Source organism: Coffea arabica, chromosome 11e (assembly GCF_036785885.1).
Source record: "Coffea arabica cultivar ET-39 chromosome 11e, Coffea Arabica ET-39 HiFi, whole genome shotgun sequence".
Classification (NCBI taxonomy): Eukaryota; Viridiplantae; Streptophyta; class Magnoliopsida; order Gentianales; family Rubiaceae; genus Coffea; species Coffea arabica.
Window position 1 is genome coordinate 10,808,800 of NC_092331.1, and position 230,641 is coordinate 11,039,440.

At 36.5% G+C, this 230,641-nt stretch overlaps 14 protein-coding genes, 2 long non-coding RNA genes and 1 pseudogene across 59 annotated transcripts; 6 read left to right on the top strand and 11 right to left on the bottom strand.

Annotated features, from left to right (window-relative positions):
* Positions 1–14,855: 14,855 nt before the first annotated feature.
* On the bottom strand, positions 14,856–16,846 carry LOC140021085 (uncharacterized). The gene is made up of 3 exons (XR_011825060.1): positions 16,736–16,846; positions 15,697–15,760; positions 14,856–14,998 (listed from the first exon to the last, which is right to left on the bottom strand). It is a non-coding gene; the product is annotated as an uncharacterized lncRNA (long non-coding RNA).
* A 1,486-nt stretch (positions 16,847–18,332) lies between these two features.
* Positions 18,333–25,918, top strand: LOC113719070 (uncharacterized). Its single transcript, XM_027244080.2, has 6 exons — positions 18,333–18,577; positions 20,091–20,388; positions 21,422–21,556; positions 23,675–23,731; positions 24,187–24,327; positions 25,522–25,918. The coding sequence occupies exons 2-6, from the start codon at positions 20,107–20,109 to the stop codon at positions 25,585–25,587; spliced, it is 681 nt and encodes a 226-aa protein (XP_027099881.1). The 5' UTR covers positions 18,333–18,577; positions 20,091–20,106; the 3' UTR covers positions 25,588–25,918.
* Positions 25,919–26,095: 177 nt separating this feature from the next.
* Positions 26,096–30,034, bottom strand: LOC113719069 (BTB/POZ domain-containing protein At3g19850-like). Its single transcript, XM_027244079.2, has 3 exons — positions 29,745–30,034; positions 28,527–29,642; positions 26,096–26,778 (listed from the first exon to the last, which is right to left on the bottom strand). The coding sequence occupies exons 1-3, from the start codon at positions 29,805–29,807 to the stop codon at positions 26,323–26,325; spliced, it is 1,635 nt and encodes a 544-aa protein (XP_027099880.1). The 5' UTR covers positions 29,808–30,034; the 3' UTR covers positions 26,096–26,322.
* Positions 30,035–33,989: 3,955 nt separating this feature from the next.
* On the top strand, positions 33,990–44,218 carry LOC113717816 (probable galactinol--sucrose galactosyltransferase 2). The gene is made up of 13 exons (XM_072072900.1): positions 33,990–34,067; positions 34,183–34,442; positions 39,929–39,977; positions 40,075–40,166; positions 40,575–40,682; positions 40,763–40,888; positions 41,109–41,519; positions 41,766–41,907; positions 41,998–42,065; positions 43,105–43,239; positions 43,326–43,540; positions 43,720–43,808; positions 43,897–44,218. The coding sequence occupies exons 1-13, from the start codon at positions 33,990–33,992 to the stop codon at positions 44,176–44,178; spliced, it is 2,055 nt and encodes a 684-aa protein (XP_071929001.1). The 3' UTR covers positions 44,179–44,218.
* A 2,079-nt stretch (positions 44,219–46,297) lies between these two features.
* Positions 46,298–53,086, bottom strand: LOC113719730 (uncharacterized). 5 transcript variants are annotated; one of them, XM_072072669.1, is made up of 16 exons: positions 52,961–53,082; positions 52,610–52,735; positions 52,428–52,512; positions 52,182–52,284; positions 51,959–52,043; positions 51,401–51,487; positions 51,149–51,223; positions 50,505–50,965; positions 50,072–50,153; positions 49,790–49,966; positions 49,669–49,722; positions 49,391–49,483; positions 49,246–49,311; positions 48,473–48,519; positions 47,539–48,240; positions 46,298–47,038 (listed from the first exon to the last, which is right to left on the bottom strand). In XM_072072669.1, the coding sequence occupies exons 1-16, from the start codon at positions 52,970–52,972 to the stop codon at positions 46,657–46,659; spliced, it is 2,637 nt and encodes an 878-aa protein (XP_071928770.1). In that variant the 5' UTR covers positions 52,973–53,082; the 3' UTR covers positions 46,298–46,656. The 5 variants fall into 5 exon arrangements, with proteins under 5 accessions (XP_071928770.1, XP_027100819.2, XP_071928771.1 ...); XM_027245018.2 differs by having other exon boundaries at positions 52,610–53,086; XM_072072670.1 differs by lacking the exon at positions 51,149–51,223.
* A 429-nt stretch (positions 53,087–53,515) lies between these two features.
* On the bottom strand, positions 53,516–57,639 carry LOC113717878 (uncharacterized). Of its 14 annotated transcripts, none has more exons than XR_011825177.1 (6): positions 57,380–57,625; positions 55,992–56,081; positions 55,415–55,527; positions 54,603–54,649; positions 54,071–54,382; positions 53,516–53,925 (listed from the first exon to the last, which is right to left on the bottom strand). XR_011825177.1 is itself a non-coding variant. In XM_072072212.1 (6 exons), exons 2-5 carry the CDS (start codon positions 56,049–56,051, stop codon positions 54,191–54,193), a joined length of 342 nt encoding a protein of 113 aa, XP_071928313.1. In that variant the 5' UTR covers positions 56,052–56,078; positions 57,447–57,639; the 3' UTR covers positions 53,516–53,925; positions 54,071–54,190. The 14 variants fall into 14 exon arrangements, 8 of the variants coding, with proteins under 8 accessions (XP_071928313.1, XP_027098516.2, XP_027098515.2 ...); XR_003454546.2 differs by having other exon boundaries at positions 56,037–56,078; positions 57,380–57,619; XR_003454544.2 differs by having other exon boundaries at positions 56,037–56,081; positions 57,380–57,618.
* A 70-nt stretch (positions 57,640–57,709) lies between these two features.
* On the top strand, positions 57,710–67,121 carry LOC113719680 (uncharacterized). 4 transcript variants are annotated; one of them, XR_011825175.1, is made up of 8 exons: positions 57,710–58,546; positions 62,048–62,147; positions 62,327–62,383; positions 62,963–63,071; positions 64,011–64,099; positions 64,576–64,621; positions 65,361–65,422; positions 65,539–65,594. XR_011825175.1 is itself a non-coding variant. In XM_027244949.2 (8 exons), exons 1-8 carry the CDS (start codon positions 58,059–58,061, stop codon positions 66,683–66,685), a joined length of 1,062 nt encoding a protein of 353 aa, XP_027100750.2. In that variant the 5' UTR covers positions 57,711–58,058; the 3' UTR covers positions 66,686–67,121. The 4 variants fall into 4 exon arrangements, 3 of the variants coding, with proteins under 3 accessions (XP_071928312.1, XP_027100750.2, XP_027100751.2); XM_027244949.2 differs by lacking the exon at positions 64,576–64,621 and adding an exon at positions 66,626–67,121 and having other exon boundaries at positions 57,711–58,546; positions 65,539–65,635; XM_072072211.1 differs by lacking the exons at positions 64,576–64,621; positions 65,361–65,422 and adding an exon at positions 66,626–67,121 and having other exon boundaries at positions 65,539–65,635.
* A 4,026-nt stretch (positions 67,122–71,147) lies between these two features.
* On the bottom strand, positions 71,148–74,363 carry LOC113718963 (protein FAR1-RELATED SEQUENCE 5). The gene is given in 5 exon segments (XM_072073054.1): positions 71,148–71,648; positions 71,732–72,377; positions 72,508–73,243; positions 73,245–73,850; positions 74,142–74,363. Coding segments are annotated over 4 exon segments (2,259 nt in total). The 5' UTR covers positions 73,818–73,850; positions 74,142–74,363; the 3' UTR covers positions 71,148–71,344.
* Positions 74,364–86,095: 11,732 nt separating this feature from the next.
* On the top strand, positions 86,096–89,366 carry LOC113718146 (gibberellin 2-beta-dioxygenase 8-like). Its single transcript, XM_027243065.2, has 3 exons — positions 86,096–86,709; positions 87,645–87,966; positions 89,018–89,366. Exons 1-3 carry the CDS (start codon positions 86,219–86,221, stop codon positions 89,255–89,257), a joined length of 1,053 nt encoding a protein of 350 aa, XP_027098866.1. The 5' UTR covers positions 86,096–86,218; the 3' UTR covers positions 89,258–89,366.
* Positions 89,367–91,086: 1,720 nt separating this feature from the next.
* On the bottom strand, positions 91,087–97,579 carry LOC113719219 (protein HIGH CHLOROPHYLL FLUORESCENCE PHENOTYPE 173, chloroplastic-like). Of its 2 annotated transcripts, none has more exons than XM_027244367.2 (14): positions 97,440–97,579; positions 96,025–96,700; positions 95,577–95,789; positions 95,113–95,317; positions 94,740–94,815; positions 94,470–94,605; positions 94,249–94,353; positions 93,948–94,028; positions 93,292–93,381; positions 93,146–93,211; positions 92,581–92,637; positions 91,564–91,641; positions 91,430–91,477; positions 91,087–91,303 (listed from the first exon to the last, which is right to left on the bottom strand). In XM_027244367.2, exons 2-14 carry the CDS (start codon positions 96,649–96,651, stop codon positions 91,232–91,234), a joined length of 1,854 nt encoding a protein of 617 aa, XP_027100168.1. In that variant the 5' UTR covers positions 96,652–96,700; positions 97,440–97,579; the 3' UTR covers positions 91,087–91,231. The 2 variants fall into 2 exon arrangements, with proteins under 2 accessions (XP_027100168.1, XP_027100167.1); XM_027244366.2 differs by having other exon boundaries at positions 93,948–94,031.
* A 4,201-nt stretch (positions 97,580–101,780) lies between these two features.
* Positions 101,781–110,773, bottom strand: LOC113719153 (gamma-tocopherol methyltransferase, chloroplastic). Of its 6 annotated transcripts, none has more exons than XM_027244241.2 (9): positions 110,568–110,773; positions 110,394–110,460; positions 107,410–107,510; positions 106,222–106,491; positions 103,534–103,703; positions 102,756–102,860; positions 102,438–102,641; positions 102,172–102,274; positions 101,781–102,067 (listed from the first exon to the last, which is right to left on the bottom strand). In XM_027244241.2, exons 1-9 carry the CDS (start codon positions 110,617–110,619, stop codon positions 101,964–101,966), a joined length of 1,176 nt encoding a protein of 391 aa, XP_027100042.1. In that variant the 5' UTR covers positions 110,620–110,773; the 3' UTR covers positions 101,781–101,963. The 6 variants fall into 6 exon arrangements, with proteins under 6 accessions (XP_027100042.1, XP_027100044.1, XP_027100046.1 ...); XM_027244243.2 differs by lacking the exon at positions 110,394–110,460 and adding an exon at positions 107,126–107,185 and having other exon boundaries at positions 110,568–110,755; XM_027244245.2 differs by lacking the exon at positions 110,394–110,460 and having other exon boundaries at positions 110,568–110,754.
* Positions 110,774–112,518: 1,745 nt separating this feature from the next.
* Positions 112,519–119,413, bottom strand: LOC113719611 (protein FAR1-RELATED SEQUENCE 9). 2 transcript variants are annotated; one of them, XM_072072319.1, is made up of 4 exons: positions 119,134–119,413; positions 115,820–116,883; positions 115,028–115,639; positions 112,519–112,953 (listed from the first exon to the last, which is right to left on the bottom strand). In XM_072072319.1, the coding sequence occupies exons 2-4, from the start codon at positions 116,588–116,590 to the stop codon at positions 112,786–112,788; spliced, it is 1,551 nt and encodes a 516-aa protein (XP_071928420.1). In that variant the 5' UTR covers positions 116,591–116,883; positions 119,134–119,413; the 3' UTR covers positions 112,519–112,785. The 2 variants fall into 2 exon arrangements, with proteins under 2 accessions (XP_071928420.1, XP_071928419.1); XM_072072318.1 differs by having other exon boundaries at positions 115,028–116,883; positions 119,134–119,411.
* Positions 119,414–123,306: 3,893 nt separating this feature from the next.
* On the bottom strand, positions 123,307–144,060 carry LOC113719645 (uncharacterized). Of its 13 annotated transcripts, none has more exons than XR_003454952.2 (14): positions 143,371–144,060; positions 142,027–142,308; positions 139,911–140,102; positions 139,228–139,363; positions 137,300–137,643; positions 135,650–135,779; positions 127,282–127,410; positions 127,109–127,153; positions 126,171–126,250; positions 125,065–125,161; positions 124,885–124,960; positions 124,626–124,679; positions 123,877–123,942; positions 123,307–123,806 (listed from the first exon to the last, which is right to left on the bottom strand). XR_003454952.2 is itself a non-coding variant. In XM_072072652.1 (14 exons), the coding sequence occupies exons 1-14, from the start codon at positions 143,826–143,828 to the stop codon at positions 123,654–123,656; spliced, it is 2,241 nt and encodes a 746-aa protein (XP_071928753.1). In that variant the 5' UTR covers positions 143,829–144,060; the 3' UTR covers positions 123,307–123,653. The 13 variants fall into 13 exon arrangements, 9 of the variants coding, with proteins under 9 accessions (XP_071928753.1, XP_027100701.1, XP_027100700.1 ...); XR_011825412.1 differs by having other exon boundaries at positions 127,093–127,153; XR_011825411.1 differs by having other exon boundaries at positions 124,885–124,974; positions 127,093–127,153.
* A 19,959-nt stretch (positions 144,061–164,019) lies between these two features.
* LOC140020959 (uncharacterized) lies at positions 164,020–166,759 on the bottom strand. Its single transcript, XR_011824915.1, has 3 exons — positions 166,361–166,759; positions 164,831–164,888; positions 164,020–164,183 (listed from the first exon to the last, which is right to left on the bottom strand). It is a non-coding gene; the product is annotated as an uncharacterized lncRNA (long non-coding RNA).
* Positions 166,760–171,268: 4,509 nt separating this feature from the next.
* LOC113719551 (homoserine kinase-like) lies at positions 171,269–172,888 on the top strand. The gene has a single exon (XM_072072614.1). The coding sequence runs from the start codon at positions 171,454–171,456 to the stop codon at positions 172,609–172,611; it is 1,158 nt and encodes a 385-aa protein (XP_071928715.1). The 5' UTR covers positions 171,269–171,453; the 3' UTR covers positions 172,612–172,888.
* A 6,782-nt stretch (positions 172,889–179,670) lies between these two features.
* Positions 179,671–185,424, top strand: LOC113719487 (glutamate receptor 3.2). 5 transcript variants are annotated; one of them, XM_072072689.1, is made up of 7 exons: positions 179,671–179,973; positions 180,928–181,122; positions 181,562–182,901; positions 183,049–183,326; positions 183,711–183,742; positions 183,829–184,007; positions 184,829–185,424. In XM_072072689.1, the coding sequence occupies exons 1-7, from the start codon at positions 179,907–179,909 to the stop codon at positions 185,237–185,239; spliced, it is 2,502 nt and encodes an 833-aa protein (XP_071928790.1). In that variant the 5' UTR covers positions 179,671–179,906; the 3' UTR covers positions 185,240–185,424. The 5 variants fall into 5 exon arrangements, with proteins under 5 accessions (XP_071928790.1, XP_071928789.1, XP_071928788.1 ...); XM_072072688.1 differs by having other exon boundaries at positions 179,675–179,973; positions 180,769–181,122; positions 183,829–184,223; XM_072072687.1 differs by having other exon boundaries at positions 179,675–179,973; positions 183,829–184,223.
* A 913-nt stretch (positions 185,425–186,337) lies between these two features.
* On the bottom strand, positions 186,338–207,094 carry LOC113718145 (histone acetyltransferase HAC1-like; annotated as a pseudogene).
* Between the last annotated feature and the right edge of the window lie 23,547 nt (positions 207,095–230,641).

Below are 230,641 nucleotides of genomic sequence, written 5' to 3' on the forward strand. Positions count from 1 at the left end.
CAGCTTTGTTACACCTACGGAATTGGCCCTTGGCTCATCAGACTCTCTTCTCCGTGCTTTTCTGGGCCTACCAGGGAGCTTTAACTTCGTTGGAGGTAGCACCGGCTCTTTTTTGGACTGGACCCAAGCATTCGGGCCACTCATTGGAGCTATGGCTGGTTCATAGGCTTTCAAGTAATTCTCTCTTGAGTAATACTGATGAACCATCGATTCGGGAGTTACACCAGTCAAGGAAATACAACATATGGCATGACAACAAGGCCAGCCAGTCAGGTCCCATCTTCGGCACGTGCATGTTTGTTTTTTGAGATCAACCACATACTTTCCACCATACGCATGTGTCACTTCAAACTGGTCCTCCTTGGACCATCTTGCAATGTTTGAAGCAGCTTCTGTTTTTGCCTTCTCAAGTTTTTTCTGAATTTTGGGACATATCTTGTCATTTCTCTTCTTCATCCATTCTCTCTTGGTTCTCAGCCTTTCCATTAGATAAATTCTGAGTGTCTCAAGCATTCCCAAAATTGGTTTTTCCCTAGCTGCCATAATGACTGAATTAAAACTCTCGCACAAATTGTTGAGCAGAATATCGCACTTTGGTGTGGTCCGAAAGTGCGATCTTGACCAATGACAAGGTGATATGTTTTCAATTAGCCATTTCCATGCTTTTCCATCATATTCCTTCAAACTCTCCATCTGATTTTCAAACCATGTCATGTAGGACGACCGAGCACAAGTCCAAAATCTCTCCTTCAATGCCAAGCCCGGGTGCAACTTTTTGAAGTTGTTGTGGAGGTGCCTAACACAGTGTCTATGCTCAATTTCTGGAAGCACTTCATGAATTGCAGTCCCTAAACCCTGTTATAAGATTACATATCAAATTAAGTACTAAATTTCAGTAAGAATTAATTATTAAATTTCAGTAAGAATTAAGTATTAAATTTATCGTAAGAATGAAAATTAATTAATTCAGCAAGAGAGTACCTTTTGTCTATCACTAATAAGTGTCCACTTTCTTTGGTCATAAATTTCCAAGTCGTACTTCAAAAATTCGACGAACCACTTCCAAGACATTTTGTTTTCAGCCTCACTACTGCATAAGCAATGGGATACATGCAATCATTTGGATCAATCCCAACAGCTGTCAGTAGCACTCCGGGGTGTGGACCTCGTAAATGGCAGCCATCCACTCCAATGACGGGCCTACATGCAGACTTATATCCTCTTTTTAGTGCCCCAAAGCAGACATACAACCTTTGGAATCTCTCTCTCCCAATGTCTTCATCTAACTCTGTCTCCATGTACACAGTGGAACCCGGATTGCATTTTAGCAGCTCGTCACAATAATCCCAAAGCCTTTGATATTGTTCTTTATAGCTCCCATGGATTATGATCTTTGCTTTCATGAATGTCTTGTATACTTGTGCTATAGTGATGTGAACATTAAGTTCCGAATGCACCTTCTCCCTAAATTCCTCAACAGTGATTCTCTTATTCAACCTTAAAAATTCTGCATATTTTTTAGCTAGAAAACCTGAGGTAGCTCTCTTGTGGTAGAATGTCCGGCCACAAGTGTGCTCAGGTCCCATAGTCTTCATCACAAGAGAGTCATCACCGGCCTCAACCTTAGAGGCAAACAACATCCATTGACAATTTTCTGCCTTGCATTTAACTCTCATCCGTGTAGCATCTTGTTTTACCCATTGTATATCCTTGCCCCACTTGACTGCGTAGTTATCCACAGCTAATTTCAACAATTGTTTATTATCAAAAATCTGTCCAACATGAAATTTAGGATCTTCCATATCCACATCAGGCTTAAACCTCACAAGACTCGGGTTTTTAGCCTTTTTCTTCTTTTTGCTGTCTTCATCCGAGGAGGACTGACAACTTTTCAACTCATCTGAGGCAAGCGAATCAGATTCCTCGTGGACTGGAATTTGATCTCCTTCATCTAAGTGCAAGTCCTTCAAAGAATGATCTTTGGCTCTATCTTTTTTCTTCTCAGCTGCAGGCATAGACATTTTCTGTTTCTCACACTCCTTGCCCCTACTTTTTGCTCCACCATCAGGTTGTATCTTTCCAATTCGACAATCTAACTCTTGCTCGGGTGTAACAACGCAACTCTGAAATATAACATCTTCTTCATCATGGCTGAAATTATAATCGCTATCATGGAAGCTTTCAGCTCTAGATGAATCCGAATGGACAGCATCATCATCACCATCATCATCACCATCATTTCCTCCATGTTCAGCAGGCTCTGTTTTTTCATTTTTTGACCTCACACGCTCCATCATTTGCTCAACTTTGACTGGTATTTCTTCGAAGTCAGCTAGATCAATATCATCAAAGGTGAGCCCCACATATAAATTATCATCTTTTAGTTGAATCTCCTCAACAGTTGCTGCACCTAAATCAGTGTTGTTATTAACATCTCGTATATGGAATTCATGGATACCATACACATCAACTTCTCCATATTTTTTACCAATGCAAGCCACGTCTATTGCATCATCCTCACTATCTATTTGCCGAAACTTCATGACATTTTTTTCATAGGGGATTCCATACATCATCTTTGAATCCTCCCGACAGCCCACACAACTGCAAAAGTGACTCAGAATTGACTTACTAACTCTTTCTGGAATAACTCCGTCAAATGTTTTGACGCTACCCCCTACGTATGCTTCTTTTGGCTCTTTAACATAGACACCACCATAATGTACTTTCAAAGTAAAATAATCCATATCTTGACCTGTTTTTTTATTTAAAAAAATAGAAATCTTTTATTATTTCTCAGATGCAGAACCTTGGCCCCAGTTATGTCTGACTTTTCATCAACATGAAAGCAACGCATAGTATACTTTAAAGGCACAGGGACCACATCACAGTTCACAAACAAACAAATTTACTTTAATCGAGACCAAATTTCACCACCTAAACCAAAAGCATACATATTCAATTTCAAAATTACCAACATTTCAACATCACAACTCTCAGGAAAACAAAGTAAAATTTTGAAAGTACCATACCCAAACTAAATGCTTTATCTTACCCATGTGGAATCTATAAGCACTTTAACAAAAAATTTTAACATCCCCTAACCTGTTCATGCCTCGCCACTGAAGTACAATACTGCAAAATTAAACCCTCCTCCCTCAAGTCCTTCCATTATACATTATATCACCATTCCAACATACGAGTGGGTAGTGGCACTCAACTCAAGCACCTCATGCATACGGTTGATGAAGTTAGGTTTGAAGTAAGCCGAGTTACCTGATCTTGTTGATGATTCCACTTGATCGTTGCAATCCTTGACAGAATCGCCATCGTCCATTGCCTGAGCTCGTGGTGTAGACAGTTCGATTCTAGCCTCCATCGTCTGTTCACCCAAGCCCAATGACTCCACTTGATCGTTGCCATCCTTTACAGAATCACCATCGTCCATTGCCTGAGCTCGTGGCATAGACATTTCGATTCTGGCCTCCACCTTCTGTTCACCGCTCGCCCTAGTTGTTCTCCCAATTTTCCCTATTTGAGTTCTATTTCCAAGGATAATTGCATGGGTGGGATAATGATATCTAATTCGTTTCAGTGGATAATTGCAGGAGATTAAGCCAGTGTGACAATTATACCCCTTTGGTCCACGCGAATTGAGTAAAATGTAGTAAAAAGTCCTACATTGAAAGCAAAAAACTAGTTCAGGGACTAAATTGGTTAAAATATTTAATGAAGGACGAAATTGATTTAAGTGAAAATGTTTAGGGACCAATTTGGCGAAATTCCCTTTCTTCTGCGGGAAAAGGCTTTCTATTACTAGTTGAAATTGGAAAAGCGGTCCCTTGCACTTACAGAATTTATATTAAGTATTTTGTTTTATGGCTAATTGCAACATGTAATCGTGCACGTCCCTCACCTATCACTGATTTTCACTTTGTGCCCAAAACTATCAATTTTAGCGCTTTAATGCCATTCGTTATCATGTTCAGAGCTTTAATTGAAAAATATAGAAAGATAATTTTTTTGAATCAATCTTTGCTACACTGATAATGTATATACTATAATTATTATTGGGTCCATGACATACATACATGCAAAAGTTGAATTTCAAATTTTACATAATTGTTATTCATCCAATGATAATAGTGTATTATACACTATCAGTGTATATAAGATTACTCAATTTTTTTAAATTTCTCTTCTTCATGTGGGTCTACTCGAGTAATTTGATTTTAAAGTATTGATCAAAATCTATTGGTTTGAAGCAATTTAATAAACTAAAGTGTTTCCTTAATTTACTAACTATTAAATTCTCTTTAGTGAAACCATAGATAAATGCAAAAACTCTTCTTAATTGGAAATGAAAGAAAGGAAAAATGAATATTTTCTTTAGGGATAATTTCAGAAACCTCCCTTGAGGTTTCTAATAATTTCATTAAGCTCCCCTGAAATTTGAAAAATCACACATACTTCCCTTGTCATTTAAAATAACAATACTACCCTTAAATATTTTAATGAAATTCCCTTGTTTGGTATACTCATATTTAGAATGACTTTTAAAATTATTTTTTCATTCTTTTTCCTTCTTATTTTAAATTTTTGTCAATAAAACTATAGAATTACCACTATTATCTCTAGTTTCTATTGTAACCAAATGTCGAACTAGTAATTTTTTTTATGAGTTAACGTTATACATAATCCAATATTTTTTGCTAATCTTTGTTTTCTATTTTTTAGTATTAAAATTAACAATAAATCAAAAAGAAATTGCCCAAAATCACTACTAAATTATAATAATCTCACTACTTGAAAAATTTATAAATTCTGAATCAATTATTTCAACATTTTATTTTCTATCTTATAAATCTAAATTCATAATAAAATACTGGATTAATCGCACTTTATCCCCTTTAAGTATAGGTCATTTCTTACTTTACCCCCAACGTTTGTTTTTCGTCAGTCTACCCCAAAAACTAATGGTCAACTGTAATGGACATAAACAGAATATTGAAAAGACAATAATATTCTTATGAAAATATTGAACAATCCAAAATGCCCATATATGTTGGTTTATGAAACGCAAGTTTCCAAAATTACCCTGGAATAATGGAAGGAAATTTCCTATCATCTGGCACGGGACAGAAAAAGAAAAAGAAATTAGGGAACACAAAAGGGAACAGACAAAAGGTTCCTTTTTGTTATTGTCGGGTCACTTTCTCTTCCTTTTTGCCATTGTTGGGTCACTTTCTCTTCACTTGTGCCCGAAGCCTTAGCAAAACCTCCATTAAAAAACTTGAAAATTCACCAGCATCTCGAATGGAAAAAGGGGCAATCAATGAAGTTGTTAGCAGACGGCAGAATTGAATTTGAAGATTGTGAAAGGAGATTCTGAGAGCTTGGGCAGCCCTTAAGGTTAGATTTTGTAATTTTTTATCGATTTTAGAAATTTCTAATTTTTAATCAATTGTATTGCATAGAAACAACGGTATGGGTTTTTTTAATGGCTGCATGGGCTTTAATGTGTAGACAATTATTTGTTTGAAATCTATTGGTGTGGTCCCTTGAAGTTCATAACAAGTCATTATCAGTTTAGGATGAAAACGATGGATTTTTAGCAACTTTTGTCTTTTTTAATTATTAATTTGCTGGATTCTTTGTTTACTTTGGATGGTTATATGTCGGCTGTTACATAGACAAACTAGGATTTTTTATTTTTGTGGGACAATAAAAGATGCCTGCTCTGTATTACCTGTGCATGCACTAAAAAAGTTGCCTTTGTGTGATTACAGAAGAATGGATTTTAAAACCTATGTTTTAGAGGTTCACTACGGAGGGCATTTTGCCCATGTCCCAAATTTACAGTATGTGGGGGGAGAAGTTGCTAATTTTGATGATGTTGACCCTGATTTGATGTCAATTTTTGAGTTAAAAGATGCTTTTAAAGACGCTGGAATTTCACATGAAACAGAGGTGTACTATAGGGTTAGGAATCTTGACCTTCAGGTTGGTCTTAAACTGTTAAACAGTGACCAGATAATTCTAGAAATGTTTGAAGCAAATAGAACTCAAAACATCATACAACTTTATGTTGGTAAGATCCCTGAAGCAGATTTGCATACTGATGGAATTGTTGTAGAGGATAATATTGAGGTTAATGGTGAACAAAATCTAAATCCTAATGCTGAACAACCCCAAAATGATGAGGCCGAAAGTGATGCTTCAGATGCTTCACAGGAAGGTGATAGGGATGGTTGTAGGGAAGTTGAATATGACTCTGACTTTGATTTTTTCCTAGATGGGGATGAGTTAAATGATGCATGTGACCCTATAGATGATGTAGAGAGGGATGGTGGTGAAGTAGATTGTCACCTAAAATAGCCTGATTATGCTAAGTATGTGGAACTGATTAGTGAAGAATATAATGCACACCTTAACTCCAAAGGGAATGGAAAACTGGTCGATGATGAAGATGTTACTGATGATGAAATACTTAAACCAGTTTATGATTCAAATGATGAAGGCATGGAGCATGAATTTCCTGAGTTTAACATGGAAAGGGATCTAAAAAATGCTGAGTTGACTGTAGGCAAAATTTTCACCAACATTTATGATTTTAGAGCTGCAGTTAGAATGTATTCAATTTTGAATGGATTTGAAGTTACCTTCACTAAGAATGACAAAGATAAAGCTGTGGTTATATGTGCAAATAAATGTGGATGGAGAATATATGCTAGTGGCTATAATGGAAGTAAAGTTACACTTCAAGTGAAGTCCATTAAATGCGTACCTCATAGATGTCCATGGTCTTTCAAGAACAAGAGTGCAAATTCTAGGTGGCTGTCTAGGATGTTTATGGAGGAGATTGCTGACCATCCGGATATGAAAGTAAAAGGGTTCAAGAAGAGCATAACAAGGAAGTATAACCTGAACTGTACAAATTCTCAAATGTATAGAGCAAGAGAGAAAATAGAAGAAGCAGTGAAATGGTCATGTGTAAAGCAGTATGCAAGATTAAGAGACTATTGTGCTACACTTCTACAAAGAAATCCAGGTTCAGTGACATTTATTTTAACTAAAAAGTCCCAACTTTGTAAAAGCCCAATTTTCAAGAAAATGTTTGTGATGTTTATTGCACAAAAGGAAGGTTTTGTAAATGCATGTAGGCCTGTAATAGGGCTGGATGCATGTCACCTTAAGGGGATCATGGAAGGGCAGCTTATGTCTGCAATTGGTAGGGATGCTAATAACCAAATGTTTCCAATTGCTATGGCTCTTGTTGAGTCTGAGTGCAAAGATAGTTGGGGGTGGTTTTTGGACAGTCTTACTGATGCCATTGGGACTCCAATTGAGAGGGGTTGGGTATTTCTATCAAATAGACAAAAGGTCAGCACCACTACAATCTGATTTACTTTCCTTTATTACCCACTCACTCATTTCACTAATTCTATGATTTATGTTTTTATGTTAGGGATTAATTGATTGCATTGAGAATAAGTATCCTGGAGTGGAGCATCGATTCTGTGTTAGACACATGTATGCTAACTTCAAACTGAAATTCAAGGATAAACACCTAAGAGATTTAATGTGGGGGGCAGCCAGGGCTTATTTACCCTGTCACTATGAAAGCAAAATGAGAGAGTTGCAATTAGTTGCCCCAGAAGCACATGCATGGCTTAGTTCCATACCAGCTAACCTATAGGCCCGACACACCTTTTCTCCAAGGACAAAATGTGACCTTTTAAGTAATAATATATGTGAGAGCTTCAATCAATACATTAAGGATGCTAGGGAGGAGCCCATTTTGACTATGTTTGAAACCATTCGAAGGTAGATAATGTGCAGATTTCAAGAAAAAAGAGACTGGATTCAGAAGGTGAAGTCTCATATTTGTTCGAGAATTTGTCAGAAAATTGAAAAAAGGAAAAAACATGTAGCTCAGTTTGATGCACTTGTGTCTACAAGAGAGGTGTATAAGCTGACTGATATAGTAGGAACTTTTGATGTTAGTGCAGTTCAAAGGTCTTGCACATGTAATGAGTGGGATATGACAGGAATTCCATGTGTCCATCCATGTGCTAGACTTGTGCAAGACAACAAAAGCCCATATGCATATGTTGATAATTGCTACTCAGTGGAAACATATAAAAAGGCATATGCTGATGTTATTATGCCTATGCCAGACCAAACAAATTGAGTGAATGCTAGCAATGACACATTACTCCCACCTCGTAGGAAGATAGCCCCAGGTAGGCCTAAGAAAATTAGAAGAAAGGCTCCATTGGAGGACTTACATGTTGAAAAACTGTCTAAATTAGGGCAACCAATTCATTGTAGTCATTGTGGTCATACTGACCATAATGCCAGAAGTTGCAAGGTCATTGGTTGTTCATTTGTGTGGCAAAGAAAACAAGTGAATGCACAGGTAACTTCAATCAATATATGCTGCTTGGCTTTTTTCTATCTGTATCTGACTGTCATTTTTTGATGTGTTGCAAGGTACAAGGGCCTACTAAACGAGGGAGGGGAGCTCGTAGGGGCCACTCTAGAAATGCTGATGCTGATGTTGAGAGAAATGCTGATGCTGATGTTGTAGGGGATGCTGATGTGACTAAATCTACTACTGCAAGAGGCCTAACTAGAGCTAAAATGAGAGATAGAGGTACATGCAGGGGTAAGGGTAAGGGTTCAGACCATAACAATGGCTCACTATGTGGCATTGGACTTTGGAATGGCCAAGGGATATCAACAAGTAAAACATATATCCCATTTGAGTCTAACATGGTGAGTTCCTTTTTTATTTGTATGTAACTAATTTAATTTTAGACACTTGCACTGATTAAAAACTACCTTTATTATGCAGATTCCAAGTACTTCAAAGACTGGTCAACCCTCTCCAACCCAACTGGTAAGCTTATATTTTAAAACTCTGCATGCATGGCCATTTTATACGTGCTCACTTATTGTTTCCTATTGATGATACAGTGGACAAGAACACTTACATCTGGTGCCAATTTGAGTACAACTACTGCTGTTGCTACCACCAGTGTACCATGTACAAGTTCAAAAGCAACCACTACAATAACAACTAAAAGACCAATAACCAAGTTGGGTGATGCTAAAACTAGAAGTTCTAAAAGTAATTCAGGTACTGTTAAAACTAGAATGGTGAGTTCAAGTCTTTTGACTATGTTTACATGCTACCACCCCTAGTAATAGTTTGATGCACTAAGATACCCCTCATCTATGACTGTAGGTTCAAACCAAGAGTACTAGATTTGGAGAAGTTGTGTTCTCTACCCAAAGATCTTCAACTGCAAATGGACGTGCAACAGTTATGCGCACACCTGAATGTGTTTTGATGTGAAACAGTGTTGATGTTACTATTTTTGTCATTACTAGTACTTGATTGCTTGCAACAATGTTAGAAATGCTGATGTTGTTTTTTTTTTTTTTTGCCATTATTTGGACATGTTCTACAATCATGTTTTGGTTAGGTTCTACTAAAATGGCCTTTGTTTGGGTGGCCATGCAGACACATGCTAAGATGTAATCTGATGTGTAAAATGCTTTGAACTTAATATAATTTTCTTTCATATATATTTGCTTACAACTATGGTAGATAAAACAGATTTTTGTTACCTTTTGGTTCTGAAATAGAGTACATATACATAATGCTAGCAATCAGAAATGTAATGGAATGTAATGGCTAGTGTTTTTCTCCATGATGAAGATCGAGCAGCTTTGACCATCATGTATTGTTGCTGTAGCTGTTGGTTTTCAACTCGTAAGACATAGACTTCTGTTTCTAAGGCTTCATATCTGCTTTTCAATTTTTCATGCTCCCTTTGCAAATACATTAGTTTCTCCTTTTGCTCCACCAGTCTAGATTGCAGCACTGCACTTATTTGTCTTGTTTTGCTACAAACTTCAGGATCTATCCATGAAAAGTGCCCACATGCGTGTCGGTTCTAAATAAAAAAAAATTAGTTGTTTAAACTCTTTCTAACTTATTCAGGTATAGAGCAAAATTAAAGGCAATGTTAACAAATTATTAATGAAAAATTCTTACATTGTAATTTGAGTAGTCGTAAAATCTTCTTCTCGGATTTTCAAGTGTCCAAGAGATGCACAATGGTGCCTCTTTACCACATCCACACATTTTTTGAGGTGATCTTTCAACATTATTTGAAGCACTTTGTGACATTTTATGATGCTTTTGGTTGACAAAGAGAAATTTTAGGAACTTTGGAGAGAAATTTTAGGAACTTTGGAATCTGCTGAAATGTATGACAAAAATTGGTTGCAAAATACCACCTTTTATAGAACCCAACCAACGGCTAAAACCAACCAACGGCTCTTTGAGGGAAAAAGTAGGCTAAAAGCATCAGACACCATTGAGGGGCATTTTTGTCAGCCAAAACCAACAGCCCTTTTCGTATGACAATTTCAAAATCTTGAAGTTTTTAACGGTGCAATTGTTGACAAAGGGGGTAAACTGACCAAACGTTGGGGGGTAAAGTGAGAAATAGCCTATACTTAAAGGGAATAAAGTGCGATTAACCCTAAAATACTATCAAAAGCATCGTATCATAGTGATAAAATTATTATTATAGTTGTTTATCAAATGGTATGTATGGACATGAAAAATTTGGCACTTTTTCCTTATAATTACATTAGATAATCTTATAATTCTATAGGGAAGTAAATTAAAACTCATTACACAAAGACATTTTTGGGTATTCATTTAAAAATTTGACCAAGCCAATATTATTTTAGATTTTGTTACTAAAACTATCAAATCAAGGGAGGTATGTGTAATTTTTCAAACCTCAGGCTAGCTCAGTGAAATTGTTAGAAACCTCAGGGAAGGTTTCTGAAATTATTCCTTTTCTTTAAGTTGTTATCTACTTTCTATGATTAAAAATTTCAAATCATGATCCTTGTTTGAATTCAAAATAGGTTCGTATTTAATATATGCACGTAGATGACGAAACCAAAACAACTAGTAAATGATTCGACAAATTGAAATAGAGCAATATGCCAAATAAGATATCACAAAGCTGTTAATTAAACCAAGAGCAATTAATGTGGGGGGGGGGGTTAAAACAAAACAAAAGGGGGCAAAATGACAACATATTTGAGTTCATCACTATCAATATTTTCAAAATTGTGGTAAAATTCTGGTGCTACGAGTGTTATCAACATAACTGAATTAAAGTTAAAGAGGTTTTCTACATAATTTCATTTGTTTTAAGATATACATGAAGGATATATTCCATTTGCAAGCCAGATGGAATATCATGTAATTCTAAACGAGTTTCTAATGAATATACAAATAAATAAAGTAGAATAATAAATTTTTATTATCTTAACTTGAAAAAATTTATGAGCCAAGTTAAATAAGCTTTTAGGTGAGTTATGAGATGAAAACTATTAATTGTTCAAATGGTATATCTAGAAACTAATTGAAAATCGTTCTAAATTTACTATTGTATTGATTTTTAGATAATTCTGACACCCTATAGCATTTCTTGGCAAGGCTTTAGCACCTCAAAATCTAAGAATGTCTGTATATGAAAAAGAATTATTTGCTTTAGTGCTAGCTGTGATCAAATGGAAACATTAGTTGGTTGGCCATCACTTCATTATAAGAACAACAAATCATCAGGCTTTCAAATATCTCTGGGAACAACAGCTTACACATACATTACAACACAAATGGCTCACCAAGTTACTGTTAGGTTTGGATTATGAGATCCAATATAAAAAAGGTTCTGATAATGAGGTAGCAGATACACCATCCAGGAGAAGAACAGAAGATACAAATGAGGTTCCTAAAATAGAAGTGAACAATCTGTGTGCAATCTCTTCATGTCAAATAGAATGTGTAAGGCCTGGTGCAACCCAATGAGTACAAACAATTTTCACAATGATACACAAAGATATATCAAATTTAAGCACAATAAAGAAAACTTAATTAAAGAGAAAAGATAAGAAATGCAAACCAAATATCAATCCAATAGCCTCTTCAATAGATGGCGATGCTAACCAAGATGTACAAGTGAAGGCTCACTCCTTCCTCACCCCAAACACACTTTGGTTGAGTCAAGGAGTTTTACAACTATTCTAGTTAACCCTCAACAACCTACACTTGAAAGATCACACACCCAATTAAGAACTATTTTATACAAATGAGGCAACCTACACCAAGGTTTTACCACTTCAAGTGATAGGTTCACCTTCACCAAGTTTTACTCCTCCTAGAGAGTAACCTTCACTTGAGCAACCTCACAACCCAACTTCTCCAACCCCTTATACAACCAACAAAGAATCTTTCTACTCAAAAATCTCACTTGTAAGCTTGTATTTTGTGTTGGCAAAAGTCCTTTGTCTTCTTGTGCTTTGGGGTGTTTATAGAAGGTGAGAAATGGCTCCAAAAGGCTCTCCAACGGTCAAATATTAAATGCTGTCAAAACTAGCCATTGGCCTGTCGGACGTCCGAACCACCTGTCGGACGTCCGAACCCTGCGTCCAAACCACCTGTCGGACGTCCGAACCCTGCGTCCAAACCACCTGTCGGACGTCCGAACCCTGCGTCCGAACGTCGTCTAGAGAGTTATCAAATCTTCGTGGAATTTTTAGGACGTCCGACACGATCGATGTGCGTCCGAAGAGTGGGTCCGATCCATCCGGACGTCCGATGCTTCCTCACGAGCGTCCGACAGAATATCCTTCCTGATGTTCTTCATCCTTTCGGACGTCCGATAGCTTCCTTTCGGACGTCCCACATGAGTGCCCTGTTTTTACTTCTTCTTTTGTGCCACAAGAATCTGTTCTAACAAATTGCTCACATAAAAACATTAACCCAAATCTACATTTTGGTTTGTTAATCATCAAAACCAAGGATTGATCGACCAAGGTCAACAGAATGGGTACAGGAGCTACTTCTCCAGCCTCCAATCCTGGCTACCAACTGGAAAATAGGATGCTGAAATTCAAAAGCAAATTGTATGTAGGGGCTGCTAATTGTTGGATCTCAATATTGCATTAATAAATGCAAATAATTTAAAATTGTTGGAAACAAACAACTTCTGATCTTCAAGGTAACCACCTTAAATTTGATAGCAACTAAGAAGTCCGGTAGAGTTGAGGCGAGTAGAATGCTTAAAATGATATGCGCCCCTACAGTATTTTTTAATCGATGTAGAAGGTTTAGCGCACCGCCTCTAAGATATAACAGTCCAACTCTATGGTTGTTAATTCCTTTTAATCTGCACAACCAAGAGAAGTAGAAGCTTCTCAATATCTTACTTTGCCCAAAGAAAATCAAAATGAGGGAGAAAGAAATGAGTGTAGGGAAAAATAGTATTTAGAATAATTTTTGTTGAGAGAAGCGTATATAGAAAAAATTCTCCAAAAACTTCACTACTTATAAGCTACACAATACCTTTAGAAAATAGGTATCACAGTTTTTTCATACTAAATTGTGGTTAATTTATAGAATCTGTAAGCTAAAAATTGATTCATATTTGAATGGCTTATAAAGACTCAATAATTCTTCATTTGAACAAATAATTCATTTGTAACTCTTATTCAAATAATTGTATAATAACTCCATTCAAAATTTATTGTAACTCCTAATATTATAATTCCCATAACTCCCAAATAAATTATTATAGCTCCTTGTAAATGAAAAATCAATATGCTATGCTAAGTGAAAGCTTTTTGAAAAATATCCTATGTTATTAGAATACATGGGAGAATCATCTTTGTACTCAGTTGAATCTATCTTGCAATGGTTACAAAACATCCTCCATATCAGTTCTTTTGTGTTTAAAGCTCTAGGTGCTTTGTACTTATCTTAAATTTTCAGCCAACTACATTCTATATACACTTAAGTATAGTGCTATTCTTTTTGTAATGTTGTTGCAGTCATTGAAACAAGTAAAACTGAAGAAGGCATTGAGAGGCAACCATTGTGTTATATAATATTTTGTATCCTACAAAAAAAAATTGTATAAACACAAGCAAACAAGTTCTCATTCTAACCTTAACTGTACTTGTCTATCTGAATCTACATCTAATATTGCTCTATGACTCAAATGGATTTTGTGACGGTCAAATCATCACAATTTGTCATAGCATTTCTCATCGGAATTTAACTATAAAGGATGGAAACTTTGATGAAGGATGGAGCACCTACTTTGAAGACATTCTAATAAAGAAGGATCACACGATATTTCTCTGTAATAGAGGAAATTTCACACATGATGGAATGGGATTTTGTACTTCACATCAACTTATCTATTTGAGGTGCACGGATCCTCTTCCAATGTTTTCTCATCAACCAAGCGGTATTCTTGAAAATGAGATCTCTATGACAGTTAGCTCATCTATAAATAGATTCTGACCCATGATGTGATGGATTGTGACACTTTTCATCAAATTGTTTCTTCAAAGCACAAGATGGTATAGAGCTTCCTTATGTTGATTTGATATACATCTATAAGTTTCTTGTTTTGATAATCGAGCCTTACACATTGTTTGCTTGCAGAAATTCTAGAGTTTGCTATTTTCAAATTAGAAGAAAAGCGCACTCTATCAATTGTTCTTAGCAGTGGAACTAAAACTTACCATATTGGATATCAGGCAAAAAGCTCTACCACATTTATGCCTTCTTGTAAGAAAGAGAGAGTGTGATAGCCCCACATTCCATTAGGACGTACCCCAAAGATTAGTGGACTGTCTGCCCAACTCTCGTCAGGACTACTGAGCCAAAATTCACATTTACCACAACAAAATGTGCAATTTAATTTCGAATAATCAACCCATACTATATACAATGGAGTCTCTAATGATTCAACTTAAAGTACAAGCCAGAATATCCAAACTTATACAAATACAAGTGAGGTTTACTAATATAGAAGAACTTAAATAAAAACAAACTATAACTAACTCAACTCTTTCCTCAAAATTCACGCTCCCAAAACTTCGCCCCCTGTAAGGAAAACAAAGGTAACAGAGTAAGTTTTCGCTCAATAAAATACCAAAAGGGTCACGCAGTCAAGAATCACACAATTACAATTTTTATCAATCACATATAAGTATCAAATAAAGATATAAGTAAACACCACCACTTAGAGAAAATAATTCAAGTAAAAGGATACAGATGGCTCTCAAGAGCCAAGTTCCCCGTTGCTTTAACTTGATCCAAACCCGTTGACACTCCGTTAACATTTAAAGAAGCAAAACCATGACCGTAGATCCCCACTTTACACCAGTTTTCGTCCACTAAACATACCCCTTTTCGGGTTCGAACACCAAACAGAAACAGTGGTGGTAATACTCGAGTATATCAGATATCAGAATATTCAGTGAATCAGTAACAATTTCCTCACGGCTCGTCATTCTATCTCAACCAAGTCCTTGTTGGCTCGATTCAATTGATTACCAATGAGGTTTGAACTCAAATTTCACAGTAAGGTCGTTGGATATTAGCCTCCAAATGACATTAACTTATACACAAGTAATTGATCCAAATTGCACAGTTAACTAGTCAAACAGTCAAGGAAAACGAGTGTGATAAAGTATACCCTTGTCCCGTCCAGGATAAACTAAAGTTATAGTCATTCAAGTCATAAATTTCAAGCACAAGTAAATCGATTAAGCAACAAGTCATGCGAGTGGTACACTCACCAGTTCAAGAAAAAATTACGTCAAAAGTTTCCTCCTGGATTATGCCCTTGATCACCGACAAGCCCTAAGAATAACCAAGGTAAAATAATTATGGTCCCCATATCCAAAGCCAAGTGAACGGAATTCACAATTTAGGCTCGACTATGAGTCGTATGTCTATCTAAGTTAACTATTAGTGTAAAAGTGCAAATGTGATTTTGGAGTGAAAGAAAACATTTGGACCTAAGAACATGAATAAACAAAGAGTCCTTCATTTCAATTCATGGCTGGAATTTCCGACATCAAAATAGCTAAGAAGACAACCAACCTCGAGGTTAAAGTGAAACAAATGCAACTAGAAAACATATTAGAAGGAACCATCACTTTTCTTCTTACTTTTCACATGATTTTATTAAAATTTCAGCTTATACACTAACATCAAGGCGCACGCAAGAAATCACATGTAACCTAAGTCTAAACCAACCCAAAATTATCCCTCTTATCTCACTTATTTTACAAGAGAGGAAGTAGTAAAAATTTCAGCAGCACTTCCCCTTGTTTTCTTTACTTTTCCATCCAAACTCAACACCAAATTTCATATCAATTCAACCTCAATCACAACTATAAGTCATAAGCTATCAAATACACTCGATTAAGGCGACAAAACTATCCCCAAATAGCCAATTCATAGCTCAAATATCAACCACAATAAAGCTGAATTTTGAAAACCCTAAGCTGAAATTTTCCTTAAGCAAGCCAAACTAACATATAAAAGTTAGATAAATCACATGACAAAACTATCAAATCACAGCCAAGTTCAAGCATCATATAAGGGTTGAAATTTAACCATCAAAGCTGTAATTTTCAAATCACCACTTCAAACCATGAATTTTTCCATGTAAACTACCAAAATCAATCTCTAAAACCACTAGTATGCAAAAATTAGAAGTAAAAAGGGTTTCTTGCCATAGTTATCTTGAAACCCCAAGAAAAATGAAAACCAAGTGCTTCTTCCCAAAAAATCTCTCCACTAAAGCCTTTAATCTTCCTTAGATATCACCTTTTTATGAAGTAGTTTGCAAGATTGTTGGTTAAAACTCAAGATTCAAGCAAGAAATTGAGGTTGAAGATGAAGTTTTCCTTTTCCTTTTTTCTCTCAAGAGAGTCGGCCAAGTTTGGAAGAAAATGGCAGGAATTTTGGTCAAATTTGGTTTTATTAAAGGATAAGAAAGGTTGCAGTCAAAGTTAAATCTTCAAGGGTTACGTGACACTTGACTCACTAAGGTTAATCCTCATTTTTTTTTTCTTCCAAAGGCTAAACTATCTAACTAACCTCTAATTATCCCTTAGCATCTTAAAAAATAATATCCCTTTATGCAAAACTCCTCATTTTCTTCAAAAATTTATCGCACTTACAGCATTAGCGGGTCCCACTTCCATAATGCATTTCGAACTTAACATGAACTAACTTATACAAGAAAAATGATTTAAAAACTTATCTTACTCATAAAAATATCTAGAAAATTAAGGTAATAAAGTAAAGAAAAGAAAATGTATCCAAAAAAAATATATATAAAATAAGAAAATTTTCGAGTCCTCACAGAGAGCAAAAAAAAAAGTTTGTTTGTCTGCGAGAGATGGAGAAAATATACTTGGAAATCTACTAGAAATCTATGTCATTAATCATCATGTATCAATTTTATAAAGAATAATAAAGACTTTTTATAAAAAAAAAAATTAAAGGAAGCTAGCAGAGAAGTTTTTGATGTAGTCCCTTAGTATTATGACGAACCAATTTTGTCCTTTATGTCTAAATATTTGATTGGAAATTCAAGCGTAGCTGTTAAAAAAAAACATTTAGAAGCTTAAAAAATGTATAAATCCTAAAACTCACCCTAGAATCTTTGCTATGTAAAAGCAAAAATTTTTGATACTATGGTAAACATGAACTTAAACATTATTCTTGCAAGCACTATTTACTAGTACATTTTTCTTTTCACTTTATTTTCATTTAAGTATAAATCAATTTTTCTTGATACACTAATTAAGGTTCAATAGCTGAGTTGGAAAGAATGAAGTGGTTCACTACCAATATAAGAACCTAATTGTAATTCCTTTTTTCTTCTATATATTTCTGCGATTATTATTTTCTATACCAAATCCAAGATGCTTATTGGTGCACAGCATTACATCCATGAGTAACATCTTCATTACTTGCAAAAATTAGAATATATTATCTGAGTGCTGTTTTTTGTTTGCAATTTTCACAATTTTGTTTTGTGTGTTGCTCGAAATATGTAAAGATAGTTTTAGATGGACATACTCAGAGTGGTATTAGTATTACAAATCGAACCTATACTATAGTGTTCTGCGAATAATTCAAGCATAATAATTTCTGGTACCTCATCAGAAACACCTCAAATAAAATTTTGTACATAAACTAAAGTCTTTGCCATTTATTAGTTAAAATAAAATATGTAGAAAAAGAATACTACCAATCTAGCCCAAAAATTTCTCAACCTTTGTAGTAATATAATTGTAATATTCAAATGGGGCAAACATGGAATTGGAGTTTAAAAATGAGGGCAAAACTCAAAAGTGATGACAGTTAATACTAGATATTTATCTGTTATAAAGAGGTGGGGTGGGGTGGAAAAAGAAACAAAAACTTGAGTAAGAGAAGTAGAGAAGAGAGCTACTGGAACTTTGAAAGCAATATTCATTCACTGCCACAAAAATTCCGGTACACAAAAATTCCACTTTGTGGAAAAGAATACTACAAGAAGTTCCTCCCCTACTGGTCTTCCTTCTTTGCCCGGCCCCGATTACAAACTTAAAAACAAGAAGTGAAAAAACAAAGATACGGAGGGAGAGCTCTCTGCCTGTGGAGCAGGAGGGTGAGGTACGGGAGCTTCCTTCTTCTTAGCTTTTTCTTTGCTTCTGTAGAAGTCTGTCTTGCTTACTCGCTGCTTTCCTGAATGTTTTCAAGTTTGTAGTGCTTTAGTTCTTAGAACTCAATTGGCATGCGTTGCATTTCATTTTTAGCATCAATCAGAAGTTGTCTAGTAGAGTTTATATATACATATGATGGGAATCCAGAGGGGATATAATTCATGGAAAAAGATTGATTGGGGGAATAGTTAGAATATCAAGAAACTATAAAGGGATAAAATCTCAGTTTCTGCAGCTGGGATCCTTTCTGTTTTCGTTTTCTTTTTGTGTATCTGAGCTGGTATCTGCTGGCTATTTTGTGGGATGCGTGTAGTTGGTGGTGGAGATGGAGAAATTTTGAAGGCCTGTTGATTGAAATAAGACAAAAGCCTAAAGAAAAAGTGAACCCAAACATAGATAGCAGAAAAGAAGCTGAAGGAAACACACTTCTTTTTTTTTTTTCCTTGAAAATGGTTTCTTTTGGACTTCTTTGCCAACTGTTTTGCACAATAGGGTCCTTTTGATACCTCTAGGATGGTCATGTTTTGCATTTCCCTTAAAGACTTAAACTGAAAATTATCCATGCTAGTGTCTTCCCTGGATCTTCCAGTGAAGTTGGGCATCTATATACACGCGTGGCATCATCTTTCTCAGCTTGTTTTTGTCAACGCACAAAGAGGTTAATTTGTCAGTGAACTGTTGAAGGACATGAGGAATAATGTTTATATGCTAATAAAATGTTAAGATAGAGGGACCAGGAGAACCCATTCTTGCACATTTTGAATTTTGAGAATGCTTGTCGTTCCTGAGGCCATAGTTGTATTATGGGTCAGTAGGGAAACTTATGCATCGGGGTCACCTTGACTGAGTTCCGTGACAGGGCTTGGAGGTTAAATAGCCACGTGCAGTAAGTCAATGAGTTTAAGCTTTATGTCTTTTCTCTATTTGAGTTTAATAGCTCTAGTCGTTATCTACTTGCTTTACTTTAAGGAATAGCAGCATCTTTGTACAAATCAGACTAGCATACATCTATCTCAGATCGGATTGTAACTGATAAGTTTTGTAGGCTGAGAAATGGAAACAAATTAAAGATGGAATGGCACGGTCAAATAATTGGATTGGCATAATGCCTTGTCTGCCACTTTTGGGATTGATAATATTTGATTTTTAAAACAACTAGTGTGAACATTCAAAAAGAATGTACGAGTTACTTTTGCAAATGAGTAGTAAACAGCTTGCATAAAAATTAAGTCATTGTGACAAATTTTGGCATATTGTTTCAATTTCATTTAACTTTACTGCTGAGATGCATATGATTGAGACCTGGTGAGGATTGGGCTATCACAGATTCACTTGAACTTGTTTTTCCAATTGTGCACTGTCGTAAGCCAATTACAAATCTTTTGCCTTCAAAATGGTTGCATTGAGTCCTTTAAGGTCTCAATTAGTTCCTTTTAACTTGCTGCTTTGGTCCTTTTTTCCAGACTAGAACTATCAGCTATGACAAGTATTTTAGCAAGCAAAACATGTATTTGGTCTCCGGCAGATCAGGATTATTTGTCCAAGGGTAGAAGCTGCAGAAATCCCACTTTTAAATTCTCAAATCTGGATTCTCCTTCCAAAGAACTCTTTACTCCTAATTTACACCTGGTAAGTGGACGTCACCAAAGTGCTAGAAACTTTGGGCCAGTTTTTTCTGGTGCACTTGATGGTGATATGGATCCAGATGAGTCTGCCGATGAAAAGGACAATGAGGATTCTCCCAAGGATGAACCTGGAGGGGTAGGTTAAACTTTTAAACACCCCTCTTCCTCTTCTCATACTCCCTTCTCCCAGTAATCACATGCAAGTCTGGAGAAGGCGTGTGTTGTAGCTTTCTCTGCTATGATTTTACAACTTGCTGTTTCCCTGAAGTATTTGACATATATGTGTAAGTGATAGTCACATTCTAAAGGAATTTGGCTGGAATGACTGACTACTAGGTCTGCATCACATTATTTACTACTATACCCAGAAAAATTAAGAAGATTGAGCAAAATTTATATGAACTTGTCTAATTGCCATATGCCAGTTATGGATTCTGCCACTTATCTCCTCCAGTGATTTATGGGAGTTGATTCATATAATATGTTGCCCATCCGAAGATTACATGTAAATTTTGTTTTGTTTTTCTTCTCTGCTATGTTAATTAGGCATATTGCTTACATATTGCTCATTGGAATATGCATATGCTGTATCTCTGCATGTATTACACAACATTGCCATTTCCTTTGAGACAAAAATCACTAAATTCTTGAAACTTTTTCCAAAATTTCAGTTTCCCTCTACGGTTATTTTTTCCTCAGTTGTGAGCTACGTGAGTATAAGGCTTAATTTACTATATTAACTTATCTTCCTATCAAATTACCTACAGATTTTGCATAGTAACTGACTGTATGCTCATGTGAATAGATAATCATTCTTGTCTGTTGGGTTTCCAAAATTTTCTTCTAGATGAGATTTGGATCTTCTGGAAGACACTTGGACAATTTGTTGCTTAAGTGAGGACATTTCAATTTCATAGAATTGGTCACACATGATAAACAGAATCTGATTTTTATAATTCGGATGCCATTTGGGACATCATGAACCTAGCTAGGAAATTAAACATGGATAAAGTTTGGCTGGTAAAGTGAGTTTTTTCAGTGCCCTTAGATTCAGAACTGTAATTCAAGTAGCCACCATTGTACAAACTGCATCTATCTTTTCATGCTGGTCAAATAGTGTATATACTGCTTGTACCTATGCAAGTCGATTAAACTTTTTGTTCTAATAGGTGAATAGTGAGACTCTAAGGGAAAAGCTTGAAAGAATTGTTGGAACAGACGACTCTACTTTCAGTGGGATAGACTTGGCAACTCTTATACGGAACAAATTTGGGAGGTCCTACGATGTTCAACTGATAAAAAAGGTATTTATTACCTGGATTTTTCTCTATATAACATATAATTATTTTGGTTTTCTGATGACCTAAACTGAAACGACAATAGTATTCAGAAAGATTTTGAAGCAGGCCATAGCACTAGGGAAAGGGAAAGTACTTTGGTTCATGTTCAGTGGCCAGGTTTTTAGAGGAAATTGAGAGAAGGGAAATAGACAGTACTTCATTTCATCATCAAAGTCTCAGTTTTTAGCGAAACCAAGAAAGGAAACTTTAATTTACAAGTTAACATAGCACATAAGTTCTATGCAAAGAACTCAAAGATAGATGAAACTGAATAAATGTGCTTTTCTGCTGAAGGATAAAAAGAATGCTACATGGGAGATTGCTAGTCACCATTTTGTTTCCACATTAACTTACACTCAGAATATTTCAATAGGAAATTGAGATGTTTGGAGAAGTGTGAAGGTTTGAGAATGGAGAGTGGAAGATTTAGCTTATCTTTGGATTAACTGGCTCTAGAGCATATTGATAGCTGGTGGACATGAGTTTAGGCACCACTTCTGGACAGGAAAAGTTTATTCACATTAGTCCACTTAAATCATACTCTATGTTGGAATAAAGTTCTGTAATACGTAACACTTTATCCACTTTACACCACTTATACCAGTCCCTATGTTGGGGGCCAAGTGTTGGATCCCTTTATGAGTGTGAACTATCATTCAAGATGATGTAAATCTATCCTCCAACCGCAGGTTTCATAAAAGGGACGTGAAGTGTTGTCTTCGAAAGTGCACTTTCCTTGGCACTAAACCAACCTATGGTTGACCAATCGTATTTTCTGTTATCATAGCCCTTTAATTTCTTTATTGAATATTTTGTTATAGGCTGTCTCTATGTAACTCTGGATAACTCTTTAACTAAGTTTGAAGGTTTGGATAAATAATACGACCTATATGATTGAGAGAAGCCATGTCCAGTTAACTGACACTTATGACCATACAAATTTCAATAATGTGACTTCTCTGTTGCATACCAGTAAAATTCCATTGGGCAGGAGTGTATCCAAGGATCCAAAGTTCTTATTAAAAGTCTTACTTTTTCTCCTCCACTTTCTGTGAGTCATTTATTCTCAATCCCAGTACGGATAACAGGTTTAGACTTTGTTGTGAAGACGCATTTGATACACAAAGGAATATAAGAGCTAAACCAAGCTAAGACAGTTTGCTTTACAGGTCAAGCTGATAGTTTGTGTAGTTTGGGTATTGGAGCATACTTGTCTAGTTGTCCTCCAAAATGAGAATAATGTACAGAGAGGTCAATTAGGTGATTTTTATTTTATCATCATCATTATTTTTTTGAACACAAGAAACTATTAGTAGATCGTGGTCCATATTTTTAGATTTGGATTAATTCCGGTCACCTCCATTGTGTTTTAGGTAGACTATCAGTATACCTCCTAAAACTTCATAAGATCGCGTCATTACAAAAGAAAGATGAACTTCAGGAATTAACTCCTTATTTGAAGAAGCAACTTAGAACTTTGAATTTAAAAATGAAAGGAAAAGGAATGCTTCTTGCTTGTTTTGTCTTCCTCCATCTTCTTCCAGTTACTATTGGATTGGATGGTGGATAACTGCTAATGGTGGATGTGCAAAGAGTTCAAGCACCCAAAGAAATAGTTGTTGGAAAAGTTTTGATAGGTGGATCAAGAAAGTTTATCTTCTGTTCTCTAAGTGGTTCAAATCATGCCACTTTGTGTGTAAAAAATAACGGTAAATATTCTTTTTGTCTTTTTTGTGGTGTATAGCGTACATCATGGAATTAACAGCTCACTAACACTTGAACCAAATAGTCAAATGCTTAAGCCCATGATACAGGTTGGCAGAAGAGTTTGGCTGAGCATAGTGGTAATTGTGATAGCCATAGTTCTTAGGGCATATTAAGTTAGGAACCTCAATGATATTCTTCATTCCTTTTGCAAGCTTCCATGCAAGATTGGAGTGACAATTTAAGGATGATTTTTTTTAAAAAATTTTCTATGCTTCAATATGCGAAATCTGAAGTTCTGTTGATGAAACATTTTCATAAATGTTTCAATTTCTGTGGCCGCATTTGAAGAATATACTCCTTCCATCTGCTCTCCAGGAATTCATGGGAAGGAATCTCCTTGCACTAAATGTTATGTGGAAGTACAGGGAACAGGTAAGATCGTCTCTCTGACTATATATGGGACTTCAATTTTGAGATTATGTTGCTGTTATAATCAAGTTTGAGAAATATGTTTTCATTGCCGACTAAAGGCAAAGAATACAAGGTTGATTCGTGAGAGGTTTACAGCCTGTCTGGCTGAGGATTTTCTGGACAGACTCTTAAAAAACAGCATTTAGATAGTTGCCTCCTGCAAAAGGCAGGGAGGGTAACATTTTGATGCCCATGGATTGTACTTGTATGAAAAATTGTATTTTGATTCCCAAAACTTACTTTAAACTACTTGTTTGAGCTGCGTATAAGTGTTATAGTACAGTCAAGGCAATTACTTTTGTTTCTTGTCATGCTTGATAAATAATGCTAAGTATCAAGCCTGTACAGTTCTCACTTGTTGACTGTATGCACTTTAAAGCTGATTCTCTCATCTGATGCCTGGTAACCTGTCTCAGAGATCTTTTCCTTTAACCGAAGAAGAGTATCTACTGAGGCTTGATGATGTGGCAAACACATTAAAATGCTGGGGAGCTGTATCACATGTTCGGAACAGCCTCAAAAAATTGAGAGAGAAAGAGAGGCCTCGGATAGGGAAGGTAAAATCTACGGCTGTTGCTATTGTTTCCCACTTTGAAATAAAACATGAAGTAAAATGAGTCGATCTGAAAAAGTGAAGCCTGAAGCATATAGATAGACTCAAATACATGCAAGCATGGTGATGAAACTTTGGTTTTACCCTTTTCCTTGATTCCTTTTATATGGATTCATATCTTTCATGTCTTCACTTGATTAAACTCCAAAATTCCTAGATAGTCATTATTTTTTATCTAAACGTAACATATTTCTTATCATTAAATTATTCTTTGTTCAATTTACTATTCAATTCTAAATTACAAATTTTTAGTCCTGGCATCTTCTTTAGCAGTTAACTTTTAATCTGTTTTGTCAAATTTAGTGGAGACTTTAGTACATATACAGAAAAAGTGACAAACAAGAAAGTAGATATACCTCCCCTATCTGTACTTGGCACTGTCTTATGTTGTTGAGCTTTGGAATGTACCCAACATAGTTTTTCTTGTGGTTTGTAACGCTTGTTCTAAATATTGATTCTTCGTTACAAATAAATGCTTGGTCTGAGAGAGCTAAAGCCACAGAGGTTAGGAATGTGCGAAAAAAGAGAGAGGGAGGAGGGTCAGAAAAGGTAATGCAGGCACTTCTTGTCTTTCCTACCTTTTCTTGAATAAGCCCAAATGCTCCAAACTTAACAGCAGCAGTGGTATTCAATATCTAAACTGCACTAAGTACCAAGTTTGTACACTTCTAAATGTTGAGTGGGGGATTTAGGGGAAAAAAAAAATTAGTTAGCGAACTCAAAGAGTATATTATGTGTAACTATGGCCATTACATTACATCCCATTTTGTGTTAATAATGAGAAAAACAACTTGAATCTTTGGAACATGAAGCCTGAATACCCTAAATGGAGTAGAACACAAGCAGGTATGCTACAAAGTCTTCTGCTTTTACTTTTGTTTTTGTATCCGTTCCTACTTATTCATTGTTGTGGTCTGCTTATTGTCATGCTCAGTTATTATGAATATTACAGTGACCATGATGTGATGGTTATTGGGTACATATTGGCTGTTTTAAGTGGTTCAAATAATGTAATATTGGATGTAGACTAACACAAGTTGTGTCAAACTATGTCACTATGGGTAGCTTGATTGATTTTTGGTCTATATATAGGCACAACAATGTCGAATTTTATCTCTCTTCTTTCTGCTTGTTACAGGCTGTTAGCATTTTTATAGACATGGATGAGTCTGGAGGCCGTGCAAATGAATGGATATACAAGTAGATGGTAGGAAAAAACATTTATTGATTAGTCAGTGGTATATGGTGGTCCATTTCTTTTGGGACATTTAGCATACGATATTTCCAGCCATCAGTGGCTTATTGAGGTGCTGGCTTTGCCATCACAAAGATACTCGAGCCACAGTTTTTTGCTGTATATTTTTCCTTCTTTTACCTCTAGGATGGATATGTTTACTGGTTAGAAGACTTGGTGCCTTTTCGTTAAAACAAGAGTTCTCATCTTGCAGCAGAGTATTGAGTCCCTGTGTAGTTCCTTTATGATTGTGACAATAATGTTACTACAGCTCCTACGTGTAGTCTGTGTTGAAAGCAAATCCGAAAGCCTTGTGTTATCCAGCTAACCATTAATTGTTTGTAATTTTAAAGAAAAAAGGATAATAACTTGATGAATTACCTTAAAATTTGAGAGTGAGCGAAAAGTAGAGACTGGCCGTGGAGACTCGAGGAATCGAGCAAAGAGAGATGGAGTACTGCAAGAAACTTCAGGAAACTTGAATCAAAGAAAACAACACAAGGGGAGGGCTACTCTATTTTCACTTCATGCTTTGAAGTCATTTTGGAATTATATTCTTTTACAAGTGAATGGTATGAAGGAAACTACAGGTATGTGATTGCTTCCCATCATGGTAATGAGTCTGGAAATGCTTGATGATGCAACTTTATGAATGTAGTCATGTACAACTTGAATATATGGGATGTGATGCATGTGCAGTAAGGGTCAACACATCCTTGGCAAAGCTTCGCCGTGAGCAACTGCAGCTGCATTAAGCATAAGCCTGCCCTTTTTCATTCTGGACATCTGGCCCTTCATTTCTCTGCACACCTTCTCCAATTCCACCACTCTCCGTTGCATTCTCTGAATGTTCTGTCTGATGTCAAAACTCTCATCTCCAAAGGTCTCATAGCCATCAAGATCAAAGCTGCTAGGCTTCTCCGAGGCAACGGGCGGGCTCCTGCTCTTGCTAGTTGAATTCGATCCGTGATCATTGACAAACAGAACATCAGCTGAAGATGGCACGTGACTTGAATGCTGAGAAGCAAGCGCTTGAACAGAGATTCTTGGAGGTATTTTGGGATTCTTTGCCAGGTCCTTGCAGCATTCCAGGCTCAGCTTCTCGTAGTTCAGACATCTGCACAGTCTTGAACGTTCTTCTAGTGAAAGTGCAGGATGAGACTGCGAGGATCAGCGCCATAATTAGTTCAACCAAACCTCAAGCTAGATTTATGAGAATCCTCTCCTATGACATCTTCCTACTGCACGCACACTGATTACGCTAGAAAAGGTACTTCATCTGATGGATGGAATTTATCAAAGGATCATCCTGGATTAACATTCTGAAAAGGAGACCATAGACAAATCCTATTCCAGAACTTTTATTCTACTATTTCAACTGATTCCAAGGATGCCTTTGCCAATTTAATTCCTTCAATATACTAAGTTGCAGAAAGTGCTTTAAATTAACCACAAAATATTATTGTATGTGAGCCATGAAATGTTAATTCCATGAATATAATATTTGCCTCAAACAACAAGAAGAAGAAGAAATCATCCCTGAATATTATTATTACCGGAACTACTAAGCCCAGTTCATATCTATAAACAAAATTTTGAGGACCTAAATGTGCAGTAAAGAAAAGAAATATGATTAATCTTGTATATACTGTCAGTGTATACACTATCACTGTTAGATATATGATACATGTATAAAATCTGAATTTAAAATTCAAATTTTGCTCATATGTCATTCATCCAACCGTGACAGTGTATACACTGACTGACAGTGTTTATAAGATTTTACTCAAAGAAATAATCTTCCGGGACAAAAATGCTTAAAAGATTCCATTGGATAGAAAGATACGAGGATATAATTGTGAATGTGGTTTAAAATATTTCCAGTGGAGTACAATCTATCTATGTGCTCCATTATTATTTTACAAAAAATTGAGGGGAAAAAGTTTCTTTTCACAAATGAGTTAGCAGAAAGAGATAAGGCATCATTTTCAACCAGACCAAGCAACAGTTTTGAAATCTACTATTGTCTTATCTCTCATTTGTTGTCTTTGTATGTTTTATCCTACCCATCAAACTTTATATAATTTTTTATTTTTTTATTTTTTTTTTTCCTTGACGGAGTGGGTGTCCGGGTCAAGTCCGTAAAGGCGGTCCGACTAATCCCACTCCGGCCCGGCCCAGCGCCCCAACCAGACCTAGCACGTTAGATGCACGGAGAAGCCGATGTTGCTGCGGAGGTTCGACCCCAGGACCTGACTGTCCCGAGGAAGAGGCGCCAACCACCAGCCCATTCACGTTGGGGCATATAATTTTTTATTTACTGTGGAAGTTATTGATAGAAAACGAAGGGGGTCAAATTTCAAAACTTTTTACCTCCTAGTTATTATTCATGCTCTGCTATCTCTCTCTCTTCTCTAATATGTTTATGGTCAATCAACTAACCAACCCTATACTCCCTTTTCATTCAGTTTGTAATCAATTTTCTGAACAAAAAAAAAAAAAAAAAAAAATTCTGCAACTTATCGAAATCCAGAAAAGTAATCAAAGCTCCACTTAGCTTGAAAAAAATTCTACGTGAGGATTAAGGGCTAGTTCTCAGTTGGTTTAAATTTTACAAAATCTGATTATAAAAATTGATTATAGAGCATAATCAGAATTTAAATGATTATAAATTTTAGCTTTTTTATTCATTAATGAATTTATAATCATGATACAAAAGCAATGGAGAATATCACAAAAGTCGATTATTCAAAAAATAAAAATTATAATCAGTCAAAATAATCAACCGACACGGCAACAATAAGTAGTAGTAGTAGTATTTTTTTTTTTTTTTTTTGTTGATAAGTAGTAGTAATAGTAGAAAGGTAATAAAAGAAGGAATAGTCCAATCATATTCATATCAAAATTACCTCAAGATAAATGTCAATTGCTCTGTAGACTCCATCAAAGCAGTCTCTAGCACAGTCCGGCAAGCTCTCAGCAACACCAAGAAACCTTGAGATCTTGAGGTTCTGATCAGGCGCTATCTCTCCCAAGTACTTGTCCATTAGCATCCCAACCCTCTTCATCTTCTCTACCGTGACAGCTCCTTCACTCTGAACAAACTGCCTCACCAGCCTCATCACCAGATTCACATCATAAACTCCCGCCCCATCTCGCCCGGACACCAGCAGATCATCCAGCGTTGCCTGATCGAGCACTCCGCCAATCAGTTTCTCCAATCCGGCCCTGCAGTTCCTGCTCAGCCCGAAACCTGAAACGACCCTCAATACCCAAAACAAACTTCTGCAAGAAAATGAAGTTCTCGCCGTCAGAACCACCCCGGAAACCGCTGTCTCTGCCAGGGCATTGTACTCGGAAGCCCTTGACTTACTGTTATTGTTGTGCCGACCGGCGGATTTTTGAAGGTAGTGGAGAAGAAACCTCGTGAGGACTGTACTGTTGTTTTCGCCAGCAAATGAACCTAAGCTCTTCGCGAAATACTCTATCGTCTTTGGAGATAGAAGGGTCAAGTCCTCGAACCACCAAAATTTAGTGGCCGCGGGGGAACATCTGAACCTGGATGAAGTTTCCGGGGAGGAGGATGCCGAGGAGGATGAAGCGATGAGCTGGTTTATGTCCGAATTCTGAGCAATCTTTGCGAGAAGCAAGCACATGAGCTTCTTAACGAGACCGCATGAATCCGCAAACGAAAAGAATGGTTCCAGACTTTTGAGACAAGCCAGGACATCATTCCACGACCAATAGAACATTTGTTGAAGGAAGACTTCGGTCTGGTGCAAGAGATTGGAAGAGAACATCTTTTCGGTCATTCCAAGAAAGACTGCACAGCAATGGAGGAGAGACACATTTGAGACCGTGATCGTGGTCGCCCCGTTGTTGTAACAGAATCTGGAAACCAGTTCGAACCCATCAGGGCCTCCTGGAAAATCATCAATCTCTATCCCTGAGCTTCTGATTTGAGTCCTCTTCTTTTCTTGTCTGATCGTCCTTTTCAACTTCTCCGAGTATTTTGTAAGGATTTTCTGCAAGTTTATAGGCATTAATCAGTAAATGAAAGAATGTCGGTCAAGGAAAAATGTGCATAGAACCAATAACAGCTGTTGCTTAGTTATTTAGTTAGTTACCTGGTTAAGGAAAAATGTTTGCTGCCGATTGACAAGGATTTGCAGGTCGCAGAGGTCTGCCATGGCTGATTTGCATTGGATTACATCAACCAAGAATTGAATGAAGAAGCTTTTATCAGTGCTAGTCTGGCTTCAAGATGAATGGAAAAAATGGTCAAGAATCAGGATGCGCTGGCTGAGGATGTCCATGTGAAACCATACAAAACCAATATTTATAATACTAGGTGTGTAGAGCAGTACTAGGTGTAGTTTTGGACCAACTTCAGTAATAATTTTTGAGGGGGGCATCACGGGTTAAGCTGTTTTTGTTTTATTGCAGCCACCATTTGTTTTTTTTTTTTTTCTCATAATAATAGAGAAAAAGGACTTGAATTCCACCCCACCCCCCCCCCCCCCCCTTTTCTTGTTTTTTGGTAGATGCAGAAAATATTGCAGAGACATATAACTTACATGTAGTAATAGTTATTAAGATTGAGCTTGAATGCTCTAACAACAACAATTATTTCTTGAGATTGACAAGGACTTCATAGTTGTTGCATGAAAGGTGGGTCGAACAATTGGAAACTGAGGGAACGAATACTTATTGCTGTGAGCTACCAATTTGGACGGCTTTGCACTATCATTTTGAACCAGCTACGTACTACTGTGGACACTACACAACTCAGTTAAGCCATAATGAATTTGAGTTCAAAATTCCTGGTGAAAAAAGAGACGGGACTACCTATTCTTCTTTGCACAAAGTTGACTAGAACTAGAAGGAGTAGTTCAAGAGAAGCACAGAAAATAAGAACAGTCAATGGTGAGGCCTTAATTGAAACTTGTGCAATATTTTGATCCATCACTGTGGCAATTTTCATAGCAGTGGAGAGCATGGCATGCAGTGGAGCATCATGGAGGCAGATTGCAGTGACCTTCAAAGTGTGCTGCTGCTACCTTTCATTTCATTACATGCTAACCACTTTTGTTAGTGCTTTCTAGCCAGCAGCAGGCAGATGAGTTTTTTGAACCTGCAAAATTTGTGAAACATCAAATCTCATTTAACTAAAAGAGAATGAAATTTGTAGAACAAGGATGTGATTTTCATAATACAAAGAGGGTTTTTTTTTTTTTCTTTTTTGGTATGAAATCTACACTTTTGTCTACATCAAAAGCACATTTTGTCTACATCAAAAGCACATTTTGTATAAAATTCTGAAGTTGTAACAATCAGTGGTAAATTTTTATATAGTTGTTGTGCACGTTTGCTTCTCATGAAAGCACAAGCCAGAATAACACAATTTTTTCATATGTACCATCTGAACGTTGATTAAGTATAAATCCCACGTTGGAACACTGAATACAAAAGAGAAAACCCAGGAGTTTTGTCTTCTGTAGAATGTGACACCAATAGAGCCAAGGAACCGTGTAGCTTTCAGTACGTTGGAATTCCCTTGTCGATGGGGCATTACAGGCTTGTTTATCCAACATGTGAGAAAAGGGGCCCCCAGGAAGGCAGAACGAGAGAGAGAGAGAGAGACTAGAGGTTTTCGTCAATCAATCATTCCCTTGGTTTCTTGTTCTGTTGCTCAGGCTTAATTATCCTGTATGGTAGTAGTTTATTTTTAAGGACAATGGTTGGGCTCAAAGTGGAAATTGGATATCGATTCATTTTCAATTCGGATTTTATTATGATTACGGTTTCGATTTCTTCAGATTACGATTATGATTCTTTTAATTATGTTTAAACTCTTGTTATTATAAAATTGATTTTAAGAAAATATGACAATGAATGTAGGAAGAGATAAGAACTTTATTACAGTACCATATGCAAGGAAAAAGAAAAAATGATGCAAATTTTATGAAAAATATCTCATTGTTGATTAGATTGGATTGATTTTGAATTTAGACTAATATGGGGTCTAGACTTACTAGTGGGATGACACAATTGGTTGTTGGGTTAGGATTGGAGTTTGGTACTGACTATTGATATTGAGTTTTAAACTGGCCAAATATTTAGGTAACAAGTATTTTCTTTTAAAGAAAAGACAGTTTGAACTGGTTCTAAACCGCTGGTTTTGGTTCCAATTCAAATTTTTGGTAAACTTGAACTTGAACCTTTAGTCATGATTAAAGTTCCGGTCCGATTTCTATTCAACAAACCGTCAGTTCGATTCCGGTTTAAACCTAAACTCTGACCACTTCTATCCCAAAATGATGAAGAAAAGTGAGCTGCTAACGGTGCAAAACCAAGCATCATGGGGTAATGAAAATAATAAAGATCAAGTGAGTCGTTTTAGACGTACATTGGAGACTTGTTAGTGTTAAAATGGGAAATGGCCTTGTATATTGATAAAAGGATTTGGTAATGGGTACCCTTAAAGAGAGTTTTTTTTTTCCCTGCAAGAGTCTAATTAATTTTGAAAAATATCTGATATTAGAGATGTAATAATTGTGGATATGCGTATTCACACGATAAGTTAGTTATGTATAACTTTGGAGGTGTAATAATTGTGAATATGTGCATTCATATGACAAATTAGTTACGCGTGAATTAGGTGCTTTAACAGATGCCTCATTAGAGAAATGGTTAATGAAAATAGTGCTCAAATACGGAAGTACAAGAGGTCTAACTTATATATGAATTGGGAATCAAGGAAAAAAAATACTAAAACAAAATATAAGCACAATCATCTATCTAAGGAAATGATATACACAATTAATCAATTAAGATTGGCAATCCACAAACAACTCTCTAACTTCTACACTTACTAACAACTAGCTAGTAATAAGTTAGGGAGACACCACATGGCCTCCCTCCCATGAATTTTATTTGTTTTGTTTTTCTAATAAAGTTTCTTTTAAGTTTTTTTAGTGAGTTTTTATTTCTCCTAGGGATTCATAGTGAGAATTTTCTAGAGATTTTGTGTTTTTTTTCTTATTTTATTGTCAGATCTAAATTTATTTCAGATCTGGTTGTCAAATTTGAAATGTTTTATCTAGTGCATGTTTAACCTATCATTAGAGTAATGATGTAAATGAAATCGTGTTGGACAATTTCTAGCAATCTATTAATAAAATTTGCTTTTATATATATAAAAAAACAACTAGTAATAGGTTACATGTTTTGCACGTGATTATAGTATCATAAAATATAATATTTTACTGCTAAAATTGTTTTTTTTTTTATAAAGCTCTATTGTTAATATCATAATTTAATATTTGCATATTTTCCATCTTCTTATTTTCTTAATTTTTCATCTTCTTTAACCAATTGTTCTTAAAATTGTTATTTTAAATTGAAAGAGACAAGTTTTTTTTACTCATTTGTTAAGATTTCTTAGAGATTTCATTTTAATTTATAGATCTAAAATTTTGTGAATTTTTTTAACTTTTCAAATGTTTTACCGGTAATCTTTCACTTAAATCACAATGTTAGAGTTTTTATACACAAAACGATTTGTTGGATAGAGTATTATTTGAAATAATTATTGTAACACTTTTTGTGATGTGATGTATGTGAAATAAAAAAGTGATTGAAAATATAAAAAGGTGGATTGGAAAATGTGTTTATGATGTAAGTGAAATATTATTTGGAATAATTTGCTATCCAAACACTCCTAGATGAGAAAATTAAATATACATCTCAAGCGTGGGAGCAACAAGTACAATTATAAATACTTATAAAGTAAAGTTTAAAATATAATATCAAAATCTAGAGAGGCATTAGGGTTAATGTATTTGCTTATATTATTTTTTATAATTCAAGACACTTGTTATGCTATTCTTTTACTCCCAATATCCCTTCCACCATACACTACAAATATGATTTAATCCATTTTTCCATGGGAAAATCATTAACCAGGCAGAGTTCAAATATGTATTTTTTTTTGAAGCAAAAGTAAAATTCATAATGGATTTTCTAATGAGAAATGGTGGATAGTAGCTAGGGGTACTGAGAAATGGTGGTTTTGGTGTTCTTTATGAGATAGTTCATGTTCTTGGAAAGGTCATGGTGTTATTGTGTTGCATTTTAGTCCACCAAAATACTCAATTGAGAAAAAAAGTGATTGAATGTTGAGAAAAGGGTACTTACAATTGTTCCATTACCAAGTTGCTTGATATTTAGATAGGAATATCTGATCTAAGTATGTATGGACCAAGTGTTCCAATATCTAAGTATTAGATTCCATATATATGGTTGGTTCATGGTTGAGAAAGAAAAAGTGATGGTGTGGGGGCAAAAATGTCCCAGAAAAGTGTGAGGACATGGCTGGCACAGTACAAGATATTGGGAGGGAGATGGGAAGCAGTTGTTATAGCATATTACAGAAGCCAAAAGCAGTTGTATATATACATGGTGATATATATATATATACATACATATCATATGAGGAGGAGTCAAAACTTGCAAAACTTGCAAGGCTGATCCTACATTTGATTTGTTGTATGAATCTGCCAGTGTACAGACATATATAGCAGTGTACCTATGACCTCCTCCTCCATGTTGACAATGACATGTCCATCTTCAACAACATTAACAGCAACAACTAGCAGAGCTAGAACTAGTCTGCTGCTGCAACTCAAATTGGGTTGTCATCATTGGTCTCCGTCCAGGTCCAGGTCGTGGACGTGTCTCAGATATGGACATGGACGTGGATATATTGGAGGAGAAGGAGGAGGAGGCGGGTCTTGTGTTGCGGAAGCCCTACCAAAGTTAAGGTATAACGAGTAAATTATTGTACCTAAAATTGCAAAATGGTAATTCCCAGGAAATATTTGGTGAGGCACACTGGCCTGCTTAAGTACCAATTTCCTAGACAGAATCACCTATATATGCACTTAATTGCACAATAACTCACTACAAATATACCTACAAATATAGCTACTAAATAGACAATAAAATAGAACACCAGAATTTAACGAGGTTCGGCTAATTTGCCTACGTCCTCGGACACTACCGACAATTTAATATTTCACTAGAAGAAATATTACAAAGAGAGAGAAGAAAGCAAGTTATTGGCTCTTGCTTGGTGTACTTGAATTGGTTTGTTTGAGAGCTATTTATAGTTCTCAAACAACCTCTCAAATGTTAAACTTAACCGATGTGGGATTTAGAAATTTAGGCCAAAGAATTCAAAGTCCTCAATTTTGGCTTGAAAAAGTCATCAATTGAGGCTTGGCTTTGAATTCAACAAATCTCCACCTTGGCATAATTTCTAATCCCACCAAAAATACAAATTTTTTTTCCCTCAAATTCGGTGGTGTCTTCAAATGCGTTGTCAAGCGCCAATCTTCAAGTCGTGCACAACATTTATCAAATTCAAACAATGTTGGAATTTGATAGTTGTCACAACCTTCGTAAGCATATCAGCAGGATTCTCCTTGGTCTGAATCTTTTGAAGTAGTATCGTACTATCTTCCAAAATCTTCCTCACAAAATGATACCGTACGTCGATATGCTTCGTCCTTGCATGATAAACTTGGTTCTTTGCTAAATGAATAGCACTCTGACTATCACAATGAACTTTGATAGACTTCTGTCCAATTTCCAATTCATCAAGCAATCCATGAAGCCAAATTGCTTCCTTAACAGCTTCCGTAACTGCCATATACTCCGCCTCTGTAGTAGACGAAGCAACTGTTGACTGTAAGGTAGACCTCCAACTGACTGGTGCCTTAGCAAGTGTAAAAACATACCCAGTCGTTGATCGACGTGTATCTTGATCTCCTGCGTAGTCGGAATCACAATATCCAACTACGCCTTGACCAATCTTCTCATCCCGCTCAAATACTAATCCAACATCTACGGTGTTCAAAATATACCGTAAAATCCATTTCACAGCTTGCCAATGCTCCTTGCCAGGATCATGCATGTACCTGCTCACAACTCCAACTGCTTGTGAAATGTCGGGCCTTGTACACACCATAGCATACATCAAGCTACCCACCGCATTTGCATACGGTACCTTTGCCATATATTCTCGTTCTGCATCATTCTTTGGAGATAACGATGCACTAAACTTGAAATGAGGAGCAAGTGGAGTACTAACAGGTTTAGTCTTTTCATTCATACCAAACCTCTTTAATACTTTACTAAGATACTCTTTCTGTGTCAAATAAAGCCTCCCCAATCTTCTATCTCTACTTATCTCCATGCCGAGAATTTTCTTGGCTTCGCCGAGATCCTTCATTTCAAACTCCCGACTCAAATGAGATTTCAATTTTTCAATCTCACCTTGATCCTTGGAAGCTATCAACATATCATCAACATAAAGAAGAAGATATATGTAGGATCCATCTCGTAGCTTGCGCAAATATACACAATCATCATATTTGCTTCTTGTGTACCTTTGCCCCATCATAAACTTGTCAAATCGCTTATACCACTGTCTTGGAGACTGCTTCAATCCATACAACGATTTGTCAAGCTTGCATACCATCTTTTCTTTACCAGCAACTTTGAATCCTTCTGGCTGAGTCATGTAGATTTCCTCTTCCAAGTCACCATGTAAAAACGCAGTTTTTACATCTAATTGGACAAGTTCCAGATCCAATTGTGCTACCAAAGCCAATAAAATTCTGATGGAGGAATGTTTCACGACTGGAGAAAACACTTCGTTGTAATCAATTCCCTCCTTCTGAGCGTAGCCTTTAGCCACCAATCTTGCTTTGTAGCGAACACCAGACTTGTCAGGAAATCCTTCCTTCTTTGCATATACCCACTTGCATCCGATTGCCTTCTTTCCCTTTGGAAGACTGGTTAGCCTCCATGTTTGATTCTTATGAAGGGAATGTACTTCTTCATCCATTGCAATCCTCCACTTTTCTTTATCCGAACTTTGAGCTGCTTCATTGAAAGTGGCAGGAATATCAACATTTATGGTTGGGGATGCATAGGCCACTATATCAGCAAAACGAGCAGGTTTTCTGATTGTCCTCTTTGGCCTACTGGTTGCAATTGATTCATGTTGCTGTGAAAGTTCTTCAACTGGAACATTTTCTTCAGTTGATTCTTCTTCTACCATAGGAGTCCTTTCATCTACTCCGATATCCACTGCTGGTCTGATAATGCTTCTTTCAAACTCCATCTGCTTAGGAGTGCTCTCCACCTGTTGGGGAGTACTATCATTCTGCTGTACATCTACCTTTGTTAACATGGTAGATTCATCAAAGGTGACATCCCTGCTGAAAACTATCTTTTTCGTTTCGGGACACCAAAGGCGATAACCTTTAATGCCTGTTGTGATCCCCATAAAGAGCGCATTCTTCGCCCTTGGATCCAACTTTGATTCTTTAACATGATAATATGCAGTAGAACCAAACACATGTAAGGAATCATAATCTGTAGCAGGTTTTCCCGACCATTTCTCTAATGGCGTTTTGCCGCCAATAGCAGTTGATGGTAAGCGATTAACGAGGTGATTTGCATATGCTAAGGCCTCAGCCCAAAATTGTCTGCCCAACTCAGCATTGGACAACATACACCGAACTTTCTCCACCAATGTCCGGTTCATACGCTCTGCCACCCCGTTTTGCTGTGGTGTATCTCTGACTGTGAAGTGCCGAACAATGCCTTCATTTTCACAGACCTCCATGAACGGATCACTAGTGTATTCACCTCCGTTGTCTGTTCGAAGGCGTTTGATCTTTCTTTCTGTTTGAGTTTCCACCATCTTTTTCCACTTGATGAAAATTCCCAATACTTCACTTTTCGCCTTCATAGTATACACCCATACTCTTCGAGAGAAGTCATCGACAAAGGTAACAAAATAATTCTTGCCTCCCAAAGAAGTTGTTTTGGAAGGTCCCCACACATCAGAGTGCACATAATCCAAAATACCCTTGGTATCGTGAATTGCAGTGCCAAATTTTACCCTTGTCTGCTTTCCTTTGACACAATGCTCGCAAAAATCTAACTTGCAAACACTGGCTCCTTTTAATAGTCCTTGATTCATCAGAAGATTCAAAGATTTTTCTCCGGCATGCCCTAAGCGCATATGCCATAATCTGGTTACTTTCAATTCTCGATCATCACTGGAAGCCACGGCCGCTACTCCAACAACTGCATTACCTTGATAGTAATACAAGTTATTATTTTTCCGGATTCCTTTCACCAGCACCAATGCACCTGAAATGATTTTCATCACTCCATTATATGCCGACACCTTGTAGCCCATTGATTCTAGTACTCCCACAGAAATGAGGTTCTTTTTCAATTCTGGCAATATCGGACATCAGTTAGAATCTTAATTGATCCATCCTGATTCCTCAGCCGAATTGAACCAACCCCATTTGTTGCTAATGTGGTCTCATCTGCCGTGTAAACGACTCCACCTTCTTTTTCCTTGAAATCAAAGAACCATTCTCTATTGGACGTCATATGATGGCTACAACCTGAGTCCAATAGCCATGTACTAGAATGACCAGTAGGCATGACAGCTAATGAAAAATCTGAGTTTTGATCAATGCACTCAGATACATTTGAATCCGCAACAGCTTTTTCTTTGTCAGGTCTACCCTTCAGTTTTGGACAGTCCTTCTTCCAGTGCCCTTTCTCTCTGCAAAAGGCACACTCATCTTTACTTAGTCTGGCTCTTGACTTGGATTTTCTTCTCGTCCCCTTTCTCTGGTTTTGTGAGCGTCCTCTAGTTACCAGAGCTTCTACTGCTCCATCTCTGCTATTTTGCTTGTCTTTTCTTCTGAGCTCATAGCTGTACAGGGCAGAGCTAACTTCACTGAGGGACACCTCAGTTTTCCCATGGAGTAGAGTTGTTTCAAGATGCTCAAACTCCTCAGGAAGAGATCCCAACAACATGAGAGCCAAATCTTCGTCTTCAAATGTCACATCTAAATTCATCAGATCAGTGATTAACTGATTGAAATTAGTGATGTGATCACTTAGAGTTGTGCCAGGAACATAAGTGAAGCGAAATAAACGCTTCTTCATGTTGAGCCTGTTCTGACAATTTTTCTTCAAGAACTTCTCCTCCAATCCAGTCCATAATTTATTTGCAGAGGTTTCTTTTGAGAACACATATTTTTGTTCCCTTGAAAGACACGATCGAATTGTACCACACGCTAAACGATTTAGCGTCCTCCATTCCTTCTCTTCAATCTCTTCTGGTTTCTCTTTTTCGATGGCAATGTCTAGACCTTGATTAAAGAGCGCGTCTAGAATCTCACTTTGCCACATGCCGAAATGACCGGTACCATCAAATGTCTCCACATTTAATTTTGTATTCGTCATAACATTTCTCGCCATAATAGATAATGACGAGCTTGTTGATGCTTGCATTGTAGATGAAGATCTACTTTCGGCCATCTCTACAAATTATATTTAGTAGCTCCTAAATGTAGAGTAACAATAGCCCAAGAAATCTTTTCTGATGTGGAAGATCAGACCAAGCTGCAACCACAGAGCATACTAAGAAACCTCGAGCTCTGATACCAATTGTTGCGGAAGCCCTACCAAAGTTAAGGTATAACGAGTAAATTATTGTACCTAAAATTGCAAAATGGTAATTCCCAGGAAATATTTGGTGAGGCACACTGGCCTGCTTAAGTACCAATTTCCTAGACAGAATCACCTATATATGCACTTAATTGCACAATAACTCACTACAAATATACCTACAAATATAGCTACTAAATAGACAATAAAATAGAACACCAGAATTTAACGAGGTTCGGCTAATTTGCCTACGTCCTCGGACACTACCGACAATTTAATATTTCACTAGAAGAAATATTACAAAGAGAGAGAAGAAAGCAAGTTATTGGCTCTTGCTTGGTGTACTTGAATTGGTTTGTTTGAGAGCTATTTATAGTTCTCAAACAACCTCTCAAATGTTAAACTTAACCGATGTGGGATTTAGAAATTTAGGCCAAAGAATTCAAAGTCCTCAATTTTGGCTTGAAAAAGTCATCAATTGAGGCTTGGCTTTGAATTCAACACTCTGAGCATTCTATCTATATATATATTACTGGAATTGCTTGAAAAAACTTCAAAGCTTTCTTCGCTTTGTAGCCCATTAGCCAGAAAACTATACACTACTATCATATATGCAATATAAGATGATGATTTCTAAGAAGAACGCCTCGCAAAATGTCTTTGATTTCCATTTTGACTTGGATTTACCTACTTTAGTACCATGCATAAAAGTATCCAAATTTTTGATTCTGATTTTACTTCCAAATACGCCCAGGATCCTGCAGACGTACAGCGGAACATTTGCTCTGCGGGAGACCAAACAGGCAAGTAGCAGTGTGGCCACACTGAGCAGAGTCTTGAGTTATATTGTTGAGATAACGCCTATTAAGAAATAAAAATCTCCTCTCTCTCTTACTTCAGATGCCTGGAATGCTAGATTGGTTTGGTTGGTGTACATGGGATGCATTCTACCATGATGTCAATCCTCAGGGAATCAAAGATGGGCTAAGCAGGTATATCTCCTCCAGTTTTACATATTCCCAGTGCTTTCCTTTTCAATTGATTCTTCTTCCTCAAAACCTTGACTTATGGACAAGATGACCATAAGCTGCTTGTTGTTTATTTTATTTAAACAGAAATGATTCAGGTTTCTGTTGTATCCAAAAAAATACTGCCCTCGAAAATTTGTGAGATGAACAGCTCTATGTATTAGCAAGGGCTAGCTATAAAGACTTCAGTATCACAAATGAGTTACTATTTTTGTCACCATGTTGAAAATTGTATCCAAGAATAGGAAAAAGGTTGAAGGATTAGCCTCACATTTCCAGTTTCTTTTTCTATGTCTATGTCTTCTTTCTGTTACTTCTTCAAAATCAGTATTCTTCATACTCCCATCTCATATACTCTCAAACAAAAATCAGCTTGTCAAAAGGTGGCACTCCTGCTAGATTTCTTATAATTGATGATGGGTGGCAAGACACGACCAATGAATTTCAGAAAGAAGAAGAGCCTTTTGTTGAAGGGTCTCAGTAAGTCTCCTCATTCTATTCCTTGCAGTTCGGGGTTCATAATATATAGTTTTATGAAATTCTGTATATCATCAATGCAGGTTCGGTGCCAGGTTAATGAGCATTAGAGAGAACATGAAGTTCCGGAAGGCATCAAGTAAGGCTTCCAGCGCCCCGAATAGTCTCAAGGAATTCATTTCAGATATAAAGAGTACTTTTGGCCTCAAGTAACTAGCCTCCCTTTCCCTTGCTTTCTGTTTTTTTCCTCTCTTTCTTGATCTAAATTAGCACAGTAGAGGTTGAAACAAGCAAAAAGGAAAGACTGATTCACTTCTTTCATCATAAACTCCGCCATCTACATGTATCTAAGTAATGAATCTCTGAGTCTATTGCTTATTTGAGTGTAGGATGAGTTTAGATTTGTTATGATCGTATCTTCTCGCCCAGGTATGTCTACGTATGGCATGCACTGATGGGATACTGGGGTGGGCTCCATTTAGATGCTCCAGGGACACAGAAGTATAATCCAACGCTGAAGTACCCAGTACAATCACCTGGAAATCTTGCACATAAAAGGGACATCGCTATGGACTCCATGGAAAAGTACGGTGTTGGCACCATTGATCCTGCCAGAATTTTTGAATTTTATGATGATCTACATAGATATATTGCATCACAAGGAGTAGATGGAGTTAAGGTTGATGTGCAGAATATCCTCGAAACAGTAGCCACTGGTTCAGGAGGCCGGGTTTCGCTTACTAAACATTTCCAACAAGCCTTGGAGGAGTCCATTGCCAGGAACTTCCAAGATAATGGCATAATCTGCTGCATGGGTCAGAGTACAGATTCTATTTACAAGTAATAAACTCATTACCTGATGACATTCTTTGGACAATACTTTTTATGACTTAGGCTTAAGAATATGGTAAATCTTTCCTACACTAATGAGTAATTACAGGTAGATTGTAAACTTTTGCTCTGAGATCACTAAGGATGAAGAGCTTATTTTCTTGGGCTGCAATCTTTAAACTGATGCTTGAAAGTCCATTTTCTTCTAGCTCTCCAACAGTTATTAACACTTTTGTGGCATCTGAACCGCTGCAGCTCAAAGAAAAGTGCCATCACGCGTGCATCTGATGATTATTACCCCAAGAATCCCAACACGCAAACACTCCACATAGCTGCTGTAGCTTATAACAGTATATTTTTTGGTGAAGTAGTTGTGCCAGATTGGGACATGTTCTATGTGAGAAGCTGTCACGCATTATCATTAATAAATTTCTTGCAAGTCTCAACTAAGGTTTGTGAGTTTAATTCTATTACCAATGACTTGCAGAGCCGCCATAATGCTGCCGAATATCACGCGATTGCTCGAGCTGTTGGAGGATGTGGAGTTTATGTAAGGTAAAACTTCCTAATTCGGGGACACACAATCTGAAGCCCAAGAGATGAAGTATCCATGTGCTATCTGATATCATCTCAAGAAGAATGCCTTTTGAAATAGTACAATATGAAATCTAAATGTGATCTATAAAGCAATGTGTCCTTGAGATGATCTCTAATGATGAGTTTAATTTATAAGGCTAAACTGTTAAAATGCTAGGATTGGTGCAGCAAAAAAAGGAACCATGAAATTCGAATCCTTAAATTTGTTTTCTCGGATGATTAAATTGGCATGGTGCAGAGTCAGGCAGAAACTTATACTAGCATTATGCATATACATCTTCACTCGTCAAGGATCATATACTACAATAGGAACACAGAAAAGTATACTTCCCCTGGATCGAAGTCCATGTAGTTTTGAGCTTTAAATTCAGTTTAAGAGGATGACAGCAAGTAATAAAAATCATTGGGTATGTGCAACCAATTTTTGTCATCTGGCTTATACAGCTTCTGCTGTTTTGAACCAAAGGAAAAAAGTCATTTCCACAGTTTAGAACTTTTGACATTTACTACAAGTTATCTAGTTTATCTGACTTCCTTTAAAGGAAGGTTTGAAGTGCAGTTGTTTAAAATCTTCAATTTGTGCTTTGCAAATTGCCTGGTATTGCATTGTCTTCAACTGAGATGATGGACAAGAATGACATTCTGAGATTGCAATAGCTATTTCTTCAACTTCACCTCTTAAACAGTGTCATGTAGTTTATAGCAGCCTCATCCATACGCGCTGAGTGCTGATTTCTATCTTTCGAAACTTATGACTAATTTGCTGCAATGACTTCTAAAAACCAGCATAGTACCCTGGTCTGGAGTTTGATTCATGCATTAGATATCTTGATTTTCCTGCTAAATTATCTGCCTATGCTGACAAGAAATATAAAATTACAAAGTTCATTTTCGCACAGAAGCTAGTACCTTATCGTTCTTTAGTTTCCTAATTTATTTATATCTTTGAATTGTCTCGTTTTGAGCACAATCCTTTCTTTATCTTTGTTCTTGACAGTGATCAACCTGGTCAGCATGACTTCAACATACTACGAAGACTCGTGCTTCCTGATGGATCAGTGTTGAGAGCTAAGTACCCTGGGAGGCCTTCAAGGGATTGCCTATTTTGTGATCCAGTTATGGATGGGAAAAGGTAAAAGTTTCCATCAGTTTATTTGGATTTTTTTAATCTGGAGGTATTTCAAATTCTGACTTGCCTGCATACCATTTAAATTCAAGCCTTCTGAAGATATGGAACCTTAACAAGTGTACTGGAGTGATTGGCATATTTAACTGCCAAGGAGCTGGTAGCTGGCCTGGCTTGGAAGACAGTCCTAAGATGAACAGTCCTGAGATATCAGGAAAAATCTCTCCATCTGATGACATTGACTATTTTGAGGAGGTTTCAGGAAAGTCATGGAAAGGAGATTGTGCAGTCTTCTCCTTCAAATCAGGTAATACAAATCTATTGAGTTAACAACTGTGGAAGTTCTTGGATGTTCAATCTTCTCAAATCACTATAGATAAAAAGGAAAACACGAATTACAGAAACCTTTCTTGACTTGTTACATATAATCTGGTGATAAAAATGAAACATCTATACAGTCTAGTGACATATTTAGTGCTGCTTCAGCATCACTCTTTCGGCTTGCAAAGCATGGAAAGCTCGACATCACCTTAGGGACATTGCAGTGTGACATCTTTTCTGTTTCACCTATCAAGGTTCTGCCATCTTATCCCTGCTTCAGTTTCTCTCTTCTTCCTGTGGATGAATGTATCATCATGACCATCACTTTTTCTTTTTGTTCAGGTTTATGGTAAGAAGGTTGAGTTTGCACCGATCGGTTTGATCAACATGTACAATTCTGGAGGGGCTACTGATGCAATTGAAGTCATTACCGAGTTTTCTGATTTTGGCATAAGAATCAAAGGAAGAGGTCCAGGTATTTTTGGAGCATATTCCAATCTGAAACCGAAGTCTTGCTCCATGAATTTGATGGATGAGGGATTTGAATTTAGAAGTGAAGATTGCCTTTTGACCATTCCTATTCCCAGCGGTACAGATACGTGGGAAGTTGCAGTTTACTATTAAGGCCTCAGAGTCCACCTGAATACATTCCCAGTTACAGAAATTATAGGAAACAGTAACCACTAGTGGTAAATTACAATTCATTTAGGGCTAATGGGGTTTGGGATTCTCCCCCCCCCCCCCACCCACTAAAAAAATATATATATGTATATAATTATATATAATATTTAATTTAATTAGTTATAAACTTATGATAATGATATATTATTAGTTATATGTATTATATAATGTCTATTAGTAAATGTAATATAATTGATATTATCAATTATATTAATAGAAATTATGAATTAGTTATACTAAATTTACTAATACATTTATATTAAATTTCTAATTACACTTAATACAATAACACTTTTTTCTCAAAAAAAAAAAGCACAAGCACAATAATGAATTAGTGATTATATTGATGCCAAAAGTGAAAATTTGACTACTTTAGTTGTATTTATTTCATCATATTAGATTGTATTCAAATAATTTTTATTTGATTGTTTTTATGTGTTTCAATTATAAAATTACAATAAATAATAATTTGGTGATGTATTGATATTTTAATACTTAATTATTTGTTAAAATTTAATTATAATAAAATTATATAATAAATTTTTATTAACCGCGGAAGCAGGGTGGGGCATGAAGCAGGGCCGGGGCGGGGGCGGGATCCCCCGCCTCAACCCCGCCCCCGTTGCCATCCTTAAGCACAGCAGCAGAGGAAAGCAGTTGCGAGTACTGATCAAATTCTTTAAAGCGTACCATTGGAATGTTCATCAAGTATAGAATTCCATGTTGGTACACTCCAATACAAAGTAAAAACCTGAAGAATTTGTTCGCTGTATGCGGCGACGGCTCTGTAGAGCCAAGAATCCAACAGCTTTTTGGTATATTGGAATGACTTATACATCATTGGTCCGGTGGTGGCCACCACCTAGCTTGGTGGTGTGGGAGGCAAGGTTTGAACTCTTAATTGTCACATTTAAGTGGTTTGCTTCAAAAAATCCAAGCGGGTGTGTTGTGCACCCGTTTGATTCGGTGGTGGTTCAGTCCCCTCCGGATTATCCCTGGGCCTCCTTAGGTCCGCCCCCTCCCCCTTAGTGTAGAATAGATTAGGTTATACAACAGTTGTCGTCTTCGGAGAAAAAAAAAGAATGACTTATACATCATTGGGAAAATTTTTATTCATCATCAGTACATTCCAACTTAGAATGAGAAATTTCTTTGTCGTTGTCATCTTTTATGGATCATATGATCCAGCTAATGGTGTAGCAGGAGTAATAAAGAGGTAATAGTAATGGATCCAGGAAGAAAATTCATTCAGCAGAAATTGGAGAAAGTCCATGACCAATCAGCCTTGCAATTTGGAGGCATTGGCTCGTTTGAATGCTTTCGTTTGGGCGTAGCATCTCTGTTTTAAGTTTTAACATCTGCATTGGTGGAGACAGATTGTCAAACTCTGTTGTCACAGATAAAAGCATCACTTTTTAACAAAAATTTGTGCATGATATGACTAAAACGCTGCCCATGTTTCCTCTAGTAGACGATCTTATACATATCTGTACAATTCATGTGAGCATGAAGTTGATCAATTCTAATTCTTTGAGCAGTGGAAAAACCATGCGGTAAAACCTATGTCAATTGATCATTTTCTCTCTAAATTCAGTTTTCGAGGACTCAATTTCATGAGATTTGAAAGTAAACTTGCTTTCTAACGTTCAATTTGGACATAGCAAACTTTGCTAATCAAACGTTTGAAAATTGTTGGATAGTTTTCGACTTTTAGAAAAATCAATCGTTCTTAAGTTTTGAGAGAAAGAAAGACCAACAAAAAAGTCTCAAGTAAGTCCCAATTAGACGTATATTTTAAATGGATATCATTGAATATATTTTCAGTTAGATCTAGTCTTGTATTTTACATACCCATCCCGTCCAAATTGAAAATCTGGGCATGAGAGCCCATTGCCATTGGGTGCTGAGACTTTTTGCCACCTCCAGCTCAAATGTAAATGGGGAACTTTGGAGATTAGAGCGAGTGAAGAACAGAACATCATTCCGTTCGAGTTTTGCTAGTTTCACAATATTTTGGTGAAGGATGAAAAAAACACAAAATGAAAGTGTGTATAAACATGGATGAATTGAATGGAGCACAACCAATGAATCAAACTCAGAGAATAGAAAAGGAAATCTTCAATATGGACACGTACGTAGTAAGAATTATCATACTTGCTAGGTCCTCAAAAATTACTACTAACATATAATTAACTCATTTCATTTCATGCTCTTATAATCAATCCTGTGGGTGGACGCCATCTGCAATTCATTGGCTAAACTTTATATGCCCACTCAACTCAACAAGCATAACGCCAGCCAGAAGTCTTCCTTTCCTTCCTTTGACAGCATGCCTCTTCTTTCCCCGTACACGTCTCGTCTCTTTAATGTGAGCAAGTGCTTGGAGGTTACACAAACTTACCAAAAACATTCATGTACTAATTATACAGGAGAAGGGGAGAGAAGAAAATCCGGTTGTGGTCTTTGCAACAATATCCCACAAAATGGACACAAAGGTTTTCTAGATTCCTCAGGAGTGAGAGATTCAGAAACATGATTGGAGTCTAATGGAGATTTCGGCATTGTAAAAAGAGCCGTATGTGCTAAAGACGAAGCATATCTATGACAACATATGCAAAACCAGGTAGGAGTGTTAGGGCAGACCATCATGGAAACGGCGCACCGTCGTAGTTTGTGGCTCTGCCCAACTCCATCATCAATTCTCTCTCCCTCACAAAATGCAACTTCTGTTGATTCAAATGGAACAGGTGCTGAACAGAAACTACATCTCTCTTCCGCTACATAATCGCATAAGGAGCGAAGTCTGCCACCGAGAAAAAATATAAGCAGTTAATCAAATCAGCAGGAGGTTATCCGAATGAAGCAAAAGACAGGAAATGTACACTTTAAGTAGTACAAGAAGCCCATCACCCAGCTTCATGAATAACAAATTATATCATTCTTGTTTATACCCAAATACTGATGGGAAATCTGTAGTTTGTTTATAAGGATAGGGAATCATATACATATGGTATATAACCTTTAAAACGTCTTAGGAAACACCTGTTGCTTACTAGCAAAAGGGGTTCAATTGACACCATGGCAACAAAACTAGGCAATAAACCATCTAGAATAAAATTTAAGGTGCAACCTGTGAATTAAAACAAAGGAATAGAATCTTTCCTTCTAAATCCATCACAAAAGAAAGCGTATTGAATGGCCCAAGACAAAAGATCCAAGCACTTAAAAAGAAATGACATAAAGGATTTAGCATGCAACTGAAATTTATACATGCCAAGATGGTGAAAGCAATAAGTAGAGTACCTCTTGTCAATCTTTCCAATTTTTTCTGCGAGAACTTTAACATGATAGCTTAATTTATCAGCATTAGATGCAACCCATTGCACCATCTGGCCTAGTCCAACAGCTGTCCAGCATCTAGATTTTGAAAACTCAGCGGTGGAATTCGAAACAATTCTCAAGATGGCCAAGAAGTTAAAACACACAAGCCTTTCTCGTAGTTCCTTTTCAATGTTGCACACCAGATTTAACCAAAAACTTTGGTGCGGTTCTGCACCATCAAATCCCTCGAAGTCCTGCAGTTTACTATTTATTTGCTCTGCCTTCAGTTCTTTAAGAAATACACACCTGCTAATGACATTGAGCATGTGCAACTGACGGGATGTGGTGTTTGATAGTAGTTTACATATTTTAGATGAGATTGAAGGTGAAACCTCAAATTCTGATCCAAAAAAGGTTCTCATCCATCTAATCAATATATGCTCCACATAAGGGGGTATAGACTGCCTGAAGGCCAAAAATGGAGCTACAACGTCCCAGATAACCAGTGGCTTATTCACATGCTCAAATTGATTGAATGACCAAAATACATTATTCTTCCAGCTCATTAGTTCTCTCTCAGGTAAACCTGTAAAAGCTTCAAGTTCAGGATCTGGATGTGTGTTCAATGTAAGGTCCAGCTGCTGTCCTCCAATCCAAAGGAACTCAATGGCACCTTTTAAAGTCCTGGGTGATTTTGCCAAACTATAAGCATCTCTAAAGCAAAATACTCGCAAACATGTAATGCTAGACAGGACCCTTGACTGAAACTTGTAACAGTCAGATTTTATTATTTCAAAGAAAATCTGGGTAAACATGAAAGAGGGAATGGGTCTCTCACTTGAAAATTTTGCTTTTACCATGCACACTAAGGTAGTAGAAACTTGTATACAGCTTCGGAATATTATTAAAAACCAACCTTGCCTCATACATCGGATCTAACAGATCAGTGTCAAAACTGTGAACCTGCAAAACCAGGTAATGCCTCACCAAGTTGATCAAAGGATAACTATGAACATATCTGAAACAAATCATCACATGGAAGCCAATTTGATTTAAATCCAAATGAATAGGAAAAAATAATAAGAAATCAGAAGCCACTGCAGAAGTACAGGTCAAAAGAATATAAGATCAATTACCTTGGGCCATACTTGATAAATAACACTAATAACTATTAAAGAGAGAGCTAAAGAGCATAGCTATTTCAACTATGAAAGAGATTCAAGGAGTAGCACACCTGGAATCCCTTAATCTCATGCTTTTTTCTGTGAACAGCACATTAAGCAAGACTTGAGGGTCTAAAGCAATTATGCTTGAAGTAGGCCATCTAGGGAAGAACATGGCGGGCTCTAATTAAAAAAATTAAGCCTAACATGCATGAAGGACATGGTGGTTCTAATGCTCAAGAAATGACCCAAATAGAAACGCCGAAACCAACATCAAGCAAAATGTATATCTTTCAATATTTTACAAATTTATATTGTTAATTCTCCTGAGGTTCAGCTGATTGCATCCATTTGTTTAGTCACAAGAAAATCACATGCGGGTGAAGCTTGATTCTAGTCATCTGATGTATAATGTAAATACAAAGTGCTAAGAGCGCATGCAGACCTACATACCCAAAAAAATAAAATAAAATAAAATAACAAAAAAGAGCCTAATAAGAACTTTAGAAAGGAAAAAGTGTCATACCGCGGCCATTGCTAAGTTTCCAGGGGATAATGCCAAACCAAAGCATGAATCATATACGTTTGGAACCTACAGGGACGTGAGCAGCTTTAAGTTTACCATTAAATTCGTATGTAAGAGAAACAATACATAAATAGCTTCATCATACATCAAATTGGCTCCTCACGCCAGTGGTATTTGAAGGAAGTGGTACTCCACTCAGGACATCGTCATGCAAAATCCAGCAGCGGACAGTGTCATCCTAACGTTATGAACAACAAATAACAGTAAATAAAACTATTGGCTTTCTATTTTAGGCAAAAAATTTGACTAATAATCTTTCATAAGTTCTACAATGGTAAACTCACGAGACAACATATTGTTAAATTTGGAAAAGGTGACTCAGATAAGGACCTATTGCAACCGAGTCCTATCCATTTTACACACCTGGCTGCAGCTATACAAACAATTTGTGCCAAAGGCCCAAGCTAAACCAGTAACCTGAAGTATGCCACAAGAGTTAGCCACCATAATTGGTGGAAGTGTTAAAAAATTCGCACAAACTTACTATATGCTCATGAGCATCAGGACAGCACGCTTTGTCAAAGTTGCTAGATTTTAATTCACCAATCCAAACTTCTAATGATCCAGATCCTCTGCCAATAGCTAAGAATAGTTTGCCTGTTGATTCTATGGGCACAGTAAATGAAATCACAGAGGCTGGGGAAGAGTCAATGGTTGAAATCTGGTCACATGACAAAATGGAGAAGAGCAAAGAGTATGCAGTCAAGTCCTTTTGAAAGCAGTCAAACAAATAAGTGAAAGTGTAACAAAATTTAAGAAAAATAACCTCCTTCAGCAGAGAAACTAGTACATCACTAACTTCTGACGACTTCAGCAGTTGATTGACATATGCCTGCCATACTTTCACACTACAAAAGAACAGATTGCGAAAAGATAATTTGAGGAACTCAGAAAACTAAAAGAACTCGATGAAACATTCAAGAAATGATATTCAGACACCAATAGATGTTACCCAATAGAAAATGTTTGCACACTACCCTTAGAGCTCTCTACTTTTAGTTAAAGAGGTGACTAGTTACGTGTTTGCAGACAAGGTATGTCGGCAGACCTTATAAGTTTCCTGGAAAAGAAAAAAACTAAATAATTCACCCAATAGCTGTAGAAAATCTGTACTGAGGCGGCCCCCTTATAGAACTTCTCATAAGCTTACTATAAGTGCAATATAGTGGCATGACCAGTTCATTGATGTACCTACTTACCACCCATTAGAACTACCAGTAGCCAGTAGAAGCTGAGGGTTTGAAGCATCTGAAATATGCAGCCAACTAAGTGCTGTTATCCAAGAATCGTGTGCCTGGAAAAGTCCAATGAGTGAAGCAGTTGTCAATTCCCTAGAGTTTGTGCTAGAGTAGCGCTGTGGTTGACATATCCTCCAGAGTGATATTCTACCAGATTTTGCTCCAACTGCAAGCACAGAGCAGTTGCTTAGGACATAATCAGCAGAAGCTTCTTCAACCCCTGCAGTCAAGATCATATCGGGGGACCAAGCCACAACAAGTGATGCCAGCATCGAATTGCGAGATGCAAATTGCTCTGCAGTTATTAGTGACAAATTACAATCTTCTGGGCCTTTTTTGGCATGCTTCCGTCTAGAATCAGGCACAGCAACAATGTCACGCACATTATTATTTTTCAGGTTGCCACGTGCATTCTCAACTACCTAATTACAGAAATAAACATCAGCAAAGCAGAAAAAACCAGTTTCCTGTACATACAGATCGGAAGTATGAGATTAAGCAACAAAATCAAATATAGTTAATGATCATCTCTTCCGTGAAATGTGAATTATCAGAAAATATATGGACAAAGAGAAGCGTAGAAGGCAATGACAAGTGTACATTACTGTCAATGCCTTTAAGATGGACACTTGCTGGGTATCTCCGCAACTTTGGTCCATCTGAGTGTCATTAATTTGCTCCTAAAAACAAAGCCAAGAAAAGGAGATCATGATCCTTAGATCCAACTAAACAACAAAGACAACCAAATTGTGGAGTCAGTAAGAGTGACATTTAGTTGGGAGAAGAAGTCCAAATAGCAGCGAATAGCAGAGTTTAACTGAAACTGCAGGATGGATAGGGAATCTAGAAAACCAAACCTCTACAATTCCAGATGATAAAACGTCTGATTCCTTAAAATTGACACTCGCAAGATAAGAGTGAAACATCTCAGAAATATCTGCAACCTAAACAAGTTCAGAGGAGCATTTACTTCAAAGATCCTGACGAGTTGACCATTAGAAGAGAACAGTGCATCGATAAGTTTCTCTATAAAAGTGATTGATGCTGATTTGCAGAAATAATACTTAAAAGCAGATGTGGAGTATCCCGGAATTTCATGCAGGCAATAAGATATATGCAGGGAAAGCTGTCAAAATAATTGTTTATCCCCTTTTGAGTATGACGAATGGATGAATGTATCTAAGAGGGTGACAATTGAAATGATTCTTCTATTTTAGATATGAATCTTTAATTCCAGTAAGCACACTAGTCCATTTTATAACAACATCTCTTAGACTTTCGTAGCAGAGCTGGTAATAGTTCAAAGCTAAATTTCCAGAGAGAAACTAGGTCCTCGAAACTGGTATGTTCTTGGACTTGAAGTGCACCCATACTAAGTAAAAAGCCACCTACAAGTTTGGTTGCTGCATTTTTACCTCTATCCACTCTGCTGAATACTCGCAGCAGGGCATACGATAAAGCTTCACATGTCCATCAGTGCTGCAAACAGCAAGCAAACAACTACACCGAGTAGAGCAAAAAAGACGCATTTAGTAAAAATAAAAACGAACCACATCATCCGTTAGAAGGGAGAAAAAATAAAATTTAAGAAGAAGAAGAAGAGAAAAGGCATATGTGAGATGCAAGAAAGAATAGTACCCTGCATTAGGAGCATATCCAATTGGAGACCAAGAGATTGACCGGACACAAGGACGAGCATCACGAGATAAACTAGTAGGTAAGATACAAGGAGCGAGGATATCTGCCAAAACAGCAATTGGAGAACCAAAACAATCAAGAAAAAATAGTCAGAAAATCCATCATCATTTCGCGAAACAAAAAATGTAAACTGGTGAAATTACAGATTTTTACAACACATAAATGGTGTCTAAAAATGGTGTAAACCTTGTGGATGAATCACTCCAATTGGAAAAGGCTTGTAAGCAGGCAATGTGATGAGGCCTCGTGGTGCAACTGGAGTTGCTGGATTCTGACAACAAAAACGAATCGAATCGAAGAAAGTAGTAGTAGCAGTAGCAGTAGTAGTTAAGGGGGGATGGAATAATAATAATGGGTATTAGGATTACCAGAATGGTAACAAGGTGGCCGGATGCAACTGCGATTAAGTTCTCCTCGGACCAAGCTACGGCGTTCGGGTAAGACGGCGACGCCACCAGCGCAGCCGCCTGGAACCTCTGCTGCGACATCGTTTTCTGGAAGGAAACAGAGTGGACAAAATAAACGAGGTGGAGGAGAATTAGAGAATCAGACGATCATGGTTTCCGTTGGAAGGAAGACAGCGAAAGTTGGAGGGAAAATCCTTTCATCTTTCTTGTGCGCGCGACGACGCGAGAAAGAAAGATAGATTACCCAGCCAGGGATCGAAACTGCCTAGCTGCGAGAATAAAATAGAATAGAATCACAGATTAGCTAGCAACCATTCTGCTCATTGGACTTTCTTTCACTTCTAGTCGTCAAGCGGCACCAGCCAGAAGAACCCTAGTTCGAAACTTGGACTCGTCCGTCTTCCTCTTGTTTTAATTTCTACTATTTGCTCTTACTCATCATTATCGTCTATGAGAAAAACACAAAAATAGTCCCTCACCGTTTGAGTTTTGCACCTTATTTTTTTCAGGAGTAAATCTTATACTTATACACACTGTCACGGTTGGATGTACGACACACATGCAAAATTTGAGTTTCAAATTCAAATTCAGATTATATATCATGCATTTAACGAGGAAAGTGTATACACATATAATGTCAGTGTAAAGAAAATTAACCCTTTTTTCAGTCCCTCAATTTTAAAATCATGCATTTCAAAGCTTCACATATAGGAAAATTTGTGTTGTGTTGTAGTTTCTTTACTTTTAAAATGGTGTACTTTGATCTTTTACATGTCCAAAATGCACATGAGACGAGATGACACTTTCTTATTCATTATCTTTGTGAGGGAAGCAACTTTCTAGCAAGTCTCCAAACACAAAATACCATAACTCAATATAGGGGCTTCACATCACATGCCAACGCCCAAGATCAGGATTAAAGGATTAAAGAGTACAAAAATACGAGGAGTATCTCAAGCCCTCCGGCATGACGCTACAATTTTTGACTTCAAGGTGCAATTTCATTTCATGCTATCAAAATGAAGCAAAGCTCCAGCCCTCACTCCCACCTCCAACAACTTACAACCGAGACAAAACTATGCATGCCTCTATACACTGGAAAAACTGGACCATCAAGATTTGACGGAGTAAACTTTGGTGAATCTCCAAGCGCCTGAATCCAGCTTTATGCAAGAGGACAAGGATGTTTCTTTCTCTGCAAAATTTGGTCCCAACTAGAAGGATGCTGGATAAGGACATTTACAAGTACAATACAATTGTCTAAAGTTCTGGTTCACCTGCAATGCAACAGATTCATTAGCATTAGCTTTCATAATTAAACCACGACCATCATAATACGGTCCATTTAGCCAAGGGAATCCTCTATTTATGTACAAGAGTGGAAGTGAAAAAGCAAGATAATGCCAAAGATGAGGTCTATACCATCATCATCATCGCTTATGTTAAAGTCGTCTTCGTCATCATCAAAATCAATGTTCTGCAACAATTTTCAGAGTTTTGGTGCATCTATACCAGATGCATGCATCTATGATATTTGCCGTGCTAACAGTTGATCCCACATCCCCCTCCACCCAGGCAGGGAACTGGGGGGGGGGGGGGGTGAGTGCTAACAGTCTTGATTGTTACAAATACCAGATTATAATCACCATCATCACTATACTCCTCTTCTTCCTCTTCAACGTTTTCATCTTCTTCCTCCTCTTCATCCCCCTCCTCCTCATTTATTTCTTGACCCTATTGCATTTGAGGTGAATAGAAACAGAATTATCAAGACAACCGACTATGACAAGCGAAGAAAGCGAGTAGAAAGATACATTCATCTTCTCAAGAATCCTTACTTCTATTGTGCTACTGAATAAAGAAATCACTTTCTTTTACTTCTGCTGTTTGGTGTTTCAATCTTCTCTACTGAAAGAGAGAAAGCAGTGCTTAAAACAAGCAGTGGCACTCTTACCTGACACTTCTGCTCAAGCTTTTCAAAGACATCCAACTTCTGCATGTCTGCCACATGAAAATTACTCAGTATGAAACTTTAGACTCTACAAAAGGCAAGCAAAAGAGAGGCTTTACAGCCAGTTAAAGCCCTTGAAGCATCACTCCGGTGTTAACAATCTAGCACAGTCTGGTTCGTGGGAAACAAGTTTCAATATTTCTCAAGTCCTGGTTTTGGCGCCCGTACCCCCCCCCCCCCCACCAAAAAAAAAACAACATTTTAAACAGAAAAAACTATCCTAGGTACCAATTAGTCAATTACTGGTTCCCAGAACCAACCAGTGAAAAGTAAACAAGTATAATTAAGCTTCTTTTTGGTGCGTAAATAATTAAGATTACAGATATTGATGATTTGATCTTACAGAGTTTAACTCAAAACTTTTATTCAGAGAAAAAAATGACATGGGACCCCTAAGCCCACAGTAGTTGAAGAGATTTAATTCTCAATTCCGGTTTTTCTCAAGACAACCAATTATAAAAAATCTTCAGATAAGCTTAGATTTCAATTCAATTACTTTACAAGATGAAAGGCAAGTAAACGTAGAGATTGATTGATCACTGATTCAGATACGCTTTCTTTGTACCTTTCAAATGCTTACAATTCACTGCCCCACCACAAGACTTAACAGACTCAATCTATTTTCAATCAGCTCAGATTCATTCAATTGAAAAGAAATTTTTCACAACCAAGAAGGTGATCAAGCAGCTTACAAGAAAGGAAAAGTTAGGTAGACAAGACATATGATAAAAGGCAACAAATTCAGTTTTAGTTACTGGAAATAGTTCAAATTTCACTTGCTTGGCAGCATGAAAGCCACCACGACCAAAGCCATTATGTCCTCGCCCTCCAAATGCCATGTAACAAAATGTTCTTCTTTGCTTGCCTCCTAACAAAAAATAGGCCAGAAAGGTGCATCATTATCCCGTAAACCTGAGCAAAAATAGGGGCATATACAAGGTACTGATATATGTCGTTCTAACTTTTCTAAAAGGCAACAGGTGGAACAATGTGGTTAATTATAGCTATAAATACCAAAATTTGGTTTACAGAGCTTCTCAAAAAAGGTCAGGGCCAATCTTTTCCACCATTTTTTTCCGGCCCAGGGGTGGGGGTGGGGTGGGGGTCTCTTTTCTTTTGCTATTATTTAAGAAAATTTTCTTTGTTTGGGTAGAGTATTATTCCAAATAATTATTTGGAATAATTACTGTAGCACTTTTTGTGATGTGATGTACGTGAGATAAAAAGGTGGATTGGAAAATGTGTTTATGATGCAAACGAAAATTTTTTTTTGGAAAAATTTGCTATCCAAACAGAACATTTAACTGAAGAAATCGGTACTCCTATACATACAACTGCGGAAGACAAGTTTCATCTAAACCACCAAAGGAGTCCTACCCTCGAGAAATTCATATATCCAATCACGTGGTTGACGTTTATCTGCTGGTGGAAAAAAAAGAGTAGGAAATTAGAAAAGTTTAGTGAAGGTGATATCACTTCCATGACAGCAAGAAAAAACTGATGGGGAAGAAGGAATGCACATCTTTAGGCATGGTATGCTTTAAGCATTTCTTATCTGTTGCCAACAAATGTCCAATCAGCTATGGTTACACATCATTAGATATTATTCTCAATTTAGAGGCCGTTTAGTTAAGAGTTACTTGGTTGACCAGAGGGAGGGTACATATATCAATTTCTGTAATGTAAAGTCACACTTGTAGTCTACATGATTATGCTAATCTTACAGGCTCCATTAAAGATCAAGGAGAGTCCACCGTAAAATCCCCAAAAAATGAACTTTCCCTTTGCAAATACTCCTTACATAAGTTATAAGCATGTGAAAGAAAAAAAGTGATACTTTTCTGGTGCTACTTGTTCATTAGGCTTTAACTATTCTGCTGCCTCCGCCTAATGCAATCATCTAGCTATTGTTCCTCAGATTCTATATGTCCATCAATGGGCGCCATGCCTACTGATATTTTTCCTCATTCCAAATGAAACATATCCACTCTGATGGAAAAAAAGATGATCCCAAAACTCACCAAGTGAATTTTACACTAATGAAGTTGAGAGTCGATTAGGATGTTTTTCCTTATTTCTAATGAAACATATCCACTCTGATTGGAAAAAGGATGATCCCAAAACTCGTCCAGTGAATTTTACACTAACGAAGTTGAGAATCGATCAGGGTAGCCATATATTCATTGCACATAGGAAAAAGCCAACACGACAGCAAAAAATGTTGGAGACACAAAAGCTCTCTGATTTCATTATGTTTCACAAGCCTAAATTGATTTTTTTTTTATTGCATGAAATAAAAGTCTCTTAGCGCAAACACATTTCCATCTCCCAATCAGCTTATATGAACGCTGGAAACTGAAGGAAAATTCACCACTCCAAAAATGGGGAACAGAAAAATAAAAACCACTTCCCAAATTGCAAATGTACTTGTTTTTTTTTTTTCCAATCTGAACCTTAGGCATTCAATTCTAAACCTTTAATCCGGAAGCTAAATGTTAAATCAGCTCTAGCTCTAAGAATTAAAAACTCAACAAATTACGCTCATTCGATTTGAGGCTGAACAAGAAATTCCGTCTACATAGCCAATATTCCATGAGCGAACCTCGCTATCAAAAAGGAAAAGAAAAAAAAAGAATAATTCAACCCAAAAAGATGCTCGTGAAAGAAACCAATTTCCTTCTTTAAAAAGCTCTCGAATTTAATCAATATCCAGAATTTACCTGAAGTTCCGGTGTTTTGCAGGAACTCCGGCGAGTTTAAGAATTGGGGAATGAAAAAAAAACATACAGAGGTGGAGACTGGAACTTTCTAGCTATGGCTGGCCTCCAAAATTGGAACAGAGGAAGGAGGCGGCGGAGGAAGTGTTGGCGCTGCGGCGGAGAAAGAGCAAAGCCTGAGACTGAAACTGGGACAGGGAGTCTGGGAGTGTTCACGGAGAAATTAAAAAAATTCGTAAGCCGAGCCTCAGCAGAATTACGATTGTGCCACCAAAATTTTAGGCGAAATTCCAAAACTGTCCCCGAATAAGATATAAATATGCGGATTTCGACTGTTTAAATTGTCTATTCTTTCACTTTCCCTTTCTCCTTGTTGTGTTCAGACTAGACTCCCATTTTTATCCTGATCCTATTTCTACTAAATTTGTCCCCAGTCCCCAGGCACTTCTTCTTCTTCTTCTTCTTCTAGCTCCGTTTCTAGGGTTATGTTTTCACTAATAAATCTCGCGCCTTTCCTGTAATGAATTCCTGTCCCAGACGGTCTGGATGATACTACCATTGGATTGGACAGATTTGATTTGATTTGATTTGCCGATTGCTCCTCGGGAATTCCCCAATGTAATGTGAGAATTTCTTTTTCTGTAGATTTCGTTTTGTTTCAACAATTGAATTTTGGGCAATAATGGCGACTCAGTCTAACACGGGGTTTCACAACCACTACTACCACCCCCACCACCACCACCACCACCACCATGCACAAGCGATATCCTTTGAATCGGGCACTGGATTATCGGAGATTATTACTCCCCCTGTCCCCGGGAACTACTATAATCACCACCACCGTGCCAGCACCAGCAGCGCCTGCAGCCGCCATGGGATGCTCATAAATCCGAATATTGTAAATGTGAGTAACAACAGCCTCATGACGACGGCAGCTTCGCCGACAGCAGCTGGGAATATTGTGTATTCGGGGGCTCCTCCTCCTCCGGGTGGGGCAGGAGGAGGCGGAGCCGTTATTACCTCCTGCAGCAGCGGCAGCAATGATAATAGTCCCGGAAATTCGTTGGGGTCGCTTCTCCTGGATACCGTGCCTGGCCTCAAGCATGAAGCAGGCTTGGCTGTTGAGTGGTCTGTGGAGGAGCAGTACAAGCTCGAGGAAGGACTTGTCAAGTAGGTAGTCAGTTCCAGTCTTGATGCCACATTCTTACACAAGCGCACCCAACTATAGATGCAGTTTGTTTTCTTGGGCTTTTCCTTGTCACTCTTAGGTTTGATTGCTTTGGCGTTAGCATTTTGCAATTGTTTTGGTAGTTAAGTATTTCGCCCAGCATTTTTTTTTAAAGCTAGCCTGTAGCTATATAGTCCCCTGGGATGTTCTAGAATGAGGATTTTCAGCACAGATGACAAACCAATAAGCTGATGCAGTGCGGGTAGGCCTTATAGTTCTCAACTTCTATGCGTAGATGTATACATTAATGGAGAAATCAAGGCTGTGAATAAGACAGGACAAGATGAATGAGATCACTACAAATCTAGGATTGATATCTAGGCGCCTGGTATAGTTGAGGAACCTATTCTGGAAATTTGGCTTCCAAAGCCACTTCTGTTCCATGTACCTCTAACCTGCCTAAATGTTGGAAAAATTTGTCCTTTCTTTGTCATAACCTTTGTTTTTAGTTGTAATTAAAAAGATTTACATTTCTTGCCAGCTACTAACTTGACTACTAAAGTTTATTGCCCTACTCAACTTGGGAAACTAGTAGCAAAATCATGTTAACAGTTCTTGCTTGAGGCTATTACCTTTTAGTAGCAAATTTCATCAAGCAAGTACTCTTGGACTGGGCCATAGCTGGCAGAACTAAAATTATAGAGATTAAACCCAATCAATGAACCTTTCAAATAGGCATTTTGCATTCTGCTTTGGTTTTTTATAGTTTTTTAAACAACAGATGGAAGAGCGAGAATCAAATTTGATTCATTACAAAACCTTCACTTTTCATTAAAAATCAAGAAAAGATTTGGAATAGGGGCCATTTTTACAAATCCTCATGCTCGCTAGAATGAACTTAGTGATGGAGTCATTCTCATTAATACAAGGTATGAGTGCTGTGAAATTTCTAGTAACCCAAACATGTACAATTCTTATCACCAAAGTCCTTACCTAACTGACTTCTGGCCTTTCTCATTGTTATTTTTAAGATGCTAATCACATTGATTTTTTTTTTAATCCTTCATACAGTGTTGAATATCTCATGCATCAATTCCTCTTGGAATGAAGAGAGCTCCTTATCTTGCTTTACTTTGTTTCCCATGACCCCAAGGAGCCTTAACAAACCTTTTGCCCCTTCCTATGGTTCCTTGCTTTGCCTTTTCAAGGAGCATGGATATATAGTTTGTGTTTAAAGTTGCTCTCATACTCTGGAAAACTCTGAAGTTGTCAAGACCAATGTACAAGAGTATCTTTTAATTTTTTTTGTAAGACAACTTATTGCCACTAGAAACCTTTATATGAATTTTGTCAGCGCTTGAACTCTCAGTAACTATTTTGTTTCTGAATCTTTTTGCACTTAGTTCTAGAGATAACAGAAATGGACTCAGATCTCATATTAAAAAAAAAAGACTGAGAGAAAGAATTTTAACTTAAATCAAGACTATCACCTTTGGCTGAGTATAGATTGGCATGTAACTCAATCTGCCAAAATTAGATTTTTCTGAAAATACCTTTCTTGTATGACTAGCTTCTGGTCTTTCTGGAATCTTATGGCTACTTTCTTGCATCTCTACTTGAAATTCCAATTTTTGGTGGTTCATTTGTTGATCAAGCCATGGGTCAACCACTGAAGCTAATCTTTTTATTTTTTTTTAAATAGTGACTGCCTATACTACCTTCTTGTCACAGTTCACTTCAAGTACTTATGCCATCTGATGGTTAGCAGAATCTTTGGAGAAAGAATTAAACTTTGATTTATAGATGAAACTTTGATCTTAGGCAAAATATAGAAACAATCTTGAGTGGCTGTTTTTGAGAGCTTTCATGTTCTCAAAGTGTCAATTAAAAGTCCTCATCTTATTGAGTTTCATGTCCATTTTATCATTAATCTTGAGACTACATAGTCTGAGTTTCTTATCCTTTTTATCCTTCTCACCTAGCTGGAACTTGTCCCATATTGAGTTTGAGCTTCCTATAATGCCCTTTGAACTCAAATCCTGAAACGTTCTTGATAAAGACGCATTTTAGTGGTCATCTAAGTTAGGCCCATATTTATCTATGCATAAACTAACACTAGGGAAGTGGCAAGAAAATGAAAATCACTTTGATCCATGATCAAAGTTTGGCTTTTAGGCTAAACCAATAGAAAAGCTTGATAAAGGGGCAGTAACAGTGCACACCCTTAGTAGTTCTAGTAGAAAAAATAATAAGAAACAATTGTTTTATTAGATGTCAAAAACTCCATTACACATTCTAAACCTGAACACTTATAGATATAAATATATGAGATAGGATCTAATGTAATTCAAATCTCTAACTAATCCTAAGCATCCTAATCTAATGGTTTCCTTTTTCTTGCTAAGACAATGGAAGTCAACCTTATTGTACTAATTTTAGAAAATTCATCCTGCATCACAAACTGCATAAGTATCTGACACAATGTGCTTAGATATGCAGTAAATGAAGTGCCTAGTTGTTTTCAGGGTATTTTGACTTGGGCACCATTTAGATTGAAGGAAAGGAATGGAGAGGACTCTAGTGAAGAAAGGAAAGGAAAGTAGATGAAAGTGGAGTCCATCTATCTTGTTTGGATTAAATATGGAAGGAAATGAAAGGAAACACTAAAGATATTGTTTGAATTAGGAAAGGAAAAGAAAGGAAAAATATCACGTACTATTTACGATTTGGCCCATAATTTAACAAAGTCCAATATGTAAACATATTTTAGGACACTCTCATCAAAATCTAGTTAAAAATGATTGACATGTTTTAATTTGCTTTTTTCGGGAGAAGAAATTATAAAAAGTTAAAAATATAAAAAGAAATTTTATAAATGATAGAAAATATTCATAAAATAATTAATATTTGAAAATTTTCGGATATTACTAAAGAAAAAGAAATTAGAGCTTAGGTGGTAAGGTGGTGTGGAGAGTGTATGAAAGATATATTACTAGCTACTTTCAAAAGTTAGTCATCTGCTGCAAAGTATGAAACTATTGATTAGGGTTGGCAATTTATAGGGAACCAGGTTCTACTTGGATTGATTACACATTCTTGCCCGTTTAGTACCTTTAATAGGCTGTTGGCAAAGCATTTATGAGGTGCTGAGCTTGACCTTTCTGGGACTTTATGTGGGTAAATAAAATGTCTACTCTAAAACCTGTAAGTTAAGAAAATTAGTGGTGATGTTTGTTTAAAAGTGGCCATGTAATTTGAAAAATAGAAATGATGTTTTGGAGGTGTTAAAATAAAATATGAGCTTGAAGTTTTGTTCAATCCAAACAATTTTATTTTCATTTTTGAAAAAGTGTGTTGATTATTTGTTTTTTGAATATTGTGATTTCATCAAATAATTGCATCCCCCCCCCCTCTTTTTTTCTCCTGTTCTATGCTGTTACAATTTTTTTTTTTTAAGATTAGCAACTTTAGATATGATAACCATTTTCTTGGGAAATATGCAGATTTGCTGATGAGCCTAGTATAATGAAGTATATTAAGATTGCAGCTGTGCTTGGAGACAAAACCGTACGGGATGTTGCTTTGAGATGTAGGTGGATGATGGTGAGCTACTCAGTTCTTGCAGTTACTTCTGGCAATTAACAATCAAAGGGCAAACACGTGAAATTTAGTGGAATTGATTGGCCGATTATTATTTGTACTTTTCTTAGTTATACCCAGCATGATAAAATGACAAGTCTACATATTTAAAAGGAAATGCTTATATTAATATTATTTGGCAGAGAAAACGAAGAAAACAGGAAGACCATAATCTTGGGAAGAAAGTCAAAGATAGGAGGGTATGCTTGTCTGCACCTTATCTATTATCTAAATGTTGAATTGTGTAATGCAGTGAAACACTTTGATGTTGAGCCAGGGTGACCTATTTCCCATACTAAGACCTAGCATTAAGTTACCAAAGAACAATTTAGATTCCTGGAATGCATTATGGCAGTGAAAATTATGAAGTGCTCCTGCATTGAGATCTTAGGGATTTCTAATTTTTTCTTAGTATAGCAAATCTTGTGTCAATTTTGAACCCTGCAACTTTAGGAGGCTTCTAAAATAAGGTTAATTTTGCAGATGGAGTCATGGCAATGGGTTTTTCTAAATTTCCTAGATCATCTTCCAGACAACTTAAACATGTGTGATAAATAAAAGCACTAGACAATCAACTTCATTCCTTGACTCAACTTTTCTTTATATGAATCAAAGTGGTCTTCCCATTTACCTTGTTGTATTGCCACGAGACTTGAATTCTTCTTATACTTTACATGCCTCTTTCGCAGGTAGGTTAAATTTTTTAAACACTATCAGATCCTAATAATTCTTTAATAGAAATCTTTTCTCACTGATGTTTCCTTCTGATGCTTCTTCAGGATAGGATGGAATCATGCTTAAAAACTACTACTTCTGCTTCACCAATGAACTTGGCTGCATATGCAGTTCCACTACAGCCTCATGATCAGAGTGATTCTACATCTCCTAGTAAGCAATATAGCATAATGCATGTTTTTGTTTCTTGTAATTCAACTCCCATTAATGCATGTTTTTGTTTCTTGTAATTCAACTCCCATAATTCAAAGAGAATGTAGGGGAGTTTAGACTATTTATGCAATCTGAACAAAGATGCAAGATTCATACATATTACTAATCCATTTGAAGTTAGAATATTATTTGGGAATAACTTGACTCCTTGAGCTCTAAAGAAGACTAATAATACTCAAACTGGAAGAAAACAGTGTGTAACTGGCCTCAGTTTCCCTTGTTTAGTAAGGAAGGGAAGGAGAAAGTCGAGCAAAAGAGGGGGGGGATTATATGAGCCTCCAGTTTTGACACTTTTGTTTTCAAAATTTTTTTTTTTTCCCTTTTTGGTTTATCACCTAAACCAACTCTAAATTCTTGTATATTTTTTCCTTAAAAAATCTGGGACTGCTGGATTAATTTTGATAGTGATAGGCTTTTGATGCTTTGTCAGCATTGACAAATACTATGGAACCTGTTCAGTCATTTTCTGTGAGTGAAACATAACATCTATTTATTGTGTTAATACGACAGTGCTTCTTGTCAGAGCATTGTGTTATAAATAAATCATAAAGGATGGCAAACATTTTTCTCCTACTTTTACTTTCACATCTACATATTTAGAGGGGAAAACTAAGGGAAAAGAGAAAGTAGCAGCACTATCAAATGTTCCCTTGAATAACAGATTGACAGTATTGCAATTCAAACTGGCAAAGAATGACATTATTTACATGGTGGTAGTTTTTGCCCGTCTCCCTTCGCTATTTTGTGCAAACAAAATAGTGGTAAATCTGTAATTTTCATCCATGCGGGAACCATCTTTCCCTCCACCTGAGATTCTGATTTAGTTCCTTACAAATTTTCAGATGATATGGTTTTATTGATCTATTCATTTGATCTCAGTTTCAGCTTTAATTGGCACAACCAGACATCTCTTAGAAGAAAACAATCAGGCTCTTGGTCGGGTTTCAACTAATCTTGCCTCACTTAAGGTGATGTCTCCTAAGCCTTCTCTCGTTTCTTTTTGATAACTAATGAACTTTCTAACTACAGTGATAAAAAGAGAGAATTTATATCTCCTACACAAAAACAAGCCTAAAATAATATAAGCCCCAAGATCCACGTAAACTATATAGAAATGACAGGTAGGATGTGCGAATAAAGTTTAAAATGACTGCCTCATAGAGATTTGAAGTTGGCACAAATTAGTATAAAACTGCATTGTGATGCAACAGTTCCATTTACAAATTCTTTCCTTTGTTCCTTTAAAAAATCTATGCACATATAACAGTTGTAGTTTACTGCATTTTTATCCTAGCATTCTGTCTCTTCCACTCCGCCCGTATAATTGACCACAAGAAAAGGGGAAAGCCCTTTCCACACCTTCCACGCGCTATAATCACTGCTGCCACTTGGCCTGATTCTACTAGCCTATACGTGAAACTTTGTTGTTATGAAAATTGCTCAGGGAACTTAATGTGGCTGATTCATGAGCAACTTCTCGTGTTCACAAGGTTTGAAATGATTGGATAAATGCATGTTTTTGGGGGTTCATTTTTGTCTTTCCTCTTCACTGAGCTATTAACAGCATTTCTATATTTCTGTCTAATTTGGTTTTGGAAACTTCAAGTTACTTAAGTAATATAATTCTGTTGGTTGTTCCTCCCAAGATTTTTTGTTGGTTTTTAAGTAATGTGACAAAATCTTTCTGATGTTTCTCCTGAAAAATTTTGGGCGACTTGGTCAATGATGGCAAACCCTGGATAATGAAAACAACAGCTTAGACAAGGTGGCCCATTTTTTAGCCTTAATAATATTTAATTGTGGGTTTTGGTTGGTTAAGATTGCAGAAATTGGAACTCAAATGATAAACAAAAGACTTAATAACCAAATGTAGGAGCAGCTAAACATTTCGAATTTGTGGTAAAATAAATGAAGAACAACTGTAACAAAACTAAAAAACGCAAATTCAGCTTAAGTTACTTGGACTCTCTAGTATCTGGAGATGAGCTTTCTTGATGTGAATGGTCAGATGGAGGTAGGTCTGCATCTAGTGGCATCAAGCTGGAACAGGTTTCCAGTAAACAGTATAAATGGATAAATGATGAATACGTGTACCATGAGGAGTATGTTCAGTGGAATTTTCTGAGTTTGTAAAAAGTTTGCACTTTTGTATTTTTCTTTCTCTTGGCACACCAAAAGAGCTGGCCTTGCCTTTGTTAGCTGACATCTGATTGTAGCATATATCTACAGTTGCAGGATAACATTGATCTCTTTCTTCGGATAAGGAGTAATTTAACTTCAATTTTGAATGAGTATGTCTAACCTCTTTTAGATTCGAATCCTATTTAAATTGATCGCAAAAACTGTGTCCCTTGAATTTTCTTTGGTAACATGATGTTTTTGTGTTTCAATTTGGCTTGTTTTGCAGCATGAGGAATATGCCAGGAATAATGAGCCAAATGCCACCACTACCTGTATTTATTAATGAGGAACTTGCAGGTTCTACTATCTCAAGTTCAACTCAGGTACAGTCAGCATGTTTCACTAGTTTGTTTTCTGTATGTAATTGCTAAGCATCTTAACCTTGCTCTTAGGCTGTGTGATGTGCTTCTTTCGATGATGTATGTTGTTTACTTTGATAGGCCAGATTGTTGTGCAATCCATGCAGGCATTTTTGTTCTTCATTTTTTCTACTTAGTTCATTCATATTATAGACAAACCTTGTGATTCATTACTACCCTTCAGTTTAATGCATTCTCGAATGAATCAGTATTTGCCTGACCTGTCAGCTTGTTGGTTCTAATTGAAGTTTCAAGTGCTCATTGGAATATCTTGTTAAATCTTATTACTATTTCAGAATACGCCTGTGATTGTCATCTAGTAATTTGTGGTGTTGCTGCTAAGTTTACTGTGATTGGGTCACATTGATCATGCTGAAGCCTTTTTGAATGCTATGTTGTTTGCTTATTGTGCCTGTTGAAGGGGTAAAGGGGCATTCACTTTTTCAAAAGGAAGTTACATTTTTGTCTTGTTCTTGTCTTGCATTTGTTTTGTAGAGGTGGTTGGAGTGGAAAAATTCAGAATGGTTTTTAGTACTTTTCCCGTGGAAATTTTTTCTTTTGGTTAACATGTTGTGTTCTATACCTTTCTAGATTAAGGTGGTTGAATATTCATTTGAATTTGTTTTGTGACGTCTTGACTTTTTGATGATTTATACGTTGAAGTCAGTGGCATTTTTTTGGTGTGCAAACTGGTTTGTGGACTTCTCTCTGAATACTTTATTTGTTGACATTATCTCCTAAGCATATTGCTGCTATCTCTTGGGTTGTGTAGTTTTGGAATGAGAAAGTGTGTGATGAAAACTTGTGTCGATGTCTTCGCTATATATGAACTATCTGAAAGCAGTAATCATTCATGTGAATTCTGCTAGTTCATAAGAATTCCATCATCTCAGTGAGCAACCTTATTCATTGTTGTTGATGCTGAATGTGATGTATCTGTTTGCTGCCCTCTAGTGCATGATGATTGGCTCATCAAGCGGGATCCATCTGAAGCAGGAGCCAGGATGCTCATGATCAAGAACTTGGGAATTGAGCTCAGATATAGCTGATCTGTGCAAGTGCAGATATTCTGAAGCAGCTAGTGGGTCTGTCTGGCTTTCTTTATACATATTTATCGCCCCTTTTGGGTTCCCCAATAAGCTTATTTCTAGCGATCAATTTCGAAGCTAAATGCTTCCCGTACTCGATATTCAGACCGGCACAAGAGAAAAATAAGACGCAAGCTTATAGGTGCTTTTTTTTTTTTTTTTTTTTTTTTTTTTTTTTTGAGGTATGGGGCATTGGGGTTGTGAGAAGCATTAGGGAGCAGGAGCCTGTTCAGAAGATAACGTGGAAGATACATGTCAATTTATCTAACTTGTCTGTATAAATTATCTGAGCTAACAGCGACAATTTGGATCCCTGGTGCTGATTTCATGATTTATAGATAGGTGCATCGTTATTACATGCAGCTCCCTCGTTGTGTTATTTGCGTTTTCTTGGTAAAGTGAGTGCCTTGAACTTCATGAACAATAAAAATTTAGTGCAAATGCTAATCGGAAATGTTTGAAAACCAAGATTGACACGACAACAATAGGTGGGATTGTCCCTTCAGGAACATCGGATAAAATTGGAACTGTAGGTGCAAATGGCACTCATTTGGCGGGCGGCCATGAAGTTGGGTAAGATTCGTCCAAAAACGTATCTGGGGAAGTTATGTATTTTTCCTTGCATGTGAGAGATTGGATCTATGTTGCATCGATATTTGGCTACCCGAGGCTGAGGGTGGGTCTTCTTATAGATTATTAATGGAATTCAGAAGAGAATTTTTCTTAACTGGATGCTTGGTCAAATTATATCTAATCTTTTCTTTGGTGAATCAGACTGTCCAGGCAAAACCCAACTAATTTCCGTCCATTTTTAGTTTTTTTCCTTTGCAGTTTATTCTTTGATTTGGCAAACATAAGATTGCAGAGAGCATTACATTTATTAACAAGGGTTAGGATTAGTTAAATTTAAAATGATTAATTATCTCTACCAATGAAAATTCAATTCTCAAAAAGTGAAGAGTTAGACGGAAAAAATTTTTACGGTGAATCATTTATACTCCATTATTAACAGAAATAACCCTCAAAATAATACAGAGGGTTCAAATTCAAAAAATACACAATTTCTTCATTTTTCAATAAACAATACATATTGAGGAATTTCATCAAGATACTGAGAAATTCAACTTGTGTAACATGAAAAGTAATAATGGTAGAGCATGCAACTGATATTTATTCAAACAATTAAGTATTGTTGTGTAAGCATTATTCTGATCTTAGTTTTATTATTTCAATTATGCCCTTATTCATTAGTTATTGAAGTTTCATATTATGCTTTTTTTAATTTGTTATGATGATCAAAATTCATTATATCATATATATTGATTTACAAGAAAATAATGGTTGATGACAAGACAAAATATTAAACATTAGATTAATAATCCCCTTCTACCCAACAATTAGATTTATTACATTCTAATAATAGCAATGATTGTAGCTGTTAGGGAAAAAATTGTAACTTTAATTAAATTTGCCAATATGTGTCTTTGCATTCCATTTCAGTTTTTTTTTTATTTCCATTAAAAATTCTTGATTAGTTACAACCTAATTGAATTTTCAAATCGTCAAAAATATTACTATTCATACCAAAACAAGGTGCTCTTAGGACAATAGAATCTCTGTCGTTTGTGCTTTATGTCAGATTCTGCCAAAAAAAAAAAAAAAAAAAAAAAAAACTCAATTATCTCTACCAATGAAATTTCAATTCTCAAAAAAATTGAATAGTTAGATTGAAAAAATTTATATATGTTGGATCATTTATGCTCCATTATTAATAGAAATAACGCACAAAACAATACAAAAAGTACAACTTCAAAGAATATCCATCTCTTCATTTTCTTCAAAAATGGTGCATATAACTTCATATTGAGGAATTTCATCAAGATGTTGACAAATTCAGCTTACGTATTATGAAAAATAATAATTGTAGAGCATGCAACTAATATTTATGCAAATGAATATTTTCTATTTTATTTTATTTTTACCCTCTCACCCCTCCTCACAGCCTTTTCATCCTTAAATACAAAATTCGAACCTTAAATCTAATATCACAAAGAAGTCTAAGAGCCTTCCCCTGACTAGTAGGTCATTTCTAGTGGTTAGCAAATAATTAACTTTTACTTAGTGTGCAAATTTAGGTCATCCACCTCCAAAAGCAAAATAAAAATTTGGTCATTTATCTTATTAAAAATCAAACAATTTCAGTGGTATTATCAGAATTTATTTGTTGTGGAAAAAAGAAAAAAAATGAAAGAAGTAACTAGAAGTATCGATATTGTATATACAATTCAAAATATTGATGCTTTTGTCAAATCATTTCACATTTGGTCAAAACTGTTAATTTTAAATTGAAAGAGACAAAATGTATCCTTATTTGTTAAAAATTCTATTGAGATTTTCTATGAATCTATAGATAATAACATTTTACGAATCCTTTTTTTTTTTGCTTTTAAAATAATGGTTTTAAGGATAATTAATTAAAGAAGATGAAAAATTAAATAAAATAGAAAATATGCAAATACTAAATTTGTTAAAAATTTTCACAAATAAATTTTAATGTATAAGAAATGTTATACTTTATGATATTATAATCACATGTAAAGCATGTGACCTATTACTAGTATCTCCAAAAGGCTTCTCTAAGTATTTGTTGGGCTTGTCTCTTTTTCTTGATTCTTCATTGATACTTTAAACCATTAGATAATACTTTTTTTGGTTTGAGAGAGACTTTGAATCTTGATAGGGTAAAGGAGAAAGATTGAGAGCCAAACCAAGAATACTCACAATTAGTCCGTGAACCAATGAGTTGAGTTGAATTTTGGGACGATTTGATTGATAATCAACCATTTAAACATAAATCACATTAGTTCTTTACATCATTGCTTGGTTATCATTAAAACAACAGTACTTAAGGGAATATAGGTTCTTCACACTCAACCAAAAAAAAAAAAACTTTGAAGAAAATTAACTAATAAAATGTTGCAGTAAAGGCAGCTAAAGATTGGTGAGATGAATAGCATAGTTGTTTGTGGTAAAACAGACCAGAAAAAGTTCCCATTATAGAATCTTTTTTTTTTTTTTGGGTGTTGTGGGAGGGGGGGAGGGTTGGGGAAAAAGAGTAAAGTTGAACTTGAATAATTTTTAGCCTAAACATGAATATTGGTATGGAATAGCTAATGAATCTGTCTGTAAAATTGGCAAGACATGAGTCATGCAATTGGCATCTCAGCAAAAATGTAAATTGCCATTTTGAGAATGTGGAAGGTTGTACTTGAGAAATCAACAAAATAAGTTACTGATGGAAATTGAGTTTCTTGCACAAATATAATAAATATTCAGACATTGTAAATTAAGGAATGTGTCGAAATAACAAATACAATGTTATGAAACAACTAAAGATGTGGATGTTCATTTGTATTTCCAAGAAGGTTGATTCAGAATCATCCACCAGATTCATTGGTACATTGAATGAAGTAGATACATTGGATGAATCCTTTCAGTTCATTTATGGAGCTATTCAAATGATGTATTTTGAAGTACTAAATTCATGAATGAGTGTTTAATAGGATTCATGTACCTTTGATCTTGTATTACCTATAAGTAGAGGTATTCTAATCTCTCTTTGTAACAACAACAAGAACAACAAGAACAACTTTTGATCGGTTAAAATAATAAAAAAACAATTCTCTATTCTCTCTATACTTCTTACTCTAATATTTCAATCCATATTTTAGTAGTTTATTTTATGAGTTAATCTTTCCTACACCGTCAGTGTAAACCTATTTTACACTGACGGCTCACCATATTGCGCCACCTCATTAATGAAAATTGGCAACCTGTTATAACCTGTAACCATTACCTATTATCAAATAAAAATAGGTTATTCACCTCTTTTTCTGCCTCTTCCTTCTCTTTCTATTGTATTCTCGATTTGCAACCAAATTCCTCCGCTGATCAACTCAAAATTGGGATCACAGGTTAGACTTCTTTAATCTCTCTCTCTCTCTCTCTCTCTCTCTCTCTCTCTCTTTTATATGTATGATGTCTTTTATAAACCCACTTTTACTTAATTTTTACAAAGTGTAAACCCTAATTCAATATTTGTTCAAGAATCGATTTTGTAGTATAAAAGAAAGATGAAATAAATATGTCAAAAAATAAGAAAAATTAACTAAGTTCCTCTTTATATTGCAAAATTATAGTGTAGGTCGATTCCAGCCATGCTAGTGGAAATTCTTATTAAATCTGTTTTGAATATAAATATAACAATATAATGACATTCTAGATAAATATAACAATATAATGACATTCTAGTTAAAACTAACATTCTGGTCAAGTCACTTAAAGTGGACAAATATTCTGGTCAAATATTTGAAGTGGACAAGTGAACATGTATCAATGAAAAGATAAATACATCAAACTATCACTCTACTTAAGTAATCTGAACTTGGACAAGCAAACTTGATAACAAACTATCATTCTAGTAAAGTAATCTAAACATCTAAACAGTACACGTGAATGAATGAAAATATAATTCATCAAACTACCAGGCTCTAAACAAGAGCATTTATTGCTCTTAACAGTCCACTCAATTATTTACTTTGGGACACGTACTTCTATTGTGCCCCTTCTCTTTGCAACAAGAGCATTTATTAATTTTACGAGACTTTTCTAAACCACCCTTCATCCGTAAGGTGCGAGGACGCCCTTTTGATGCAACTGTCACGGGATTGAATAGAGTTATACTCTTCTGAGATGTTTGACCTTGAGTGAGATCATGAATTTCAGAATGTGAGTCAACTTGAGAAATAGATAAACTACTGTCTTACTCATTTTCGTAGGGCAAATCATCAAGTTTATCAGATAATGCTTGCAACCCTTGAAGTGCAACTCTGCAATATTGAGTATGGTGTCAAATCAGGTTAAAAATTTCAATGTCATTTAAAAAAAAAAAAAGTAGAGGTACTATACAAACCTGTGGTGTTTTGCAGATCTTGAAGCTTTCTCTGAAATGCCAAGTGAACGAACCATTATATCATTAAACCACATGCTTGAATTTCTTAGCGGCTCAGCTTGGTGAAGTTTTTCAGAAAAATCCCCCTCATCTCGTCCACAAATAGCACTCATTGTCCAACGATCCAACAAATAATGCATTGGAAGTGAATGAATTTGTTTCTTTATAAACACCATCAGCGCATGTTTACAAAGAATCCCCACAAATTCAAACTTGTGACAAGAGCACTCAACTTTTTGTTCAACAATATTTAGAATTACAATATATGAGGGAAATTCCTTTTGACACTCATGTACCCTATATTTGTAAACTCCATCTTTCATAGTTATTTTCTCAGAAACATATTTCTGGGATTCCAGTAATTCATCTTGAAACATTCTGAAAATTTTTCGTGTATACACTTTGGCTGCTTCAACTTCCATAGGGTACAGAGTTTTCAAAATTGGTTTCGCATTCTTTGTCTTAAAATTTTTTTCTTTTTCTTTATCATACCTTGCCTCAATAGCCCTATCATATTGAGTCACAAATTTACTCATAGCTGTGCTAGAATTCAGATAGTCTTTGAAAAACTTATTCATACTCTCACTTCTTTGGGTAGTTGACATACCTGGACAAAACAGTAGCAATTACACAAAAGTAAATAATTATATAATAAAAAAAATTAATTATCACTATCCTAAGATTTAAAGTCTAAGTCAAATTTTATTTTTTTAACCAAGAAAGAATAAGGTACATACCTGCGCAAAAACTAGCACGCACAAAAGCAGGAACCCATCTTTCACGAATTGAATATACCTTTTGTATCCATGTATTATTTTGCAACTTGTACTTCTCAATTAACTCAGTCCAAGCCATTTCAAACTCTTCTGGAGTGATAGTGTCATGAATGCATTTTGAGAAATGATACTTGAAATCATTGTTTTGGTGATAAATATGGCTAAGTGTCTCTGGAAATTTTTTCTCAATATGCCACATACAAAAATGATGTGTACTCTGAGGTAAAACTCTAGCAACAGCATTTGTTATCGCAGTGTCTTGGTCTGTAATGACAGTTTTAGGAGGGCACCCAAGCATTGCTTCTAACCAAGTTTGCAACAACCAAACAAACGATTCTTCGGTTTCATCCCAAAGCAGAGCACCTCCAAACAAAATTGACTGGTAATGCTGATTAACTCCAGTTAATGGAACAAAAGGCATCTTATATTTATTTGTCAGGTATGTAGGGTCAAATGTAACCACATCACCAAAGTGTTTATATAATGACCTTGACTTAGCATCAGCCCAAAAACAATTAGCTAGGCGACCCTCTATATCTACTTGAATGGCATAAAAGAAACCAGGATTCTCAGATTGTCGCTTCTGAAAATATTGCAGCATTAACTGTGCATCTCCTTTTTCTAGTTCCTTGTGTCTTTTTGTACTCAAATAGTTACAAACATCATGATCAGTGACATTCAAGTTTCCAATTCCCCCCAACTTGAGTTGCTAAAACAGAGACAATCTTGCTTGGGCGAACACCAGATTGGTCTAGCATATCAATCAAATTCTTTTGGGCCACACTTTTTTTCCTTTTTGAACGTAAAAATTTTTTGCTATAAGGAGAGGCAAGTACATGATTATGTTCTAAAACAAGTCTAGCAATAATCCACTTACCCTCTTCCTTTTGGGATACATACACCAATGCTTTGCATCCTTGTCTTGTTTTATCCCGTGGCATATCAGCTTTAGAATCTTTTTTGGAGCGAAATCCTTCTTTGGAACAAACAAATTCTTGTCCAATTATCGATTTATCGCTCCTTGATTTCGTGATACGATTTCTTCGCACACTAAAACCTTTATTGTGTGCATAGTTAGAGTAACACTTAAAGGCATCATCCAATGATTCAAATTCCATTCCAACATATAAGTTCACCTCTTTTCTAGGTTCAATCTGTTCATTAGTAGAATCTTCAGGCATAGATCCATGTGCAGCGTCATGGTCAAATTGATCTTGTTCCATAGGACATTCAATACCAAGTTCACGTTCCATACGACATTCAGTACCCATTGTTTTTCCGAAAGATGCAACCACAATACCAAACTAGAGACACAAGTTTCACACAATTGTCAATAAACATGACAATTAAAACTGCCACTCTTGAAATATTCAAAACAGATTTTGCAATATAAAGAGGAACTTAGTTAATTTTTCTTATTTTTTGACATATTTATTTCATCTTTCTTTTATACTACAAAATCGATTCTTGAACAAATATTGAATTAGGGTTTACACTTTGTAAAAATTAAGTAAAAGTGGGTTTATAAAAGACATCATACATATAAAAGAGAGAGAGAGAGAGAGAGAGAGAGAGAGAGATTAAAGAAGTCTAACCTGTGATCCCAATTTTGAGTTGATCAGCGGAGGAATTTGGTTGCAAATCGAGAATACAATAGAAAGAGAAGGAAGAGGCAGAAAAAGAGGTGAATAACCTATTTTTATTTGATAATAGGTAATGGTTACAGGTTATAACAGGTTGCCAATTTTCATTAATGAGGTGGCGCAATATGGTGAGCCGTCAGTGTAAAATAGGTTTACACTGACGGTGTAGGAAAGATTAACTCTTATTTTATTAGTTTCACAACACGTTATCAGCACGAGTCTCTACTTCTGAACAAAAGGTGAAAACGGAGCCTCTACCTTGAGCGAAAGTAAAACACGAGGCTCTGTCGAGATTCTACTAGTGTCAAATTAACTATTGGGCATTTTCTTGGGCAAACCCTTGATGAATTATTGTGGTAAGTTTTTTTCCTATAAATTTATTTCAATTTCTTATGGCTAATTTTTGAGCAATCAAGAAGTACAAGTGTCTACTACTAAGCAACCACTAAGCACAAACATATATTTTTCGACATCTTTGAGGTAGTATTTCTTCTTTCAATTATATTTATTTATCTTTATTATCGTGAAAATTATTTATTATAGATACTTACATCCTGATGCAATGAGTTTTGGAGATGCCATTATAGAAAATTAATTATGCTTGAGAATCCACTTGTCCTTTGAAATACTTAAATAATAAAGAATGGTCGTTCTTTAAAGAAAATATTTGACCACCTGAAGATGATCAATCATTCCAAAATCTGGTATGATAAATTTACTTATGGCTGCAAGTACATAATTTTGCTATATTTAAAATTATTTCTTAGTTGAAAACAATATGCTCTACATATTTCTCGAATATGCTTATGTAGTAGCAATATTGAGAGAAAATTTTGAGAAGTATTCTATATTTATTACATGCTAGTTCTAGTCCATTCCCAAAAGTGAATGCGACTAAATTTCAACTTACTAGCTATGGTTGCAGCCATAACTATAGTTTTGGTAAATATGTATTTTATCATGGTAAGAGCAAAAAATTTGCACCTGAAGTGGGATAATATTGATAAGGATAAGAAAATAAGGATCCTGAAGACAAATGTCCTAAAGTACATTTGATCAATTAAAATAGCATTTTGACATGGCTAATTTCTTAAATGCCCTAAAGGCGTATGATGATTAATTTGGTTTATAATAGTAATTGACTTTTCTTTCTGAAGAAAAAATGAATGTCAAACATTTGGGATCAAAGGATTATGGTGATGATATTTGTCTCATAAGAATTATGATGACAATAGTATGTGTCTCATTAAAAGTGCTACTACGCACCCAATATTCTTATTGAAAATAAGGGAGACAAATACAACCAATGATAGTGCTCAAGTGATTGAAAGTTCCGGAAGAGCCACTGCTATATTTCTCCCTGTAGGAGAAAAGAAAGTCATAAATAAAGCACTACACTCTCATAACTCTTGAAGAGTTTATCGAAGTTTAATAATATCCACTGAAATAGATATCAAATTGAGACACTGAATGAGACAATAATAAAGATCATGTTTAGAAATCAAGTGAGATAAAAGTTGATTATATCATAATAACCATTCGAGAGAGAAATGGTTATCGATATAGTTGTTTTCATTCTCATTTGGTTCAAAATTATCACTCACAATAAACCAGAAGTTTACTGAGTTAGTCATGCTTATATCTGAACTTGACATCCTTGAAGGTGATTTTGTGGAACTTACTTTTGGCATCTTGGAATCTAGAGAAACTTTTAACATGAAACGTTCACTATCAATTCTTTCACTCCATGGCATACTGTTCTAGTTTCTCTTATGACAAAAGTGAAAATATTTGAAAGTCGACAAGTATTTATACATATTCCCTTTATATATATATTATATATGGCTCCAATAGAAATTTAAAAATCTATATCGGGTATGAATCACCCTTTACAATTAAATATTGTGAAATATTGATGGGTGATCTATTTATAGTTTCCAACTTTAGGGGGAGAAAAAAAGATCAACCGAAAGGAAATCATTTGAAAAATATTGTTGGATTTCCTTGATCCTCGCCATACTGTGTGAACTAGAAGTTCAAAAGATTATTTTGCGAAAAGTTGCAAATCAATTGTCAAATATATTTATCGATTTCAGAAGAGTCATTAAATCAAATATTCCTGCAAGAAATACTCTGGATAAAATTGATGTCCCCGAAGGACATGTCCAAATGCTACAAATGAATTTAAGGATAGGCTACCTAAATAAGGTATAAATTGATTTCAAATATCTCCGAAAATTAAATAAACGTTATGATAAAATTCAACCTCCTGAAGAGGTCGCTCCTGAAGAGTTTACTTCTAAAGAGAATAAAATCATACAAAATTTAAATGGAACCTAATGAAATGTAACACTTGATGTTATAAAAGTTAACGAGGATCATTACGAGGACCTGGAAAAAAAATCATTATTTTATATTATTTATTTTACTTCTGTGCATATATTTTTTTCTCTTACTTTACTTGATTATGTTAATTTTTTAGATATTTTTATAAGTGAGTACAATTTTTAAATCATTTTTCCGGTATAAGTTAGCTCATGTGAAGTTTGAAGTGCAATATGGACGTAGGACCCGCTAGTGCGGTAAATGCGATAAAATTATGACAATAAATTGAAGTTTTGTATAAAAGGGATGTTAGTTTATAAGGTGCTAAGGGATAATTAGAGATTAGTTACATAGATTAGTTTTGGAAGATAAAAGGATGAGATTAAACCTTAGGAAGGCCAAGTGTCGCGAACCTATTAGAAGTTGGACTTTGATCGAGGTTTCTTAACTTTCCTAAAATCTTACGAGCTTAGTAAAAGGATACAGATGGCTCTCAAGAGCCAAAATCCCGTTGCAGTACTTGATCCAACCTCGTTGACTCTCCGTCAACGTTTAAAAAATAAACATGACCGTAGACCCTACTTTACACCAAATTCCATCCACCAAATATACCCCTTGCCGGACCCGAACACCAAGCAGAAACAGTGGGGCAATACTCAAGTATACCAAATATCAGAGGGGTTTTAGGTTTCAGTGAATCAGTAACAGTGCCTCATGGTTCATCAATCTACCTCAACCAGTCCTTGCTGACTCGATTCGATTAACTACCAATGAGATTTGAGGTCAGATTTCACAATAAGGTCGTTGGATACAAGCCTCCAAACGACATCAAATCATGCACAGGTACAAATTCAAATTTACACAGTAGCCAGTCAAACAGGCAAGAGAACGAGTATGATAAAGTACACCCTCGTCTCGTCCAAAATAAACAGAAATCATAGTCATTCAAGTCACAAATCGAAAGTATAAGTAAATCAGTTAAGCAACAAGTCATGCGAGTGATACACTCACCAGTTCAAGCAAAGATAACTTCAAAAGTTTCCTCCCGGTTTATGTCCTCGGTCACCGGCACGACCTAAGAACAACCAAGATAAACCAATCATAACTCCCACATCCAAAACCTAGTGAACGGAATTCACAAGTGAGACTCGATTATGAGTCGTGTGCCTATCCAAATGAACTACAAATGCAAGGACACAAAAGTGTGGCTTCGGAGTGAAAAGGTGGCGATTGATCCTAAAAACATGAACAACCCCAAAACCCTTCATTTCTATCCAAAATCAACCCAAACTCAAAGGAATCAAGTAGCCCCAAAATTGGACAGCACTTCCCCTAAATTTCCTTATTTTCCACCTTACAATCAACACCAAAACTTATCTCAATTCTACCTCAATTGCACATACAAATCATAAACTATTAAACACACTTAATTAGGGCCACAACACCCTTCACATACAACCAATTGATAGCTCCAAAACCAACCACAATCAAGCCCAATTTTGAAACCCTAATTTGAAATTTACACACATAAGCTGAAAATTTCTTTAAACAAGTCAAACTAACACATAAAACCTCAATATTTCACATAACAAAACCATCAAAACATGGACAACCCTCAATCATCACATATGGGCAGAAAATTCACCATAAAAATTGAAAATTCCCATAACACCACTTCAAACCACAATATTTATCATAAAACTACAAATTTTGTAACCCTAAACCCCTAGGATGCTAGTATTAGAAGTAAAGAAGGATTTCTTGACAAGGTTATCTTAGAACCTCAAACAAGATGATAGCTTAGTACTTCTTCCTCCAAAATCACTCCACCAATACCTCTACTCTTCTTTAGTTAGCACTTTGTATAGAGTAATTTGCAATTTTTATGGTTGGAACTCAAGATTGTAGCAAGAAATTGAAGTGCAAGATGAAGTCTTTTGTCCCTTTCTCTCCCTCAATGGTTCGGCCAAGCAAGAGAAGAAAATGAAGAAATGTTGGTCAAAATTTTTTTATAGGAAAGTTAAGAAACCTTGGTCAAAGTCCAACTTCTAATAGGTTCGCAACACTTGGCCTTCCTAAGGTTTAATCTCATCCTTTTATCTTCCAAAGCTAATCTATCTAGCTAACCTCTAATTATCCATTAGCACCTTATAAACTAACATCCCTTTATACAAAACTTCAACTAATTGTCAAAATTTTATCGCATTTACCGCACTAGCTGGTCCCACGTCCATGTTACACTTCAAGCTTAACATGATCTAACTTATACCGAAAAAATGATTTAAAAACTGTACTCACTTATAAAAATATCTAGAAAATTAAGATAATCAAGTAAAGTAAGGAAAAAAAATATATGCACGGAAGTAAAATAAATAACATAAAATAATGAATTTTTTCCAGGTCCTCACACTCTTTCCCTCTTAAAAGAATTTCGTCCTCGAAATTTCTCACCTTGGTTGACAAACAACTCAGGATATTTCTCTTGCATCTCTTCCTCCACCTCCCAAGTTGCCTCTTCTACCCCATGATGTCTCCACAAGATTTTTACCAAAGGAATTTTCTTGGTTCTTAGTTCATTAACCTTTCGATCAAGCAACTACACGGGTTTCTCCTCATAAGTAAGAGACTCGTCTATCTCAATTTCCTCTGGTTGTAGGATGTGAGTCGGATCAGGATGGTACTTCTTGAGCATTGAAACATGAAAGACGTCGTGAATCCTAGCTAAACTCGATGGTAGCTCAAGTCGGTACGCCACTTTTTCAACTCTTTGGAGAATTTTGAAAGGTCCTACGAATCTTGGTTGAAGTTTCTTTCCTTTTCCCACCATGACACTTCGTAATGGTGTGATTTTAAGAAATACCTGATCTCCAATTTCGAATTCTAGATCCTTCTTTCAATTATCCGCATAGCTCTTTTGTCGGTTTTGAACTGTTTGAAATCTTTGACGTATCAACTTGACCTTTTCTTGTGCATCCTCCACCATGGAACGGTTGTTGGATCTAAAAGCTTCTTTTCTCCCACTTCACCCTAATAAATTGGTGATCAGCACTTCTTTCCGTAAAGAGCTTCATACGGGGCCATTTGAATAGACGAATGGTAGCTATTATTATAGGCAAATTCCACTAACGTCATGTGCTGGCTCCAACTACCTCCAAAATCTAAGATACAGGTTCTTAACATATTTTCGAGAGTTTGAATGGTTCGCTCAGATTGTCCATCCGTCTGGGAGTGATAGGTGGTATTAAGGTTTAGTTTGATCCGTCGAATGTGGTTCGAAGGAAATCACATTCTTATTTTGCATCATATACAAGTTAGAACCTTCCAAGCGAAGAAACGAGAATTTTTTGAAAATAACTCGGAGCAAGAGGATAGGAGTACCCCTCCTAAGTTTGGAAGGGGAACTGGAGGAGCAAGACTTCCGGGGGTGTCAAGGGGAGCCCCGTCGAGAGGGGGTCAAAGTGGGCGAGAACAACAAAGAGGTGGCCAACAGGGAGGCTCGGCATCAACTCCCTGTGTCTCCTGCGGATATTGTGGAAAATCGAACCACACGGAAGATAATTGCTAGAGGAAGTAAAGGAAATACTTGCGTTGTAGGAGTGCAGAGCATCAAATTGCCAATTGTCCGATTCCACCGCGAGAAGGGAGTGGGAACCAGTAACCAACTAAGACCAACCCTGGACAATCGAAGATGGAAGGGCCTAGAGCGAAAGTTCCGGCTCGGGTGTACTCCCTAGAGCAACATCAAGTCCCCAATTCATCTGAGGTCGTAGAAGGTATGATCCCTGTATTCCACCATTTAGCGAAAGTTTTAATAAATTTTGGTGCTACTCATTCCTTTGTCAACCCCGATTTTATGTGTGGAATTAATATGAAGCCTATTAGATTGCCATATGACTTAGAAGTTAGTACTCCTACAGGTGACCAACATTTGATTACTAGTATGGTGTACAAGAATTGCGAGGTTTGGGTAGGAGAGAGAAAACTGTTGGGGGATCTAATAAGTTTGACCATTAAGGAATACTATGTAATTTTGGGTATGGACTGCTTAGCTCGATATGATGCCCAACTAGATTGTAAGAGGAAATTGGTAGAGTTTCGTATTCTTGGAGAGGCGACCTTAAGGCTAGATGTAAGGGGTAGATTAGTCTCATTGCACTGATTTCGGGTATTCGGGTTAGGGAACTATTGAGTAAAGGGGCGCAAGGTTTCTTAGCTTTTCTAATAAATACTCCCACTGATAAGTTGAAGGTAGAATATGTACCGATGGTGAAGAAATATCCGGACATGTTTCTTGACAAATTAGTGATTTTACCTCCGGAAAGAGAGATAGAATTTAGGATTGACTTGTTATCGGGGACATCACTTATTTCTAAAACCCCATATCGGATGGCCCCTACTGAACTTAAGGAGTTGAAGTTGTAGTTGCAAGACCTATTGGAGCGAGGGTTCATTCGAGAAATTGGATCTCCATGGGGAGCACCTGTACTTTTGTTAAAATGAAAGACGGGAGTTTAAGGTTGTGCATAGACTACCGGGGGTTAAATAATATGACGGTTAAGAATAAATATCCATTGCCCCATATTGACGAATTGTTTGACCAGCTGCAAGGAGTAGTGGTATTTTCGAAGTTAGACCTCCGTCAGGGATACTATCAGTTGCTAATTAGGAAGGAGGATATATCAAAGACTGTCTTCAATTCTAGATATGGGCATTTTGAGTTCGCAGTCATGCCCTTTGGATTGACCAATGCTTCTGCCACTTTTATGGATTTGATGCATAGGGTATTCAAACCCTATTTGGATCGATTTGTAGTTGTGTTTATCGACGACATTTTGGTCTATTCAAAAACCCGAGAGGAGCATGAACAACATTTAAGAATTGTCTTGCAAACCCTAAAGGAACACTAGTTATATGCCAAGTTTAGTAAGTGTGAATTTTGGTTGGAGAAAATCTCTTTCTGAGGGCACATGATTTCAAAAGAGAGTATCACTATAGACCCGACGAAAGTAGAGGCAGTAACTGAGTGGAAGAGGCCAAAAAATCCCACTGAAATTCACAGTTTTCTAGGGTTGGCAGGTTACTATCGTCGGTTTATTAAGGATTTCTCAAAACTTGCCGGTCCTTTAACTGATCTGACGAAGAAGAATGGCCGTTTTATGCTGGACGCTAGGTGTGAAGCTAGTTTTCAGGAATTGAAGAAAAGGTTGACCAGGGCACCAATTCTAGTTTTACCTAACGGCAGGGATAGTTTCACTGTCTATACCGATGCCTCGAGGGAAGGATTGGGGTGCGTGCTAATGCAAAATAAGAATGTGATTTCCTTTGCCTCTAGGAAGTTGAAACCTCATGAGCAAAACTATCCAACCCACGATTTGGAGCTAGTCGCAGTTGTCTTTGCTCTGAAAAAGTGGAGACACTATCTGTATGGGGTAACGTTTGAGGTTTACTCTGACCATAAGAGACTTAAGTACCTATTTTCTCAAAAAGAGTTGAACATGAGGCAGCGTCGATGGATGAAATTTCTAGAGGATTATGACTGTACGATTAACTACCATCCTGGGAAAGCAAATGTCATAGCAGATGCCTTAAATCGAAAGGCTCAAGTAGCTGGGTTAATGGTTAAAAAGTGGGATATGATAGAAGCAGTTAGTGAGTGGAACCCTCACTAAAAGTACTAAGCTTAATACTAGCATCCTAGGGGTTTAGGGTTACAAAATTTGTAGTTTTATGATAATTATTGTGGTTTGAAGTGGTGTTATGGGAATTTTCAGTTTTTATGGTGAATTTTCTGCCCATATGTGATGATTGAGGGTTGTCCATGTATTGATGGTTTTGTTATGTGAAATATTGAGGTTTTATGTGTTAGTTTGACTTGTTTAAAGAAAATTTCAGCTTATGTGTGTAAATTTCAGATTAGGGTTTCAAAATTGGGCTTGATTGTGGTTGGTTTTGGAGCTATCAATTGGTTGTATGTGAAGGGTGTTGTGACTCTAATTAAGTGTGTTTTCATTCCTTCTTATTTGAGGGCTATATGTGATTGCGTACAATGGTACTTTTGTGATTCTTGAATGCTTGGCCTGTTGATACGTCATTGGGCGAAATCTCACCCCCGTTATCTTTGTTTTCCTTACAGGGAACAATATTTTGGAAACCCTGATTTTTGGGAGAAAAGAGTAGAGCTAGTTATAGATATTCTTTTGATTAAGCTCCTCTGTATCAGAAACCCTAATTTGTACTTTGATACCTTGAGAATATTCTGGCTTGTATTACCGTCGAACTGTTGAACACTCTGATGTATATCTATATAAATGTTTAATCATGCATTTTGGTGTATTTGGTTAAGATGATAGATCCTTATGACTTTATTGAACTTTACTTGCATTCGGGGAAAGCCGGACGAGTACGGGACTCGAGCATGAGAAAGAAAAATTCTGGCGAAAAATTTTGGCTGGAAATCTGGCCGTATATCCGGCCAAATCTTGGTCGGATACATGGCCGAATTGGCAGGGCATCTAAAAAAAAATTTTTTTTTAGGGCCTCTACCTTGAATCCGGCCAGATTGTGACGCAGCCGCAGAGCAAAGTTTCTGATCGTTCATTTTCTTGCGGTTCTATCGCACGTTATATAGGGTTTCCGAGTGATTTGACTCTATAGTCCTGGTGAGAGTTAGGTAGGCAATTCGCCAACCCTTGGGGTACGCCCTAAGGGGAGGTGGGGCTGCCACAATCATGAACCTCGATTTGTTGATAAATGTCGATAAAGAAATGATTGGCCGAAAAAAGAGATGCAGTTCCATCAATATCAAATTCACTAGCATAATAAAAAGCTTTTGGACCTTTAGTCCAAAATACCCAAAGAGTATCAAGACAGTTGAATATAAATTTCGTTAATGATCTTAATTGGAACTCTAGAAGAGCTCTAAAAAGTTGTCGAATATTTGAAGAAAGAAGTTGAGATCAAAGATTTTGGAACGACAAAATTTTGCCTTGATTTACAAATTGAGCATTTGAAAGGTGAATTTTTATCCACCAAACTGCTTATACCCAAAAGGTATTAAAGCGATTTTATATGAATAAAACGCATACATTAAGTGCCCCAATGGGGTCGTCAGATCACTATATCTTAATAAGAATTCTTTGAGACCACGAGAGGAAGATAAAGAGATATTTGGTCCTGAAATACTATATCTCAGTGCAATTGGTGCACTAATGTATCTTGTTAATTGTACAAGACCTGATATATCATTTGCAATGAATTTATTAGCAAGATTTAGTTCCTCACTTACAAGACGACATTGGATTGGTATTAAACATATTTTTTGCTATCTCCAAGGAACAATTGATCTTGATTTATTTTATTTAAATAAATTTAAAACTGAATTGCTTGGTTATACTGATCCTGGGTAGTTATCTGATCTACATAAAGCAATATCTCAAACTGATTATTTATTTACGTGTGGCTGTACAGTTGTTTCTTGACGATCTACAAAGTAATAATTAGCCGCCACTTCATCAAATTATGCTGAAATAATAGCAATTCATGAGGCTAGTCGAGAATGTGTTTAGCTAAAATCAATGACCCACTACATTCGAAAGAGTTGTGGGTTATCCTCCGAAAAAGAAAATCCTCCAACTGTATTATGTGAAAATAATGCAGCTTATATAACCCAATTGAAAGGAGGATATATTAAAGGAGATAGGACGAAAAATATTTCACCAAAATTCTTCTTTACTCATGATTTGCAAAGGAAAGATGAAATTGATGTGCAACGAATCAGATCAAATCATAATTTGACAAATTTATTTGCCAAGGCATGGTTGACTGCAACATTTGAGAACTTGGTGAAGAATGTTGGAATGCATTGGCTAAAAGATCTCAAATGATGTTTTGCATTAGGGGGAGAAATTAATACACAAGAATAGTGTGCTCTTTTTTCTTCACTAGGGTTTTTATCCCACTGAATTTTTCTCTAATAAGGTTTTAACGAGACATATTCTTTGTGTAATGGATACCAAGGGGGAGTGTTATGAAACAACTAAAGATGTGGATGTCCATTTGTATTCCCAAGAAGGTTGATTCATAATTATCCACCAGATTCATTAATACATTGAATGAAGTAGATACATTGGATGAATCATTTCAACTCATTTATGGAGCTATTCAATTGAGGTACTTGAAGTACTAAATTTATGAATGAGTGTTTAATAAGGTTCATATACTTTTGATTTTATTTTACCTATATATAGAGGTATCATAACCTCTCTTTGTAACAACAACAACAACAAGAATAACTTTTGATCAGTTGAAATAATAAGAAAATAATTCTCTATTCTCTCTCTACTTTTTACTCTAATATTTCAATCCCTATTTTAATAGTTTATTTTATTAATTTCACAACATACAATGCCTTAGTCACTACTTGTTATGATATATATATATCTAACAAATAAAGTACAACTCCTAATTGAGAAACTTCTTCTTTCCAAGCTTGTTTTGAAAAGAGTCGCATATAAATTACAAATTGAAATGCAATCAAGTACACACACACACACTTATGTATCATTTTATTGTGAAGACAGACTCGATATATATAGTTCATCTTGGCAGGCATTTACGTAATCACGTACATAATGCTATATCATTGTATATATATATATGTGTATATCTCCACGAATTAAGTGGATGCACTTTCACAAGATTGATTCTATTGATTGTAGATCAATTAGATACCAAAAGGTTTGAGGCTTCCTCCTTTAATTGAATTGTTCTAATAATCTCGTCCTATCAAACTATGACTTATATATATATATATATATATATATATATATATAGTGATTGAAGGGCGGAAGGGAACCGTTTTTAGAATATATGTTCTTCAACAACCGCTTGAGAAATGTTGATTGGGGTATACATTGAGGGTAGTGTGTGTATATATATATATATATATATTGTGGTAAAATCCAACTAATCATTTGTTGATGCATGTATAAAGTTTGGTATCCCAAAACCGATATAATTTCCATTAAAAAAAAAACGTACGACGTTTGAATGAGAGACAATTAAGACTTTGAATGAGAGTGACAGTATTGTAATTAGTTTGACAAAAGAAACTTCAAAGCTTAAACAATGTGAAATCTCATAAATTAACACCGACTTCTTCTTGATGCCTATGGAATCATAAGAAAACGCGGTTCCTGCACAAGCATATTCGATTCGACCATTTCATAAATATTTGGAGCTTCTTCTGATAATAATCAAAGTCAAAGATGAACCTCATTAATTAATCAGGCCTGGATTGACACAGTTTTTTTTTTTTTTTTTCTGGGATTTGGTTTTATGATGATATTAAAAAAAAAAAAAAACAGACTAGGTCTAATAATTGGATGATTAGCATATATATATAGTAACAGAAAGACATCAGCCTTCCTTGATCGACAATTGTCACAATTTGGAGTTTCCTCCTTTGTTTTGTTCCCCTTGTGCTCTTTGACATTTGCCCCTAGCTCCCATGCCATTGCCATATCTATAAATACCACCTCTTCTATCTTCATTTCCAGTATATATGCCCTCGATTTGTTTTAGCCAACTTTGTAGTTCATGAGTAATATATATAGCCAACTCGTAACATTAATTGGCTACGTACTATATTTTTACACAAATACTGCATAAGTTGAAGTTTGTCCAAATAAATACTTGAAAAAAAAATGATCGAGTACTCCAACTCCAACCCCCCTCTTCTTCAGGACTATGCACAACTCGTCCATAAACTGCAAAGCCATGTAGGAGTTGATCAATGTGAAGAAGAAGGGATGATGATGATGATGATGGTGCAGGAGGAATGTGAACTACCCCTGATAGACCTCGGCGTGCTCATCACTAGTGAATCATCATCAGATGAAGCAAGCAAGCTTGAGTGCATGGCGAAAATCGCCAAGGCATCGTCAGAATGGGGGTTTTTCCAAGTTGTCAACCACGGAGTCAGCTCTGAGCTGCTGCGAAAGATGAGGGAAGAACAGATTAAGCTGTTTCGGGCGCCCTTCGAGAAGAAAGCCTCGTCTGGGCTGCTTAACAATTCATACAGGTGGGGAACTCCGACAGCTACTTGTCCCAAGCAGTTCTCCTGGTCTGAGGCCTTCCATATTCCCCTCGCCAAGATTTCAGACCAAGCCTCTTATGGAGACTTCACCTCTTTAAGGTACTACTTAATAATTAGTCATTAATACATACATACATACATACATATATATATATAGTAGGTACTAACTGCTAGCTAGTATAATTAATATTCTAGGCGTGCATGCATCCGTACCTCAAAACACAAATTCTTTATTCCACTGGCATCAATTCTTGCTCTTGGTACATATATATATATATATATATAGAGAGAGAGAGAGAGAATTCTACAATGCAGTATTTATAAACTGTAGTTAACCACCAACCTTTGGCCTGCTGGCCACTACCAAAGCATTAAAGTTTGGTGGTGGTGAACCCTGCCTCTCACCAATTGTCACACATTAAAAGTGGCTTTGCTTAAAAAAAATTCAGGCGGGTGCGTAGAGTACTTGTTTGATCCGGTAGTGGTTCAGTCCCTTTCGAGTTACCCTTGAGCCTCCTTATGTCCGCCCCCTCCCCTTAGTGTAGGATAAATTAGGTTATACAACAGTTATCGTCTCTGGAAAAAATATATATATATACAAACAGTAGTTGACCTTATTTAGGCTGGAAAATTAATCATAAAACATAATGGAGCACATATGATTATAGTATAATAACAAAATAGTTTTTCATCTACCACCTACACTGCGGACTCTTGTAGTAATGTCAATAGTAGCATGCCAAGCCAGGTTGCCCATCAAAGATCCTGCTAACTAAACCCCATTAATTTCCTATGTAAAATTATATATCACTACATAAAGCTAAGTGTAAAAAGGGTACACTTACGCGTGCATAAATTTTTACATTACATATTTCTTCACTAGCTACCTCTTATATTCAATCTAATTAATCTCTACTTTGTCCATGATTGATTGCTAAGCATAATGGCATATTGGAAATGAAAAAAAATCGTCATGTATCGTTGGTGATGGATATATATTAGGCAGTAATTGAGTCTACATGGGTGCACCGTAGGGAAGTGATGGTGGAATATGCAGAAGCAATGCAAGGAGTAGCCAAGCTATTGGCTGGAGTGCTGGCAATGAAGATGGGCCGTCCAAAGCAAGTTCTGGAAGAAATATGCGATGAAAACACATGCTTCCTTCGCTTGAATCGATATCCTGCCTGTCCAATTTCACCGGAGATTTTTGGCTTAGTACCCCACACGGATAGTGATTTTCTTACCATCCTTCATCAGGATGAAGTTGGCGGACTTCAACTCATGAAGGATTCCAAATGGGTTGCTGTCAAACCCAACGCAGACGCACTCATTGTCAACATTGGAGATCTCTTCCAGGTACCATTTAGGTTAATTTCTAGAAACTTTGAAAACCATAAAAAAAAATGTTTACATAGCTATCACAAGCCTGTGGTCGTGTACAAGTCACCTGAATTTGTTAGTTCAGCCAAATCTTTTTCGGTAGACTAAAGAACATTGTCATTTTCAAGGTTGAATGAAATAGCTAGCAAGGGATGCCTAAAACAAAATTATAGCTGTTAATTAACAAAGGGCTGCTTTCCCCTGCCCCGATCATGGTCACAACTCAGAGATGTGGTCAGTCACTTTCAAGATTAGTACGTACTTATAATAATATTTCCATGAAAAACAAGCACACGAGGGATGATTGATTTGATGGGCTTTTTCATAGTGAGTGCTAGTTCATCTTGGAGTCATCAATTGAAAAAAAACATTTATTTTTGGAATCTTGTGTCTGTCCATTTTTCGATTTTTTCTTCAAGCGCTGCCAAAACCCTACTTTAATTTTGGTCTGCAAGCTGCAGAGGTCCAATGCTTTGCTTTTAATAATTATGGTCCAAACTTGCTCTGTCTGAGTCATCCTATAACTACCTTTTGTCTTTGTTTTTTGTTCTCTTTCTGGGTTTTTCCAAAAAAAAAAAAAAAAAATTGCATGAAAATTAACAAGATAACGAAAGCACGCAGGCATGCATGCATGACAAGCGAGCAGGCGGGAACAGTCACTTTTCCAAGCAAATGACTAATATGATCAATGGAGAAGGTTGCATTGGATGTTAAGGTGGAAAGGATCATAAGTAAATAGTAATGCATGAAAATTAACAAGATAACGAAAACACGCAGACATGCACAGCAAGCGAGCGAGCGGAAACGGTCACTTTCCCAAGCAAATGACTAATATGATCAGTGGGGAGGGTTGCGTTGAATGTTAAGGTGGAAAGGATCATTGATAATGCCCTTTTGAAAATTATGGTGTCCTTAATTTGGCCTAAGCTGCAGATTCTGAGTGACACGCATATTACCTATACTTTATTGTTTTGTGGGGTAGCCAGTACTAATTTCTAGAAATGCATGCATGGGGGCCATGGTGCAGGCTTGGAGCAATGATGCGTACAAGAGTGTAGAGCACAAAGTGATGGTGAAGAGGAAGGTGGAGAGATTCTCAATTGCGTATTTTCTGTGCCCTTCCTACGAATCTGAGATTGGCAGCTGCAAACGGGAGCCTTCTGCCTCTGTCTACAAGGCCTTCACGTTCGGCCAATACAGACACCAAGTCCGAGAAGATGTCAAATCCATCGGCCACAAAGTAGGCCTTTCCAGATTTCGAGTATAATAATTTAACTTTGGCCCCTAGGGTTAGATCACCCGGTCTGCGGCTGGAAAACCACTCGCAAGGTCGTGGGATCGAACCTCACCTAACGCCTGGGTGCGGTTGGGGTGGCGCTGTACTCCAGGCGCAGGGGATTAGTCGGGCCGCCTTCGGGTCTTGACCCGAACACCCCTGTGTTGACAAAAAAAAAAAAAAAGTATAATAATTTAACTTTGGAATTTTATGTACTTAATTTCTTTGGTATTTGTATTGATTTATTCTTTCTTTACTTGTCATTTGTTCTTATTACGAGATCTATGGCAAAGAATGAAGGACCTGTTTGAACCTGAGTTTTTTAAAAATTTGTCTAAAATTTTATTATAGAGTACTGTAGAAGTTTTTGAACAAATTTTGTAGAAGTTTTTTTAAGGTGAAAATTTTTTTTTTCCTTTTCTTTCTTTTTCTCTTTCTCTTTCTCTTTTTTTTTTCTTTCTTTCCTTTTTTCTTTTTCTTTCCTCTCTTCTTCTTCCTCTTCTTCCTTCCCCCTCCCCCTTTCCCGTTACCTCTGCCTCCCGGCAGCAACTCCACCAATGCCACCTCCCGCCACCCCTCTCCTCCCTTGCCCCTTCTCCTCCCCTCTGCCCTTCCCCCGCCACCCCCCTCTGCATCCCTTTCCTCCCCTCTCCCCCACCACCCTTCTGTGCCCGCCACCCCCTCTGCCCCTTCCCCCTCCCCTGTTCCACCAGAGCACCTTCCCCGTTCAAAAATGGATCCGACGCCGGCGAGAAGAGTCCTGGAAGCGAAACGGGGGGCAGAGTCCCCGGCACCGGCGATAGTATCCTCGGATTTTGACCCATTTCAAAACTAGTTCCTTCAAGAATTTCCATCAAATCTTCAGCAAAATCAGAACCAACCCATTGCTGTCTCTCTCTTTCCCTTTCCGACGGGCTAGCTTTCTCCACCGAAGCTAAACGGGCTGCCGGAGAGAGGTCACCTGCGGCAGTTGGGGTGTTGCCTGGACGAGGAGAACGGCCGGTGAGACGTTGGACCAAGTTCATGAAGCCAGGCGCATCTCCGCAGGATGGGGGAGGAAACGATGGTGGTGGTGGGTTGGGATGGGGGGTGGAAGAACAAAAAAAAGGAAGGGAATTTTTTTTTTTGTGTTTTGGATATTTTGAAGTGCGTAGGTAAAAAACTTTGAGAAGTTTTTTTGGGTTCTTGTAACAAAAGTTATTAAAAGATTAGTAGGTAAAAAACTTGTCCAAAAACCTGGCTTCCAAACAGGCCGGAAGATGGAATTATATATATAGTTTAATGATCTATATTTTATGTGTTTGCATATCATTTTGATTTTTCCCCTCAAAGTCTAACAAAGAAAATCATTTTCAATTAAGCCGTCTATTATCTGATGTCGGTCGATTTTAGCATGCATGGTTCGCACACGTGATTTTGCAAACGCTCTTGTTTAAAGTGAAATAGTGTGTGTCAACTAATTGCACTTATCACATTGGACGTCCATATTTTTAACCATGAATGTGCCTGACTATCACATTGGACGTCCATGTTTTGGTTAAGAGGGCTAAACCATCGAAAACTGCTTCGCGTGGCTGGCTCCAACCAAATTTTCTATACACAGTCAATTGAATTGAATGTTAAATGTTAAGGAGGCGAATGATTTTTGCAGTTCAAATATATACCTTGATGCTGTCTTCAATCACATGTAGAAGTTGCCAAAATGCATGTGTTGGCGGTCCATTGCATTGGGGGCGGGATTTACCGAGTGCGCACTCTCGAGTAGCAGCTGCGAGTTCCTTTGTCAACCAAAAAAAAAGAAAAAAGGAACGAACTACACGTACACAAAAATTTCCCAACATAAGAGACGTGCAATTTCTCTTTACAAACAAACTGCAGTTCTTTGCCTAAAGAGTGTGTGGTTTCTATCGAACTTGTATACTGAAATCAAGGTGTTATGTGTTCTTCTTTAATGAATCGAGCTTTTTATGTGTTCTTCTCTAGAACCGAAAGTGCTGGTGTCAAATAGTTATTTGCTTTGTCAGGTAAATGTGCAACCTGCCAGGAGAAAAAAATAAAATCTGAGACACAACATTTAGCAAGGCACAAGCCGAGATAATTTCTGAAAATTGGATACAAGAACAAACAACAGCTAAACAGTGGCTGGCTTCTATACACCCTTACCAATTCGTATAGTTGTTTCCCAGGCTCAGCCACATACTCATAACAGACCTTGGATTCCACCAGAGAATTTAGTTAGATAATATGATGATTAATAGAATCAAAGCAAAAAAAATAAATTAATACTGTCTACTCACATCAAAGCTCTTGTTCCTTGCAGTTGAATCATGCAATGCCTTGACACAAATATCAGCCACATCAGCACAGCTTATTCCCTACATGATTATCATGCATGTTAAGCTCACAAAAAAGGCTGCTGCAATACAGCTTTAGCAAAGCAAGGCCAAGACACAAACACAGCTCTGGTCATAAATACTTGAGTCGAGCTCTGATCGACAAGAGCCATTTAAGATTGGTTAGTGTCAAACACAAAACTAGATACTTTGTTTGCTATTCAACCTCAGTTCAGTAAATATACAACTTTAAACTGATACGTAGAAGTGTCAAGCTACTCGAGCTCAGCTAAGCTTCAGTTGAGTCTCAATATTCAATGTCTTAAAGAACACAAATCAAAGCTTCAAATGTTTGGCTCTTTCAGGCAAGTTTATACCAGCAAAGACACAGTACACCCAAAGTATCGTGAAACTCAAATTCATATAATGTTCGATTTGTCAAGTTTATACCAGTAAAGCCAAATCAGACCCAAAGTATGGTGAAAATCAAACTCATATAATGGTTGATTGGGCATATATTCAAGCTCAATTAGCTTTAGCTTGATACGCCTTGATTAGCAACCTTAATTCAATATCCCTCTGCCAGATATATGTTACAATATATTCTTCATTGAACTCTATCCAAATCCCTATGCTTTAATATATAAAACCACAATTTACCAATAGCAATGATTATCACAAGTGTATATCTTATGCACAAGCACATATATAGATATATAGTATAAGTTTAAAGATCATGCATTTATAAAATTAAAAAGAGTAAACATACTCTATTGGTGCTAGCTCACAAGTTCTGGGCTGAAATATTCATTTGATTCAAAATAAGCACACGACTAAATTGAATCACCGAGATTCTATTACAATTCATCTGCAAGCTCAGCAAGTTTCTAAGAGAATGAAAGCCGAAACTACTCATGAGAGGCGTGATTCATTTGTAGAACCAATAGCAATACGCTAGTGTGAGAAATTGGTTTATCTTACCTGAGATATCCTGTTTCCCTGGTCAAAAATGAGAGCCCGCTGCCCACCTGGTTCTTCCTACAAAGAATCAATCTGCACATATGACTTGACTGATAGAACAAAACATTCTTGAACTTTTCAGAGTCAAATGAATTTAATAAACTATCAAGAAATCAAAAAGAGGAAAAAATGAACTATCATGATAAAGGATCAGATTCAAAGTCTTGACAGTCTGAAATTTTGTTGCCTTCCCAAGCTTGTATATAAATGCTTTCAGGCATAAATACTTTTTAGTGCTAAGCAAAGCAATTTCTAAAATAATCTTATCAATGAAAACTTAGCACAACCAACATATTCCTCCCCTTTCTCTATTTTTTTAATTGAATGAAAATTAACTTCAACTTCACCAGTTGTACATGGTACAAACTGATTAGGTATGTCGTCTGAACTGGCAGTAGATGATTTTGACAAATGGTTGCCTTTGAACATTCTTAACTTAGGCTGCTTGATACTAGTATGACTAAATGGTTGAATCATCTTAATTCTGAGGAGATCCACAAGTAAAAATAATTTTTAGAAAGCTTACCATCAGAGGACCCGGACGAATAATAGTGTACCCAAGGCCTGATCTTCTCAGTGAATCTTCTCCTGCCTTTGGGAATACGAAAAGCAGACAGTCAGCTCTTCTAAAAGCATAACAAGTTCCAAAAGCTTTTATAAGATAGACCAAACCTTCTTAGCTCTCAAGACCTGCTCCCTTCTGTTGGGTTCCATTCCTGATCCAGTACATGAAACCAAGACAAAATCCGTCTCTTGTCCAGTCTGCAAGTATGGATATTCTTCTACTTAGAAATGAGTTATTGAAGTTCAATTTCATTGAAGATGTTTCACTGTTGCCAAAGTACTCATTGGTGAATTGCAGAACCATGCAGACAATTTAATGACATGATAAAGCTTTAGATAAATATCAGCAAAAATGTAACTCAACCAAAAATTTCTTTCTGCATGAAAAACCGAAAAGCCAAGCTATTCATTCACAAAAACCGGTGAAACCAATCATTTCAAACATCCTACAGAGCACGAACACTTAGATGTTATTATCTTCTTGCATTTGTATTAAAAGCAAATTATAAACATAATCTGTCTGGCAAGCAAATTTATATGTCTCCATGTTCGGTATAAATAGGAGCCTTTGCAGTTTGAGAAACCAAACCATTTTTAACTCCAGCTTTCACCGTTTTAGTAGTTTGTGCCCTCTAATTAATAAAAAAAAAAATGAACAGAATGGCAAAATTGTTGGAATAGTAACATCATAAGCTAGTATCCAAATAAAGAGTAACGATTTTGTACAGTTACAAACTGAAAAGAAAACATATTGTATCACTTACAGGCAAAGCTTTGATGTACTCCAACATTAGTTTAAAACTTCTTAAGTCTTGCTTCACTCCATTAGGGCTCTCAACAGGTTTCTGCTGCGACAGTTCAAATGAAAACATCAAAAGGCACACAAGGCTTACTTGGATCAAGCTCAATACTTGTTTAGTGTTCTTTTCTTCTTCTTCATGAAAATCTCGTTTATTTTCATCTAGTCTTGACTTTCTCCTTTATATTTTTTCCCTCTTTTTGGTGACATACAAATCTGTTTATTGACAAAGAGAAGATTGGAACTGATTCGCTTTCCACACGAACCTGTCTTCTTGGTTCAAAACGTATGATTAAAGTATGTACAAGAAATGGATCCAATGGTGGATCATCTGGTTTCGCTGGTCGAAAGGATGAAAATGGCACTCTCACCTGTTAGTATGAAAAAAATACTAATATGATGTGACCACGAGTAAGAGTCAATTGAATACATGATTATCAATCAAATTTCACATTTCCCTTGATGGGAAAATGGAGATTCATCTCACCCTGCAAAATCCAGCTTTTGTGCTGATTCTTGCAAAATATATTTTGCTTTGAGTTGTGTCTGCAGATGGACCAGCTTCAAGGATAAATATATAAGACCGCCCATTTCCACCGACAGATAGTACTAGACCCTCATACCTGAACACAATATACATACATAAGATAGAACGATCACTGAATCGCTACAGTATATCAAATGTACAAAGAATAAATTATTAGCATGAAGTACTTGAAGTTATTACGTATGAAAGGATTATACAACTTCTGGTTACCTGTCAAGTGTGGAACCCAGAGGAAGTGAAAGCTTCTTTACCAACTCCACATAGCCACCTCGGGTGAAGACATACCCTTTTTTGGAAACAAACAAACAGAACCAGAATAAGATGAGACAACATCAAATATTTCATTCACTTGGAAGAAAGACTTTTGTCATTCATATTGTTGAGCACATTGTCAGGTTAATTCAAATGTGTCACCTTGGTCCTTAAGTGAGTCTCCATCAATACATAGTTCTCATTTCCAATTTTCTTTTACCAAAGAAGTTCAATAAGTAGGAAAAGTAAAAATAGGCTGTCCTAATGGCAGCATTCAAATACACTTTCAGGTCAAAATCTGTTAATTTAACCTGATCGCCACCAAGAGTACCTGAAAAAATTGCAGCTCCATTCTCTGTGTACTCAAATTTTGCATCCATCCCTCCATCATATTTAGAAGCAATAACATCTTGGAAGTATGTCCCTTGACGAACTTCCCACCCCTCCAGTGAATCAGCAGACTTGAACTTTGCAATTAGCAGCTTGCTTTTGCTGCTTTTTCCTGCTCGTAGTTGAGCTAGTTCATTATTGTAGTCCTGTTTTGTGCCACACAACAACGAAATATATTACTTTTAGTTTTTAGTAGAATAAAACAATCACAGAATATGAACATGATGACTTGAAGTACCAGCCGCTTACTGTAATGCTTACAAGCATAACCTTACAAGTATTTAAGCAACTGCTTGATCATGCTCCAACTTTTTACATGAGCATTTTATTAAAGCAAGCACACATGCATGGAAATTCTGAGAAATTTTTCATGGTTGATAAAGAGTCTGTTGAGGGGGAGGATACCTGAAATGCCTTGGCAATATTGTAAACTCCTTCATTATCGACCCTGTTCAGATCCCCAGTGATTGAGGAACGAGCTGTAGCGCAAAAGATAATTTTGTTACAACCTTCTACAGCAGTCTTGAGACTAGAAGGATCACCAACATCCCCTGTGACTATTTCAACAGAAGTTGGCAGCATATTCAGCACATCCTTATCGGCTTTCCGGACTAGAGCCTGGTGAAGAAGATTGGAAAGTTCGTGAATGAGATAAAGAGTATATCTAAAATTGAGAACTTAAATGATAAAAAATGCAAACAAACAGATTAATAAGATTAATGCTTGAAACCTCCCAGCAAGATGCCCGTCCATTTTCCTCTATGCATTACATGAACTAATTGAAAAGAATACCACCTTAACATTCTACTACTACTTATCAGCAGAAGGTTTAAATACAAAATAGCAATGAGACCTTGACAGTGTATCCCCTCAACATGAGCTTGCGGACAACTATGCGACCAACTCGACTGGTGGCACCAACGACAAGGACAGTGGTATTCTGAGCACCAGGAATGGCAAACTCACACATTGGACCACTCTCGCCAATAAGAAGACTCATCTCATCATTGGTGCGGGTGGTCCTAGAGATCTGTCCCAATCCAGAGAATTTACGCCACACCTCATCAAAGATCTGCCGTGAACGCCTGCCCAACCCAATTGGGTTAACATCATCCAGCGTCTTCATTACTGACACTGAGGAAGATGGCTCTTGCTGGGATACTTGTAACTCAGGGACATCCACTTTATCAACTTCCTTCGTATCTGTATTAATCAACTTCTTTCTCTTCTTCTTCTTCTTCTTCTCATTCGTTATCTTTCCACTGTTAGATCCATCCCCACAAATAACCAACAGGCCAGAGCGTCTGTGAGCTGCAACATTCCAACTACCACACCTTGTTGCAGTTGAGTAGTAAAGAGAAAGGAGGCCTAGTTTGAATTGAGATGAAGTTCTGATTTCCTGTCTTGCACCGACGTCGATGCCAAACCCAAGAGTGCGAGCAGGTGCGAATGAGGAAGTCGCAGCAGCAGCAGCACACATTTTGTCATAACACGTAAAACTTCTAACTTTGTGGCACCAGCAAAAGAGCCTAATCAATTTAACACGAAGAACTCAATCGGACAGTAATAACTACAGAGTAAAAGAAACTTAATTCAAGAAAAACTGCATCCCTAGGACAGGAATCAATCATCTTTGTTAGGAATAGGATGTAATCTCTCTGCATATAATATACGTCCGAAGATGCCTCACTGGTTACATATCATTCAATACAGGAAAAGCAGCTAGAACACTAATGCCAGCATGGAAAGAATAACGTAAAGATAGATTGCCTGTTTTGCAGACGAGGGAAATGAATATAATGCTTGTAACTTGGTGAAGAACAAGCATTTGCATATTGTTGGATGGGTGATCATATCTATGGACACTAGACATGCTTTCTTTACACTAGTGCCTTTTCTCATGATCAAATGCAAATGTAATTGAGTGCACAAATTGGCAAGAAACTACAAGAACTGAGTCAGCAGAAGAGTATCTGATTAAAGGCGAAAATTGCACATTGATTGGATCAAAATTGGAGGAGCAAGCAACCGGCAGCAGCAACTTAAGGGACAATTGCAAATTCATGCACACAGAATGAATCAGCATAAGAATTTTCACAACAATTATACTCCTTAAAGAACAAGAAGTATTCTAGTAACTCTCTATACTTAAAGAACTAAGGATAGGATGAATTGGTGAGGCCTTCGACAGCCATGATCATCATGATCATCATATAACTTTGCAAGCAGCAAATGCTCTACTACTACTATTCCGGCGAACCAACCTACCTGATTCAGCTTCTCCAACAGAGTGTATCAGCGTTGCGTTGGTATCTCCGGCGGTGGGAGGGGGATGACGTGGCAGCTGCTCAGCCAGGACGGAGGAGTTGGGAGGTCTGTCTGGTGAGTGAAGTGAATGACGGTGGAGGAGAACGAAAGACGGTCACTCAGCTCAGGATGACGATAAAAAAAAATAAAAAATAAAAATTAAAGTTGGGGCCCAAACTCTTTTGTTCATGTGGTCAGCGTTTTTTTTTTTTTTTTTTTTTTTTTTTAGCGAGGGAGGGTGAGGGGTGGGGGCCATATTGTGGTAGTATTTGTATTTTTTTTTTTTTTGACAAATTGGATTGGATAATTGAAATTATTGGCCACCAACATTTGTGAATATTGAGAGTTTTTCAATTACTTTGTGACAATTTTTATTCTGGAGTTCTTTTGTAGGGATCATGGCTAGTACACATATACTTACTTGGTATTTTTATTTTGGATTATTATCACTTTATCCTCTTAATGTTACTTTTTAGTCACTTTACCTCCAAAACTAGCGGTCAAACTTCACGAAATTTGTTAATTAAAATGAAAAGACATATTTAGCCCTTAAAATTATTATTAATTTACCCCATAACTATAACATCATTATCAATTTACCACTTATAGTTATTTTTTAGACAATTTATCCCACCATTAAACCAAAGAAGCAACTTAAAGAATTTTGAAAAAAAAAGTACCCTCATTTTTATATAATAAAAATAATAAGAAATTTAGAGTGACTCTTCTCCTTTTTAGCACTCCTGTCAAGAAAAAAATAGAAACATGGAGAGGGGGAGGGGGAGAGGGAGAGAAAAAGAGCTCAATTCTTTTTTTAAAAAAATAGAAATAAGAAAGAATTAAATACTTTTATTATTTTAAAATTATTTCACTTTTTTGTTTACCATTAAATTTCAATCTTAATCCCGACAATTTTAAAGTAATACAATAATGTTAGACTTTTCTTTATTTTCTTTTTTTGCAAAATCTAATTTTCTGTCTTCTTCTTTCCTATCTCTTTTTTTTTCTAGCATTAATAAGTGTGAAATTTTTTTTGAGAAAATCCTTTTATTTATATGTTTTTGGATCCCTTAAAGTGAAAAAAAGGAAAAATAACCGTTTCAACTTTTTATTTTAAATTATGTATAAAAAGGGTAAATATATTTAAAAAATTTTGACCATACTAGTTAGATTAAAGATGAGATAAAATGCTTAAAAAATAATGCTAGAAATTAAAGCGATTGTATCACTATAATTTCAAGGGATAAAGTGATAATAACAATATGATAATGCTATAGAATAAAGGGATATTTTTGTCCAAAATTTCTTAACATGTTGAGTTGAGTTACTTATAGGGGTGAAGTGACTAAAAGACACGTTAAGGGGTAAACTGATAGTAGTGATATAATTTAAGGGGGTAAAGTGATAATAACCCTTTTATTTTTTATGAAATAATTTACTTAATCCCAAGATGCCGCGAATTTCTAGGAATATTGTCAAAATTGAAAAAGTTTAAAAAATTGGTGTTGTGTAGGGAGTGTTGCTGGATAAGAGGTCATCGCTAGGGATATAAGCGAGCCGAGTCATAATCGAGTAGCTCGCGAGTAGCTCGGTCAACGGCTTGGCTTCAACTCGGGTTGACCGAGTTCGATCCGAGTCTCGAACTATTCGATTGTTATTCGAGTCGAGTTTCGAGCCAATATTTTGAGGCTCGAGACTTGTCGAGCTACTCTTCGAGTCAGGGGTATTTAAATAATATATATGTATTATAATTATAAAATGACCATTATGGGTATAAGTTTTACGGAATTTACAATAAACTCTTCTTTATAATAAAATTTCATAATGGCAAAAAAGTAATAACATAATTGTAAAAAGACCTAAAAAGAAAAAGTGTCTAAAAAAGGGAAGATTGGTCGAGTCGAGTTGAGTCAAAAAGTTTGATTAGGCTCGACTTGATAAGGCTTGACTAAAGGTCGAGCCTTATCGAGTCGAGTCTCGAGTTTAAAGCGAGTTCCTCGAATTAAGTTTTGAGTATTGATTTTTTGTACTCGGTCGAGCTCGAGTCAAGCTCGAACCTAGGTATATATGAGTCGAGTCGAACTTGAGTATAGCAATATTCGAGCTTGACTTGACTCGATTACATCCCTAGTCACCGCAATTGAGATGTGATGCTACTAATAAAAAGACTTTTAATTTTCATTTTTTTTTGTTTCATTTTTTTTTAAAAATAAAAAAACGCTTCGCGCTCATCGCGAAGGAATTTTAAATCAAAGGTTTTGTCTTTATTTGTCGCCGCTCATCGATACATTCTTGTTTTTTTCTTTTTCCGAAGCGTTCTCCCTAATACATGCACTAAAAGGCAGCGCGACCATATTTGCCCATGTCCATTATTGATACGTAGTCATGTACTAGAACTATAGGGCATTAATTGTGCACGAGTGCTGAATCCATGCATGCTGTGACATGCAAATACATGTAAAAGGGGAATAGGTTTGTCCAACTATATAAAAAGGAATTTTTCTTTATAAGATTTAACAACTTGATAGTTATGGTAGTGAATAAGGAGAGACATTTCTTTGTCTTTTTTGTTTCCAAATATAATATTAAATGCTTTTCTTTTTCTTCTAACAAAATTATTAAATAAACTAACCTTGTCAATGATATATCTTTTCTTTATAAAATTTCTTTCCAATCCATCCCTCAAATTATAATATTGCTTTCCTGAATCGTCGTCTTAATCGATCAGCTATCCTCGAAAATTTAGGAGAAATATAAGATGAAAGAAGAAGATGAGGACCACCAGAAAGAGAAAAATCTAAGAAAAATTTGTGAAAACGATGAAGAAGAAAATGAGAATAACACCAGAAAGAGAAAGGTCGTGAAGGAAGTGAGTTTTCTCAAGTGAATATATAGAGAAGAGAGAAAAGTTGAGCTTATCCGTGAAGATGAGACAGAATAGTTATTGTCGACAAACGAATAATTGTAGTATTGCTTTGATTACAAATTTTTTTTGACTAAATACTGAATTTTGATTAATTTAGTTTTTAAAAAAATTAGTGCATGACCGTTAGCATTTTTTATAAAGAAATAATAAGAGCGTCAATGACAACCATTGGATATGTTGGGTAGGCGGTATTGACGGTGGGAAAACTATTGCCGCAATCGAGATTTGCAGTTTTATTTTAAAAATATTCTTTTTCAGTTAAAAAAATTAATTTTTGCGTAAATCAATCAATAATTGCCTTCTCACTTTAAAAGAAATTATTTTGGCCGACAATCTGCGTTCGTCGATCACATTGTGATCAACGGTGGAAAAAAATAAAAAATTTTGACGCCGCAAATCAAATTAAGAAAAAAGAATTTGACACCGCAAATCCTGATGCTATGCCGTCAGCTTTTTAAACTATATATAAAAAAAATGAATGCCTCCTATCCTAATTTGTCCGTATGAGGCAAATAATTTGCGGCCTCAAGTACGAAATGTCAAAAAGCTGACGTTATGCCGTTAGCTTTTTAAACTATAAAAAAAAAATTGAATTGTATTAGCTGTAGTCCTGCATCCAGCCATCCTGTCAAGTCATTGTTAGCCTTGTCAGTGTGGGCAAGCCTTTCGCTGCTCATCTTGGGGAAAAAAAAAATCTGAGAAATTATACAAAACTACAGCAACAAAAAATAAATACAAATTAATTCTACTTTTATTGATAGCCGCTTACCTAAAATGCGGCGACCCTTAAATCAGAACCCCCTCCCAAATACCCCCAATTTTCTAAACTTTTTCAATTTTGACAATATTTTTAGAAATTTGCCCAAGATGTCTCATATTAAGGTTTTGGTATGGTGAGGCATTTTTCTTATAGTAGTTGAAGTTTTGGTATGGTGGAATGGAAGGAAGCATTTTATCTTTTACTAATTCAGTCTTATTCCAAATCCCCGAGTTTTATTTATGTTTCCCAATAATGAAAGTATTAGTCCCAATAATGAAGCCCTTTTACAATGAAAAGTGAAAACCAATTTCATCTTTTGAAATTGCCAGATATTCCAAGCTTTGGAGTTGTGCTTCTTCTTCTAGTTCTAGATATAAAAAATAAAAAAAAAAAAAAGACAGAGAGAGAGAAGAAGGGTAGCAAATAAAGTTTCAGTCTATTTCAGGTCATATTCATGTCATCTTGTTTCAACTATTGCCTTGAGCGTTAACAAATTTGGCAACTATATATATATATATATATCTTCCTTGTAGAATCCAGAAGTTTCAAGTTTATAGCTTTTCTCTTTCAGCAAACTTCCATCAGGGCCAAAGCAATTTGCATGAACATATAGGAATTTCCACCGTACATCCAAAATCTTCATCAAGTGAACTAAATATAGTTGGATGAACATCACAAAATATTTCATACACAACAGGCTGAATGAGCAGTCAAACAGACATAGCATGCTCTCACATCAATGACATCATTGGAAATGAGAAATCCTACGAATCACAGACAAACTGGATGGCTTTCTTGTTTATTCTGGCTTCCGACATGTTATAATTGCGAATTTAATCAAACCTTTCTTATATCCTTTCATCATTAATGGCATAACCATTGCTCCTTTTATGGTCTTCCATCCTGTTGAATGAATAGGAAATGGAAACACAAGGAAAAGAATCTGATTATTTCACCAGAAATATCAGGAATTTGCAACTTATGCTAAAAAATGAAGCTTGTCTTACCACTCAGTATCAGTGATGTTATCCCCTTCCATGTCAATGCCGATCTTATTACTGCTGGCCAAAATGGTGCAACATATTCAGACCAATCTGCAGCCTTGATATCCTGACATTTCAGTCTCAAATTAGTTTCACTTTCACCGAGAAACCAATGCAGTGAATATCTATCTAGCCCCGATCTCCATGTCCGGCAGCTATATGCCTTAGAGGATGAGATCTCTATAACGGTGTAATCCAACATGGCAAGTTGCGGATGGTTAAGTTATTACCTGAAGAGAGAGGGACTGCAACAACTTCACATAATCATCTGTGGAACACCATGTTGGAAGATAATATGCATCACATATCTTGTCTAGCAGCTTGTTCTCATCTGGATTTAGTGACTGTTCAGAGGAGGAAAGATTCCTATGGCACCATGTAACAATGATTATCCTTGCACCAGGGGCCGCAACCCGAGCTAACTCGTTAACAAACTACAAGTTCAAAAATAAAGAAAAGGATAACATGAAAATACAAAATAAATATACAGTAACGGGTACAAAGAAAATAATTAAAGCCAACATAAGTGCAAAATAAAATTCTCAAACCTTTGCCTTCTCTGGCATGTGTTCCCCACTCTCCATAGACCACACCAAATCAAATTTCCCATCTGGAAATGGTTGATTTAAGGCATCTGCAACTTCAAAGGAAACCTGCTGTGGTTCAGTGGTTATGGAACAAAGAAAGAAATAGTGATACATCTCGTGGTTTTGATTTTCTCATCTCCTTTTTATTTCAAGTGTGTGGAAGGGGTGGCTTCCTGGGCTGTGGTGTTCCACAGGAAAATGAACCCCATTTCTATTTCTTTCACTAAGATCCTTCTAAGGCGACAAGTTTATGTAATTATTCTCTGCTGGGATGTGTAATGACTGTGCTTCAGGTTTTGAAGGTACACGATGTACTTTTGCTGGCAGTAGTTATCTTATCATGTCAAAGGTGGCAGGAAAAGAATCTGCAACTTTTCTCCTTTCAATATTCAATACCTATTTTGGCAAGGTTCAAGAAGGTGAAAGCGTACAGAGGAACAATTTCACCAAGTTGTGGCAAAGCCTATACAACTGGTAATCAGATTATCAAACTGCACTTTTAGATGCAACATCATCTCTTTTCTTTTTCACAATACCATCCTAATTTTTTAACTGAATTATGGCCAAATTTTTAGCCACATTGTAATATCAGGAGATAAACAAATGGATCAGAAAAGTACTGCTAGCATATTCTACACAAAAGTTTTGTGAAAATTGGTTCACTAAGGACCCACTGCAAATTCCTTTTGTATGGTTATGACTTACTTTAAAATGCGTAACAAGGACATTCATTTCATACCTTGTTTTCTAGTCCTTGTGCAGCAGCAAGAGCTCGAGCTCTTTCCGCTTGCACAGGGCTTAGGGTGATACCCGTACATTCAGTACCATATTTCCTTGCTAGGTACTGAGAACTGCCACCTATACCACATCCAACATCAACAATGCTTTTTGGTTTCTTCATTGGATCCTCTAGAAATTGATGACAAAAAAGTAGTGCATGTCAACTCCCAAATAAAAGAAAAACAACATAAAACAGCTCATGTTGGAGAGGAGAACATGATAAGGGGACATTTGGGAAACAAGCTTCATTCTGGAGCAGTGAAATACTGATGCAGATCTAATCAGAAAAGGAAAAGGACAACAAATCTTGTTATAGATGTGATGGACTAAGTAAAAGAAGTGCAGAAATTTGCAAGAGATCTCTATTATTGAACACAAATGAAGAGTGTGCACTGTTAAAACAAGAAAGGCATAGAATGACAAACAAATTTGAGCTGAGACGGATTTATTTTGCATTTTAATCCTTCATTTCCTCCTTTATTTTTTCCCTTTTTGGTTCCCTGTTCCTTGTTTTTGTTCATTACACATATCACTTAAAAGAGAACTCCAATAAAAATCAACAGCAAAGTGACTGCTGTTAGTCAACAGAAACACCGCAAAAGTAGTAAACCAAGAAGGCTCTATATGCTGCAGATATCCAGTTTGCCACTTTTTATTTACGTCTTTCAATAGGATAATGCTTGATTTCTATCATTAATTTACTTCATATCATTAGCAAGTCTGCAAGTGAATCATCTACAACGCAATGAGTGTGTGCTTGGTGTAGCAGACACTAATAATTTGTTAGAAATCCATTTCCAAGTTACCCCTGGCCATCATAATGGTCTGTGAAAATTCCTGGAATTAAAAATTGTACCACATCATATTTCTTTCTTTCTTTTTCCATGAAAACCATAATAGATTAATGTGAATAACTTTAAAAGACCTTTTGGGTTCTCTTGCAACACAAGTCTCTGGAAAAGCATTGTAACAGATTTACCTCTAAGTGTCATGATATATTAGAACTGAATATATATTTCTTTTGAACTTCAACATTGTCTTTATTTGCAAGGACAATAGCAAATTTTCAATTTTCTAACCACCATTAGGGCTTTAAAATCGCATAGTTAGTTTAATTACTTGGCAGAAAATAGTATGTAACAGCACAGACAATCTAAAAAATTCATCAGGTTGGCAAATGTTTCTAAGGAGTCATCATCCTAGTGGTGGCAGATTTGCATTTGTACTTTCAAGTAATCTAGTCTTCTGATTTAATGAGTTTGGAGACTATTATGATTGAATTTCAAAAAAATGACATTACTGAACTTCGTTGTGGATTCAAGAGCAATATTACTAGTTCTTTCTGTGCACTCTTTATTCATTTACCTTCCTTTTTTCTGGTGGGTCGCAGGGTAGTGATTTATATATATATATATGTGTTATGAACTATAAATCAGTCTAATCTCATAAGTTACTTGTACAAGTGTATTTTCGGTCTCCTGTCCTCCTATCATCTGCAAAATAGCCCATTCAGTGGGAATACATTTTCCAGAAAGATTCTGCTTTTAATTTACATAAATTAGTGTGTTCTTTTAAATGTGTTTGAGCTTTAAACTCTTCAGGTATTTCGTGTTATGTGGCTTTCAAAGTGCTTCATTATGCAATAGGACAAACCTTGACCTTTTTTCTAAAATGTAATGGCTGTAATGCCGTTCAATTAAACTCAAATATCTCAACCTGATACCCTTGGACTGGCTGTACGCATTCATATAAATGTAGGATTCATCCAAGAGTAACTCAAATCCCTACTTACCTTTCCATTAGAGTCAATGACATGAATTCTCAACTCTTCACCATTCTTATTCCGCACCTGTTGATCTTTGTTTTGGAAAGACTTTTGCTTGTCATTCCCAACTAATTGACTATGCTTTCAGAAGTTTAGCTTAGGGTTAGCAGTGATTGCCCCATTCCAGCTTTTTCACTCGTTTTCATTGTTGAAAAAACTTCACGTCTGCTTACTAGCTTAAATTCTAATCTTTAAAAAGGCCTATCCCCCTTCCAATAAATCAATTGAAAATTTTCAAATTTATAAGTCTATCTCTCAGTTCCCTCAATTACAAGTGTTGCATTTTATCACTTGGGTGGATTTTATTAGTTCAATTCAAAGTCATGCTTCTAGTGCGTCCTCCGACGGTTGCAATTATTAACTAACCGCTCTTACCACCAAAATATTTATTGTTAATTTTTCTTGAATTTAATGAAATCTCAACCTTCATTACAAAGTAGACTCGTTAGTAATGCATGTGACAAGTAAGAGACATCTTGTTATAAAGTTCGTGTGAAAACTATCAATGTAATGTTTATGTGATCCCCATACTAGGAAACTCAAAAGGTTTGAAATCTGATCCACACAGGTCTCTCGAAGCTTAAATAAACAAAAGTGTTTGGCAGTGATCTTGTTCAACTGCATATAGAAGCACCACAATATTACTGATGGAAGAAAATAAAATCATATTAAATGCCTAGAAAACGATATTAGCATATTCGCTGACAATTAAGAAAAAATTAAATGCAACAGGGAATTAAGAAAAGTGTAACTAGTACAACATATATATAAATATCCACAATGAGACAGGCACATTTAAGAAGACAGAGAGGACACAGTTACCTGGAACTGAGGCAAATTTAAGGGCCTCCTCAATCATCCGAACCTGAGCAGCACGATGATCAGATAGGGAGATGGTGGAGTTAGGGTCATAGAACCCATGATGCATATGGTCTCCCCAGATGTCCTCCCATATTCCCGATGACTCGTCATAGAACTCTGCAATTCCTCTTTTCAGCTTTTCTACATTTGTTTTTGTTTCTAAATCCACATCCACCCCACCTAATGATGCCTGTCTAACTGCCATCTCTTTCTTGTTTAGAATTCGAGCCCCTGGAGTTGATGATGATGAGAACAATTCTAAGTTGAAATGGTTGGCATTTTAGTCATAGACAAATAAACTTATGATCTATAAGGAGTCATAACCTTATCAATAACACACAGAAAGAGAACAATTTTCTGCAGAACTACTTAACAGCGCAATGCAAATTGATGAGGAAGTTAATTTGAGCTCTACTCGTCAAGTATTAACATGTTTCTTGAAAGTCCTTCATCTCTAGCTTGCAATTCATAATAATTTTCCTTCCACAAGACAAATTTAGTCAACAAATGACTTTTCCTGGATTAAAAAGCTGACTGAAAATGAATTTGGATGCTATTAAATTCCATGGGTAATCAATCTATCACAAGGGTCATAAAATTCACTATTGGTTTAGTGATATCACTAAGAGCAATATCAAGAATAAGGAAATAAGAAGCAGAATATACCCCCACTTAATCCTGCTAGAAGTCCCTCCAAGGTAGCCGACCTGGTGGTGTAGTCCCTAGTTAGGGCATCCACCAGAGTTCGACCCTTGTAACAAAAATAGGGAATAACCAACAATCCAAATAAGGGTTGGGGCCTGAAGTGGGACCAGGTCCTTTTGTTTTGATTAAAAAAAAAAAAAATCCTGCTAGAAGCTCATACCTGACACTTCCTAACAAATTAACTCAGGAATTCACATAGAAAGTGAAATCCACAGCATACCTGAAAGGAAGCATGAAAGATCCTGTAAAATATAACTTATGCTTAAGGAAATCCAGTTGTGCTCATCTATGTTGTAAAATTAAATGCGTCTACTTGTAGTAAACCAAAATTCATCCAAGGGGCTATGTGTTTTATTTCAAGAAACAGATACTTTTCTCCTTGCCATCGGGGAGAAGAAAGTCCGACAAGGTGAAAAAACCAAATCTGGGGAGAAGAAAGGGCACCTTGAACGGAGGTAGTGAAACGATCCCGTGGCAATGGACAGCCAGTGAAAAGTGTGATGTGCTTCCTTGTTAGTCCACCTAATACATTTGAAGCTGCAAAACTGTATAGTGTGACCCAAAATCAAGTTGTTGTTGTATTTCCTTGCAAGAACACATGTTCACATGCATAGCATAGATATGTTACTGTCAGAATAGTGATAGACACATGAGGTCGTGGAAGATGAAGTAAGCAAACATGAGCCACGTGTTTAAGCACCGAAACAACAGCCACCATCTTTTGTCCGACTAAAATCATTAAGTTTTGCAATTCAGGGCTTTTTTCTATTAAATGTGAAACTTTTATTGATAAGACCAAGAAAATTACACTTCAGGGTATGCCCTCACTACATGAATACAATACTCTAAAACTATACATTATACACAAACTAACAGCCAAGTCAGCATCTCTTAGCAGAACTGATTTGGAGATATGCCTCACTCCATTGCAAGTTTGCAATTTTCTCTATTACTTGGAAAATTTCCCCAAGACTATACAACACATTTTACCGCATAGTAATAGTTTGCATAATTCCAAAAGGTGACAGCTGCTTTGCTTGAAACAACTTGTCATTCCTGGCCCACCACAGTTCATAAACGGTGACAGCAAGGACCAGTCTTCTGAGTAGAATCCCAATGCATTCGCTTTCCAGTGTTTGGTCAACCATCTAATCTCTTCTTTCCCAACTATAATTCCCCCTATATTATTGTAGCTAAAATTCTCTCTGTCTTCTTTTTGTTAGGAGAATATAAGTATTCTTGTAAATAATAAATTAGTAAGAATATTTTTGTAAATAGTTTTTAGATTTTTACTCCTATAAATACTAGTTGGTCACTCATAATACAATGACTAGATATTTTCCCTCCAAGATACCTGTCCTCATGGTATCAGAGCTAAAGTCCTAGAATTAGGGTTAAACATCTAGCAAGAGTCTTGTTCACGCGATACTGTTCATCGCGACTGTTCACGTGATTATTCAAAAATACTGTTCACAGATACTGTTCATTCGTACTGTTCAAAATACTGTTCACGATAGAACTATTCATCGTGACTGTTCACGAGCACTGTTCATCTCGAGTTTTGACCCTTTTTTTGGTTTGAAGTATTATTCGCTATGGCTGAAAGTTTTGCTCATGCGGTTACCACTGACCAAGTTGAATCAAGTTCTTCAACACATGGGTCCCAGAAGACTTTTACTATATCCGAGAAAGATTATGTTAAATTCCTACAGTACAAGTTACAAATCACGCATCTCTTTCCTCTGCTTCTTTAGCACAAAAAGGTAATGACTCATGGATTATTGACTTCGGGGCTACTGATCATATGTCAGGTATATCTAAAAATTTTGATATTTTTCAAGAGTCTGCTTCCTTTTCTCATGTTACTTTAGCTGATGGATCTACCACTAAAGTTAAAGGACTACGCACTGTAGAAGTTAACCCATCTCTTCCGCTGTCTTCTGTTCTTTACGTACCCAATTTGCCCTTTAATCTAATGTCTGTTAGTAACCTCACTAAATCTCTACAGTGTTCAGTTACTTTTTCTCCTGATTTTGTTGTCATTCAGGATTTGAAGACAAAGAAGACGATTGGTGGAGGGCATGAGCATAATGGTCTTTATTTTCTCAACTTCAATGGTCCGAAAGCATGTCCTGCTACTGTTTCTCCTCTTGAAGTTCACTGTCGTTTGGGTCATCCGTCTTTACAAAATTTGAAAAAGTGATAACATTGAAACCAATCATAGTCAGAACTGTTGGGTATGGTAAGTGATAACATATCAAAATTGATTTCACATTTCTACAGGTGGGATAGAGAATGCTTAACCCATCCAGAATGAGATGTCATCTAGACTAAAACCTATAAATTCTGTAACCAAGGAAACAGTTAGCCATCTTCCAGGTTCAGTATAGTTAATGAACCTTCACTTTACTTTCCCCCACCCCCTCCCCCCCCAACCTATGAATTTGATAAGTCATGCATGAAAAGTAGCAGCAATCACTCCAGGTATTAAACAGTCAAGTGCAGGATCTATTATTGCATTGATAAATATCCAAACTTTTGATTTCCAAATTCTTTGATGGCCATTCAAATGAAAATAGCCTATTGAAGTGCAAAATAATCTTCCTATCAAACTAATATAAGATAAATACACATTATTTACTCGGGCAGCATTTAATAACAGTTCACCAGATCACTAATGTTAGCCTTCCACACTTCCAGCGCATCCATTATACCAGTCCATTCACTGACCATCTCACTTTTTTAGTTCTGAGTGGATGAATTCAATCAAACTTTTAGCAAGAAATTTATAACATGAAGACAAATAAAAGGTACAATTGAGCCCAATGATACAGCCATCAAAGAAAAGACTATTACTTAACCAATTTATCAGGTTACCATCAGAAAAGCTTCTCTATCTGTTGCGTTTAAGACCCATGAAACCAAGCAGACTCATTGGAAATACGCGCGTGCACACACGCACACACATACATACATACATATATATACACGCGCGCGCGTGGAGCAAATCCGCCATCAATACCTCAAGGATCGACATTCTTAACATGCATTCATCGACCCATGCTTTTTTGATAGTATTGATGTTACATGTCATGCTGAATTTCTCTAACGATAACTTCAATTTTGTTAATGCAGGCTTGCGATTCTTGGATACAGATGGACCTTATCCATACACATAGTATATCCCAATATGAAGCTGGCGAAATTGCACACACCCCAGACAAATTAAAACGATACATAGTTTCTCATTTAATTCAGACGAGAACAAGCTCAAATTAACTGTTCGGATTCCAAAAATTTAATGTTCATATGGGAAAGCTAGAATTAATTGACGGTAAACAAGAAAAACCCATAAAGAAGACTATATGTAACCAAACGAAAAGAGCAAACTTGAACAAGTTGAGGGATTGAAAAAGCATCAGATGAACCTTGAAACACTCCAGAAAGAAGAATGTATACAACCAATTATCATCCCTTGAGAAGCTTCTCCAGATGCTTGGAGACCGGATTCGTATTAGTATTATCTACTCTCTCGAAGAAGAAGAAGAATTGAATATGAACTGAAAAGGAAGGAAGGAAGGAAGGAAAGAATAATGACTAACCTGTATGAATGAATCGAGTGGTGAGTTGTTTTGTAGATAAGATTTGAAGCATAGATCCGAAGAAGCAGAATAGAATATCCAAACAAACAAAAAAGAAGAGAGCAGCCTTTTGCTGGCTCTTATAAATATGACGCTGCCGCTCCCGTCACCAGACTACTACTAGCATGGGCACCGTACTTGGATAGACTTAATCCGCAGTTTACGGGGGCATGCAGACTCTTTCATTTGACACTCGAATAAAACCAACTCTTTGATGAGTGGGATATGGTTAGGGGTGTAATTGAGCTCTACTCTCTAGCCAAAAGAAAAAAACTCAAGTCAAGTTGGATCACAATTTTATTTTGCATTAATCGATTTCGAATTCGAATTCGTGCTTATCAAGCCTAATCGAGTTTATATTGAATTCAATCGAGTCTAATCAAATTTGAGAAATATAAATTTATATTTTATATTATTTTAAACAGGGATCAAATAGATATTTCACACGAATAAATAAAAAATTAAAATAAAAATGTATATATATATATATATATACCTTCATCATTGTTGTTCGGATGAAAACAACTTTCTGGGTTGCAATCACATCTCCATAAAAATATAAATTACACATTTTTCCTATTTCTAGTTAAAATATCATGGAAAAAGTAGTAAGTGGTGAAAGGCAAAAAAAAAAAAAAAAAAGTGTAAATTTATCTTTCAAAAAGTAACAAAAAAACAAACTTCTTTTTTTTCTTTTCTTTTTTCATTGCAAAGAGTGCTGGTTTAGTTTTAGGTTTTATACATTACAGCATAATACATTTTCAAAATATTTTTTTCAAATTGTCTTAAATAATGTAAGATCCTACTACATTTGTACTTTTATTTTAAGAGAATCACTCAAGAGTGATTCCCACTTACCTCCCTTGATGATTCGAACCCGTGATCTATCAATTACAGGTGAAGCGTCTCACCAACGACTACTAGACTGCACCACATAAGCACTTACCACTCAGCAACGCAGAAAATCAATCGCCATTTACGTACCATGCAAGCACTTACCATTAATCAACTATACACTTTTGAATACTCTGTCTTGCTGCAATAACAGTGCCAAATTTCAAGGATGATGCACCTATAATTGTCATTTCATTGCAAAAAATGTGGCATTTGGGCTCAGGCAAGCACCTCTATGGTCTACACAATCCTTTTGGCCGCGATGTCATGCCAGAAGTGTTGTTTAGACTAGAACACCTTTTCTCCAAAATACTCCTTTGGAAAGTTCTTGTATCAGGTAATCCACGACTGCTTTGGAAAGTTCTTGCACAAATATAGTCAGCAGATGCACCAGCAAAATTCATGAATACACGATGTGAGTTGTAACAGCTTCTACTTTCTCTGCTTGGGCTTCCAGCAATCTGCTCAACTTTTTCTTCCTCTTCTACAGAAATAACTTCAACACAAATATAGTCAGCAGATGCACCAGCAACATTCATGAATACACGATGTGAGTTGTCACAGCTTCTACTTTCTCTGCTTGGGCTTCCAGCAATCTGCTCAACTTCTTCTCCCTCTTCCACAGAAATAACTTCAACACAAATATAGTCAGCAGATGCACCAAGAGATCCAAGGGGACTTCGGTGGCCAGGGAAATTACAATCTCTATGAAACTGAAGATCTACTTTTGTGAGAAGATTTCATTTAGCAAATGCTTTGCCGTAGAGAGAGTGTAGACAACTTCTCTGGAAACCGTTTGTCTCTTTAATGCGAAGGGAACCTTCAGTTTTCTTAACTTTTGAGGAAGAACAGCCAAGAGAGGCATTCGTCATAATGGATTGAATAAGGCAACTGTGAGGAGAGGTAATCTCTCTCTCCCAATTACTTGTACGTCAAGCATCATCAAACTCAATCTTGCCAAGCTGTAAAATGAATAACCTTCTTAGCTGATTAAAGATCAGCTTTTTGGTCTGCAATCTTCCAATAAATTAGATCTTTCACCTGTAATATATACATTGGCGTAAAAATGATGATTGGCCACCATTTTAATGTCATACACCTAAACATTCAAGATATCGAGAATCCAGCTCTAATATTTAATGTTTTAATGATTACCAAGTTGTACTATCTGCACTATCAAATGTACAACCCAAAAAGAGAATCTCAGAGACAACTATACGAGCAACCTCTCATATAAATTTGCCTTTTCCTCTTATCTATTGAAAGCAAAAGAAGGCCAACATGTTTACTCTTTCAAGCTAAGCCGAGCATTTTGTACTTTAACTGATAGCTTTAGCTTTTGATCTTCCATGTCTCTCAGAACGGCAAGAAGATTTGCACGATAAACTTCACATCGCTGATTTGTGGATTGCAACTCAGCTGCTAGTTCCCTGATTTTCTTCTCCTTCTCAACCTGAAAGCAAAGATGTTATAGTTGCAATTAGACAACAACTTACTAAGCTCTCAATGGCTTCAGAATCCAAGCTAATAATTTAAATGCATAATCAGATTATTTTATCCATTCAGGGGTGAGAATAATCTATTCACTGGCTTTCAATTACATTGATATCAAACCACTGAAAAGTTTGTGGTTTGCAAGAAAATAATAAGAGCATGGTATACCCATTTTCATAGATAATCCAGAGGCTGACTATCATTTTGCGAACAAAATTTCCATAAGAAATAAATACAACCCTGATACGTACGGTTAACCAATTGAAATGAAGATCTTCTACTTCAGAACTTGCGCTAATGGAGCTGAATATGCCTTCACTGAACAAGTTCAAAAATGACACCACAACGAACTTACCCTTTCATCACCAAATACAATTGGTTAACTTTTTCATGTATCTGAATTCATATAAATCCTTGTAGCAAACATCTTCATCTGACAGGCACTCAAGTTTTTTACAATGACAATTAGTAATCAAGAGGCTTGCCTTAGAATCTCTTTAATTCAAAATTGACATCAATGTGACAATTATTCAATTGCTGAAGCCAATGGCATCCAACTTAGCCACAAAGAAATCTTCTAAAAGGTGTACGAAGTGTCTGATACATCCTCCCAGAATAAGTTGTTCATTTGTAAATACACTAGCACAGCTGACCTGGCACCTAATTGAAGTAAAATTGAGATCTTTAACAATCTTCAATCGATCTTGCCTTAGCTAAAATTCCCCTTGTAACTAAGGCAATTATAACGAAAATTTGCAGCCAAAGCTGAACCACTGGCTGATGGACACTTAATAACAATCTCATATCACCTTCTAGATCAATAACTCATGGTACACCACAATTCATTGATAGTTCTCTTGGCTGGAGACTTAAATTTCAAAAGTCATAATCCTTAACCCGATTAATACACATAGATTTAGTGGCTAAGAAGAATCTTCCACATATACAAGGCTATAACAATACATATGTTCTATATGATTCAATCTTGCAGCAGCTAGTATTGCCATGATGGAATACATCCAAAAAGGCATTGTTCATGGAAGTCACCAATCTAGTCACACAAAAATTGCGTTCACATACTCTGTTTACCAATTAAAACATCAATATCAGTACTTAAATACTCCAGTTACAAAACAAAATGCAAAATGTGAATTCAAGATCCATAAGCTCTAGGTTACATCATCGACTCAGAAAAACAGCAAACTCACATCATTTCCCAAGCCACAACTATACGAGTATACACTTATACCATGTATCTATATGTGCATAAAACTATATACATTCTCTACATTACATGCTTAAATATTGATAAAACATTTTAAAAAGAAAGATTGGAAACTCACATCAAGTGAACAACTCTTCTTCCCCCTGATTTTACTCTCTTTGTCTAACAACAAGGAAACTGGAGGGAGGGAGGGGGAAAGAAGAGGAAGTGTGGGGAGAGATGGCTATTTATAGAGAGGTTTGGGCTATAGGATTAAGACAAATGGCATAACAATCTTTACACTTGTTTAAAACCACCATTAGTTCTCCATGCAGCCCATTGTTTTGAGGAGACATTGTATCTGGTTTCTCTCTATCTCTCTCTCTCTCTTCTTTTTTTTTTTTTTCTCAAAGGTAGATCAGCTTTTAGGGTCTGGGCCATAAGTAAATTATTTAACTTTTGGGCTGCACTTAACATTCTAGTCGCCCCAATAACATAAACCCAACACCTAGGAACAGAATTATATTCTTCATATATTCATTATTCTAGTAAAACAATTCATGGTTTAGAGTAAATTTAGACAAAACATGTAAAGTAATCTTTTTTTTCACAATATAAATACAAGTAACATACTCAAGTTAGAGAAGTGAAGTTAGTGTCACTCAATTTAGGGGGGGCATTGGAGCAGAACCATTTTAAAGTAATAATGAAGGCATTAAACATGACCTTTGTTCTCAAAGCTAGAAGAAAAATGATCAAAATCTTGAAAGAAAAATCCTTTTTGTACAAAAATGAAAAAGAAGATAACAAATAAACTGTATAATCTCACCGAGGAAAGATGTGTACAGGTTTTTGATTGATTATCTTCCCCTGCATGAATCTCATGATTGCATCCATTAGCTTCAAGGCTTCCCTGTGTGGCATCGAACTTTTTCTTCTTTGCAGTAGCAACCTTCTTTCTAGCCTCTTGTAGAGCATTCATCGCCACATTATAAATATAAATGGATTTTGCCCCTTCTTCTACAAACTTAATAGCCTCTTGGCGAAGATTATTGTAACGAGAAGTCAAGGACTCCTGAGAATCGCTTGAAAACTCAGGAATGATTTCATCCCCAACACCTCCAACACCACTCTTGGCATCTCTTGTCCATCGTTTCAAAATATATTGCGAAGGCAGAGTGAGGACATTTTTTGCCCTACACACCGACAATATATGCCTACAAATTATTCCCGAAAATTCGAACATCTGACAGCTACAGTTGGCTTTCATCTCAAGTTCATTGATGCTAACAATATGAGCTTTGTGCTCTTCACCAAATTTGGCCACCCGATATGCTGCGACTGTTCCAGAGTCATCAATTTTAGTAGCAGGATTAGCAAGAGTCTCAACAAGCTCCCCTTGGAATTTCATGAATATTCTCCTTGTGTAGAGATTAGCAGCCTGTTTCTCCATGGGAGAGGGTGTCTTCAGCACGGGGGTTATATTAATAGTATCCAAATCTGCCTTTAATTCTTTTTCATGCCAGCTTGTTATAGCTTTCTGACATTGTTTAATCAATGACTGTATGGTAGTGGATGCATTCACAAAACCGTCAAAAAAAGAGTTTACAGGGCTACTTGCCTCGGCCATGGAAAGGTCCCCAAAGAAGGTGTCTCGCATGTAGACATGCGCCCAGTGATGGCGAGCATTGTAAAGTGACTGAAGCCATTCATTATCCGTCAAAGCACATCTATCTAGAAGTGAGAGCCAACATGACTCAAACTCCTCGATTGTCTCAACTTCATTGATGCACTTCTTAAACTCCATCTCGAACTCGAAGGCAGGGTTTGTTTTTGTTTTTGTTTTTGTTTGACAAACAGAAGCTAGCTTCTCCTGGGTTTCTTTGAATATGCTCCAACTACAAAAACGATGACGTACATTTGGAAGAACATGCTCAACAGCCATCTTGATGAGGGGATCAAGATCAGTGGTGATGGAGACAGGATGGTGTCCAGACATAGCTTGAACCCAATTCTGAAGAAGCCAAATAAAGGAGCTCTGGGACTCGTTGAAGAGCAATGCACAGCCAAACAGAACAGGTTGCGCGTGATGATTGAGGCCGGTGAAGGTAGCAAGTGGTAGTCTATAGCGTTTGGACCTGTAAGAAGTGTCAAGTCTAACAGCGTCCCCAAAATAGATGTAGTTGGCCTTGGAAGCTGCATCAGCCCAAAACACATTATTCACATTCACATTATTTGCATTTGCATTGGAGAGGTCATCAACTCCCTGAATTGCATAAAAGAAACAAGGATTCTCAGCTTGCATTCGCTTCAGATAGTCCAACACATACTGACCCCCGCCGCCGCCGCCAAGGGTCTTGTAGTTTTGCCCTATGTTACGCGGACTCGCCATTCACCGAGGGTCTTGTACGGAAGAATCCGTACCTGTACCTGACCTAATATGGTCAAAACTTCACAGATGTGCTGCAAGATAGCGATGTTGATAAGAGATGGACATGAGAATGAGAGAGTGAAAGAGGAAGAAGGGTGGCTCTGCGGCTGCTAGAGATTTGAATACAAAACTACTCATGACACCTGCCTGCCTGCCTGCCTGCCTGCTGTATTGTGTTTTTGCTCGATTAATACCATACCGGCAGCTTTGATTCTCTTCTATTGGCGCATATGGGATTGTAGCAATGATGGCATCTGAGAGTAAAGAGTGGCTTTTTGTTAATTAAATGGAGAAAGAGGTGCTCTGTTCTGTAAAATGAGCTGACAGCACCCGCACCGCTGAGGCTGAATGAGGGAGGAGGAATATAGGGTTTGACAATGATATTTATTTTGCAACTAAATCCCTGTGTTTTGACTTTAATTATCATTTTCAACAAGTAACTTAATCTCTTTACAATTTTGCACTTTTTTTATATAATGTCAGCCCCTCATACTTGAAAATTTTACCCTTTCTGACCAAGCTTATGGTTCTTTTCAACCTAAGTGTACATTTAAATGAATTTTTTTTATTAAAATACACTTTATATATCATTGTGCATAAATTTTAGAATAATTTATTTCTAAAACCCCCGCACCTGTACCCAAAATCGGACACATATCTCCGGATCCTACAATTTTCAAATATGCGAATCTGACACTTTGACACGCACCCATATCCGACCCCGCAACCGAGTCCATGTAATGTAACATAGGTTTTTCCTGCTGATATTCATTTAATTATCTCTCTAATCTCCAAATTCAACTGCAAAGTGGACAGAGTAAAACTGAGGTATATCACAATGGGTAAAAAGGACTATGTACTAGACAAACCAAGTACTAGAACCAATAAAGCTCTGAATTTTGATGGAAGGAGAACAGTGCCTACTTTTCAAATCAAAAGGAGGCTAAAACAAAATAATCAACAGCAATGCTAAAACCATATCCCAAAGTTTTTCTCACTCAAACTGAAACACTGTGATTATGCATATGTCACGGAAAGCAAGAAGCAAAACTTACTTAAATTTCACAGGCATCAATTTAGATATTTGAAACATACTAGGGTTATGAACAAGGTGGGAGAAAAATTAGGGAGATTTCTCGCTTCCATGGGGAGAGAGAGTTGTTCCTGTTTGTAAAAAAGGGGAATGAGGTGTTTTACACTAACAAGATTGAGTTGGAGGTGTTTCAAGGATCTGTGACAGGTGAGGAGGGAGTAACTAGTCCAGTAGTGTAGGGATGAGGTGCCTGTGTGGTTCAGCAGCGTGCAATCACTTTAGGCTAATTAGAAACCAGATTAAATAAGTGATAGCATCGCCATAAATTAAGATCACAACCAAATCATTGAAACGTTCGACCTCCTTTCTTCATATTAACTAGTGTCTCAAAGGATTTCAAAAGAAGAAACTAGGGAAGAAAGTTGTATGACAGATATAGAGAAATCTTTCGTATTAACTAACTCATCGAACCGGCCCCTGTGCTGATGAATATGATAATTCTTTCATCTGAAAAGTAAACATTTATCAGGAATAAGCATCAGAATTTAAAGAATACAGAATCAGGTTCCAGATAGGTAACTTGAAGAGATGCTGGAAGCTGAAACTGCCAACTAATAAGTCACATGCACCTTTTGTCCATCCAAATTGGATACATTCGTTCAGTTGTGACCGTGCAAGAAACAAGCAGAAGAGAAAACAAATTGACGTATATCTCCTTCACAGAATTATCAATGTCTAAAACATCGAACCATCACCTTCTTTGTTTTACAAATACGTAATTCTCTTCAATTCTATTTGATACCATGTCATGTTTCCAAAAAGCACGACTTAACACTAAGTGGCCTATCAAGTCTACACAGAAAACTAGAATAACATTACTTCTCCTTTCCACTTCCTCGCTATACCGTGTACTAAACAAAGAGAAATGCTCCAATATGCCAATGGATCCCCGTTGCACGGGAGAACAAATAACCAAACGCAACTGCCCTCGGAAGTCAGTAGCTTTCCAGTTTATTTTCATAGGATGGAAAAGCAAAAAGCTTTTTTCAGCTTAGGTACACATTACATTTCTAGTAGTTTTATGCTAGGATTAAGAGCAAGTTATATGTCAAAAATTTTTTATTTTTAAAGAACCCTCTAGCTAGTTCCATTTCTTCGCTTAACAATATCGTTCTTTGTGCCTGATGTAATTACAGGTGAAGAAATTTGAGAGAACTAAACAAGCTGGGATTTTCTGTGATTGCATACGGGGAATTGTAGGATCAGTTCTAGGCTATGTAAGCATGTCATGTTGCGTCAAACAAAGGACCTGTTTTCACAGCAGCATTTATTCCCCTTTCATAAAAAGAAAATTAAAACAAAAAAAATGAATAAACAAAAATTCAAAAAAGTCCCAAATTCAGCCATTCAAATCAAAACGCTACTAGAGTTGATGCTTCAATTAAAGATGCAATGGAGAATTGGAACTTACATGAATATTTGCAGGGCGGAGCTCGAAAATGGGTCTTTAGAATTGACAATTAGTACTAGAATTCTGAATGTGGCGCCGAGAGAGAAAGAGGAGTGAGCTGAGCTCCTTGGCTTCTTAAGAGAAAGTGAGCAGAGAGAGACAGACGGACAGAGTAGTGGGAGGAGGAAGGAGGAAGGAGGAAGGAGGGTGGTAGTGAGTGCCAATTCTTCAGCCACAGGAGCGGCGGGCCGGAGGTAGGAGGCAGGAGGACTGAGACCGACCGAAAATATTTGGGACAATTTTACATACCTTCCCTGAAGTTTTACATAATTGCAGAATGTTCCCCTTGAGTTTTAAAAATTACACCCACCGACCATATTTTCATTGTTTAATCAACATTGTAGATCCAAATCCAATACCTTTTCTCAAAAATTCTAGAATGCTCTTATGTTACAATTCACAACATCTAAATCACCACTAAGCAAGCGCTTACCTTTGCTCCTTCCACTGCAAATCATTGAATCAACTAAAAATGCCACGTCAAATACCTAAAAGCTTACCTACAATCTCATATCATCACCACTAATATCAATATAATTTAAATCATTACCACTAATACCAATACCCAATATACTCCATTAGCACGGAATTGAAATTCAAAATCAATCAAATTATGTCTTTGTAGGAATATCATCACTAATAATTGTAAATAAAAAATAGAAACACAGTACAGTTATAAATATATTAGGAATATCTTTTTTTCCATAACAACCATAATTGTATAATTTTTATTTAATTCCTCTTAGACTTTCCACCCTTTATTTTTTTAATCATTGCCGCTATTTTCATCTCCATCTAATTTACTAAAAAAATCATCAAGCAATCTATTATTTGACAATTTCAATTTGCTAATACTTGCCAAAAATTGAAAACAAAAATGGGCGCAAAAAAGCTCTTTAATAGTGGAAGACAGAGAATTAAGAATAGACACCAAGATGGGTAAAAATCGGCGATTGTGTGTATGACAGTTTTGTTGGTGACAGTGGTACACATTTAATCGATAAAAATAGATAAATAAATTTGAAAGGAAAAAAAAGATGTATGAAAAAGAAAATAGAGAATTAAATAGAGAAGGCTGGAGTTTGAATCATTGCCTTCAACAATTTACAGTTTCATCTATTTTAAATATATATATATATATATATAATATGTTTTACCTGTTATACAATAACAATTCCTTCCTCATGTTCTGCTATTTCCGAGTTTCCTATCTACACATTATTAATTGTTACATGGGTCAATAAAACCAATAATTTTTTGTGTAGAAAAATTTATTATGTAGGTTCTTTTTTTCTTTTTTTTTGTCGATACGATAGAATTCCTATAACCTAAGCTAGCCTATTCTAGGGGGGAGGAGGAGGGGATTCGATGTGAGTAGAAACTCCATCGCAACTGGTCAATGAAGACCGTCACATATTGTGACAAATTTTGTGGGAGGCAAGGTTCGAACCCTTGACCTCCCGCACCACCAAGCCTAAAAAGGCTTGGGATGACCACTGGACGACTATTATGTAGGTTCTTGAAAATGCTATTGTTACAGTTTGTTATTGTTGACACTCTCTGAGTACTATTAATTATTACATAAGTCAATAAAAACAAAACTATTATTGTTGTGTAGGTTTTTGAGAAGTTGGAGAAATGTTTGATATTTTTTTTACAAATGCCTCACTTTACACCTTTTTATTTTTTTCCTAAATACCATACAAAAAATATGATATATTCTACATACTCTTTTTCCTCCCTAATGCTTAGATGCTGCTGGAGTGATTCCAACTTAGGAATCAGATGCTAACATCGAGCAAGTTCTAGTCGAACTCAATAAGGTTATTTTTTTTTCCCTAAATTCCATACAAAAAATATGATATATTCTGCATACTGTTTCTCTTGCCTAGTACTTGGATGGTGCTGGAGTGATTCTAACCGAGGAATCAGACGCTAACAACAAACGAGTTTCCAGTGGAATTCAGTAAAGTGAGCTCTCCATCTTTCAAAGTCAAATTATATCGATCATATATATAATTGGTTTGTTTGGATAGAGAATTATTAGCCAAAATTTATTTGCTTACGTCATCATTACAATTTCTAACACACCTTTTTATCTTCTCAATTATCTTTTTATCTCACATACATCACATCACAAAAAGTGTTACAATAAAAATATCTCAAATAATTTACAATCCAAACAGAGCCGGCCTTTTGTTAGAAAATTTCAATGAATTGATAATTAAGTGAAGGGTATTGTTGTCTTTTTGTTACATCAAGGGAGGTCCTCATAATTATATGTAAATCTCAAGGAAGTCTCGTGAAATTGTTAGAAATCTTAACGGAGGTTTCTGAAATTATAGGAACATAAATAACAACCTATTTTTGGCCCCTGTTATTAATAAAGTAAAACCTCTATAATTTTATAAATTTGGAACCATATAAATTCTATTAATTTAGAGAGGTATTAATTAATCGATAAATTGATAATTTATTCATTATTGAATGTACTAACAATTCAAAGAAATACTCATTTAATCAGCTAAAGTTTTACTTTATTTTATGAAAATATAGACTATTCTATTAATAAAAAGGAGGTTCAAAATCTAAGGAACATAAACCAATCCATATCTAACTGATTTGCAAGTATAATTTAATTCTATTAATGTCTTTACTGTATGTATGCAATTGATATCATTTTTCTATTATTAAGATGTCAAAAGTATTAAAAAATAGTAAATGATAAATGCCCACTTTCATTTTATTAAATACATACAATGAATTATATTAACAATATTATGTATATAGTCTTTTTATGATAAACAAATACAAGGTTTGCTTACATAATTCATCGTTAAACTACTACTTCCTATCTAAAAAATGTTTATAAATCAATAATAGACTTGTATTTTAGAAAAAATGTGATATGTAATTTTAGTGAATTATATATTTATGAAATGAATGGGGCCAATGAGTTAAGTAAGGTTTTCAAAAAAATTATTATCTTATTATTTTATCAAAATTATTAATTTAACTCATTAGCCCAAATCGGGATGGATAAAAATTATTATTTAATAGAGGTTATTAATTTATCAAATATTGACTAAAAGCAATTTTATTGTATCTATTAATAAGGGTGGCAATGAGGCGGGGTGGCCCCGTTGTCAAATAACTCCTCCCTCCCTCGCCCCCTGTCCCATTTTTCTCACGAGAGAAGAAATCAACCTACCATATTTAACAATCTGCTCATCCTTTCACGGGACAATTTTATTATTTATTCTATCTCAAAATATTCATTAACAACAAGTTCAAGTACTCAACTTTAGACTATTCAATGTGTTGCAAATACTAATAATTGAAGAAGATTAGCAATATGTCAATACCATGAAAATGACATTAAAACATTCGACTGATATGTAATAGAACGAAATCACAATTGTATGGTCACGTGCAATAACACAATTGTAAACAACACTAAATAAGATTAACAAGCTATCAAGATAAAAACAAAACACAAGAAGTCAAGTTACATTTCCGTATTCACCAAACTTAGTCAAGTTGATTTCTCATATAACTAAGAATTGGATTATAACTAAATTATGATATTGTGTATATATATGTATTATATATACATCTTATCTGTTTAAACCTCCGTTTGGATTAGTTGTTTTTAAAGGTGTTTTTGAAAAATTTTGTTGTAGCAGAGTTTTTAGATTGTATTTTGAAATATTTTCAGAAAATATTTTGAGATATTTAAGAGTAGAAGAGTTTCTGAAATATATTTTGAGATATTTTTTAAAATTTTAAAAAAAATTAAACTAATTTTTAGATTACCTTTTAGAATACTTTTTAAAAATTAATTTATGAAATTGTTTTCTCAAACTGGCCCTGTTTATGTGAATATGATGATTAGCTTCTTGATCCGGTAGGTAAGAGAGCTATCAGAATCTAAAGAATAAAAAATTCAGACACCAAGGGGACAATTTCGACAGCAAATGGAGCCAAAATTGCAAATTTACATGTCAAATGGATTTCCTAACTGGATATATTTCTTTCTTCTGCCCAAGGAACAAGTGCAGCTGATAAAACCACACATTAACATGTATCACCATCAAAGAGTTTCAATGGCTATAACAGCAAAGATTATCAATGTTTGTAACAACAAACTATGACCTCCTCCTCCTCTATTTTATTCAAACATGGAGTTGTCTTCCAAATCCAGAGGAAATTGTACATGATACAGGTGGTTTCTGGAGAGCATGAATTAACATTGATTAACCTAACAAAGAATTTACAGAAAATCACAATAACATCCTCATTCTCCTTTCTACATCCTTCCTCTGCCATTTATGAATGAGAAAAGCTCCAGAATGCCAATGCATGCCATCACATAACAGAACCAATAACTTGTGTTCCCCATCTCAGCAACAAGCCAAGGTGACAGCATCACTTAAGCAGAGAGGGCATAGCTCAACCATCCGCTATTCAACCATACAAACTTAAGCAAGCAAGCCATCCCATTTTTGTCTAAGAATCTCAGCCACCCTAGAGCAGGGAACAGCCTGGAGTATAGTTCCGTCTTCCAAAGCTGTTTCCGTTACAAGCCCAAGCCTCAACAACGTGTTCTTTGCCTTGTCAATTGGCATTTCAATCTGCACAAATATCCAGATTTTCATCAACACAAATAATTGCAGCTGACAAATAAACATGTCACGCTTTTACCTTTTCGTTGAAAACATCAAAAATAAATTTCTCACACTCGTCTCCAACCCTCCTTGCAGAAACCATCTGCATTTTAAAAATTCCTGATTATATGCAGATATACATGAGGCTGATAACCACAAAGAAGCCATCTCTTTGCACAAATGTGCAAACCCAAAATTTCAAATGTACAAACACATGAAGGTTGTCAATGTATACATCAGAATTTCCAGTTACAAGTGCATGTCTTTGATTTGTTGTGACAACAAGCTGCTATTTCTAATTTATGCACGTCATTTACAGCGGCAGTCACTCCAATTTAAGGAATCCACTCACCGCAATACCTTATAAATGTCCTTCAGCATAGCATTCCTAGCAACCTTCACTAGTTTCTCACAAGGGCAAGGTCTGTCTTCATTATTGGTACTGTGTTAGGTGCAAAGTGCGTGCCATCTGAGAATAGCCGTTTGCCCAATTAGAGGGCAGGTTGCTAAATCCTAGACTAGTAATATGATTTTGGTGTACTATGCCATGTCCGCAATGCGAAATTGGTGCAAAAATATCACAGGAGTTCAAGTTCATCTTAATGACATATGTCAAAAGGAAAAATATAAACAGAAAATATGGAAATGAAAAGAACTTGAGCTTAAGAAGCATACTGGAAGTTTATCTAATGTAACCCTGAGAAAACAAAACTGCCAGGAAGCAGATGCACTGAACTTGTTGAAGTCAATGTATACAAATAGAGGACCAAGTAGATTAAGATAGACCTGGCAATTCTCTCCTTTAAGTAGGATTGCATATGCAAGAATGGCTTCCTTGTACTGCACAGACAATTAAAAGGAAAAAAATCATTATATAGATGAAACTTTCTGCCACCACCAGGAGGAAAAAAGGGATATCGTGCAAGAGGAATTGGGATGGAGCAGGAAAACTTTATATTACTTAGCTAACTCTAAGTTGGAACAACTTCGGAGTTCTTATCTCTATTTGTCCAGCTAAAATGAGTTGACGAAATAGAGCCCTTACTTGCTGTTGTTGAGAAGCATCAAGGAGAAAGTGAACGGAACCAAAGCCACTTGCGACAGTTTTCTCATAAAGTGTCCTGTTAACGAGAAGCTTAAAAAAATTGAGAAAATAAACCATGAGATCTGGAGATGCATGCTAAAACATAACCTGAAATAAAGGAGGGGGACATTCTGGACTCACTTGGTACCGATCCCTGGTAGTTTTATAACCCAAGACCACACGAAAAACATATATTAAAAGTGCACTAACTGTAATTACATCCAGAAGTATAGCCGATCTGCAAGAATCAGATGACGAAATTCAAATCCTCACCGTCAATTAGCACATAGTTTAAGTATATGGCTTAGATATCAAAGGCATTGGTGAGGAAAGCATTGTCCTTGAATCACCAATATTGGAAATACGAGAACACGCAAATTAAGGAGCATGTAATATAACATCGTGCAGCTGCCATATGAAAATGTCAATCAAAACAAATTCAGCAGGTCTTTTAATCATAAACTTTTTACAACATCCACATTATGAAAACACAAGGCAGCTATAAGGTGTTAATAATCACTTTCCATAGGGAAACACAATCTAGAATGATAGACTGCATTTTCATGAGCTCAATTCTAAAATAAACTCTTAAACAGTATACTGGCACAACATGCTCATCTAAATGCAAAGTGCTATTACTCCAGAGAAGAAATTTAGAAATCTGATAATGTTGCGGTATCGTAATGACATTGAAAGGAGCATGCAATATTATAAGGCTATAAAATCCAAGCTATGAGAGCTTTAATCTGATAATTCCAGGCAGAATATATGATTTTTTATCAAATTTTTATCAGCTGGGGACCTTATAGAAGGATAAATAATAACTAACATGCCAGACAGATATCTATGTACATATCAAAATCACTACATGGCAATCAGAACAGTGGTAGGTCTGATGGAATGAGTAAGATCCTCCAAACTGAAACTGTTTGTGGGACAGTCTTTTCCAGTTCTGTAGATCCTTTTGCAATGGCATACATCTTTCCCAGCCCTATTCGGAATGCTTCAATCCCATACGAATCTGGTAACTTATGTACCTTGATTGAATCCTGGTGCAATTTTTATACAATGATCTCTACCTTTTAAAGAACAGAAAGGGGGGAAAAAGGCCAGCAGAACTGTCAAATTGCCAGACTGTTCCTTGCACAACAAGGAGTCTCGGTAGATCTAAAAGTGAAAAATTTTCAGAAATAACATGCCGAGAAAAGGAGAATTTTAGAAGCAATAGTTAATTACTGAGCACATACGGGGAAGATAAAATGTCCTCAAACTTGTAGTTTATGAAGAATGCTAATAGTCCCAATATAGTAGCCACATCCAAGCGTACCTACAAACAGAATTAGCATAACATCATCAAGAGGAGAAAACATTTCAGCAACGATGCATATTTTATTTAATAATATGTAAAGCAGATCCACAAGCAGAAAGAAAAAAGGAATAAAGGCAATATGCAATTATCACGCCTAGTATACCAACGAACAACATTAGCATGACATGCTGAAGAGGAAAAGGCATATGATATATATACACGATGAAGCATACTTTTATGATATCTAATGCACATCTAAGGCATGAAAAGTAACAGGACTAAAATCAATTTCCAATCATCACACTGAATCTTTTGAACATACTATACAATTAATATGGAAATCATTAGAAATGAGATCAATAGCAAGTTGGAAACAAAAATTGCTGAATAACTGCACCCGATTGAATTATAACATGCATTGACAGGTGAATTGAAATGAAAAATTGAACAACCGGATACAATAAATAAGTTTATTTCGTTGAGTTCTCCATATCAAAGTCAATTGCTATCATTTTTTCCTTACATTTTCATCATTCATGTCAAGTGAAAAAAACTTCTTTCAGTGGAGTCTTGAACTTGCTCTCCTTTAAACCACTTCTATTTATCTACTCTATTTATTTAGTTGGCAGAAGCAGATTAGATGATTCGAAACAGGACAACAGAAACAATAACAACCAAAGATTGAAAGAAGATGATAGCCTACATGATTAGAAAAGCCAAATTAACACTCCAACTGTCTTTAGAGAAAAAGAATAACAAATGAGCCAAGACAACAATTTGCTATGATACGAGTAAAGCAATTAGCAAGAAGTCCAAATTCATAAACATTTATCAAAAATTTTTGTGTGGAAGAGTATTACTGAATTTTCTCCATACCGCATCAAGGATGCGGAAAGAAAGCTTCTTGTGAGGAAATATAACCTACACCAAAATACACATGAGAAATAAAGTAAAGAACTGCCCCACCTAGACATTGAAAATTCAAATAGCGTAATAAATTTTCACCAATAGAAACAGACTAAGTCTAAGTGTAGTTCTAGTAATTTTACTGGTAAATCTGGTATAGGAATTTTCTCATAAATCTTCAACTCCAAGGGAGGAACATTAGCTTTATCTTCAGTATCTGTTCCATCCAACTCCTTTGTATAGAGCAGAATCAACTCTTTGAATGCTGGCTCCTATCAAAGGCACTTTTCTTGAATTCCAAAGTGATAATTTTGAAAAAACAAAAAACAAGAATAAATTGATCAAACAATTCACGTAAAGGTATGGTAATACCAAAAGACAAGCGCAGAGGAAAGTGTAAATTCTTGAGACATTTTTTGCAAGTTCAAGGGTATTACATACTTTAGAAGATTCCATAGGTCATGATAGTCTGGTCTGATCAATTCTGGGGCAGATGGGCAAGGAATCAAGGATATAAAGGCAAGAAGTTAACAAAATAATCAGGTAGTGTCTTTTTAACAACCAGGTATCCACCATAAAGAAAAGAATTGAATTTTGATTAATATTCATCTGAGTCCTACAAGTGCCATTGAAACACAAGTATTAAACCCTCTAACATGCATAACAGTCCTTCAACCATGCCAATAATTAAAGAAATGAAAAGCGAAATTTTGAAAATGATTTGTAAATTTAGCAAGTGTGAAATGTTTATTAGTAATCAAGTTTAAAATAGTTATGAAAGACTCGATATGCAATATCCACAATTTACATGTGCCATATAATGAGGAAAAGCATAATACAATTTGTTAAACAACTGATTTATTAGTAAATGTTAAAGACAGCAATTAAAATTGCATTCACAATGATAATGAAATTATATTTATTTGACATAGCAACTATGCTTTAGCTTGCAATGTGTGGCTATTAGAATAAAATAGGTGCGATGTCAGTCCTTTAACCCTGAATATGTTTCGAGAACAAAATGTGCACTTCTATACTCCCCTTTTGTCAATCTACAAATATATCATACATTAAATTGGTAAATGAAAATTTTTGAAGGCATATATCCATTAAACAAGTATAATACTTTCATGTGTGGAAAAATTTTGAATCCCTTTCTGTAAAAATGTTGTCTTTGTTTGTCTCTGTCATGCCAATTCCATGTCTATGCTTCTAGTATGCAAGTTAAAGTCATGGACTTCTACTGCTTCGAGGACCACATGTTTAGTTGATTCAAAACTTTCTTAGGGGAAGTTCACCTCTGTTACAGATTGTAGGCTGATTTGTAGGGATTAGATAGCTGATTTGTGGGGATTAGATAGTTACAGATGTAGGCTGATTTGTAGGGATTAGATAGCTGATTTGTAGGGATTAGATAAGTTACAGATTGTAGGCTGATCTGTAGGCTAAATAATAGGAACTAGATATGTCTATACTTGTATATATACCGTTATGATTGATGAATAAAAGGTAAGGAAAATTCATTCCCTTTTTCTGAGTTTAACATGGTATCAGAGCAGTTCTGTGTAGAGCAGTTCTGTTCATAAGTTTTTTTAAGAAAAAAAAAAAAAAAAATTTTCTGGGCTGTTGGGCGTGAGGGAGGCTGCTGCCATATTCAAGGTGCAGGCGTTAAAGGTTCCTCTAAAGACACCGCCAACTCAGGGAGGTACGTTTTTGGGTCAACATCGATCTAGGTGTGGGACCTGGCTACGACAGGTTCTCTTGTGGGTAATCTGTTATCTTGTTGAATTTTCTTAGCAATTATGTCTGACAAAAAGACTGGAGTTTCTGATATAGTTCCGTTGGTTTCAAAAATCACGGAACACAAATTAAATGGAATTAATTTTCTTGATTGGAACCATACTATTGAATTATATCTACTCAGTATTTCTATGGATGGTCATCTGACCGATGATCCACCTACGGATGACTCTAGACTGTCTTGGGTGAGAGAAGATGCTCGCTTGTATATACAAATTCGTAATTCTATTGATAGTGAGGTGGTGGGCCTGGTTACCCATTGTAAGACAGTGAAACAGTTAATGAACTATTTGCAGTTCTTATATTCGGGAAAAGGAAACTTCTCTCGTATCTATGATGTTTGCAAGGATTTTTACAGGGCAGATAAAGGAGATAAGTCTCTCACCAGTTATTTTATGGACTTCAAGAAAACATATGAAGAGCTCAATATGCTGCTTCCCTTCAGTATCAATGTGGAGGAACAACGGAATCAGCGAGAGAAGATGGCTGTTATGAGTTTTCTCGCCGGTCTTCCGTCTGAATTTGAGACTGCCAAATCTCAAATTCTTTCCGGATCAGAAATTTCCTGTCTAGAAGATGCTTTTCGAAGGATTCTTCGTACAGAGAATACGTTACCTGTTCTATCCACTCAGCCTAACAGTGTTCTTATTAGCCGTACTACCACATTTGATTCAGGAAGACAACACTACAAGAGTAGTGGCAACAGTAAGAGCATGGGGTCGGGGTCCAACAACTCTGATAAAATTACTGAAAATCGTGGAAAGGAGCAAGGAGAAATTGTATGTCACTACTGTCATAAACCAGGACATATCAAGCGGGACTGTCGAAAGCTACAGTATAAGAAAGCTCAATTTGCACATGTTGCATCTAGTTCTGAGACCTCTGAAAAGTCTGTTACAATCTCTGCAGATGAGTATGCCAGATTGACTCAGTTTCACGAAACAGTGAAACAGCCATCCGGTCGTGTTACTGCACTTGTTGAGACAGGTAAACCCAATACATGCCTTGTTTCCTCTTCTCCAAAATGGGTCATTGATTCTGGTGCTACAGATCACATGACAGGTAATCCCAATTTACTTTCTAACTTTCAGCCACATAAATCTATCACTCCTGTTACTTTAGCCGATGGTTCAACATCCAGTGTTATTGGGTCTGGAACCACTAAACCTACATCATCTCTCCATTTGTCATCTGTTCTGAGTCTACCACGACTATCGTTTAATCTGATTTCTGTCAGCAAACTTACTCGTGCCCTTAATTGTTGTGTCTCATTTTTTCCTGGTTCTTGTGTATTTCAGGATCTCATGACGAAGAAGATTATTGGTAAGGGACATGAGTCTGACGGTCTCTACATTCTTGATACACAGAAACCAGGGTCTATAGCCTGTGCTGGAACAGTCTCTCCTCTTGAAGAACACTGTCGATTGGGTCATCCTTCGCTTTCTATGTTAAAGCAACTTTGTCCTCAGCTTTCGAACATTACTTCATTAGATTGTGAGTCGTGTCAGTTTGCTAAACACCATCGTCTTAGTTCTAGTCCTAGAATCAATAAACGAGCTACTGCTCCCTTTGAGTTAGTCCATTCCGATGTTTGGGGTCCTTGTCCGGTGACTTCTAAAACTGGTTTCAGATATTTTGTTACCTTTGTTGATGATTATTCTAGAATGACATGGCTTTATTTGATGAAAAATCGCTCAGAATTATTCTTTCACTTTTCTTCCTTTTGTGCTGAAATACGAACCCAATTTGGTAAACCAGTACAAATTTTAAGAAGTGATAATGCAAAAGAATATGTTTCAGGAAATTTTCAGAAATACATGCTTGAGCAGGGTATTCTCCATCAAACTTCTTGCGTTGACACCCCTTCTCAAAATGGGGTTGCTGAGAGAAAGAATAGACATCTTCTTGAAACTTCTCGAGCCTTGTTATTTCAAATGAAGGTTTCTAAATGCTTCTGGGCTGATGCTGTATCTACTGCTTGTTTTCTAATCAATCGTATGCCTTCCTCTGTTTTATCTGGTAATACTCCTTTACACACTCTATTCCCGAATAGACAATTGTTTCCTATAGAACCAAAGATATTCGGGTGTACTTGTTTTGTTCGGGATGTTCGTCCTCAAGTTACAAAACTTGATCCAAAGTCCTTAAAGTGTATATTCCTGGGTTATTCCCGTGTACAAAAAGGGTATCGTTGTTATTGTCCTAGTCTTGGTAAGTATCTTGTGTCTGCCGATGTCACTTTTTTGGAACAAACACCTTTCTCCTCATCTTCAGGTTCTGTGAGTCCGGGGGAGGATGATGATTTGTTAATCTATAGTGTCATACCAAATTTGGATTCGCCTCCCTCTACACCAGTTAAGCCTCCCATCAAATACACCTACTCGCGTCGCCCACATCTGCCCAGTTCTGACTTGGTCCTGGAGTCTCCAACATCATGTCCTGATGAACCAGTATCTTCGTCATCAGATCCGACTACCAATGATGATCTTGATCTCCCTATTGCTCAAAGAAAAGGTAAACGTGCATGTACTTATCCAATCTCTTCAGTTGTTTCCTACAATCATTTGTCTTCCTCTTCTCGTGCTTTTCTTACATCCCTAGACACTATTTCTGTACCCAAAACTGTTCAAGAGGCATTAGCTCATTCCGGATGACGGAATGCTATGATTGAGGAAATGAATGCTCTAGATGTCAATGGTACGTGGACTTTAGTTACCCTACCTGCAGGTAAACGAGCTATTGGATGTAAATGGGTGTTTACGGTCAAAATGAATCCTGATGGTTCCATTTCTCGATTGAAAGCTAGACTTGTTGCTAAAGGATATGCTCAGACTTATGGCGTGGACTATCATGATACTTTTTCTCCTGTAGCTAAACTTGCTTCTATCAGGTTATTTATCTCCCTTGCAGCAGCTTATGACTGGCCTCTGCATCAATTAGACATCAAGAATGCCTTTCTTCATGGTGATCTTCAGGAGGAGGTCTATATGGAGCAACCACCAGGTTTTGTTGCTCCAGGGGAGTATGGGAAAGTCTGTCGTCTGAACAAATCTCTATATGGTTTGAAACAGAGTCCTCGGGCTTGGTTTGGAAAATTTAGCCAAGCTCTTGAAAAGTTTGGGATGCAAAAGAGCAAGTCCGATCATTCTGTTTTCTATAAACAATCTCATGGGGGTATTATTCTGTTAGTTGTATATGTGGATGATATTGTCATCACAGGTAGTGACCCTAGAGGAATTTCGTCTCTGAAGTCCTTTCTTACTACTCAGTTCCATACCCAAGACTTGGGGATGTTAAAGTATTTCTTGGGAGTTGAAGTTAGCAGGAGTAAGAAAGGAATCTTCCTATCTCAGAGGAAGTATGTGCTTGATTTACTGATGGAGTCGGGAAAATTGGGTGCTAAACCATGTAGTACCCCAATGGTTCCTAATTTACAGTTAACCAAAGAAGGTGAGTTGTTTGCAGATCCTGAGAGGTATAGAAGACTTATTGGAAAGTTGAATTATCTTACTGTGACACGTCCTGATATTGCTTATTCAGTGAGTGTGCTGAGCCAGTACATGTCATCACCAACTATTGACCATTGGAAAGCAGCAGAACAAGTTTTACACTATTTAAAAGGTGCTCCTGGACGTGGTATCCTATATGGCAATTATGGTCATACTAGGATCGAATGTTTCTCAGATTCTGATTGGGCAGGGTGTAAGGAAGATAGGAGATCTACTTCAGGATATTGTGTTTTTGTTGGGGGAAATTTGGTTTCATGGAAGAGTAAGAAACAGAATGTAGTCTCACGATCAAGTGCAGAAGCTGAATACAGAGCTATGGCAAAGTCTGTGTGTGAAATCATATGGGTATATCAGCTCCTGAGTGAAGTAGGAATTAAGGTCTCGGTACCTGCAAAGCTACGATGTGATAATCAAGCTGCACTTCACATTGCTTCTAATCCAGTCTTTCATGAACGAACGAAACATATTGAGATTGATTGTCACTTCATTCGTGAAAAGATCCAACAGGGTTTGATCACTACAGGTTATGTGAAGACTGGGGAACAATTAGGTGATATATTCACAAAATCTCTTAACAGGGTCCGTACTGATTATCTATGTAACAAGTTGGGCATGATTGATATCTATGCTCCAACTTGAGGGGGAGTGTTACAGATTGTAGGCTGATTTGTAGGGATTAGATAGCTGATTTGTGGGGATTAGATAGTTACAGATGTAGGCTGATTTGTAGGGATTAGATAGCTGATTTGTAGGGATTAGATAAGTTACAGATTGTAGGCTGATCTGTAGGCTAAATAATAGGAACTAGATATGTCTATACTTGTATATATACCGTTATGATTGATGAATAAAAGGTAAGGAAAATTCATTCCCTTTTTCTGAGTTTAACAACCTCAAATGGCAGGCACATTAAAATTATCAACACCTCTAGTCAATTATGTATCATTTCATCTACGGTCTGTTAAAATTGCTACGAGGACATCTCATAGATGACTGTAAATTCCATCTCATAAATTCTACATAACTTTAACATCATTCAAGATATATCAGGTTCATATACTTTTCTTGTGAAGAAATTAAGTTGCCTCCAAGCAGTTAGTAAACAGAAAACTTCAACTAAAAAGGAAACCAACCCAATACCAATAGAAAGGGCCTTTGGCCAGCTTCAACAGGGACTGGATGTTAACATCATGTCTCAAATTATATGACACATCAAGTGAATCAAAGGCATCGGGAACCTCACCAGTTGTTCTCATGCTTGATTTGGTTGAACACTGTCATTCTTTCTTAGCTTATATAGAATAACATATTTTGCCAGATACAACCATAAGGAGATTTTGTCCATATCTCAGCATCAGTGTCCATTTACTAATCATCAGAACTGTGTCCAAGCTATCAAACAACTACTTGGAGCCTCCACACATGACTGAGTTAGTTGAATTTTAAAGACATTGCTTCTATTAATAGAAGTTGCTACTAACTGTATTGATAATCATTAACCTTAACTGTTAATTCCAACATGATCGCAAGGAGTTATCATATATAAGTACAGCAGACAAACTAAGAGTCCATTTCGTAAACTGTAAAAAATTCCCTAAAGAAAATATTTCCCCTGAAAATAAATGTCATGGAAAATATAATCATTTTCCAGAAGAATTCAGGTGTTTGGTTATTAGTTCTAGGAAAGTGTTTTCAAAATATCCCCCAATCGCTGACTGTTTTTTTTGGCAGAATCACCAATCTTCCACCACAACTCTCCCAACCAGTGCCCCCACCCTGCTACTCGCCCTCCCCCATCCCAACTGCTGCCTCTGCCACCACTGTACTATCTATGAAAAGAAATTCTAAACCAAACCACACAGTAGTGTCTATGAAAAGAACAAATTGATCTTCTGAAGAAAACCCATATGAGAATTATATAAAGATATTTAAAAAAATAAGGCCAGAGCAATCTTTTTGCAACAAAATATCCTCTGCAATCCATCCTCCCTCCAGCCATCTCTTTTCTTTCCTTTTTGCATCCATCTCCCATGGCTGTCGCTTTGCTCCCCATATTAGATTTCTGGGAAACTCAGATATACCTATATTTTGTGTGTCTAATGGGTATGTGCCAAGGGGCATACAGTGTGTGGATTTGCTTGTGATAATGCTGGCGTTTGATTTATTTGGGGGCATGGGAAGGAGGAACAGGGAAGAAGATGAGGAGTCCAGGCCCTGGTAGCCTGACTATAAGGTGTTTATTTCTTCAAATCGAGTTCCCTTTCGAAAGTGGGGAACGATGAGATTACTTGTAGATGTAAATGAAAAATAACTCAAGAAGTTGTGATCAGGAACTTAATTTACACCCATTTGACGTGAAAAATTTTCAGCAGTAAGCAGTAAAATAATTTCAGGGACTTTATAGTAACCAAACACCGGAAATTCCTGAAAATGTTTTCTGGAAAACATTTTCAGTTGAAACAAACACACCCTTGTGCCACATCAATAAAGTTGAACTTTTGTAGAGGGCGATCAAAACCTTTTTAAATGGATCAGGCTCCATCTAATTTTCTACTTCCATTAGTAATTTGGTTTCAAAGCTTCAGTAAAAAGTTCATTAATCCATCGGATAGTGTTTTCAGGCATTGGAAACGAAGTCATGGTCTTTTGTCAAACAGAGATTCCATTTTATCCTTGTAGGACATAATTTTGTTATCATGGTGATGTCTGGCACATAGAAAAATCATAGTAAACCAACTAATCAACTTCAGGTGACCAAACTTACATCTATCTGAAAACTAATGATTCTGGAGTAAAACCAAATAAAAAATTCAGCTTCAGCCACCATTGATGAATTTTTATGAACTTTTCATCTTATTAACAACAATACTGCTTCATTTTATATCTTTTGTTTAATCTGTGACTTAGGTCATGCACAAACATGAGTTGCCGATACTATAAAGCACATAACAATAATCATACCCCACTTGGTTTCAACTAGAACTAGCTAAAAATCCAAAATTACTTTAGTAAGATTTTAAATTTTTTGGGTCAGATCATCTTGGAATCAGTAATCACGAGAGCAGTTCAAGCACTGGAAGCCGAAACTTGAGGTTCTTTTATGACATTCAATTTTGAACTTAAATTCTGCCAGATTTTGTGGAAAATCAGATTTATCCTAGCAAAGGAAGAAAAAAACATAAACATGTATATGCGCCTATACCTGGAGAGTTGATTGAGAGATAAGAATGGAAATGGCAGTTTTCAGCATCTTCCAGAAATCATTTCCACAATGTTTTAGTGAAGCAGGTCTCCATATATCACCAAGTGTTATCCTTGACAAGAATATAGGCCTACATATACAGATTATTTTTCATAATTTAATCATTTCAATGTTCAGAAAGTCAGATTACCAATTGTAAAAACAAAGCTGGTTGATGGAAAGCAATATCATCATACAGACACAAGTTCTTGCTAACTCCCTTTCCACCATGCCGGATCAGAGTTTTCAAAACTACACTAATAAGACAAAGATACACGACAAGATGCATGCCTAAACATATATATGCAAAGGATTTTCATGTTTTTACAGATGTGGCATGTAATTCTGCTTGGGAGATTAAGTACCATAGGTCCGCAAGTTTGACTATCCTTTCACAATGGCAATAGTAGTTTAACAGTGTATAACAAACTCTGCCACAAACCACAATAGTTTACAAGACCTTTAACACTGCACAGCACATGTGAAAGGCCGAGTTGTGAACAGTACGTATGATCTCCAAGGTCATAATAAAGCATTGAATATTGTTCCAAGGTGGTCTTTTAAGTAGAACTAGGAAGGTATGTGCAAAACAATCAAACTTCACTGAACAAACAGTCCTCAAAGGTTCTGAGCTTACCCTGGGTAAAGCTTCAAATTTCACTAATAATTTTAACAACTGGCAATACATTATTAGTCCATGCACTTGTGGGGTACTAGCATAGGAAAAGTCAAAACTACATTTCTGACCAGGGCTAAAAAACATAGCAACCAAGCTTCACCAAGAAGCAGTCTTCAAAAATTGTGAGCATAACCAGGGTTAAGCTTCATATTTAAATAATAAATTTTGCCAAATGGTAAGATGTTGTTAGTCCATGCACTGGTAGCATGGCAAACAGAAAACATTACATTTCCTTGTCACAGAAAACATTACGTTTCCTTGTCATACATTGGGTTGAAGTAACTTAGAAGTAGCACTCGCTTAAAAAAAATACAAAAGAAGAAGATAAAGAAGAAGAAAGTAAAAAGCACCTTGCTCATATAAAATCTTAATGTTAGCAAAATTGCAGAATTTTATCCTCTCCTCTCAAATAAAAAAGAGAAAAGCTAAACAGTCAAGAATTCTGCATTACTATACATGCTGTGCAATCATGCCATGTGAGTGCAAGCAAGCCTATAGTGCCTCACAAAACATATGCTCTTCTCTCTGAGTAAATTACTAGTGTATACAAATTACCACTTTACATGTAAGAAAGACTATGATTTGGTCAAAGAGAAATGTAAGACACCACAAATCGTAACAAGTAGCCATTATACATTCAGAAGCTCTATCTCTCTCTCTCTCTCTCTCGACTATGATTTGGCCAAAGAGAAATGTACAACACAAATAGTAAGCAAAAGCGATTGTACATGCACAAGCTCTCTCACTCCTGCTCTGTGACACAAATACACAGAGAAGTGGGGAGAGCCAGGTGATTCACACATATATTCACTTCACAGATCATATTCACTTTGCCAACAAAATATAAGTGCATCTTTTGGGTTGATGGTGCAATCTCCGCATTTTACAATGACAGATAAGGACAAGAGAGCCAATTCACAATTTTTACCTACCCTGAGTAAGGTTTGGAGTCACAAGCAATGGTCCTTGACTTGAGATCCAGCGCTTGTTCTGGGGCCGATGGTGCAAGTCCAATCCATGTAAGTAACTTTCTCAAGAGCCTGCCACGGGGCCCAGTAGTTGATAAGATTCCCTCATAACGAGTTACTGCCCTTTGAGCTGCTAACCAGATAGGAAGGTCACTGGATGTTAGAAGGTCAACTTCCAACTCATCTTCGGATGAGAATATATCATCCAAATATGATTGTTGAAAGAATGGCAATTTCTTCAGCCAGTCATTTAGATTTTCTGTCCACAATATTGTATCGCGTATCTGTTTGTTCCTTTTGAGAACCTGCTGTAGAATAAACTGTAGTTAACTTCTGGTATGGATAAAAATTCACTTGGGTATCAGTTCCTTCTACTGAAGAGGTTCCTTTCAGTTTTTAAGTGCATTTACTTGCAAAATTGATTGCAACAACAGTTGAATCTTGTACTTCAGACAGACTTGCTCAGATGCCTGAAGTCACTAAATTCCACCGCCCACAATCAAAAAAAGGCCAATTCAAGGGCATGTTTAACAGTTTAAGCAATTAGTAAAGGAAAAAAGAATCATAATGCAGTCAGTTAATTGGCCCTGCATTGCTTGGCCAGTGATGTAAATGCTAATCACTTTAAACCACTGTGAACAGTATCAATCACTTAACCTGCAGTTAAAAATCTGAAGCAGCACTGAACAGTCAATGATTTTGAAATACATTGACAATCAATCAGACTACTCAATGTGCTGGGGACAGGTTGTGATGAAGCAACACTTACATTGACAAGTCTAGTGCCATAAAGATATCGAAACGCTATGACAGTTTTGTCTATGAATCTACTGTACTAGCTTTCTAGGAATGATCAAATAAAGTCTAAAGAAAGAATAACATGATAATTTCAAGGGTAATTGGCAGTAAATCCCCTTAATGTTTGGTCTCAACACCACTTTGCCCCCTACCATTCATTTTTGACCACATTGCCCCCTTCTGTGTTAGTCTAAAGTTATATTTGACTCTTTCAAATTATTAAACTTCCAAAAATGCCCTTATTTCTACATATTGGAACTGTTCGATAAAACTGCGCTTTTCCTAAACAGATATCTTCCTCATCGTATAAACTTACACGCAAATCCTATTTGCCTCTTATCATCCTTCTTGTATGAAAAACCCAGATCCTATTTGTAGGTTGCTTTGTCAATTTTTCTTCTTTGGAAACCTAGTAGCTAAATTCCCAAAAAAAATTACTCAAACTATTTGGTACCAATTATTTAATGTCATGTATTGAAATTGTTTTTGCATAAAATTGATTGGTTCTTTCATTAAATTACTTTGCATAAAATGAAGACAATATATGAATACATATGAAAAGTAATTTCAATACATGACACTAAATAAATGGTACCAAGTAATTTGAGTAATTTTTTTCTGAATTCAGCCACTAATTTGCCAAAGCAACAAAATTGACCCACACAGAGGAGCTGGGTTTTTCATACAAGGGCAGTAAAAGGCATATAGGATGCCCGTGTAAGTTTATAAGAAATGAAGATATCTGTTAGGAAAAGGGTAATTTTGTCCAAAAGCTCCGACATGTAGAAATAAAGGCATTTTCAGAAGTTTAATAATTGAAAATCGTCAAGTATAACTTTTGACTAATGGAAGGGGGCAAAGTTGTTAAAAATTAATGTTAGGGGGCAAAGTGGTATTGGCACCAAACCTTAAAGGGGTTTACTGCCATTTTCCCCAATTTTAAATCAAAACTTACTACGAATTTATTTTGATGATTAAACAGACAAGACCTCAGAAATAGATTCAAGGACATGGAACACATAATGAAGAAGTATTTCACAAGATTGGCTAAATGGAAGACATAACAGATAAGACAGAAAACTGATGCCAAGTACCTCAGCTAACCATACACCAAACTTCCCCAGTGGTCTTGATATGAGAAAGAAAATTCTTTGTAACAGCATCGACTGCAAGTAATCCAGTTTTTCAACTGTTAACAATCCTTTCTGCCTCTCAGTCGCATGACCTCGCCTGTATTACAAGAGGTGATTACTTGTGAAGACTCCTATACAAAATGACAAGAAGAAGAAAAGAGAACCTCCAAGTTAGAAACTTCTAGTGTATCATCCCCTGTATAACACTAAAAATAGAATAATTTTGAATAAATGAGGCCATTGAACAAAAGGAGATTTTGAGTGCACTAAACTGTAAACAGTTGGCAAGCCTAGAAAAACCACTTAGAAGATTCATACTAACCAATATATAAGGTTATGGTGCATAATTTCTCCCCAAGTACAAAAACCTACATATTCCATAGTTCTAGATTCACACTAGAACAAAAACATGCAAAGGCCACCAAGAGCATACAAAAATGGTCAGCCACAACTGAAGCACCTTCAAGGAGAGTAAAATAAAAAATTAGAGAATCAAAACTCCAATACTCGGGGTTAATTTAAGAAACAAGATACAAGGAATAAGTTGTCATGTATCGAATGTTAAAGACAACAGATAAAATGCACTTGATATGGACATGTCTAAGGTTCTTGGGATGCATGATGCAGGATAAGAATAATGGTACCTGTAAATGATTGCATTTGATTCAGAAGCCCTTCTCCAGTCAACATATATTGGCAAAGTGAGAAGGTAATCGGTATTTAAAGAGGATGTCAATAGCAAATCCCGAACTGACAATTCTTCAAACTCAGCACTAGAAAGCAGCTGCACAAACGAACGCTGAAAACGGGCATGCACAGCAACTCTACAAAAAACTCTGAATAACTAGTCAAACAGATTTAGATAATAGATCAGGATCAGCAGAATTATGACATAAGCTCTAGCACTTGGGTGGACCTCGGGTGGACATCCTCCCAAGTGCAACGGAGGTCAGCAACCTAGGCCATCAGCCTTCTTGGTCAATCATTCTACCCATCCAGGTGAGTGAATAAGAATAATAAGGATGATAAAAAATGTACAATTCATAAATGTGCACACTACAGTAGCAAAAACTACAAACAGATCAAATGTTTCAAAGACAAACTGCAACATAGAAAGTTGTGATTGAGTTCAACAGTTAATAAGCCTAGTTTTCATTTTGGACAATCACTCTCTCCCGCCTGTCACTATACTTTCCTTGTGTTTATTTCATTAAAAATAATTCATGGGTAGCTTTTGGCTCTGTCACTAGTGCTCTGGCTTTCTAACCATAAATGGCAATTTCAAACAAAGAAGCTTGACAAAGATAAAGAAAAGAACAAAGAATCCAAACCACCCTACTCAAGTATAACAGGAAAAAGAATATTAAATGGTACTCAATAATCTATTTTTGTTTTTGTGCTTTTCATCTGACTATTGTCTAACACTCTTATCGTTTTTCGGCAAAATTAATCTAGTCCTGCATTCAAGACATAGGATCTAAATATCAGCTCCAGTCAAAATTTTGCTAAAGTACTGATCCATGCACAGGAGCTATGGTGGTTAGAGAAGGCTAGATGATCTGGCATGACAATAGCAAAATGGTGCTTATGTCCCAATAGTACTACCTTAACCGGGAAGGCCATACACAGTTGGCAAATAACAAAACCCCAGCCACACAACCCAGGGGAACTAAAAGCACGCCCTTCTATTAAATGAATCATTCTTTTCCAGTTGGTCAAAAGACAAAGATGTAGGATGGTTGGACATCTGGCAAACAAGGCTCGTACACATTTTACACATTATTTTGCAGGGATCAAGTATATCATGGAGAATTCTTTACAAACATTTGTGTCTTTGGTAATGCAAGCTGATGAAGATAGAGAAGAAATCTAAATAGAATAAGGAGGATTTCAATTTTTATCTGTTTGACAGGACATTTTCCAGTCCTGGTCCTTATATGCATACGAGACTTACAAACATTTATGTCTTTGGTAATGCAAGCTGACAAAGATAGAGGAGAAATCCATATAGAATTAGGAGGGATTTCAAAATTTATCTATTTGACGGGACAATTTTCTAGTCCTGGACCTTATATGCATGCGTACACCCTACTGTGTTCTGTAGTTGATCATTTGACAAGAATTGGACAGAAAAGTGTGTTGACTTAATGGTTTGCCACTTATCATCAATAAAGCTTGCCTAATTCGCAAAAAAAAAAATGAAGGTTTGAGTTTTCAACGATGTTGGAAAATAGGTGAAGAGAGAGAAGAGATAATCAATATAGTCAGAGAATGAGTGCCTTCAATGACCTCCAGTATACTAATTTCCAGAGGAAAACCCTATAAAGACCAGAATTACAATATTTCCCACAAACGTAATAAGAGGTAGAAGAACAAAAAGAGAGAGATACTAAGAGATTGATGTTCAAACTGTAGATTTAGTACCAAAAACTACAGCTAGAGTCTATTATAGTTCAAATGAGTGCAAATCATCAGATGCTAAAGCAATCAACGAGTAATATCCCAAAACAAATAAAGCATATGGCCATCATTAGAACTATCAAATAAGCAACCATAAGCTATCACTCATAAATTGACTGTATCTGTATCTAAAGAATTGCTTCAAGTTATTTTCGGATTAACATGTTCATGTTTGAAGATTGATTTAATTTACTTGTCATGTACATAATCCCATAGTCAAAACATATTACTTGAAACTTATTTTCAGAACATAACACAACATAATACACATACAAAATCAACAATTATAGAAGGTTAGACCTTTTCATGGGATTTGTCTTCATATTGTCAGAAAAAGAAGCCAATAGAGAAGCCAACTCAGAAGAAAGATCAGATTTTTTATTGTCAAACCCATTCACCCCATATTCTTCCATGCTACCGGCAGCATAAGAATTCTTTCCATTTGATTCAGATTTTCTTTCCAGATTAGATAAACCTTGGTAAACATTCCCCTCACTCTCCACAGAATTCGTCAGATCATAGTCAAGCCGCATTTCCTCTAAGATGCATTTGTGCTCAGCAAGAAGTATAGAATCCAAGCATCTGTAAAAATACATGAATAAAAAGGTCTCATTTGCACAATGATCTGAAAACATCCTTCAACTAATAATTACATGAGTTCCTTGTCGTTGCAAAAGGATAAATTGCTTAAAAAACCATGACCAAATGTAACCCTTTCCACAAAAGAATAGGGCACAGCCTTGCAGAGCATCATATCTCAAATAAATAATACGCTTCTAGATTGCAATAGCAACTTCCATAAGTTTCAAACTTACACATAGCCTAGTCACAAGAGAAAAGGCTGCAATAGAGCACTCACATTACATATACCTCAAGCTAATAGAAGAATGCACAAGGAAGAGAAGGCGACCTGTGTTGCACAATTTTCACACATGAAAAACCCGTGCTATGCAAAAATATTTGATAAGTTTTACATTGGGTTGTTGAATCGGGAATCCAAGACACAAGGCAGCAAAAGGTAGAGTTTAAATGAAGTGTTGGTTACAGGTGGAGACATTTAAACCACAACTCCACAAGGAGATTGTCGGCAATCTACTCTTTTATGGTCAGAGGGACCTCTTCATTGGCTTATAAATGTTAATCTAACTTCATTGCTGATATGAGGGCCTCCCTCAAGCAAGACAGAATGAGACTCGATAGCACAAGTCTCCGTTTCCTAGGACTATGGCCAAAAGAAAGCCACTACCTCCATTATTTGAACTAGGACTTGAGAGCTCACTCTTATCCATGTATCTTTGACTATCAGGCTCGCTCTCATTTCCATGTCCAATTATTTTATCAGGCCTTTAAGGTGCAGGAGTAATTAATAATCGGTTCCTACAAGTTTTGATGTACTTGGATATGTTCTGTCTATTATACCAACTAAAAGAGAATAGGTTGACTGAGGCAGTCAAACATCATTTATACAAACACTAAATTTAACATCAATTTCCAAGGTAAGAAGACTACTATCAATATTTCATGTCTTCCCCATAACCAATGTTCAAAAGTCACACAGCGAACATATAAAGAAGGGGGCAGTCGGTGAAATGCGTTAGTCAAAACCAAGCTATGAAAATTCAAAGAAACAATAACAATGCCTACTTGGAAAGATGAAGAAACTGGTCGGCCTCGAGTTGTGAGTCGAACAACTCGGAAACGATGGCGTTGAGGAGCCTTGCCTTAGAAATGGAGATGTATCTCGGCCTAGGAACTTCAATTCCCGATACCCCATCACTACCATTCTCACTCCCTTCTACTGCTGCCTTCTCTGAATCTCCATCAGCAGGTTCTCTCGCACTGGGAGGACCTTTTTCGTTGTTGTTAATGTTTATCTTGACATCATGAGGAGACTGCAATCCAGGAGCAGGAGGACGGCCAGCGGAGGGTACTTGGTGGCAGACTCGAGAGCAACATTGAACTGCAGAAGCTGCAGAAAAAGAAGGGGTAGCAGCAGCAACTTTGGACAGAATAGGGGAAAAAGAGGGCAGAATTGTTGTTGATGAGGTTGTTGTTGACAAAGCAATTGTGCCATTGACGAATTGTAATGATAGAAACGCCATTTTGAATCCAACAAGTGGAAAGATAGATTCTTGAATCGTTTTTCACATCAGGCGGGTGAAGAAGAAGACGCCATTTTGAATCCAACAAGTGGAAAGATAGATTCTTGAATCGTTTTTTCACATCAGGCGGGTGAAGCAGGAGGAGGAGGAGAGAGTGGATGCGCGGGTGAGTGGAGGGGCGTTGGCCTTGCTTTTGCAGATTAGAGAGAATCGTACAGTAGCCTTCCACGTCTTTCGAATGTATCTTTGAGAAAGAAATTTATTAGGAAAAGTAAAATAAAGAGTAAAATATCAAGAAGGTCCCTGTGGTTTGGAGAATATTCAATTTAACTCTTCGTCGTTCAGAAACCTATATTTTAGCTCCCTACAATTTTAATTAAGGTGTAAATTATACAGAAACCATCTAAACTAATAGTAGCATGCAGAATGTCACAATTACCCCTTTGGTCTACCAATGGAACAATCGAGAGAGAGATAGAAAGAGACAAAGAGAAACCCTAGGATTAGAAAACTTCAAATCTAAACAAATTCCAACCAATATAGGACTTCAATAGAAAGCGAATAACATGAAATATAAGCAATTGAAGATTTATAAAGGGACTCGAAGGATAATGGGTAACTTTCATATTCTCTCTTGCTGTTTGTTATGCATGATTTTGGTTTAAGGGAGTTCTTAATAAGTTGAAATTGGTTGTAATAATTTGGATAACCTCGTAGATATATTGTTGTTGCATGTGGGTGTAGCGTTCGTATTGGCCTTTTGTTGGGTTTTCATATTCGGTCTTTTGGTCAAAAAAGGATTCATATAATATTTGCTACTGTAAAGATTGAAACTTGATTGTAGTTCGATGCGCTAATTTTGCTTTGTTTTTTTATCCCTATCATCATTAGATTTGAAAAATATCTTCTCCGTTTGGATTAGCTGTTTTTTGAGGTGTTTTTGAAAAATTTTATTGTAGCAAAGTTTTTAGAGTATATTTTGGTATATTTTTAGAAAATATTTTGGCATATTTAAGAGTAGTAGAGTTTTTAAAATATATTTTGAAATATTTTTTAAATATTAAAAAAATTTAAACTACTTTTTAAAGTATTTTTTAGAGTACTTACTTAGGTGAACATAGTGAACTATAAAATAGGCATATGGAAAGATATGGATTCAAATGAAATGTCTATAATTTAGTTGTGTGGGAAATTTAAGCAAGTGGACCTTGATACAACCAAGATTACATTTTGGTGGTGTGTCCCTAATCTAGACATGGACAATGGACTACTATCCAATTACAGGGATGATGATATTAATCTCACAAATTCTTCACGTCTTTACCTTCCTATAAGGGATATACAATGTAAGTGGGGAACAAGCATTTGAAAAGCCACCTCCCATGCTGCTTTTTTTTTTGTACCACCCGCTGGCGGAACATTCTAAAAAATCTTGGATATTAGAATGTAGACCAAGGGATTCGATCCCTTGACCTATACCCAAGTAGAGTCTTAAGATTCTTTTGGTGGTCGACTACTCTAGAAGTTGATTACCACCCCTCCGCCATGCTGCTGGTGGGGTCAATTTTAATGAAAAGGAGGGTGCACATGCTAACTAAACAGATAGAGCCAATGAGAAAGGGAACAAGCATGATGCAGAATAGACAGTTGGAGCTAATGTAGACCAAAGCAAGAAGACAGCTATTCCTAACTAGTTAGAAAAAGGATTAGAGATCATAGATGATGAAGCTATTTTTGCTGCCAAATCTAAAACTACTGGTAAATCTCATATGCTTTAACTTCGAAGCTACATGTATTTGCTAACAAGGGTGATGTGAAGAGTCCAAAGAAAAGGGTTGAAGTTGAGAAACCCACCATTCAGCCAAAGGAAACAACAGCAGAATTTTATTCAGCATGTTCACATCTCAACAGTGAAGGGATATTAGGAGCATCAAAGAAATTGTGAAAGAAAAAGGCAAGAGTGCAAACAAAGGGAAAAAGATGAAAGACAAGGATGTAGAAAAAGATAAAGGCAAAGGCGTAGACAAAAGGAAAAGGTTGAGTAAATCAAAGCTCAAACTCAAAGTTAGTGAACAATTATCTATCCATGCCGGTGATCCATTGGGGGCCAACAGTTTGAAGACCTAAACAGCAACCATGGACAAAAATGTACTAGAATGAACCAGCTATTCTTGACTAAGAATTGGTAGACACTACTAGATGTGATGGTGAGGGTCAGGTAGAATATTTGGATTTTAGGGTCTGTTTGTTTGGACTGAAAATCTTTTCCAGAAAATATTTTCTTCAATTTCTGGTGTTTGGCTGCAAAAGAGGTCAGGAAAATTTTTTCTGGTAGAAAATCTTTTACATAACTTGGTGTAAAATGACTTCCGGAATTAAGATACGGAAGTTAATTTCCGACAACTATCGGGACTTATCAGTTTCCTCGGCACTTGGCTATTGTACAAAGCCATCAAGCACTATACCACAGAGATCAAATCAAGAGCTATGTTCCTGCACTTGCTTCTGCAAATCCCACAACATTGCACCTCATCGAGCTCTCCTCTTTCTCATGTTCCTCTCTACTGTTCCCGTTCTCTTGCGCCACACAAACACATTTATGGATTATACAACTCTAGATCTAGATTGGGCTTGCATTGAGAAGTTTTGGAGAAAGGAAAAAAAGTGAAGCCAATGGAGGCAGGAGGAACATTTTTAGAAGAAGAGTTAATACAATAAACATCAAATTTCAATTGCTAATTTCTTATAATGGTTCAATCAGCTGTAGGCATATAATTTAACCTTTTTATTACAATGGCACTCAACTGGCTTAGGGAGATTGTGAATTCCTGGTTCTGGTCTTTGATTTATTTTTTGAGACTTGAAAGGATTTGGATTGGGGATTGTTTGTGGTGGCTGATGAGGTGGGTAGAGATAATGATAATTAGTAGTAGCAATTAGCAAAAGAGAAATCCGGGAACGATATTATCGTTGGAGGATTTTAAATTTTTTAGAACATTTTCTTAAAATTGCACCAAACACCAGAAAATGAAGGGAAAATTATATATTTTCCAGGAAAGAATTTTCATTGAAAATGTTTTCTTAGGGAAAATATTCTACATTGAAACAAACAAACCCTTAATTCAGAATTTCAGTTTAAGAAGCCTAAAATTGAGTTGAAAGTGGGCCACAAGTTCAAGAACTTCATCTTATTTAGAATGGCTCTAATTGAGTGGAACATTAGAGAAGGTTATGAAGTAAGCGATCTAAGAAATAATTCACATAGAATCACAGCTGAGTATGCAAAGGGTTGCACTTGAAGGACCCATGCATCACCAATTCAGAAGGCTAATACTTTCTAGATCAAAACTTTTAAAGGTGAACATGTATATGGGAGAGAGTACAACAACAAGCATGTCACAACAACATACTTGACCCACAAATACCAGTTTAAGATTAGGCAAAATTGTAGGATTATTAAAATTGTAGGATTATTAAACCAAGCTTTTTTAGGATTTAATTTATTGTTTAGTTGTGATTTTCTTTTCTTAGTATGATTTGGTAGTTTAAATCCCAATTGGATTTTGATATTTGGTAGTCTATATAAAGATGGTCTTGGTCTATCAGTGTAAGAAAGAAAGAAAAGATTCAGAGAGATAATAAAAGCCTCCAATTCTCTTTCCTCTATTTCGTCTTTTGGACACGGGATTTATTTTGTTTTCTTATGATTTCATTCAATCGTGAAAGTCTTGTGGTTTATATTGATTATTTTTGTGGACTTACATAGTGGTATCAGAGCAAGGTTTATTGTAAGACATGTCTGCATCAACTGTGTCAAGTAATATTACATGTATAGTACTTAAACTCACAGAGAGAAAAGATTATAGTTTTTGAAGAACGCAGATGGAAACTCATCTTGACGAGTATAATTTGCTTCGATTTGTTCAGCAAGAAATTGTTGCAGATGAAGAAGAAAGTGTCAAAAGGCAAGAAAATATGGTGCTATCTCAAATCCACCAGACAATTGATGCTTCGATTTTTGGAAACATTGCTAAAAACTGTAAAACAGGCATGGGATATTTTGGCGAAAACATACAAATGAGTTGATAGAGTTCAGAAAAATAATGTGCTGATGTTGAAAAGGAAATTTGAGTTGATCACCATGAAAAAATCAAAAACCATTGAATCATATTTTTCCAGACTAATTAACATAAAAAATGAGATGAAGCACAATGGTCATGATCTCAGCAATGAGGTGCTAGTAGAAAAAGCCCTCAATACTTTACCCATGAAATTTGATCATGTGGTTGCTGTGATTTAAGAAACAAAATATCTCTCAACTATGACCATTGAAGAATTACAAGTTCGTTAACTCTTCATGAATAGAGAATTAATGAAAAATTGGAAGATGGTGCAGAAAAAGAAAAAGTGGAGAAAGCATTGCAGGTGCAGATAGATAAACTCAAAGAGAAAGGTGATGGCTCCAGTCAAAAAAACCAAAATTTCAAAGGAAGAGGACGAGATTGTGGTAGAGGCAATTTAGAGGTCGTAGCAAAGGTAAGTTTTACAAAACAAAGAAGTAACAATAATTATCTCAATAGTGAATTCGAAAATGATAATTCTCACAGACATAATTATCAATACCATAATTACAAAAAAAAAATTGGTCATTATAAAAGTGAGTGCTGGTATAATTTTGACAATAAAGTTGAGCATGCTAATATAGCAGAAAATATTGGTAAAAAGGATGAAACTATTTTATTCTCTAACTTAGGAGTGAAAAAAATTTAAAAAAATTTGATTTTTGGATTCTAGCTACAGTAACCATATGAGTGGTGACAAAATTATATTTGCTGATTTGGATGAATCTTTTAGATCTTTTAAGTTTGGCAACAATGAAAGAGTGTCTGTGCTTGGGAAAGGAAAAATCAGGATTATTTTGAAGAATGAAAAATCTAATTTTATTTCTAATGTCTTCTATGTGCCAAATCTTTATCATAATTTACTGAGTCTTTGGCAACTTATTGAGAAATGATATGATTTGCGATTCAAATACGGCATTGGTACTATTACTGATGATCATTTAGGACTAATAGCAAAGATATATATGAACATTAGCCGCTTAAGGCCCATCACTCTTAATTGTCATGATTTACCTCACTTTAATTCTGTTGTTTCTGATGATATTTGGTTGTGGCACATGTATTTTGATCACTTGAATTTTGAGAGTTTGAGTTTTCTTACCAAAAGAATATGGTGTATGGACTGCCTTCTATTGATTTTTCTACAAAACACTGCGAGTCTTGTATTTTGAAAAAGAAACACAGAGATTCTTTTCCTAAAGGCAAGACTTGGAGGGCTGGTCGTCCATTGGAATTAATACATTCAGACCTGTGCTCAATTGAGGTACCTTCCAATGGAGGTAGTAAATATTTTATTACCTTCATTGATGATTTTAGCAGAAAAATTGGGTATATTTGTTGAATAATAAATCTAAAATTTATGATATTTTTAAGAGTTTTAAAGTATATGTTGAGAAGCAAAGTGACCAATTTATTAAAATTTTGAGAATTGATAGAGGAACTAAGTTTACTATATGTGATGATTTTTTGAAGAAACGTGAAATTAAACATTAGTTGACAGCCAAATACACTCCTCAATAGAATGGAGTAATAGAGAGCAAAAATCGGATAATAATGGATATGGTAAAATCAATGATGCATGCCAAGAACATGGCTAAAGGTTTTTGGACAGAAGCAGTTGCTTGTGCTGTATATGTTTCTAACAGGTCTCCTACACGATATAATTTTGGGAAGACACCTAAGGAGTTATGGACTGGTAAGAAATCAAACATTTCTCATTTAAAAATATTTGGTTGTCTTGCTTATTCCCATGTTCCAGATGCTGTTAGAAAGAAATTAGATGACTAAGTAGAAAAATGCATCTTCTTTGGTTATAGTCATGAAATTAAAGGTTACAGGCTATTCAACTCAAATACAGGAAAGATGATTATTAGCAAAGATGTCACATTTTATGAGTAATGAGTTTGGGATTGATCTAAGAAAGTTACAGATTTTACACCAAAGAATCCACCAATACCATTTTATTTGGATGAAGGGAATTCTTCTAATCAACCAGTAAAGCAGTCCGACAACATACTGGTGATTCTTCATCTTTTGGGGTGTAGTCAAATGCTGTGCAGTCATCTAATCATCCACAACGAGAACGTCGCATGCTAACTCGCTTGGAAGATTATGTTGTTGGTAACAATAATGAATTGTTTGATGAAGAAATTATAAATTTTGCTTTATTTGCAGATTGTGACCCAGTTACCTTTGAGGATGTGGCGACCCCACTTCCCCCTAAGGCGAACCAAAGGGTTGGCGGGCCGTCTGCCCAACTCTCGCCAGGACTCACGCAAGCATTCTAACTCAAAATCCTCCAGGGATCAACCTAAACTACTACAAAATAACTCTCCCGAAATAAATCGATTCCTATCACCACATTAACTTCAAAGATAGCAGCATACAACTTAGCCAATCGACGGCTCTTAAACACTTCACGCGTTACCCGCATGGATTAAAGACATACTATACCATTACAAACATACATACCGAATATTAGAATTAGGGATTACACTTTTCCAGCTTCAAGTGGCAACCAAAATAAAAGGTACAGTACTTAACGTAGAATTCATTACAAACCGAAATCTAAATTCAAGTTGTTCAAGTACATTCATAGGAAATATAAGCAGCTTAAATTCTTTCAACTTCCAGACCTGTAAGGAAAACAAATAAACGTGGGGTGAGCTAAAACTCAGTGGTGCCCCAAAACATGCAGTCACGTGAATCAAACAGCGAGAAGTAACTTAAACAGATTGAACAGTTAGGAAAGCGTATAACAGCACAAGATAGGATACAGGGGCTCTCAGGAGCCATTTTCCTCACTTGATCACCATTCAGCGTAGTTGACCCTCCGTCAACTCTCACTACTTATAGTCCATGTAGATCCACTCATTTTAATCCTAACCCGTCACCATTCATACCCCTGTCCCGGGCCCGTACGTCGACTAAGGACGCAGTATACTCGAGATATACCCGTAGATAATTGGTCGAGGGATTCACCCAATGACGTTATCGTAGTTAGATTCATGCGTCGAGGGATTCACCCAACGACGTAACTACATTTAGATTCAAGGATTCAGGAGAAAAATGATTCACGCAAGTCACCACTCGAACGGTTAGTGCGATAAAGTACACACTGCTCACTTCGATGGATCAAAACTAGTTTTGCAAATTATCACATACCGAGTCAAGAAAGCACTTTAACCAAGTAAGCATAGAACAGGCAGGGACACTCACCAAGAGTGAAGTTCAGATGTCAAGTTGGGGATTGAATTCCGCATCCTCGCAATATCCTAGAATAGCAAATTTTGAAACTATAAGTTTTCTATTCAATTTTTAAACTTATTCGTATAGGGAATTATCTAATATTTTACTAGTTTACTTTCTCAAGAAATTTCAAAAATCTATTTAGGTTGAAACTTGACAAAAGTAGTAAGATTGTTCCTTATTGTTTTTCTTAGAAGAGGGTAATTAGTATTATTTACTTGAAACAATTCGGCCATCCACTTAGGATTGAAATTTAGTAAAAGTAGAAAATGTTTTATAGGGCTTTCCTTAAAAATATTTTTCTCTATACGAGTGCGGCTAGTACTATTTGATTTAGAGTAAGTTTTCTTGCCGAGGAAGTTTTCAGCTATTTTTAGTTAAAGTCACTAAAATCTTGTATTTGGAAATTCTCCTCTGAACAATTAGCCAGGGACAATTTTAAGGAAAGAAAAGGAAATAGATCAAAACTTAGGGTTTTAAAACTAGTGAAATCATTTTCTAAAAATAATAAGACTAGTTTAAGCTTAAAGGGAGAAATATCGAGTTGACAAGGTTTAGAAAATCCCTGTACGAAACTTTTACCTTTAACATATAATACTAGGTTTTATCAAATAATGCTAAGCGCAAAATGTCTAGGTAGTTGCTTAAACATTCTCGGATTTGTGGGGTCGACACAAAATTTCACAAGTTCGATCCCATATCGAATTCACGTTACAACTTAAATTTTCCAGCAAATCAAGATCACATCCCAAAAGCAAGTCACTAGGGTTTCTTCAATCATTAGCCCTAGATTTCAACAAAGTCAATTTCATTTGAACAAAAATATATAACCAAGGCTTCGTCAATCATTAGCACTTGGTGTTTGGCAAGTTCATATCACATCTTAACTTAATCGAAATAAACATATTAGCTCCAAACAAGTCCAGCAGTTCAATTTCACCACACTTAAACACTTATATAAAATTATTCAAATGGCTAAGGCTCCATCAATCATTGCCTTTGACAACCCTCAATCACATCCAACCACAGTTTAAATCAGGAATTTAATTCACAAACAAGCTAAGTGTTTGATCCAAGGCAAGATTTCAATTTCATGAAGAACAGGACATTTCAGCAGGACAGCCTACTTTGAGGAGTCACGAACAGTAGTACACATGGAGGAAAAATATTAAATTTTTACAGAACAAAGGCTCATTAATCTAGTTTCAAATGCCACTGACGGCGCCTTAAATGGATTTTCGTACACCAAGATATAAGCATTTTGCCTAGACTGGTCAGTGAAATTCGAAAATCTGGAAACTCTTGTTCACTTGTGAAAAGCTCCTTTTTCTCTTTTTAAAACCATAGGACTTTTATTCAAACCATCCATACATCTCTTATGGAATTCTAGCACCACATTTTCCAGGCATTTTCAACCATTATGTTTTCAAAGAAAATTTCACAATCAAGCTGGAAATTCTAACTCAAACTTTGGCAACCACAAGGAAAATTTCCAGCATTTGTATACCCACAATTTTGGTTAAATCTTTCGAGATATCAAATGTTTCATTGCTAAACAGCTTTCACAGCTTAACATGTACGTTTTGTCATGCATTTCGAGCTCATAAAACCCCAAGGAAAAATTCAAGGAACCACTTTAAAAAAATTCAGTTCAACCTTTCAGTCCTTAAAATTTCCAGCACTTCGTTGTTTATAAATTCAAAATTTCCTTGGCTAAGACATGCTTTTTAGATTCTCAAATTCATCACGTGAACCTTTGGCTAACTAATTAGCATTTCTGGTTCAAAATCGAATTCGAATAAAAGGTTTAAGCATCCCAACAATTCCAGAAATCTGTCCAGCAAGCTACGGATGAATCATGCATGAAGAAACTTTCTGTTTTCACTTTATTTTCTCGGTTAAAACAGGCTATTGAACTCTCAACTTCCTCATGCAATTTCTTAGCTAAACAATGCACATTTCCAGTTCAGGAGTTGAATTTAAACAACTGTTATAATCTTCAAAATTTCCAGGTTCAAATTCACGGTAGTTCACAAAGAAATTTCCAGCAATTGTATGTTCTAAAACAAGATTTTCTTTGGTTAAAACAGAGTTTTAAGTACTCGATTAGGACATGCATACACGTAGCTAGCTAGTAAAGATTTCCATATCAAATCCAGATTCAAACAACAATTATACTCATCGAAAACAAATCCAGAAATTCTGTTTAGTCTTGACCTCAGTCGAACATACGTGTAGCAGATTTCTAATTCATTTTATTTTTCCGATTTAGACCCATTAATTAGCTACGTGCGAAGCTCAATTATCATGTTATTAACTAGTTAATCATGGTTACAAACTCAAAACAACAGAATTGAATCAAATGAAGCTGTAAAGTACAGGACAAACTCTCGGCTGCAATAATTCATAAAAACAGAATTTTCCTAAGCTCCTTAGTTCATCATCCAATTTTTTTCTTCAGCTAAAATCTTGTATTTTGCACTTAAGTCTTACATGCACAATTGCTGAGTTAGTTATCTAACATTTCCAGACTGGAAATCAGTTCGGCAACAGCAATATACTTTCATGACTCCAGAATTTTGTGCAACTACTCTCGGATGAGCTTGCATGTGATGGATTCTGTTTCATTTTTATTTTCCAGCGTAATCCAGGCTAATTAATTTCATGCATGACTTTATCATCTTGTTTTCAGGTGATTAAACACAAATACAAACTCTGATCATCCCACAATTAACGAATTAAAGCTACAAAATCCCAGCTCAAGCTCACGGCAGTACCTATTTTTTTTTCTAAACCAAATTCTGGTAGCTTAATCCTTTATCCAAACGTACAACTCTCACATGCATACCTCTACACAGCCTCATCTACCCAATCAACTAGTTCAAGTCTAAATATTACCTCAACCTGAAGTTCACACGCACGTCTGGCAGCGGAAAAATTTTCCTCCCTTCGACAGCCCAGAAATTTCAGACCGCAATCTCTCTCTTTCTCTCTGGTTCTGGCTTGCGGCTGGATGAAGGAAGTTCGGCCTCAAGCTCTTCACCAGCTCACGGATGGAAGGCAGAAAGGATCGCAAGTCACTCTCTTCCACTCTCTAAGTTGCGGACAGAACAGAAATAGAATTGCAGCTCTCAGCTTCCTTCCTCGCTCTCGGCTATATGGTGCAGCTCAACCTTTCACTCTCTCTCGGTCGATGTTAACGAAGTGAAGGTGGAGTGTTTGTGAGGTTTGAGTGCGCAGGTGGTGAAGGTGAGCATTGGCCGAATGGAGAGGTGAATGATCATGGTGTCCGAGGGAGTGTTTGGCTTTGCATGGAATGGTTGTGGTCGTAGGGTGATTTTGCAAAATTGTGAAGGGTAGTTTAGTCTTTTCATAAACCTTCTAATGAACACTTAAGTCCTTGATTCTAGTTTGATCCCAAAATTTAATCCCAAGTATAATTTGATCGCCTAATTATATGCTAATCCTGCAAGGCTGTAATTATCGAAATTCTTATGTCCTATGTATACTTAAGGTACTTATTTTATTTTTGTCTAAAATTTATCGATTACGATTTAACATTAAGGTTCCTATTAACCCTTAACATTCTCGCTTTATTAGTTAAACTATTAAAATCAAGTTTGACCTTAATATATAAATTTAACATTCTTAATATTCATTTATCCTTTTATCTCAAAACTTATTAACTCCATCATTATTAACGCTTAAGATTAGCTATCGGAATTCAAATAAATTTACTCGTTAGATTAATGAAATAGTTTACCATCAAAGTATGAATTTAAGGTAACAAAGCTTGAGAATTTAATAGTTTAGCACAATTCTTTTATTTTGCACATAAAAATTATCCTTACACATTCATTGTGAAAACAAAGGAGGATAAGACTATACTTTATTGCATGTTAAGAATCTCAACTGTAATTTAAAATGATATTTGTATATATATTTTCAGGGTTCTCACAGAGGAGGCTGTCAAGGATGATCATTGGTATCAAACAATGGATGAGGAGATGCATGCAATTAAGAAAAATAAGACATGGGAGCTGACTATACTTTCATATGGGAAGAAACTAATTGATGTCAAGTGGATCTACAAGATCAAGTACAAGCCAACTACAGAGATAGATCGTTACAAAGTAAGATTGGTGGTTAAAGAATACAAGCAAAAGGCAAATATTGATTATTTTGAAATTTTTACTCCAGTTGCTAGACTTTAATACTGTTCGCATGATTATATCTATTGCTAACAATAATTCTTGAAAGATTTATCAAATGAATGTAAAATATGCTTTTTTGAATGGAATTCTTGAAGAAGAAGTATATGTTGAGTAACCTGCAGGTTATGTGAAGAAAGGCCAAAAAATTAAAGTCTACAGATTAATGAAGGCTTTATATGGTTTGAAACATATCGATTCTTACTTTATTAGGAATGGTTTTCATAGATGTCCATATAAGCACATTTTGTATATCAATTCAATTTTGGTGGTGATATTCTTATTATATGCTTATATGTGGATGATCTGATTTTTATTGGCAATAATCTCAGAATGATTTCTGAATTTAGGGAGGCTATAATTAGTCATTTTGAAATGATTGACTTGGGATTAATGTCATATTTTCTTGGCATTGAGGTTTCTCAAACAGATCATGACATATTTATTACACAGAAGAAATATGCAGGTGACATATTAAAAGGGTTTAAGATGGATCTGCCAATCCTATATTGACTCTAGTTGAAGAGAAGTTGAAATTGGTGAAAGATGGTGATGGTGAATTAGTTGATGCCACTAATTTTAGAAAATTGGTTGGAAGTCTATGATACTTGACGTCTACAAAGACTGACATTATTTTTGGTATTGGGTTAATTAGCAAGTTTATACAGTCTCCATGCCAATCACATTGGCAAGCGGCCAAAAGGATTTTAAGACACATTAGAGGTACACAATTTGATGGTATTTTTTTTTTATCTATATGCTAATAATTCTAATCTTGTTGGCTTTATAGACAGTGATTGGGATGGTGACATGATTTAAAGGAGAAGTACATTAGACTATGCCTTTTATTTAGGCAGTGGTGTATATTCTTGGTCTTCTAAGAAACAACAAGTAGTGGCATTATCTACGGTAGAAGCGGAGTATATGGCAGCTACACATAGTGCTATTCAAGCATTATGGTTGAGAAGAATACTTGATTTTCTACGGCATGAACAAGTTGGTCCTATTAAGACCTATTGTAATAGCAAGTCTGCTATTGAGCTACCAAAAAATCTAGTATTTCACAGAAGAAGCAAGCATATTGATATCAAGTTTCACTTCATTCGTGAACTAATTCAAAATCAAGAAATCGCCATTGACTATTGTAAGAGTGAAGTTCAAGTGGTGGATATTTTCACGAAACCATTGAAGGTGGAGCTACTTGTGGGTTAAGCGCGTTTCTTGATTGATGGTTGGGTTAAGCGCGTTAGTAGTTTCCCGAACGACTTGAATTAATGTTTTACCGTTTTAGTAGTCCTGGCGAGAGCTGGACAGGCAGTCCGCTACCCCTTTGGTACGCCTTAGGGGAAGGTGGGGCTGTCACACTACTTCTCAAGTTGAAGAAAATATTTGGTATGATGCGATTTGAAGACATTTGTTTAAGGGAGACAATGTAGGATTATTAAACTAAATCTTTTTAGGATTTAGTTTATTGTTTAGTTGTGATTTCCTATTCTTAGTATAATTTGATAGTTTAAATTTCAATTGGATTTTGGTACTTAGTAGCTCTGTTTTGAAACTCGGACCGGACCGGCCGGTCGAACCGGGAACCGGCCAGGCAGCCGGTCCGAGTCACATTAAAAACCCGGAAATTTAAAATCCGGTCAAAGCCGGTCAAAAACCGGGTTTGACCGGACAAAAACCGGTTTTTCCGGTTCAACAGTAATTTTTTTTAAAAAAAATTCAAACTTTTTAATATTATGTTTTGACCCCCTAAATTGTTAAAACTTATTGATATACCTCAAATATTTGATACTTTATAAATATTATCCTAAAATTTGATGTTATTTTTCAATTAAATTCATAATTTTAATTCTAAACTTGTTAATATTTATTAAATAATATAAATTGCTACTTGATTGTTCTAATTTCTTTGTATTTTTTTGTTAAATATATTTGAAACATCAAATATATATGAATATACCTTTATTAATATCAATATATTATTAGATATTATATATCTAATATTTTAATTTTTAAATAATTTTTATTTATGACGTCATCCGGTTCGACCCCTATCGACCCCCGGTCGAACCCATTGACCCCTGACCTCGGCCGAGTCGCTATCCGGTCCGGTTCTGAAAACATAGCTTAGTAGTCTATATGAAGATCATAGGCCTTTGTCTATTGGTGTAAGAAAGAAAGAAAAGAATCAGAGAGATAATAAAAACCTCCAGTTCTCTTTCCTCTATTTCGTCTCCTGGTCTCGGGATTTATTTTGCCTTCTTGTGGTTTCATTCAATCGTGAAAAGCCTTGTGGCTTATATTGATTATTTTGTGGGCTTACAGAAATGCTCAGCTATACTCAGCTATGTTTAACTTGGAATGCTCCTATTGGGTGAAAGTGCTTCTGTTTTTTGAACAAACATAAAAATCTTCTTTATATTTATTATAATAAATTGCATTTTTTTAGTGTAACTATAATTGTTATTGTGTGTGTGTATTTAGTATGCCTTGTAGATTTATTGCTTTGGGGCCAATTATTATTAGCTGTATTTTTATAGTTTGTTTTGTGTATTTGGTGTCCATAGATTATGTGGGTTGGATGGTTGTATGAATGAAATTTGTTTGTGTAATACTGTTATGTTGGTAATGGTAAGTTTTTAGGTTTCTTAAATATTCAAATGATTTTTTTTTTGTGTCAATGGCCATTCTTTTAGTTTTAGTGATATTACCATTTATCTTGTGAATATTAAAGGCTTTTTTATTTTTTATTTTTTTGACAAAGTTGGTAGCATTGTGCTTATTTTTGTGATGGTTAGATAATTAGATAGTCGTAATTTTTATTAGATGGTATTTTTGTAATGGTTAGATAGTCATACTTTTTTTGGGGGGTAAAATACCAAAAAACTCCCTATGATTTAATAAATGTTCAATTTAACTTTCTCTAGTTTGGAAACCTACACTATAACTTCCTGTGGTGTTGACTAAATTGAAAATTGGACAGAAAGCATCCAATCTAACAATTGCATGTGAAATATCAATATTGCCTGTACAATATCTAAGATACTTTCTATTCAATTTTCAATTTAGTCGAAATCACATGGAATTATAGTGTAACTTTTCAAACTAAAGAGAGTTAAATTGAATATTTGACAAATCATAGGGAGTTCATTTATATAGGGGCAATATTGACATTTCACGTATAACCGTTAAATTTGATGCTTTCTATCCAATTTTCAAATTAGTTGAAACCACAAGGAATTATAGTGTAGATTTACAAACCCGAGGGAGTTAAATTAAACATTGAGTAAACCACAAGAAGTTTTTTGGTATTTTACCCTTTTTTTTCTTTGTTGTTGTAATTCAATTAAGAACAAACCCATGTTTTCCTCATTAGTATGACCATTGTTGGTAGCCTTATCTTTGGTTTGATTTGTGATCCTTATACCTTACAAACCAAGATACATATATTGAAGAACTATAGCATTAACACACTATTAGATTCATCAACTATGAAAATGGATCGAGAAAATTTAAAGAAATAAATGATAACCATTTTGGATTCTTTTTCTTTAGTTTAGAATTGACTTTTCTACTTTGCAATATATACAGAATAGGATATATTACTCAAAAATAGTACGAAATGTTATACTCACGAGTATCTTTTACAATCTATTACTTGATTGTAACTATAAAGGGTCACATGCATATTTAATTTGAACCAATGTAGCATCTATATTAGACAAACTCACAAATGCATTTTGATTGGGTTAAAGCTCTTGATCATTTTCACAGCTTTGACTTGATGAATCTTGAGTTTCATTTCCAAGCTTGCATAACCTTGTGTTATGACCCCTTTTAGAACAATTAGTGCATTTGATGATCTGCACAATTTTGCTCATCTTTTTCCTTTTCTTCTTTCTTTACTATGTTGGATCTCATCATCATTTTGCCTTTTTCTTTTTCAGATCTACCTAGTACTCTCTCATAAGATGATAGAAGTAGTGGTTTCACATTAGTTGGCAGCTAGTCATGCTCTTCATCGCAGGAAGTATACACGAGTCATAACACTTGAAGTATGTCTTTACACTATAACATTCATCGATATAGTCCATGGGATTTTTTAAGGTTATCCAAATTGCTAAAATAGCATGAAAACAGGTATACATGTCTTGTGAGTGCATCACAATAATCATCAACCATCTTCATAATCAGAATGTTACTTGGATCACTCTTCTTAAACTCATTAATATAGTCAGGCAACTTGTCATACTGATATTACTCATTGCCTTCAACCATCTTCATGGCAAGTTATTTTCCCTTATAGATTTGGTCTTTGTTCAAAAAAAAGCTTGTTTCCTTCATATCCTAAGTTCTAAAGCTCTTAACGTCTAGTTTAGGATTCTTTCTACATGTCTCACAATACCTTGACGCTACTCACCCATAATTCACACTTTTGCTGTGGTATGAGAACCCATGGTTGTGTTTGCATTGAATGTTCTAACATGAATAATATCAGCCCCTTTCATTTTTCTAGTACATATTTCCCAATCACAATTTTTTGTAGGGCACTAGCTCTAACTCTCAAATTTTCACTCTTACAAAACTTTGAATGGTCTTTCTCTATGTATATTATAGTGCCTGTTTGGAAGGTGAGTTTTTTGGGTGTTTGTATAAAACTTTACTGTAGATCACTGTAGAAATTGTAAAAAAACTTTGTAAGATAAAAAAACTTTTTTTAAAAGTTGTAGAAAAACTTTTTGTGTGGTGAAAACTTTTTTTCCTTTTCCTTTTCTTTCTTTCTTTTTCTTTTTTCTTTTTTTTTCTTTCTTTCTTTTTTCTTTTCCTTCCTCCCTTCCCGCTTCTTTTCTCTTCCCCTTCCTCCTCCCCTGTTCCCTCTTTAGATCACTGCCAATGCAGCTTTGGGTTTTTTTGCAGCTTTTTTTTTTTGCTTTTTTTTTCTCCCCCTCTCCTGCCCGCCACTCCTCCCTCTCTCTCCCCCGCCACCCCTCTTCTCCCTCTCCCCTTCCCCTTCCTTCCCCCGCTACCCATTTCCTCCCCTTTCCCCTGACACCCTCCTTTGCCCGCTACCCCCCTCTGCCTCCCCCGCCACCCCTCTTCTCCCTCCCCCGCCACCCATTTCCTCCCCTCTCCCCAGGCACCCCCTCTGCCCGCCACCCTCCTCTGCCTCTCCCGCCACCACCATTTCCTCCCTTCTCCCACGCCACCTCTCTCCTCCCCTCTCCCCATCCCCATTCCCTCATCCGCCTCTGCTCAATCTGCTAGCACCTGAAAATTTTTTTTTTTTTGCAATTTTCCTTCTCCCCCTCTACTCCCCTTCCCCCGCCACCCTCACCCTCCCTCGGTGCAATCTAGTCTGGCGATCGGCTAGAGGGGAAGGGTGGTGGGGGAGGAGTGGGGAAGAGGGAGAGGGAGAAAAAAAAAGAGAGGATCAAAATCGGGCAAAGGGGGAGGATGGCAGGGGAGGAAGAGGGGGAGAGGGAGAAAGGGAAAAAAAAAAAAGATCAACACCGGAAGAGGTGATCGGCGCCGGAACCAGCGGCGGAGGTGGTGGCCCCTGACGGAGGTGGTGGCCGGTTGGGGTGGGGAAGGAAGAAGAAGAAAAGAGAAAGGGAATTTCGAGTTTTTTGTGTTTTGGATATTTTAAAGTATATAGGTTAAAAATTTTGATAAGTTTTTGGGGTTCCTGTAACAAAAGTTGTTAAAAAATTAGTATCATACAAACTTGGCAAAAAACCAAGGTTCCAAACAGGCCCAAAGCTTCTACTTGCCCCCTTCAACTCTTTGAGCTGCTAAAAAGTTGTTTAAGTTCAGTTTTTGGATTGTGCACATCTCTAAGATTAAACATGGGGAGTTTCACTACTTGATCTTCGTCTGATTCACAAAGACTATCAAGATTGAAACCTGATTCTACAGTTGTATCTATGTCAGAATTGTTTTTTGCTATCTCAGAATCAGTCAATATATCTCTCCTACTTTGAGCATTAGTTTTCTTTTTTCCATCCCTCTTTATTTGCTCATGAATTAGTTTTTACCCCGAACCACTCTGAATCTTGATCAACATTTTGTTCATATTGATCATTATAATAATCCATCTCATAATCAATATTCTTTATCAAAAAATTCTTCAAAAGCACTATCAGAATTACCATTATACTCATTATCACTATCATTTTTTTCATCTTTTATGACATATCATCATCATAATCACCATAGACTTTAATAGTTTGATATCCAAATCTACCACCATACCATAATCAAAGTAATCAACACAATAAGCATGTAATTCCCTATCATGTTGTAGCGAACGAAATTTATATTTTCTATCAAAATATGGTACTTTTTGTCACCATAAGTTTTAACCTCTCTCAAGCAACCTATCTACTTGAAAGAGGCTAATTCCTGTTGCTTCTACATTGTCAAATATCTTCAATTCTCGACCCTCATAATGTGTATCATCTCCTCTTATGTTGCTTCTACATAGAGTCAAGTAGGATCTTTATATGTGCGTATGGAACTCTTCCATTCGTCCTAAACTAATTACTAGACATACTTACTAGTCGGTCCGGACTGACATAAAATTTTCCATCTTAACTCTTTTAGGCCAGAAATTGATTGCTTTAAAAGTCTCCAAATAATTAGTAGGATTTCAACATTGCCACTAAATATTGGTTAAGGTTATCAAGCTTATCTACCAAACAAGTTGATTGATCTAGCTTATGTTCAATTCTTCATTTATCTTAGTTTATCTAATCAAGAAATTAAGCCAGAAAAGTAATTGCTTCAAAAGTCCATACAACATTTAACATTACTATTAAATATTGGGCAAAAAAATTTTGTTGGGCATTAAACTATTGCCCACGTCTACTTTTGACCGTAAAACTATTTTTCATCTTAATTTGATCACTCAACTAGTTAATCAGTACATCCATGGACATTTCATCGGATTTTGCTCTTAATCTACAAAATAAATAGAACAGGCGCAACTCATGTGTCAAAACCTGAGAGAAAATATATCCATTGAACTTTTCAACTTGAAGACAAAAGAACCAAATGGCCATTAAACTATTCGACTTATACAATTTTAATCACTCAATTATTTTTGTTATACAAAATGGCTACTCAACTTATAAATGTCTACACTAGTTGTCATTCTGTCCAAATTCGGTGCTAACTCTGACGGAATGAGTGGCATGTGCATCACATATGCCAACGTATGTGGGTAAAGTCATCCATATAAATGAGGCAAATATTAAACAGCTACTGAACTATACAAATAATATACTTTTAGTGATCTTTCATTCAAATTATGTCATTTGATCTACTATTTCCATTTAATTTTAGGGTTCTTGGAAATAATTCACAAGAACTTAAGCATATAATTTAGATTTTTTTGTTAGAACTTATAAATTAGAATCCTTTAAAGAAGCTCATATAGATTCTAAATTTTATCTTTGTTAATTGGAAATTTAAAACTCTATATGGGGAAAAACTTAAAAAAATTGATCTTATGAAATTGTCTTTGTTTTTGGCACGTGAAATGCACAAAAAAGTCATTCTGTTAGCATTAATAGCAATATTAGATAGAATGACCAGTAGCATGTGATTTAAGAGTTTAGTGATTATATTGAGATAACAAAAAAATTTTGAGTGGCCAAAAGTGCATGAACGGAATAGTGTAGTGCCCGTTAAGATTTTTTGCTTTCAAGTTGAGAAACTTGATGGACGTATTTACTCTTATATTTTGACATATGAGTTACACATGTTTGATTTATTTTGTAGATTAAGAACAAAATGAGCAAGGGTATACTGATTAGTTAGTTTAGTGGTTGAATTGAGATAAAAATAATTTAATGGTCAAAAGTCGACGTAGGAAATAGTTTAATGGTAGACTAGGTTTTTGGCCCTTAAATAAAGTAAAACCTTTATAAATTAATACTTGATAAATTGATAACCTCTATTAAATAATAATTTTTCGATCCCAACCTAGGCTAATGAGATAAATTAATAATTTTGATAAAATAATAAGATGATAATTTTTTTGAAAACGTTACATAACCCTTTGGTCCCAATCATATCATAAATTAATAATAAAAAAATCATTCAAAATGTCTCGCACATTTTATAAAATGACTTTTTTCGCCCCTCACTTTTAAAAATATAATTTTATGTCCCTTATAAATTCATATTGATTAAATTTGGTCAATACCTAGATTTTTGACCAATTTTTTTGTCAGAATTCATCAAGTGCCTTGCATATGATCATTTTTTAGGGTAAAATTGTCAAACCAAATTTTACATAATCCGATCTATAGTCCCTTACATTTCATAAAATGAATTGTTTCGTCTCTTACATTTCACAAAATGAATTTTGTTATCTCTCACATTTTACAAAATAAATTTTTCATCCCATGTGTACGAATAATTTTTTTTTTAAATGAATGTATATATCTATTCGATTTCACTTGAACAGTACGAGTAGCATATAATATATGACGACCCCATCTTCCCCTAAAACGAACCCAAGGATTTGGCGAACCGCATGTCCAACTCTCGTCAGAACTCACTCACTAACATTTTTGAAATAGTCTTTCACGCCTCTAAATTAACATAAAAGTTCCATTCATCCAAGAATTTCAAATTAATTTACAGCTTAAAAGTGAAACATAGGATTTCATTAACAAAGATCCCAAATACATTTCATCTACAAAAGTATAAGTACATGAAGATTATATACACTAGTTCACGTTTACTTGACCCAGCCTCCACTCCTGTAAGGAAAGTAAAACTAAAGAAATGAGGTAAAAGTCCAGCGATATTCCCAAACAAGCAATCAAGTAGATAAAACATGGAAGTATTACATTTAACAATTTGCACACTTTGCACAGTAACAAACAGTCATTCAAGAGACAAACATTCAATCATTAGAAAGATACGTGCTCACTTGGAGCGATTCATTTAGTCATTCAGTCGCCGACCATTTCCTTTATTCCTCCAACATTTGAAAACATTTAAAAGTAAAAACTCCTGCAGTGTTCATTTCATTCATTCATTCAGTCATTCATTTCAATTATTGCATTGCATTCACTAGCTAGTACTCCACCCGACTTCGTGATCATACTCGTGTATACCAAACACTGTCTCAAGATTACCAGCCACTCGATCGAGTCCGCTTTTGGCTCGAGTCGACTGGTAACGAAGACAAGGGTCCAGTTCAGCCAAAGACTTATAGTCATGCACAAGTAACATTCAATCATTTAATTCTTGAAAATTTACATTCACTTAGATCGAGTGTGATAAATTACATACTCGCCCATTGAAAATTACTTAACAATCATTGAAAAGCATTTAATATTCAAGTAAACGTTCACAACATTCCACATAGTCATTGGAAGCACAACATGCAAGGAATACTCACCGATATCAATAGATTAAACGTCAACTCTCTGGATGATAACCTTGATCGCTACCACACCCTGAGGCAAGATTCAGAATTACAATAGATTTAAATTTAGTAGATTCAACTAGCCAAAACATACACGTCTAGTATTCCAAAGTATTCCATATGCTTCTCACTTTGAGCTCGAGACTTTAAGATAAAATCCAACACAAGTATTCTAAAAGTGAAGAAAGCAATTTAAGCATCTAAAATCACACCAAATTAAGGTTTAAGACTACAAAAGTTTTTCCAAAGTTTTTCAAGTCTCACTCAATTCATTTGACAAAATTTCCAACTTTGGTGACATACTTTGAAAAAGTATAACTTGAGTTTCGTATGTCAGAAAATCACAAAACTTACACCATTAGAAAAGACTCGAAGCACTAACAGGTTTTAGAAGACATTTTCATGAAATTTAACTCATAAGTTAGTCAAATTTCAATTTAAACTCACTGATGTCTCATGTGCAAAAACAGAACAGTCATGATTTTCAAGAAATTTTCCAGATTTACTGGTATTTATAGGAATTGAATCAAATTCTGAATTTTATATCATTGAAAGCCCTATGAGTCTAGTTTCAAACACAACTAACAGAACTCAATTATGACTTCCTATATGAAGTTATAGCCAATTTTTCAAATCTGTATAGGGCTTCCTGCGAAAATTTTCCAACAAGCAATTAGTTTGGAAAACTAGAGGTTTTTCCCTTCTTAAATTTCTTTGTTTTGGCTCAAAACTAACACACATGCAAAGAAATAGATTGTAACAAGTGTTTTAAGTAAAATCATATGCAAGAAGAAAACAAAATATCCTAAATTCACACCTTAACCCTCACTTGACCAACAAGGTGAAAATCCAGAAATATGTCTTCATATCTTTTCCAGTTAATCATCCAATTCAAATCTTAATTTCATAGTAAATGAATCTCAATCAAGGCCACAAAACTATCAACTTTGAACATATATAACAAGCTCTAAATCACTTACACCAAAGCTGAAATTTTTTCATCTCAAAATTGAAATTTCAAACCAAAGTTAGAAATATTGATATCAAAACTAAAATTACATACCAAAACTTGAACATCTCCTAATAAATCTAAAATTGGCATTCCAAGGGTGTAAATTAACATAGCAAAGCTAGAAATTAACTACTAGAGTTGAAAATATCATATAATAAAGCTAGAAGTGCATATCCAAGCTAGATATCTTTATATCAAATTCACAAGTTCATATCAAAGTTGGAAACTCTCAACTCAAGGCTGGAAAATATCAATCAAAGCTGAAAATTCGAATATAGGAGTTAGATAACCTCATACCAAAGTTAAAATTTCATATCCAACCTTATATCAAAACTAAACCATTCATATCAAGACTGACCAATACATTCCAAAGATGAAAATTGCAACCTACTAAGCAAAATCATGAAATCTTCCATAAAACTTCTATATTCAAGTCATCTATCCAATAAAATGCAAGATGAGAAAGAGAAAAAAATTGGTTAGCTTCATACCTTCAAACCCTTATAGGAAAATGCAAAACAAAGGTTGCCTATCCAAAATCACTCCACCTCAAGTTTCTTTGTCACCTTGTTGCACCTTTCTATGGATTGATTTAGAGTTTTCGGTTGATTTCTCTCCAAAACAAGCAAGAATCAAAATGAAAAATTGAAAACTTTCTTCTTTTTTTTTCTCTCTCTATTTCGGCCAAGGAAGAAGGAGAATGAAGGGATTTTTGCTGAAAATTACAAGATAAAGACTAGAGAAGTCTTTGGTCAAAGTTGGCTTGATAACCAACACTTATCATCCACCCATTTTCCCCCATCTTTCTTTCCTTTTTTTTCTTTTCCTCTCTCTATTCTTTCTCTAAATTCAGCCAAAACCCTAGAAATGCAAGGGAGAAATAATAAAAAGGAAAGTAAGGAAATTAATGAAGGAAAGGTCTTGATTAAATGGTGTCTTCAATCGGTGACAAGTGGCTTGAGTAGGTTCAAGCCTATCTCTTTGTTTTCTCTTGTTTTGTAACTTATGTTTCATTAATTTACTCTTGACACTTCCAATCACATGCTCCCTCTAATACTACACTTGTTCTCATCCACCAAATATAACGCACATATCTCACTCATCGGTCAAACTATCTTAATGTACTATGGAACTTAGCATGCACTAAAATATAAAAAGAGAAATGATAAAAATCTTAACTTAACCTTTAAATCACTGTCAAATTAAGGCTAGCAAATAAGCAAGTAAAGTTAAATTAAAAGGAAATATAAATTAATTTTTCAAAAACAGGAGAAAATTTTAAAAAAATTTTCGGGTTCTCACATAATATATCTCTATTTAATTTCACCTAAACATATACGCGGGTTTAAATCTAATAATTTTGTTTTAAATACATATATATTTATTTGATTTCACCATGTGAATCTATTCAATATTTGTGGCATTTTCTTTTTTAATAATAATTCATTTATTGAGTTGTGCTATAAAGTCATCTAATTAATCGATCCTAATTCGAATTCTATAGTCATACTTATAAATTGCAGTTTAAATCTGAAGTTTCTACTTGCCACCTTTAAGACCAATAGTTGAATTTCTTGCCTTGTGATTATTTTAAAATTTGAAAGTGTCAATCGCTTACTTTTTTTTGTCATACTTTTTCTTTGTTTATTTTTTCTGTCCAAATTTAATTCAATATAAATACTTGATAATATTTAGGATTAAATGTCTTTTTATTTTCAATTTTTGAGTAAAAAAAATTGAACATGAATGAAAAAATAACAAATTTTTTTAAACCCATGTATATATCTATTTAATTTCACCTGAACAATATATTTAGGCGAAATCAAATAGAAATATATTACATGCTATTCGTATTGTTCATGTGAAATTAAATAGAGATATACATGAGTTTAAAAAAAATTATTCATACACATGATCAATGAGTGACAAAAAAATTATTTTGCAAAATGTGAGGGATGAAAAAATTTATTTTGTGAAATTTGAGGGATGAAACATTTCATTTGTGAAATGTAAGGGACAAAAAATTTATTTTATAAAATGTAAGGGATTATAGATCAGATTATGCAAATTTTGATTTAACAATTTTATTCTTAAAAAATGATCACGTGCAAGGCACGTGGTGGATTTCGATAAAAAATTAGTTGAAAACTTAGGTAGTGACGAAATTTGACCAATGCGAATTTGTAAGGAATGTAAAAGTGCACTTTTAAAAGTAAGGGATGAAAAAAGTCATTTTGTAAAATATGAGGGACGTTTTGAATGATTTTTCCATTAATAATTCACTAAAATTACATATCGTATTTCTAAAATATAAGTCTATTGTTATTTATTTTTTCTTAAAATTTAAATCTACCTAAATGTCATTAAAGACATTGATAGAATTAAATGATATCAGTTACATATATACATTGAAGACATTAATAGAATTAAATTATACTTACAAATCAAGTAGATATGGATTGGTTCATATTCTTTAGATTTTTAATCTCCTTTTATTAATAGAATACTTCATATTTTTATAAAATAAATATAAGATTGAGTTTTGGTCAAAGAATAGGTTGAATTTCAAACGCATAGGTGTGGGCTTTTTGGGAATGTGAAATGTTGTGTATTAGTTTAAAAGCTTTAAGTACAAGTTAAGAAAGCATGTATTTGGGTATGTTTACTGAAATGACCCCATTTTAATACATTTAAAGTTGTCATTGATGAGCCGTCTGGGTATTGATGGAATGTGTAATTAGTGTGCAACCGTTTTTCATTTTGTACAACCCATATATGCTTGTATGTTGGTGTAATTACCGGAATATCCCTTAGCTACCAATAATTCCCCTTTTCAGCCGCAGATAACCGTTTGAGATGTTGCTTTGTCTGAAACGTTTGAATGGCAATCGAATTTAGGAAATGAGCCAACGATTTCTCTATCAATGGTAGGAACCCATTTCTCTATCATTTATAATCTGCATTTATGAGTCACAAATGTTGGTCAGTTTATCTTCTTTCAGCTTCAGGAGTTAAGTTTTCCCTTTTTGCCTTTGTCTACAACGATTTGCCTCATCGTTTTCTCTTCCATCCGACCTCAATTCTGAAATTACCTATTATTTTATCATTAATTACACCCAATTCAATTGCCGAACTGTTGGTATGTTAATGCTTAAACGGTTGATTATCAGTTTCTCCCTGTTCGCATTTTAGAATTGGGATAATTCTACCTGGCTTCATACTAATCAGCTCAGAATGCTCTTCAGTCCCAGCTACTCCTGGTGGTTCAGCGTGAGGTTAGATTTCACCCCCCCCAATTTTTCAGTTCCTCCCTTAATTTTGTCGGTGTGTTCTTAGTACCTACAATTAGCGACTCTTATCGCGTTGCCTAACTGCAAGATAGCATTTTTCGCATTGCCTAACCCCAATTGGTCTGGGTTGGTTATAATCTTATAGGTTTGGAGCAGCAGCAAGAAAGAGCTCTTGGTGGGGATTTTGGAATAAGGTTAGCTTACTGTGTTGCTCTGTTTTTCTGCATTATAAATATCCTTCAATTTGACACAGTTTTATTGTAACGCTGTCTGAATTGATTGATTATATCGTTTATTTTTTCATACTAAACTTTATTTCTTCTTACAATGTACTATTGTTTATTCAACAACAAAACCTTTTTCCCCACAGGCTTTAAACACCCGCGTGATGCGCAGGCACTCCCCCCTAGTTTATAAAATAAATTTTAGTTGATTAAATAAGTGTTTCTTTGAATTATAAGTACACTCATCAAATTATTAAATTATTAATTTATAGATTAATCAATACCTATCTTTTTAAATTAATAGAATTTGTATGGTTCCAAGATTATTAAGTTATTGATGGGTTGATGGGACACTTATCTAAAAGAAAGTTTTCAACATGAAAGGGTTAATTATGACCTATGTGTATTGCTAGTATTCATTTATAAGTCAGTCTAATAGATGTTCATTTGATACTCGTTAAAATATATTTTATGTGTTATATTTTTTAAAATATAAGTTTAATTAAGGAAAGTATATAAATACAAGGGAAAATATGTAAGATTAAATAGGAAAAATATATAAATCCAATAGACGATAATAATTATTAGTATGTGTATATTCATAATAGGTTAATTGGAAGCGTGTTAACGAGTGTCCAACCATTAGAAAAATTCTTTATTTACTTCTATTATCATATTTGTTTACTATTATTACTACTTCCTTTTTTCATTTTGTTGTTGTTGGCTCTAATTTTATTACTACTTCTTTTTTTTTTGTTTTGTTGTTGTTGGCTCTAATTAGGTAACTATTATGGTTACATTTTTTTTTTCTTTTTAAGTGTAAGTGGAAGGTCTTGGTAACTCTCACTTACACTCCCTTCGTACTACCACCCAACCCATCCATCTCCCCAATTATTATGGTTACTTATTATTTATGACTTCCTTGTTTTTTGTTGGCTTTAATTAGTACTAGTGATTGAGGTACACTTGTTTTGTGTGCACTTTGTGAAACATACATGCTCTAAAAAACATGAACACCATGAAAAGAGAAAAAAGCATAAAAGTTTGTAAAAGGAAAACAAATAAATAGGATTATTCAAGTAAAATAAAATCATGATTATTTATCAATGGTGAATGAAGAAGTGCTGTAACAGACATATTATTGTAGTTTTATAATGTTTCAAATACCATTAGATAAATATGGGGTTTAGATAAATATGGAGAAATTAAATCAGAGCAACTTCTTTCTCATGAACGTGGTAAAAGGAACATGCATGGATGTAGGAAAAGGAACATTTAAATTTTTAATTGGAACTATATTATATGACCATTTTACCCTTAATAATAAGGATAAAATTGACAATTCAAAAAATGACATTTTTATTAACACCAAATTCTGCTCTGACTTTATATATAGAAAAATGGTTAGTAAACATCTGTATTATATCCATATAATACATGTTCATATGTATCATTTTAAAAAAATTTTATATTTTGTACATTTAAAAAATACTCATACTTTTCAATTAATTGTGTTTCAAACGTAATGAACTTTTAGCATATTATACTTCATGAATTATACTTTAATTTTTTAAAAATATTTTAAAATTTGAATAAGGATAATGATATACTTTTTAAGTTATATATAAAATAAAGACGATGCATATCACAACAGCTATAAATTTATACATATTTAAGTAATAATATGATAAAATTTTAATAAATTTAACGTCTCATATATAAGAGTAAGTTTAAAATTGATATAAATGTAGCATAATCTTTAAAAATTAAAGTAAATTTATTCATAGTTTTAGTTCCGTAATTTTCAAATATGTTTCGAGCTATTGACTTACGAATTTAATTTATGTGCATAATTTTTCTGAATACATACCTTTTTTTTTTTTGGCCCACTTTTACGCGAACTTTTGATCGTATACGTAAAATAAATATGACCTGTTGTCAGCAAAGAAAATTCCCTGCTTTCCGTCCTCCCTCCTGAATCACCAACGGCGGCCGGCGGCGGCGGCTTTTTCTCCTCTCCGAACCAAGCTATCGTTGCTTCTTTTCTATATTTAAAGTTTAAACCCGCACATGGCTTCTTCTTCCTCCCTGTGTTGTCGTTTTCTTTGTCAGCCCAACACCAACTCCTCCTCTTCAAATCTCTCTCCTTCCTTCGCTCCAAAGCCGCCTTCTGCATCTCTGTCTTTCAGCAGATGTTCGACCAGAGCTCTTCCGTCCTCTAACTCCGCTACCTCTCTCATCGTTGATGAGCCCGACCCTGTTTTCTCCTCCGTCAAATCATTCGCCCCCGCCACCGTCGCTAACCTCGGCCCCGGCTTCGACTTTCTCGGCTGTGCTGTCGACGGCGTTGGTGACTTCGTCACCCTCCGCGTAGACTCCGATGTCCGTCCCGGCCACGTTTCCATTTCCGACATCTCCGGCTCCCCAGGTGCCAGCAAGCTCACCAAAAATCCTCTCTTTAATTGCGCCGGCATCGCTGCCATTGCTGTCATGAAGATGCTCCGTGTTCGCTCTGTTGGACTCTCTCTCTCCCTCGACAAGGGCTTGCCTCTAGGTAGTGGCCTCGGCTCCAGCGCCGCCAGTGCTGCTGCAGCTGCAGTTGCCGTAAACGAGTTGTTCGGAGCCCCATTATCGGTTTCGGACCTCGTGTTGGCCGGACTGGAATCTGAGTCCAAGGTATCTGGTTACCACGCGGATAATGTGGCCCCGGCGATCATGGGGGGCTTCGTCTTGATTCGCAGCTACGATCCCCTGGAACTCATCCAGCTCAAGTTCCCGGGAAATGCCGAATTGTTTTTTGTGCTGGTGAACCCGGAATTTGAAGCTCCGACGAAGAAGATGAGGGCGGCATTGCCACCGGAGATAACCATGTCTCACCACATCTGGAATTCCAGTCAGGCTGGCGCACTGGTAGCGTCAGTCTTGCAGGGAGACTTGAGGGGTTTAGGGAAGGCTTTGTCATCCGATAAAATAGTGGAGCCGAGGAGGGCACCCCTGATACCGGGAATGGAATCTGTCAAGGCCGCAGCACTTGAGGCAGGAGCATTTGGCTGCACCATCAGTGGAGCTGGTCCCACTGCTGTTGCGGTGACAGATAACGAGGAAAAAGGCAGAGAGATTGGAGAGAGAATGGTGGAAGCATTTATGAAGGCAGGTGATTTGAAGGCTGTGGCAATGGTAAAGAGGCTTGACCGTGTGGGCGCTAGGCTTGTTCACAGCACGCCATGACACCATTGACTTTGATGAATTCTTCTGGTCTGACCAAAAAATTGGCAGGCTGGTGGAAAGGAAAGTAATGTATCCGGAGGCTCCGGTGTTCTTCCTTTGAACTGCTAATAGCGTATTTTCAGCTATTTTCAGATATCATTTACTCTTGACTCTTAGTGTTGTGCCCTAGAATAAGTATGAGAAAGAAATTAGTGTCTTTTTGGCTCTCCTTTAGTTGTTGCATGCTATTGAATGTCTTATTGATATGTTTCCAATAGTATTTCCTAGTGTTTGATCATGATTCATTGTAGTGCATTATATTTTTCATCTCCGTCTTTTAAATTTTTAGTTTGATCATGAATGGCTTATTTTAGTTTGTTCTACTTTGTTTGATTTCCCACTTGGGAAAGGGAAGGTATAATAGTAGATAACCTGTCAAGAATTTGGATAGTGTTGTTGTGCATATCAGAAAGTTTGATTCTTTGCTAATCTGTTATCCTTCATGAACACAATGAAGCAAATTCCTCGATCCAAAAATGCTTCTTTGCTAAACTATCTTATGTTTATAGAGAAGTGTTTTCAATTGTCCTTATAGAAATGAAGCAAAAATCCCACACTCTTTATGAATTGTGAAACAGCCACCACCCAGACAAAAATTTTCTTAATTAAAACTGAACAATGTGCTGGTTTTTAGATAATAGAGAAAATTTTAAATTTGTGATGGTCCATGTTATAGTTTTTCCCAGTGGTAAAACATCACAACTTCTATACTATTCCACCCATCGTTTTTGCTGTTAAAATCAAGAGTAGCAGCTGCTGTTGTTATTGCTTGTGATTTTCCTGACTACCTGGAAAGGACTATCAAAAAGCTGAGATTTTCTGGCTTTCTTTGATGTTTGAACTTTTTGTAGTTGCCATTAGTAATTTTGTTTGTGTGTGTGTATTTTTTTTTGGTTGTCTTCAGTGTAAGAAAGAGGACTTTTTTGGGTGTTCCTGAAATGAGCAATTTGTTACTATTTTTTGTTATTGAATTTTAAGAATAGTCTTGAAATTAATTTTCTTTGGAACTGGTTTGCGTGATTACCTGCAATCTATTGCTTCACATGGATATGGTTATGTTTACACTATAAAGATCTCTGGATGCTGATTGAAACACAGCAAGATTGCAAATTAGGTAGGTTTGCTGTTTTCTTCTAACTAAATTTAATCGAGCTGGCGTTGGATAAAAAATTTTACGAGCATAGTTTCAGCAGAGACATCGTACTTGATGGTCTAATTTTTGTTTTGAGTACTACTGCTGTCTTCTCTTGCTTTTATTGAGTGGCGGTTCCTATGAGATGGAAATTGCCCCAGATTTTGAAAACCATTATGAAGCTAGGGCCTAGCTTCTTGAAAGTGCTAAGTGTGTTCTTTTGAAGGAAGTCAAGATCATTTAACTCTTCATCTGCTTCAAACCACTTGATCAATTGTGCTGTAGTATCTCCGTTGAATTACAATGGACACAAGGGGTTTTTGCAAGATCCTTGTAATATTCTTACTTTCTTTCTTTCTTTTGCTGACCATTACAAAATCTGAATAATGTATTTATTTATAAACTGCATAATCGTAAAAATGGTAGTAACTATGTCAGCAATCTTCTGGTATATGCTGGTTTCTACCGAATGATTAACAAGATTTCACTTTAAAACTTCTGTTATTCTTCTATAGTAATAGTCCGGAAATAATTTTTTGATTTTGCTTGTCTTCTGGCTACACTCTTAGCCGATGCTGTCCTCCATCCAGACCTTTTCCCATTGGATGGGTGCTCACTAAATGTAGAGGAGATGAATGTCCTCCGAGGTGGCCAATGGCATGTCCTTATGGATGCCTTAGACTCGTAGATGGGATTCATTTAGACATAGATCAACATTGTTTGGTTGGCTTTCATTTTATCTTTAGATCGGTATACAAGTTTGTGGTGGCATCTTCTGTCATTTGCTTACCAAAGGTCACTTGTATCATTGGGATTGAGTGAGGAGAATAACAAACACCCAGTTTGATCAAGCACTGGAACAAAATATTTCGGTAAGCAGGCATGTATTTGTCTCAGCTGCTAGAATCCAGATAGCCAGGTAACAGTCAAGAAGCCAGAGCCATACATACCTAGCTGCATGTACTTTGGCTTTCATTTGAACATCTTATCCATTATCTCTTTTTCTTCACTCTCGAGCTTAGAATTCTTTTCTCTTAGGTATCCAGGTATACACTCCACCCTGGAGAAGCTACTATTCTTCCAAATTTTGTTCTCTCAAGTTTATAGATTGCATTTTTCCTCGTGCAGTTGTTTATAAAATGTTCATATCTCATAGCACGAGGATAAATCAGGACTTTACTAATTCCAAGAACTAGAGGATATCTAACTTTGTATGTTCATACGAAAGTGTGTGCAATTTTTCTTACAGAAACAAAGCAAAAGTCACACCCTCTATACCATAATGTTGGCAGTCTTCATGTTCGTGTGAGGTCTCTTTTAAGTGATTTGCAAGATCTATGGCATTTTACATTCAAGCGTTGACGATCCTGTATAATGGTAACCGGATATTTTGTAATTTTGCTCGTCTTCTGGATTTGCTCTCTGCAGATGCCCTCTTGCTGGCCACATTTTTCAAGGGTTTGGATAGAAGCTTGCTAAATGTGCTAGGGATGTACTGCCTCCAAAGTAGCCGAAGGCATATCCTTATGGAACCGTGCTTTCAACTCGCTCACATGATTCACTTAGATTGATATTATTCTGTCTATTCTGGTTTCATGTGTAGATCATGTAAAAGTTTGTGGTGCCATCTATTTAGCATCTTATCAACCAAACGGTCACTTATCAGTCTGATAAAGATTAAAGGAGAACAACAAAAGACTAGTTTGATCAACCAGTGGTGTCTAGAACCAATTATTTTGGTGAGCAATCTCTGGGATTGGGGTCGTGAGAGCTAGAAAGCCAGATGCACCTAGCTGCTTGTATATTGGCCTTCACAACATTCTTATCTATCATCTCTTTTACTTTACTCTCTGGCTTAGAATTCCTTTTTTTTTTTTTTTCTGTACTATCCAGATAGACTGGGCATGCTCTAGCCTGATGTTGATACTCCATACAAGTTAGAAGACAAAAAACATATCAGTGGTGAGATTGTGCCATCCGATGGTGGTGAAGTGCCACAGAAGAACAGTAGTAATTGGATGAGAATGTTAACGGAGTTGTTGCACTAACCATGATATTAAACAATGTAGCAGTATTCCTTCCCTCATTGGATGCATTGGTTTTTACTACTTTGTAGGCGATTAGAATGGCCAGATCAAATTGGGAGTATGGCGTTGGTTCAAAAAGGGGATAAAGATGAGGTCGTTGTGAAGACCAAATTCGCAGGGCGAGAATTTAGCTTGCAAACAAGAAGCAATAGAGGCTGAGCTTATCCTTAGTTTACCTTCGATGCTTAAGTTAGTAAGATAGTTAAGGAATAAAAGTGGTAGAGAGAGTGTTTGTGTGGGGGTATGGCTGTTACCTTAAACAAAAGGGAATTTCGGTTGTATTTTTCGTTTTGGAGAATCCATTTTAATTGTACTTGAAAAGTGGATTTGACATGATTACTTTGCGGCTATCTGTAATTATATGTCGCCTTTCTAACTTATTAAGTCAGGATGTTAATAAACAGGTCAAATTAGTCATACTGCGAGAATTGATCCGATTTTTGAACTCCTTGGAATCCGAGAGAGTGTATGTGTGGGGGTATGGCTGTTACCTTAAACAAAAGGGAATTTCAGTTGTATTTTTAGTTTTGGAGAATCTATTTTAATTGTACTTGAAAAGTGGATTTGACATGATTACTTTGCGGCTATCTGTAATTATATGTCGCCTTTCTAACTTATTAAGTCAGGATGTTAATAAACAGGTCAAATTAGTCATACTGCGAGAATTGATCCGATTTTTGAACTCCTTGGAATCCAAGAGAGTGTATGTGTGGGGGTATGGCTGTTACCTTAAACAAAAGGGAATTTCGGTTGTATTTTTAGTTTTGGAGAATCCATTTTAATTGTACTTGAAAAGTGGATTTGACATTATTACCTTGCAGTTATCTGCAATTCTATGTCATCTTTCCAACTTATTAAGTTAGGATGCTAATATACAGGTCAAATTAGTCATACTACGAGAATTGATCCGATTTTTGAACTCCTTGGAATCCGAGAGAGTGTATGTGTAGGGGTATTGTTGTTACCTCAAACAAAAGGGAATTGTGGTTATATTTTTAGTTTGGAGAATCCATTTTAATTGTACCTAAAAAACTGGATTTGACATGATTACCTTGCGGCTATCTGCAATTCTATGTCGCTTCTCTAACTTATTAAGTATGCTAATATACAGGTCAAATTAGTAATACTACGAGAATTGATCCGATTTTTGAACTCCCTGGAATTCCAAAGGGTGTATGTTTGGATGTATTGTTTTTACCTCAAACAAAAGGGAATTGCGGTTGTATTTTTAGTTTATAGAATCCATTTTAATTGTATCTGAAACAATGGATTTGACGTGATTACCTTGTGGCTATCTGTAATTTTATGTCGCTTTTCTAACTTATTAAGTCATGATGCTAATATATAGGTCAAATTAGTCATACTATGAGAATTGATCTGATTTTTGAACTCAGAATCCGAAAGAGTGTGTGTGTGGGGATATTGTTGTTACCTCAAACAAAAGGGAATTGCGATTGTATTTTTAGTTTGGAGAATCCATTTTAATTGTATTTGAAAAAATGGATTTGACATGACTATAATGAGGCTATCGGCAATTCTATGTCACCTTCCTAACGTATTAAGTCAGGATACTAATATACGAGCCAAATTAGTCATATTATAAGAATTGATTCGATTTTTGAACTCTTTGAAATCCAGCTCAAAATCGGTTGTTTTACTTTTTCTAATTAAAAGAAACTCAACAAAGTAACTCACAAAAGGTGATAATCATAACAAAATATTAAGGCGTTGCAAGCTTGACTAATTGACGAGATTTTTTTGCCTGTCATTGAGGTTGGTGAACTTGGTACTCAATGCATATAACAAGGAGTCTAATGGAATAGCAAAAGTGTTTATGTATGTCATGCATCCAACAATGATAATGTATGTATTATCAATATATATAAAATTTACTCATCTCTTAGTGCAATACTAAGGCATCTCTTAATGCAATAGTAACAGTTTACATATTCGTGCACTTGCGAGTGACCTCCACGAAGAGATATAAAAGATGTGAAATGTTGGTGGCTGTTAATTTGTTGCACATCAAACAATCAGCGTGTGAAGTGGGAAAGTGCTGAAATGTCTTTTCTCATCTGTGGGTAATGGGTTGATGCTAAAGACGATACAAAACTCCTGCTGTTGTCCAAATTTTCTACATATAATCAAAGTATTCACATTCTCTTCGATAATCATATAAAATTTGAAAAGTGTGGTTCGTGACATGTTGACAAGAATATTTATGATGTTAAAGTTTGTTTTTTTTTTTGTAATATTTTGTTTATAAATTTATTGATTTTTTGTTATTGATCATGTTTGACAATGAATATGTAACTAAAAGGAGTAATTTGGATCTTGTATTAAGTGAAAAATATAAAAGGGATAATTTCAGAAACCTCCCTTGAGGTTTCTGACAATTTCACTCAGCTCTCCACTAGTTTATAAAATTACATTTACCTCCTTTACCATAATAAAATACCTATAATGCCCTCCACTTGGTAGACAATTTTAAATTTAAAACAATAACAAAACCCAAAAAAGAAATCTATTTTTCTATTTCTTGTCTATTTTCGCTCCTCTCTTTTCTAGTTATTATAATCTCTTTTTATTATCTTCAATTTTGTGGATATTAGTAAATTGAAATTACAAAATCAACAAAGAGAGCATATTATGTATCAAATTAGAAGGAAATGAAGAGACTCGCAATGATAGAGAAATAAATAATGAAATTGATGATTGAAATAGGAAGAAGAACTAAAGATGTGGAATTTATCATATTTTGTTGGTTTTCAAGAAAAACTTTCATAAAATGTCAATAATTGCATAAGGATTTCTTTCATTGAATTAGAAATTTTTTATTATAATTTTATTGTGAAGGCAGAATTTATTCTCTACTTTTGAGATATTAATATTTTTAAAACCATAGGAGGGTTGTAATGGCGGTTCTAGATTATATTAACTTGTATTGAAAAGGTATTTGAGCATTGCTATTTAATTTTTGGGGTATGAAATTGGTTGTTAATGTAGTTTTGTGTGTGTGTGCGTGTGTGTGTTTTTTTCTTTTTTATCGTGACAAATATTGATACTGTATATGTAATTTGGGATCTTTTGGACAGTTACTTGGTTTTAGTACTTATGCTTGGATGGTTGTTAGGAATTAGACTTGTTGATTTGTGCAAAGTATGGAAAAAAAATGATTGAGTATACTATATATTTATTTCTTAGTTTTGTACAAAAGGACAATTTAGGACTTTTGTAAGAAAATCTATCTTATTGGACTTATATCGTTACTAAACAGTAAAAGTAGTGGAGGTATATGTAATTTTTAAAACTTGAGGAGAGTTCTTTGTCATTATTAAAAACCTCAGGGGAGGTTTGTGAAATTATCCCACCATACAATGATAGTATATTGTTTTTTTGATGATACATGTGATTTGATATCTAACGATAAGCAGCAAATTTTAGTATTTTTTTTTAATATACAGGTTGGTATTCAATTAATTAAATAATGTAGTATATGAGGGGCAATGATGAAATCATATTATTTTTTCTCTCTTAATATCACTTTTTTATTATTGATTAGATCTAAATATTACAAGATAATTAATCTTAAGGGAAGTTAGTGTAATTTTTGAAATCTAGAGGGAGCCAGTGAAATGGTTATAAACCTCAGGGGAGGTTTCTACAATTATCCCTTAATTCTTTTCATTACAATAGTAAGGAAGATTTCACTTTTTGCCTCGTGAGATTTCCAGCTTTTGCTTTTCTGCCCTTACCAAATGGATTTGTTTATTTTTTTTTTTCAACCTCGGAAGGAACCAATTAATGTTTAACAATGTGAGTGGTTTAGGAATATATGCCATCTTTCTTGTTTCTTCATTTTTAATCAAAGAACAAAGAATATGACAATTCAAGAAAGAAAGGCCACCATTTACCGCTTGTAGTATTAGTACAAGTATGATCTGATAAAATCGTCCCTAAAACCAATGAATAACCAAAACTCGCAGCAGCCCTTACAAGAATCACACATCGTCACTTGAAGACGGACACAGTAATCTATGTCTCAGTTGGGTTTTTTCAGTAAAGGGTTCAACACTAAGCTAGTCAAGTACTGGGAACTATCAGGTAAGCATTTCTGAAGCATATGATATGATCCTTTTCCTAATCTTCTCTATGCAGTCATTTAAACTAGCATTCTCCACCAATCAACCAGTTTGTGTTGTGTGTTGATGCATTTTCACGGCTCTTATTTATTCATACATGCATTGATTGCAATGGTAATGGTAATGGTATCAACTAATACTGACGAGAACATTCATGCTGGTTAAGGAGTAAGTAATCCAAGTATGAAACCAAAGTATGTAATCTAATTAATTTACTACCGCTATGCATGCAGTCCATTTGTTGTGCAGTGATGTGCTTTGTCAAGAGAGAGCAAAAGAGAGGAGCAAATAGAGGATGAAGAAGAATAAGGAAAATGGAAGGGCTGCTCTGTGAGGGCATTTAGAGTGGCATAAGCTTGGAACGCTCTAACCCTTAAGCAATTATAGTTGAAGCCTAAACCTATATTTAGTTTTGAAATGGAGACAATTGCGAAGAATGGTTAATTGTGGGTTGGGAGTTCTTCCAGATTAGATATAAAGTGATTTCTTTTTCTCCCTTTTTTTTCTTTTTAAAATTGTCTTCCTGTCTTGAACATATGATCTTGTGGCTTCACAACTTCTGTGATCCTAGGTTAAAAATATTTTTGTTCTTCCTTCTGTTGTATGTAGTACTACAAAAAAGATATATGATGACTCTTGCTTTTTTCTTGTTCTTTTTGTTTCCACTTATTATCTGATCTTTTTAATGGGGATTTTTGTTTACATTAGTACCTGGTCATGCTCTTAAAGTTTCGCATTTTCTTATTGTTTTGACGAGGATTTTGTGTGCTCAGTCATTTCCTGTCTATCTTACTGATGATTCGGCAGCAAGATGCCGAGCGCTGATGACCGATTTTAGCAAACCATAATCATCTGATCAGCATGAGTTTGACCTGGCTTTATCCTGTATCCATTCTCTTTCTTGCCGGATTTTCAGAGGAAATACAACAATCTGGTGTCATCAATATTGGTTCAATCCTTTCGTTTGCGACTATAAATGGGAGAGTAGCAAAAATTGCCATGACTGCTGCTGTTGAAGATGTAAATTCTGACTCTAGTGTTCTTGGAGGTAGAAAACTGGTTCTCTCCATGCATGATTCAAACTACAGTGGATTTCTTGACATCATGGGAGGTAATGCATGCTTGATACCTTAAGATTTACCTCCTTTATGCTTTAAGGGGATGGGCGTTTCCATTCTTGTACTCTGGATGATGAATTGCAGATTAATTCTGGATTTGGAGTTGGGATTTGATGATTATCTCAATCCAAATGTAAAACATGTTAATTGCCTGATGTTTTTCCCAGAAATTATACATATCTTGCTGGTTACCTACCTTTATAGAGGAGAACTTAAACAGAATTTTCTTTAGATAAAGGACTAGTTTACACGATTTGCTTTTCACATCCTTTTTGACTTCCGGAAGGGAAATCTCTGTTTTACAATGTTCTGAGTTAAACCTCTTACTTCTTTCATAGTTCTTGTTGCATTTCTCATCCTAGGATTCTGAAATTATGTCCTTTGTCAACTAGTGATACGTTAATTTTTTTTGTCATAATTTCTTTGGCACAGCATTGCAGTACATGGAAACTGATACAGTAGCTATTATTGGTCCACAAACTTCTGTTATGGCTCACGTCATCGCACATTTCACTAATGAACTCCATGTTCCTCTCTTGTCATTCACGGCATTGGACCCCTCTATAACCCCTCTCCAGTATCCTTATTTTATCCAGACAGCACCTACCGATCTATACCAGATAGCTGCTATAGCGGATATGATTAGTTACTTTGGTTACAGAGAGGTAATTGCCATTTTTACTGATGATGATAAGAACCGAAATGGTATTACCATCTTAGGTGATATACTTGCCGAAAGGCGTGCTAAAATTTCTTATAAAGCCACAATTCCACCTGAGCCAGCACCAATTCGTGATCACGTTATGGAGGAATTGCTTAATATTAGAATGATGGAACCTCGTGTTATTGTTGTCAACACATATACAAAAACAGGTTTTGTGGTTTTTGATATAGCCCAGAATCTTGGTATGATGGACAAGGGTTACGTGTGGATCGCTACTAATTGGCTTTCAGCAGCAATGGATGCTACTCAAATTTTACCAGACACTGCCAACTCAATCCAAGGTGTGCTAACACTTCGTCTTCATATACCAGACTCCAAAAGGAAAAGAGCCTTTGCCTCTCGTTGGAACAAGTTGAGTAATGGCTCCATCGGTTTGAACACTTATGGTCTTTACGCTTATGATACAGTTTGGATGATTGCTAATGCAGTTAAATTATTCCTAGCTCATGGTAGCACCATATCATTCTCAAATTATTCAAGTTTGAATGTTCTTGGTGGAAGGGTTCTGAATCTTAGTGCATTAAGCATTTTTGATGGTGGGCAGATGTTGCTCAGCAACATAGTGCAGACCAATATGAGAGGTCTAACAGGCCCTATTGAGTTTAATCCAGACAGGTCTATGAAGCGTCCTGCCTATGATATCCTCAATGTAATTGGGAATGGATTTAGGCAGATAGGATACTGGTCAAACTATTCAGGACTTTCTGTTGATCCCCCTGAGACTCTTTACTCTAGACAAGCAAACAGATCAAGTTCAAACCAGAAGTTATATGGTGTATTATGGCCAGGAAAAACAGAAGTTAAGCCACGTGGCTGGGTTTTCCCGAACAATGGAAAACGATTAAGAATTGGAGTTCCAAACAGAGTTAGTTACAAAGATTTCGTTTCATTAGATAATCATACTGGACTGATACATGGATATTGTATAGATGTGTTTCTTGCAGCCATAAAGTTACTTCCATATGCAGTACCCCATGAGTTCATTTTGTTTGGAGATGGCCTTAAGAACCCAAGCTATACAGAGCTTGTGAGAATGATAACATCTAACGTGAGTATCAATTAGTTTTAATCCCAGTAGTGGATATGCAATATGAGATTCTGTTCGTCAGAGTTTTTTTTTTCTTTTTTTCATTGAGTGCTCATCGGATTTTTTTTTTTTAATTTCATCTCTAGTTATACAATACTCTTCCTCTAGGTCTTTGATGCTGCTGTTGGGGACATTGCAATTGTGGCCAACCGCACAAAAATCGTTGACTTCACCCAGCCATACATAGAGTCAGGTTTAGTTGTGGTCGTTCCAGTGAGAAAATTGCATTCTAGTGCTTGGGCCTTTTTGAGGCCATTTACCCCGTCAATGTGGGGGGTCACTGCAGCTTTTTTCCTTCTTGTTGGAGTTGTGGTGTGGATACTGGAGCACAGGGTAAACAATGAATTCCGTGGTCCACTGAAGAAACAGCTGGTGACACTTCTTTGGTGAGTAAATGGATTATGGTCTCCAAATCATGTACAGATGTACTTCATTTTGGAGGTACAATTATCACTTTGACAGAACCTTGGTTTGCACCTCAGCATGACTGCCAAAATGATTTTAAGTTTTTGCTGGTCTTCGCAATGCCAAACTCTGCCTATGCTGATATCACAGTTCTATTTTGGATGGAGAAATCCTATGACACAAGGAATCAATAGGCACTTATTTATGGTGCCATGTTGAATTTTTTTCCCCTTTTTTTCCTTTTGATATGTTACTCTATCACATATTTAACTAATATCAAAGACTAGATAAGCTAATTATCTACATTTCAGTTAGTGGCAATTGAAAGGGAAAAAGATTCTCATCCACTTGCTTCTGTTTTGCAGGTTTAGCTTTTCAACTATGTTTTTTGCCCAGAGTAAGTATAGATGAAAATTATGAAACTTTTTAACTGTTGCTTGGCTACTCAAACTGCTCATATGGATTTCGTGATCTTACTTCCAGGGGAAAATACAATGAGCACACTTGGGCGGATTGTCCTAATTATTTGGCTTTTTGTGGTTTTGATAATCAATTCGAGCTATACCGCAAGCTTGACATCAATCCTCACAGTGCAGCAGCTAAGCTCATCCATCAATGGAATTGAATCCTTGATAACCAGCAATGATCCTATAGGGTTCCAGGTAGGATCTTTTGCTGAAAATTATTTACGTGAAGAACTTGATATTGCTAAATCTAGGCTTGTTCCTCTCGGCTCACCAGAAGCATATGCTGATGCTCTTGAAAGAAGAATAGTTGCTGCCATAGTTGATGAACAGCCATATATTGATCTGTTCCTTTCGAAGTACTGCAAGTTCCGAGTTGTTGGTCAACCATTCACAAGAAGTGGGTGGGGATTTGTGAGTGCCTTTAACTTTGGCTAAATCAAGTACTCAACATCTTGTGACTTGTGAAAGATGATAACAAGATTATATCAGTGTTTATGCTGTCATAATTTACTGGAAAAGAGACAACCAAATCCACATATATAAGCAGAAGGAGTTTCTGGTCACTCACTAAAGAACTTGTTTATTTCAGACAAGGAATTAGCTTTCAACTAGTATTAAGTACTTGGGCTATTTGTGAATTTGGTAGGATTAAAGCATAAAGCAGATGCAGCTCTTTTCATTTTGCATGTGGTGTTGAAGCAAGAAACTTGTCATTTGTTACTACTAGGCCTTTTTTTTTTTTTTTTTCTGTATTTGGCATCCTTTTCATGGAAAGTGCAATTCAGATAAGGGCTAAGGGATCTCTAATTCTCATTTTTCCTTTCATTTGTAGTAAATGTCAGGTTAAGATTTGAAATTGCAAGATTACTCACACAAACTGCATCATATTTCAAGAAATTCTGGTCTCCCACATGCCAGTATTGCAACTTTGGTTGATCACATTTACTGTAATCCTTACATCTTGTTATTCAAGTGCAAATTCATTAGCCATGTTTCTCTTCTTCTCAACTCGTCAGGCATTTCCCAGAGACTCTCCCTTAGCCATTGACATGTCAACTGCAATTCTTTCATTGTCGGAGAATGGTGAACTCCAAAAGATTGATGACAAGTGGCTGAATAAAAGTATGTGTGGTCCTCAGCCTCAGAGCTCTCAATCAGACCAACTTAACTTAGAGAGTTTTTGGGGTCTTTTCCTCGTGTGTGGAGTTGCATTTCTTATCGCTCTGCTTGTATACTTTTGGCTAATGTTCTGCAAGTTCAAGCAACATTGCCCTGAAACATCTGAATCCTCTAGATTTGGTAGTTCATATTCTGCACACTTCCAAAGATTTCTCTCCTTTGTTGATGAGAAGGAAGAGGTCACAAGCAATAGATTGAAAAGAAAGCGGACGGGAAACAATACTGTTTGCCAAGGGAAAGAAACTTGACCAAAGTAATGAGGAGCTGAAAGGGGTTGCTTACAAGAGGAGTGCCAAAGTGCCAGCATGTGTATTTTCCGTAAGCTCACTCTCTTGTAATTAACTTTTGTTGAATGCATGTCATCTCTACAAGGAAAACTAGATGTTTGGACACTATAGGTTGTGAAATGAAATTGAAACAGTGATAGCTGAAACTTTCTTTGCTTCTAATTTGTTAGAGAATAGCATATGGTAGTATGAGCTCGGTGATTGTGCGACATTTGGTTCAAATCTTCACGGCTTGAGGCCGTCTGAGTTGAAGTGTCATGTCTAGCTTTAGTATTACCAACATTCTTGACATTTCAGAATCCATTTGCAGAAATTGTGCCTCCTAAACAATACTTATCCAAAATACTTATATTTGATTGCTTCATTATGTGTAGAGTATGAATAGATCTGAATCCCACCATTACCTTTCACTGGTTTAAATGATTAATAGTTGGATGCACAGCTTATACAAGTCAGTCAAACCATATTAAGAGCAGGGATTTGAATATCAAAAACTAATTTCTATAGCTTTAACTAAGAAAAACATCTGAAATGTAGTTTATATGTATCTCAATCAATCAGAGAGGAATTCAGGCAATTTAGAGCAAAATCAAGAAGCAAATTCGCATTTTTCTTTTTTTTTTTTTCTTCACAATCGAGACATCTGAAGAGCAATGCTTACAGCACACCCACTTACTGGTGATGATCCTTGGGACAATAAAACTAATTTCAACAGGTAATATAGCCACATTCGGCTGCATAAGCTAAGCCAGTAAACAAAATTTAACTACAAGGAGTATCCATGAGCCTTTGATGCATCATATCTTACATGGTAGACGGCCTAAACAGCGAACATATTTTATGTTCCTAACGTGGTCACACCTGCGCATGCACGTTCAGTCATTTACTCCTTTGCAACTCTAAAGAAAAAATAAATTGCCTATGAAGAATTTACTTTACCTCCAATTCCAAAGGGTTGTAAACAGAAGCCACAGGCAACAGCCGTAGGCTTTAGCGTCTTCCAACCTTTATATTAAAGAAACACAAAAAGAAAGAAGCAACAAAGCCCATCTACAGACATTTAAAGATCAAAGTTCACCCAGAAAATAGGGTTAGGGAAGAGATGAAACAAAAGAGTGGAGAAAAAGATACTCCAATCTCCCAACACAATTTTCAGAGAGGTATGTATGAAAGAATTATATGCCCAGTCGACCTCCTATAAGTTCTTTCGCCTTGGGAGCTTTGTCCAGTTAATTTATCAACAACCCACAGAATAAGCTCTTTAAGATGCGTAATTAATCTACCTTGCTCTTAGAAGTATTTCTTCAAAGTATCCATCCATTATGTATAACTTGCTCATCCAGCATTACCAGCAACCTCTGCAGCACGCTGTCTCATCATTTCCATCACAGCAGCTCTGTGTCGGGAATCAGACTGCTGTTGTAGCCTTCTCAAGTGCTCCTTCAAATCTCTGCATCATTACCCAGGCATGTGTAAACATACAGCTAAACCACGGAGAGATTTTTCTCTTAATGGCAACCAGAATGAAATCCTTAACAATGGGGGAACATTTGAAAACAAACCTGCAACGGGGGGCGTGCAGTTGATGGAGATACCACATTCTCTTACAGAGAAGACAGCCTCCAGAGGTACGTGTTTTGCACTGTATTCCATGGCGGAAAAGACCCTTAACCTTGCGGCAATTCAGGTATTGACATTATGGAGAACAGCATTGAGAAGCATGCACCAGAAGGTCAAGCATTTTACGAAGCTGCAAAAACCAGTAGCCCAATCATATTAGACTCACCAAACAGCTTAAGATGATAATATTTTTTGTAATCAAGTGACCACCACCTATATACGACAAGCTCTTGTGGAACCAAGCATCCTTATTGTAGCTTAATAAATTAATAAAAAATTTGGACAAATAATTTACAAAGCACATGGGCGGTTGTAGTGATCAATGACTATATTCACCATTTTATTCATTCAGGCAACTCCCAGTAGGGCTGTAAACAAACCGAGCCCCTTAATGAACAGTTCAGACTCAATTCATTAAAGACTAATTTGATTTTGAACGAGTTTGAACTCGAATTCGAACAAGCTTTTGAATTGATTAAAGTATCAATTCGAATTCAAGCTTGCATATATTCAGCTTGTTAAGGTTCGATTAGGCTCGAATACTTTCTTACATTTTATATTTATTTATTAACATTTCCTATAAGATTATACATTTACTATTCTTTTCTATAGATATTATATACGTATTATTGATAAAATTAAAAATTAAAAAATTAAAATAAAGTTTTGAGCTCTCCAATCGAACTTGAGCCCATCGAATATTAAATCGAATCGAACTCAAGCTTGACTTTCAAGCTTGTAGAGAGTTTGAGAATTGAACTTCGATTCAATTCCTTTACAGCCCTAACTGCCAGTCCATCTAAACAAAAAGGTAAAAATAATGAAGGTGAGGAGGCAAGGATGCCTTTTGCATGACAGGTCTTCAAGTTGATGCGTGACATGGTCTTGAATCTCTTGATTGTTTAGTCAATAAAAAATACCTTTCCAGTGCATCTGTGAAATTGATGCACAGCTTTAGACAACATCTAGTTCCCTAAATAGGGAGAAAACAAAATAACATGGACAGCAGCCCTCAGGCCTTATAGGTTCCTCATTTATTAATGCAGCAGAATTTGTGGCATGTCACAAATGCAGGACAAATTTTAACAGAAAATAGGCACCATAGCATGTAAAATATACAGTACAAGTCTACCAGCCACAAATCCTATTAACTGATTGATAAGCATCAGCACATATTATGCATATCCTATGACAATCAAAAGATGCCTTTAAAAAGTTTTTCAAAGACACTTCCAATTAAGCAAAACATATGTCATGCTAAGCCATTCTAAATACTGAACAGAAAGAAATTCTTAAAGCATTTACAACTCATCATAAGCACACTGTCACATTCAAAAGAACCAAAGAAACAAGACCTTAAAATTCCCTAACCTATTTAAAAAAGCTTATTGAGCTAGAAGATGCTCTGACAAACTTAATCAGACTTGCATACTCGCAGCATGAAATGCTCGTGAGCTTATAATTTTGCTAAATGATAACACCTACAATTCAGAGACACAGTCACAGCACAGACAAATAAAGCAAAAGTATTAATACAAACAACACATGCATGGCAGTGACTCGTAACTTTTCTGAAATGGATATTTAACATTGTTCAATCACTTTGCATTGATTAACAAAAATCCTCTGCACTGATTTCTCAAAATCCAAGCTTTATGCTTGCCAGACTGTCAGGTGTGACATATTTCAATGCCCACCATACACCAGAAGAAAAAAAAACTCAAGACTGAAAGTAACCAAAAAAGAAGTCAATTTTCAAAGAACTATAAACATCCCTCAACCAGGAGGCTGAAAAATGAATCAAAAGAATGTAAATATCAAGTGCTGAAAATCTTGAATTAGGAAAAGGAACAAATACCTGTAAGACTCGCATTTGTCTTGCTCCTTTGTTTTGTGCGTCACATTCAGCCATGGAGGGATGATTGGTCAACTTATGAGGATGATCAATCCCACCATCTTTTTGGTAACATGAATTGCATACATCATATTCTGGGCAAGTTTCGCAGCGCCAGCCTTGACCAGCTTCAATATCCAGATAGCATATATTGCATGTCGTCACGAATGCTGGGGCAGTTGGATTGTTAAGATGGTAAAGAACCATCATGGATGAATATTTAGCATGGCGGAGGGTATCATACTGATAATGATTTCCTTGACAGAGACTCAGACATGCCTGCCTGGTGTCAAAGAACTCACTCTCAAGGATTTCATCTTTATCTTTGGTATCTACTGGTACATCATTGATTTCAACCTGAAAATTTTATCAATCTCTTCCATGTTAGGACTGCTAAAGGAAAAATGAAATAATAGTATGGCAACAGGATGTCCTTACTATGTAGCACCTCATTGAAGAACTTACTCGATAAAGAGCATGCTTGTCTTTCTGGTTGATAGGATGTCTCTCTCTGTCTTCAAGTTTTTGCTCAGCTTCATAACACCTGTATTATCAATGCTATGTTCAGTATAAACCAGTTCATAGACTAATTAAGACAAAAGATCACAATATACCTGCCATCAATTAGACATTGTTAAAATGACTTGTAACCCAAAAATAGCACTTTTATACAGGCTGATTCAGATTAATCTCCAGAGTAAAAACTTACCATGAAAGTTTGACTATAATCACAAACAGATATGTAGTTTTTCAATTTGATAGGATTTTCTGTCTCTCTTCTTCAACTATACCCCTAACTCATTGCAGAATTTGTTGCCCAGGGGAAAAAGGAAAGCTTTAATTACAACCACTGAACAAAAAGAAAAACTGAATTGTTCTGTCATATCTTTTGTTCTAGACTCTGTACAACATTTATAAAAATGGAATTTGACTTTTGTCAATTCCATGAAATCTGTAATTTCCTAAAAATTAAGAGCTAATTTATTCTATCCTAAAATACATTAGGAGTAAATTATTCTATCCTAAAATAGAGCAGAAATCATGGGATATACATAGAAAAAGATATTCTAGATTTTCAACACTCCCCCTCAAGATGGTGAATAGATATTTTCCATTCCCATCTTGCATGTAATGTCTTCAAAGTTGGAAGTTGGCATTCCCTTAGTTAAGACATCTGCCAATTGATTATTTGATGCTACATATGGAGTGCAAATCATGCCACTGTCCAGCTTTTCTTTAATAAAATGTCTATCAACTTCGATGTGCTTTGTGCGATCATGTTGCACTGGATTGTGTGCAATGTTGATGGCAGACTTGTTGTCACAATAGAGTTTCATAGGTCCTTCCCACTTGATTTTAAGATCATCAAGGATTATTTTGAGCCATAGCAATTCACAAACTCCATGAGCCATAGCTCTAAACTCTGCTTCAGCACTTGATCTTGCAACAACCGATTGCTTCTTACTCCTCCATGTCACTAGGTTCCCACCAAGAAATATACAATATCCTGAAGTTGATTTACGATCTACAACAGAACCTGCATAATCAGCATCAGTGTATGCCTCTATGAGCAATCCTTTATTTTTCTTGAACAAAATTCCTCTACCCGGTGTCCCTTTGAGGTAGGATAGAATTCTATTAACAGCCTGCAAGTGTTTCTCTCTTGGATCATGCATAAATTGGCTTACTACACTTACAGCAAATGCTATGTCCGGCCTTGTATGGGACAAGTATATCAATTTCCCAACCAACCGCTGATATCTTCGCTTATCTACTGTGCTATCATCCTTCTCTTCATTCAATCTCAAGTTAGGCTCAATGGGTGTGCTTGCTGCCTTGCATCCAAGATTGCCTGTTTCTTCAAGCAAGTCTAAGACATACTTTTGTTGGGAAACAAAGATGCCTTTACTTGAGTATGCCACCTCAATGCCTAAAAAATACTTCAGCCTCCCTAGTTCTTTAATTTCAAACTCCTTTGCTAAGCACTTTTTGAGTGTTTCTCTTTCAATTGGATCATTCCCGGTGATGATGATGTCATCTACATATACAAGTAGAGCTGTAACACCTCCTTTTGAATGTTTTATGAACAAAGTATGATCTCCTTGACTTTGTTTGTATTGCATTGCTAGCATCACTTTAGTAAATCTTCCGAACCAAGCCCTTGGTGATTGTTTTAATCCATATAAAGCTTTCTTTAACCTGCACACTTTCTTTTCAAAAAACATTTCATTGAAACCCGGTGGAGGTTTCATGTACACCTCTTCTTCTAAATCCCCATGTAAGAACGCATTCTTAACATCAAATTGCTGTAAACACCAACCAAAGTTAGTGGCTAAAGACAAAAGAACACGCACAGTATTCATTTTTGCAACGGGTGCAAAGTTCTCTTGGTAATCTATCCCATATGTCTGTGTATATCCTTTTGCGACCAACCGAGCTTTATGCCTTTCTAATGAACCATCAGCTCTATATTTCAAAGTAAACACCCATTTACACCCCACTGTTTTCTTTCCTTTAGGCAGGTTTACAATTTTCCAAGTCTTATTTCTCTCTAGGGCATTCATCTCCTCTTTCATAGCATGTAACCAGTTCTTATTTCTAAGTGCCTCTTGTAGTGTTTGTGGGATTGAAATGAAGTTGATGGTGGTAAGGAAAGTTTTATGTTGTGGAGAGAGTTTATGGAAAGACACGAAATTTGAGATGGGATGCTTAGTGCATTCTCGTGTTCCTTTTCGAACAGCAATAGGCAGGTCTAAATCATTAAATTCACAAGGAGCAGAGTCAGATTGAACACACAAAGGAACAGAATTTTCAGTACCTGATTGTGGTTCGGATTCTTGGATTTGCACAGGTTTAGAAATATGAACTTTCTTCCTTGAGTAGACCTTGAGTGGTGTAGTTGGATTTAAACCAGATTTTCCCTTAGCTCCAAGATCTGGTTCAATTTCTTTACTGGCATGTTCAACTTCAAATTCAGGTTCAGGTTCACTGCTAGTATGTTCTCCTTTAGAATTTGGTGTATGGTCAGGCTTGAAAGACTTTAAGTTTAGTGTAGGACTTTGAAGATCAAGGAGAAATTCCTTATCTTCCCAAGAACTCTCCCCCTGGGGATGAGGATTGTTACTTTGAGAGTAAGGTTCATTTTCAACAAATGTGACATCCATGGAGGTAAAAAAATTTTTTGAAGGTGGATGATAACACTTATATCCTTTCTTTGTGTTTGAGTATCCCACACAAATACATTTTAAAGCTCTTGGATCAAGTTTCCCTCTTTGGTGTGCATGAACATGTACAAAAGCAACACAACCAAACACTTTTAGTGACAATGTGCAAGAGACATTAAAATCAGGGTAAAAAACAGAAAGAGCAGCAATGGGACTTTGATTATTTAGTACTTTTGAAGGTACTCTATTTATCAAATGTGCAGCAGTTAAAACAGCCTCCCCCCAAAAAGTTTTTGGAACTTTATGTTGAAACAAAATTGCTCGAGTCACATTAAGTAAATGTCTATTTTTTCGTTCAACAATCCCATTTTGTTGGGGTGTATCTACACAAGATGACTCATGTATTATACCCTCTTTTTGGAAAAAAGATGAGAGAATTTGATTAAAATAGTCTCTTGCATTATCAGATCTTACTCTTTTAATCAAACTTCCAAATTGTGTACAAATCATTTTATGAAACATTGGAAAAATACTGCTTACTTCTGATTTTTCTTTCATAAGAAATAACCAAGTAGTTCTAGTACAATCATCAATGAATGTGACAAACCTTTTTTCTCCAGAAATACTAGAAATTCTACAAGGCCCCCAAATATCAATATGTATCAAAGAGAAAGGTCTAGTAGATCTTGTATTACTCAATGGAAATGATTGTCTATGATGTTTAGCAATTTCACATGTATCACAATGAAAACTACTAACATCTTCATTCTTGAAAAGTGAAGGAAACATGCTTTTAAGTAAAATAAAAGATGGATGACCAAGACAGAAATGATGAAGCCAAATTTCAGATTTATTATTTGAGAAGCAGGTGAGGGATAACTGATTTTTGTTCTTCTTGTTGCCACTCATCTCCTCAAGGTAATAAAGCCCATCATTCACCTTAGCAAGTCCAATCGTCCTCCCCGTAACCAAATCCTGAAAAACACAGTGAGTAGAATAGAAAATTACTCTACAGTACAGATCTTTGGTAATTTGATGGATGGATATGAGATTGGAGGACAATTTTGGGACATGCAACACATTATTTAGGGACAAAGAATTTGATAGATTTACTGTCCCTTGGCCTGCAACAGTTATAGGACATCCATCCGCAACAGTAATTTTTCTATTTCCAGGACATGGGTTGTATGTTCTAAATCTGATTGGGCTGTGAGTCATATGGTCAGTAGCTCCTGAGTCGATGACCCAAGAGCCTAGAGAAGACATGCTTGAGGCACTTAAAGCATAAGAGTTAAGGTACTTACCTGATTGAGCCAATGAACACGTACTAGAGGACTTTTCAAGGGAATTTAGGAGGTTTCTTAGCTTTTCGATTTCTTCTTTCTTGAATTCTCCCATACCAGCCTGGTTGGATTTTTCTTGTGTTTGGTCTTCTCCAGCAGTTAAGTGGGCTTTTCCCCCTTTGAATCCTCCTTTACAACTAAGGACTTGTTCCTTCCCATGGAGTTTGAAGCAATCATCTCGCGTATGGCGTGATTTTTTGCAGTACGTGCACCAAATTGTGTCTTTATTTGACTTTGTAGAAATCATTGCTGAGCCTTCTAATGTTTTAGGCTCGAACATGACTTCTCGCCTATTCTCTTCAGCTCGAATCAATGATATTGTCTCATTCAGAGATGATAATCTTTCCTTCTCCAATATCTGGACTCTGACCTGATCAAATTCCACATTCAGACCTGCAAGGAAGTCATAAACTCTATCCTTTTCGATAAAGTTTTTCAAGGTGGCTGCATCTTCACTACACAACATCTGAACACACCGATATTGGTCCAGTTCCTGCCATAGATTTTGCAGAAGATTGGCATATTGAGTAACAGAAAGGTTGCCCTGTTTAGTGGCTGAGATCTTTGTTTTGATCTCATAGATTAGGGCAGCATCTCCTGCCTTTGAATAGGTCTGTCGAATAGTCCATATATCTTGAGCTGTTGGTAGGAACATGCAAGTATCGCTTATTTCAGGTAACATGGAGTTCCACAGCCATGACATGACCATAGAATCCTCTTCATCCCAAGCAGCGAATTTAGGATCTCCCTTTTTCGGTCCAGTTCCAAGCAAGTGGCTGATTTTGCCCTTTCCTTTGAGAAATGTTTGAACAAATTGTGACCACTTCAAATAGTTTTTTCCGTTGAGCCTGTAGGCTGCCTGGATACTCTGCAAATCCCCTGTTTGTGGAATATTTGAGGTGTTTTCTGATTTGGTATTGGAGTGGATTTCTGATGTTTCAGTTTCAGACATGTTGGAGGTTTCAAAGAAAAATTGGCAATGAAGGCCTAATGAAAAAAAAAATCAGCAATGAAGGCTGGAAATTGCACTTGGCAATAAAGACTTGAAAAGAGGAAAGCACTCAGCAATGAAGGCTGACAAGAAGAGGTCCCAAGAGCAAAAGCTCTGATACCATGAACAAAAAGAAAAACTGAATTGTTCTGTCATATCTTTTGTTCTAGACTCTGTACAACATTTATACAAATGGAATTTGACTTTTGTCAATTCCATGAAATCTGTAATTTCCTAAAAATTAGGAGCTAATTTATTCTATCCTAAAATATATTAGGAGTAAATTATTCTATCCTAAAATAGAGCAGAAATCATGGGATATAGAAGAAATCATGGGATATACATAGAAAAAGATATTCTAGATTTTCAACAACCACCACTCAATTTATGGTCAAGCCATACAGGATGCTTCTCTAAAGTGTACAGGAGGAGTTCCAATCACCATCCATCTCTGTATCCTCCTTTTCTAGCTGGTCCTTTTATACTCACCCAGAAGGAAAATGCTTAGAAAGAATCAGGATTCTCTACTATAACAAATGACAATGTAGGGCAGCATATGGAACCAAGTTCCATATGGTGCCTACAGAATTTCAGGTGCATTTGGTATTCCAGTGTTGAACTAGTGGCTGAAAGGCCTGGTAAAAGTTGTCGATTATTTGTGCATGAAATTAAAAACTTTGATGATCAAACCAAGGAAAAAGCACTTCTCTCAGACTGTTTTCTCCTTTGACTAACCTCCCAGAGAAGACTGCTTGGCCCCCAGAAATGTTTAAAATGCCTCACATAATTCTGTAACTCGACAAAAACACTCGAAACAAGAAGTTGGTAATTACAAATATCAAGGATCACACTTTTTTTTATCAAGGAAAGAGACTTGAAATTCAAAAAATGACTAATCTACTTAAAATACTTTCTTAAATACACAAGACATCCAATAAACTATAAATACAATTCAGGCTCACCACAGGTCTGTAATTATACTGAAAGCAACAAGTGCAATTTCCTAGACACAGCTATATGGGATATAACATTACTAAGGCCTTTGAAGTGGACAACCAGAAAGGTCAATTGAACTTTTGACATGCCTATTTCTGTTCTCTTATTGAGCCTGCAAATTGCTGCACAAGAGTATATAACAATTGGGAGTATGAACAAGAAGGGACTTATAATTTTTTAAACTTGAAACAGGAGTGTATAACAATTGGGAGTATGAACATGAAGGGACTTATAATTTGTTAAACTTGAAACAATCCCCAGAAACACATGTACAGGATGGAGGAACATGAGAAAGTAAAAGTTTAGCTGCTAATTGAATATTTGAGAGGATCCAAGGAATATATATCACCATGTCCAAATTAGATATTGCCAAAATCACACTTGGCATGCCCAAATCACACTTACTTTTAGGAAAAAGAAGACCCTGATCAAGACACCATTCTCAAAAGTGGGTGGTGCCCCGGGGGGGGGGGAGGCGGGTGGGGAAGGGATGCTTGCAATACCTACAGAAAATTAAAACATCTCATTCTGTTGCACCAGAAGGTATCCACAGATTTTATAATCAATACCATGATTAAAAATCAATGGCTATTGCATCAATAATAGGTTTCAGTAACTATACATGGCTCCATAATAGGGCACAAGAACCTCACGATGACATTATGTAACCATAATCAAACCTCAAAACGACAATGCAACAGCACTTACACGTCAACAAAAGCAATAGCAAATCAGTAGGCACAGGATCTTGTAATAAATTTGTTTAGGATTGCATATCAGAAGTCGGTATCTACAGGAATCAAGCAGGATATGCAGAATCCTATTGCCATTGGGTGGACAAAGGTAAAATATTATTGCAGTAAGGCATATTCACAATTTGAAAAGAAAGAATCCCATAAAGTTTCCATGAACAAGTTTTACTTGTGATGCAGCTTTAGAACTGTTACAGATTATATGCAGGCTGATTTGTAGGGATTAGATAGCTGTCACAGATTGATATAGGCTGATTTGTAGGGATTAGATAGCTAACAAATGTAGGCTAGTTTGTAGCCTAAATTATAGGAATTAGAGGACTGATTTATTGTAATAGGATATCTTCCTATTATAGGATGTCTATACCTGTATATATACCCTTACGATTGATGAATAAAAATATGGGGAATTTATTCTCTTCCTCTGAAATTCACATGGTATCAGAGCAAGGTTTGTTCATAAATTTTTTTTTTCTGGGTTGTTGGGTGTGAGGGAAGCTGCTGCCATATTCAAGGTACAGGCTTTAGAGGTTCCTTTATAGACACCGCCAACTCAGGGAGGTACGTAGTACCGATTGGTCAGAACCCAGCACCTCTCCTCTGTCTCTCGACGCTATTTGCATACCTGTTTGTGGGTCAACATCGATCTAGGTGTGGAACTTGGCTACAACAGGTTTTTCTTGTGGGTAATCTGTTATCTTGTTGAATTTTCTTAGCAATTATGTCTGACAAAAAGCCTGGAGTTGTTTCTGATATAGTTCCGCTGGTTTCAAAAATCACGGAACATAAGTTAACTGGAATTAATTTTCTTGATTGGAACAATACTATTGAATTATATCTGCTCAGTATTTCTATGGATGGCCATCTGACTGATGATCCACCTACGGATGACTCTAAATTGTCTTGGATGAGAGAGGATGCTCGCTTGTATATACAGATCCGTAATTCTATTGATAGTGAGATGGTCGGTCTGGTTACTCATTGTAAGACAGTAAAACAATTAATGAACTATTTACAGTTCTTATATTCTGGAACAGGAAATTTCTCTCGTATCTATGATGTTTGCAAGGATTTTTACAGGGCAGATAAAGGAGACAAGTCTCTCACCAGTTATTTTATGGACTTCAAGAAAACATATGAAGAGCTCAATATGCTGCTTCCCTTCAGTTGTGATGTGGAGGAACAACGAAATCAGCGAGAGAAGATGGCGGTTATGAGTTTTCTAGCCGGTCTTCCGTCTGAATTTGAGACTGCTAAATCTCAAATTCTTTCCGGTTCAGAAATTTCCAGTCTAGAAGATTCTTTTCGAAGGGTTCTCCGTACAGAGAATACGTTACCTGTTCTATCTACTCAGCCTAACAGTGTTCTTCTTAGCCGAACTACCACAGCTGATTCAGGAAGACAACACTACAAGAGTAATGGCAACAGTACGAGCATGGGGTCGGGGCCCAACCACTCTGATAAGAATACTAGCAATCATGGACAGGAGCAAGGAGAGATTGTATGTCACTACTGTCATAAACCAGGTCATATCAAGCGAGACTGTCGGAAGCTGCAGTATAAGAAGGCTCACTCTGCCCATATTGCATCTAGTTGTGCGACCTCTGACAAGCATGTTACAATATCTGCGGATGAGTATGCTAGATTGACTCAGTTTCAAGAAACAGTGAAACAGCCATCTGGTCATGTTACTGCTCCTGTCGAGACAGGTAAACCCAATGCATGTCTTGTTTCCTCTTCTCCAAAATGGGTCATTGATTCTGGTGCTACTGATCACATGACAGGTAATCCTAATTTACTTTCTAACTTTCAGCCACATAAATCTATCACTCCTGTTACTTTAGCCGATGGTTCAACATCCAGTGTTATTGGGTCTGGAACCACTCAGCCCACATCATCCTCCCCTATAATTTAGCCCAATCGTAAGGGTATATATACAGGTATAGACATCCTATAATAGGAAGATATCCTATTACAATAAATCAGTCCTCTAATTCCTATAATTTAGGCTACAAACTAGCCTACATTTGTTAGCTATCTAATCCCTACAAATCAGCCTATATCAATCTGTGACAGCTATCTAATCCCTACAAATCAGCCTGCATATAATCTGTAACACTCCCCCTCAAGCTGGAGCATAGATATTAATCATGCCCAGCTTGTTACATAGATAATCAATCCGGACCCCGTTAAGAGCTTTTGTGAATATATCACCTAATTGTTCTCCAGTCTTCACATAACCTGTAGTGATCAAACCTTGTTGGATCTTTTCACGAACGAAATGACAATCAATCTCAATGTGTTTCGTTCGTTCATGAAAGACTGGATTGGAAGCAATGTGAAGTGCAGCTTGATTATCACACCATAGCTTGAGCAGGGTATTCTTCATCAGACCTCTTGTGTTGACACCCATTCTCAAAATGGGGTTGCCGAGAGAAAGAATAGACACCTTCTTGAAACTGCTCGAGCTTTGTTATTTCAAATGAAGGTTCCTAAATGTTTCTGGGCTGATGCTCTATCTACTGCTTGTTTTCTAATCAATCGTATGCCTTCCTCTGTTTTGTCTGGTAATACTCCTTTCCACACTCTATTTCCAAATAAACAGTTGTTTCCTATAGAACCAAAGATATTCGGTTGTACTTGTTTTGTTCGGGATGTTCGTCCTCAAGTTACAAAACTTGATCCTAAGTCCTTAAAGTGTATGTTTCTGGGTTATTCTCGCATGCAAAAAGGGTATCGTTGTTATTGTCCTAGTCTTGGTAAGTATCTTGTGTCTGCTGATGTTACTTTTTTGGAACAAACACCTTTATCTTCATCTTCAGGCTCTTCAAGTTCTGTGAGTCCAGGGGAGGATGATGATTTGTTAATCTATAGTGTCATACCAAATTTGGGTCCGCCTCCTTCTACACCGGTTAAGCCTCCCATCAAATATACCTACTCACGTCGGGCACATCAGCCCAGTTCTGACTTGGTCCTTGAGTCTCCAGAATCATGTCCTGATGAACCAGTCTCTTTGTCATCAGATCCGGCTGCCAACGATGATCTTGATCTCCCTATTGCTCACAGAAAAGGTAAACGTGCATGTACTTATCCAATCTCTACAGTTGTTTCCTACCATCATTTGTCTTCCTCTTCTTGTGCTTTTCTTACATCCCTAGACACTGTTTCTGTACCTAAGACTGTTCGAGAGGCATTAGCTCATCCCGGATGGCGGACTGCTATGATTGAGGAAATGAATGCTCTAGATGTCAATGGTACATGGACTTTGGTTACCTTACCTGCAGGTAAACAAGCCATTGGATGTAAATGGGTGTTTACTGTCAAAATGAATTCTGATGGCTCCATTTCTCGATTGAAAGCTCGACTTGTTGCTAAAGGATATGCTCAAATTTATGGGGTGGATTATCATGATACTTTTTCTCCTGTTGCTAAACTTGCTTCGGTCAGGTTGTTTATCTCCCTTGCTGCAGCTTATGACTGGCCTCTGCATCAGTTAGACATCAAGAATGCCTTTCTTCATGGTGATCTTCAGGAGGAGGTATATATGGAGCAACCACCTGATTTTGTTGCTCAAGGGGGGCATGGGAAAGGGAAAGTCCGTCGTCTGCAAAAATCTCTATATGGCTTGAAACAGAGTCCTCGGGCTTGGTTTTGGAAAATTTAGCCAAGCTATTGAGAAATTTGGGATGCAGAAAAGCAAGTCAGATCATTCTATTTTCTATAGACACTCTAATGGAGGTATTATTCTGTTAGTTGTATATGTGGATGATATTGTAATCACAGGTAGCGACTCTAGCGGAATTTCGTCTCTAAAGTCCTTTCTTCATACTCAGTTCTATACCAAAGACTTGGGGATGTTAAAGTATTTCTTGGGAGTTGAAGTTAGCACGAGTAAGAAGGGAATCTTTCTATCACAGAGAAAGTATGTACTTGATTTACTGTCGGAGTCGGGAAATTTGGGTGCTAAACCATGTAGTACCCCAATGGTTCCTAATTTACAATTAACCAAAGAAGGTGAATTGTGTGCAGATCCTGAGAGGTACAGAAGACTAATCGGAAAGTTGAATTATCTTACTGTGACACATCCTGATATTGCTTATTCAGTGAGTGTGTTAAGCCAATATATGTCCTCACCAACTGTTGACCATTGGAAAGCAGTCGAACAAGTTTTGCACTATTTAAAATGTGCTCCTGGACGTGGAATCCTATATGGCAATCATGGTCATACTAGGATTGAATGTTTTTCAGATTCAGATTGGGCAGGGTGTAAGGAAGATAGGAGATCTACTTCAGGATATTGTGTTTTTGTTGGGGGAAATTTGGTCTCATGGAAGAGTAAGAAACAGAATGTCGTCTCACGATCCAGTGCGGAAGCTGAATATAGAGCTATGGCCAAGTCTGTGTGTGAAGTCATATGGGTATATCAGCTCCTTAGTGAAGTAGGAATTAAGGTCTCAGTACCTGCCAAGCTATGGTGTGATAATCAAGCTGCACTTCACATTGCTTCCAATCCAGTCTTTCATGAACGAACGAAACACATTGAGATTGATTGTCATTTCGTTCGTGAAAAGATCCAACAAGGTTTGATCACTACAGGTTATGTGAAGACTGGAGAACAATTAGGTGATATATTCACAAAAGCTCTTAACGGGGTCCGGATTGATTATCTATGTAACAAGCTGGGCATGATTAATATCTATGCTCCAGCTTGAGGGGGAGTGTTACAGATTATATGCAGGCTGATTTGTAGGGATTAGATAGCTGTCACAGATTGATATAGGCTGATTTGTAGGGATTAGATAGCTAACAAATGTAGGCTAGTTTGTAGCCTAAATTATAGGAATTAGAGGACTGATTTATTGTAATAGGATATCTTCCTATTATAGGATGTCTATACCTGTATATATACCCTTACGATTGATGAATAAAAATATGGGGAATTTATTCTCTTCCTCTGAAATTCACAAGAACCATGCATAAAATTCTAAAGTTCAAGCCCCAAGACCTGTATGGAAGGGCAACTCGATTGATGCAGTCCCATTAAGAATTAAGAAAAACAGAAATCTTCAGTTGAACAGGAAAAAAATGTTTTTGAATGAAGTTCGTTTATTCCTCTCTAATGCATTCCTTTCCTCTTGGAACAAATTCTCCTCTCTTATTCAAATTGCTTGACTAATTCTCAACTCTCTTAATCTGTCTTTCTGTTTAATTAAAAGAACAATTGGCAGCTCTTAAGAAACTTCAAAAAGGAAAGCGATATAGATACCTGTCACAGAGCTGAAAATTTTTGCATTGATTGCAGACCCATCGGTTTCCAGATACCATTAGAACGCAGCAGTGAGTGCAAGCGTGTTGTAAGTGAACCATGATAAAATCCTCCGTCATTGAACATATAGTTTCTCCAAGCTACAATGACAAGCAAAGCCCACAAGAACCAAAAGATCAGCACAAAAATTAAGTGGTAAAACAGTATTCAAGGAGAAAATCAGGTCATTGATCATAATTAGGCATGAAAAACATTTAGGCTGGTGAGAAGAAGTTCCAAAAACAATAAACTAATAATTGCATCTCTCCTACCCATTTTGTTGCCATTAGAGAGTCTGTTCAACTGGCTGTCCGGCAATTCAATTAGAAAAGTAAAGGAAAAGAATATAGAAAGAAACTTTATGGTGGGAAAGCAATGAATCTTTGCATCTAATCCAAACAAAACATAAGACGCTTGAAAAACTTAAATAAGTGCTGACAAAAAGAACAACATTCAGAGCAAAAGATTGGTATTGTTGTGGTAGGAGGATTAACAAAAGCCAAAAAGGTTCAGATGCAGTAAATTACTTTATGCATTAGTAGCAGATCCCTTGATGGATTGCCAGAAAGATCAGTCTGACCGGATGATTTTAGAGCTCTCTTTGTTGTGGTCTTTTTTATAGTTCCCTTCTTATAGTATTTTCTGCCATCCTCCTCTTGTTGCAATTGGTATATCATATCCTCCACAGCCCCAGGCCAATAATCTCCATCAAAATACGGTAGCCGAGCAACTATTACCTTAGCTTTACACTCACCCGTAGATACAAAGAAATGGTCATAAAAATTAGTAAGATCTACAACAATATTTTCCTTTGAAGCTTTTCTTAACATTGATAAGTACCTGAAACAAGAAAGCAAAACCATATCAAACATCTATGTTGTGGAGAACTAAAATATTTTAGGTGCTAGACGTGAAAGTATTGTAAACTGTTAGTCTTTTAGCTCACCATTCCCTAAGTTTATCAGATTTTGGCATCTTCTGGATTTCTGGATGGCAATATAAGATAGAATCTTCATCCTTTAGTGGAGGACAAGCCCATACATAACAACTTGTAAAGCCCCGCTTTTTTGCAATATTCCAGGTATCCGATCTGGGGCAAATGGTCATTATGTAAAAGTTGTTAGTATGGTGATTAACCCGAAAAAAAAAGGCAGAATAAAACATTAAAGAAATGAAAAAGTTTACCAAAATTTCATGGTACACAAATGTACGGAGAGCTTCTCCAGTCACAGTTGTCACCTCTGGTCTGAAATATTTAATCGTATCCAGATATGAAAGATAAACACGCCGATGATTTGGTTGCTGGCATTCTGATCCGAATTCTTGAACATACATGCCAAATAAACATACTTCTACCCCTTCAATCTTTTGGAACAAGAGTAATACCTGGAAGCACAGATTTTAGCGTTGAGTACCAAAAGTAAGAACAATACAAGATGGAAATCTGACGAAAATCGAGGGTTCCGAGACAATTAGTTTTTGCAAAGAGAATCTGAGTAAGAAGCAATACAAGATGGAAATCTGATGAAAATCAAGGGTTCCGAGACAGTTAGTTTTTGCAAAGAGAATCTGATATTTGGATCACAACAAAAACAAATTTATTCAGCAATCCAGCAAAACATTTATTTCAAGTGCAGGCACACCCTGAAAATTTGAGGAATAACAACTGAGCTACTCCTACTGATATAGACCTATTCACAATACCTCTCCAACTTCTTGAGTCTCTGCTCATAAATCATAATTCTTGATTACTGACAACATTCTTCTCTGTGTCTAGACACCCCTTAGCACCAAAAAGAGGCAAACAAAAAATTGGGATCCACACTGTCAGAAGAGGTGTACGTGTGAATCCCCAACCAAAAAAACAACCAACTTGATCCACCTGTTTGGGATTTTGAGTCAACTCTACACATAAGAGCTCTAAAATCTCTTGATAGAATGGAAAAAGAATGAGACGTTTCCCTAGGCCAGGCACAAAAGATAACTGCAATTTATAACAACAGTGAACTTGCATTGCACAGAAATTTTGAAATTTAGAATCTAAGGATATAACTTTCAAAAATTACACCTCCAACCACCTTCACAACATAACCTTCACATAACTTGTACGGCGGCGTACCTTGGACTTGTATGGAAATTCCAATGGATAGTTTTCCTCTTGGAAAATCTCAAGAAACTGTGGCTTTACATCCAACTTTTTGTCCACAGATGAAACTACTCCTACAACAAGTCCTTCTGCTCGAGGAACCTAGTGAAATAGATGTATAAAGATATCAGTAGTAATATATCAAAGACAAAAGAAGGAAATATTCAGTTTGTTTAAGCAATCATAGAAGAATAAGTACTACAACAAAATCCTTTTTTGTAAATAAAAAAAGGTATGAAGATAAACTTGATACGATTCCCATGTGGAATAAATACGATATAGAAACTTCACTAATAGCACCATATGGAGTAACAGAAGATAACAATCAGCATTCAGACAGGAGAGATCTGAGAAGAGAAGCAACAAGCCACTAATCCAAAAACCATACTCAGCTGCATAATATCAGCAGATTATGGCTTCATTTAAACTAAAAGCTGTTTTCAGATGTTGCCAGCAGCTTTCTTCATTTGTTATATTATGCCTTTTCAGGCAGTGTCGAAGAAAGTCACTACAAAATCCGTGCTTTTAATATTGCAATCAGCATTTTTGTCAACCACTCTTCTTTCAGTAGCTCTACAAAAGCTGAAACAGATAAGACAAGGCCCCTTCACAGATGTTACTAAGATCTAAACTTGTAAACAGCTTATAATGAGTATGCTTAATAATCCAGAACCAGTAAATCCTAGTCCTCTAATTGCATATGAACTTGAAACTTTGTTAGCTGGTTAATCCAGGAAAAGAGAATAAAACAGTCAAAAGACTGGTTACTTCTCATCAAGATTCCAAGAAATGAATAGAATTGCATAGATGGGCTATAGGCTATAACAAAACTTTTGAGCACTTATAATTAGAAGAAAAATAACTCTAAAACATCGATCAACATTTGAGAGAAAAAAAATCAAGAAATGGGTCTAAAGTATCACCTCATCAATACTCTTTCCTTGAACACTTGCTCTCTCTTGTCTTTCGTGTTTTAGTCGCCTTGCTAACCGCATCTCAATGTGATCACTCAAACTGGTTCTTGGTAGATCTTTTGCTCCAAGGACAGCACTTTGTGGTAATGGCTTGCGCTCCCCTCTTTCAACTTCTGCTACATAGCAATTTAGGCAAGTATACTCGGCTTGTCCACCATCATTTCTTCTACCATTAAACAATGCACAAATTTGGTGTTGCCAAGCTTCACATTTGTCACATTGAACCCACTATAAAAAAAAGTGAAATAACATCCAACATCATTGAACCATCTGATAAACAAAAAAAATAGAAAATCACAAAAATGCAGAAAAAGCTAAACGTTATGTATCCATTCTTCAGTCTCCTCATCATATTTCTTCTTCTCATGCCTTGCTTTGGCGATAGCTGTTCCATCGGCTATGATGGTGTCTCCACGAGCCTCGTTGTAGCAAGGAATACAGATGTAATGCCGAGTATCACCAGTTCCAATTGTGCAGTACATTGCATTTCTTTTAATGCGAGCGCCACATGGGGTGCAATATATAGGTGGTGGTTCAAAAGTGAGCTTCTCAACTGCACATAACTGACAAGAATTTTCACTCATTGATTGTTCCATCGCTTGATTTTTTACTGCTTTTGCTTTGCTCTGCACAAGAAAAGGTAAAATACAGATAAAAAAGGGTGCATTCATAATATCTACAAGTTTCTATTCCCAGAAAAATCCTAGAAAGCACAATGTTCTCGTTATCAACCAAATGGCAACCAAACTTGGATTCCTGTACACTAGTCAAACGAATGCTACAAGGTTTGACCTATTGGAAATACAAGATTATATGTCAATTTCAATGCATCATAAGTATAAGATAAGTTATGCAGCCCAGCCTTCACTCCACATGTACATTTGCAAAAAGGATATGATTTTCCCCAAGCAGGTGACTAATAACTTCATTTTGGTTTAATTTATCACAGCACAGAACTTGTAGTTATTCATGACATTCTTTAACTCAATTGAGTAGTGGTAAATTCATAACCTGGTAGAAGCTCAAACAGGCTTATGGAATCTCACATTATTCCACTAAAACATGAACTTTGAAAAGAATTGTTCCTCAGTAGCAGGATTCGACAAGGTTCAATCATTTCACATTCTATTCGCAAGGTATTCCCTCAATCCCATGCTTGTTTTCTTTTTCAATTTCCTTTCCAGGTCCCCCAATATATCCATACTAACATTTTCCCTGTAGAAAAATATTTCAGAATAAAAGCTTAATATCACAGAAAACCGACATGAATTTATTCAATTCAGCCCAGCCTCTGTCAAAGTTTTTATTGCGTGTGCCAAAGTCAACTTATACAAACACTACATTTAACTGGTTTCAGTTCTTGAAACTATAGATGTCCATCTACAGGAAAGCTCGTTTAACATTACCTACTCGATGAAATACTTGAGTAAACTCATAATATATTAAACTCACAACATAATGAACTAACATTTGTGGCATCATTTTTAGATCATAAAGCAACCACAAACAAGATCAGCATTGAAACAGAATGCAAAGACAAGAATAATAACATTCATGGAAATCCTGAAATTGATAAAATTTGTAGATTTTCTACTGTTTCTGTTATAATTTGATGTATTTTAACTTTATTCTAAATGTACTTGCAGTAGACCTATATCCTGTCAGGGCTTAAAAGTGTGTGGGAGAAAATTTCAGCGATTGACTATAGGTTTGTACAGCTAAGACTTTCAGTCATTTTAGGGCTCCAACATAGCATCAGAAAGTACAGACTTTCCCTAGGAGACGTACCGTTAATTATGAAAAGTCAAAATTGTAGCTGCCTGTTAAAGTAGTCAAATTCACCTTAACTTCCTATCCTCACTCTCAAATGATACGTTTTCTTAGCAATTAAGTTGGCCCCATCTTCAAGAATTCACAGCTTTTAAGTCTTGATCCGTAGATAAATAAGTATCAAGACTCTTCAAGTTAACCATGGTTGCATGGAGGACGTTTTGATGCTCTCAATGCTCTTCAAACAACCTAACTATCTACGATCAAAGACGTCAAGTATCAAATCAAAATGAAGGCATAGATAGTGAAGAGAATGCAGTATAGTGCTAATCAATGTTACGTCCATGCCCAATCCTCTTATTCAATTGCTTCCGTTCAACTGCAAACTGAGATGCCAAAGAACAGCTTGTTTATATGGGAGTTGACTGGATAATTATGCTAAAATGGCAATCCATAAATGAAATAAAAACATGGTTTGTGGCGTTACATGGCCAACCCACTGCCTGAGACCTATTATATGCTGCCGAACTTGCTCAGGTGTGAACAATTCAGTCAGTGATACTCCTTTAATTTTTGGCTTCCCAGAACCTGCATTATCATCGGCAGGTAATGAGTTGGATTCCTCTTTAGCCGGATCCACTTCTTTTTCAATCTTAACACCGGCCTCAGATTTCATGGGCATACTCGGATTAACAATTTGTTCAGTTTGCTGTGTGGTATGAAACACTTGAGATTCGCTAGCAGTGGGAGCTTGTACTGCCGGATTTTGGATTTCATGAACAGATTGCGAGGGCGGCTCAATCTTCATGCGCTCAAGAGATGGTTGTAAATCTGGGGGGCGTTTCAGCCATTGTTTTTATTTTTTATTTTTATAATACTATTGTCTTCAAATTTGACCTTAAGAATCAGAAGCGAAAAAGCCCATTAGTTTTAGGGTTAATCACATTTTATCCCCTTAAAGAATATCCCATTTATCAGTTTATCCCCTAACCTTTAATTTTGCTCACTTTACCCCCTTTAGGACAAAATTACTCTTGCATTATTTTGACTTTTCATTGACCTTGTTTTCCTTTCTTTTATTTCTTTTTCTCTTTCTTCTTTATTTAACTCCTCCTTTTTCTCTCAAAAATCTTCACCTTAATGATTGAAATTAAAAAAGAGGAATTGCAGAGATCTATCTTTTCCTTAAATGATTAAAAAAATATTCAAATCACTTTTCTAAAATACAACTTTTTTAGCCTTTCAATTCTTTTAATTTTGGATTTTCCTCTTTCCTTTCTAATTTCTCATTTTATTCTCAAGAAAATATCATAAGATGAAATTATTTTTCTTTCTTTTATTTATTTTTCTCTTTCTTCTCTCTTTCATCCTTCTCAATAGAAATTTCATTTCAACGAAAATTTTTGTTTTGAGTTTGTAATTGCATATTTCTGAGTGAAGGTTTAAAAGGCATCAAAAACAAATTTTGATTTTTTGTATGATGTCACGTGTCACAAATTTCAATTGATGATTATTAATCAGGTCACAAATTCATCTTAAGATATTTTCTTGGGAATAAAATGAGAAACTAAAAAGGAAAGAGGAAAATCCAAAATTGAAAGAATTGAAAGGCTAAATTTTAGGAAAGTGATTTGAATATTTTTTTAATCATTTAAGGAGAAGATATATCTCTGCAATTCCTCTTTTTTAATTTCAATCATTAAGGTGAAGATTTTTGTGGGAAAGAGGAAGAATTAAATAAAGAAGAAAGAGAAAAAGAAATAAAAGAAAAGAAAACAAGGTAAATGAAAAGTCAAAATAATGTAAGGGCAATTTTGTCCTAAAGGGGGTAAAGTGAGCAAAATTAAAGGTTATGGGGTAAACTGAGAAATGAGATATTCTTAAAGGGGATAAAATGTGATTAACCCTTAATTTTAAAGGATGGGTTGGATTCATTTTTTTTTTGTTGTCAAAAGTCATATTTGCATTCATTAGCTTGATATTACAAGATTTGATACATCAGATTTACTTCTTTTGGAATCATTTTGTGCACTCTCATGGAGCCACATGGGAAAGCACTCTTCCCATTCAACACTCCTAGTTAGTTTGACAGCAAACTTTGCTAAACTATGTGCACACTTGTTTCCTATTTTATGGACAAAAGAGAAAGTACATTTGTCAAACAAGCATCTCATGTTTGCAATGTCCTCTAGGATTATGTCAACTCTAACTTCTTTCCCATTTTCCTTATTTATCATGTCCACCACTTCCTTGCAATCAGACTCGAGCTCCACATCTCTCCATTTGGCCTCTCGAGCCATTTGCATTCCTATTCGAATTGCAGCCGCTTCCTCCACCAGGGGTTCGTTTGTTTTTATCTCGGCACTGTCCCATGCTTTCATCAGTTTTCCTTCTGCGTTCCTAACCACAGCTCCTATTCCACTTTTGTTCATATTCTTTGAGAAGGCAGCATCAGAGTTGATCTTTATCGTTCCTCCTTTTGGTGGATTCCATTGCTTCATTCTACTTGAGTTGGTTGTTTGTTTAATGAACTCTCCACTTGTGTTGTTCTGGGCTTCTATATACTTATCCCACTCTAGTAGTGCTTTCTGCACTGTTTTCCTTGGATCTGCACTTTTTTCATCGAAGACTTTTCTATTTCTTGCTTTCCAGATTTGCCACAAAATATTTACAGTTAGTGTGATGTGATCCTGTCCTTGCTCTCTCCTCCTAGCTGCTAATATTCCTTCCCACCATCTTACAAAGTTGCTCCTCATGTCCTTTAGTCCGTCCCATTGCAGAGGTGTTAATTTCCAGGTGGTTTCCGCATTGTTGCAGAAGAATAGCATATGTTCAATTGTCTCCACTGCTTCCCCACAGCATTCACACATTGGGCTGTTTCTTCCTATTCTCTTGTTTATTTGCTCATTTACTGGCAAACTATGATGTAGGCACCTCCAGATGAAATGTTTGAACTTGTGTTTCATCTGTAAGGACCACACTTCTTTCCAGATGTTTGAATTCCTGTGATCATAGCTCGTGCTTCCTTCATCCTCTTCCCTCCTTCCCACCTGTTGTTTCTGGCATTCTTCCATTGCTGCGGCATAGGCAGACTTCACAGTAAATAGACCTGATTTTGTGTACCTCCAATACATTCTATCTGTGCAGCCTGTTATGCTTATGGGGATAGCTATGATATTTTGGATGTCTCCTACTATAAACCATCTATTGAGCAACTCCTGGTTCCATTCTCCCTCTTTTATCATTTCAGCTGCTTTCCTGATTATGCAATCTGGACTCTTTCTAGTTTTGATCCTTCCATCTTCACTACCTGGAACCTATTTGTCTTTCCAGATATCAATGGTTTTCCCATCTCCTACTCTCTTCCCTGGCCCTTTGTTCAGTAGTTTCCTGGTCCCCATTATACTCTTCCATATCCAAGAAGCTGCTTTCGAGGGGTCCTTGTCCCAGCTTTGTGCTCTTCCTAGGTACTTTGACATCATCACCCTACTCACCAGTAGGTTTAGTTGTGTGAGCAACCTCCAAAGCTATTTTGCCAAGAGGGCATCATTGAATTTCTCCAGATCTCTAAAACCCAAACCACCTCTACTTTTCACCTGAGATATCTTTTTCCAGCTAGTCCAGTGTGTTTTCCTTTCACTTTCTCCATTTCCACACCAGAATTTGGCTATCATTTTGCTTATATCTTTGCACAAGACTTTTGGAAGTTTGAAGCAAGACATAGTGTAGGTAGGGAGTGTCATTGCCATAGATTTTATAAGTACCTCCTTCCCTGCTGGATTTAATAGATTTCTCTTCCATCCTTGCAGCTTTTCTTTCACCTTTTCTTTGATGTAGCCAATGACTTGTTGCTTGGATCTCCCTAGCAGCATGGGTAGTCCCAAGTACTTTCCACTTTTAGCTTCCTTCATATTCCCCAACTCAGCACATATTTCCTTTCTCAGATTCCTGCATGTGTTTGCACTAAAGAAAACAACAGATTTGTCATAGTTGATTACCTGTCTAGAAGCCCTTTCATAGATAGCAAACATGTTTTTCATTTGTTTAGCTTCCTAGGTACTAGCTTTACAACAGAACAAAGAATCATCAGCAAAAAGCATGTGGGATAAGACTAGACATCCTCTTCCCACCTTGACTCCTATTATGACTTTGTTGTTGATTCTTTGATTCATCAGATTTGAAATCCCTTCAGCATAAATAAGGAACAGGTAAGGAGAGAGGAGGTCCCCTTGTCTAATACCTCTGGAAGGTTTTACATATTCTACTTTCTATCCATTTACATTGAGGGAGTAGGAAGCAGTAGTTACACAGTTCAAGATCCATTTTACCCAAATAGGACAGAAATCCATTTTCATCATCATTCTTCCCAGAAACTGCCATTCTACCCTATCATAGGCCTTGGATAGATCAAGTTTTAGGGTCATAAAACCATTTCTGCCTGTTCTCTTATTTTTCAAGAAGTGAACCATTTCCTGGGCAAGAATGACATTGTCAAGAATATGTCTTCCAGGAACAAAAGCTGATTAGGCATAACTAATACATTTAGGGATAACCTTTTTCAACCTGTTTGCCAGTACTTTTGCAATGACTCTGTAAAGGACATTACAAAGAGATATAGGCCTATATTGGGATAGGTTGATAGGAACTTCTACCTTTGGAATCAGGGTCACAATTGTTTCATTAAGGGCTCTAAGAAGATGACCACTATTGAGGAAACTTTGAACAGCCATTACAATGTCAGTTTTACAAACATTCCAATATCTTTGGAAAAAGAGAGAGGACATACAATCAGGGCCTGGAGTTTTATCTGGATGCATAGAGAATAGAGCTGCCTTCACTTCCCTTTCTTCCACTGGTTTAATCAGCATTGCATTCATTTCCACTGTGACTGTACAAGGGACACCTTCAGTAACTGCTTCAATGTCAGATGGTTGGGATGAAGTGTAAACTTTGTTGTAGGAACTACATATTTCCTCTTCAATTTCCTATTCTGTCTCATACCATTTACCTGCTTCATTGTGTAGGCATGTTAATCTATTCCTTGTCCTTCTGGTCATCACCCTTGCATGAAAAAAAGGAAGTGTTTTTGTCTCCCTCTCTGAGCCATCTGCATCTTGCTTTTTGCTCCCAATATAGCTCCTCTTGTTTGTAAGCCTGGCTTAACTTTAACTTCAATTCAGCAATTAGCCCCTTGTTCTTTTCATACTCACCATTCTTTGCTTCCAGAATCTGCTACTTTAAGGTCTTGATCTCTTTCCCAGAATTGTTCTTATTCTCCTTATTCCAATCTATCAAAGTTTGTTTACATCTCTTGACCTTCCTTGTCAATCTGACATTTTTTATCCTTGTTGGGGTTCATCCCAGGCTCTACTAATCAGTTCCTGAATTTGCTGGTTTTGAACCCATCTTTTATCAAAATAGAACCTTCCTCCTACCTTCCTTGTCCTTGGCTTTATGTCTAACATAATCATACTATGGTCAGATGCCTCTTTTTCTATATGCATGCACTTTGCTGTTTCAAACTTTTGGCACCATTCCTGATTTGCTAACATTCTATCTAGTCATAGTCTTATCTCCTGACCATCCCAGTGTGAACTCCAAGTCCAAGGCTTTCCTTCATATCCTATATCTACTAGATTATTTGTGAGAGCCCGAAATTTTCTAAGTTTCTAGGGTTATTTTATTGTTCGCCCGCCTTTTCGACATTTTCTTTATTAGAAAATTTTTCAGATAATTTTATTGAGTAAATATAGTTTTTAGATGATTTTTCTAGTATCAAATAGGTTTTGAGAAATTAAGAGTGTATACCGGACGTGGGACCACTAGTGCGAAAAGTTCGGAAAAATTCGGCCAACTAGGTTAAGTTTTGGATACTGGAATTAATTTACCGGGTGTTAAGAGATAAGTAGAGGATGCTAAGTGGATTGGTATAAGAGAGACAAGTTAGGTAAGCATTTAATAAAAGGTGACAAGTGTCACCATGGGATTGCTTCTTATAATAAGACCACTATTCACCTTTTTTATTTGACCAAATAAAGCACAAAATTAACCAAAATTTCTCCATTTTCTCTCCTCTAGTGGCCGGCCCTCTCTCTCAAAAAGAAAGAAAGAAACTCTTTAAGTTTTGCTTCCATTTTAGCTCAAAATCATCCAACCAACCATTGAAACTTGAAATTTCTCCATACAACCTCTTCAATTAGTGTTAGTGAGTTGATTTGTGGAGTTATTTGGAAAGCTAAGAGGACCTATTGCTCCCTCTCTCTTGTTTCTAAGGTGAGTTGTGAAGAACCACTCTCCTCCCTTTAATGATGCTTAAATCATGCTTAGTGGTAGTATGAGATACAATATTATGGATTATTTCTTGATTTGTGGTTGAATTGATGAAGTTTTATAATTTTTGGGGATTTTTCTGTTTTAATATGAACATGATTGTGTGGCTATATATGATGATTGGAAATGATGTTTAAGGACTCTATGAGGTGGAAAAAGTGGGTAATTACAACCAATTTCTGTTTGGAAGAAAAATTGACAAGTTAGGGTTTTTATGAATAACATTCTGCCCGGTTTTATAGCTCCTAGTTAGAGGCCGAATTGGCCTTGGATTAAAACATGAAAGTTTTAGGGAATGAGATTTTAAAGGTACCTACAAAATTTCAGGTCAATCGGAGTAGCGTAACTTGATAAAAGTCGAAATTACCCTTGCTGTTCTGGTTTTACCCGAATTTGGGAATTGCTTCTGTAATTGGTTATTTTGGCTAGGAATGCTTCCGAATTGGTTGTTGAAGTCTTCTGATGAAATGTAACCCTGTTTCTTAGCTTTCATATGGTTTTGGAATTTCTGGATTTGGACTTAGGTAGCCTGATTTATGATGTTTGCACTAGAATACGTTCTGTGAATCTATTTTTGCGGTTCTGGTGTAGTATCTTGCATTTTTGACCTGGTTACACTTGAAACTGGGTTAAGTGACCTTCTGTAATATTGTAGCCCTATCTCTTAGCTTCGAAACGGTGGGTCTTTCACCTTCATACGATAATCGTAGTGCCTTTGGTACTATTACCGCAAAATGACGTCAAAAACTGTTTTTTTAAGGATTAAAGCTAGTTCCATTTCCGGATTTTTCTGGTTTCCTCTAATGCTTATGTATGCTTATGGAACCCTATTTCGGTAGTATTTGGCATTGGTTTATGACTTGTAATTGAGTCTTATTGTGCTTATTTGAATATTTTAGGGCTTGACTTTCATTTCCGGACTTTTCCCTAGCTTGAATTGTACTTGTACTACTTGGGGTTTATTGAATGGCTATTGAATGAACTTATTATGTGTGTGCCTTTGGGAGTGATTGAGGAAAACAAACGAAGCCTTGATGGCTGGAAAAGTAAAGAAAGACAAGGGGAAGTGCTGTCCAAATGTTTGTAGGAGCTTACGTGCAGTCTCGGGAGATTTGCTATATCTTGATGTAGAAATGTCGCAATTTTGTTCCGTTTGTTGCGTTCTAAACTAGATTCATAGGGCTATAAACCGTGTGAATTTCAGATCCTGTTTCTATTTTTCCAATTTATGTTGATTTTTCAAAGATGACTGAAATCTTGTACCTGTTCTGTCCTCCATTGGACAAGGCAGCAACTTGCGACTTGAATTCGACTGACTTACGTTCTGAATCTTACAATAGTGTTTTCTAGAAAGTTATAGCCCTTTGAATGTATTTTTCAATGGTATAAATTTTATTAATTTTGGACTTACAAAACTTGAGATATGATTTTTCATATAAGGTCGCGCGGAACTGGAAAAATTCTGTTTTCCTAGTATTGATCTTGCTTTTATTATCTATTTCAAATTTGGATTTGGTCAGTCATTGTAGGAAGGGCTTTGAGGTTGTTCACGCTTTTCAAAACTTGAGATATGATTTTTCATATAAGGTCGCGCGGAACTGGAAAAATTCTGTTTTCCTAGTATTGATCTTGCTTTCATTATCTACTTCAAATTTGGATTTGGTCAGTCATTGTAGGAAGGGCTTTGAGGTTGTTCACGCTTTTAAGACTAATTGTTACCTTTTCACTCCGAGGTCAACTCTTTGCTTTGCATTAATGGTTCTTTTGACTAGGCATATGGCTCGTAACCGAGTCTCACTTGCGAATTCCATACTTGGTCTTGGAGTCGAGTTTTAAGTGTTTGCCTTGATTGTTCTAGGAGGTAACGACGAGTAAAGTCACACTTGGGAAGGAAACTTTCGAAATTATCCTTGTTTGATCCGGTGAGTGTACTTCCCTGAGTTATTGTTAAACTGGTTTTCTGTACTTCCAACTTGCTACTTGAATATCTTTCCCGACTGTTTACCTTGTATGAGACGAGGGTGTACTTTATCACACTCGTTCTCTTGCATGTACTTGTTATGTTCTTGAACTTGTTACTTGCACTTGTTATGCGATCGTTTGGAAGTGTGTCCACGATCGTTCTGTTAAACTTGATCGTCCTGTTAACCCTGAGCTCAACCTCATGGGGAGTTAATTAAATCGAGCCATGCAAGGACTTGGTCGAGAAAATTGACAATCCGTGGGTGCCTGTTTTTATGGAATCTTTGAGTATTGAGACTCTTGATTCCGGTATACTCGAGTATTACCATTCCTGTTTCTATTTGGCGTTCGGGCCCGGTAAGGGGTATGAATGGTGAACGGGATTCGACGTTAAAACGGTGTTCTACTGGACTGGTTTTCTTTAGTTGGAAGTTGACGGAGGGTCAACGTAGTCGGATCAAGTACTGCAACGGGAAATTGGCCCCTGAGGGCCATCTGTATCCTTTCTATCTAAAGTTGTTTACATATCTCTTTAATTGGTACACCTATGTGATTAATTGAGCATGAAGTTCCTTGGTCCTTGATTGTTATTATTATTTTTGGTACCTCATTGAGCTTATAGCTCACCCCGTTTTGTTATCCTTGTTTTCCTTACAGGAAAATCTTTTGGGAACAATGATGTTTGGAAGCATGAGTTGAGCTAGATATATATTCTTTTGTATAACTCCTCAATAGATAGAAACCTTGAATATATTTCGATCAAACAACTCCCTTTTGATTTGTAAATTGGCAATCATGTATTTATATATATATATATAAGAGTGTTTAATCCTGTACATGGGTTACCCCGCTCTAACGTGTTCATTCTTTATGGCTACATGGAGTTTAATGAAATTTCTGAGATTTCGGACAAGTATAGTATCCACGTGTGAACAGAAAAAAAAAGAGTCTGGCAGGAATTTCGACAATACTATCACGCGTGCTATAGAGTTGGGAGTGATTTGGAGGTTTCCCAATCGTTCGTTTTCTTTGGTTTCTATCACGCGTGCTATAGAGTTGGGAGTGATTTGACCCCGTAGTCCCGGCGAGAGTTGGGCAGGCGGTCCGCCGAACCCTTTGGTTCGCCTTAGGGGGAGGTGGGGCTGTCACATTATTTCCATTAACTAGCTTCTAAAAATCTTCAAAACTTCTCTTAGGTCTTTGTCTTCCCCTCTCCCATTTCTCCCCATTTGATAGGATATCATTAAAGTTTCCTGCTATGATCCATTTCTCACCCCAATTGTTCATTTTGCTCTCTAGCTCTCTCCACTGCAATTTTCTTTCCCATCATCTGTACTAGCATATATTCCAATAAAATTCCACTCACAGTTTGCTTCCACATCCAAAATATGAGCAGCAATGTAAAAACTAGAAGCCTCAATCCCTAATATCCTAATCCAGCTCTTCCAAAACAAAGCTAAACCTCCAGATTTTCCTACTGAGTCTACTACAAAGCTTTCTTCAAAATTTAACTTCTTTTTTACATTTTCCATAAACTTTTTTTGGTTTTTTGTTTACACAGAAATAAAGCTCTAGAGGAATGAAGATGTATTACCTCCTTGAGTTGGGGAACTGTCAAGAGGCTCCCTGCACCTCGACAGTTCCACACCCCTACCTTTATTGGCATTGTGAAGGCCTTTCAGGGATTGCCTTCGTCACTCTTTGTTGTGTTTCAAGCTGTTGCTCATTCTTTAAGAGCTTAGTCTCCCTCTGCTCCAGAGTGTCTGAGTCCACTACCATGTCATCTGGTTCATCCCTTAGTTTAAATTTCCTCTGTTCTCTCTGACTCGGTTTCCTCGGTTGCACATTTATCTCTGTTAGAGGTGCTCTCCTCCCTCTTGTGTTTCCCTTAATTATTCTGGCTTTTCTTTCTGTTCCAGCATTTTCATTTTGTACTATCTCCTGTTCTACTTCTTGTCCTATCCCTTTTTTCATTCTATCATTTTCCTTATTGCCCCCTTGTGTACTCTCCGACACTTGTCTTTTCTCCCCTTCATTGTTATCTATCCATATTTTCTCTCCTTTGTCACCTTCCATAGCCTCCATTTTTTCCTTTGTGCACATGTTAGCAGGGATTTGCATCTGGTTTTCCTTTTCCTGTCGATCCTAGTTCCCATTTTCCTAGTCTCCCATATTTCCATTCTGCACTACTTTCCTTTCCTTCTCCATTAGCTCCCTTTTATCTCCTTCCTTCTTTTTTCCTTGTTATCCTTTTTCCTGCATGCTTCTATGTTGAAGGTTCTGCTGTTCTTTACTAGCTTCCTCTTATTGGCTCTCTCCTTGTTTGGCGCTCAGAGGTACCAGCTCTTGTGCTTTATTTTTTACCAAAGTTCTCTGAGCTGGTATCTTTTCTTCTACCCGAACTCTCATGGGTGATGCCATTATGTTACCTGCTTTCAGTTATGCCCCATATTGGCCCTCCCTTAGTGAGATTCCAGTCTTTTCCTCAAAGGTACATACTTTATCACTATGTCCAATCGCACCACATCTGTAGCAAAAATTTGGGCACTTCTTATATTTAAATTCTGCCCATACTTCCACCCCATTATGCTTGACTGGAATCCCTCTTATGAGCGGTTGGGATATGTCTATCTCTGCCAAGATTTTCATGTGCTTTCCTTCTTTCGCTTCACCTGGAGGTATAATAACCTCCTTAACAGAGTTAAACACTTCCCCTATTTTAAAGCCTGCTGCTCGACATAACCAATGAATGGGGAGGTGCCATTCCTGGATCCACATATATGATGTGTTAAACATTTCTGGTTCTTTTTCTATTCCTTCACTCCATGGTTTTAAGACAAGGAGCTGGTTGTCTAGGACCCATGGTCTACCTTTAGAGCCCTCTCTTTATCTTGTTTCTCCTCAAAGTTAAACTGAAAAACATTTGGACCTAACTCTGTTACTCTCAGATTCCTAGGGTATCCCCATACATGATTTGTGAAGTTTTTTACTCCTATGTAGTTTGCAAACTTCTCTCCTATTATTCTGCCCACTAAGCTGAGTCTACATTCCTCTATTCCCACTTTCACATCTCCCCAGCTCAGATCTATTGCTTCTGTTTCCCTTTTCCCCAGGTCAAATTTTTGGAACGCTCATTCCAGAGAGTCCGCCATGGAGCTACTTTGTAGATGTTCCTAATACAGTCACTGATGGATATCAATGCAATGCTATACTTATACCTGCAGAGACAGGGAGGGATAACCTTCTTCTTCTCAAAGCATCAGATATTAGTTTCAACAGGAAAGAAACAAAGGCAAAATATTGCACCAGATAAGACCCGAAACCAAAGCACTTGAAAACTAGGAATAAAGCTACCGAAGAAACTTTTTTTTTTGTTTTCCCAGAATTTAAGAGATAAAACAAACAGGTTTCATACTGGTTCAAACCGAAATAAAGAGATCAGGCAAAAAAAGTTTACTTTCCCCAACTTGCGGTATTCTCCTTTTTATTGAATGCTCCCTCAATTTTCGACAGAGTTAATGCTTCCTACGACTTGTCAAGGCCCACCTCCGATAAATTTCTTGTTGTTTGCTTTTCCATGAAAACTATTGGCCTAAAAGTTTCATGGAGTTCAGGGTTTGGAGATTTGAGTAAGCTCAGAAAGTTTAAGATTCAGCTTTGCTTTGGACGTTTGAACTTTTCAAAAGTTTTAACTCCTACAGTGAGGAGGGAAAGTCTCCACTAGAGAGAGAAGCTCTCATCTTTAGAGAGAGAGAGTCTCCACTACAGTTTTAACAATTGGCCCATTAAGCTCGATGGGTTGGATTCATTTGGGTTATAGGTTTTGTTGGATTTGGTAAGAAAATCCAATTTATTCATTGGACTGATTGGATTTTTTATTTGAACACCCAATATCCAACTTATTTAAAAATAATTCAAAATAATAAATATAAAATCCATTACACATATGTCCAATCACTTGCATTTGAACATGTGTTAATAATTCATTGACCAATTTGTATTCAAAATTCTCGTATATATGTTTTCAATCAATTTTTTAAATTTTTATTTAAAAGGAAAAAGAAACTTGAAATAAAAACTCATGCTCATTTTACTTTTACAATAATAGTTAAATTTACTCAATTTCTATAATAATTTATTATGCCTTTTAAGAGTATGTTGTTTTCCTCCCTTTTTTTTTGGTTGTTCTCAAGTTGCTACTTGTTTCTGTTTGTTAATATTTAGTGTATATAGAATATAGTTTTAAATTTGTTCTAATTGCATTATTTTACTTTTCTCTAACTCGTTTTATTTCATTGTTAATAATTCCTCATCAATATTAAAATACAACAAATTATATATCTCTTACTTACATTTTCAAGCATAATATAATCTAGCATTCAATAATTTAAATACATAGAATATTAAATACATATAATATTACAACTTATAATAAAGCAGATATGAATCGTAAAAGTGTTAATAAGTTGTGACAAAAATAAGTTTCAATCAATTAGTAGTATTAAAACTATAAAGTAAATAATTTTTTAGTTAATCTATTTAAATGTACAATTTATTATATAAAATTCACAATACAAGCAATATAGAATATTATTCTATTTATGATGTGTTTCTAAGAAACTTAAGAAGTCAGTGTGTTTGTGTGTATGAAAGTGTGTTAGTACGTGAAAATATATTTATGTATGTGAAAATGTGTTTATGTGTGTGAAAAAAATCTTTTTGTGTGTTAAAATATAGTGAGAAAGTTTATGTATCAAAATATATTAATTAAGTCATGGGTTTGAGATGATCCAATATGACCCAACCCAAAATCAATCCAATCTAAAGTTGGACAGGTTGGGTATAACCTATTTAAGTGAAAATTCAATATTAACTCGCCCAATTGCCAGGTATATTAAGAACCCAAGCTATACAGAGCTTGTGACAATGATAACATCTAACGTGAGTATCAATTAGTTTTAATCCTGGTAGTGGATATGCAATATGAGATTCTATTCATCAGAATTTCTTTTCTTCATTGAGTGCTCATCGAATTTTTTTTTTAATTTCATCTCTGGTTATACGATACTCTTCCTCTAGGCCTTCGATGCTGTTGTTGGGTACATTACAATTGTGACCAACCATACGAAAATCGTGGACTTCACCCAGCCACACATAGAATTAGGTGTAGTTGTTATGGTTCTAGTGAGAAAATTGCATTTTGGTGCTTGGGCCTTTTTGAGACCATTTAACCCGTTAATGTGGGGGGTCACTGTGGTCTTTTTCCTTCTTGTTAGAGCTATGGTGTGGATACTGGAGCACAGGGTAAACAATGAATTTCGTGGTCCACCGAAGAAATAGCTAGTGACACTTCTTTGGTGATTGACGAAGCGAGTTCTTGGTGACAGAGCTGAGGTGATCAAAAAATGAGTTCACCAGCAAAATATCAAGTGGTCGTGGTTTTATCCCCCTGTGAGGACTCGCAAATTTCTTGTATTTTTTCTCAAAAATACCCTTTTATTTGAAAATTATTATTTATCAAAGCCCACTACCCAATTATTTCACACTAAGTGTAAATAAACCTAGAAAATAGGGTTTTACGCTTCGGTCTCAAGTTTGGAGCAAAATTAGGGTTTTCGCGATTCTTCGCCGGATGAATTTTCGGTACAGAGTGAGGATTAAATTTGGAGATTAAAAGTGACTTTTAAGTGAGAAATAATATGTGACTAGTGGCAATGATAGAAGGTTAGTGAATGGGAAGTAAAAACCCTAGTACGTGAGTTTTTAAGAAAAATGGCGCGAACCGGCGGGTCCCGCGCACTACCGATTGAACGCACCACGTGACCACAATTTTTCTTACCAAACAAGCTTATTGAACTTGAGCAAAATATCTTCTTCATTCTCAGCAAGGTTGACCGAAATTGAGGCTAGAAAATAGCAAGAAAGAAAGAGAAAAAAAGAAAGGTGGTGGTGGCGACAAGTGTCTTGTCGCCACCTTAAGGCTTCTTGACCAAGACTTAGTCTTTCCATTTAACACCAAAATTCAGCATTTTCCTCTTCATTTGCTGCTGCTGGCCGAGAGGAGCAAGAGAGAAAAACACCAAGGGAAAACACTCCATTTCTTCTTGAATCCAACTATTAAGTGAGAAATCAAACAAAACAAACCGATTAAACTTGCCTTTGAGTGATTAGTTAGTGATTTGTGGTGAGATTTTGGAAAGAGAAAGCTTGGGCTACACATAGTGAACTCTAGTCAAGGTAAGAAAGATGATCTCTCTAAATTTTACTTTCAATCTTGTTAAATTAAGCTTAGTAACTTGATTTTGTGGTGGACTCATGGATGTTATCATGTTTTGGAAGTTTTTCCCTTTTTATATGATAAACTAGGGTTTGAGGAATTTCTGCCCAATTTGATGTATGATGTATATATGTTGAAATTAAGTTTATACAAGAGGTTTTGGCAGTGATTGGAGTGAGAAATTAAGGAAGATTGCATTAAATACCAAAAAATTCCAGAATCTGGAAATTTTCCCCATCATTCTGTCCGAATTTGTAACCCTATCTTAGAGGCCGAATTGGCCTTAGGTCAAAGAATGAAAGTTGTATAGAATGGTATTTTATAGGTGCCTACAAACTTTCAGCTCAATCGGAGCAACGTAGGTCGTGAAAAGTCCAAAATACCCTTACTGTTTTAAGTTTTTCCCCAGCAGTCCGTGTGATCAGTTTGTCTAGTTTATCACGTTTTTTACTAGGATCGGTACTGATTTAGCTTTTTGCCAAAACATGAAAGTTGTAGTATTCTGACTTAGCTTTCAAATGCCTCTAAGAACACCTGAATTTGACTTTTGTAGCCTGAGATATGTCAATTACAGTGTAATGCAGTTAAGTAGCCGACAAATTGGATTTTGGTTCTGTAATGTGAGGATTTGACTAAGTTACATTAGAAACTGGACTAAGTGACCTTCATGAACATTGTAGCCCTGTGTCTAAGCTTCGAAACGGCATAGGTTACGCCTCAATCCGATAAGCGTAGCTTCGGATATGTTATTTCCGCATCCATACGTCGAATCTGTCTTTTGCTGAATTGAATTTCTGCGCTTGTTATGATTGTGATTCTTGTTCTTATGATATTGTGAGCCTATGGAACGGCTTTTGACTTGAATTGCTGATATGTGTGATGTTGGATTTTGGTTGAGGAAAAATAATGAAGCCTAAATGTCTGAAAAATTAGGTAAACACAAAGGCATGCTGCCCGAATTTTTACTCGAGAACTAGAAAACTATATTAGCGACTTGAGTAAAGGTTAAGTGATTATCACTTGAACTAGCGAGGACCTTTGCTACTTATTTGTCGAGGGTTATACGTTAGGACTTGGCCGAACTTGTACCCTTGAGGAAAAGACATAATGGCCAATGTAAACTTGAATTTCCTTGTACTTTCAACTCAAGTGTTATTTCCAAGCATCTATGTTACAAAACCTTATGATTTGAAAAGCGAGCAAGTGTTTCACGAGTGCCTTTCAAGTGAATTTCAATTGGTCGATTCTTAATGAACGGAACGTTTAAGTTTCAAATCCTACTCGTGTTTCAAAGTTCTCAAACTGAAATTTTATCGCAGATTTGGACTCCAAACCCGGAGTACCACCTCGACGCGAGCATTAGAAGCACTATTTTGGTGAGTGCTTCCAAATATTCGATTGTACTTGATACATGTGTTCCTAACTTGACTTGTATGATTACATAGAAATGAATGATAGGGCAAGGGTGTACTTTACCGCACTTGCCTTAAAATGACTTGTTCTTGCTATTGATTATACTTGACTTGCTTTACATGTACTTGAAATATGTCTTGTCTGGAATTCCAGAAACCCTGTGGCTAGTTAATCGAGTCGAGCCGGCAAGGGCCTGGTTGATTAGATAACGAACCCTGGGTCACTAGTTAAGTCGAGTGGAGTGTTATCTCCTCGGCGATCCGGTATACTCGAGTATTACCACCCGTGTTTCGTGTGACGTGCGGGCCCGAAAAAGGGGGTTGATCGGTGGACGGGGATTGGCGTGTAGTGGAGTTTATTTTGGACTTGTTATTACTTGAAAGTTGACGGAGTGTCAACTACCCATTTATCGAGCAGGAATGGAGCCGAGATATGATTACCGTATCCTTATATATGAATGCAAACTTGATATTACTTGGCTAGTTGAAGTACTATTTCTCTGATTTGACTTGTTTGCTCGCTATTTCACTATTACTATGTTATTCTTTGCTTTGTTGGCCAATTTGATATTTGGAACTTCACTGGGTTTCGGCTCACCCTATTAGTTTTGTTTTCCTTACAGGGGTACGAGCGAAGCGTGAGAAGTGTAAAGGCTAGCGTAGTCTAGTTACTTTAGAATTTGTTTTAAATTTTGGTTTTGTACTCGCACTATTTCTCGAATGGAACATTTTGAACTTGGACTGTATACGTTTTGAACTAGTTTAAGTATATCGAGACTTTGTACCTTGTTTCCTATCAATGTAAATTATAAGCTTGAATTGCGGATGTTATTTATGGTTCTTGGTTGTGTGTACGTGATTCGAGTGAGTGAGTCCTGGCGAGAGCTGGGCAGGCGGTCCGCCGAACCCTCTGGTACGCCTTAGGGGGAGGTAAGGTCGTCACAGGTGGTATCAGAGCCTAGGTTATGAATTGATCTAGGTAGATTGAGTGCTTGATATGATATGCTAGGGTTTTATCCTTGAGCTTCTCCTTTAGCCTTGTTTTCTTCGTGATGCGTACTTACTTTTGCAATGTTATTTGCAAACTTAGGTGATGGCGGATGCTGACGCTTCCGGGGGTGCGGGGCCGTCTTAGCCCGTACCTACTAAGATACCTTCGGACGCTCCTGCTGGCGAGCCCTATCTGGAGGGGCCCGTCTCTCGCGTGATTACATACCATGATGTTCCCGGTGGGCCGGTACAGCGGTGGTCCCCAGCGCGCAAGATCCGACGCTGCGATTGTTGGAAGACCTACTCCTATCCTGACCGAGTGGTGCTCGCAGTGGATGACGAGCGGAGACGATTGGGTAGCACCAATCGTAGGTGCTATACAGAGATAGAGCGTCTTCGCGCTACACTCCGAGATCAGGGAGCCCGGATCCGAGAGTTGGAGGCCTCGGTTCTGGAGGAGCAGCAGCGGACCGATGCTTTCCGCGAGCAGGCTCAGACGGCGACTGGACGTTTGATGCGAGTAGTTGGAGATATACGAGATCGGACTGGCCATATTCTGACCGAGTACGAGGCGTTAGTGGACGATGTGCTCCAGGACTTGGCCGGAGAGGGCCAAGCGCCTGTAGCTCCTGGCGTTCCCGGTGCTCCTGAGGAGGATCCAGAGGAGGATCCTGAGGAGGACCCGAAGGAGGAGCTGAGTGCGTCCTCGGAGTCAGTTGGGTCGGCGTCTAGCCAGACTACTTGTTAGGATCAGGGTTTGAGGAGTTTTTGTGGGATAGTTAGGAACATAGTGGGTCAACACGTCTCCTTTTGTTTTTGCTTTTGACGTGTCACGGTGGATGTAAATACTTTTGTTCTATGTTCCTTGGCTGTGATAGCCTCTGACTATGTGACTTGTTGGCCTGTATATATGACTTGTTTGTTATGTAAATAAAGTGCTTGTTTCTTACGTGTTTATTTGCCTCTAGTTATCTTGTTGCAACGCGATATATGAGTCGTACCTTACCTTGTTTATATGTTTCTAGTTGGTTAACTCTCAACATGGAAGATAAGAGAAGTCGGACCAAGAAAGCTAACCGAGAACGCGGTTCTAGGCGAGGCCGTGAGAGTGAACAAGTACAGGAACCGGTGCCCGAACCGAGAGAGGAGAGGGAGGCAGCGGTTGAGCAGCAACCTGAACCCCAGACTGCCGGGGGAGATCAGGTGGCCACTGCCATCCAACATATGACTAATATTTTAGCCCGGTTGGTGGAACAACAGGGTCAAGGCCCTGTAAATCAACCTAGGGACCCCGATTTGGGGTAGGATAGAGCCTTGGAGAGATTCCAGAAGTTCTCTCCACCCAAATTCTTAGGAGGGCCAGACCCGTATGAGGCTGAGAAATGGCTGGAGGCCATGATAAATATTTTTGCTGCCCTGAACTATTCGGAGGAGAGGCAGGTTCAATTTGCTGTATTCCAGTTCGAGGGGCCAGCTAGGGCCTAGTGGAACGTAGTGAGGGCCAAGTGGGAGAGAGAGGGAACTGCATGGACTTGGCTAAATTTTGTACGATATTTTAACGAGAAATATCTTCCTCCTATCGTCCAAGAGAAGCGAGAGGACGATTTCATTAAACTTCGTCAAGGAATTATGAGTGTAACTGAGTATGAGACCCAGTTTACCAAATTGTCAAAATTTGCCCCTGAGTTGATTGCTACGGAACCAAGGAAAGTACCGAGATTTGTGCAAGGGTTAAATGTGGAATTACAAGAAGCCTTAGCGGCAGCTCAGATCAATACGTTTACGGAGGTCTTGGAAAAGGCCCAAAGGATAGAAACTGCTAGGACACACGTGAGGAATTTCCACGCCAAACGAAAAGGGGGATCTAGTGGAGCCCAAGGGTCTGTGCGGAGTGATCAAAACGCACCACCTGCCAAGTCTGGTCGTGGGGCTGGAGGTGGACGGTTTTCGAGTGCGTCTAGGGGAGGCGCTCCGCGAGGAGGTACTCAGAGGGGAGGTGCCCAGAGGGGAGGTCAAGGTGGTAGAGGACAAGGTAGAGGAATTCCGCAGGGTGGTCAGACCTCTACTCCCCGAGTAACATGCAGATACTGTGGAAAATCGAACCATACTGAGGACGAATGTTGGCGAAAGGCTCGGAAGTGCCTAAGGTGCGGAAGTACGGAGCACCAGATAGTCAACTGCCCGTTGATTAGTGATACCCAGTCGACTGCCAGGTCAAACCCAAAGCCGACCAATGCTAGAGGGGCTAGGTCGAGGGTTCCGGCCAGAGTATATTCACTGGACCAACAATCCGTGCCTGAACCAACGGAAGTGGTAGAAGGTACGATCCCTGTTTTTCACCTGTTAGCCAGAATTTTGATAGACCCCGGTGCTACTCACTCTTTTGTTAATCCTGCATTTATGCTTGGAATTGATTTGAAAGTTGAAAAGTTACCTTATGACTTAGAGGTAAGAACACCTACGGGTAATGAAATCTTGCTGGCGAATGAGGTGTATAGGAATTGTGATATTTGGGTTGGTGAACGGAAATTGGTAGTGGACCTCATTAGTCTAGCCATTAAAGGGTACGATGTTTATCCTAGGTATGGATTGGCTAGCCCATTATCATGCTCGGGTAGATTGTAAGATGAAAGTGGTCGAATTTTGTATACCGGGAGAGGCAACTCTAAAGCTTGATGTGAGGGGTATGATAGTCTCTTTCGCACTTATTTCGGGTATAAGGGCTAGGAAATTGCTTAGTCGTGGGGCACGTGGTTACCTAGCTTTTCTAATTAACACTCCAGGAGAAAAGATTAAGTTGGAAGACATGCCAGTAATTAATGCATTCCCGGACGTATTTCCGGAAGAGTTGGAGTCCCTGCCGCCCGAAAGGGAGATTGAATTTAAGGTTGATTTAGTACCCGGAACTACTCCCATCACTAAAACTCCTTATCGTATGGCACCTGCTGAGCTTAAGGAATTGAAGGTGCAATTGCAGGACTTGCTAGAACGAGGATTTATTCATGAGAGCGAGTCCCCGTGGGGAGCTCCAGTGCTATTTGTTAAGAAGAAGGACGGGAGTTTAAGGTTGTGCATTGACTATCGAGGATTGAATGCAGTAACCATTAAGAATAAATATCCTTTGCCCCACATCGATGAGTTGTTTGATCAGTTACAAGGGGCTGTAGTGTTTTCTAAGTTGGATCTGCGACAGGGGTACTATCAGTTGAAAATTAGAAAGGAGGATGTGCCAAAAACGGCATTCAACACTCGATATGGGCATTTTGAGTTCGCAGTGATGCCTTTTGGTTTAACCAATGCCCCAGCGGCATTCATGGATCTGATGCATCGAGTGCTCAAACCTTACTTGGATAGGTTTGTAGTGGTGTTCATTGATGATATCTTAGTGTATTCGAGGTCAAGAGAGGAGCATGAACAACATTTACGGATAGTACTACAAACCCTAAGAGAGCACCAACTGTTCGCTAAGTTCAGTAAGTGTGAGTTTTGGTTGGAAAGTGTGGCGTTTCTAGGTCACATAATTTCAAAAGATGGCCTTGCTGTAGACCCGGCGAAAGTGGAAGCTGTGGCTAAATGGAAGCGGCCAGAAAATCCTACAGAGGTTCGAAGTTTTCTAGGCTTAGCAGGGTACTACCGCAGATTTATAAAGAATTTCTCGAGAATTGCAGGACCCTTGACTAACTTGACTAAGAAACAGGGAAAGTATATTTGGGATGTTAAGTGTGAAAGTAGTTTCCAAGAGCTTAAGAAACAATTAACTGTGGCTCCAGTTTTAGCTTTGCCCAGCGGGAGTGATAGTTATACGGTTTATACCGATGCATCGAAAGAAGGGCTAGGATGTGTGTTGATGCAGAATAGGAATGTGATTTCTTATGCATCTCGGAAATTAAAACCTCATGAGCAGAATTATCCGACCCATGATTTGGAGCTTGCAGCTGTAGTATTCGCTTTGAAGAAATGGCGACATTATCTTTATGGTGTAACTTTCGAGGTTTATACGGATCATAAGAGCCTTAAGTATCTGTTTTCTCAGAAGGAGTTAAATCTAAGACAACGTCGGTGGGTAGAGTTCTTAGAGGATTATGACTGTACAATTAACTACCATCCTGGAAAGGCCAACGTTGTAGCAGATGTTTTAAGCCGGAAAGCTCAACTAGCAAGTTCCTTAGTGAGAGAGTGGAGCCTGTTGGAAGATGTCTGTGAGTGGAAACCCCGTTTGGAATCGAAGAGGGTGATTTTTGGAAATATTGAGGTGAAGTCGGCCTTGATGGAACGAATCAAAGAGGGCCAAGTAAAGGACCCAATGGTACAAAAGTGGGTAGAAAAGGTGAAAAAAGGGGAGTTACCTAATTTCAATCTAAGTCCTGATAGAATCTTAAAGTTTCGAAATCGTGTCGTGGTACCTAGGGATGAGGAATTGAAAAGGGAGATTTTGGAGGAATCACATTGCTCTAGGTATACGGTGCACCCAGGGAATAATAAGATGTACCGAGATCTTAGAAGTCTGTATTGGTGGGAAAATATGAAGGCGGAGATTGCCCAGTTTGTGCAAAAATGTCTTACGTGCCAACAAGTAAAAGCTGAGCATCAAAAGCCGTCAGGTTTGTTACAGCCTTTAGAAATCCCTGAATGGAAATGGGAGAACATAACGATGGATTTTGTGTCAGGATTGCCACGAACACAAAAGGGGCATGATGCAATTTGGGTGATAGTGGATAGATTAACTAAGACTGCACATTTTCTGCCAGTGAATATGAAATATCCTTTGGAGAAACTTGCTAAACTTTATATGGATGAGATAGTAAGACTACATGGAGTACCAGTGAGTATTGTATCGGATAGAGACCCCGGGTTTGTATCCCGATTTTGGCAGAAATTGCAAGAGGCTTTAGGGACTAAGTTGAGCTATAGTACCGCGTATCATCCGCAAACTGATGGACAATCTGAGAGAACCATCCAAACTCTTGAGGATATGCTGAGAGCCTGTATTGTGGATTTTAGAGGAAGTTGGAGCCAATACTTAACTTTGGTTGAGTTCGCGTATAACAATAGTTATCATTCCTCTATTCAAATGGCCCCATATGAAGCATTGTATGGACGAAGATGTCGATCTACAATTCATTGGGAGGAAGTAGGAGAGAGAAAAATTATAGATCCGACCACAATACCATGGGTTGAGGAAGCATATGAGAAAGTAAAAATGATCCGCCAGAGGCTTCAAACAGCCCAAAGCCGTCAGAAAAGCTATGCCGATCATAGGAGAAAAGACTTGGAGTTTGAAATGGGGGATAAGGTGTTTCTTCGGATTACACCATTAAAAGGAAAGATCAGAGCAGGAAAAGCGAAAAAGTTGCAACCACGATTTATAGGACCTTTCAATGTACTTCAGCGAATAGGAAAAGTGGCTTATCGACTTGAGCTACCAGCTAGTTTGTCTAGGATCCATGACGTTTTCCATGTTTCTTTGCTCAAGAAATACCATCCGGATCCAACTCATATTTTGCCACCTGAAGATGTTGAACTTGACGAGTCCCTAACCTATGAAGAACGACCTATTCAAATACTGGATCGAAAGGTGAAGGACCTGAGAACCAAGCAGATTCCTTTAGTAAAGGTTCTATGGAAGCATCATGAAGTGGAAGAAGCAACTTGGGAGTTAGAAAAGGACATGCAAGAGAAATATCCCGACCTGTTCACGACGAAAGGTATGAATTTCGAGATCGAAATTCTTTTAAGGGGGAGAGAATGTGAGGACTCGCAAATTTCTTGTATTTTTTCTCAAAAATACCCTTTTATTTGAAAATTATTATTTATCAAAGCCCACAACCCAATTATTTCACACTAAGTGTAAATAAACCTAGAAAATAGGGTTTTACGCTTCGGTTTCAAGTTTGGAGCAAAATTAGGGTTTTCGCGATTTTTCGCCGGATGAATTTTCGGTACAGAGTGAGGATTAAATTTGGAGATTAAAAGTGACTTTTAAGTGAGAAATAATATGTGACTAGTGGCAATGATATAAGGTTAGTGAATGGGAAGTAAAAACCCTAGTACGTGAGTTTTTAAGAAAAACGGCGCGAACCGGCGGGTCCCGCGCACTACCGATTGAACGCACCACGTGACTACCATTTTTCTTACCAAACAAGCTTATTGAACTTGAGCAAAATATCTTCTTCATTCTCAGCAAGGTTGACCGAAATTGAGGCTAGAAAATAGCAAGAAAAAAAGAGAAAAAAAGAAAGGTGGTGGTGGCGACAAGACACTTGTCGCCACCTTAAGGCTTCTTGACCAAGACTTAGTCTTTCCATTTAACACCAAAATTCAGCATTTTCCTCTTCATTTGCTGCTGCTGGCCGAGAGGAGCAAGAGAGAAAAACACCAAGGGAAAACACTCCATTTCTTCTTGAATCCAACTATTAAGTGAGAAATCAAACAAAACAAACCGATTAAACTTGCCTTTGAGTGATTAGTTAGTGATTTGTGGTGAGATTTTGGAAAGAGAAAGCTTGGGCTACACATAGTGAACTCTAGTCAAGGTAAGAAAGATGATCTCTCTAAATTTTACTTTCAATCTTGTTAAATTAAGCTTAGTAACTTGATTTTGTGGTGGAATCATGGATGTTATCATGTTTTGGAAGTTTTTCCCTTTTTATATGATGAACTAGGGCTTGAGGAATTTCTGCCCAATTTGATGTATGATGTATATATGTTGAAATTAAGTTTATACAAGAGGTTTTGGTAGTGATTGGAGTGAGAAATTAAGGAAGATTGCATTAAATACCAAAAAATTCCAGAATCTGGAAATTTTCCCCATCATTCTGTCCGAATTTGTAACCCTATCTTAGAGGCCGAATTGGCCTTAGGTCAAAGAATGAAAGTTGTATAGAATGGTATTTTATAGGTGCCTACAAACTTTCAGCTCAATCGGAGCAACGTAGGTCGTGAAAAGTCCAAAATACCCTTACTATTTTAAGTTTTTCCCCAGCAGTCCGTGTGATCAGTTTGTCTAGTTTATCACATTTTTTACTAGGATCCGTACTGATTTAGCTTTTTGCCAAAACATGAAAGTTGTAGTATTCTGACTTAGATTTCAAATGCCTCTAAGAACACCTGAATTGGACTTTTGTAGTCTGAGATATGTCAATTACAGTGTAATGCAGTTAAGTAGCCGACAAATTGGATTTTGGTTCTGTAATGTGAGGATTTGACTAAGTTACATTAGAAACTGGACTAAGTGACCTTCATGAACATTGTAGCCCTGTGTCTAAGCTTCGAAACGGCATAGGTTACGCCTAAATCCGATAAACGTAGCTTCGAATATGTTATTTCCGCATCCATACGTCGAATCTGTCTTTTGCTGAATTGAATTTCTGCGCTTGTTATGATTGTGATTCTTGTTCTTATGATATTGTGAGCCTATGGAACGGCTTTTGACTTGAA

Excerpts from the sequence above, each read along its gene's own strand:
- LOC113719070 (XM_027244080.2), top strand. The coding sequence starts at position 20,107 with ATGACAAGTATTTTAGCAAGCAAAACATGTATTTGGTCTCCGGCAGAT. Across the intron at positions 23,732-24,186 it reads TGTGGAAGTACAGGGAACAG|AGATCTTTTCCTTTAACCGA; the intron begins GTAAGATCGTCT and ends AACCTGTCTCAG. Across the intron at positions 24,328-25,521 it reads AGAGGCCTCGGATAGGGAAG|GCTGTTAGCATTTTTATAGA; the intron begins GTAAAATCTACG and ends TGCTTGTTACAG.
- LOC113719069 (XM_027244079.2), bottom strand. The coding sequence starts at position 29,807 with ATGGCAGACCTCTGCGACCTGCAAATCCTTGTCAATCGGCAGCAAACA. Across the intron at positions 29,643-29,744 it reads AAACATTTTTCCTTAACCAG|AAAATCCTTACAAAATACTC; the intron begins GTAACTAACTAA and ends ATAAACTTGCAG. Across the intron at positions 26,779-28,526 it reads CAATTGACATTTATCTTGAG|TCTCATCCTGCACTTTCACT; the intron begins GTAATTTTGATA and ends TGATCCTCGCAG.
- LOC113717816 (XM_072072900.1), top strand. The coding sequence starts at position 33,990 with ATGGCTGGCACAGTACAAGATATTGGGAGGGAGATGGGAAGCAGTTGT. Across the intron at positions 39,978-40,074 it reads CTCTGCGGGAGACCAAACAG|ATGCCTGGAATGCTAGATTG; the intron begins GCAAGTAGCAGT and ends CTCTTACTTCAG. Across the intron at positions 41,908-41,997 it reads CAGATTGGGACATGTTCTAT|AGCCGCCATAATGCTGCCGA; the intron begins GTGAGAAGCTGT and ends AATGACTTGCAG.
- LOC113719730 (XM_072072669.1), bottom strand. Across the intron at positions 52,044-52,181 it reads GGATATGCTCCTAATGCAGG|TTGTTTGCTTGCTGTTTGCA; the intron begins GTACTATTCTTT and ends TACTCGGTGTAG. Across the intron at positions 48,520-49,245 it reads GAAACTTAGCAATGGCCGCG|GTTCACAGTTTTGACACTGA; the intron begins GTATGACACTTT and ends CTGGTTTTGCAG.
- LOC113717878 (XM_072072212.1), bottom strand. Across the intron at positions 54,650-55,439 it reads GGTGGCTTTCATGCTGCCAA|ACATGCAGAAGTTGGATGTC; the intron begins GCAAGTGAAATT and ends TTCATGTGGCAG. Across the intron at positions 54,383-54,602 it reads AGCTTGAGCAGAAGTGTCAG|GGTCAAGAAATAAATGAGGA; the intron begins GTAAGAGTGCCA and ends CAAATGCAATAG.
- LOC113719680 (XM_027244949.2), top strand. The coding sequence starts at position 58,059 with ATGGCGACTCAGTCTAACACGGGGTTTCACAACCACTACTACCACCCC. Across the intron at positions 63,072-64,010 it reads GAGTGATTCTACATCTCCTA|TTTCAGCTTTAATTGGCACA; the intron begins GTAAGCAATATA and ends ATTTGATCTCAG. Across the intron at positions 64,100-65,360 it reads CTAATCTTGCCTCACTTAAG|TTGCAGGATAACATTGATCT; the intron begins GTGATGTCTCCT and ends ATATATCTACAG.
- LOC113718146 (XM_027243065.2), top strand. The coding sequence starts at position 86,219 with ATGATCGAGTACTCCAACTCCAACCCCCCTCTTCTTCAGGACTATGCA. Across the intron at positions 86,710-87,644 it reads GGAGACTTCACCTCTTTAAG|GGAAGTGATGGTGGAATATG; the intron begins GTACTACTTAAT and ends GGTGCACCGTAG. Across the intron at positions 87,967-89,017 it reads ACATTGGAGATCTCTTCCAG|GCTTGGAGCAATGATGCGTA; the intron begins GTACCATTTAGG and ends GCCATGGTGCAG.
- LOC113719219 (XM_027244366.2), bottom strand. The coding sequence starts at position 96,651 with ATGTGTGCTGCTGCTGCTGCGACTTCCTCATTCGCACCTGCTCGCACT. Across the intron at positions 95,790-96,024 it reads TGAGGGGATACACTGTCAAG|GCTCTAGTCCGGAAAGCCGA; the intron begins GTCTCATTGCTA and ends CTTCTTCACCAG. Across the intron at positions 92,638-93,145 it reads TTCGTCCGGGTCCTCTGATG|GAAGAACCAGGTGGGCAGCG; the intron begins GTAAGCTTTCTA and ends GATTCTTTGTAG.
- LOC113719153 (XM_027244241.2), bottom strand. The coding sequence starts at position 110,619 with ATGCTTCAAATCTTATCTACAAAACAACTCACCACTCGATTCATTCAT. Across the intron at positions 106,492-107,409 it reads TTTCACTACCTCCGTTCAAG|GGGCTCGAATTCTAAACAAG; the intron begins GTGCCCTTTCTT and ends CATCAACTCCAG. Across the intron at positions 102,861-103,533 it reads CACAAGGACTAGAAAACAAG|GTTTCCTTTGAAGTTGCAGA; the intron begins GTATGAAATGAA and ends GAACCACAGCAG.
- LOC113719611 (XM_072072318.1), bottom strand. The coding sequence starts at position 116,590 with ATGGCGAGTCCGCGTAACATAGGGCAAAACTACAAGACCCTTGGCGGC. Across the intron at positions 112,954-115,027 it reads CCTGTACACATCTTTCCTCG|GTTGAGAAGGAGAAGAAAAT; the intron begins GTGAGATTATAC and ends CTTTGCTTTCAG.
- LOC113719645 (XM_027244898.2), bottom strand. The coding sequence starts at position 143,828 with ATGGCGTTTCTATCATTACAATTCGTCAATGGCACAATTGCTTTGTCA. Across the intron at positions 140,103-142,026 it reads AAGACAAATCCCATGAAAAG|AGTTTTTTGTAGAGTTGCTG; the intron begins GTCTAACCTTCT and ends CTAGTTATTCAG. Across the intron at positions 135,780-137,299 it reads GACTCCAAACCTTACTCAGG|GCCTATATTCTTGTCAAGGA; the intron begins GTAGGTAAAAAT and ends CTGTATATGTAG.
- LOC113719551 (XM_072072614.1), top strand. The coding sequence starts at position 171,454 with ATGGCTTCTTCTTCCTCCCTGTGTTGTCGTTTTCTTTGTCAGCCCAAC.
- LOC113719487 (XM_072072687.1), top strand. The coding sequence starts at position 179,907 with ATGTCTCAGTTGGGTTTTTTCAGTAAAGGGTTCAACACTAAGCTAGTC. Across the intron at positions 179,974-180,927 it reads CAAGTACTGGGAACTATCAG|AGGAAATACAACAATCTGGT; the intron begins GTAAGCATTTCT and ends CCGGATTTTCAG. Across the intron at positions 184,224-184,828 it reads CAAGAAGTGGGTGGGGATTT|GCATTTCCCAGAGACTCTCC; the intron begins GTGAGTGCCTTT and ends TCAACTCGTCAG.